Below are 288,358 nucleotides of genomic sequence, written 5' to 3'. Positions count from 1 at the left end.
GAGCAGACTGGGATGGGTTTTGTGTGTATTGTGTCTGAAAAGGAGGAATTCTGTTACTTAAAACTTTTTTTTAACTTAAAACTTTAGTTTTTATCCCTGTGAGCCTGTGGTTTTAACCCGCTTTAAACCCGCGGGTTAAAACCACGGGCTTGCTGGGCGGGGAAGGGCAGGAGAGCTTTGGGGAAGGGCAGGAGAATGGCGGTGTGGCAGGAGAGATTTGGGAAAGATCGAGGCAGAGCAGGGCGGCATGAGGGCGAGCAGCAGAGATAAGAAGCAGGGCAGCATTCGGGGTGAGCAGGCAGGAGAGATTGGAGGGCAGAGAGCAGGGCTTCCAGTCGGAAAGACGTTTTCGACTGGTCCCCGGCAGTCGCTTCTTCAGGTGATCGGCCGGCCAAGTCGGATCGGAAATTTGGTGTCTTGAATCGCGTCGCTGTCCAATTTGCATGCATTTCACCTCATTTGCATGCACAGATTTGAAGCAGACCACAGGAGAGGTAAGTGAATCAGGCCGGATGGAAACTTGATAGTAAAGGGGTCGCAAACCGATCGCTACACGATCGGTTTGCTATGTATTAGCCAGTTTGTGTGTGGTAGATTTAAAGCACTATCTGGCTAATACTTCCCCACCCCTTGAGAGAAAGATTCTGAGAAATGTATCCATGTGTGGTTGTACAAACACATAACAAAAAAACGAGTAAGGATGCCCCAAAACTCTTCCTACTCTGTGAATGTCCTTTCGTAACCTGTTCTGAGCTGTTGGGAGGACGGGATAGAAATCTAAATAAATAAATAACTCACTCTAATACTATAACATCCAAAATATCCCCAGGACTGTATAAAGAGAAAGAGTGACGTGAAATATATATTTAAAAAAATGGAGAAAAGACCTCAGTGTTATTTAGGGGTATATCAAAATTCTAACACCTCCCATAGACAAACTTGCTTCAACTCAAAATTGAAGCAAGATGACACATCCTCGGTCAGAAAAACTCCATTCCATGACCATTAGTTCTTTCTAAAGTGCTTAACTTTCCATGTGTGGTTTACCATGTGATAACATGCAAATCAATGCAAAACACTTTAATGTGTTTGTGTGTTAGCCTTTTTTTTAACATGTTAACCACATGACCCCACAGTAACAAAGTAGATGACAGCGGATAAAGACCAGCAAGGTCCTTCTTGTCTGTCCAGTAAGAGTGGAGGAGTAGCCTAGTGGACAGAGCACAGAGCTTGACATCTAAGGAAGCCCTGATTCAAATCTCACTTCTACTGATCTTTGGCAAGTTGCTTTACCCACTTTAGCCTCAAATACAAAAATTAGATTGTGAGCTCTCTAGGGACAGAGAAATAATTTGTGTACCTCAATGTAACTTACCCTGAGCTACTTTTGTAAAAGGTGTAAGCAAAACATAAATAACTATGGTGGCTAGAATTGTCCCTGCTGGGCAGGATGGACCATTGGTCTGACCCAGCAGCGGCAATTCTTATGTTCTTATACACCTTATTTTGGAAGTTGACAATCATTTAAAGTTTGCTTTCTTAGGGATCCTCTGTGTTTGTCCCATGCCTTTTTGAGTTCTGTCAGTATTTTTGCCCTCACTATCTCCATAGAGAAGGCATTCCAGGATTCACCACCTTTCTGTGAAAAAGTATTTTCTGATGTCACTTTTATTTCTTTACTGCTTCATTCTATGTCCTCCAGTTCTATTATTATTATTTTTTTTTTAATTAATCATTTTCAGGCCTTTAAATATTCATATAATTTTTTTCTCTCCCCCTTCTTTCTTCTAGGTTACATATATTCAGGTTTCAAGTGTTTTATCATATATCATTTGAAGGAGACCCCATACCACTTTGGTTGCTTCATTCTGAACTGCAACAAGTCCTTTTTTTATATCATGTTTATTAAAGAATCAACAAGAGAACAGAATATCCTTAGCGAGACACAGCCTCCAAAACTAAACACAATATGCCAAGCAGGGCCTAACCTAGCATCCTTCTGGCTATAGCCACCACCTTTCCACACTGCTTTACCACCTTGAGATCCTCAGACAATATTACTCCAGGTCCCCCTCCTGTCTTTGCATATCAGCCTTTAATTTCTATCACAGATAGAGCCAGATTCAATAAATGGTGCTCAAAATTGGCGCTCAGCATTGTTTTATAAAGGATGCTCCAAGCTGAGCTCCCTTTATGGAATAATGAGCTTTGTTGCTCCTGTACCCAACTTTACACCCTAAGACTGACATCTGCTGAAACCTGGTATAATTCCTGCTGCTCAAGTTGGGTGCGCAACTCTGGTATTCTATAACACTGCACCTACATATTCTGAGTGCTTCTGAGCTTGCCATGCCTTTCCCCTGGCCACGCACCCTTTTGGGTCGCATGCTATGGGGTTTAAGCATCCATTGTTACAGAACAGTTTACAGGCAGATGTGTGCACAAAGCCTAGTTAGTGGTAATTAGCATCAAAAATTTATTGTTAATATCCAATTATTGATTGTTAATGGCCCATTAATTAAATTGCACACACATCTCAGGATCATGCCCAAATTTAGGTGACTTTTATAGAATCTGGGGGCTCTAGTATATCAAGGATGAGGTGGTAGGGGCATTCAATCCTAGGCACAGAGAGTTGGGGGGGGGTGCATTGAACAGTTGCAGGACTGCAGTCTATATGAACATGGCTGTCAGCTCTACCGGCCCTCGCCCTTTCTGATGACAACTTCCTGTTCAGGGTCAGGGTACTGGCAGAGCCAATGGTCATGAGCATGCAACTGCAGCACCATGATTGTTCCACGCCCCCCTACACTCACACACATACACTGCCTGAAGGAGGGGGTGCTTCACCCCAGGTGGCCACAAAGCCAGATATGCTACAGTCTGGGAGATAGCTCCTTTGGATTTCTAAACCCAAAATGCATTTGTATTTCTTTGCATTCAAGCATTACTTCATTAGACTATCCTTCTAATTTGTGCATACCACTTTTCATGTTGTCTGTTCCCTCCAGAGTGTCTACTCTGTTGCAAACCTTCATGTCATCTGCAAAAAAAGGCAGAAACATGCCAGGAATAATCCCTGAAGCATTCCACAACTCACTTTTCTCTCTCCAGAGTGAAATCCATTTATCTCAACCCACTGTTGTTGGTCAGTCATCCAATCTCTAATTCATTCACTATTTTTGTCATTTATTCTCAGGCTGCTCAGTTTCCTCATGAGCCTCCTATATGGTACAGTATCAAAGGCTTTGCTGAAATCCAAGTAGGCCATATCCAGCATGTGCCCTTGATCTAGATCTCTAGTCATTCAATCAAATAAATTAAACAGAGTCATTTGATGATCTTACTCAGGTAAAACCAGGCTGCCTGGGAACTTATAACCCACTGGACTGCCACTGCCGTTCCTTCCTACATTACATATCTCACCATCAAGGTAAAGCTTAGTAGCCTGTAGTTTCTCCACTTCTTCTCCATTACCACTTTTGTGAAGAGGGTCCTCTCCTGTCTTCAAAGGTGTATTAAATGCAAACCACTGAATCTACCAGAACATCTCTGAGCTTCACTAAGGTCTTTATTATTTTTGCTGCTACAGATTAACATGTCTACCCCTCCGAAAGTTTGCTTCTCTATTGTAGATGTGCATGATGTAACTACCTGAAAAGGGACAATGATGAATGAAGAAGCTGTAACACGATGAGCATGCATTGTGTAGTTGTTAGCAGTGACTGTCCAAAACCCAGCACCATTTAGGTGGGAAATCTCTTCTGCCAGTGTTTCATTTTTCACCATCCTGTGAAATTAGATATATGGGGTTATATTGCTGAACACGAATATTTGAACCTTTACTAAAGCTGAGCTCTTCTTGATAGGGTACTATTTTTAACACTATATTTATTTGAGAAGTTCAGGGTTAATATTTGAATATCCTAAATATAATTGAATTAAAACCTTTCTGCTGTTTCTAGTTTATGATGAACATTAGTTTTGAGTCCATATGTGTTACAGACTCAAAACTAGTTATAATGCTAAAAAATAAGATCGTATAACTTTAGTCAGCTTGCTGAAGCAAAAAGACCTCAGAGGTAGAAAAGCTAAATGTGGGAATTTTGCTGCTGTTCATTTAACTTCACATCAATGGAATTAACACATGCAAATAACATATAGGAAGGCCCTTTTACTAAGCAACACTAAAAAGTGGTCAGCACAGTTCTTTCCCACATGCTGAGGCAACTTTTAGCACATAGGTAAAATGCCTTAATTTTCCATGATTTCTATTCATGGCCATGAGTTAATTTCCTTGTTAGTGCATGGCCATTAGCTTGTGAGCACTTACTGACAACTACCTCCCCTTTTACTAAACCGCGATAGTGGTTATTAGCACAGGGAGCAGCGCAGAGCATTCAGCGCGGCTCTCTATGCTAATAACTGCTATCATGGTTTCGTAAAAAGGGGGGGAGGTCTATTTTTTAGGCAGTAAAGGCTTACAGACTAACCATGTGCTAATTGGTTAGTATATTGTTATTCAAATATATTTAATAATAATAACTTTATTCTTCTATACCGCTGCAATCTTGCGACTTCTAGGCGGTTTACAATCAGGAGAGATATTTACTGTTATAATTGAATATTGCCTATGTTCATTTTATTTTTGTTGTACACCACCTTGGGTGAATTTCTTTAAAAAAGGCAGTATTAAACATCAAAGGAATTTTTCGGCTCCTGGGCCGGATGGCTTCACAGCAGAATTTTATAAGCTATTATCAGAACAGTTAAGTCCTTTTCTTAGGAATTATTATTCTCAGGTAATACAGGATGAACATTTTCCTGTTGAAGCGAATGAGGCTTTGATTACTTTGATTTTGAAGCCTGGTAAAGACATTACGGCTCCTGAGTCCTATCGTCCTATTTCTTTATTAAATGTGGATATTAAAATTCTCTCTAAAATATTAGCCGAAAGATTAGCAATTCTTCTACCGAACATCATTGCTTCAACACAGGTGGGCTTTGTAAAGGGCAGACAGGCGGTACTTAATGTTCGCAAGGCGCTCTTATCGTTGGCTCATACACAATTTCATGATACCCCGATGATATTACTTAGTTTGGATGCTGCGCAGGCATTTGATCAAGTTGATTGGTCGTTTCTATTTGAAGTGTTGAACTTTATTGGAATTTCGGGTTGGTATGCATCAGCGGTACGTACGTTATACTCAACACCGAAGGCGAGAATACTTGTAAATGACATTATTACTGAACCTATATTAATTGAAAGGGGTACCCGTCAGGGGTGTCCCTTATCCCCTTTATTATTTTTGCTTTATTTAGAACCATTTCTTCGCACAGTGTCTCTGGACTCTGATATTGTAGGGGTAGATTTTGGGGATCACTCTTTAAAAGTGTTAGCCTATGCAGATGACATTTTATTTATGCTCACTAACCCACATCATTCTGTTGAAAAACTTTTGCAGGCGCTTAATGAATATAGATTTTACTCAGGTTTTACTTTGAATTACCAGAAGTCTGTTGCATTAGCTAGTCCAGTGACACTGCAGCAATCTTGGAGGGGACACTTTCCTTTTACATGGGCAATGTCCTCGATTCGTTACCTGGGTGTTTGGATCCCTAGAGATCTTAGGACTCTTTATGATAGTAATATTTCCTCATTGTTACATGACACCTTACATAGTTTACAAAACTGGTTCACTTTTCCTCTCTCAGTAGCGGGAAGGGTAGCTCTTTTCAATATGGTGATATTTCCCAAATGGTTATATCGTTTTCAGGTCCTGCCTCTGCTTTTATCCTATACACATAATGCTCGATTAACTAAAGGTTTACGACGCTTCCTTTGGGCTGGTAAACGATCCCGAATGTCATTCCTTAGGATGTGTTTACCTAAGGATAGGGGGGGTTATGGTTTATTGAATGTGCGTTGGTACTCTATGGCATGCCAGATGAGACACATTAATGATTGGTTTAAGGGGACATCTGATTTTTCTGCAACGTCACTGGAGTTGTCTTTGTTGGCTCCATTTCATGTGAGTTATTTCTTACATGTGGCGGATCCACAAATGCGTTCTTTGGTGTCTCATTATCCAATATTTACGCCAGCTCGGCGTGCATGGAAGTGGATTTGTAAATCTGCAAAATTGTCTTCTGGGGTTTCCTTATATTTACCCATCCAGGGCAATGGAGCCTTTCAACCTGGAATGCAAAATTCTGCATTTCAGAGATGGAGTGCTCGGGGTCTTCAATATTTATTTCACTTGTTTTCAGAGGAGGGGAAACTAGCAACTTTTATAGAATTGCAACAGTCATTTGAATTACAGCCAAAGGATCTGTTTGCATATTACCAAATCCGACATTATGTTCAGTCTCTCCCAAAGATTCATCTTACGGAAGATAAAAGGGAGGCTCTTTCGGAACTTTTTAGCCTTTCTGCACAACAGAGTATTCCTCTACGGTTTCACATAGTGGGGATTCGAGATGGTCAATCCGGCCCTAATTTGGACATTTTAGCGGCAACTTGGGCTGAAGATTTGCAATGCACGATAATGGCCCACCAGCTTCAGCGGGTACTGAAGAATATCCAGAAGGTGTCTCCTAATATCATCCACTGGGAAATGCAGTTGAAAATTGTTTTGAGACTTTATATTTCACCAGAACGAGCAGCCCGGATGGGGATAACTACATCTCATTCTTGTCCGAAATGTGCACTGGCTCATGCTTCATTGGGACATATGTTTTGGACCTGCCCCAAAATTCAACAGTTTTGGACATATCTTGGTCATTATACTACGATGCTTTGGAGAAGGCGATGGCTTCCGCAACCGAGAGCTCTATTCGGATATTATAATATAGCCACTCCTAAACCTAAAGGAATGACAGCTTTTATCTCTAGAGTGCTTTTGATGGGTAAGAAAGCAATTCTTACTAACTGGTTATCCCGAGATCCTCCTTCTAATGCTCAATGGAGAGCCTTGATGATAACTCATGCTACGCTGGAGCGAAGATCGGTGGGAGACTTTGAATATGGGTCGGGTCGTGGATTTCGTCAGACCTGGGAATATTTCTGGCAGGATCTCACACCATATGCTCGAAGTAGACTCTTGAATCAATAGATTTACTTTTCACTCTCAATTTTTTTTTGTGGCATTGGACTCTTGGGGTGGGGAGGGAGGGAAGGGAGGGAGGGGGAGTGTATTCAATATTATTTCCTGACTATGCTATTTGTTTTATTTGTTATTTGTTGAAATAAAAACATTTGAACATAAAAAAGGCAGTATATACCAAAGAAAGAAAAAATTATATTAAAAATAATCCATAAACAAACATTATACATTTCTGGCTGCAGTAATGCAAAGACAGAGGGCCTAAAATCAGGGATTTGGTAGAAGGAATAGAAGGGTGGAGCAGACTGAGGGAGAGGGAGCAGTTAGAAGGATGTGATAGTAGGACAGGGCAGGTCCAGTGAGCAGGACTGTGCCCACTTGGAAACTTACCCTGTGCGACACACTCCCTTTAGCGCCTATCCCATCCACTGAGTCACAAACAAGCAGGAAAAGCAATGTACAGGACTAAATTTTGGAGCTTCTACCTCCCTTGCGCCCCATGCAGCTGCACTGCCCGCACTCTACAGCCATGCCAGGGAGCAGGTAGGGTCAGGGCTGGGGCAGAAGGATGAATAGTCCTGAGAGAGCTGGACAGTTCTAGTGCATGGGGTGGGGGGGGGAATGAATGATGCATTAGGTGGGGTGAAGCATGGATTATGAGGATGAGAGAAATCTGAAAGAAGAAAGGCCTGAGGAGGAGTGGGAAAGAAATGGGGGAGTGATGGGAGGATGGGACACACACCCTGGGCAGAAGTGACAGAGAGGGTTGAAGGAAAAAGGTTTGTGATGGGAAGATGGGACAAGCCCATGGCAAATGGGACATATAGAGGGAGCTGAAGGGAGGATGCAATTGAAGGATGAGGGTGAAGGAATGGAAGAAAGATGGAATAGAGAAATGGTGCAGACCTGGGAGTTTTGGATAGAAAAGATGGGATGAGGTGAAGTGAGGTGAAGGATAGGATAAGAAGGTGAGAAAAGCCTAGGGGTGGGGAAGTGGGTTGGAAGGGACAGGACAGGTCTCAGGACAAGGATGGGAAGAGGGCATGGATAGCCAGAGAAGGCAGCTCTGGCAGGGAATGAGTAGGGTATGGAGAATGGGACAGATAAGTGGGGAGATAGACCAGGGCAGGGAGGAAAATGTGATGGAAGGAACAGACAGGAGGATGAAAGAGGTCTGGGTAGGGTAGGGCCAATAAGCAGGGAAAATAAGATAGAAGGATAGGATAGTCCAAGGGAGAGAAGTAAAAAGGGCTAGATAGGATGGGTTATGTGTGGGAGAAAGATTGGATAGAAAGCCAAATGACAGATTAAATGGGAGAGGACAGATTAAGGGGTGGGAAAATGTATGGGAAGGGATGAGAAAGGCCCCTGGGTGATGAGAAGTCCTATAGGGAAGGAAAGGAGGATGGGCTATGAGGATGGTTCAGGTCCCTGTGGGGAGGAAATTGGATAGGACAAAAAGAGAGGACAAGCCTTTGTAGGGGTGTGCAGAGTGCTGGGAAGAAAATGGGGTAGGCCTCTGTAGGAAGGAAGAAAATTGGGCTTGCCCCTTTGGAAGTGGGGAAAAATGGTATAGGAAGAGAAGGACAGGGTGGAGAGAGGGCTTGGGCATGTGTGGGAGGAGATTTGAATAGGAGAGGAAGAGGGGGCAAGCACTGTGGGGGAGTGGAAAAAGTTGGGTATAGGGAAGAAAGGTGTGGTAGGACCTTGTAGGGGTGGGAAGGGAGTTTGATAGGACAAGAAAAGAAGATAGACCCTTGTGGGAATGGAGGTGGAGTGGTAAAGGAGTTATATGGGGCTGGCCTTTGAAGGGATGAGGACATACTTCAGATGGGAGGAGAATGGGACTAGTCCATATATGGATAGAGAGAAGGTTGGGGGAAGAGAAATGATGAGACTGGCCTGTAGAGGAGTGGGGAGAGAGTCAGAGGATTAGATTGGTCCCATGGGATTCAGTGGAAGGTGAATTGGATGGAACAAGCCCCTTGAGGAAGTGTACAGAGGACAGGGTAGGATGAGGCTGGCTCCTGTTCAGGTAGGAAGAGGATAAGAGGAACAGACTGGCCTCTTTGAGGATGTGATAAGCTCCTGAAGGGGTATGGAGAGGACAGGAAAAGATAGGTCTGGCCCCTGTTGGTGTGGTTGGAGTGTTAGGGGAGGACCTAAGGGTGGAATTAACCTCTGTCAAGGTGGGGAGAGCATTGGAGAATGGGACTGGCCCCTGTGCAGGGTGGGGGGAGGAGTTAGAGTTGACAAGCTCTGTGTCAGTGGGGATAAAGGTCAGGGAAGGGTCAGAAGGTGGGACTGTATTAGAAGGGAAGGAAAGTATTAGAGGAAGGGACTTTTCCCATTGGGAAGTGGTACAGAGGGGCATTAGAGGGAACATTCCTTGTGGTGTGAGGGAAGATGGAACTGGACCCCTATGGAGGAATGGGAGGGGAGTTGACAAGCCCTGTGTGGGTGGGGACAGGCTCAGGAGAGGGTCAGGGGAGAACTGAACACTGTGGTTGGGGAGAGTATGAGAGGATAGGAGTTGCTCCAGTCGGAGGTGGGCAGAGGGCACTGCAGGAGTCAATCCCTGTGGGGGTGGGGTGGAGGAGGATGGAACTTGCTTCTGAGGTGGAGACGATGCCAGATCTTGGGTCTGGCTCCTGTGGGTATAGGTCTGAGGAGTGTTGGAGGAAACAACTTCTGTGGAGGTGGGGGGAGATTGGGACCGGCTCCTATGGGAATGATGAAAGGGTCGGAGGGGTCAATCCTGTGAAGGCGGGAAGAGGGCGGGAGAGAATTGGAGCGGCCCCCAAGGGGAGTGGAGAGGGCTGGGACGATGGGACCGGTCCCTGTGGGGGTGGGGGAGAGGGGTCGGGACGGTGGGAGGGGAGTTGGATGGGACAGGAGGAGTGGGCAGGGATCCTCGCCGCTTTGCCTCCTCCTCCTCCTCCTCCTCCTCACTTCGCCCTGTGAGCGCCGCCGAGCCACAGCAGAGTTCGAATGGAGACAGAGGCGCCTCAGGCCGGACTCTTATCCCCGGACTCGGCGCACGATCCCTGGTAAGCGGACGCACAGCCGGGCTGCAGGCATGGCCGCTCGGCGCCCGCAGCTCCTTCCGAGACAGAGATGCACAGACAAGTGGATTCCGGCCCCCCACCCCCATCCCCTACAGAAACCTCGTCCTTGCATCCTTACTCCTCTAGTTCACTAGGGTCAGACTCCCCACATCAAGTGAGAGACCCCGGATCACACATCCTTGCAAAGTTCTCTCTCTCTCCTCTCCCCCCCCCCCCCCCACTTCCATCATATCCCAAGGGAGAAAGCTTCTATACACCTTACAGCGAAAGAGTGTGCATTGCTAGATGTAAACGAATGTGGCCCCTTGCTGCACACATTCCCACAGTACCCCCGAGGAGGAGAGATTCCCTATATACTGCTGTGGACGTCTAGGAAAAGCCCCCCTCCCCCATGCTCTCGAGACACGCTTTGTCTCCTGCCCTGCACTCTTTTCGTCCCTGCTGGCTTGCTCCTTTCTCTGTTTCTCCTGCTCACTTTAATTCCTTTTACTTTTCTGTCGGACAGCAAAATGTTCATCGGAGGACTGAGCTGGCAAACCACCCAGGGTGAGTACCCGGCTAGAGGCAGAGGCGTGCATAGAGCAGAGACATGCTTTGGGGGGATGGGGGCTCAAGAAGTGCAAAGCTGTTTTGGGAAGTAAAGTGCTGATTTATGGCGTGAGCTCATGTGTGCTGTGAATACAATTGATGGAGAAGGATTTTTTTTTTTGGAGGTGGGATTAGTTGAGCATGTTTTTTAGAGAGGGAACTGGAAAGCTGATGTATTTAGGGAGTTATTAGTGGGGAGAGGGATAGAGGAGATATGTAACTAATGTTCTTTTGGGATAGTAAAGTGAATGAATTTGTCACAGATGCTTCCGGCTGGAAAATTACTTTTGGGTTTTTTTTCCAGCTCATGTGGAAGACCCTGTATCATCTTGTAGGACTCCCAAAGATGCTGTGGGACCCCGGGAGTCTTCCTGGAACTTTATTGTGCTTCTTAAGATAATGTGGGAGGGGGGGGGGAGGCCCTGTGGGACTGTCTGGGATGCCACTTTTGCCCTCTGGAGTTCTGGTGGATGAGGTGCTTGCTTGGACTTGCTTAGATCCTGTGAGGCATAGGGCAGGACTTTGCAGTCCATGGAGGCCACAGGATGCCATACTCCTTTTGATCCTTTAAGTTTTTCCACTAATAACAAACTGGACTGGGCTCCCAAGGACACTTTGGAGTATGTTGTGAAGTTTTTTAATTACACAAATAATTTACTGCATAGGGGATTTTCTGTCTTTATGATTTGGTAGTCCCTTTTATCTCTGCCTCCTTAGAGTTCCTGTTCTTTTCACATATATATATTTAAAAATCTTAGTGGAAGAGATAAATTGACTCTTGGGTACTCCTTTTCACATCCTTTCTGTGTTGTGGAGGGATTCCATCTCCATTTTGTCTTCTAAACACCTACTCCCTTGTCTCTTTAATTGGGTTTCTGGTCCTAAAAGTTGCTTTGTTGCAGGTATATGTTTGAGAAGAGAAGGATGGTTGGGGCATGGCTGGTTCATTAGTTTGGCAGTGCTCTTACAAGGAGTTGTGGGAAAGTTCATACAGATGTATTAATGAGTATTGGCTTTTGTTCAGGGGCAGAGCTATACCTCTATCAATCCTATTCATTACAAAAATTATACAGAGCACTCCCTGGTGATAATGAATTGTTTTTCCTTGGTTAAGTAAATTGGATAAGATATTAAGTTATACCATTTTTAGGGGTACATTAGTTGGGGGAGAGGTCTCTTCCCCTTGTTTGCTTCATTTGTTATTTTCCTCGTAATAATTCACACCAGTCTTCCAAGATGTGGGCTTGTATACATGGAGCAGAATGAAACATGATTTAACTGGGCAGCAGTGGCTCCTGACCAGTTAAATAGCTTGTGTGGGCCATCTGCTGATATTCAGGGGCACTTAACTGGACAGTGTCACTGAATATCAGCACTAACGACAGCACAATGTGTGTGTGTGGAGGGGGGGGCAGTCCATGGGCGGAGCCATATTCAGACTGCTAACCACTTAAATAAGCAAATAAAGTTAGGACAGCAAAAAGGATTTCCTAATTTTATCTGTAGAGCTAAATGGACACTGGTCTAAATATAGGCCAGTGCCCAGTTATCTCCCAGGTAGAGGCCTGAGGGATTCCCCAGTGTCTGCTCTCTCCCCCACAATCCTGGTTCACCTCTCCCCTCATAAGCACCAAGCCCCCAACCAGGCTCCTATCCCCTGCAAGCTCTATAAGCCTAACCTTTTTAGCCCTGGTGTTCTAGGGGGTCATAAGGGCAGGAGTGATGCCTACTTGTTCCTGCCTGTTGCAGTCCCAGCCTCGTGATGTCCTATCCACCTCTAGCAGAAAGGGAAGTAGTATTAGCAAGTATTGTAAGGCTGCTGCTAGAGTTTATAGCAGCCATTTTGAGGCTAGAGCTGTGATGGGCTCCTTCCTTAAAAACACTCTAGATCAGTGGTTCCCAACCCTGTCCTGGAGGACCACCAGGCCAATTGGGTTTTCAGGCTAGCCTTAATGAATATGCATGTAGTAGATTTGCATGCCTGTCATTTCCATTATATGCAAATCTCTCTCATGCAAATTCATTAGAGCTAGCCTGAAAACCCGATTGGCCTGGTGGTCCTCCAGGACAGAGTTGGGAACCACTGCTCTAGATCACCAGGGCTAGAAAAGGTAGACCAGGGGGAAGGGGGCCATGTCTTGGGGGGGGGGAGAGGTAGGGGGGACTTTAAATGAGTGAGAGCATCTATTTCCCCTTATGTGGGGCCCACATATTTATCTTGTTCTATCAACTAGCACATGCCAGCAGCATATACCCTCTGATATCCAATGTCAGTGCCTGGACATAGCCCAGCATTGAATATTGGGGTCTAATTCTGCCCATAGTGGTCAGCATTAAAAAAAAAAAAAAAAAGCTGATTGACACTTGCTGAATATTATCTGTCATGTGTATATCGTTGATTAGTAAATATATGCTGAAAAAAGAATTGTTCACTTTAGTTAGTAGACATTGAAGTTTAAGTTTGGTATGTTTGAGTCAATACTTAGGGATTGTTTCCTGCTGCAGAGGGTCTCCGGGAATACTTCAGTCAGTTTGGAGAAGTGAAGGAGTGCCTGGTGATGCGGGATCCACTCACCAAAAGATCTAGGTAAGGCAGAGGATATGGAGTTTAGATTTAATTACTTGGATTTCCAAATTCACTTTCAGGGTGAGTTATGATTCAGATACTATAGCTGTTGCCCTGCCCCAGAGAGCTTACAATCCAAGTAGTAGTTGAAGAAATGGAGGTTGAATTGATTTGTCAGGGTCACAAAGCATGCCAATAGGAGTTCCCTGGCTCTTAGCCTTGCTGCCCTAACCACTAAGCTTCTCCTTTAGCATCAGTTCAGAGCCTTGGTGACGCTTTGTTTCTAGTTTTAACCTAAGTTCTTTCTTTGGATTTTATCTCCTTCTCCTCCTCTCAATTGGAACTGGATATCAGGGGGTTTGGATTCATCACATTCATGGACCAAGCTGGTGTGGACAAAGTTCTGGCCCAATCCAGACATGAGCTGGATTCCAAGACGGTGAGGACCTTCAATGATTAAGCAGGAACAGAATGTAGGATAGCTAAACATTACAATAAGCATTATACAGAGCATAATAAATATTGTACAGAACATAAGTTAGTGGTTTTCACTGAGGCCCAAATTCTCTATAGTGCGCCATAAGTTAGGTAGCAGTGATAGATGGTGGGGGACTTAACCGCATTGTTTAAAACCAATTAAAATCTAATTTTGAAAATGTAGGTGCTTGCAAGTGCCTACAAATGACAGGGTCCAACTCCCGTCCATAGAGTACATCTAAAGTAGGCGTGGTTTACACCAGAAATGGACGTAGGTGCCTCTATGGATGTGATTCTTCTCAAAAGTAAGTGCCAGGAATGTAGGCCTGTAAAACCCTGGCCTTCATTTCTGAGACCTACTTTCGTCAGGGCCATGATTCTCTAAAGGGCGCCGTTGCTTGATTGATATGTGATTGGCACCGCTTTTCTAGTGGCCGCCGCTAATGGCGTTGTTTAGAGAATACGGCCCTGACTATCCTTGATGACCGCAAGTTAAGTTTTAAGGATACTCCTAATTAATATGTATGAGTTAGCTTTGGAGGTAGTAACAATGCAGATCTCTTTTTTTGTATATTAATTAGAAGCATCCTGAAAACTCTTGAGGCCCAGAAGTGAATTCCACGGGCATAAATGATCTGAGTAATAGATTTTACATGCAAAATCTTTCATGCATCATAGGTATTAACCTGCCTGATTACTGAATGTGAATACTGGATAGAATTTAAAGATCAAACACACAGTCATTTCTGTCAATTGGGAGAAATCAGAAATCTTTCCTCTGAATAATAACATTCTTCAATCAGATTTGGCTAACTTTCCATTCACATGATCTAATGAAGCTGTGAAATACTTGGGGATTTTAATACACAAGGATCCGGTCCTCGCTCAAGATCTTAATATATCTAAAATCAAAAATTTAATTCTTAATACTACATCTCGGTGGTCTCCACTTTATTTGTCTTGGTGGGGTAGAATAGCATCCATCAAAATGACCCTAGCACCTCAAATTAATTACATTCTCTCTATGCTTCCTCTTTTATGCCAGAAATCATTTTTCCATTGGCTAAATAGGAAGCTATCTGAATTTATATGGAACAAGAAAAAACCTCAAATTGCTCTAGCCAAGCTGAAGGCCTCTAAAATTAACGGTGGTCTTAACTTCCCGGATTTCTATCATTATTATATTGCTTCATTAGCTAAATATGGAGCCTACTGGGTTAATGACTCCTTTTCTCAAGACCTTCCTACTTGGTTTGAAATGGAGTGTTTTCTATGCAAACCTCTACACATCTCCTGCTTACTAACGATATCAATACCTAGACATTTGAGAAAGTATTCTCTGTTGAATTCAACGCAGCTTGCTCTCCATCATTTAGATAATATAGCTGAGATCTCAATTAGTGTAAGCCCACTCATGTCTCTTTGGAATAATCCCAAAATCCAAAACCATGGCAAATCCCTTTCATGGAAACGGTGGCAGCGAGCAGGTATATGGTTTGCTCATCAATTGTCTACTCTCACTACGTCAATTCCTTTTGATATACTCTGCTCCACATACCTGTTGCCTTCCTCTGCCTATTCACAGTGGATCTCACTTATTGAAGTGCTGTCTTCTGTGCATATACGGTATGACTTCATGTTTTCCAAAAACACTATCTACCATTGGTCTTTATGGTCTCTATCAAAAGGAAAAGCTATATCTTTTTTCTATAATATTCTGAGAGATCATTTATTCACTTTTTCATATCAATCTATGAAACACTGGGATAATATACTCACCATTCCGCTATCTGACATTGATTGGGAACTCTTTTGGTCTTCAACAAACCGCCCACTTCTATCTTCTAGAGTTTCACAATCAATGTTCTTTATTATGTGGAATGCAATATGGACCCCATTTCGCATGTGGAAAGCCAACTTAAAACTTGACTCTATTTGCTGGAACTGCTTGAAAGAGGAGGGAACTCTTGATCATATGTTTTTTCATTGTACTTTAGTCCGCTCTTTTTGGACCCAAATTTGGAATACCATACAATCTATCACTAATTGCTCAGAAGAAATTTCTATGGACATTATAATCCTTCGATCTCAACATCCCTGCTTCGCGCAATCAAAATGTCCTCCTAAACTCATTGATACCATGATTGTGACTGCTCTCATGCACATTCTGAAAAATTGGAAATCATTTTCGTTATTAGATTATACGTTTTGGTGGAACTCACTATGTATGTATCATAGACTTGAATCATATGCATATGAGAGTAAAATCACACTCCAAATCTCCATGAATTTAAAAAGCAAGAAATCACCCTGGTCATTTTTAGATTCATATGTACGCTCTGCTTTGTAGACACTCCTGTCTTCCCTTCCTTTTCTCCACCTTTCCTCTTTCTTTCCTTTCTCTTTTTATTTTTACTCTGTCTTCTTTCATCTTTTTCTCATACAGTCTTCACAAACAACTCCATTACTCTGAGCTTTTCTTAATACTATGGTCCTTTATAATTAATTTTATATTTATAGATCATATATATATACAAAACGTTATCTTATTCTTATGTATTTGAATTGCTCCTTGTATTTTTCAAAATACTCAATAAAAATTTATTGAACTTGAAAACAAAACAAAACAAAAAAACAACAAAACACACAATCATTGTATCATATCCTAGGATATAGCAATAGTATTGCTGTGTGTTGGATTGTGTGTTAGGAGTGTGATGGGATGACTGTAGTTGTGGTAGTAGTGTGGATATTGGGTTGGTTGTCAAGTTAGTGTGCTATGCTGGTGACATGCCAGAGCAAGGAACCCAGGTGGTGATGCTGATGAAACAGGAAGTAAGATGCAGTGTTTGTATTTTATATTAACTCTTTCCTTTCCATGTTCTTTTCATACTATTTCTGGTTTGGCTTGTGAAGTTGCTCTGTAGCCTAGGCTGCAGGATCTGGCTATTCAATGATTTAGGAATAGAGTAGATGAGTTCATTGTGCTTTAAAACGTAGTTTTGACATTATCTTAATGATACATTGATCTTTTAGTCTTTGCTTTTCCAGTCTCTATGCTCTTTCTGGGAGTTAAGATCCACTAAAGTAATGGGTATTCCCCCCCCCCTACCTCAGACTTTATTGGTTATTTAAAAGAAGTGGGGAGAGCAGAGTAGGCAAAGTCTGAGAATGCCATCCTGGGCAGAGCAGTGGTAGGATGGAATAGATTTTGAGTTGGTTGAGTGTCTATTTTTTTTTAATTTATTTATTCACTTTTCTATACCATTCTCCCAGGGGAACTCAGAATGGTTTACATGAATTTATTCAGGTACTCAAAGCATTTTTCCCTGTCTGTCCCAGCGGGCTCACCATCTATCTAATGTACCTGGGGCAATGGGGGGGATTAAGTGACTTGAAACAAAGCAAAGGCCTTCACTCATAGGGTTCAATCTTCGGTCTAAATAATTCTAATCAATCTGTTACAGAATCTCCAAAAAAATAAAACAGACTGATATTGATGCATTTTCATCACTTGTCTTTATTGTAAGCAAAATTGCTTGTCCCAAAATTTTTTGACCCAGGGAGCACTTACTTTGGCGTCCTCATGAGGAAAGATTTATAAACTATAGAGTTTTATCTCAAGCAAAATTGCCATTTCTTTAATAAGACATTAATTATTTTTTTTTTCTGAGGCCCTCCAAGTACCTACCAATCCAAAATGTGGCCCTGCAAAGGGTTTGAGTTTGAGACCACTGGCTTAGTGTGTGCCAGTTTGGGACTTTCACATGTGCAAAGCCCATTTCCAGCACACCCAGGAAATAAGCTATTTTCAAGTATTTCTTTTTCAGGTTGTACGCTAATATTTGTATTAGTGCACATAAACTGAAAAAAATTAATACAGGAGCATTTACTGCATCATTGCTAATGTGGTAATAGCAGTTAGCATAGCTGGGTTTTAAAAAGGTTTGTACAAGTACAATTTCCTGGAGGAAAATTCCAAGTTTGTCTATTTTTGCCTTGAGATTGGTAGAATGGAATTGTCACTACTATTTGGGTTTCTGCCAGGTACTTGTGACCTGGATTGGCCACTGTTGGAAATAGGATTCTTGGCTAGATGGACATTGGTCTGACCCAGTATAGCTGCTCTTATGTTCTTATGGACACGCTAACCAGTTAGTGCACGTAAATATTAATGTGCCAGCTTGAATAACATGTCCATTCCCATTCTCTGCCCTGTCATACCCCTCCAAAAAATAAATACAAAAATATAAATAACACATGCTTAGTGTGTTCAAAAAAGGTTATACACCACAAAATGCTTTAATGCATTTTGCAGGAAATGTTTTCATACATGCTAAGTGTGCATTTGGGATTAATGCCCTTTTAGTAGACATACCCCACAGAGTCAGACTGGTGTGGTGACTGGGTTTCTGCATATACTATATGAGAACTCTTGGACAATCAGTCACTGCCATGTACTGGCTGCAGAATCTTGTGGCAGTAGAAAAGCCTTGAGTGTACTTGAAGAAGTTAAGGAAGGTCATGATGTCTCTCATGAAATAGGATACGGTTTCTTCTTATAGCTCTGTTTTAAAAAATCTGGTGCATTGGGAGGGGGAAAGGCTCTTCATTCTGAGTATCGGCCCTATAGGCAGGAGGGATGGGCTTCCCTCCTGCCAATTTGTCATCCAAAGATACAGTGGTGTTGGGGGATGTTGGGGACACCAGGAATGTTGAGGGATGTCAGGGGGTCCAGGGATGTTGAAAGATGTTGGGGGATTTTGGGGAGGGGGGTCTGGAGATGTCAAGGGGGGGTGTCCAGGGATGTTGGGAGGGTGTTGGGGGAGGGTCTAGGACTCAGCGGCTCTTTTTAAAAAAAATTTAGTTAGTTTGGAGGTGTCCTGGAGGGGATCAGTGCCTGGGAGGGAGGGAGAGAGGAATCTCCCTTCCAGTTCAGCTGATCGTGGCAGAGGGAATCTCCATTAGCTGAGCCAGCAGGAATTCCTGAAACCGGATCAGCTGATGGGGGATTATCCTGCCGTGATCAGATGATGGCAAGCACTTCAATGTACTGGTTTTTCCCCCATCTTTGGGTTGTGGGAGGGGATCGGTGACCACTGGAAGAGTAAGGGAGGGATCATGTCTTAATCCCTGCAGTGGTCATCTGGTCAGTTTGGCCAGCTTTGGGACACTTAGAGGCAACTAAAACAGGTCTAACTGCCGGCATCTAAGTTACATCTAGGATGTCCTGGGAAAGCTTTGATTATCGCTGTAGGACGTCCAGATCTAAGCCTGCCCAATCCACCCATAACACACCTTACAACATAGCACAGCGGCCTAAACATTCTCGTGGATGTCCAGAAAGTCAGTTTTGATTATCGGCACTTGGATGTCCCGGCTATTAGGACGTCCAAGTGCCGAATTGGGCTGGTTTTTGGATGTTTCAAAGTTTTGATTACGAGCCTCCTAGTCCGAATCACCTCTTGAGAGTCTTCAAGAAAAGCAGTTAAGTCAATACCAGGTGAGACTAATTGATCCACCTCTTGTTCAGCAGAAACTTTTTTCTTGTCAGGGAAGTGAGAGTAATTTGATACTGTAAAACATTGCAACATTTTCTAATCCTAGGAACACATCTTTCTAAACCAGCAAGCTGGCTGGGATCGTAGTGCTAAACATCATCTACCAGTTTGACTCATCGTATCAGTATCTGAGGATACAAAGTAGCATAAAAAGAAAAGAGACAGAAACCTAATCCTGGAGAGAGGTGACACAGATTCTGTCCCTGTGAGGACGAAGCCCTGCATTGTAGAAAAATAAAAGATACATTTTGCTCACAGAGTATTCAGCCATTCCCAGAGTTGTTTAAATAGCAATGTGCCTCCAGATTTAGATCTAACAAAACGTAACTTCAAAAGTGTTTCTAGTAGAACTGAGCTGTTTTAGCAACATCCAGAAACTTTTAACACTAGGTAAAACGGGGAGACAAAACATTAAAAAAAAAAATATATATATATTAGTGATAGGACAAATCATAGAAACATAGAAATAGACAGCAGATAAAGGCCACGGCCCATCTAGTCTGCCCACCCCAATGACCCTCCCCTACCTTTCTCTGTGAATAGATCCCACGTGTCTATCCCATTTGGCCTTAAAATCAGGCACACTGCTGGCCTCAATAACCTGATTAATTTATTTGACTGGGTGACCAGAGAATTGGATAGCGGATGTGCGCTAGATGTGGTGTATTTAGATTTTAGCAAAGCCTTTGGCAGTGTTCCACACAGACGTCTAATAAATAAACTGAGTGCCCTCGGGTTGGGTCCCAAAGTGACGGGCTGGGTCAAGAACTGGTTGCGAGGAAGGCGACAGAGGGTAGTGATCAATAGAGACCACTTTGAGGAAAGGGATGTTACCAGTGGTGTGCCTCAAGGTTCTGTTCTTGGGCCTGTTCTTTTTAACATTTTTATAAACGATATTGTTGCAGGGCTGTCGGGTAAGATTTGCCTCTTTGCGGATGATACCAAAATCTGCAATAGAGTAGACACCCAGGATGGTGTGAATAACATGAAGGAAGACCTGGCGAAGCTTGAAGAATGGTCTGAAATTTGGCAGCTAAAATTTAATGCTAAGAAATGCAAGGTCATGCATTTGGGCTGCAAAAACCCGAGGGAACAGTACAGTTTTGGGGGTGAAGAACTTATGTGCATGACAGAAGTGCGGAACTTGGGTGTGATTCAATGCGATGACTTTAAGGTAGCCAAACAGGTTGAAAAGGTGACGGCAAAAGCTATAAGGATGCTAGGGTGCATAGGAAAAGGTATGACCATGAGGAAAAAGGCTGTATTGATGCCCCTGTATAAGACTCTGGTGAGACCTCATTTAGAATATTGTGTACAATACTGGAGGCCACATCTTCAAAAAGATACAAAAAGGATGGAGTCGGTCCAGGCTACTGGTGCATGATCTTCGTCATAAGGCGTATGGGGACATCTCAATCTCAATCTGTATACTTTGGAGGAAAGGCAGGCGAGGGGAGATATGATAGAGACATTTAAATATCTATGTGATGTAAATGTGCATGAGTCGGGTGTCTTTCATTTGAAAGGAAACTACAATGAGAGGGCATAGGATGATGTTAAGAGGTGATAGGCTCCAGAGTAATCTAAGGAAATACTTTTTTTACAGAAAGGGTGGTAGATGCGTGGAACAGTCTCCCGGAAGAGATGGTGGAAACAAAGACTGTCTGAATTCAAGAGGGCCTGGGATAGGCACGTGGGATCTCTCAGAGAGAGAAAGAGATAATGGTTATTGCGGATGGGCAGACTAGATGGGCCATTTGGCCTTTATCTTCCGTCATGTTTCTATATATATTAGTGGGGTTTTTTCTTCTTTTTTCATATTTATATACTTTCTTTTTATATTTAAACCACCCTGAAGCCTTTGGACTAAAGGCAGTATAGCAATGCATAAATAAACTAAATTGAGTGCTAACAGCAGCTTTGTCTAGCAAATGTAATGGAATCAGGAAGGATACTCTTAGTCACCATTTTATCAAAGGAAATCAGTATAGTAACTTGTTTTTCTTTGGTCTTCATGCTCAGTCTTCAAGGGCCACTAGTGGGTCAGGTTTTCACAGGGTATCCCTAATGAATATACATGAGAGAGATTTGTTTGCCTACTATTTTCATTGTATGCAAATCTGACCCATTGGTGGTCTTTGAGAATGGGGAGTGAAGACCAAGGCCTTTTGTGATAAAGCTTAGGCCTTGGTTTAGGGCAGCATAAGTTTTAGAAAACATGAACAGCCCTTTTAAAATACTTTAAAACCAAATCCTTTCCAGGCATGTTTGCAATGTGAAGAAAATTAACCAATTATAAGGAGCAGTTGTTTTGAAAATTCATTTAGTATATTATTATTGTTTAAAAAAATGTTCTTGTTATACGATCTGATCTGAATAACAGTTTTGTGCATAGTTTTCATTATCTTTTCTTTTAAATTGATTGTGTTCCTTTTCTGACTTTTAATTTTTCTTGTTTGTAAACCACTTCAACCTATTTTAGAATCAGGTGGAGTAGAAAAATGTAAACCATTAACCCTACTTTTACTAACATTTTCTGTTCTAGTGCAATGTGTCCAGTAGTCCTGAATGCTAGTATTATGCCTCTGAACTTGTAAATTCTAATCTAATCTGATCTGGGATTTTTGAGTCACACTATGTCCAAACAGATTCAAGGCGACTTACAGTTTGAGATTATGGGAATATAAATTGATACATTGAAAAATAAAAATAAAAAGGTAGCAAAAGATACAGTTCATAAAGAGATAGAATTGTTTGATAGTTTGAGGAATGCAGAGATAGTTAATAGACTTGAGCTAGTAAGTTGCATAGTATTGCTACCAAAGAGATGGGGGTACCTGGTTGTGTCTGATAGATACTTGTCATTAGAGTATATGGAGACGAAAAGGTTGGTCTTTAGCTTCCTTCGAAACGCCAAGTAGCTCGGTTCAGTTCTCATGGTTGGTGGGAGATTGTTCCATACTTTTGTACCAATATATGTGAACGTGGTGTTACATATGCATTGTACTTGAGGTTTTTTGTTGAGGGGGAAGTTCAGCTGGAGTCGAGATTTCTGCACGAAGAGGGCCATGCCAGGGTGAATAAGTGGCGCGGCAGACCTTCTGTTGAGTATGTGGAACATTGTGCAGGAGATTTTGAAATTTGCTTGGGCTAGGACAGGTAGCCAGTGTAGTTGTTTGCGATAGGTGGTGATTGAATCATGTTTCTTCAGCTTGAATGAATTGTATTGCTGTGTTTTGCATGAACTGCAGTTCTGCAGGCTAGTGTGGTGTTGATGTTCGTGTAGCTGGAGTTGCGAAGTAGGGTCTGATGAGTCTTAGCTGGCTCATAGTGAAGACGGTTTTCTTCCAGAGGTTGGAAATTTGTATTTCAAGGGACAGTGTGGAGGCTAGTATTACTCCCAGAACTTTGGAGGATTTTTCTACCTGGAAGGTGGTTTCTGATGGAAGGTTGATGCTTGTTGGAGCTGTTTGTAGTGGAGTGTGGAACCAGATAATTTTACTTTTAGACACATTTAATATGTTGACTGTAGCCCATGTTTGTAAATTGTCTATGCTGTTGGATATTTTTTGGATTATATCTGGTTGGTTGCTAGTTTTTGGAATGAGGAGGAGGAGGAGGATGAAATCTGCATATGGCAATATGCAGTTGTTGTTGTTGAATTTGATGTTGATGAGGGAGTTCACAAATAGATTGAAAAGAAACGGGGAGTAGGGAGAGCCTTGGGGTACTCCACAGAAGGCCTTCTAGCTGTCGGAGAAGACTTTGTCTTTTCTGATGAGGTATTCTCTCTTTATAAGGAAATTTTTAAACCAATTTATTGTGGTACTTGTGATTCCTATTTCTGAGAGTTTTGTTAGGAGAGGTGGTGATCTACTGAGTTGAAGGCTGCGGAGATGTCAAATTGGAGAAGAGCTGCTTTGATTTTTGTGGTCAGATAGAAGGAGGAGTTTGATGCTGTGCTGTGGTCGGAATCTGAATTGTGAAGGATGTAGGCTGAAATATTGTTCAACATAGATTGCAAATTGCTTACATGGGTTTCCAGGAGCTGGGTAAGTACGTGGATACCTGCGATAGGTCTGTAATTTGAGGGAGTGGAGAGATCTGCATTCTGTAGTTTTGGTTGCCTGCAGAATGCTGTCAATCATCTTTGAACTCTGCCTCCTAGCCAGGAGGCTGCTCCTGTCCCCTCAGTTTTTTTCTGCAAGGAAGTTGTTCAGAAGTGTTTCTGTTCTGCTCTGCGGTTTTATTATTTTGGGGTATTTTTTTCTTAGTATTCGATTGGAGGTTTGGTGCCTAGAGGTTCCCACTTGCCTGGGAAAAGACGCAGACTCACACTGCAGAAGTGTGCTGCTAGCAGGCTCAGCCCTCAGGAACACCTAGCTAGCCAGTCTGCTTTTGTATTTTTTTTGGAGCTCAGAGGCCGTCTCCTGTATAGCTGCTTGCATTCCTGATTTATCAGTAGGTAGAGCGCAGGCTGTTTGGCTCTGTCCTAGCTTGACCGGGCTTAATAGTGGACTGGCTGAATGGTCCTCTCCCCCTTCGAGGCGTGAGGTGCTCCAACCAGATGAGGCAACAGAGCTGGACCAGGATGTTCAGTCTGACATAGACAGGGAGGATGGAAAGTCCAATGCCATGCCATTATTGCCTTAGGATGCAGTTTCTCTGGCAGAGTCTGGTTTTCTGCATGAGAACAGTGGTCATGAAGCAATAGTGGCTCTGGACTGAACATCACAAAGCTGGTCATGGACCACTGGGAATCACCAGAAGGGTCCCTGCAAGTGATGAAGACTATGTCCAAGCTTTACCTCATGGCTCCGTATTTCTAGCAACAGTTCAGCCAAAGGTGGATTCACTGGTGGTGCAGATCACCAAATGAACTTCCTTGCCTAGTGAAGGAGGTGTGATGTTAAAGGATACTCAAGACCGTAAAGTGGATGTGGTCTTCAAGAGACAATCTGAAGCTTTGGCCCTAGGGTTTAAGGCAGCAGCCTTAACTATCATGAGTCCCAGCCTCAGAGGAAGACAAAGACCCCCAAATGCTCCTTAATGGGGTGAATTATATAGCGGATGCTCTGTATAACATCAGAGTCATAAGCAAGGTGTCAACATATGCGATCTCCACCTAGTGGCTGCTCTGGATCAGACAGTGGGCAGGAGATTCAGCCTCTAAAGTCATACTGAGCAGGCTTTCCTTTCATGGGCAGTTGCTATTTGGCTAAGGTCTAGATGATCTGATAGCCAGAGTTACAGACTGTTGCCCTAAGGCCTTGCTAAACAGTAGATCCCAGGCAGCTCAGTGTCCAGGACATGGGAATTTGTGAAGCTCTCAAAGATTCTGTCTTTATGTGTGAGGCTAAGCGATGCAGAGGTCTTTCAGGGATCACAGCAGATGTTCAGTGGGGGCAGGAGACAGCAAGCCTCTGGTTGTCTCCTCTCTTCAGCTTCCAGTGATGCCAGGACAAGGGCCAAGCCCCCCCCCCCAAGATAGGGAGCAGGCTGTTGACCTATTGGTCAGTCTGGGTTCTGATTGGTGCAGTCCGTTGGGTCCTAGAAGTTATTTGAGGTTACAAATTTGAGTTCTCTGCCTCCCTTCTAGACCTTTTTGTAGATTCTCCAGCCAACTGGCTGGAGAGAGCCCTCAGAGTCCATGCAATGGTGCAAAGGCTTCTGGATCTTCGTACCATAGAGCCAGTCATGGGTGAAGAATCGGGCTCAGACAAATACTCTATATACTTCATCATGCTAAAGAAAGGCTCAGATGGCTTGAGGCCCGTTCTGGACCTCAAGTCGGTCAAAGCTGCACTGAATGTGCCATACTTCTGCATGGAGACAGTTTGGTCAGTTATAGTGGTAGTGGCACCAGGGGAATTTCTTGCCTCCCTCGATTTGATGGAAGACTATCTCCACATTCCCATTTTACTGGCCCACAGGAGATACTTGCAGTTTCATGTGCTGGAGCAGCATTTCCATTTCTCTGTGCTCCCCTTTGACCTAGCGATGGCACCTTACACCTTTACCAAGGTCATGGTTGTAGTAACAGCACACCTATGCAAGACAGGGATTCAAGTGTACCCATATTTGGATGATTGGCTAATCAGAGCCCTGTCCAGAGAGGAAGGAGAACGGGCAATTTTGAGAGTGATCCATCTCCTCCAGGATCTAGGATGGATAGTCAACTTCAAGAAGAGTCGGCTGGAAATGACCCAGCACCTGGAGCATTAAAACTATATCCAATTTTTGCAAATCTTTTACTTTTCTATCTGCAAAAATGTGGAATGAGCTTCCTTTGGAGATCAGGTTACTTTCTCATTTAACAACTTTTCCAAAAATGTTAAAAACATATCTATTTCAAAAATCTCTGGTTGATTCTTCTGTTCCAAGATAATTTTGGAATAGAATCATCTCATTTTCTAGCTGAATTTAGGAAATCTTGTTAACCGAGTCGAGCCCTTTTTGTAAGGGATGAATCGTTATATAAAAACAAGGATTGGATTGGAGTACCTGGGAGTTTTGTTCATCATGGCCTTGGGCTAGGTTTTTCATCCAGAACCATGCAGACTGAAGCTCAGAAGCAGTTTTTGGACCTGCTACAGAGTACGATTTCCACAGCATGGCATTATCTGCAGGTCCTGAGTTTGATGGCATAAAATGTATAAAATGTGACAAAAAAAAAAATGTAAAAGGAGTAGATTACAATATAAAAGAAGCCCATTTAGGGCTAGATCTGTAATTGGCACCCAAAGAAAGGCACTGAAATGATGTGCACTAAGCTAGAATTCTGTAAAGGCTGCTCTACACAAAACAACCTTTACAGAGTAATAGCTTACCATGCTTTTTGGCCCATATTTTGTAAATGGCACCTTAAGTTAGGCACCTAAATTAAGTGGAAAAGAGCCACTTAAACAGCATTAAAATCATTAAAAAAAATGTAGCTCCATCATGGCTACAGAGGTGCTTTATGACGCCTAAGGCCATTGTAGGCATGGCTAACACTGGAAGTGGCGTCGGGCATCGTAAAGCGCCTCTGTAGCCGTGATTCAAGCAAAAGGTGGGCACCAGAAATGTAGGCCTTTAAAACCCTGGTCTCCATTTCCGGCGCCTATCTTTCACAAAGCCGCGATTCTAGAAACGACACTGTTGCGCGATGGACACATGATTGACGGCCGTTTTTTAGGCGTCCGACGACAACGGCGCTGTTTAAAAAATCTGGCCCCTTCATGCCTAACTTTGGGCACGGGCACTTATGCCTGCCAAAGGCTGGTTAAATGCTTGTGCCCACCTGATGGCAGTTAGGTGCCCAAATGCAGGTATTCTATAACATCGTGGCTAATATCTGGGAATGCCCCTACCTGTTTGTCTGTGCCCCTCCCACGACTACACCACCTTTGGAGTTGCACACTATGAAATTTAAGTACACATGTTATAGAATAGGGCGTAGGACACATCAGCGTGTAAGTCCTAATTACTTTCAATCAAGTGCTTCATAACACCAATTATTGATTGATAGTGCCCAATTAGCATACACACAGAACTGTGACCAAATCTGCATGCCTAACTTGGGGCAGCCTATCCAGAATCCAGTGGTGTGTGATTAAAATAGCTAAAACCACCTAAACGGCAGATAAAGGCTACATGATTGTAACATAAGTATTATAACACTAATGAGCAATGCTATCAGTTAAAAAAAAAAAAAGAATTTACAATAACCGTTGTATGCTGCTTTGACTGAATTTTTTAATAGAGGATTATAAATAATAAATCAAATAAGTGCAGTTAGGATTTTTATTGTATTATATCTGATATTCAATTATTATCCCTACTTTTATTGCTTTGCATTCTGTTGTTCTGCACCTTCAGTGTTCTACTGTAAGGCCAGATACAAAACTAGATGTTATGCTATTTGCATGCTTTGCCGGGACTGGGCCAGCGCCAAGGCCAAGGTAGGATCTTCAGCTGAATCCTATCGTAGACTTTAAGCTACAGCAGTGTTTCTCAGTTCGGTCCTGGATTACCCCCTTGCCAGTCAGGTTTTCAAGATATCCACAATGAATATGCATGAAAGGCATTTACTTATAATGGAGGCAGTGTATGCAAATCACGTTTATGCAAATTCAATGTGGATATCCTGAACACCTGACTGGCAAGGGGGTACTCCAGGACCGAGCTGAGAAACACTGAGCTACAGCACACAGCTGACTTTCCGGAGTTGCGGCAGCAGCGGGGTATAATTAAATGGAGTTGGCGTATGACGATGGCGGGGGTGGCAGGGAGGAATCGGCGGTCAGCTCGCGTACCCCCAACATGCGGTCCGCACACCCTTTAGGATACGCGTACCACAGGTTGAGAAACACAGGTTGAGAAACACTGTTCTAAGATATCTCAAGGTATCTAGGCTGAATGTGGATCCTGGGTCTGGCTAATGCTTCCTTCAGTATTGTGTTCTGCTGACTCTGTCTCAGTACCAGTACTTGGATAATGGAAAGGTGATAATGTACCTGCAAAGAAAGTCTTCAAGGGCCAGGTACAATTTATAATCTACCAGTGATTTCTTAACTGTGTGTCTTTTCTTGCAGATTGATCCAAAAGTGGCTTTTCCTCGGCGAGCACAGCCCAAAGTATGTGATTTTCAGCATCTTATAACATACTCCAGATAAAGGTCTTTCTAGTCTGCCCAGTAAAGTGGCCAGAGCTGTATCTATTCTGAGTGTGCAAGTTACCCCCTCTATGCTTTTGTTTAAGGTTGTATCTTCTACTCTGTGTCTTTGTTTAGGGCTGTATACATGGGTCTTGAAGTGTGAAAGTCATTTTAAGTTTTGCTTTGATTTCGCCTGTTTGTTATGTAGGGATCCTTTGCACTTATCCCACACTGTTTGAATTGTCACTGTTTTTGACCCCACCCCTTCCACTGGTTGGACATTTCAGGCATCCACCATTCTTTCTGTGAACAAGTATTTCTTGATGTTATTTTTAAATTTACGTCTTGCAGCTTTAAAGCTAGTGACTCTTATAACTCAATGAGAATTTGTCTTTTTGATAACATAGCAGCTGAAATATGTGGAAATGACAGAGCTGATTTGATCATTAGGTGAACTAGGCGTCTAACTAGGGTGGCACAGTTTGGGGGGTGGCAGTCAGCAAGTCTACAGAAGATTCCTCATGGCCAGCGCAAGATCTAATCTAATCTTTGGTTTATATACCGGGTCATCTCCAAATGGAGCTTGACTCAGTTAACATAAATCAGAAGGCCAGACTGTACATAGAGATAAGAAAAAGGGTGGGTAATATAGTTTAGCCTGACCTAACGCAAAAATGGGCCCTGCGGTGCTTAACGATTACTGGGTCTTATGGGTAAACAATTGAAAATGGCCTATCATTCTAATAGAACAAGAAATTCCATTCCAGATCTCCGTTAACTTAAAAGTATAAGATTGACAAAATTTCCCAGCCAATTTGATCTTGAGCATCCATGCATGATTAAAGACAACTGGTGTCCACCCCCTTCAAACTTCCTGTTTCAGAGGGGGCAGGACCTGGCAAGTCTTGTGTATATATGAATGCTCAAGGCCCTTCATTGGCCACGATGAGTGTGTGGTGCGGTGGTTGAAGCTACAGCCTCAGCACCCTGGGGTTGTGGGTTCAAACCCCGCGCTGCTCCTTGTGACCCTGGGCAAGTCACTTAATCCTCCAGAGCCCCAGGTACGTTAGATAGATTGTGAGCTCACCAGGACAGATAGGGAAAATGCTTGAGCCTGACTGTAAAACCGCTTAGATAACCTTGATAGGCAGTATATAAAATCTTAATAAACTTGAAACTTTACATATTCTGACTAACATACCACACTGACTACCCATTTCCCTTAAGGAGTAGGGGAGGGAAGCTACTGAATACCTTCTGGGAGGGTCATAAGGGAGGGAGGAGGAGGTGCTGAACATCTTGGAGGGTGGGGGAAAGAATGGTAGATGCTAAACAACTTGGAGAGAGGAGGAGAGATACTGGATACCTCGAGAGAGGGGAAGTGGGGAAGGAGAGATGCTAAACTAAAGGGCTAAGGAAGGAAAGGAGATATGGCTGGACATGGTGGGGAAGGGCCTTGAGCCACTCCTTAGTAGGGGGAGGCACATGGCTGAAGGCTCACCTAGGGTGTCAGATACCCTTTGCCAGTCCTGGGAAAGAAAATAGTATATTTGCTAGCTACAGACCCCTTCTCCCCCCAAAAAACTCCAGCAGAGGAATGTTACTGGAACAGTTAACATGAAAGAAAAGGGAAAGATAAGAGTGCTGAACAGATGAAAAGACAAAGAATGATGTGACACTCTAGGACAGGGGTGTCAAAGTCCTTCCTCGAGGGCTGCAATCCAGTCGGGTTTTCAGGATTTCCCCAATGAATATGCATGAGATCTATTAGCATGCAATGAAAGCAGTGCATGAAAATAGATCTCATGCATATTCACTGGGGAAATCCTGAAAACCCGACTGGATTACGAGGAGGGACTTTGACACCCCTGCTCTAGGAGGACAAAGTATAAACAGAAGAAAGCAAAGACTATATGTTAGTAGCTAGTGTCAAATACACAGAGTAGGCAGTGGCATAGCGAGGGTGAGAGACACCTAGGATGGTGGTGCCCCCCTCTTTCCCTGCCCCCCTCCTGCCATACGCAAGCCCCTTCCCCGTACCTTTTAACTTTCCCGGCGCGAGCAGCATCACCACTAACTTGCTGCCCACATTGGCTTTGGCTCTCCCTCTAATGCAGGGGTCTCAAAGTCCCTCCTCGAGGGCCGCAATCCAGTCGGGTTTTCAGGATTTCCCCAATGAATATGCATGAGATCTATATGCACGCACTGCTTTCAATGCATATTCATTGGGGAAATCCTGAAAACCCGATTGGATTGTGCCCCTCAAGGAGGGACTTTGAGATCCCTGCTCTAATGCCACTTCCTAGGTGCGGGACCCGTAAGTGATGTCAGAGGGAGAGCCGACGCTGGCACAAGAAGCAGGTTGGAGTTGCTGCTCACATCAGCGAAGAGCTAGAGGTGCTGTGGGGAAGGGGGAAGTGAAAGCAAGCGCGTGGCGGGGGAGGAGTGGGAAGGAGCGGGGAGGGCAAAGAGGAGGATGGGTGCTGATGCTCCTACCAAGATGGCAGCTGGGGTTGACCACCCACCCCCTTCCTACGCCACTGAGAGTAGGGATGAGATAATGGTCTTCCATAGAACTAGACTGGAGTCCAAAGTGAAAAAAAAGTCTTAGTACATTGGAAAAAATTAAGGACAGAAACAAAGACTCAACACAGAGCCATGTTTTGGCACAGCTTCAAAAGTCATAGTGATCCGGGTAGGTCCAACGAATTCAGCAAACTCCAACATGCAGATGAGAGTGATCAGAGGAATGCCCCCATCTGCAGGTACGGATCGCTCTATAGCGATCCCCACGCATGTGCAGACCATCTGTAGATGGTCTAAGCATGCACTGGACCTCCGGGCCGTTGGAGTTTTGGGTTTTTTTTTCTTCTTCACTTTTAAATCTGACTAATCGAGGAACTTTTTTGAGCCCGTGGTTTTAATCCGCTTAAGTCTGTGGGTTAAAACCACAGGCTTGCAATGTGGGGAAGGGTGGGAGAGTCGGGGCAGGCAGGCAGGGTGTTCGGGTTTGGGTCTGGAAGGCAGGCATGTTCAGGGCAGGCAGGCAGGTGCGTTTGGGGCAGCAGGAGATCGGGGCTGACAGAGCAGAGAGAGCAGGGCCGCAGAAGGCAGGGCATTCGGAAAGGGCTTCAGCGACTGGTCCTCAGCAGTCACTTATTTTTTTTTGATTGGCCAGCCCAGTCGGTGTTGCAGGGTTTTGTTTAGCGAATTGCGTCCCTGCCTACTTTGCACGCCGTTGCCCTCATTTGCATGCGCGGATCAGAGGATGCTCGGAAGACAGGTAAGTGAATCGGGCCAGGGTCGCAAACCAATCGGTTTGCTTTGTGAATCTAGCCCATAGTACCTGAGCTGTTAACAGTAGGAATCTAATAACCATTCATGTGTCCCACACTTGATCAGCAAAATGCCGCTGTGGTATTTAATGACTGTCTTAGCAGTTTTCTGCAAGCAGTTTGTCCCAGGTTCTATAAAAGACATCTAACAAGCAATTAACACCTTATAATTGGCTTAAATTAAAATTAATTGATGATAGGTGCCTACCGCAGTTTCCGTATCTGCGGATTCGCTTATTCACGATTTTTCGGCTGCTGACTCCACCCCCCCAAATTACATCATCATCATTCAAGTTCTTTTTCCTTTTACTGTACTGATAAAAAAGTTTATCACTTACCATTCACTCTGAAAATCACTGCTTCCATGCTTTCTCCCACAAAATCGCTGCCTCCCTGCTTCCCAGTGTGCACTGAGAAAAATGCTGCTTCCCAGCATCCATAGAGAGAAAGGCTTCTTCCCAGCATGCATGTAGAAAATCGCTGGGAATCGCTGCTTGCCTGCTATTAGCCCTAAATTCTCTTTGTATCGTTGGTAATCGCTCCTTGCCTGCTATTTGCCCTAAATTCTCTTTGAATCGCTGGTAATCGCTGCTAGCCTGCTCCAAGCCCTGAAATCACTGCTTGCCTGCTCCAAGTTATTTGCGGTTTCAATAATAAAAATGACGATGTTTTCTACAAACCGCGGATAACATATAAAAAGTTATTCGCGCCTGTGGTCCGCCTGCATCCCCCGCGAATACAGAGGGAGAAGTGTATACCTAATTCGACATACAGAAAGTTACAGTGCAGCAGTATTTCACTGTTTGAACCTGTGAATGGCTATTGGATTCCTCCTGTTAACAGTTCATATATTATGACTTATGACTCCTGAGACAGGCAGCCTTCTGCTGAAACATGGCTCCAAGTCGGGTCTTTGTTTCTGTCCTTAATTTTTTCCAATAAATGTTATGACTGGTTTTGGATTTTTTTTTTAAACTTGGGCTCCAGTCTAGTTTTATGGAAGAATATTCCCTCATCCCTACTCTGTGTACTTGATTCTTGTGAACATAGGGGTTTTTCTTGTCCCTTTGTGGCTTTTTTAAAATCTTTCAGTAGCCAATGTTATTCAGCTGAGAAACACATGGAAGTGAGGAGGTTAATTGCACAAAGGAATTCAGTAATAGATGGTGCAGTAGTACCGAGGCAAGCTCTTTCCTCAGAATGGACTTGTTGCAGATGATGTGATCATTTGTAATCTAGAACATGTTATCCTTAGGAATACAGATGAGGAACTGTTTAGCAGAATGAATTTTCCATTGCATCTGCCCCTGCCAAAGTCTTTGACCTGGAGCAAGTGAATCACTGTAGGTACTCAAATATATAGAAATGGACATTGAATTCTAGCATCACTAGAGCAAAAATATGTAAATTGAAGTGTTGGGTTTTGATGACAGAAAAGCATCCTGCTAAGAGAATGAATACATTCCAGACTCCAGTTTTTTGTTCATTCTCAACTTTTATAATTTTTTTGATTTCAGATGGTGACAAGGACAAAGAAGATATTTGTGGGGGGTTTGTCTGTAAACACAACCATGGAAGATGTGAAGCAATACTTTGAACAATTTGGAAAGGTAGGAACTGCTAAAATTTAGTCTGGGTGAAGGAAAATGTTATTCTTTCAAATTATGTGGAATGGTCCATGTTTGGATACCTATGTGAGGATAAATTAAGACAGTAAAAGGAGCCTTCATTTCCGTTATTCTCTTATAACTAGCCAATCTTTCATCAACACTGACTGGAGTACAATCAAAGAGAAAACCAAAAAAACTCTGTGGAGTGACGATGTTCCCAAATGGACTTTATTTGAAAGTGTCAAAGTTCCAAAGGTACACTGAAATCATCCACATAAAATAATTTCATCCACATAAAAATGAATCATCCACACAAAAGCCCTAAAGGACCTAGTCCGCCAGGGATACAGGACCCAACACGGTCTGCGTTTCGACAAAAAGTCTTCTTCAGGGGCCCCTGGGGGTCCTATAAAGGTGAATACGTGGGAAACAATTGTGTGGTGAGCCGGAAGTGAGACACTGGTTTTCTTTGGATTTTCTTCTTTGTGGATATTTTGGGGTCAGTTCCTTTTGTTTTTTGGAGTACAATCAAAAACAGGAAAATCAATATAAAACTAACAAGTAAATTAATGAAACAATATACAGGGTAGGCCAACTGTAGGTATACAGAATTTATTCATTAAATCTTTGTATTTTACAGGTATTGAATAGGCATAATACAGTATTGAACTATAATCAAGTATATAATGTAACTGATAGAAAAACTTCACATGAATGTTACTACTGACACCTATAAAATAAAAAGAAATAATAAATACTGTATACCTACTTTTGGCCCACTCTGTATAACAATTAAAGTATATATACACAATTCTTATGTTCAAACAATTTTATTGAAGACAATACAAAGTATCGACAATAAAGATTTCACAATATAGCAACTGTGTCTTCATATGGATATGACATTATCCCTTCCCCCATCCCCTCCTCATCTCCTCCAATCAGAAACAATTATACTTCTCCCTCCGTATTCACTGTAATAGGGGATTAACAGACCTGCGAATACAGAAAAACCGTGAATAACTTTTTCATATGTTATTCACTGTTTTCTATTAAAAACCATCGTGGATATGGTGAAAACGCGAATAACATGGTGGGGAAACCTGGCCTGTTCCTGAAGGAGAGGCAAAACATGGTGAAGAAAGTGCTGGGAATCATCGTTTTGTTTTTTTTGTAAACGCTTGGAATCCGCTATTTCTCTATGCAAGCTGATGTAATTTGGGGGGAGGGGGTGGAGCCAGCAGAGCTAAAAACCGTGAATAATCGAAACAGCGATTGCTGAAACCGCAAATACGGAGGGAGAAGTGTATAACAACTTTGAAGAACTGGTAAGCCCCCATTCTACAACGGACCAACACATTATATATGCCCCCCTCCAACCCACCGTCTCACCATATTTCCCCCCACTAAATCCCCTCCTCCCCATCCCAAAATCCCCCCCCCCCTCAACCACACACCTCCCCCTCACAAATATAGATGCCTCACACCTCCTTCAGCCCAAACACCGGAAAGGCCAGCCTTAAATGCTATTCTAATGTGTTTAATAGTAAGCTACGTCATAAACACAATTTTTGTAAAGCCAAAGTAACCAACATTAAGGTTTTCCCAGAAAAACTAGCTGGAATAGGTTTGTTTCCAGAATCTTATGGAAATCCATCAGATCAGTTAAACTATGAGACAGTAATAGAAAATACCCTAGACTGGATAGATGTTTGCCTTGTTATCTTAATTGAAGGAAATTCTAACATATCACTGACTAGAGCAAAGCAGCTGTGAAGAATAGTGAAAATCCACTAAGGCTTCATTCTTCTGCTTATACTAAATTAGATAGCTGAAGCCTTAATACAGGCAGTTCCTGGATTAAGAACGAGTTATGTTTTTAAAACTGTTCTTAAGTTGGATTTGTATGTAACTCAGAACTTGTAGATTTTAAGATTCTCGCTGCTTATCTCTGCTCTAGCCAGTGTTCCCTCTAAGGTACAGCATGTACAACCACACACTGTTCTTAATGTGGCCATGCATCATTCCTGAATGTGCTGCAGGAGAAGTGCAGGAGTCTATGCCACTGGAAATACTGCTCAGTGAAATCAAATGAAGCCACAAATCGTACTTAAGTCAGACGTCTGTAACTCGGGGACTGCCTGTATAGAAACATAGAAACATGATGGCAGATAAAGGCCATCTACAGTAACCATTATCTCGTCCTCTCTCTATGAAATCCCCCATGCCTATCCCAAGCTCTCTTGAATTCAGATACAATCTCCGCCTCCACCACCTATTCTGTGAGACTGTTCCACGCATCTACCTCCCTTTCTGTAAAAAAGTTTCATCTGATGATTTGAGAACAATTGTGCATGCCGTAATCACTAGCCATTTAGGCTATTCCACCAAGTCAGGGGTAGTTTAATGGTTAGAGCAGTGGGCTGAGAACCAGAGAAGCCATGTTCAAATCCCACTGCTGCTTCTTCTGATCTTGGACAAATCACTTGACCCTCCATTACCCCAAGTACAGAAGCTCTCTGGGGACAGGAAAATATCGACTGCTTCTGAATGTAATTCATCTTGAGCTACAACTGAAAAAGGCATGAGCTAAATCCTAAAATTCCTTCCCTTGCCCTTCTTTGTTGTATCAGGGACTCGATGACGGTAATACCAGACACAACTTCTCCAAAATACTATGGCAAGATTGGTTTCTGGATGAAGATAACTCAACATAGCAGTCCTGTACTAGAAGTCATTGGCTTCTAGGTGAATGGCACAAACCTTTTTAAAATTCATATTATGACCATTAAATATTGCTGCCACATGTGTCCAAGCTCCCTGTATAATTTGTTATTAGCTTATACCAGGAGGTATTTTTGCCCTACCTTCAGTATCATCGTCCTGACCAGTGGTTCCTAACTCTGTCCTGGAGGGCCACCAGCCAGTTGGGCTTTTGGGATAACCGTAATGAATATGCATGAGAGAGATCTGCATATAATGGAGGTGCCAGGCATGCAAATCTGGTCCATGCATATTCATTAGGGCTATCCTGAAAACCTGACTGGCCTGGTGGTCCTCCAGGACACGGTTGGGAACCACTGGTCTAGACCAGTGATTCTTTACCTTTTTTGAGTCATGGACCCCTTTAAGAATTGGTGAAAGTTACAGACCTCCTTCTCCAGAAATAATCACATAAATATCAACTTTGCATGCAATGAATATATTGCGCTAAATATACTTTATTTATCGAGATTTGATTGTCTCATACATATATGACATACACAAATGGGTCCTTTTATCAACTGTGGTAGGGGTTTAACGCGCGTAATATCGCGCGTTAAACCGCCTGCCGCGCTTGCCGCTAACACCTGCATTGAGCAGGTGTTAGTTTTTTAGCTGGCCGCGGGGGTTAGCTCGTGATGAAATGTCCGATGCGCTAACCCCGCTAGCGCGGCTTGATAAAAGGACCCCAAAGTATTATTAAACTTTAAAGTGAACAATCTAAAAAAAAAAACCCACTCCTTTTTTATGCAAAAAGTAATGGCCACTCATAATTATGAAATACAATCATCTTGTGCAAATTAAAACAGATCTACTACTACTACTAGCACATCTACTCTCGTTATCTATTTTATTTCAATAAGAAGGTTGTTATTGTGTGCCTTGAATAAGAATATGAAACTGTGGCGTGGTCTTCGACAAGGTGATATGCATATCATCTTTGACATCCAATCTATTTCAACTGTTCATTTTGACAACGGCGAGAGACGTAACATGCGAGCAAAATCACGTGTGAAAATTTACGTGAGAAAAATCAACAGTACAGTTATGAATATAAATGTTAATTTTTATCTGACCCTCACAGACCCCCTGAAACCCATCCAGGGACCCCAGGTTAAGAACCCCTGGTCTAGACATAATGTCCACTAGCAAGACTGCTTTTAGTTGTGTTGATCCTGTTATGAAATAGCCATAGGCTATCCTTAATATTGCATTCCTGTCTAGTCTTTGGGATCAAGTTCTGGTTGTTTTTATAAGGTTTCTCTCATCATTAGGTGAGCCCTCTTACTGGATGTCATATGGTTGTTGATTTATTTTTATTGTGTGTTAGTGTTTATTTTTGTGTCTTTATGCTTTTATTGTTATTTTTGTATTAATTTTATGTACGCTGCTTTGTACAGTATTTCAAATCAAAACCAACTAAACACATAAATAATTTAACATAAAACCAAATCTAGTTTCTTCACCTAGGAAAAGAAGATGCATATTTGTGTATTAATAGGGAAATGTGCTGGGATTACATTTTCAGGGCTGATATTCAGAAGGAGGAAGAGAGACGGTGGGGGGGGGGGGGGAGAGGGGGCAAGCACTGATAGGACATGTGATTAGGGAAGACACGGGGACAATAGCGGGTAGGAGAAATTACACACATATGGTAGACTCTGGGAACATTTATTGTAAGGGGGAGGTGAGATGTGAAGGGTAGTTGCTGGGGCATGTATTAGGGGCATGTGAGATGTGTAGAGTCAACAGGGAAGCTATGTGTTGATAGGAGATCATGTGTTGAGTACTTAGTTTGGATAACGTTGGGCAGCACTTTTTCAGAAACTTATAAACTTCTTTTCTGATCTTCACTTCAAGGCTGTTCAAAGTGATGTATAATTGCCATAAAAATTTCCAGTATGTTTAACACCTCAAGTTTTTGGATTTAGCAGCAGCCTTGGGAAAACGGGATTCAGTGTAGCAGGATGTCTTTGTGCTTAGCAGTTAAGAGGGGCATTAGAGCTCACACTAATCTGATGCAGTGGCTGGGATTGGAGGCGTCCTGCCCCTGGGGCCAGGGTTGCCATGACAGCGGGAACCAAGAAAAGCAGTCAGCGGCAGGCTCTTTTGTTCAGGTCTAAATTGGCGTTGGCATGGTGAAGCGGCCCCAGCAAAGAAAAGAGCACAAGAATAGGCCAGAAGAGAGAGAGACATAGTAGGGGCTCAGTCAGGAGGGAAATGCTTCAGAGAACCCAAGAATCAATGAAAGGAGGGAAAAGTCCAATTGAAATGGCTGTCAGTCAGATTTAGCACTTGGCTGCTGCAAGTGTCCCCAGACTACCTGCTGTTAATCCCTGCCATGCCCAGAAGGTTTCCCTGGAAACAACTAACTCTGAAGGACATTTTTAATTTGCAGGCAAGAACTTGTCTGGCAGAGTGAAAGGCCTCAGTACTTTTGTCTTTTTGGTCTCAGACTGAACTGAATAGAAAACAAATCTTTTCCCATCATTTTTACAGATTTTGGTTTGATTTTTTTCTGTTTTGCCAAGTTTGGTTACTTTTGCAACAATCCTGTTAATAAAGAATGCACTTTTAAGTTGCCTGGCTGGGTAAAAAGTGTGCAGGGAGTTCTGTACCTTTGTATCTGGCAGGCAATCTTCAAAGAGTAATGGGCACATTATTGAGGTTCTTTTTTTTGTTTTCTGTGTATATCTAGTGATAAAAGTGCCTTTAGGTTTTATGCTTCCTTTTACTCTTGGTGCAGGAAAGAGAATGGTAGAGACAGTGATTTGAAAAATTCGTGACCACCTAAAACCGCTCCTTCTCTGGGGACCTTGTTTTTAATGCAACTAAAATTAACAAGCTGTGAATTCCATACAAACCTTAGGATGATTGTCAGAAAAGCAAATTTAGCTCAGCTCAAATAAAATTACCTGAGTAAATGGCACTAAAAATAATCTTCAGTTTTATTGTTAAAACATTGTATTGAAACTTTTTTTTTGGGGGGGAAGGGGTCTCTAAGGGGCAACTAATAGAAGCTGCAGGCATAATTGAGAGCTGCTGTCTGTGAAGTCTTATAGAGAGAGCTTCTCCACCAGATCCTGTTAGCTAAGAGTTGCTCTCACAGTGAAGGAAAATCTTCCACAATACAAATTCCTTCTTTACACTTAACCAATCAGAATAAAAGTTAAATTCTATGGGTGCAACATTCAAAGAATGCTGAGCTTCTAAAATTGTCTCTTATTTCCAGTCAAACTAACGAGCATAATAACTACTCAGCTGAAATTTTAATTTAATTTAGGAGCTTAAAGGTTATACTTATAAATTTAGGCCTGCCATTTGTTTACCTAGATTTATCAGCCTAGTCCTGAAAATCTGTGCTAAACTCTTCTTTTCCCTACCCTAAAGCCTCTCCTGTTACCATCCACTTTTTATGTTCCTAAATGTAAGAGTTAGTAAATTTTCAAAGAGGCCAATTTAATAAACGTAATTGTCAACAGCATAAAGGTTTTAAATATCAGGCCCTATGTTAAAACAAAGTTCAGCTGGTTAAACCCAGATGTTCAATGCCAGCCCTATTCAGGGTTCAGCACTGAATATCCCGTTTAAGCGAAGTCAGCTAATCCATATCTGATTAAGTCTGATATTCAGCATTTACATAAAGAAAAGACTGACTTTTATGTAGTTATCCTCGCTGGTTAAGTGCTGACTCCGCCCTGGAACATCCCCAAAATAGCCAGTTTTCATTTTGGCTCTCACTGGTTATTTTTCAGTGGCACTAACTGGTTAAGTGCTGCTGAGAATTAGTGGTTAGTCTTAAATAAGCAATTTAACTGGCTGTGAGCCATTTCTTATTTATTTAATAATTTATATTCTGCATATCCTACAATTCTATGTGGATTATAAATTATTCAGGTACTCAAACATTTTCCTCTAACTGTCCCGGTGGGCTCCCACTCTATCTAATGTACCTGGGGCAACGGGGATTAAGTGACTTTACCAGGGTCACAAGGAGCAGTGTGGGATTTGAACCCACCATCTCAGGGTGCTGAGGTTGTAGCTCTAACCACTGCACCACACACTCTGGCCAGTTAAACTGCTTTGAATATCAGTCCCAAAGTAACTCTTAAATGCAGTCTTTCAATACAGCCATTAAAAACTCAATTCTGACTTAGGAACCCAAATTTATATATTACACATTATGCACATAGGCTGATATTCAGATTGTGGGAAGCAGGCCAACTAACTGACCGCGGATATTAAATGCCAGGCCGTTTCCGATGGCTAGCTTTGAATATCTGGTTTATTTTTGGCCAGCCTAAACTTAGCTGGCTAAGTTAATATCCAGCACTGGCTAGTTAAATTTATAGTGGTCAAAGATAAACCTGCTCTTTGTACAGCCCGATTTGGCCACTAAACGTGGCTGTTCACGGTCAGTCTTGGTGGTCACTCTCAATATTTGCAGCTATTGTGCGAGATGGCTGTCTAACCTTTACCCACTAACCACGAATATTTAGTGGAGAGAGACGGCGATATCTTGTTGAATATTACGCAAACCGTTCTGAGCTCCCTTGGGAGAATGGTATGGAAAACTAAATAAATACATACCGATACATTTGTAGGGAAAAGTGAAACAGATTCTGCCTGAGCTTTATGAGAGGGTGCTGAAAAGTTCTCAGCCCAACCAACTCCCTAAATTCTTTAAGCCTGTTATATTAACGGGTGCTAGAATAGATGTGTGTGTCTGTCTTTCTTTCTCTCTCTCTCCTTGGCCGCTTTCTGTCTTTCTTTCCGTCTCTCTCTTTCCTCAGCTGTCCACCACCACCAGCAATTCTCCCTTCATTTTACCTCCCTCCTGTCCAGCAGCACCTCTTCCCTACTCCCCCTGTCCATCAATACCTGTCCAGCAGCACCCCTTCACTGCTCCCCCTAACCAGCAGCAGCCCTTCTCCCTTCCTTTCACCTCCCCACTGTCTAGCAGCACCCCTTCACTGCTCCCCCTGTCCAGCAGCAGCCCTTCTCCCTTCCTTTCACCTCCCCACTGTCCAGCAGCACCCCTTTACTGCTCCCCCTGTCCAGCAGCAGGCCTTCTCCCTTCCTTTCACCTCCCCACTGTCCAGCAGCACCCCTTCACTGCTCCCCCAGTCTAGCAGCAGCCCTTCTCCCTTCCTTTCACCTCCCCACTGTCTAGCAGCACCCCTTCACTGCTCCCCCTGTCTAGCAGCAGCCCTTCTCCCTTCCTTTCACCTCCCCACTGTCTAGCAGCACCCCTTCACTGTTCCCCCTGTCCAGCAGCAGCCCTTTTCCCTTCCTGTCACCTCCCCACTGTCTAGCAGCACCCCTTCACTGCTCCCCCTGTCCAGCAGCAGCCCTTCTCCCTTCCTGTCACCTCCCCACTGTCTAGCAGCACCCCTTCACTGCTCCCTAATACCTGCTCCCAAACCGCGGCTGTTTCCGTTGCGTGGTTCTATAGAGTGAGTGAGGGCGGGAAGGGGTAGTCGCCTGTGTTCTACCTGCTCCCAAACCGCGGCCTCTTCTCCCTTCTCCATTCTCTGTTGCGTGGTCCTCTTAGAGTGAGTGAGGGTGGAAGGGGGGGAGTTGCCGGTATGTTCTCTGCCTCCTTGAGTCCATGGTCGCCATTTCAAACTCCGCATGCGCAGGAGCCAGAAAACCGCCACAAGCTTGTTCTACTGGCACAGAGCTACGGATCACGGATGCAGGGATCATGAAGTTTGAAGTGCACATGTGCACTTATGGTTTTATTATAGTAGATTTTTCCACTGTAGCTGAAAATAGTGTTATCTTACCCCCCTCCTTTTTTTTCAAAAGCGTAGCGTAGTTTTTAGCGCCGGTCACAGTGGTAACAGCTCCGACACTCATAGAATTCCTAGGAGCATTGCAGTTGTTACTGTTGCGGCTGGCGCTACAAACCGCGCTACACTTTTATAAAAAGGAGGAGTTATTTCATTAAGTGACAATTTGCGGAAACAAAATTCTGTGTTTTGTCATTGTTTCAGATCATTGATTGAACCATAGTCATGTCATTCCCTTCTTGGATGGACTGAGAACTTTTCAGCACCCTCCTCATATCCTTTAACTGCAGAAAGGTTTTTCAAATTAATCTGCAAATACTTTGCCAGCTAAGGGCTAGATGCACTATATTCAGCTTTAGCGACATTCGCTTTTACTAACCTGATGCACAAAATGGCTCACTGTGTGTTTTTCCCCTCAATCGCCCATTTTCTGATCCGGTCATGCAAATTAGCTAAAACCCCATTCAAAGTAGCCAAGCGATTGATGCATTAATATTGCTTAGCTATGCAAAAAAACCCAAGAGTTTTAGCTATCAGAAAAAAATGAGTGGTCTAGACCTGTTGGTAACTGTGTTACCAGCAGGTCTGTCTGATTTTTTTTTTATCAATGGCACAGATATTTTGCGTGTGTTACACACGCAAAATATCTTTCCCATAAAAAACCAATATCTGTCCCAAAACAATATCTGTCTCATAAAAAATCAATATCCTCCCCCCAAAAAATATTTGTCCCATAAAAAAAAACCAAATGAAAAAAGCCCCCACCACCGATGATGGCCCTCCCCAATGATCCCCCAACAAATGGAACACCAGAAATCCCCCCCGAGAGAAAATTGGCAGGAGGGATGCCCACTCCCTCCTGCCAATGGAGGCCCCTCACATCGAACCATCCCTTATCCTTTTGAAAAAAAAAAAGGCAGGAGGGATGCCCACTCCCTCTCCCTCCTGACAATGGAAACCCTTTCCCCCCTTCCTCTCTCCCCAAGAAAGGCATAAGGGGTCCCCTCGAATCCCACCTCCAATTCCCAAACCCCCCTTACCTTTGCTAGATGTTGGGAGCAGGAGGGAAGCATATTCCTCTATCTGCAAGCCCCGCCCGTGGAAAATGATGGGCCTTCCCCTCCCTTGTGCACCATGTGATGCACGAGGAGGAGCCTAAGGCCCTGATTGGCTCAGACGCCTAAGGCCCCTCCCCTCCTGATTTGCTCAGATGTCAGACATTAGGTCCCTCCCTGTGAATCAAAGGGGATATAGAGGGAGGAGCCTAAGGCCCTGATTGGCTTAGACATCTGAACCAATCAAGGCCTTAGGCTCCTCCCCATGCATCACATGGTGCACTGGGGAGGGGAGGGCCTGTCATTTTCCATGGGTGGGGCTTGGAGCTGAAGGGACATGCTTCCCTCCAGCTCCCAACATCTAGGAAAGGTACAGGAGGAGTTCGGGGAGTGGGGTTCGGGGGAGCATCCAGTGGCAGGAGGGAGTAGGCATCCCTCCTGCCTTTTTTTTCTTCGGGAGGAAGGGGAGTAGGGGATGGTTGAGGGGGGGTTGGTGGCACAGGGGTCCAGGACCGGGTGGAGCCATGGTACTGGGTATTTGGCCAGGCAGGAGGGAATAGGCATCCCTCCTGCCATTTTTGCTGCCATGGAGGGGGGGGGGGTGTTTGCAGTGCTGGTTTGGGGGGGTTCATTGGGGAGGGCCATCAGCGCAGAGGGGCTTTTTTTTTAATGGGGCAGATTTGTGTGAGTGTAAAACATGAACAATATCTGTGCCATAAAAAAAAGAAGCCCTAACAGCAGTGACAGGAGGCTGCTTCCCCTGCCATTGCAGTTAGGGTTCTGTGCATGTGTCAATCGCTCACTGAGCGGGTTTGCTTGCATATAATAATAATAATAATAACAGTCTATATACCGCAGGACCATGAAGTTCTATGCGGTTAATGCATATGTAATGCATCGATCTCTATTCCACAATCGTCCAGAGAATCAGCCAACAGCGATCCAGTCGGTATTACCGACTGACTTTAGTGCATCTAGCCCTAATTTTCTTTTACCATTTATTAATATACTTTAGCTCCCTTTTTCCTAGGTCTCTTCCTAACTTTATTGGGGGCTTGATAGTGTGAGAAGTTTTTTTTCTTGTTATATCCATAATAGAGGATATGTTTGTTAGACTATTTCTAGTTTCCTGAGCAAAGATACTGGCTTTGTATTGTGAATTATTATTAAAATAATAAATAATAAAAAAGAAAAGTTTTCCAAAGATCTTGGGTAGCATGGGTCCAGGAATACCAGCATTCTTTGACCAAAAAAAAGTACTTTTGTCATTCTCTCTGAAGAAAGAAACTAGAAGGGTGGCCTTTGTTTTGGCATTATCCTGAGGGTTTTCAAGAAACCCAGTCAAATCAAAACCACAGAATGCTCCAAATAATTCAGGCCACCCTCTGCCTGATCCTACACAAGTGACGTTTTAGAAATATAACAAGAATTGAATACAATTTTATCAGTCAGGAACACACAATGTCTTAGAGATAAACTTCCTGAGTAAAATTTCTGCCAAAAGCAAGTGAGATTTCTTCATTTTCCAGACTCCAGTTCCATGTTCTCCCGCTTAAAATGAACATTGAGACTGTCCTTAATAGAAGAGATTGAATTTGAGGCTTCAGTTTCAAACATTCTTTGTGAAGTAAATCTACCAAATCTTAAAATGTATCCTTAACTTCAGAGGCAAAAGTGCATAATCCAGACAGCAATTCTTCTGTTCCAGTGACAACTTGCCAAATATACATTAATGAAACCTCAGAAACAAAGGTAACCTCTTTTGAAGATGAACTCACTAGATACTGCAGTAGGCATCTTAGCTTTAAAGGCCAAACTGAAACTCCTGCATCATAACAGTCTTTATTCTCCTTGATTAGGCTGGGGTAGCATATCACATTTCAAACGTGGAATTAATGTAGTGGGACAAGCTGGAGCCTCAGAGGCTCATAATAATTAAAAAAATAAAATAAAATCCAAAAACCGGCCTAAGTCAGTACTTGGACGATCAAAAAGACAGGTTGTCCAAGTACCGATAATCAAAACTGGTTTTAGACGTATCTAAAACCAGCTTAGGCCTTTTCAGTGCTGCTTTACACCCAAAATAAAAAGGAGCGTTTTTGGAGGAGTGGATAGGGCGGGATGTGGGCCGACTTAGACTTTGTTGTCCGGCAGCCCTAACCAAAAAACTTTGACAAGTAGCCAGACTTAGATGAAGTCAAAACAGGTATAAGTTCTGAATCAGGTCGGTGAGCTGATTGCAGCTACCATGATCAGCTCAGCAGCCCAGACAACCCATCCCTACACCTGTAATGATTGTGGCAGGAGAGATTCCCAATCTCTCCTGCCGCCACCTGATGCGATGCCCCCTGACACATCGTGACAGGGGAGATGCCCAATCGCTCCTGCCGCCTACCCCCCAAACCAGCATGATCTTCGCCAGTAGGAGGGATACCCAGTCCCTCCTGCCGGACACCCCTCCTGAAGCAGCATGATCTTCACAACACCCCTATCCCCACCCCCTTGCCGGACCGCCCAGCCCATCCCCTAGAATCTTAGGTTGGCCCAGATGCCTATGGCCCCTCCTATGGGCAAGGCCTTAGGTGCTGGGCCAATCAGGCCTTAGGTCCCTCCCCAATACATCCTACAATGCACTGGGAAGGGGCAGGCCCACCATTCAGACAAAGGCAGGCCTGCCAGCCAGATGGAGGGAGGACATCTGACTGGTCATCAAGAAAAGGTTAGGGGGGGGGTCCGAATGGGGGTGGAGGGAGGGTTCCGGGTGGTGGGCTGGGCAGTCTGGCAAGGGGGTGGGGAGGGTGTCTGGCAGGAGGGACTGGGCATCCCTCCTGCTGGTGAAGATCACGCTGCTTTGGGGAGGGTGCCGGCAGGACAGATTGGACATCCCTCCTGCCGGTGAAGAGTGCGATCATGCTGGAGGTTTGGCAGTTTGTCCGGAAGGAGGAATACCCAACCTCTCCTGCCGTGTTAGTTGTGGGGGATGGGGGACAGGACGGTTTCACGATTCTCTAACCGGCATTGTTTATGACAGACGCTGGTTAGAGAATCATGCTTTTAGGTGAAGGACTGGCCCCTCCTTTGCCTAAAAGGTCTTGTTTTGGACGTATGGGACTTGGTTGATTTTTTGGTTGGAAATGTTTTGTAAGCATACACGTAGTGCGGTCTGGGCAATTAAACTGCTGATCGTACAGGTAGATCATTCTCGAAAAAAACACATTTTGGATGTTGTTTTCAAGAATGGACATTTCCCTGCTACCTACTTTGTGCGCCTAGGGCCTTAGGCCAAAAGGGAACTTAGATGTTGTTTTTGATTATGCCCCTTTATGCGTTTCTTACTAACTTTACTGGAACTTATTCGTGAGTATGGAGACTTTTCAGGCTTTAAGTTAAACTTTGATAAATCAGAGTCCATGTCTCCTGGGAGAGTTTGTGTAGAGACTGGGGCCCTCATTTTCCACTCAAATGAGCGCAGGACTCTTTCAGATACCAGGGGATTATGCTCCCCAGCCAGATTACTGACCTCTGTGCCCAAAATGTTCCTCACCTCCTGGATATTACTAAAAGAGAATTGGAAGCATGGATTTCTCTCCCCATATCGTTGTCTCTTTTTTCTTAAATGGCTGTTTCTTTTTCAGGTACTCCTCTTGAGGATACGGGAAAAAGATGTTAATTTTCTTCATAAATTGCTTCGTAAATTCTGTTTTGCGGGCAAAAAGGCTAAGATCTCCTTATCACGATTGTTTGGGAACTGGAAGGTGGGCAGCCTAGGATTGCCGGATATTAGGCTGGATAACTATGCCTGACTTTTGAGACATCTCTATGATTTTTTGTGGGAGAGCCAGGACTATGGTCATCTGTGCTATGAATGGGCGTATTTGGAACCTTATCATTCTGCCTTTTTATTACAGGCTCTGCTCCGTCTTCTGCCTGCTCATCTTAGATCCAGCTGGGTGGTGCTGCCCTTGAGAGATGTGTGGAGGATGTTAGTTCCGCGATTGGGTGGTAATTCATGAGTTTCTGATCTTTTGCCCATTAGGGGGAATTTGGAATTTCCCCCAGGGATGGAAAACAGCGTTTTTTCAATATTGCGGAGCTTTGGGGATCTCTCTCTTGGAGCATTTAGTACAACCTTGGGGTGGCCTCCCTTCCTATCGGGAATTTTCCCAGAATGGCCTTTCGGGTTGGGCTCATTGCTTTGCCTTTCACCAGCTAAAACATTATTTCTCTTCCCTGGCTGTTGATTGAGACCTTTTCTTTGCGAAGTAAACTGAGGGTTTTCTGACCAGGTTGATTCTGATCATCTGTCGATTGCTGGCATTCATAAAACCCTAATCGCTATTGGACCATCTACAAATTTTTCGACTTTGAGGGCTAGCTCTGGGAGCAAGATCTGGGAATTTCTCTCCAGGCTTGGGACATTGGGGTTAGTTTGTGAACCATACCTAGTATCATTTATAGTGCCTCTCTTCGAGAACGCAGATACCACTTCCTCCTTAGGACCTATGTTACTCCAGTGCAGCTCCATCGTATGGGATTTTTGGCTAGGGATGTCTGTACAAAATGCAACCTGGAGAGCGCTTTTTATATCCATGTTTTTTGGACCTGCCCTCGTGCATCTTTTTTGGAAAAGAGTTTGTGCATATCTGTGTCGAGTGTTGGGCCAGGTGGTGCCTTGCACTCCCACACTCCTATTGGGTCTCACCGGGAATTCTAATCTTAGAGAAAAGGGGACTCTGTCTTGGATTTGAAAGCTTAGTTTACTGTGGCTTAAGAGTATTTTGCAGATATGGACTACCTCACAGCCCCCTTCTTATTGGAATTGGAGTGTGCATATAGTTTGATTGATTGCTTGGGAATTGCAGGATGCCCGAGCCACATATAAGCGAAGGAAAGCTTTCTTATCCATTTGGGACCCATACTTACAGTCCCTGCCTCAGAGAGTCAAATTTTGAACAGGTTAGGGGATGTGTCCACTTAGGGGCGTCAGGGCCTTTTTCTTGTATCTGGATCTCTGGTACTTTATGGGGAGATTTCTTTTATGCTTGGAGTACCCCTTAGTGTAGTGAATGTGCACTGTATGATGATACCCCAATTAGGTTTTAGGCTTTGGTTGTTTTGATAGTGCCTCCAGACTCAGGGTTTGCTATTGGTGGGAGGGTGGGGGGTTTGGATTTATAATTGTTTCTTGGAAATTCTCTGCTTTTGCATCAGTACTGCTTGCATTGTTTTGCCTGTTCTGTGTTATTGGGCTTGGTGGGAGGGGAAAGTGGTTGGGAATGTATGTTTTTGCTGATTATTGAAAATTTCACCTTTCATATATTGTATTGTTAATTGGCACCTTTTCTTTAATACAAGAGATTATTACTAATGTAGTGGGATAAAGGGGCGGTGCTGGGCCTTCAGAACTAAGGGGAGCTCCTTCATTAGGAAAGAGGACTTTCAGAGCCTCCTTAGCAATAATTGAACATGTTTATCCAAAGAGCCAGTCCTTACTGAGATGGAGTTAGCAAGAGGTTTTACTTTCATCTTCCCTTTCCCCCTATTGCAGCCAGGAGGGAGGAAACTATAACTCAAAACTTGTAGACCTCTTCAAGGAGATCTCAACTCACCATCAAAGAGTTGGGCATCCAAAGTGGTTCCGAAGGTGGGCAGACATGCACTTGTGGCCATGTACCTCAGTGCAGGTTAGATTTTATGGCCCCTTGGTAATGTCAGCACTGCAATGGTAGGAGCAGCAACGATGGCCTACTCTTCCTCCTCTCCCATGGCACACAGGAATTGGGTATCTCTCTCTCCCCTGTTCTGTGTTTTTTGTTTTTTTACACAAGCTTAGGGTCAGTCTGTGGCAAATGCATCATATCATTCATTGGTCAGAAAAAATTCAAATCAATCAGTCACAACAAAGTGTGCTACACAGTATCCAAATTCAAACCATTGGGAATTTATTTAAAGAGAAACTACCATTTACTTGATCTAACTCATGATCAGGGAGCCTGAGCGCCCTCCTGTGGCCACTGGGGACAAGGCACCCTCTTTTACAGCCTGACAGCACTCTTTCAGGGCACTCTGAGCCCTGCCCCTATAAGTGGACCTGCTGTGGCAGTTTAACACTCCCCCCTGCAGTTGGGCAGCTAAATTGTGCCTTCTCATCCCTTTACCATCTACTTTCTCATACTCCCCATGTCCTCTGTTAGGACATGGATGTTCCTTCTGAAGAGTCCAACTCCTGCCCAAAACACCCCTTGCCAGATGCATGTTCTTCAGTTTTAGATGTTCATATTTTGGCTTTGTATGTCCGTGTAAGATGGATGGCCAAGTGCCAGTTTATAAACAACTGAAATACAAATAGGGCCTCTAAAACAGGCCAATCATAAAAAACAGTAGTATAGACAGAAATTATGTTTAAGGAGAGCTCAAGATTAATATGGGTGGACACTAGGTGAATGAGTCTGAGTCATACTACTTATGCTCTTATTGACAAATCATGCCTTGTGGCAGACAACAGATTTCTAAATAGGTTGTAATATTTGTCATGTCTGACAATTGAGATATTTTAAACGCTATTATTTCATGCATTTTAACACACTAAAGGGACTCATTTTCAAAGCACTTAGACTTACAAAGTACCATAGAAACCTCACTTGGCAAGTTCCCTAAACCATCTTGCAGGCACCAGAGAGGATGCCCTATTGTGCTGGGACTTCCAATGAAGCCCCCTTTTCCATCTACAAAGGCACGTTCCTACCACAGAGTGCTTAGGGCTCACTGGGCAAGTTCCCTGAACTATCTTGCAGGCACCAGAAAGGACACCCCATTGTGCCAGATCTTCCGCTGAAACTCCCCCTTTTCCATCTACAAAGGCTCGTTCCTACTGCAGAGTGCTGAGGACTCACTAGGCAAGTTCCCTGAAACATCTTGCAGGCACCAAAGAGGAGGCCCATTGTGCTGGGACTTCTGCTGAAGCCTCCCCTTTCCATCTACATTGGCGCATTCCTACCACAGTAAGCAACTGCGGGTGCATGTCTGAAGGGCATGACCTAAGCTCCCACCCCTTCAGAGCCCTGATGGAGCAGGAGCAACATATTCTGCCGTGTTAAATTTGTGGGGAAAATGAAAGGAGGCCCAAAAAAGATTGCTCCATTGGTGCTGATTAAAGGGCCCATGGATTTCCATCTTCAAATTGCCCCAGTGTGTGGGCAGGAACTAGCGAAGGAGGTCTTTCACCAGGGGGTTGTACCCCACCCCCTCAACCTGACTTAATAAGGGAGGAACCTAAGAACTCCAAAGGTGAAAGTTTGCCAGTTTCACCAGTTTCTTCAGTGGCTGAGGAAGACTGTAAAGTTGGAGAAGGATCACCTTTTGTTCAGCTACCTACAGCTGTGCCTTTCTTATAGAATTTATCTCAGTCTGCATCAGTCTCATCTGAGCAACAAGATATTTCTTTGAAAAATATTTTTGAACTGGTGTCCAAGATGGACAAAAGCTTACAGGGCAATCTTGTTAAATTTAGCAAATTCAAGTTTACGGATCAGGATTTAAAGATCTCTCATATCGAAAAATAATTGGAGAAACATCATTCATAGACTCGCTACGCCACTGAGAATACTTGTTTGAAAGATATGTATTCCTTTTTGTTGTTGATTTGTTTCTTATCCGTTATCTTCTCCAAGATGTGGGCTTGATTGCTGAATGTAATTTAATTTTTGTCTTAGTTTATTTTCTTGCAATTTACTGTGTTTTTATAACATTGTGAAAGTAAAAAAAAAAAAATATATATATATATATAATGCTCAAAACCTGACGCCAAATAAAATCTGCACAGAGTGCTATTGTGTAACAATGCTCTGAGCTGGGCGTTGTTTATTGAATAGTATGTATGGTAAATCTGTTTTTATTAAAGAAAAGTGTCATAAGAACATAAGAACCACATAAACAAGAAAACCGTATAATAAACAGCAAAAATATATACAGTCCCCCCATCCCCCTCCTCCCACAACCCCAACAACCCATGAACTGCAAGGTGAAATATACCAATATAACAAGGCAGCAAGTACAGGCCAGTCAACAACAAGGAATGCAAGTCCAGTACCCCCACCACACACACTCTAGAATAGCATTGAGAGCCGATTTTTGCGCCAAAATTTGGGTGTGAGGATTTATACCAATTGAAACCTGGTGTAAATCCTGGCATGTAAATTAGGTGTAGATCCCTGGTATTCAGTAATAATGCATACGTCTTTAGTGAATGCCCCTGACCCTTCCATGACCATGCCCCCTTTTGAGTTGCATGTTATAAGATTTGTACGCGGATCTTTATGGCGTAGCACTTAGCAAAATGCATGTGCAAATCCAATTTGTTGCCAGTTAGAACCAAAAATTGATTGTTAGCTCACAATTATAGGTGCTAATTGGCTTGTTAGCCAATTTAGGGCAGGATTCACTAAAGTCCCGAAATCTATCCGATTCGTGTCCTATCCGTTTCCAAGTCATTGTAGCTGATCAATTCAGTAAAGCTTGTCCATGCAAATGATCCAATCGTAAACACACTGCTATTAGCGCAGAAACATCGATCGACATGCATGCGCACTGTATCCTTTTTGGTTTTGAAGCACATAACGCATGTGCTAGCTCTTTAGGATGTGACAATCTAGCTGGAAGGAAGGGGGGAGGGATAGCTGGCCCTTAAAAGTTACATTTGGTTTTGGATTTTTTTTTTTTATTTTTATTTGGCATTGATATTTGAAATGTACAATGTGCAAGGAGAGCACGGGGTTAATCCATGATTTTTTCACCATGTGCATTACAAATCCGAGATTCACTCCCGTGCTCGCTATGCGCATTCCAAAAATATATATATATATATATATTTCTAACGCTTAAGTACATGAAAGTTTACATATATTTAAAAGTTTAGGTATATTTTGGATTTTTGGACGGGTAGATATATATTTTTAATGGGGTTCTTAACATGCCACGCATCATTTGCTAGCAGAAATAGTCGGCAAGGATGTGAATGACTGGTCCTCAGCAGTCGTAACTTTTTGGACAGGAAAGACCAGTTGGTTTGGACGAAATGGTTTCATGAATCAACGCGTTAAAAAATTTACATGCCTTTTTACTCATTTGCATGCGCAGATTGGATCGGGTGTGGATGTGGTCTAGACGAAGGTTAGTGAATCGAGCTGGAATCAGAAAGCAAGCGCAAACCGATCAGTACACGATTGGCTTGCTTAGTGAATCTAGCCCGTAGTCGTATATGGGGAAATTTGTGCACTATTTATAGAATCCAAGGGAGTGTGTTGTAATTTTTATCCCAGTATGCTGCAGCTCCTAACACAGATTATCTAAAGCAGGATGGAGATTGCTCCTTGAATGAATATTATTGGAAACAGCTAAGATTTATTGAAACAGAGCCAGTGAAGATTTGATGCATAAATCCCTCCGACAATGAGGATTTGAGTCGGGGAGGGTGACATCGTAGAGGCCCCAGGTGATAATAAAATTAAGATAAAAGGAAATTACTGATGGTAGTAATAGATTTATGGTTTATGCAAGTTCACTACTATCTCTGATTTATTTTATAGATTAGCCATAGGATTTATTTTATAAAGGCAACATAGGCAAATTCTTATGCACAAATCTTTTTCTTGCTCCATAGAAAATGCAAATGTATGTGTGTACATGTTGTGGATTTTATAAAATACTTGTGCTCTGATCAAACCTAGAAACCAAAAAGAGCTACCTTGAAGTAATGCAACAGATTTGGATGCACCCAAACCTAAAAATGAATTCGATCACATAACCCCTCTCCTGGTAAAAGCGCACTGGTTGCCAATCAGTTACAGAATTACCTATAAAATGGCCCTTCTATCTTTTAAAAATCAAAATCTATCTTTTAAAAATGCTCCAATCTTCTTAGACAAACTGCTGATTCCCTATGTGCCAACTCGCTCACTTGATCAATCTCTACTTTCAATTCCTTCTTTAAAGATAATTAGTACAAAATGCCCTGACATTTTTTCAGTCACAGCTCCTCAAACATGGAATGCTTTACCAATCCATATTAGAGAGGAAAAAAAAGAAGATTGTTTCAAAAGAAAATTAAAAAGCTTCTTATTCAAAGATGCCTTCAGCCTGCCTTGATCAAGAGATGGTAATGCTAACTTTTCCTTCTGATTTCTTTTTCTCTATTCTTTTCCATAATGTTTTTTCCTTAAGTGTCTCCCTGTCCTAATATAAAATGTATTTCGTCTCTCTTTCCCCTCGGATCATGTACTTTGTAAAGTCGTTGTGAGTTTTCATGTAGCTTGTTTAAACCCTTTTATACTATGTACATCGCTTAGAAATTGGATAGGCGATTTATCAAATTTTAATAAAAACTTGAAACTCGTGCTAGAGGGAAAACACAGCCAGTTTATAAGACTCTCCTTGACCCTTGATGGCAGGAGCTTCCTTCCGTTTCTCATTTTCCATGCCTTTCTATTCATCACTGGAAGTAGTTCCACATCGGCCTCCATCTTTGGTGGCATTAGGGTTGAACCTGTGGTTCCGGGAACAATAGTTATCCCAGGACAAGCAGGCAGCATATTCTTTACGCATGGGTGACGTCACCGACGGAGCCCACGGTACGGACCTTTTTACTAGAAAGTTCTAGTTGGCCGCACCGCGCGTGCGCGAGTGCCTTCCCGCCCGACGGAGGAGTGCGTGGTCCCCAGTTTCTTCGTTTCCGCGGAGCGAAGAAGACGTGTGTTTTTCAACGTCGTTGAAATACTCCTTTTGCCTTCCCGCTCGCGTTCTTTTTTCGATTTTTTCACCTTCGGGTGCTTTTTTCTTTCTATTACAAAAAAAAAAAAAAAAAAATTTCTTTCTTTTGCTTTATTTTTTCGTTCCTGCCCCGGCGGGGCCTGTTAGCACGATCCAGGCCTCGGGGTTTGATTTTGCGGAGGCCGTGTTCCCATTCATGCCCCCGCAGCCCGGTTTTAAGAAGTGCCAGCGGTGTGCACGCCCGATCTCCCTCACTGACCCACACAACTGGTGCTTACAGTGCTTGGGACCGGATCATCGGGCGGATTCCTGCACCCGCTGTGCCACTCTTAAAAAACGCACTTTGAAGAATCGTCAAATCCAACAAAATCTACTTTTCGGCACCGGCCCGACTATGGATTCGACCTCTTCATCTGCGGCACCGTCGAAATCGACACCGACCACTTCGACACCGCCTGAGTCGACATCGGCACCCCCGGCGCCAGGTAAGCCGGCTAAGAAGCCTTCCACCCTTGAGCGCCCTCCCACTTCGGGGACGACACCAGTCCTTTCGGCTCCACGCCGAGCCAAAAAACGCTCCACTCCGATTTCGGTGAGTGCCTCGTCATCGGCCCCCTCATCGCCGGAGTGTAGAGCGGCACCCATGGAACCAAAGAAGAAAAAAGTGGTTCCGGTGCCTCCCCTGGATGACCGCATTGCGGCCATCCTCCAGGACAAGTTGCAGGAACAACTCCACAAGCAACTTAAGCAGCTCTTACCCTCTATCTTGGCACCGCTGCTCTCGGTACCAGACCGGCCCGAGACCCATACCGTCCAACCGGTATCCACTCCCTCGGTACCTATGGACTCCTCCATGCCCATTCTCTCGGCACCGCATCTCCATTCCCATGCCGAGGCTATGGCCTTGACGACGACCGATCCTCCTCGGGACCGGGCAGGGCACCGGTCTCCCCACGACTCTGACCGGCACCGTACTTCTCGGGACCGAGACAGACACAGGTCTACATCGCCTGGTAACGTCTCGGTACGCTCAGGCAAATCTTTGTCTAAAACTCACCATGCCGAGCCTTCCACTCCAGTCTCTCGACACGCACATACCGACGTCAGAGACCCGGACCTATGGGAACAATCCCCTACCGGTACCGAGGAGGATGCATCGTCGTCGGATGAAGAGCCTTCGGCACCCGATACCGCATCTAAACCTGAACAATCTTCCTTCTCTAAATTCCTCAGGGAGTTGTCGGGTGCTTTGTCTTTGCCTCTGGAATCTGACTCTAAGAAGTCACAAGCTTTCCTGGAGGCATTAGATTTCGATCAACCTCCCAAAGAGTTCCTAAAGTTGCCCGTGCATGATATCTTACGGGAAACTTTTTATAAAAATTGGGAGAACCCGCTGACTGTTCCTGGGGCCCCCCGTAAATTGGACAGCCTCTATAGGGTTATACCAATCCCAGGATTTGATAAACCCCAACTCCCTCATGAGTCTCTCCTGGTGGAGTCCACTTTAAAAAAGACTCAGGGCTCCAGTGTCTATGCCTCCACCCCTCCTGGCAGAGAGGGCAAAACTATGGACAAGTTTGGCAAGCGGCTCTATCAGAATGCCATGCTTGCCAACAGGGCAAACAACTACTCGTTCCATTTTTCATTCTACCTCAAACATCTGGTAATGCAACTCTCCGCCATGCAAAAGTACATGCCAGAGCATAAGGTTCCACTTTTCCAGCAGCACATCTCCAGCCTGCTTCAACTGAGAAAATTCATGGTGCGCTCTATCTATGACTCTTTTGAGCTCACCTCCCGTGCATCTGCCATCGCTGTGGCTATGCGCCGTCTGGCCTGGCTCAGGGTCTCTGATCTGGACGTCAACCATCAGGACCGACTAGCCAACGCCCCATGTCTGGGAGACGAATTATTCGGAGAGTCCCTGGATACCACCACACAGAAACTCTCCGCCCATGAGACCAGATGGGATACTCTCATTAAACCAAAGAAAAAGGCTCCTCCTGCTCGTCCTTACAGACCACAGACCTCATATCAGCGCAGGTTCTCCGCTAGGCCGCTCAATCCACCTCCACAGCAACCTAGGCGGGCCCGCCAACACCAGCACACCCAGGCTCGTGCCCAGTCTAATCAACCGGCCAAGGCTCTTCCTCCTGCCAAACCATCTCAGCCCTTTTGACTCCTCTCTCCAGGGCTTAGCCAGTCTTCCACCCTCATTGCCTCTTCCTCAGCCGATCGGAGGCAGGCTTCACATCTTCATCAGCCGTTGGGAGGTCATCACATCGGACCAGTGGGTCCTAAACATCATCCGCCACGGCTACTCTCTAAACTTCCAGACTCTTCCACCAGACAATCCTCCCGTAGAGTCTGCTTCTCTTTCAACTCAAACCCCCTTCCTCCTGAGGGAGGTCCAATCCCTCCTTCTACTCAATGCCATCGAAGAAGTACCTCTGGAACAAAGGGGCCGGGGATTCTACTCCCGTTACTTTCTAGTTCCAAAAAAGACAGGAGACCTACGTCCCATTCTCGACCTCCGGGACCTCAACAAGTGTCTCGTCAAGGAGAAGTTCAGAATGCTCTCCCTTGCCACGCTGTACCCTCATCTCTCTCGGAACGACTGGCTATGTTCCCTGGACCTCAAGGAGGCCTACACTCACATCCCAATCAATCCATCCTCACGTCGCTACCTACGATTCCAGGTGCACCATCGCCATTATCAGTACAAGGTGCTACCTTTTGGCCTGGCATCATCTCCCAGAGTGTTCACCAAATGCCTCATTGTGGCGGCGGCCTTCCTCAGGTCTCACAACCTCCAGGTGTTTCCCTACTTGGACGATTGGTTAGTGAAAGCACCTACGTCTCCACTTGTGCTACGAGCCACTCATCATACCATCTCTCTCCTCCATCTTCTGGGATTCGAGATCAACTACCCCAAGTCGCATCTGCTTCCCACACAGCGACTTCAGTTCATCGGAGCGGTTCTCGACACCACACTAATGAGGGCGTTTCTCCCCTCCGATCGTCAGCGAACTCTGCTACGCCTGTGTCGTCAGGTGCTCCTTCATCACTCCATTTCTGCCAGACAAATGATGGTCCTCCTGGGCCACATGGCCTCGACGGTTCATGTGCTTCCCCTGGCACGACTCCACCTCAGAACACCTCAATGGACTCTAGCCAACCAGTGGTCACAGACCTCGAATCTTCTTTCTCATCCCATCTCTGTGACATCGTCTCTTCAGCGATCTCTACAATGGTGGTTGGACTCCTCAAATCTTTCCAGGGGCCTTCTTTTTCATCTGCCCCCGCATTCCATGATCATCACCACGGATGCCTCCCCTTATGCATGGGGAGCTCACCTGGGAGACCTACGCACCCAAGGTCTTTGGACCCCGCAGGAGCGTCTCCATCACATCAATTTCCTGGAACTACGAGCCATGTTCTATGCTCTCAAGGCCTTCCAGCACCTTCTCTGCCCTCAGGTTCTGCTTCTGTGCACGGACAACCAAGTTGCCATGTACTACATCAACAAACAGGGCGGCACCGGATCTCGCCTCCTTTGTCAGGAGGCTCTTCGCATTTGGACCTGGGCCACGGCCCGCAGTCTCTTCCTCAAGGCTGTCTACATCCAGGGCGAACAGAACTCCCTGGCCGACAATCTCAGCCGCATCCTTCAACCTCACGAGTGGACTTTGGATCCTCCCACGCTCCACTCCATCTTTGCTCGCTGGGGCACTCCGCAGGTGGACCTATTCGCAGCTCCTCACAACCATCAGCTGCCCCAGTTCTGCTCCAGACTCTTCTCTCCTCACCGTCTGGCCCCGGATGCATTCCTGCTCGACTGGACGGATCGGTTCCTCTATGCCTTTCCTCCTCTACCTCTGATGTTGCGGACTTTATCCAAACTCCGCAGGGACGGAGCCACCATGATCCTCATAGCTCCCCGGTGGCCTCGTCAACACTGGTTCTCCCTTCTACTTCAACTCAGCTCCAGGGAGCCCATTCCTCTACCTGTGTTTCCTACTCTACTTACACAGCAACATCAGTCTCTACTACATCCCAATCTGTCTTCCCTCCACCTGACAGCTTGGTTTCTCTCGGGCTAACCTCTTCAGGAAACCTGTCTCAGCCTGTCCGTCTCATTTTGGACGCCTCCAGGAAGCCGGCCACCCTCCAATGTTACCATCAGAAGTGGACCAGGTTCTCCTCTTGGTGCCTCCGTCATCATCACAATCCCACCTCCTTAGCGGTGGAAACTGTTCTAGACTACTTACTCTCCCTGTCCAACGCAGGCCTCAAGTCTACCTCAATCAGAGTCCATCTCAGTGCCATCACGGCATTCCATGAGCCTGTCCTAGGAAAACCTCTCACGGCTCACCCTCTGGTTTCCCGATTCATGAGGGGCCTCTTCAACATCAAACCACCCCTGAAGCCTCCTCCGGTCGTCTGGGACCTGAATGTGGTTTTGTCTGCCCTCATGAAACCTCCCTTTGAGCCACTTGCCACAACTTCGCTCAAATTTCTGACATGGAAGGTTCTTTTCCTCATTGCCATCACCTCTGCCAGGAGGGTTAGTGAGCTTCACGCACTGGTTGCCGATCCACCGTTCACTATTTTTCACCATGACAAGGTGGTTCTGCGCACCCATCCAAAGTTCCTTCCAAAGGTGGTCTCAGCCTTTCACCTCAACCAGTCCATTGTTTTGCCTGTGTTCTTCCCGAAGCCTCATTCACACCCCGGAGAACAGGCATTGCACAGTCTTGACTGCAAGCGTGCCCTGGCTTACTATCTCGATCGTACAAGGGCTCACCGCTTGTCCCCTCAGCTCTTCCTGACCTTCGACCCGAATCGTTTGGGTCGACCGGTCTCTAAACGGACGCTATCCAACTGGCTTGCAGCTTGCATCGCGTTCTGTTACGCTCGGGCCGGTCTGTCACTAGACGGTGCTGTCACGGCCCACAGGGTAAGAGCTATGGCCGCTTCTGTTGCTTTCCTCCGTTCCACACCCATTGAGGAAATCTGCAAGGCGGCCACCTGGTCCTCAGTTCACACATTCACTACTCACTACTGTCTGGATGCTTTCTCCAGACGGGATGGGCACTTCGGCCAATCTGTACTTCAGAATTTATTTTCCTAATGGCCAACCATCCCCCCTCCCTCTTTGTTAGCTTGGAGGTCACCCATGCGTAAAGAATATGCTGCCTTCTTGTCCTGGGATAAAGCACAGTTACTTACCGTAACAGGTGTTATCCAGGGACAGCAGGCAGATATTCTTACGTCCCACCCTCCTCCCCGGGTTGGCTTCTTAGCTGGCTTATACTAACTGGGGACCACGCACTCCTCCGTCGGGCGGGAAGGCACTCGCGCACGCGCGGTGCGGCCAACTAGAACTTTCTAGTAAAAAGGTCCGTACCGTGGGCTCCGTCGGTGACGTCACCCATGCGTAAAGAATATCTGCCTGCTGTCCCTGGATAACACCTGTTACGGTAAGTAACTGTGCTTTATGACTGCGCCACAGTAGTGGCTGTTCATAATTTATCATACGAGGTCTGACAATTATTTATTTAATTTTCTATACTGTTCTCCCAGGAGAGCTCAGAATGGTTTACATGAATTTATTCAGGTACTCAAGCATTTTTCCCTGTCTGTCCCGTTGGGGGCAATGGGGGGATTAAGTGACTTGCCCAGGGTCACAAGGAGCAGTGTGAGTTTGAACCCCAGGATGCTGAGGCTGTAGCTTTAACCACTGCCCCAAAAGGGATCAAACTGGGTCTGCAGTAATAAGGTGGTATCATTGATTGCATTAAATATTTGGTATAATAAACACCGCCTGCATCTTGTACACATCAGTCTGCGGTTTGTTTTTTGTTTTAACCACTGCACCACACTCTCCCCTAGAAAAAATGCTACATACCTCATTGCTGAATATCACTATGGTCATCTTCGAAGTACTCCCCTTGGGAAGCTATGCAGTGACACCAGCGCCTAGTCCACTCTTCAAAGCAATTTTGGAACTCTTTTTCTGGAATGGGCATCAGAGCTGTCATCTTATTACCCTTGATGTCCTGAATGTCATCAAAATGTCTTCCTTTTAATATTTCCTTTATCTTTGGTTAAATAAAAAAGTCATTGGGGGCCAGATCAGATGAGTAGGGAAGGTGTTCCAATACAGTTATCTGTTTACTAGATAAAAAGTCCCTCACAGACAGTGCCGTGTGAGCTGGTGCATTGTCGGGATGCAAGAGCCATGAGGGACCATTTTTGCACACAACGTTCTCATGCCAAGATTTTCAGTTCAGATTTTTCCAGTTTCTCTTTCGATGTTTACTTGGTCTGCTATGCTTCTCACAGTCAGCCGATGATTGTGACGCACAATTTGATGAATTTTTGCAGTGTTTATATCAGTTCTGCTCATTACTGGCCGCCCTGACCTCTCTTCATCAGTGACACTTTCTCTCCCCTCAGAAAAGCATTTAATCCATTTGTACACTGCTATTTTCTTCATGGCATTATCCCCATAAACTTTGACTAAGATGTTCCTGATTTCACTTCCACTCTTGCCAAGTTTAACAAGAAATTTAATGTTTGCTCATTGATCTAATTCAAGCTTCTACATTCTCACAACGGCATACAAAAATATGCAACAACAATAATGAATGCCACTCAGCAAGACACCGCCGCCACATGTCGACATGAACACAGCTGTGAGACACTGATATACCAAGGTTATGAAACCTTACCAAGCTGTTTGTAGAGTTCTGCCAACGTAAAAGTACGGTGGCAAGTTCATGCACTTAAATAATAGACCTCATATAAGTTTCCCTGTGTGAACATTAACTCAAATCAAATCTTGTATCTTTACAAAATAAGTATAACAGGTGAATCAGAATTTCACTTAATAGCTCACTTCCAAAGTATTTAGATCATTGCTGTCTTGTTAAAATGTTTATTTTATTTTTATTTTTCCTCTAACTCTACTTTTCACTTCTCTATTACCCTCCAGGTACTTTAGTTAGATTGTGAGCCTTCGGGACAGTAAGGGAATTTTTCAAGTACCTTTCTTATTTCTAATCTTAATGTATATTTTCTGTAAACCGCTTAGAACCTAACGGATGTAGCGGTATATAAGAAATAAATTACATTACATTACATTACTCACCCAAATAATATTGTTTTGAAGATAAGCCCAGATAACTCAGAAATATCAACAAAACCTTAAGTCACTTATCTGAAATAGTTGCATTATGTGTTTAACATAATGTCCTGTTTCAGCGGACCTTTGTCAGGGTCTGTAGGGCGCAAAATCAACAAATGCCAAGATCAGGCTTGAAAGACCTCTCTTCACCAAAGTTTTAATTGTGAGTTTTAAGCTATCTATTGGGGGTTCGGTTTTTTTGAACTTAGCTGTTGAAATCATGGCTATAGAAACCCCTATTCATTGTGTGCACAGAAATATGCACCACCCATCTGGTTGGTGCATATTTGGTTATGCAATTTCATAAGAGCCATTTTCCATATGTAAAAAAACAAAACAAAATCTTAGAGAATTACAGGAGAAAAGTCTTGAGGAACACCAAGACCTTTATGTAGTGTTCATGGATCTAATAAAAGTCTTTGATTCTGTCGGGATTCTGGGAGGTCCTTAGACAAGCTGACTGCTTGAACAAATTCACAAATTGTATTAACTTCTTTCTTGAAGGCGTGAGGGCTTATGTGTTGAATGGAGATGAGATTTAAGTATGTTTCCTTGTGATTAATGGAACAAAACAAGATCACATGATTGTTTCCTGGCTGTACTTCTATTTCCCATTTCTTTTTTCAATAGTATTGCTTGTTGCCTTTAAAAGCTGCAATCTGGGCATTCCTATCTAGTTTTACACTGATGATGATATCTTCAACCTTAGGTGGTTGCAAGTAAAACATGCAACAATCCATGAACTTACTTTTATATATGACTATGCATTAGTAACACAGTTGTTGCGTGATGTTCAACAGCTGTTTGACTGTTCTATTTTCTTTGTATTTTGGATTAACTATAAGCCTACCCACTCACCCCCCCAAAAAAGCTGAAGTTATATATCAGTTCTTTCAATCCTTGAATCCATCTGTACCAGAAGTGCATATGGAAAACATCAGTTAACAGCTGCTGACAAGTTCTATTGTCTTGACAGCTTCTTGTCTAACTCCATCCACATCAATATTGATATTAGAGCCAAACTTGCCAAGGCAAGCTTTTCATTTTGACACTTGAGAAAGTGCCAGTAGAATGAGCATGGTGCGTGTATGATCACAAAACTGGCAGACTACCATGTAATCATCCTCATGATTCTACTGTGTGGATTTGAAACCTGGACTTTATACTGTACCGTCGCCACATCCTGAAGCTTGATTGGCTCCATCTGTTCCCGTCTGATACTGGCTGCCTCTGCCAGAAATTGCCAGTCTCAGATGGGAAGATAGAGTTCCTAACACTGAGGTACATCACACATGCAGTATGAAAGCCACTGAGGATGCTAAAAGCAGCTCAGCTTTCTATGGGCTCACCTGTTTCAAGAAGAGCAAATGAGCATCAGCAGCAAGACAGACATTTTAAAACCCATTTGGTGGCAAGTGGCCTAGATAACTCTGCCTTCTACTCAGCCACAAAATGCAGTGCCCACCCTCACCTTACTGATGGACTCTACTCCTCTATTATGTTATCCTGGGCCCAGTGCCCACTTGCACCTTGGATATATTACTATACCCACTACTATGCTATTCCTGGGCACAGTGCTCATCCTTCTGGGCTGTGTTACCCCTTTTCTCTGTATCATTGCCTTTATTATTCTAGGTTTTGGTGCTAGTATAGTCAGGGTGACCATTAAGCACTGGTTGATGGAGTAGTTGGTGCATATGTTCACCGTGATTGCTAATTGTAGTGGTCAAGGAATACAGCAGAGATGGGGGTAGCAGTCCCTGAACATCAGGGATGCCTGAGGTACTTATGGCTTTAAAATTATTACTGCTGTATGTAGTCCCTAGTTCAAGGGCTGCAGAAGGTATACAGTTAGGATTTGAATGTATCTGGAAGTGAGAGGTTGCCAAGGTGATAAACAGGTGCCTGCAGACTTGCTGGCACCTGTAAACGGCCAGGCTCCCTTTTCAAAAAAAAAGAAAAGGGGGTGCAAGGTGTATCAGGCAGCACAGCACTGGAAGGAGATCAAGACTGATCTTGAGATCCCTGGGGTGGGTGGTCTTAACAAATGACCATGCTCTAGAGCAGTGGTCTCAAACTTGCGGCCCGGGGGCCACATGCAGCCCGCCAGGTACTATTTTGAGGCCCTCGGTATTTTTATCATAATCACAAAAGTAAAATAAAACAGTTTCTTGATCATATGTCTCCTTAGCTATAAATGACAATATTATTATTAAGACTTAGCCAAAAGGAAAGATTTATAAACTATAAAGAGTTTTACCTCATGCAAAATTGTCATTTCTTTAATAAAACTTTAACTATTTTTTTTCTGAGGCCCTCCAAGTACCGACAAATCCAAAATGTGGCCCTGCAAAGGGTTTGAGTTTGAGACCACTGCTCTAGAGGAAATTTAAGACCTGTTCTTAGGAAGGAATTTTGTCTTTTGGGGTTTATCTTCTACTTACTAGTCCAGAGTCTTATCCAACCAGGTGGATCCTTACCATCTGACAAATTTCTGCACCTCCAGGAGATTTTTGTACAAAGTTGGAAATTGTTCATTGTTATTTGGCATTGGATTGTGGTTTCACAGAAGAGTAAAGTTCAGTTGGAAGTTGCAACTTTTGGTGTGCTCTGCATTTCTTTTGAGGAGTGTGCTTGCTGCGGCCTGCTAGCATGAAGTTGGTCCCGGCCCATGGCCCTAAACTGAACAAACTACTTTGTGTGACCCCTTCCCAGTTTCCGGGTAAGCAGAGGGCTTACATTAGTCTGATGTGTTGATTTCTCTGTTGCAGGTGGACGATACAATGTTAATGTTTGACAAAACTACGAACCGGCACAGAGGTGAGCAAGATTGTGATTTGGCTGCAATGCTGGGGGTATATGTGCCATGATTTACTATTATTTCACGCTGTTCCCTTCTTTAGTAGAAATTTAGTCCTAATGTGGTTCTCAAACTTCTTACGCTCCCATTCCTACACCGTCAACACAAATGGCACCATGTCCACTCCTTGGACTCCATATTGCGGTGTCCCTCAAGAATCACCCCTTTCCCCTATTCTCTTTAACATCTACATGTCCTCCCTGAAACTCTTTCAACTATCCCCCCTGGAAACAATCTACACTTATGCAGATGACATCCTTGTCCTCCTTGAGACTGACCAGAACCTCACCAACCTCCACGAAAACATTACAGCTTGCATAATGAGACTCCGTGCCTGGTCCCTCTCGGTACAGATGAAACTAAACGAATCTAAAACAAAACTACTCTGGCTCGGCCCAAAATTCGAACACCTGCCCACACTTTTCACACTACCCACAGGTGATACACTACAGCTCGAGTTCTCATGCAATGTCCTTGGTATCACTATCGATTCCTCTCTCTCCCTCAATGACTACCTCAACTCCTTGGCAAAATCATGCTTTTTCAGCCTTCACATGCTGAGGAAAGCTAGATCCTACTTCAGCCAACAACACTTTGCCATCCTTGTCCAATCCATCATCCTCTCCAAACTAGATTACTGCAACGCCATCTACTTAAATCTATAAAAAAAAAGTATTCTAAGACTCCAGCTAATCCAGAATACTGCAGCCAAACTGATCTTCTCAAAACGCAAGTCTGACCATGCCTCCCCACTCCTTGCCAAACTTCATTGGCTCCCAATAATCTTCAGAATCCTTTTCAAATGTTCCTGCCTGGCTTTCAAGATCATTCACGGAATCCTGCCTCCTCTTATCCCACTGTCTTTCAACTCCTCCAGTCCCGACTCCTCCAGAACTGCCCAAAGGCTTAAACTAGCCTTCCCCTCTCCATGCGGCATCCACTATTCAGGCAAACTGGGAAAATCCCTTCTCTTCAAAATCACAGGTCTTTGGAACGACCTCACCACCCCGCTGCGGAACCTGAGCTCCCTTCAGTTATTCCGCAAACAACTGAAAACCTGGCTTTTCAGCAAATTGTAGCTCTATCCTTCCCCCCTTTCTCTCCCCCCTTCTACACATAAGTTCATGTAATCCTTTTTCTTCTTCTCTACCCACTATTTTAAGTTCTTGTAAACCGTGTCGAGCTCCATTCTCATGGAGATGATGCGGTATATAAACTTAAGGTTTAGATTAGATTAGATTAGATTTAGTATTATTTCTTTATTCCTTAGCAAAATTATTTTTGATTGTGAACCAAACATGCAAGTAGCAGAAAACACACTAACAATACAAATCCAAAAATATACAGTGCACAAATGGGCCTTTTATAGTCAACAATAGAATCCCTTGTAACCCCCCCCAATTCCATCCAAATTCCTGCCCCCCTCCCGCTAACGATAAGAATAGCCAGGGTGTCATGATTCTTAAGCACCCCAACTATATGGAAAAATCATATGTACTTTCCTCTAGGAGAAGAAAAAAAAAATAAAGGAGAAATCAATCTTCTACAACCCCTTCCCCCCCCCTTTAGACCTTTCGTTCTTACCTACTGGAGGTGCCTAGCATGATCCATGTATGTTTTTAAAGTCATTCAGTATTTGGCTTCGGGCTCTTGGTGATAAAGTTTGGAAATATTTATCCCATACGTGTAAAAATGATTTATGTCTCTTGCGGTGATCCCGAACCCCATAGGGCTAGTACCAAAAGGAGAATGACTGTTCTTGGAGCCAATAATTCAGGATGCTCTTTTCCCCCACCAAATAGGCCTTACCTAGAAATCTACTTTCTCCACCATTTAACGTGCCTAAGGAGTTGGTATCATGAAATAAAATCCCCAATGCAGAGTAAATCAAAGCACGCTGCTTTGTAGGTATCGGAATAGAGCCTTCCAAAACATCTGAATTTCCGGACAACCCCAAATGCCATGATAAAGGGCCTGGTGATGACATTTATTACATTGGGCCGTAGTTGTACACCCTGCCAAAAAAGCTCTATGCTGTGAGAACTAAGCCCTGTGAACTACTCTGTACTGACATTCCTGTAATTCTGCATTGTGTACTAACCGAGGGATCTGGGAAACTATCAGGGTACTGTATTTCTTTATTCCTTAATGGCAACAGCTCTATCTTACCACCTGAGTCTTCCTTTCTTTATCAGCAATCCCTTCCAATCCCTATTCTATGGAGTAGCTCCTTTTCATACCCATTCCCCTCTTTAATATCTGTAGCTCTTCCTCATCCTTCTCTCCTTCTTCTCTCTAGCAGTAGTAGTTACTCTGCTGTCTTTGGTGGCAGTAGCTCTCACTTTTGCTCCCTCTTTTTCCCCTTCTCTCCCCCATCTCCTTTCTACTCTTTTCTCATTGAGAGTAGCTCCCCTTTTAACTTACCCTTGATGGCAGGAGCTTCCTTCTGCTTCTCATTTTCCATGCCTTTCTATTCCTCACTGGAAGTAGTTCCACATTGCCCTCTATCTTTGGCGGCATTAGCTCCCTTTTCCCTCCTCCTTATTGGCAGTACAATGGTACCTCGGAATCCGATAGTGGAAGGGGCCTTAGGCGCCTGGACCAATCAGGCCCTAGGATCCTGTGGGTTGGGCAGTGGAGGGGCGGGCCTGCTTCATTTGGATGGAGGCAGGCCTGCTGGCTGGATGGTGCGTGTTGCCATCCAACCAAATTGGAGGTAAGCCCAAGGAAGGGTTCCGGGTTGGGGGCTTCCATTGGGGGGGGATCCAACAGGAGGGGTTGGGCACCCTCCTGCCGGCGATCTTCGAAGGGGCCGTTGGTGTGGTCAGGGGAGGGGGTTGGGGCATTTAAAACCCGATTCTGTAACCGGCGTCTGCAACATGGACGTCGGTTACAGAATCGGGTTAACTTTGGGTGGGTATAGGCTCAATTCTGTATAGGACGCCCAGGATGGGTGTCCTATACAGGATCCGGGCCTGTGTGTGTTTACTGTTAAAATTTGAATTTGTGGGACCCAGGAACGGATTGTCTTGGAACTCAAACGTTTTGGAACTTGAACGGGGTTCTGGAACGGATTAAGTTCAGATTCCAAGGCATCACTGTAGTTCATACTGCCCTTCTACCGGAACTGTGGATTTAACATTTGCCTTCATGACTGCACTGACTTTGTCACTTTTATTTTCTTTTTGAAGGGTTTGGATTTGTGACATTTGAGAGCGAGGATGTTGTTGAGAAAGTCTGTGAAATACATTTCCATGAAATTAACAACAAAATGGTAAGTTAATACTGGGCAAGGAGGATAGGTTGGAGGGAAGGTATATAGAACATGAACAAAGGGAAAAGTTGATGGGATTGGAAGTGGCCAGGAGAAGGAAGATGGGTTGGTGGGTTAAGGATAAGCAAAAATTAGAAATACAATGCAAACCGCATATAATGCAATGTTGGAGTCCAAAATATTTGGCTGCATCTTAAGTGGATCTGCATTATATAGAGTCTGCACTGCAATACATAGTAACAACTACAACAAAAATACCAGCTCCAGCTCTTGACCAAGATATATCGAGTCTGCATTGTATAGGGTTAAGAATGCTTGTGTACAGAAATATAAAGGGAACAGAGGAAGGGGCAGACAGTGTGGAGGATACACTGAGGTTCATGATATTGTCTGAAAGCAAATGGGAGAAATGTATTTTTTAATGGGCATAACTTATGGGCACACTGGCTAGGTCTTTATCTGCCGTCATTTACTATGTTACTATGTTGAGAAGGGTCACCTAAAATCACTGTAATAGTAGGTGTATTACAAGGAGGAACATATGGATGAGGGCAGGACAGTTGGGAAAGCAGCATGTAAATGAAGCAAAGCTACAGCTGATTTGTTTCTTTGTGCAGGTGGAATGTAAGAAAGCCCAACCAAAGGAAGTGATGTCACCCACTGGATCTGTACAGGGGCGTACTCGAGTGATGCCTTATGGGATGGATGCATTCATGCTAGGCATTGGCATGCTGGGTGAATATTGCTGATATTTGTATAGAACCTTCTTAAAGTTGATGTTATTGAAAGTCATCCATTGAAAGGTAATGCTGAAATGGTGCTGTGTTATAGCTTTCCGGTTACATGGCCAAACTTCAAAAGCTATTCCCCCCCCAAATGACCTAATAGAATGTTTTATGACTGATGCACTTTGTGCTTTTATAAGTAATAGAAGGCAATTCTCTACAGGTCACCTAGAATTAGGCATCAGGATGATGTGTGTTAACTGCAAATTCTATATCAGCTTCATGCATAATTGCCATTACAGAATACTAGCGTTAGTCTGCAGTCAGTTATGCTCAAACACCTATGCTAGCTCAGTGGCTGGTGAAAATGCTTGTGCCTAGCTGCTATCAGTTATGGGGCTCATAATCGAAAGAGAAAAACGTCCAAACACCGGCCTAAGTCGGCACTTGGATGAACATTTCTCAAAAACGTCCAAGCGCCGATAATAAAACCGGGTTTTGGACATATTTAATAACAACCTAGGCCTTCGTAGTGCTGCTCAACATCCAAAGCTTAACGGGGCGATTCGGGAGGCGTGTCGAGAGCAGGAGTTGGGCGGGACATGGGCCGGCTTAGACTTAGTCGTACAGCATTTATAACCGAAAGTTTAACATCAGAGCCTAGATGGAACTTGGACGTTGTGACTTAGTCCATGTAAAACATGGTCTAAGTCACAAAAACCCACCTAAAGTCAATAGATAAGCACTGCAAACACATAAAACAGACCCCCACACACTACCACAGTGATCACCAACCCCTCCCCACCCCCATAAAAATTTTATTCACAACTTCAAATTTCAGCCTCCAGACCATCATCACCTGGCCGCCTGGCATAGGAAAGCCTAGTCGTCCAGCCCAGAGGCAGCTTAAGTCGTCTTGGGGGTGGGTTAGGGACCCATGGAGAGGAGGACCCATGCCCATAAGCCCCTGTAATCACTGCATTGATATTTAAACATGTGCACTGCCCTATACACCCCCAAAACCTTTTTTTACTGGCATATAAGTGGCTCCTGCAGCCATACGGGCTATTGGGGTGGTAGATAAGTGGGTCTAGGGGATTTTGGAGGTGGTTTGGGGGGCTCACCATCACCTATAAGGGAGCTGTAGTGAGGAGAAGCCATGGCACCCTTTTTATGAAGTTCACAGTGGTGCCCTATTTAGGTGGCATGTCTGGGTGTGCAGTCCATCACTTTGCAAACCCCTCCCACGTCCAACAGGGCTTGTTCTAGGCGTTTTGGACTTGAACTGAATGTGGGACGGAAATGTGGTATAAAGATAGACGATTTAGTGGCTTGGACGATCAGATCGGCAGGACGTATAATTAGACGATTTTCAAAAGTAAAAAAAAGTTGGATGTATCTTTTGAAAATGTGTCTTAGGCTCTTTTTAACTTTGGACGACTTGCGATATAGACGTAAACGGACTTAGACGTCCCTTTCGATTATCCCCTTCCACATGTGTAAGTGCTAGTATCTAGAATCTGTGCATATAAGTGCTAGGCACATTCCTGACCAGCCTATACCCTCCCAGGTCCATGCCTCCTTGCCAAATACATGCGTGAATTTGTCCCCACAGGCTCTGTCCCTGTCCCTGCCTATAGGCTCTATCCCCCATCCCTGCAAACTCCGATCCAATCCACGCATGCAAATGAGGGGAAATGGCATGCAAAGTAGGAAGGCAGCAATTCACTAAACTGAAGGAACACTGATTGGGCTGGCCGATCCAAAAACATGTGACTGCTGAGGACCAGTCACTCACATCCCTGCCGACTCTCCTGCTCACCCACACTAATAGCTACTGCAAATAAAAAAGCTGGCCAATATAAGAGGATCCCACAGTCAGCTTTTATTTTGTTATTCTGCCAAATGCTCGAGATGCTGGAATGCATCGCTTCCAGATGACAGAGGGAAATTATGGGATGTCACCGATGCAACCAGGAGTTTTATTGCGTACATGCATTAGAATTTTTTTTTTGTAATGCCAGGTAGGATGCATCAATATTATTTAGAAACAATTCCTCCCAGCTCCTGAAGAAGAGCAGGGAAATAGGCAGGCATTAGGAGTCATCTTTCTAAGCACAAACAGCTGGGTTTGTGGTTGTAAAAGCACGTGCTATTGGTAAAGCGACATTTTCTGAAACCTCTCAAGTATCGCCATATCCTTCTTAAGGTACGGTGACTAATACTGGATGCAGTACTCCAGATGCGGGCACACCATCACCCGATACAACAGCAGGATAACTTCTTTCGTTCTGGTTGTAATACCTTTCTTGATAGTACCCAGCATTCTGTTCGCCTTCTTAGAGGCTGCTGTGCACTAGAGGTCTGCACGGGAACGGGGATCGCGGGGATCCCGCGGGTCCCGCGGGGATCCCGCGGGTTCCCCCCCTGGCCCACGGGACTCCCACGGGGACGCCCCCTGGCCCACGGGACTCCCACGGGGATGCCCCCCTGACCCACGGGACTCCCACGGGGACGCCCCCTTGCCCACGGGACTCCCACGGGGATGAAAACAACCTACCTAAATTCTGGCGATGCAAGCATGCAGCTTACAAGTCTGGCGTCGGGTCGGGAAATAGCCATGTTGAGCAGTGAGCTCAGCACGTACACAGATGAAAGCCTTGCTTGCTGATTGGTCCGGCGGCCCCGCCCCACCGTGCCGCCGGACCAATCAGCAAGCAAGGCTTTCATCTGTGTACGTGCTGAGCTCACTGCTCAGCATGGCTATTTCCCGACGCGGGCATTAGGCTGTTTTTTGTCATTTCGGGTGGGGGATGGCAGCGGCAGCGGCAGCAGCAGCCTGAAAAAGAAATCATCCTGGCCGGGTTCGGTGTCATGCTCCGGAGCTTCTACAGCCTTCCTATCTCCCTCTCCCTTCTACCTGCGGCTCTCTTCGGCAACAACGATCGACACAAGCTTCTGGCGTCGGGGCCTACCCTCTGCGAGTCCCGCTTGTTTCAACTTCCTTTTTCCACAAAGGTGGGACTCGTAGAGGGAAGGCCTCGATGTCGGCAGCTTGTCTTGATCACCGCTGCTGACGAGTTGCTGAAGAGAGCCGCGGAGCAGGGGGGTGTTGCCAGGTGCAGGTAGAAGGGAGAGGGCCAGATGCAGGACTCGTGGGTGAGGGAGGAGAAGAGAGAGAGAAAGAGAGAGGGGAGGGAAACAAAAGGAAATATTTCATACTGGGCTGGGCCGGAGTGGAGGTGAAAGATTGGAGTGGAAAGATTCTGGCTACCGGGTGCATTAACAAAGGAAAAGGGGGGAAAGCTGAAAATGGAGATAGTGACACAAAGAAGAGAAAGGGTAAGCAGGACCTTCTGAATAAGGATAGAGATACAGAGGGGACATGAAGAGGAGGTGAAATAGAGACATAGAAGTAATGCTGAAAAAGTGTGTGTGGGGGGGGGGGGAGATAAAGACATTGAAAGGGCAAATGGTGAATATGGGGTAAAGACAAGGACAGAGACAAATGAAGATTCTGAAAAAGTGGTGAGATACGGATATAGGTGAGATGGACACAAAGAAGGGTGATGCTGGAAAATAGGTGGAATGGTAATTCTGACAGACACAGAAGGGAAATGCTGGATCAAGGAGAGATGGGGCTCAGGCTGGATGGAATGAGGAGAAATGCCTTGTTGGCCCGGAACTTCCTCTCCTACGTCAGAATTGACGTCAGGGAGCGGAATGCTGGTCAGCGCGACGCTTCTGCAGGGAAAGCTTGGGACAGCGGTGGCTTGGGGACTATTCCCCGATGGCGGTGGCAGCAAACCGAGTGGCTTGGGGGAGGGCACGGAGAAAGAAAGAAAGGGGGCAGACAGAGAGACAGAAAGAAGGGGGAACAGGGAGACAGAAAGAAAAAGTTGGGGGAGAGAATGAGGTCTGGAGGAGAGGAAACATACAGGAGGCTGAAAGAAAGGAAGAAAGATTGGATGCACAGTCAGAAGAAGAAAGTGCAACCAGAGACTCATGAAATCACCAAACAGCAAAGATAGGAAAAATGATTTTATTTTCAATTTAGTGATCAAAATGTGTCTGTTTTGAGAATTTATATCTGCTGTCTATATTTTGCACTATGGCTCCCTTTTACTAAACCGCAATATTGTTTTTTAGCGCAGGGAGCCTATGAGCATTGAGAGCAGCGCGAGGCATTCAGCGTAACTCCCTGTGCTAAAACCTACTATTGTGGTTTAGTAAAAAGGGAGGGGGTGTATTTGTCTATTTTTGTATTTTGTTACCGAGGTGACATTGCATAGAGTCATCTGCCTTGGGAAATGTATATGGCAGATATCTTTGTTTTGTGTTCAAAAGAAAAGGAAATGCATTTCTGGTTTTATTTCTACAGTGTTGAAGTACTTGTTGGCCCTTGCTGTGACTGGTGGGGATCCCCAAGCACCGCCAGCAGAGGACCTCCTCTAGAGATGGTCAGAACTCCCCTCCACCAAGCACAGCAGTCGCTGGCAGCATCCATGAGCCACTGAGGTGCCAGCATCTGTGACTCAGGGACGCTACTGCTGCCTGCCAAGCTTGGCAAAAGGGACCCCAGGCCAACTGCAAAGGAAGTCCTCAGCTGACAGTTTGTGGGTTCTCATCAGCTGAGTATTTATATTTTATATTTACATTAGAGGTTCTGGTAGAAACCCATTTACAAAGTATGTATTCTTCCCAATTAATATTTCCAAATTAATAGTCTCTTTGCTTATTTGTAAATGGGTCTCTACCAGAGCCTTTAATTCAGTAGCATAATTAAATAAAATAACTATTTCTGAAGTTTATAGGGAAGGATGGTGACGGAGGGGATTCCTCGCGGGGACGGGTGGGGACGGAGGGGATTCCTCGCGGGGACGGGTGGGGACAGAGGGGATTCCTCGCGGGGACGGGTGGGGACGGAGGGATTCCTCACGGGGACGGGTGGGGACGGAGGGATTCCTCACGGGGACGGGTGGGGATGGGTGGGATTTTGGCGGGGACGGGTGGGGACGGGTGGGATTTCTGTCCCCGCGCAACTCTCTACTGTGCACTGTGCTGACGGCTTCATTGTGTTGTCCACTATTACCCCCAAGTCCTTTTCTTGGGTACTTTCATCCATTACCAGCCCTCCCATCGTATAGCTGTATTTCGGGTTTCTGTTTCCTACATGCAGGACTTTACATTTCTCTACATTAAACTTCATCTGCCATCTCGTCGCCCACTCTTCTAGTTTGTTCATGTCCCTTTGTAAATCTTCACAGTCCTCTCTTGTCCCAACTCCACTAAATAGTTTGGTGTCATCTGCAAATTTTATTACTTCGCACTTTGTCCCTGTTTCTAGATCATTTATAAATACATTGAACAGCAGCGGTCAAAGTATCGACCCCTGCAGAACACCACTCGTGACCCTCCTCCAGTCCGAGTAGTGGCCATCTATGTACGTCTCCTTCCACCCCATGGTTCTTCAGTTTCCATAGTAGGTGTTCATGGGGTACCTTGTCAAAGGCTTTTTGGAAATCTAAGTATACAATGTCTATGGGCTCCCCTTTGTCCATCCATTTGTTAATTCCTTCAAAGAAGTGCAATAAGTTCGTTAGGCACGATCTTCCCTTGCAGAAGCCATGTTGGCTTGTTTTCATCAGTTTATTCCTTTCTAGATGCTCGTTGATGCTGTCTTTTATCAGCGCTTCCGCCATCTTCCCCGGAACCGAAGTCAAACTTACTGGTCTGTTGTTCCCCCGGGTCACCTCTCGATCCTTTTTTAAAGATGGGCGTAACATTAGCTATCTTCCAATCCTCCGGGATCACGCCTGTTTTCAGGGATAGATTACAAACCTGCTGTAGTAGTTCTGCTATTTCCTCCTTTAGTTCTTTCAATACCCTAGGGTGGATTCCGTCCGGGCCCGGAGATTTGTCAGTTTTAATCTATCTATCTGCTTGTGTACGTCTTCAAGGCTTACCTCCATGGATGTTAATTTTTCTGCTTGATTTCTTTTGAAGATTTTTTCATGTTCCAGCATGTTGGATGTGTTCTCTTTTGTAAATACTGACGAAAAGAACATGTTTAGTCTATCCGCCACTTCTTTTTCCTCCTTCACCACTCCTTTCCTATCTCCGTCATCCAGCGGTCCCACCTCCTCCCTAGCTGGCTGCTTCCCTTTAACATATCTGAAGAACGGTTTGAAATTTCGTGCTTCCCTGGCTAGCCTCTCTTCATATTCTCTTTTTGCTCTTCTAACCATGAGGTGACATTCTTTTTGATGCTTCCTGTGCTCTTTCCAGTTTTCCTCGGTTTTGTCCTTTTTCCCATTTCCGGAATGAATTCTTATCTCCTATTGCTTTCTTTACTTCTTTAGTTATCCACGCTGGGTCTTGTGATTCACAAATGATGTCAACGGGCTCCACACCCTTCTAAATGCATTACTATATCCCAAAAATTCAGCACTCATTCTTTCATATTTGTAACTGCAACATAAGTTTGCCCACCAAAAAGTATAATTAAGTCTATAATAACTCTTCCAGTTGCGTGTAATCATCTGCATTGCTATTCCCGTCATTATTATGAAAAGCCGGCTTTTATAACGATCCAAAGAAGGTTTAACATACATAGTAACATAGTAGATGACGGCAGATAAAGACCCGAATGGTCCATCCAGTCTGCCCAACCTGATTCAATTTAAACTTTTTACATTTTTTCTTCTTAGCTATTTCTGGGCAAGAATCCAAAGCTTTACCTGGTACTGTGTTTGGGTTCCAACTGCCGAAATCTCTGTAGTAAACATGTAGTAAAGTACCACAAATTATGGCTTCATAAGTCAATGGTATCGATGACCCAAGTACAACATTAATTTTGCCCCATATTGACTTCCAAAAATGAAGTATCAAAGAACAATAAAACAACAGATGATCCAAAGTCCCTATATCAATATGACAATGCCAGCATCTATTAGATTTAGAACTGTCTAACTTTTGTAAAACAAACTGGGGTCCAAAAAATCCTATGCAACAAGAAAAACCCCTTTCTATGCTGGGAGAGATCATGCTGCAGGGAATGACTTGAATTAGCAATGCTGTCACTGTGACTGAGAGCTTGAATCCTGGAGTGAGGTTTGACACAGACAATGTTATCTCCTATCCTCAGATGTAGTTGTAGCCCTCAGTTTAGGGAACCACAGCAAGGGAGAGGAATAACTTTTGGTGAGGTCTGTGGAGGAAATAGAGATGGGATTGTTCATTCTAGCCCTGTGAGGACTTCTCTTGCTCTAAAGCTGTCTGTTTTGAGCAAACCAGCCACATTGGCGTTGATATGGACAACACTAGTTGCTTTGGAGAAAACTAAATACCAGTTTAGGAGTTTGAACTTAGTCTATAAATGTAATAAATGAAAATGAACACTCATCATTACTTATCTAAGCATTTAATAATAATAATAACTTTGTTTATAGACCGCAATACCTCGCAGTTCAACGCGGTTTACAACAAGAAAGAAATTGTACAAACACAGTGATGTCACATCAAATTACATTGTCAAAATCACAGATTCAATAAAATTGACAAATCATTATACAAATTTATCAAACAAATAAGTTTTCAGTAATTTTCTAAAGTCCTGATAAGAGAAGGAAGACATAATCAGACCGCTTAAATTCTTATTCCATTTACCTGCTTGGAAGGCCAAAGTCCTTTTAAGGAATCTTTTATATATACAGCCTTTTAAAGATGGAAAAGAGAACAAAGTGATACCAAAGGTACATCGATTAATTTCAGACAATTTGAAATGTTTTAAAAGATAGCTCAGAGTGAGACCAAACAGTGTTTTATAACATAAACAGGCAAATTTGAAAATTATTCTTGCTTCTACTGGAAGCCAATGTAACTTTTGATAGTAGGGTGTTACATGTTCCAGTTTTTTCAAACTAAAAATTAGACATACTGCTGTGGTTTGAATAACTCTCATCCTATTTAGTGTTCTTGTGGGAACCCAGATAGATCATATTGCAATAATCCAATGTACGCTCTATGTCACATTTTTAAAATGGAACGTATGATGGCCACACAACAGGCACATTATAGGAAATTTATGGATGTTTGGGAGCCATTGACAAAATTCTGTAAGGAGTGATTGTTGATTTTGCCCTTTGATCATACACATCCAGGGTGGGTGGGTGGATACTTTTAATCTGAGTGCAATTGTTGGATATGTAGAAAAGGGGGGATGATATATGTATTTGTCATAAATAGAATTTGATAGAATTTAAGTGCTGTTAAAGTGTAAAATGTCTGTATAATATGTTGCACTTATTTTTGGCTTTAAAATGAATAAAGATATATATAAAACAAATAATCCAATGCACTTAGAACCAAAGATTGCATTAATAGTCAGAAAGCTGAAAAATCGAAATTGGTTAAAAAAAAGTTTCTTTATTTTGTGGAAACTTCGCACTATAAAATCCTAAGCATCAATTTGGGTATCAAAAGTCAGAGAATAAATCTAAAATAATTCCTAGTATTTTAATAGTAGGATTAATAGAATAGCCAAAAGATTTTCATTTTATTAGCATTTAGTTTTAAACTAAATTCTTTGGCCCATTGTTCTACCAGTTCCAATACGGTTGATATAAAGTATAAATAATAGGAATTGCTATGGTTATTTCATCAGCATAACTATATAATTTCAAATTCAGCTTTGACAATTTAGTATCTGGTGAGGCCATTTAAATATTTAAAAAAATCGGAGAGAGTGGAGAACCCTGCGGGACTCCACAGTCATTATTCCAGACCTGAGATTATATTCCTTCACTATAAACCCGATATCTGTGATTTTTCAAAAAAACCTCAAACCATCTTTAAAAACACAGCCTGAAATTCCTATAGCATAAAGACAAGATCAAATGCACTGCTGAAATCAAATTGCAGAATTAAAATAATTGATGAAGGTAATCAACTAAAGAAGCCAACACTGTTTAACATAATGACATGCATAATAATTCAAATGTATAAATATTGTTGCTGTGATTCTTCCTTCAGTCCTGTCTTGTTGAAGTGGAAATTGGTGCAAGTAGTTCGCAAATGAACTCTTTCTGTATCTTACAGGATACCCAGGTTTCCAGGCTACCACTTATACCAGTCGCAATTATACTGGCATTGCACCAGGCTACACGTACCAGTTCCCTGGTAAGTTTAATCTCCAAGTTGCCCTCCCCATCACCCCTCAGGGCTTCATCACTATACACTGACATATAATATGACCAAAAGATGTTTGTTGAATCTCTTATGGATTGCCGTGAAATTAAGACCAGTTGTAGCCAATCTTACTTACAAGACAGCTCAGTCTCAGATGCTCAAAATTGTTCTTGGGGGCTTTTAACAATAATGGTAGCAGCCACCGAGAACCCATTGCAAATGAATTACAAAGAACCCACCTCTTACCGGGGAATTTTTCCTGCAGATCTGGAGCTGCTGGTAGTGGGTTTGTGCATCTGTTAGGTAAGTGTATGTCCTGCTCAGCTGTCAGGGGCAGGATATACACTCACTTAACAGACACACAACAGCTACATCCAAAATCACTATCAAACTTGTCCAGGATCAAATCCACAACCTCAGGTTGCTGAGGCAGGAGTTCTTACCACTGAGCCATTCTGCACACTTGTGCACGGCTGTGCTGAGCTCTGATAAGCAATAACAAACACACATGCACGCACACACACACATACTGTACATACCTTTCAGCCTCAGACCGCTTTTTTTTTTTCCCCACTGCTTATCAGTGCTCAGCACAGCTGTGCACAAGTGTGGAGAGTGGCTCAGTGATTAGAGCTCCTACCTTAACAGACTGAGATTGAGAGTTTGAATCTGAGCAAGTCACAAATTTAAAAAAAAAAAAAATGCTCACAAGCTCTAGCAATTTGGAGCTGTATTGGACCTGCACAGAAGGGCTGTGCCTACCAATTTGCTCTTCTGCACAGGCACCAGGCACAGTTCCTCCCCTTTCACCTGGCTGCAAAGCACAAATAATAAGCATATGGTTTTTATGCTATTTGTGCTGAGCATAGCCCGGCAAAACAAAATCACTCCCAGCCCAGTATTTTTTACTGGGTTGCCGGAGCTTTGTGCATCCATCCTTAAGTTGGTAGGGACCTGAGGGTTAGTGAAGAAATGTGGGAAGTTGTTTCATGTTTTCAAGATAGATAACACTTACAGCCTCTTTTACAAAGCCGCGCTAATGGCTCCGAAGCCCATGCTTCGGGGCTGTTGTTGCGTGGCTTTGTAAAAGAGGCCGTTACTGTTCAAGCATGATGTCATAGGAGTAGAAAAAGGGATGGCATAGCACCAATGAAAAGGAGCAGCTTCCTCTCCAAAGCATCCTGTGTCTGTTCAGGAAAGGGATGTGTGTATTAGTTCTGTGTATGGAAGGGGATGTTGTGTTTGTATGGAGAACAGTATATATCACATAATGCTACATGTATAAATGGTGAATGTATAGTACAGTTGTTCATGGCTGCACATACAGCTTTCTGTGTACATGTATATGAATGATCTTTGAGTTCACAAAATACTGTAAGTTGGGATTTTGTACAGATGGACGATGGTATGTATGCTTATAAGCATTGTGGCTGTCAGTGTTTCAATTTAACAGAATCTCTCTCTCTCTTACTAATTTAGCACGTTGTTAGCCTTCCAGTGCCAAACACAAGGCTTGGATTCTAAGAAAATAGCTCAGAGACATTTCTTATACATGTAGTTCAGCCAGCAGCAGTCTCAATTCTTGGTAACCTTTATACTCAGGGTAAATTCCCAGGAATCCTCATTTCTCTTGGCACATTCCTTTATTAATGTTCCAGCCATTAGTCCTACTTAGGCCTCAATTCTCTAAAATCATCATTAAAATTCTGTGGGTCACTGTGGTGCTTGTAAATTGTCTGATTTGAAAATGATGTTCAAACAACTTTGCATGCAAATGAGGTTCGTGGAGGTCTGCCGTAATCCTATCTGATTGGTCGTAAAAGAAAACGACCAATGCATGCGCAAAAATAGCTCAAGGATATGCTCACTCACCAGGAAAATCTACGTTGTAGTTTGGCATGTGTGTCAATCATAGGCGTGCCTTATTGGCACGCATCATATGTGTTTAAGGCAGAGGGGAGGGGTAGAGAAGTACAATGTTAGGGCATCGCTTGAAGTGCTCGTTTTAATATTAATGACCTCGTTGTACTAAATTTGCATAGCTGAGTAGGAGGCTGCTACGAAGCCTGGAAAAGACAAAGGCAAATATGAGCATCAATAGGTAAAATACTTCAACACTAAACTGGTTAGAACTGGTTTAGGATCGATCGTTAAATGCACAGTAGGGGCTCCTTTTACTAAGGTGCGCTAGTGGTTTTAGCATGCGCTTAGCGCGTGCTACAATGTCGCGTGCGCTAAATGCTAACGCCTCCATAGAGCTTGCGTTAGTATTTTTCCATTTAGCGCATGGTTTGCACGCGCTAAAAACAGCGCACCTTAGTAAAAGGAGCCCTAGGTTTAGAACATTGGGGCCTTAGACAGTTTAATTCTGGAGCCCCATGGCTCCTCTACTTTATGTTCAAATCTGTTTTATTATTATTACAAATACAAAACAACAAAGAACAAAGACATCAAAGTCAAAAGAAAGATCTTCCAACAATACAAATGGCTCCTCTGCTTTAAACAAACAGGCTTCTTAACATTCAGCTTTATGCCTTTCTTCCCCTCTAACCAGTTCTGTGAGGGAAAGATTCTTCTCATAGCAATTCTTCATAAAGTGACCAAACCTTGCCACTCTAACCACCACATTCATGGTGGAAAATGTGAGCCTACCAAAAAAACAAACAAACCCAACTGTACTGCCATATAGGTGCTACCTGCATCCATAAGAGCTATTGGGGTTGTTGACAGATGGGTATAGTGGGTTTGGGGGGGCTCACCATAACATATAAGGGAGTTCTGGTGAGATGTTTATGTGGCACCCTTTTTTGTGAAGTTCACAGCCGTGCCCTGTAAGGTGCCTCACTGTTCTGTTGCCATGTCACAATACTGGCCCCTCCTACATTCAAAAGGTCTTGTTCTGGGTGTTTGGGAGTTGGATGAATTTATGGTCAAGAATGTGGTATAAAAATAGACGATTTTCAAAAAACAGAATAGTTTAGACGTACTTTTCGAGAATGGACATTTTACCGGTGCAGACTTTGGGCAACTAGCGCCCTACGTCCAAATTGGACTTAGACGTTTCTTTTGATTATGGCCCTCCATATGTAATAATAATGTGTGAGATTTTCTTTCTAATTGATGATTAAACCAGAGCAGTCAAGACTGCATGAGCTGCTGCAATTGAAGTTCTGAGATGTTTTTTCTCCTTGTTATTTAAGTAATGTAATGTAATGTAATTTATTTCTTATATACCGCTACATCCGTTAGGTTCTAAGCGGTTTACAGAAAATATACATTAAGATTAGAAAAAAGAAAGGTACTTGAAAAATTCCCTTACTGTCCCGAAGGCTCACAATCTAACTAAAGTACCTGGAGGGTAATGGAGAAGTGAAAAGTAGAGTTAGAGGAAAAATAAAAATAAAATAAACATTTTAATAAGACAGCATTGATCTAAGTACTTTGGAAGGTAGAAGAGAGGAGAGAAAGGAATAGAAGCATGATGAAGTGATGAAGTGGAGCAAGTAAGTTTAGGAGGAGCGATTGACGTTTCCAGAAAGGGCTTCTTCAGGGAAGAGACTTGGCCGACAGTCCCAGGATGCCTATGTCTCCTCCCCTGAGATGTTCTCCCATCCATGCATTCCCTCCCAGACACACTGCCCGTGCCTCTTCTTAGCGGATTGCATGGGGGGAAGAGTTAACACTCTTGGTAGTATCGGGTCTGTGTGCTCTCGGTGGTTGTGGCTGGTCTCGTTGTTGCTGTCCCTACTCTGTTTTCTATCTTTAAAACTACTTTATGTATTCTTTATTTACACAGTTAATCAGTAACTTTCACATCTTTATTCAAAGTGCAATTGCCAAATAGGCAATAAAGTTCCCCAGGCTCAGCTGTTTTGAGCCTCCATACTATAGTCTACACCTGCAGGCTTTCATATGCATGTCTTTCCCACCAGTGGTATAACCAGAGCCAATTGTGGGTGGGCAAAAAATTTCTCTCAGCTTCCACTCTTCTCCCTATGCTCCTGAAGACTTCCTCCAAAGGCAGCTAGAACTCCCTTTTACCAAGCTTGGCAAACAGCAGAAACGTTCATGAGCCACTGATACCAACACCCCACGCATACTTAGTTGTCAATGGCTCAAGGATGTTGCTGCAGACTTCAGAGCCTGGTAAAAGAGAGTTCTGGCGGCTTTTAGAGGAGGTCTTCAGCTGGAGAGGCTTGGGGATCCTCACCAGCTATAGCAAGGGTTAGGGTCAGGGCCCGTGCTGGATATGGTAGGGTCCAGGTTAGAAAATAAAGGAGGGGGCCCCTTTTATCCCCTCTAATCTCTTCAATTGCCATTACCATTACACTGATATACCCTCACCATATATAAAACAAGGGATCACAAATTAGAAATAAAAATACTTAGACAAAAATTGAATTGGGAATCCCAAGTTAAACAGCATGTACTGCAACAGTGGAGAAATAAAAAAAAAGGAATGCATTTCCTTTTCTAGTAAACACAATACAAAAACATCTGATATGCATATTTCCCAAAGCTAACATATTTGAGTTAATAAAACTAAAATGCTTTCTTCTATCTTTGTTGTCTGTATCATGTTGGTTCCAATTTCTCTTTTCTGCTTTCCTCTGCTAGTTCTTCTTCAAGTGGCTGCTGTCCATTTATCTTTTCTCCTCTCTCCTGTCTCATTCCAGTCTCTCACTATACCTGCCTCTGACATACTGGTCTTTCCTCCTTTTTTCTTTAATGCTTTCAGTTCACTCAAAAGTTACCCTCTTTCTCACCCTTCTTCTGTATAATTTTCAGCAACCTATCAGATTCTATCTCCTATTCTTCCCTATTAGCTCTCCTATTCCTCACTCACTCCTTCTTCAACCTTCCATTCCCATTCATCTTTAACCTGGTGTTACCTCTTGTAATCATTATCTTCCTCTCATTCCAGCCTCTCCCACATTGTTCCACTATTCCCAGCATCTTTTCCCTCTATCCTTCTAGGTCAGCATCTGCTTTATTGTATCTCCTCTCCCTGATAACCTGAGAACTCCCTGTTCCTCTTACTCTACCCTCCAATCCTTTTTCTCTTCCATCCTGCTCCCTTCCCAGATGGTCCAGCATATCTCCCTCCCTCCCATTATCTATGTCTCCCGCTGTCTCCTCCAATGCCATATCCAACATCTTTTCATCTTTCTTCCCCTCTCTCTTGCACTATAGGTCCAACATATATCCCCTTCCAATACAGCATCTCTCCCTTCTCTTGCCCTTCTCCTCCCTGCAGCCCCTTTTCCTCCTGCAGCATCTGTCCCCCCTTTTGCTCCTTCTTCCCTGCAGCACATCTCCCTTCTTGTCCTTCCGTGCAGCATCTCTCCCCTCTCATCCTTCCCTCCCATGTCCAACAATTCTTCCTTTCCTCCCTCTCATTGCCCAGTCTTTTCTTCCCCGATCTAGATCCTCTCCCATGTCTACCTTTTCGAGCTTCTCCAAAAACTCAGGCTTACCCAGCAACAGTGCAACCTGACAGCTGGCATCAAGGGAAGCTCCATGGCCCTGTACCTCCTTCTCTCCCTCCCTCTCTCCATTCAGTGCTATCTTCTTCAAAGGGCCAGCAATAGTGGTAGAGATTCCATTGGTCTGTTCCACTATGGCACTCAGGTTCTTATGTTTCTTTCTTTATGCTTGTGGGTCACTCTTGACACTTGGTGGCCATTTCTGGAAGCAAACACCAAAACCACAAAGAGAAAGTAAAAGCAAAGAAAGCTAAGTTTGCAGGTCCACAAATACACAAACACAGCATCGTGAATGGTGAATAGTGATCAAAATGCATGCAACTGTGGATACGCAAAATCGTGCATCTGGGACATGCAAATAACAAGAATGAAATGTACACTGAAATCTTTCACCCAGTGTGTGGTGGTGGCCAAAAGAGCAAACAAGATGCTAGGAACTATTAAGAAAGGGATGGTAAATAAGACCAAAAATATTATAATGCCTCACCTTGAATATTGTGTTTAATTCTAGATGCTGTATCTCAAAAAAAGATATAGTAGAATTAGGAAAGATTCAAAAGAAGAGCAATCAAAATGATAAAGGGGATGGAACTCCTCTCATATGAGGAAAGGCTAAAGAGATTAGGGCTCTTCAGCTTGGAAAAGAGATGGCTGAGGGGGGATATAATTGAGGTCTACAAAATCCTGAGCGGTATGGAATGGGTAAAAGTGAATCCATTTTTAATTTTTTCAAAAATTACAAAGATGAGGGGACACTCAATGAAGTTACAGGGAAATACCTTTAAAACAAATTGGAGGAAATATTTTTTCACTGAACTCATTTAAACTCTGGAACTCATTGCCAGAAGATGTTGTAATAGTGGTTAGCAAAGCCAGGTTTAAAAAAAGGTTTGGATACGTTCTTGGAAGAAAAATCCATACTCTGCTCTTGAAACAGACATGGGGGAAGCCAGTGCTTACCCTGAAATTGGTATTGTGACCTGGATTATCCACTGTTGAAAAAAAGGATACTGGGCTAGATAGACCATTGGTCTGACCCAGTATAGCTATTCTTATGTCCTTACTCGCTGCTTACAACTGACCCAGAAGCCATTTCACTGCAGCGTCCCGTGGCTATGCCCCTATTTCCCATTCTAAGATGCAGCTCTTGGCTTGTCTGCCTTTGTACACCACAGACCTTTTGCTCTCAGCATTATTTATTAGAAGCTGGTCAATAATTTTCCCAGCTAACATACAATCCTCTGGCACAACATTAATCCAGGGTCCATTTCTTTTTATTGATAAAAGCAAAGTGTTACAAACAAAAGCATAAAGTCTACAAGAACAAAGCCTAAAAAAAAAAAAAAAAAAAATCAAAGCAAATAATACACTGCACGTGAGCAAAATACAAAACAAAAATAAACAATCTTACTCTTTCAGGTTGGTGAATTCCCCGCTTCCTTCTCCTAGCCCAAAGAGCAAGCCAAAAGTACCCCATAATTACTACTACTTGTCATTTCTATAGTGTTACTAGATGTACCCAGCATTGTACATTAAATATTCAAGAGACTGTCCCTGCTTAGTAGAGCTTACAATCTAATCAAGTAAACAAACAGGTCAAGTACGGGTTTAGGGAGTTTCTCAGAGAGAAAACAGGCATGGGAGCATTACAAGTGAATGGGAGTTATAAGTTAAAAGCAATCTAAAAAAGTGGGCTTTAGCCTAGATTTGAATACTGCCAGAGATGGAACTTGATGTACAGAGACTCAGGCAGTCTATTCCAGGCTTATGGTGCAGAAAGAGAGAAGGGACGTAGCTTTGAATTAGTAGTAGAGGAGAAGGGTACAGATTAGTGCTGCTCGATTCATGGAAAATTTTTTTCGATTCAATTTGGCCCATTGAATTGATTTTTCAATTTGATTCAATTCGATTCACTTTTCCTGCCCAGTTGGGCATTTTTTTCAAATGTCCTGGTGGGTTTATTTTGCAGCCTCTTCACTCAACCCAACCTCTCCCCTTTGCCCTCTCTAACCCCACACCGGTGCTGTGATGTAAACAAAAAAGACTTCCTCTCCCTGTTAGGCTTAGCTCACGCTCGCTGTCTTAACACCAGCTCTGGCAGGATACACATTTCAAATCTGACATTGTAATCACAAAATATACAATAAAATTATTTTTCTACCTTTTGTTGTCTGGTCATTTTATTATTCAGGCTCCAGTTTTTGTTTGTCTTCTGTTAACTCGCTCACCAGGGATTCCTGCCCATTTGACGTTTTCTTCTTTCTCTGTCTCACCATCCATCTTTCATTTCTGTACTTTCCCTTCCAGTGCCATATCCAACATCTCTTTCCTACTGTCTACCATCTCTCTCTCTCTCTCTCTCTTCCTGCCTTGTGCCCTGGGTCAAACCTCTCTGTTCAGCATCTCTCCCTTCCTCCCCCCTCCATTATCATGTTCAACATTTCTTTCTCTCTCCCCATGCACCATCTCTCCTTGCCCTCCACCCTATGTCCAACATTTCTCCCTCTCTCTTCTCAATGCTTGTATCCCTCTCCTCCACAATATGCAGGAATTCTCCCTCTCACCCATTTCTACATCTGTTGCATCTCTTCCTTCCTCTCCTCCACCCCATGTCCAACAATTCTTCCTCTCTCCTCTGCTCTCTTTCCCCCAATGTGCAGCAGCTTTCCTCCCTTCTATACCCCTGTGCAGCTTTTCATCCCTCCCTCCCTCCCATCCACCTGTGCAGCAGCTTTCCTCCCTCCTATGCAGCACTGACCAACCGACCTCCACCCTTTGGGCCTCCCAAAGCAGCAGCAGCAGTGATGGTGGCTGTCAGGAAAAGGCAGCGCATCAAACAGGCAGCTTCTTGCCTGCCCCGCTAGGGCTTCCCTCTGCCACATCATCAGTAATGTGGAAGAGGGAAGCCGTAGCAGGGCAGGCCAGAAGCTGCCTGTTTGGAGCACTGCCTTTTCCCGCCGGCCATTGTCACCACTGCTGCTGCTACATTAAGAGGCCCGGAGAAAAGTCAGGACTCGCTGAATCGGTGAGTCGTATTTTTCTATAAAGTGAATTGATTCGAATCAATTCATTGAAGTGAATCAGGTAGCAAAGGAGAGAGTTACCCAATGAGCAGAGTTCCTGCGGAGGAATATAGGAAGAGATAAGAGAGGAGAGATATTGCAGAGCTGCAGAGTGAATGCACTTGTAAGTCAATAAGAGGGGTTTTAACTACTCTCTGAAGCATCTCCAGGATTCTTTGGTGTTGCTGATTCCAATACAGCTGGATTAAATTTCTTTGAATAAGAGTATTCATATGTTCTTACTGTTTCAAAGCCCTCTTGAGAGGCATTTTATGGAAACTGTTGTAACCACAGATATTGCTCTTAGCACCTACTTAAAGCATATATAAATTGTGGTGGTTTGCGATCAATATTATATGACAGCACCAGATGTACCTCGAAGTTGCTGACCACCTCCTGCTGTGACACCAGCAATATATAGCCATAGAGCAATCAGATGACTTAATTTTCAGGAAAATACGAGTGTCTGATGATGCCCAATGCATTCATACGGCTGTAGAAAGAGTTGCAAAAACAAGAAAACTTAGAACATTGAAAAAAATGGGTTTCCACAACACAGCTGCAACAGCACCACATTGAAAAACACAACTATTGAAAAAGATGAATTGAAGTGATCCTGTGTGATCACTGTGATATCCTGTGTATGCTCAGTAGAACATGACAAAAGTTCTAGAAGTTGTGGAGCCACATCTTTGGCTCAGACTCCATCTAAGAACAATCATCCATGAGGAATGCATATCCTGCTTTTCCTCAAAAAAATCCCATTGTAAAAACTAATGTTTACAAAAGAATTCTCAGCGGTTTGTATGTTTCAGTAATTAAGGGGAGATTATGGCGCAGTGGTTAAAGCTACAGCCTCAGCACCCCAGGGTTGTGAGTTCAAACCCACACTACTCCTTGTGACCCTGGGCAAGTCACTTAATCCCCCCAATGCCCCAGGTACATTACATAGATTGTGAGTCCTCTGGGACAGACAGGGAAAAATGCTTGAGTACCTAAATAAATTCATGTAAACCATTCTGAGCTGTCCTGGGAGAACGGTATAGAAAATTGAATAAATAAATAATTTATAAGCTAATTCATAATTTAGGAAAGATTGCTGTGCATATGTTTCTACTGTTATGTTAATGGATTTCTACCTTTTATACATTTAGTACAAGGTGCCGCTCATAGTACTTTAACTGTAGAAAGTCAGATGACAATTTCTCTAGTGCTAATCTCCCAAATACTAAGAAAAAAGATCAAATATATACATGGAAATTTAATACACTCCAATATTCCTCTGCAGTTAATACCAGAACCATGATTACAGAAAGTACATACTGTATAACTAAGGCAAAATAAATAATTTACAAGAAAAAACCTCCAGAAAACTACAGTGGCATTCATCTGCACTAAAAAAAAATGCAAAGCAGATGAAGAAAAGAGAAAAAAAAATAAACATGCTAAATGAAAGGTTGCAATCCAACAGATAAAGTACAAATACTTCAAGAACCGTGAAACAAGAAGACAAAGATCTCGGTGAAATAAGAGGTTACCTTTTCCAACACACACAGGATTCCTTGGTATTCAGTATTCAGAACACACCCCACCACACAAGATATGCTTGGTGAATATGTATGACTCCTGACAACTGGGTTGGTATGTGTACAGGGAACACTGAGTCTGTGTACTCAGTGCTGTATGTGTCTATTGAGGATGGTGTGTTTGTGTGGTGCAGTAATTTATAAAGTATGTGGTGTGAGGTGACAGCACTGTGTTTATAAAGAATTATATGTAAGTATTCAGTGCTATGTACATGTGTGTGTGCGCGCGCGCATATGGAGGACAGTAAGTATAACACAGCTGCTGTGTGTTTAGGGAATAGTTTGTATGCATACATAGTGTAGAATGTGTACATACTGCTGGATGTGTATGGAAGACAGGGTTTGCATTAACAGTTGTGTATGCACATTGCATTGTATGTGTATATGTTGTATTATGTATTTTGTTATGGATTCTGTTTCATTTGTTTCTATAATGTGATTCTGATATTTGTGAGGGAATATTTTTAATTGTTAAAGTAAGATGCAGTCTATTGCCTTCCATAGTGAGAATGGGTACAGGGCAGGTTTGCATTAGGGTCTTTAATGTTTACTATATTGCCATTCTTATTCTTAAGATGTATTTTATTGGTTTATGGTACAAATTGCCTTGGATTCCCTTTTCTGGGGAGGACAGAAGTATAAACAGAAATAGAAGTACAGTAAATATCGCCTATGCACATATGACACTGTCTATGCACCTGAAGAGTAGACCCCTCATTCTATAACAGGTTGCCCGAATTTAACTGCCATTTTTGTGCTTACATTTATAGAGTTCTGAAATTTATGCACATAAATGGCAGTAATTTGCCTAACCGTTATTAAGAACATAAGAATTGCCGCTGCTGGGTCAGACCAGTGGTCCATCGTGCCCAGCAGTCCACTCCCGCGGCGGCCCTTAGGTCAAGGACCAGAGCCCTAACTGAGACTAGCCTTATCTGCATACGTTCTAGTCTAACAGGAACTTGTCTAACTTTATCTTGAATCCCTGGAGGGTGTTTTCCCCTATGACAGCCTCCGGAAGAGTATTCCAGTTGTCTACCACTCTCTGGGTGAAGAAGAACTTCCTTACATTTGTACGGAATCTATCCCCTTTCAACTTTAAAGAGTGCCCTCTCATTCTCCCTACCTTGGAGAGGGTGAACAACCTGTCTTTATCTACTAAGTCTATTCCCTTCATTTTCTTGAACGTTCCAATCATGTCTCCTCTCAGTCTCTTCTTTTCAAGGGAGAAGAGGCCCAGTTTCTCTAATCTCTCGCTGTACGGCAACTCCTCCAGCCCCTTAACCATTTTAGTCGCTCTTCTCTGGACCCTTTTGAGTAGTACTGTGTCCTTCTTCAAGTACGGCAACAAGTGCTGGACACAGTATTCCAGGTGGGGGTCGCACCATGGCCCGGTACAGTTGCATGATAACCTTCTCCGATTTGTTCATGATCTCCTTCTTAATCATTCCAAGCATTCTGTTCGCCCTTTTCACCGCTGCCGCCGCACTTTGCACAGACGGGCTTCATCGACATGTCGATCAGTACTCCCAAGTCTCTTTCTGTAATTACGAGCTATGGCTTAGTGCATAATTGTCAGGGGGCATTCATGGGGAGTATCTTGAGTGGGGCATAGGAAGAGCTAACATTTACATGCTTAATTTACAGAATACTGTGAATTGCACACACAAATGCTGCATTTAAGTACTGAGATTTATATGAGCCATAGATGTCATAAATGTTAGCACTTAAATGTATTCTTATGAATTCAGTCTTGCAAAATACTAACCTAACAGCAATTACGCATGTAAGTGCACTAATAGAACAGGTTCACTACCTGCTTGGTTTTGGCAACTAAATGGTGGCATCCTGTTATAGAACCGCCTCCCGAATGTGTGTGGGGGCTGGCGTGTGCATGCAGGCTGTGTGTATGTATTAGACTGCATAAGCGCAGAACCATGCAGTACTGTATTGATATAGATTAGGAGTGGAATGGACTAAAAGAGAGACCTCTACCCTTAGGCTGTCTGATAGATGCTCCTGGAGTATTTTTCTAGTAGTGATAATGGCCAGATATTTTAAATGCTAGCGTGTTGTACTTGTCTCTTTTGCTTTCTCGTTTAGGCTTATTCTTAGGGGTCTTCTTTTTTATGGTCTTGTACAATTTTGTTTTTCAAAGTAAAAGGCTCAGATCTTTGAAACGGTGAAACACCCTATATTTAAACAGCTTCTTCCCTTAGTCTGGTCCTTAACTGTGTGCTTTAGTCAGCATACCTGAAGGATCAGCAAAGCAGTGCCAAGCAAGATTGGCCTCATCTGTCAGATTATTCAGATTCAATATTCTTTTTTTATGGTCCCTGGGTGAATAGAAGGAATCTTAGACATTGCACTATGGTGACACCTAGTGGCTAAAGACAGAATGTACTCATCCTGGATCTCAGAAAGAGCAGAGATGTGTAGCTCTGGTCATGAACTATCATTACAATGGTTGGATGAGGTGATAGTTTTGGAATAGGGGAAAAATCATGGGTCCTTATGAATGAAGGCTGATTGTACTTTAGCTCAAAGCATGCTGGTTCTGGTTGAACAAATGGCCAAGCAAAAAATAGAATTCAATATCTGTGGTATATAGCTCAGAAAGAGAGGATATGAAATTCTATGTGCCTTAAATTCCAGCTGTATAATTAGGTATTTCTTAGAACTGCAGCTGTAAAAGCTTCCTACATTTTTTCCATTTTATTTTAGAATTCTGTGTAGAGCGGACCCCTTTGGCGAGTGCCCCTGTCCTCCCCGAGCTGACAGGTCAGTCTAAGCAGTTCCCCAAAAATCTTGGGTAGGAGAGGGGGCCAGAGGCTGCCTTCTTGCTTTTTTATGAGCAGGTGTCTGTTTGGATGGGGGGAGATATGAACCATTTACATGTAGAAAACCAATACATTTTAGTTTAAATATGCTGCTGTTTTGCTTTTCAACTCATTATCCATATGCACAGTGATATTCCTTACTAATTTAATGGCAGACACTCACCCACTCCCTCAGCTGACCTGCAGTGACCTACCTAACTCCTCACAGAATCAGAGATGACTCTGAATGATGGAGGGGTGAGGGAGAGACCTAATCTCTCCAAACAGGAGACTAGTTCAGAAACACTGGTATAGGAGAAGTTACTGGTCCTGTAGGCCTAGTATCTCAGCAGGTGTGCTTTAGGGAATGAGTCAGAAGCACTGGCTTATGTCAATTTAATATTCTGCAGTTCTAATTTCTTCCAGAAGAAAGTACTATAAGAAATTATGCTGGAGTACTGGTGCGGAGGAATCACAGTTCTGCTGTCTCACTATCTCCCAGCAGGAGACTCTATGTAATATGACAATGCTCTTGCAATCTCAGCTTCTGTCAGCAATAATACTGGTAGAGACTGGTGGAATGATGTAGGTTTGGAAGCAAAACCTCAAACCTCCTATTTCCCCAGTTTTTATCAGAAGTGTGGATGACCAAATCAAAAATGGTACTTAAATCTAGAGATATAACTAGAGCTGCTTTCTCTGACTCAAAAACTGAGTGTAGGTCATTAATGAGTGATGTGACCACTGTCTCAGTGCTATACTCTCGTCCAAAGCCCACCTGGTGAGAGTAAAAATGTTAGAAGATTGGACATTTTGTAATAACTGCACAAGGATACATTTTCCCAGTTAGCTTTGATGTAAACCTCAAGTTAGAAATAAGGTAATAGTTTGACAGCAGTGATGGGTCCAAGTACAAACCCTTCAAAATAACAAAGATATTTACCTTCAGCAGGTGTTCTCTGGGGACAGCAGATATATATTCTCACAAGTGAGGGTGATGTCATCCATGGAATCTGGTACAGACACTACCAAGAACACTGTCACTTTAAAGTTTTTAGGCAGTGCCCATATTGCTCGCATACTGGTGCATTCCTGCCCAACATTGGCTCGTGGGGACCATCAGTTCAGTAACAATGCTAAGAAGCCACTTAGAGAAGGTGGGCAGGTTGTGAGAATATATACCTGCTGTCCTCAGAGAACATCTACTACAGATAAGTATCTCTGCTTTCCCCGAGGACAAGGAGGCATAATATTCTCACATGTGGGACTCCTAGGCTGCCAGGATCATGACTCTGAATGAGGACGACGATGGATATATGATCCTGGTGATTCTCAAGAGGGCTGGAGGGAAAGTTGGTGCTCAGGAAGTAACAAGATTCTACAGAACTGCTTGTCCAAACCAACTGTTTTTCCTATAGTTTTGCTGTAAACAGTAGTGAGAGGGGAAAGTATGGACTGAGGACCAAGTAGCCACTTTGCAGATTCCCTCAATAGAGGTGGAGCAGAAATGAGCTACTGAGGCAGCCATAGCTCAGACATTGTGGGCTGTTACACGGCTTTGTAGTGTCAGCCCAGCTTGAGTATATGTGAAGGAGATATAGTCTACCAGCCAAGAAGAGAGGTTCTCATGGTAATAGGAATTGAGTCTGTTAGGGTCAAAAGCCACAAAGAGCTGGAAAGATCCTCTTTGAGATTTAGTTCAGTCAAGGTAGAACGCCAGAGCACATTTGCAGTCCAAGGTGTGAAAAGCTGCTTCTCCAGAATGGGAATGTGGCTTTGGAAAGAAAACAGGCAAAATCATAGCTTGGTTGAGGTGGAATTCTGAGGCAATTTTGGGTAGGAATTTTAGATAAGTTCAGCACACTCATGATAGAATCTTGTATAGGGAAGATTAGAGATAAGTGCTTTAAGTTCACTCACGATGTGCAGACGTTAAGGAAAACAACTTTCCAAGTAAGAAGTTTGAGAAAGCAAGTTATGAGTGGCTCAAAGGGAGACTTCATGAGAATAGTTAATATCACGTTAAGATCCCAGGCAACAGGTGGAAGTCTGATAGGTGGTTTGGTGTGATAAAGTCCTTTCATGAACGTGGCTACTAAGAGATGAACAGATAGAGGTTTCTTGTCCAAGGGAAAGTGAATTGCACTGATAGCACTAAAATGTATTTGAACTGAGTTGGTTTTTAGATCAGATTTAGAGAGATGCAGAAGGTAGTCCAGGATGAAAGGAAGTAGACATATGACTGGCTCAAGAGAATGCATTGCACACCAGGAAGAAAATCTCATCCATTTGAAGTGGTATCAGTGCTGAGTAGAAGGTTTTCTAGATGCTTCAATGACAGCAGATACTGCAGCTGAGAGGCAGAAAGCATTTACTTGCTCAGTGAAAGAAACCATGCTGTTAGTGCTAACTTGAGATGATGGAGGAATTCCTCATTCTGAGTTAGTAGCATTGAGAATGGTTGCAACTTGCACAGTTCCTTGGATGAGAGCTCTAGGAGGAGTAGGAACTAAACCTGACATGGCCAGCAAGGCAGTATAAGGATCATTGTACCTTGACCTTGGCAAAGTTTTAGTATAGAGTTTTCCTGATAAGAGGTATCAGAGGAAATACATAGAGGAATCTGTCCCCCCAATGAATGAGGAAGACATCTGATGCCAGGCAACTGGTAGTATAGAGTCTGGAGCAGAATAGCAGAAGTTTGTTGTTGTGGGGCAAAGCAAAGAGATAGATGGTTGTACTGAGAGACCATTCATGGAGTTGAAGAAATCTGCTTAGTTTGTCTGCTACTACATTCTGTTTCCCTGCTAGATAAACTGCCCTGAGAAGTATGCCATGAGCAGTTGCCAAAGTCCAAATCTGGATTGCTTCTAAGCAAAGGGAGTAAGAACCCTTGCCTCCTTGTTTGTTCAGTTAGAATATGATGACTTGATTGTACGAACAAGGACTACTTGGAGGAGGAGTTAGTCTTGGAATGTTTTGAGAGCATTGCCAATTGCTTGTAGTTCTAGGAGATTGATATGGAGGGTTTGTTCTTGGTGAGACCTTGACTGTGGAGGATGTCCAGATGAGCACCCCATCCTAACATCAAAGTGTCTATTGTTAGGGGTTTTTGGTTAGGTGGTGCGGAGTTGAAAGGGAAGACCTCAAGTAAGATTGTGAGGCACCATCGACCACTGGAGAGAGTGGCAGAGATTCAGGGTGATTTAGATTGGAGCAGACAGATGTTCCATGGCTTGAGACCAGTGGGTTGACAAGGTCCATTGTGGGATTCTGAGATGAAGACATGCAAACAGGGTGACATGTACTGTGGACACTGTAACATCTGATATGCAGTAATGCATGGAAAGGTGGAGATTGTTTGACAAAGGTGAATCAGATTATTGACTCTCTACCTCGATAGAAAAGCTTAACCTTGTGTAGTGACTAAGAGAGCTCTATGAACTCCAGCTTCTGAGATGGGTGTAAATGTGACTTTTGGTAGTTAATAACAAACCCAAGGAGCTCCAGTAGATGAACTATTAAAGTCATGGCATGCTGAGATACTTGTGATGATGATGCTTTGATCAACCAGTCATCTAAGTAGGGAAATACGTGAAACCTTCATGAGTTCAGGGCTTCCACCACTATCACTAGGTATTTTGTGAAGACATGGTGAGTTGAAAGGTAAAATATTGTATTGGAAGTGTTGAGATCCAACTCAAAAGCAAAGATACTTTTCTGTGAGCAGGTAGAATGGATATATGAGTGTAGGCCCTTTTGAGATCTAGAGAGCAGAGCCAATTGCCTTTTCCCAGGAGAGGAAGAAGAGTTCCCAGACAGACTATGTGTAACTTCTCCTTCAACAAGCATTTGTTGAGGCACAGGAGATCTAGAATAGATCAAAGGCCTCCAGTTTTCTTCGGTATTAGGAAATACTTGGAGCAGAACCCCTGGCCTCTCTCCTGCAGAGGTACAGATTCTATTGCATTTAGCTGGAAAAGGGCCAAGAGTTATTAGTGAAGAAAGCTCTTCTGGAGGGAGTTGAAAAGAGATTCTTTTGGTGGGCAGTTTGGAGGTTTTCTGAGCAAGTATAGGGCATAGCTCTGGGCAACAAATCAAAGCACCTACTGATCTGTTGTTATACAAGTTCAACGTTGGTGAAAATAAGTTAATCTGCCTCCAATGGGAAGATTGTGAAGAAAAGTCAGGGAAATGTTGGCAGTGCTCGATAGAAAGGAGTCAAAAGACGACTGCTGTTTGGATTGAGATTGAAGTTTGGATTGGAATTTTTGTGATAAAAGGACCCCAGTATTGCATCACTTATGTTCTTAGATTCTGAACATGAATATAAAGATCTGAAAAATGCTGAAAAAAGCCAGACAGTTGCCAGTCTTAACCTCCTAATCCTGAGCATATCTGATAGGGTTCACCTAAACTTTGACATAGTTCCTAGTATGTCCTTCCTGTGATAACATATATTAGTTGCTATGTGTAGTACCAACTAATAAAAAAGCAGTACAATTCATACAGAAAGATTTACAATAAAAATAAGAAAATATAATATATACAGTATCTAAACAAATTAATGCTGGCTTTTACAAAGCCACAGTAGAGGTTTCTATTGTGTGTCAGTAAGAATATGTTCTGACATTCATAGAATTCCTATGTGCGTCAGAGCATTTACCTCGCTAGCTATTTTTATTGTGAATCTTTCTGTATGAACCTTTCCCACGGCTTTGTAAAAGGAGCCCTAAATGTGGTACTTCACAGCTTGGGAATTACAGTATTTGTAATCCTTTTTAATGTGTGTTTGTGTGCATATGGGGAAGGGGATATTTTTGGGTGTGGAGAAAGTTGTGTGGGGAGTTTTTGCTTGTAGGAAAAATTTACAGGGTGGTGGGGCAGTTGTAGGAGGTAGATTTTGGGGTGGAAGCAGTTCATGAGGGGTATTTTTGGTATGTGGGGCAGTTTTGGATGTAGTTTAGAGGACTGGGAGAGGCAGTTTGAAAGAAGGAATTCCCTTCCTGCTGTGTTTCACTGTATGTTTTTATGCTACAGAAGCTCAAACTTTTCCTGTGGTAATGTATTGAACTATTTTCTGGGTAGCTTAAGCCCTGGTCAGATTTGGTCTATTTTAAATTTGCAAATTTTCCCATCCATTCTGGGGTTTTTTTTTTTAAAGTTATTTTGCCCTCAGACAGCTGGACAGAAATATTCTCAACCCCTTTTGTGTATATTTATATATACAGTATATTTAACATCCTTTGGGTTGGAAAGAATTACAAAGAAATCTGAAGAAATTAGGAAAGTAAAAAAAAAAAAAGGTTTTTAAAAATAATGAGAAAACAGAGATGGAAACTAAGAAAAAGCAGATATAGAAGAGAGAAATCAACCTGTAGAGCTTGTCTCTGATTTTAAGAAGGACTATCTGCCTTCTTTCTGTTTGTGTGCTAGAGAATTAGTCTGAGGCAAGGGCCTTGCAGAGGTAGGCAATGGTACAGTACTTGATTGTCTTCCTCATCCAATCCTGTTGTCACCACTGTAAATCAGTGATTTGTGGAAATGACTGGGGGACAAGGCAGCGATGAGTATGGAGCAGTGGGGACAGCACACTGTGCTGTAAAACCTGCTTCTTAAAATTGCTCCCTTTTGGCAGCTCAGTACTTTCTGATTCTCCTGAAGGTAATGGTAAGGGGTAAAAACATCCTGATTATTATAGCCCTTTCTCATATGAGAGTCATTCCACCCACTTAATCATTTCGGTCACCTTTTCTTGTTTAAGATGCTATGACCACAATTGTACACAATATTAAAGATGTGGTCTCACCATGGAGTGATGTGATATAGAGACACTTTGATATTCTCTGTTTCTTTCCTATCTGCTTTTTTGGCTGCCACCACACTCTGAGCAGAAGATTTCAACATATTATCCGTGATGACACTTATAATTTTACTTGATGGTGAATCCCTGCAGACTGTCGATCCTGTACTCCAGGGTACTAAAGTAACTTCAGCCACTCATTATCCTGCAGATGGTGATTCTGTATTGAAGAGTACTGGAGCAATCTCAGAGACTCATTATCTTGCAGACAGGGGAGCCTGTACTGCAGCATACTGGATTCGTCATACCCTGCAGAGTACTGGAGTAACCTCAATACACTTTTTACCCTGCAGACTGGAGACCCGGTGCTGCAGAGTACTGGGGTAACTTCATTACCCTGGAGATTACATAGAAACATAGAAAGGTGACGGCAGAAAAGGGCCACAGCCCATCAAGTCTGCCCACTCCACTGGCCCACCCCATTAAGTCTGAGTGCTGATGACTTAGTTCCTTAGCTCGACCCTCGTAGGGATCCCACGTGGATATCCCATCTATTCTTAAAGTCGAGCACGCTGGCGGCCTTGACCACCTGCATCGGAAGTTTGTTCCAATGATCCACCACCCTTTCCGTGAAGAAGTACTTCCTGGCGTCACCACTAAATTTCCCTCCTCTGAGTTTAAGCGCGTGCCCCCTTGTAACCGAGGGTCCCATGGGAAAGAATATGTCATTTTCCATCTCGACACGACCTTGTTGATCTTGAAAGTCATACTCCAGACTGGTGATGCTGCTCTGCGGGGTTCTGGAGAAACTTTAACCTTTTCATCCTTGGTATAATAATTATTACAACTTGGACTGTTGAGTGATTATTGGCATAAATGTGCTCTTAGTTGTCATCTTTGCAATCTGAAACGTTTCTTCTGTTTTAGCTATTCCCCTTACTGCATATGGACCTATGGCGGCGGCGGCGGCAGCTGTGGTGCGAGGTATGTTCTCTACCTATGCTGATATTTGAGCACTACTGCAGTACTGGAAACTCGAAGCAGGGTATGTCCACATCCGCCTCCTGCAGAGTGACCCGGCACTTACTTAGGAACAGCAGTTTGCATCTCTCTTACTCCTAAACTCTACTTCTTTGATTAGGTTCCACTCCGACTCGTAGTGGAGGCTTTCTAGGAACCAGCAGTCCGGGGCCAATGGCAGAACTTTATGGAGCAGCTAGTCAGGATTCCGCTGTCAGCAGTTACATCAGTGCTGCAAGTCCAGCTCCGAGCACTGCGTTTGGCCACAGCTTGGGGGTGAGTGTCAGAATCAGCATGGTGCTATAGGAATGGTGTCTACACTCACCTAACCCTTCTGACCATTTCTGTATATAGTTCAGACTTACAAGTGCATTCATTCTGCAACTCCCTCAGCATCCCTCCTCTATTATCTCTTCCTATCTATCCCTCCCCAAAACTCCACTCACCAGGTAAGTCACTCTTATCTGTAACCTTCTCCTCCACACCAACTCCAAACTTCATTCCTTCCATCTTGCTGTGCCACACACGCTGAAATAGACTTCCTGAGTCAGTAAGCCATGCTCCGTCTCTGGCCCTATTCAAATCAAGCTAAAAACCCATTGTTTGAAGTTGCTGATTAATACCCGAGTTGTTTTAGTAATTTCCACAACAAATAAAACTCCCTAATCTCTTTTTTTGTCCTGTTGGTCTTGAATAGATTGTAGGTTCTGTTGAGCAGGGACTGTCTATAAGTGTTTGTATACAGCACTATATACATCTAGCAATGCTATAGAAATTATAAGTAATAGTAGCAGAAGAATGGAATAAAAATCTGTTTTCTTGTGTAATTCTTTTGTACATAATTATAGTGATGCTTTAAATGTTCTCGTAATCTATCGATTATTACATGGAATTTTTTTAACAGAGAAGGGATTTTAAGAGGTTATAATCCATTTCCCTTTTCCAGAAAGGATTATGGTACATAAGCTATCACAGGCACATTTTAATAAACCTCTGGAACAGCCTACCTCCTCATATCAGAGCCCTTAAAGGACTTTTTAGCTTTATAAAAGCTGTAAAAACCTACCTTTTTGCCTAGTCATCCCTCAACCCTTCACCAGCATCAGTAAGTAATCTTATATGAAGATATATTGCAAAACACTGTATGTAAACCCTATATTGTAACACTGTGAAAGTAAACTGTAACCCGTTCTGAGCTGTTTGGGGAGGACGGGATATAAATCTAAATAAATAAATAGTCCTCAGATCATTGATGTTTCCTCCGTATCCTTGTTGAAGGGTCAAGTTAACTGTCCTATTTCACTTGGCTTTTTCTCTTTACGGTGATGAGAGCACTACCCTATCCTGCTGAGCTGCAGAATAGAGTCTGTGGCTCCATAGTATAGATCTGCTGATGCATGTTACAAATAAGCATCAGTCTGTCCCTTGTCATCAATCCTGACAGTGAGAAGGAGGACAAGAAGTAAATGCAGGAAGGAAAAGTTTCAAGTTTATGCTGCTGATTGGGAGTTTTTCTAAATGGTTTACATATAAATATTTGAAAGGGAGAGGAAAATGGACGTTACAATGCAATCAAATATAGTAATTCTCTTCAGAATCACAGGTCGTTGGAACGACCTTACTACCCCGCTGCGGAACCTGGGCTCCCTCCAATTATTCCGCAAGCAACTGAAAACCTGACTTTTCACTAAATGTAATTCTATCCCCCCTTATTCTTCTCTTCTATATATAAGTTCATGTAAACCTTTTTTTCCCTTCTCTTCCTATATTTTTTTTTTTTTTTATGTTTTGCTGTGCTGTTTTCTTCCTATATTTTAAGTTCTTGTAAACCGTGCCGAGCTCCACATCCATGGAGATGATGCGGTATATAAACTTAAGGTTTAGTTTATTTTAGTTTAGTTTAAAGGTATACGATAGCAACTATATGCATCCAGATCAGCTAACTGTCCATCCCAAGATAGTGGTGGATGGCTGAGCCCCATAAGGCAAAATACTATTCATGTGTGAAAACCTAAGTCCAAACATGTCCTGGAACAGAAAAGTCTTTAGTTCAATTTAAAATGTCTGAAAAGAGGATTCTAAATTAAAGTGTAGCCTTGGTCTCGCGTGGGGTTATCCAACCATTTCTTTGAGTCAGGGAGGTTGCCCATCTGACACCAGGGCTCACAAAAAGATACTTGTTTTATTTTACTTGCTTTCAACAGCAACAGAGGGTAGTTGCAGTTATTCACTGATTCACACTCAAGCTTGGGCATAGGCCTAACTCCTCCCACCTTGGGTTCTGCATCCCCAACCCTATATGTCATGTCTGTCCGTAAAGCAGTGAAGACCCTCCTTTTCAACTGAACACCCACCAACAAGCAGACTCCTCATCCCCTCCCTCCTGTGAACACTTGCTCTACAATCTGCCTCTCTGTTTGGCTGTGATTTTCCTTCTGCATCATCCATATGTTTTGATGATCTCGAAATGTCTTTGTAATATAATGTAATATGCTGTGAATGTTCTTGTGTACCCTGTTCTGAGCTCCTGGGAGTTCGGGATAGAAGTCGAAGCAAATAAATAAATAAATTAGATTATAAGCTCTTACGAGCAGAGAACGTCTATAAATGTAAAAATGTACAGCGCTGCGTACAGTCTTTCAGTGCTATATGGGCATCTCTGGGGGGGTCTTTACTCATTCCACTCTAACTTCTTGCGCTCTTTCTCTGGGGATGGAATGATAGCCAGTCCAAGGTATGAATGAATCACAATTGGAATTTTATTTAAAGTTGATTTAAGAACAGTTTTTGAACTACATACACTCTCCCAGTGAAAAGCAGATACTTTGGTTCCATCACAAGATTTCCCCATATCACTTCTAGCTCCCATGAGAATGGCTGACACTCAGGTTCCAGCTTAGATAGCCCCTTGCCACCTCGACAGAATTCATTATTTACAGTTTCTTCAACAAACTGGCAGACAACTTAGTCCTAGCAATGGATTTTTCCCCTGTCACTTCCAATTTCCTTTTAGTCTCCACTATTTACACTGAAATTGCCAGTTCCCTCCCAGATTACTCTGGGAGTCTCCCTTGGTCTTGGGCTTTGGCAGGAGAAGGAACAACCAAAAGCCAGGATCATACTCCTCCCCTCTCTTCTATAACCTCGCCCTTCCCTCCTGGGAAAAGGAACCTCCAACCCCTCCCACAAACCTTCTCTAGCCACAGTTGAGATTCAGTGACCATCTGAAAAATCCTCTACCACTGCTTGTACAGCAGAGGCATTTTTCAGGGAGGAGGGGGGAATCACAAAAGTGTAGAGATAGGGCATTCCATGATGGACTAGTGACACTGAAGATGATGCTCCAAGTTGTATCTAACCAAATTGTGCTTGATAGAGGGGAGCAGCAGGAAGGTTTTAATGAGAAGATCTAAGCTTTCTAGGGAATTAATAGGACGTGATCAGGGGAGACCAATGCAGTAAAGTCTAGGGTTACCATATTTGTGAAAACAAAAAAGAGGACACATGACTCCGCCTATACTTTACCCACAGTCTTGCCCACACTCCACTGATTTTCTTGGTTCCCCTTCCCATCCTCTGTACTCTTTTAGCACTTCTCTCTCTCTTCCAATCTTCCTTCCCCATAGGGTGCTTCTCTATCTCTCTCCTTCCAACCCCTTTTTCTTTATCTCCTTCAAACTCCCAACTCCCTCCCAACCTCCTCTCCTGCTGTTTCTCTCAACCTCCCATCAAGCACTGCCCTACTCCTACTCCTACTCTATGCTCTCTCCTTTCCATAATGCTTCTCCAGCCATCCCTCCCTCCACGCTATTTCTCTAGCCTCCCTCCATGCTGTTTCTCCAGCCTTCCCTACCTCCCGCCATTCTGTTTCTCCAGTCCCCCTCCCTCTATGCTGTTTCTTCAGCCACCCTCCCTCCATACTTTTCTCCAACCCCTCTCCCTCCCTTCCTCTATGCTGTTTCTCCAGCCTCCCTCCCTCCATGCAGTTTCTTCAGCCCTCCTCAATCCCTCCCTCGCTGTTTCTCCAGTCCCCCTCCCTCCATGCTGTTTCTCCAGTCCCCTACCCTCCCTCCTCCTACGCTGCTTCCCCTCACAATCTCTCTATTTCCCGTCTTTTTCTCCTACCTCCTCCTCTGCCAGACACTGTAATTTAATCTTTGGGCAGCCGGCAACAGCAGCAACAAGGTGAGCCTGCTACCGCTGGCCTGCCCCAGAAGCTCTTCTTTGCAAGTCCCACCTGTGCAGGAACAGGAAGTCACTGCAGAGAGGTGGCTTCCAGGGCAGGCCAGTGATAGCAGGTTCACCTCGCTGCTGCTGCTGCTGCTGCTACTGGCTGCCCGATGATTAAATTATAGCCTCCCCCCTTACTTTGCCACTGGGATGAAGAATATCAGATGGGCACAAAAGAATGAAGATAAGGTGTTAGTACTGAAGGTTCAGGAGGTTGGTGGATACTGAGAGGAGTAGGTGAAGGCAGCACAGCACTTGGAGAAGCTGGAAGTAATGAACAAGCACAGGAGGGAGGAGGAGTCAGAGTAAACACAGGAAAGTAATGGATACAATGGGAATACAGAAGATGAACACAGGAGAGAGGATTTATACTAATCCTTTTTCATGCAGCTTCTGACTGATTTAATTTTGGGGTATTTCAGGGTCCTTTGATTGCTGCAGCTTTCACCAATGGTTACCACTGAAGACAGGAACAGGAGGTAAGTGCTTAAAAGAGAGGTCAGGAACATTTACAGAATCAACCTCTCACTAGAGACTACCTTCACAGATTGTCTCTAATCTAAATATGGATATTTCCACAGATCATTTGCATATTCATTATTTTGTGTTTTACACGGGCACATACGCAGGCTTGCACAGTCACCAACGTAGATTCACCTTTGTGTGATTATACTTACATTCACAGAAAAGTCTTGCACATTCAGGGGCCAATATTCAGACAGTGGGAGGCAGCCTAGCTATCACACACGGTCAATGACAAACCCGTAAATTCAATGCCGTGGTCATATCCAGCGAGCAGCACTAAATTACCAGTCTATTTTTTACTACAGTTGACATAGCTGGCCAAGCTGATATTCATTAGCTGACCAGCTAAGTCATAACTTTGTTACCTGTTCTGAGCACATTGGGGAGGATGAGATATAAAACTAACCAATAAATAACGGCCAAAGATAGATCTGCTATTTAGGCAGGTCTATCTTGCTGCTAGGATTAGCCAATCAATCAATTTATATTGGCACTGATCAGCTATGTCACATGATATTCCTGCTGAATATTGGCAGTTAGCCAACTTAGCACTATTTAGCTGGCCAGGAGCCATTCCTGGATGGCTAAATAGCACTGAATATCAGGCAGTCTGTCTCCTCATACACACAGGTATTATGTTGCACTTATTCATTCTTGCTTTCATCCTCCGCATACCCTTGCACTGATGCTGTCAAGTACATATATATACTTGCCATTGTACACGTGTTCATGCAGCATACACCTTGCACTTTTTAGGCAGTTCTGAAGTGTCCTCTGATCTTATATAACTTTCTATTTGTTAATGTAATAGGGAGTGGCCTAGTGGTTAGAGCTACAGCCTCAGCACCCTGAGGCTGTGAGTTCAAATCCTGCATTGCTCCTTGTGACCTTGGGCAAGTCACTCAATCCTCCATTGCCCCAGGTACATTAGATAGACTGAGCGCCCACTGGGACAGATAGGGAAAATGCTTGAGTACCTGATTGTAAACTGCTTAGATAATCTTGATAGGTGATATATAAAGACCTAAAATAAATAGTAGTACCAGAAAACTAGTATTTAGCAATTTTGACAAGACAGAATCAAAGCAGCAGAGTTACTATGTCATAATTTGAAGAGCCAAAAAAGCTGAAGCCTGAAGGTAAAAGAAAGAGGTCAAGCATTTTTGGGGTGGTATGTTACAGATAGAAAGTGTGTGTATGTGTGTGGGGGGGGGTTGTTTCATTTTGTTTTAGTGTGCACAATTTTCTTTTAGCAATATAGGGGTTGATATTCAAAAGCATTCACCTGAATAAGTGCCACTGAGAAAGATATCCACTATCCAGATAGTCCAGCAGAGGTCTGTAAAGATATTCAGTGTTAATACCTGGATAGTGCTGGGGCAGTCCGGAGGCAGAGTCAGGATGGAGACCAAAGTTATTTGGATAGCAGTGATTTTCAGCATTACTCTTCCCTAAAAAACTAGAAAAGTCAAATTTTTGTCCAAATTGTCCTGTAATTACTGTGTATTTCTTATTATCCCAGGACAAGCAGGCAGCATATTCTTAACGCATGGGTGACGTATCTGTTGATAAATACAAGGAGATATGTTAAGCCAGAAGAATAGCTACACTGGGTCCTACCATTGGTCCATCTAGCTCCTGTTTCCAAACCAGGTCACAAATACCTGGCAGAAGCCCAAATAGTAGCAACATTGCATGCTACTGATCCCAGGACAAGCAGCGGCTTTCCCCATGACTGTCTTAATAGCAGGCTATGTACTTTTCCTCCAGGAACTTGTCCAAACCTTTTTTTTTAACCGCTGTTACCTTATCTTCTGGCAACAAGTTCAACTATTCTTTGAGTGAAAAAAATATTTCCTTCTATTGGTTTTAAAAGGATTTCCGTTTAATTTTATTAAGTGTCCCCTAGTCTTTGTAATTTCTGATAGAATAAAAAATTGCTTCATTTGCACCCATTCTACCACTCGAGATTTGGTAGTCCTCAATCATATCTCCCATCAGCCGTCTCGTCCAAGCCAAAGAGCCCTAACCGCTTTAGCCTTTCTTTATACGAGAGGAGTTCCATCCCTTTCATCATCTTGGTCACTCTTTTCTGAACCTTTTGTAAGTCTGCTATTTCCTTTTTGAGATAGGCAACCAGGACTGAATGTAATAGTCAAGGTGAGGTTGCACCATAGAGCAATACAGAGGCATTATAATATTTTGGTCTTATTTACCATCCTTTTCCTAATAATTCTAGCATTATGTTTGGTTTTTATTGGCCATTGTCGCACATTGGGCGGAAGGTTTCAGCGTATTGTCTATAATGACACCTAAATCTTTTTCTTGGGTGCTGACCCCTAAAGTAAACTCTAGCATCTGGTAACTATGATTTGTTTTGTTTTTCCCAATGTGCATCACTTTGCATTTGTTCACATTAAATTTCATCTGCCATTTGGATGACAGCAGATAAAGGATAAAATGACCCATCCAGTCTGCCCACAAATTAGCAGGTTAATGTCCTCCTACCTCATGCTTTCATTTAGGGTTAACATTTGCTGCTCTCTGCAAGATAGTTCTCTTTCCTCCTGTGCTTTTGTTTAGTGCTGTAACAGCTCCTCCATGAAAGTTACCACTCTAAAGCCTTCATTTAGGTTCTTACTGCCAGGATCCATACCCCATATTTCCATTTAGAAATGTGTAGCTCTGTGCATCTGTTACAGATGCAAAAGCTGGACACTACGGAAACAAGACAAAAAGAAGATTGACTCATTTGAGCTTTAGTTCAGGAGAAGGATTTTAGGCATGCCGTGGACCGCCAGAAGAACTAACAAATCGATTCTGGAAGAGATCAAACCGGCTATGTCACTTGAAACACAAATGATGAAGTTATGACTGTCTTGTTTTGGTCACACTGTCAGAAGAGAGAGATCACTGGAGAAAGACATCATGCTTGGGAAGATCGAAGGAACCAGGCAAAGAAGGTGACCTATAATCAGTTGGCTGGACACATTGAAAACAATCATAGGGATGAAACCGATTTATTTTTAATACGCAATTCATCAAGTCGCTAAGACTCGAGCACAAGTCGATGGCACCTAACAACAACAACAGCTCTGTGCAGGTTACTTCACCACATGAATTTTATTTAGGGATTATCTGTTGCTCTGTGCAGGACTACTTTCCTCCCTTATCTTCTTAAAAGTGCAAAAGAAACTTCTTTGCTAATTTAAGCTGACACATTCAAAGTTCGATTTCTAGCCTCTTGACATTTAGGAAAGAGGAGGGAAAGCAAGCATAACATATTAACGCAAACAATTTCATTAAAGTGCATGCTAAAATAAATGATACAGTAATGCAGTATGTGGCACATAATGAAGGAAAGGCCACTAGGTATGTGCAGATAATGTTTGGTCCCATTTCATGGAAGATTTCTCTAGAGCCATCAACAGCACAGTTTTTTTTCAGTTAACTAAATTGTGCATATCTCTTATAATAAAACCCTAAGCGGCACATGCGCACCCTGTTCAGCCTCACATCCGACCCTCCCACCGCGGTTTGACTCTCCCATCCGACCCTCCCTTCCCACGGTCTAGCCGGCTCCCTTAGTCCCTTGCCGCCACTCCTCTTCCCTTCCCGCAGTCCCGACAAACCTCCTGACTCCAGCAGCGGCCACAGCACTCTAAACACGCTGCTTCGCGGCCTTCTACTGCCCTGATTTGCTCTGCCCGTCTCTGATGATGTCATCAGGCACACGGCAGAGCAAATCAGGTAGAAGGCCGCGAAGCAGCATGTTTAGAGTGCTGTGGCCGCTGCTGGAGTCAGAAGGTTTGTTGGGACCGCGGGAAGGGAAGGGGGGAGGCGGCAAGGGACTAAGGGAGCCGGCCAGACCATGGGGATGGCACGCGGCAGCTTCAACAACGTGTAGGCGGGTGGCGCATGAAGGAATTTGAACAGGTGGTAGCAGTTTCACTGGAGTTTTACCGGTGGTGGCAGTTTCACTCAGGAATGGCTGGACGGTATCGTGCCAGTGCTGGAGGAGTCCCATGCAGGTAAAAATTCTCAAAGGAGGGGGAGAGGGAAAGGGGGCTGCTTTGAGCGAGGGGTGTGCTGGGAGGCAAACAGCTTTGCTTGGGGGGAAGAAAGAAGGGGAACCACGGAGAGACAGTCAGGGAGGAACTGGAGGGGGAGAGGAGTGTGATGGAAGGCAGACAGCTTTGCTTGGGGAGAAGACAGAAGAGGGGCCACAGAGAGACAGTCAGGGAGGAACTGGAGGGGGAGAGGGAAAGGGGGCTGCTTTGGGAGGAGGGGTGTGCTGGGAGGCAGACTGCTTTGCTTGGGGAAGGGGAGACAGAAGGGGGCCATGGAGATAAAGTCAGGGAGGAACTGGAGGGGGAGAGAGAAAGGGGGCTGCTTTCTAGCACCCGTTAATGTAACGGGCTTAAGCACTAGTAAATATATATCATGAATAATATTATCCCAAGATGGTGGTTTCAGGAAGTCAGTGTTAGGTTAGGTAGTTCAACTTTCTTAGAAATAATGTTTCCAGATTACCTTATAATTAGAGGGGATTCTATTTCTCTAGTTCCCTCTAGCACTGGGGAGCCACACCAATCTATCTGGTCCTGTGGTTTTAAGAGTGCTGACAAACCATGGCTTTATACTGTTTTAAATCTGCTACACGAATGCAAATGAGATTCTAAGCCCATCTCTCTAGAGCAGTGCCTTTAAAGTTTCAGCAGGGCTCTCACAACCATACTTTTTTCTCTCTTACATCAACCTTCAGCCCTTTATGGGCCTGAGCAGCTCTTAGCCTTTGCTTTTAATTTTAGCATTTTTAGTATTGTCCTATTAACTTCTTCACAGTTCATTCAGCAAAAACAAACAAAAAGAACTTGGCCATGGCATTTCAGATTTTTTAAATAAAATGCCAGCCAGGACTGACAACAAACACTTTCCTTCTCAGAGGTTGATGCATTAACTATCTCAAGCTCAGCTGTGCAGCTATTGCAGAGTATATATTAATATTACTGGCTGAGCGTAGGTTCAAATCCTGCAGTATACAAATTGCATTCAGAAGTATAGTAAATAGGCTATTAAGTATTCTGTGACAATGAAGAAAAAGAAACAGTGGCATTGGGCAAGTGCACAACACTGAGGCCCTAACCCACAGTAGAGGTTTGTACTGTGGCCCTGGACGCTACATGCTCCAACGCTCACAGGAATTCTATGAGCGTCAGAGCATGAAGCACTCTAGGCTATGGTAGAACCTCTACCACAGCTTAGTAAAAGGGGGTAAATTTTTGCCACATCTGGTACAGCTTAGGAAGAGTTGCTAAAGAAGATTTTTGTAAGAATGTATTTTCCCCCTTTTTTTGTAAATAGACAAGTGATGTGCACATGCCTGAAGAGAAATGAGGTTTATTCCAATAAAGATTTAAAAAAAATAAAGAAAGAAACAAATGTGCTAGTAAACTTCTGTGGCTGTTTTTATTGACGCACATGTTTAAAATGGCACCCTCGTAATCCACAAATACAACTGTCAAACTAAAATTCCAGTGCAATAGGGATGATATACTGAACTATAGGTTATCCATCTGTGCTCATGAGCATACTGCAGAAAATGTCATTCACAGCTTTTCAACTCCTTCTCCACGGGCTCTGCTGCCCCCTTCAGTTCTTCCTTATGCAGGCGGGCATGAAAGTGTTTCTCTGATCTGCTCCATTTATTTCTTTATTGTTTTGCTGTGTCTTTTTTGATTTTTTGGCTTCTTTGCGCAACTTCAAGGGTCTGCTTTACCTGGTTGGAGAGGAGCAGACTTCAACTGGCAGGTGTATTCTTAGGGAACTTGTACAGCCAGCCTGCTGAAGATTTGTGGAGCTCAGGGTTCTGGGCCCTCAGCACTTGCTCGTTTCTTTGACTTGGTCAGGAGCTTGAGCGCAGACTGTTAAGTAGCAATAGTGGCCCTTCAGGGCACTCAGGGTGCCAGCTGCAGCTTTGCCTCCCCCTCCTTTTTTTGCAGTAACATCATGGCCTGAGCGTAGAAATCAGTCCGACTAAGGTCCAGTTGGCAGCCCAAAGATCTTGGTATGGCAGCTGATTAGTGGTTTGAGGCAGAGAACCCCTCCAGATCCTGCTACACTTTAAAGGAGCTGAAGCAAGCTGCAGCACATGGTCTGTGAGAACAGGCTATAATAGCCTATGGGGAAAATTGTGATGGGGGAGGGGAGGGAGGGAGGGGAAGTCTTGAAAACTGAGTTTTGAATGTTTCTGCTATTAGGTCTTTGGTCTCCCAGCTCTAAAATCCTATTTTTTAAAAATTTTTGGTCAGCCCTGAAGCATTTTGAAGTTGTTTTTTGTGCTAAAACACTTCTATGGCAGCCATCTTGGATTTCCCAAAAATATTTTCTAAGTTCTCCAGCTTCTTTAAAACACCTAATTTTGCCTCAAAACTCACAGGGATGGAGTCCTCTGATCCTAATACCCCTATATCATGCTTTATTTGTGCAGGATGGGTGGTTGAAGAGTGCCCTTGTGGCATGTGCCATACATCCCTATGGTTCAGCATACCACCCCTATTGCACTGGAAAAAGAGATTAGGTTCTTACCTTGATAATATATTTTCCAGTAGATAAGGATGGTATGCTGACCCCCCCCCCCCTCCCCAGCAATTTATCTGATGTTCCTGCTTTCTGACTCAGGTTTAATGGTCAGTTCCATAGCTAAGATTTTACTGTCAACCATTTCTTAGCATTAAAGCCTAGCTGCCAAATTTCAACATGCATCAAGCTTTGCTAGGTTCTTCTTCATTTTTATTCACACCATCAGGGGTGTCTACCCTATTGCAGATTTTGGTATCATCCGCAAAGAGGCAAATCTTACCTGACAGCCCTTCAGCAATTTCCTTACAAAATGTTAAAAGTTAAAAAGAACAGGCCCAAGAACTGAACCTTGAGGTACACCACAGGTAATATCCCTTTCCTCAGAGAGGTCTCCTTTGACCACTACTCTGTCCCCTTCCACTCAACCTGTTCCTGACCCAGTCTTACTTTGGGGCCTATCCTGAGCGCACCCAGTTTATTTATTAGATGCATGTGTGGAACATTGTCAAAGGCTTTGCTAAAATCTAAATACACCACATCCACACCACTGCCTCTAATTTTATGGTCACCCAGTCAAAAGAAATTGATCAGATTTGTCTGACAAGACCTGCCTCTAGTGAATTTATGTTGCCTCGAGTCTTGTAATCCACTGGATTCCAGAAACGTCATTATTCTATGTTTTAAAAGCATTTCTAGAAACTTCACTACATCTTAGTAATCTGTTGTCTCTAGCTAACTTTGCACAGTCACCAGGAAGTAAATTATCTCTCTAAGAATAGATGATTTATGCACACAGATTTAGGGCTCCTTGTACTAAGCCGCATTAGGGCATTAACGCGCAGAATAGCGCGTGCTAAATTGCCACGTGTGCTAGACGCTAATGCCAGCATTGAGCTGGCATTAGTTCTAGCCGCGTAGCGTGGGTTTAGCGTGCGCTAAAATGCTGCATGTGCTAAAAACGCTAACCCAGCGTAGTAAAAGGAGCCCTTAATATTGTAATAGTCCTTTCCAGATATTTTATTTAATTCCAAAATTTATAGCCCACTTAATCCCCTAAAGTGAGCAGGTAACAATAGGAATCCAGATACAGATGTGCCCTTGAATCAGAATTAACTACTGGTGATCACACAATGAGGGTTTTCTTGGCATGGTACAGAAGTGGTTTCCCATAGCCTTCTCCTGAGTCATAGAGGGTTATGTGACGTGCTCAAGACCACAAGGACAATTGTGGAATTTGAATCTGGCCTTCCAGTCCCAGCCCACTGATCTAACTATTAGGCTACTCTTCTACTCTTAACAAAAAAAGAAATAATAAAAAATAGAAGCAATGAATGCAAAACAACCACAGCAAAAAATACAATCAAGGCAAAGAAATACAAATTAGACCTATTTTAGAAAGGAGGTAGAAGTTGGAATTGAGATGTCCAGATAAGTGCTTTTGAATATCAGACCCTCAGAAAATATATTAGGAGATGATATAGGAGACCTAAAGGAGGAAGCAGCAAACTAAGAGAGAGGTTGTTATGTAATATAATAAAGAGCTTCCTACTTGTGTTCCCACAGAATCCTGCTGAGGGGACACCCTTCTGTGTCCTGTCTGGAACATCTCATCTCTCATAAACCACAAGACTTTTATTTATTTTACTAGGTTGACATGTTTTGAAGCTTTTTTTTTTTTCTTCTTTTTGTTACTGTTTTTGAGAGCTGGTAGAGGCAGTATGGAACGGATTTCCTGGCTATGGTAGCTGAAGTAATGAAGTTGTATTTTTATTTTGTTTGAAATGATTTTGATTATTATTCATAGTGTCATCACAAGTTGTCAGAATGTAACCTGGTGCTGAAAGAGCAGCATAAGGACCGATTTGTTTTTTTTAAAAATAATTTTATATGGTTTTATCTGTATATGTCAGCTTTTTAAAATTGTAATACGCAAAAGAATTTGAAAATATGAAGATCACTACGGAACAAAACATTTATATTTTGCTAAATGAGAAACACTTAAGAGCTGAAAATATTTTTTCTTTAATTTGGATTTTTTTGTTCTCTGTAAAATATGTAAATATTACAAGCTGGACTTTCAGTGTAAAACTCTGCCTTCTACCAGAAATATAGATGACAAGCCATTTTCTAGAAGCTTCCAGCAAAATCCTCTCAGAAGACTGTTTCCCCGCTCCTTCCCCAATAATTAAAGTTGAGGGAAAGGAGCATTATCTGACATGCCTAGCCAGGAGGAGAGTGGACTGTGCCTCACATGTTCTGCAAGTGCCTCATATGTCCAGTAGGAAGCCAATCTGACATATTGTGCCTGGAGTCATACCTAGCATGTCCAACATGTTCAAGCATATATGACAAGCACAGAAGAGAACTAAATGCGGGTCAGCTATATTATTGGATTTTCAGATGGTTTGTCAGCATCTGTGATATTTTTAAAAGCTGTTTTAGAAGCAATATCAACCTTGTTCAGTCATACATAGGAGGCGATACAGTTTTACAAAGAACATTTTAATCAAATGACTTCCTTTCATCACCCACAAAGAAAAGTGCTGTCAAATTTAAAAGTCGTCTTCTTATTGCATGTGTATATTTTGGGCCTGCCTTCTGACCTCTTTTTAGGCCTATCAGGTAAAGTGCTTGGAGTGCTGGTGAGGATAGAAACTGATGCTGATCTCTTACAAACATGAATTATTAGTATTCAAGGTATTTCTCTTCCTGAGGGTGCATAATGCTGTATTGTATCATTGCTGGAAGCATTTCATTATGTTGAAATATCTCTTAAGTTCCATATGAATTCTCCAACTTCTATAACTTTGGAATAGGGGCTTCTTATAATTAACAATTAGGCAGACTATATAGCAAAAAGCAGCTGCAATCAAAGCAAAATACAGTTCTTGACAGCAACCCAAACTTGACAGCAACCCAAACATCAGCACTTTTATCTGTAGGAATGTAGTAAATTTACAAATAGCCCATTTATTCAAATAAAGTGCCATTTACCCGGATGAATGGCTTTTGGAATTGCTCTGCTCAGGATCAATTTTTAGAGGCATTCCCATGCAGAAAACAGCATTTTCTTATAGAGATGGAGGTTTTAACATTGCCTACCACATAGATGTGTACAATTTTGTGCATATAATCAATATACGTTGAATTGTACCCGCATGTCAGGAAGTCTTCCCAGCTGGGGTTGGGGGTGGAGAAAGCACTTGTGTATACTTTATGAAATACACAGGAAATGTAGATGTCGATGTATGCACATATCTCACCATCAGTTTTCAAAGGGAAAGTTCTTCCTTTGAAAACTGATGTTTATAAAATCTGAATGAATTCCCCATAAACCATACATGAAGGCACATTGTTTGAGAGTTGCCCCCATTATATTTGTGTATACAATCTATTCAACAGACTGGTAGGGTGATTGTTGAAATTAATTATCAAAATCTCATGGGTCCTAAAGGCTTGAAATTAAGGGGGTAGGTGTTTAAGGCTACAGATAACTCCCTTCCTCTGGTATGTTTGCACTGGTATTGTTTAACAATTACTATATACCATATTTGCAGGCATATAGGACACAATTTTTTCCCCTCAAAATACGCTTAAAATATGGGGTGCGTCTTATGCACCAGTAATCAAAATTATGAGTCGAAATTTCAGTCAGTCTAAAATTTCTGGTTTATGTTAATATACCATCATGTTGTTTCTGCTCTCTCAGATGCTGCAAGATCTCACAAGAACACACTGTACACGCACATCACAAGTATGCACTGTACGCACGTGTCACATTGTTTCTGCTCTCTCTCTGCTGTGAGATCTCACAAGTACCCAATGTACACGCATGTCACGTTGTTTCTGCTCTCTCTCAGACGCTGTGAGGTCTCACAAGTACACACTGTACATGCGTGTCACGTTGTTTCTGGGTTTTGAAGATGAAGATTAAAAGGTACTTAATACAGTGTTCCCTAGTTACATTTTATGTAGACATAAGTAACTATAAGATTAGTAGAGTAAATTATGGAAATTAATGAAAAAATGTAGAAAATTATTTTTTCTTAAAAATAATAAATTGCCGCTGCGTTTTATGCGCTGGCAAATACGGTAGCTATCATAGAAGTATAGAACATGATAGTAGATAAAGAGTACATAGCCAATTCAGAATGCCCATCCACACCAGCTGCTCAGCTCTACCTGTCCCTCAGAGATCCTGTTCTAGCGCAGGTTTAGCTAAAATTCTGCGCGCTCTAAAAACGCTATCGCAGCTTAGTAAAAGGAGCCCTGGATGATGTCTTCATGATAAACCCAGTGTGTGATACTCTTTTTTTAGCTCAGGAAGCCTTTTTGCTCCCCTGAGCATGCATGGGTATTTCTGCATTTGGCAGGCTCCCTCCTCCCTCTGCAGTCTGTCTTTTTCCGTGACTCAGGGCAAGATTCTCAAAACTTTAACGCCATTGCTAAACTGTTTTCCGGTGGTTTAGCCTGCACGCATTTTAGTGGTGGTTTATCAAAACAGATTATCTCTGTCTTTAGCAAGGTTTCTAGCAGTCTCCAACAATGGCATGCAAATGTGCTCTTTAACATTGAATTGAACCCTCTGGTGGATTCTTAAAAATCGCCGAGGCATTTTTAAAGAGTGGCGTCGGATTTTAGTGACAAAAAGCAGTGACTGGTCCAGGCTTGCCATTACAGTGCCAGCACTTGTGGCTAATGAAAAAAAAAAAAAGTATCTACATATTTTTAGTGGAGGGTAGTAAAATCACGCTTCTTTTGAGTTTTGGGGAGAGACAGACATGTTTCATGCATGCTTGTTTCTTCTTGAGCACCTTGTCTTGTGTGTTTCTCGCTGTGGGTCTTCATTGAATTTTATATTAAAAACAAATTACAAAATTAACCTGAATTATAGCAGTTTTATGGAGAGAAAGGCATGCTTTATGCGCAATTGAAAAAAAGTCGACATTGCTTCTCCCCTCCTCTTCCTTCTATTTGTCCAATAGTGCAGCAGGAGAGTGGGGAGGGGGGGGGGTTAATGGCGTTTTTCTGCGCATGTGCCCATCTTTACTGCTGTCCGCCGATCTTATTTGCATGCATGATTTTTTAAGAATGTCTCGGGTTTTTAGTTTCAGTATCAAAACGGCTGCGGTAGCAGACCGTCACTTTTTAACATGGGTTTTTGAAAATCCTGCCCTCAGTCAGATGTGTCTTTTGCAGTCCTCAAAATGCAACCAACCAAAAGGGAAAGCAAATAAAAAAAGAAAACAGCAAATAAAAGAAGACTCAGCTAAAAGCCTGCTACTTCATAAGTATATAAGTACATAAGCATTGCCATACTGGGGCAAACTGAAAGTTCATCAAGCCTAGTATCCAGTTTCCAACAGTTGAGGTCACAAGCACCTAGCAGGATCCCAAAAGAGTAATTACATTCAATGCTGTTTATCCCAGACTAAAAAGTGAATTATCCTAGGACAAGCAGACAGTGTATTTTCACATGTGGGTGATGTCATCCACAGAGCCTGGTATGGACAGTATAAAAAGTGTACTGTCATTTTAAATCTTTTGAAGGTCTCGAGATGGCCCATAGTGCGCATGTCAGATGTCAGATCATCGGACCATCAGTTCTCAGTTTTCCGTGGAGCTGAGAAGTTATATTTTTTGAAGTCAGTCCAAAAGCACAAACTTGGATTTTTTTGTGCCTTCCCAATATTACTTATATCATTGTTTTACTTTGTTTTCTTTCTCTACTCCTTTTTTTATATTTTGTATTTTTAATTTTTTCTCAATTTTCAATTTTGGGCCTTCGGACCCTACCAAGCCTGTTTTCAAGCCAGGAGTGTCAAACCATTTTCATGTACAAATCTACTCAACCTCCCCAGACCATCAAGTCCTTCAACTTTGCATCGGCGGCCTTTCCCTCCATGTCAAAGCCTTCCAGTGGGTTTCAGCGGTGCACTTGATGAACAGGACCATTTCAGTCACTGTTCCACATAATTGGTGTCTTCAGTGCCTTGGTCCTGCTCACCATCCAGATTCTTGTCAGCGCTGCTACAGACTCATTCTCTTAGAAGGACTGCTCTTTAATTTCTCATTCTAACCTCAGGAGGCAAAATTCAAGAGGTAAATGCTACTACTGTCTCTTCAACCTGCACTATAATTATTGCAGAGCTCATTAAGTTCTCATACGGTGGGCTGCTTCAGCTGTTAAACAAATTCATTCAGGATATAGCTCACTTCTATTGCAAAACACAGCTTTAACAATGGAAATGCCTAATATTCTGGATGATTCTGGCCACCTTTGCTAGCAAACTCCTTCTAGTCCCCATAAAAGTCCCAGGGATTTTCAATTACAAGAAAGAATCCCTTCAGACTGGATGATGTAGTTCCATCCTGAGGGATAATCTGTTTAGAGATAAAGTGAAAGATAATGCATCTCAAATCAAAAGTGCTGTGCTGGTCTGGGGCCTTCCAGTAAAGGCCTGAGCTCAAGCACTGCTGCATCCTGCTCTCCCTCTAACAGGAAATGAATTGGGGAAGGGCAAGATGTGGCAGCACTTGACTGTGGGCCTCTATTGGAAGGCTCTATAGTACAGGTAAAAGGATTTGATATACTACCGTTCTGTGGCACAACCAAAGCGGTCTATATTTATTGTATGCAGATACTTTCTCTGTCCCTAGTGGGCTCACAATCTAAATTTTTGTACCTGAGACACTGGAGGATTTAAGTTAGGGGCATAGCTACAAGTGGACCTTGCCCACCCAATCTCAGCTCAGGCTCGCCCATTATAATGGTGCAGGTGGTGGCGCCAGGGCCAGACTGCAGCACGGGTCCTGCTTGCAGTGGTACTGCACATGTAACCCAGTGCTCTGCCTCTGAGTTAGGGCAAGTGGCTGCCCACCGCAGCCCCAGCTTCAAGGGGGGGGGGGGCAGGAAGGACTTGATGGCATGCTCATAGAGTCGCACTCCTCCAGGGTGGGCCCACTCCTACTTTGGGTTCCAGCCTGCCCAAAATTAGCTGTCTAGCTACGCAACTGGTTTAAGTGATTTGCCCAGAGTCACAAGGAGCTGCAGAAAGAATTGAACCCTATTTCCCAAGTTTTCTATGCTGACACAGCACATGTTTGGTGCATTGCTGGAAGTAGGGTGACAGTGGCCACATGGAGTAGGGAAGGGGAATGGTCACAGGACTGTGGGAGGGAACAGGAAATGAGATACTGGATTGAGAGGGGGATAGGGAAGGATGAGGAGATGCTGAACCTGGGCTGAGTGGATAGGGAAGCCAAACTGGCAAGAGATACCAGTCTCTGCAGGAATGCTGAGAAAAACACATTTATATTTCTAAAATGGCAAAGATAGATGCTTATGTGCTGGCACAAACACATTTATATGCTGGTTTTCAATCTGTGGACATTTTCGACCTTTTTTTCCCTAAAATGGATGTTGGCACATAAACATCCATTTCTCAAAATAGCATATTTTACTATTTGGTCAAGTACAAATAATGACAAATATTATTTAGCCAAATACGAATACCGAATACAAATAATGGGTATTGAGCTTTAATATAACAAATAATAAAAGAAACAACATGAAATCAGACAAGTGTTTATTTCATTATGATTTAGCACAGTAGATCCTCAGATTATTCATATTCAAATTTAAATCACTATTCAGTAGAATACAAATAATGTCTTTGAGGCCGAATTGAATCAAATACGAATATTCAGTACAAACCCTATCTATGAGTCTTTGGTTCAGTGAGATTAAAAACTGAACCAATTCATTGACATTGCTTTCATCAATAAAAACTGTTTCAAAGAAAAACTGAACCAAAACAACTTGTCCTGAAAAAGGGGAGCCAATTACCAACTCCAGGTCTAATGAGTTCTTTAGGGGGGGACAACAGTAAAACTACCCACATTGATATAAATTGTGGATACTTCTTATCAGCAATGTTTGTGCCAATAATAAAAATGATGCATGTAATTTTGCTTCGATTATTACTGCTGCAATTTCGGAAAGCTTTTCTGTAGGCAAAATTGTAAAGGAAAACAATATACACAAATGTGAAAGCCTATATACAGTAATTTTCCTCCCCTGGCCTAAGCACACCCTGGGGACTATGGGTTCTTTCACCTGCACTGGAATAGACAATTTTCAAAAAGACAGTTTATGTGGGCTGATAGTGTTTTATCCATCTAAATCAGCTTTCAATATTGCCCTTCCATAAGAATATTCTCCATTCCAGTTCTGCACCACATTGGAGAGTTTATATTGATAAGAGATATTTTGACAAATCTGTACTAAAACTTTAAAGCAATAATATTTGTTACGGAGACAATAGCTGTGTTTTTAATGTTTCCTAATAAAAGCTGACTTTATATTTTTTGCATCAGTTTTGCTGTGTTTTTAGTCTATTATTCTCTATCTACCAGCCCCCTTCTCTTCTTCTGACATCATACATAACAGTGTTGTCCTTACCCTGGAAGTCAGTGTCCCAACATCTGCCTCCTTGTTCCCTCTGGTATTACACATAATGGAGCGCTGTCTTCACCTTAGCTTTCAGTGTCCTTCTGTAGACTGTACTACCCCTCACAACCTTTGGTGTCACACATAATGGACTATCATCCTTACCCTGATAATTGGTGTTTGTCAGTCCCATTTCTCCCTCCTTCTGGTATCACAAAGCCCAGAGATGTTTACCTTTGTTCTGTTGCTAGATCAAGAGCTGTTGATTTGAAGAATTGCCATTCTTGAAATAAATCAAGATATTATGGTCTTGACAATTTTCCACTCCCTTTCTCTTGGATTCTTGGTGTAAGATTTCAGTTTTGAATTCCAAATAAATTATTTGAAAATACTTTCTTGCTGGTGTTTTACTGTCTAGTTTGTAGAGCCCAGCAGCTAAATGTGAGTTTTGTTTGTTAGGTGCAGGAGCAAGGTCTCCTGTGACTAAGTTACTTTATACAGTAGAATGCCGATTATCCAGACTAACCTTGGCAGAGGGTAGTCCGGATAATCAAAAATCTGGATAATTAGAAGTTAATTATTTGTCTTTTGTTTTTAATTTTAAAAAATACCTACAGCGTCCCCCCCCCTGACAAGAAAAGGCAGCATTCCCCCTCCCTCCCTGAACAGGCACCACCAACCCCCTCCTGGACCTACAGAAAAGACTCCAGGCCTACCTTGTTTCCCTGTAGGTCTAGCGGCAGCGCTGGGCTACTCATAGCCTTTTGAGACTGCCCCTGGAAGTCTCAGCAGCTGTTTGCGTCGTGGGCAGAAGTGTGTAGGATCACTCCTGCCCCAGCACTACCGCTAGACCACCAGGGAAACAAGGTAGGCCCTGGGGTCTTTCCTGTGGGTCTAGAAGGGGATTGGTGGTGCCTGTTCAGGGAGGGAGGGGAAATGCCACCTTTCCTGGGGGAGGAGGGTGGTGCGCGGAAGATATTTTTTATTAAAAACAAAAGAATAGTACTTTGGAATAGTACTACGGGGGGAACTCAAATATAAACTGAGACACCCCCTCCCCCCAAAGCAATCCAGATAATTGAAGTTCGGATAATTGGCATTCTACTGTAGTTAGTTATTTCTACAGTTTAAATGTAGTTCATTAAATTTATGATATTATATATAAGAAGTGTATACAGTACAATTTTAAATGTTCACAGTTAAGAAACATTTTATACAGCTAAATCAGCTGTCTGAAAACTGTGCACTTTGGGATCCTTTTACTAAGGTACACTAACGAATTTAGCAGGCACTAACAAATTAATATGCGTTAAGTGCCACTTGATCGAGTGTCCCCCTAGTCTTTGTAATTTTTGACAGAGTAAAAAAATCAACCATTGTACTTTTGGTGCCTCCCTGTCTGTTGATGTATGCTACCACTGTGGCATTGTCCGAAATGACCCTGACCGCATTGCCTTCCAAGGTCTTTTCAAATGACTACAGTGCTAGGCAATTAGCTGTCAGTTCCAAACTGTTGATGAACCATTTTCTCTGCAAGGGTAACCATCAGCTCTGGACCAGGCGACCCTCACAATGACTTCCCCAGCTGTAAAGACTGCCATCTGACATCAGTATCACCCAGGGGGAGATGTGGACAGTATCTTTGGACAGTATCTTCGCCTGTATCCCCCAATACAAGCTTTGACACGCTTCTGCTGTCAAGGTCAACGGCATCTGAAGCGAGTTCATATACGGGACCAGAAGGATACCGGTGCATTCTGAAGAGGGCTAAATGAGCTTTTGCCCAAGTTTCCACTTCTATGGTTGCTACTATCAACCCCTGTGTAGGTAGTGCTAAGTTGTAGGTGTTGGCATTGCCAGGAACTTTAAAATCTGGGCTCTTAACTTCAGTTTGTGCAACTCCATAAGACAAACACAGCCTTCTGTTGTGTTGAAGACGATTCCCAAGTACTCCAGGAATTGGGATGATTCCAGATGACTCTCAGAAATTAATAATCCATCCCAGGTCTTGCAGGAGCTGGACAACTTGTGTAACTGCCTTGTGACCTTCGATCTTGGATGGAGTCCTGATTCAGTAGAAACATAGAAAGATGACGGCAGAAAAGGGCTACAGCCCATCAAGTCTGCCCACTCTTCTGACCCACCCCATCAAGTCTGAGTGCTAATGACCCAGATCCTTAGCTCGACCCCCATAGGGATCCCACGTGGATGTCCCATTTATTCTTAAAGTCGAGCACGCTGGTGGCCTTGACCACCTGCACCGGAAGTTTGTTCCAGTGATCTACAACCCTTTCTGTGAAGAAATACTTCCTGGTGTCACCATTAAATTTCCCTCCTCTGAGTTTGAGCGGGTGCCCCCTTGTGACCGAGGGTCCCCTGGGGAAGAATATATCGCGTAGTAAGTTGGGGAGGGGTGGGGGAGCAGACCACCCTGGGTGCTGTCTTAGTGGGGGCCCAGTACCTCTCTGCCCCCACGCCACACTCATGCCCTCCCATCACCCTTACCTCTTTAAATCTTTGCCAGCGCAAGCAACTTCTCTGGCCTGCCGTTCCCCTCTGAAATCACTTCCTGGCCAGGAAGTGACATCAGAGGGAAAGCAAATGCCAGTTTGAGCAGCAGGCCAGAGGAACTGCTTGCACTGGCAAAGATTTAAAGAGGTACAGGGGGAAGGGAGGGTGCGAGTGTGGCATGAGGGGCGGAGAAGGAGCAGGGAGCATGGATGAGCGGAGGGGTGGAGAGGAGGACGCAGAAGGGCATCACCACCCTAGGAACCTCTTACCCTTGCTACGCCACTGCCTTGATTAACCAAACATCCAAGTATGGGTGCACCTAAATCCCTGTCTTATAAAGGTGCACCCACCATCACTTTGGGAAAGGTGCGAGATACTGTTGCCAAACCAAACAGTAGTGCTGAGAATTAAAAATGCTTTTCCAGCATGTGGAACCTGAGAACTTTCTGCATTCCAGAAATATGGGGATATGTAAGAAAGCAACTGCAGGTATAATATCACAACCATGTAAAACACAAAAACACTTGTGCATGTTTTTAAACCAAAGATTTTTTTTATATATGGGGACAAAAAGACCTCAGAGACCTTTAAAAGCCACAATGCTGCTGTAGTTTAGCAAGTGAAGCAGGTCTTGTCTGAATTAGAGAGTTGCACGGGGACAGAAATCCCACCCATCCCCACCAGGATCCTCTCCGTCCCCACCCGTCCCCGTCACGATCCTCTCCGTCCCCACCCATCCCCGCAAGGAATTACCTCCATCCCCGCCCTTCCCCATAAAAAGCAGCAATTACTTCTGACAGGATCATCAATTCCACAGTTTCTTTTGTGTTTGCGCTGCTGTTTTCCTTGTGGAATCTCTTTAGTGGAACCCTTTTTTTGTTTTCTGTTCAGGTAATTAACTTATAAACCCTCTCTTTTACTAAGGCTGACTTGTCCATTATATTATATGGATGAACCCTGCTTCCAAAGCCTTCCATCCCTATGGGTAGAGGGGGGTCCCTGTGGGAGTCCTGTGGGCCAGAGGGGGGGGGCCCCATGGGAGTCCCGTGGGATAGGGAGGATTCCCGCGATCCCCGTTCCCGTGCAGACCTCTAGTCTGAATCACTGCTCAAAAACCCCTAGTATTTAAAGTGTAAAGTGCAATAATGAAAAAAACATTTAAAAAACACTATGCAAAAAAGATAGGGGCTCATAATCAAAACGGAAATATGTCTAAAAACTGGCCTAAATTGGCACTTAGACAATCGGTGGGTGAGACAGGTCATTCAAGTGCCAATAATCAAACCGGGTTTTAGATGTATTTAAAAATGACCTAGGTCTTCACAGTGCTGCTGAATGACCAGAGCTAAAAGGGGCATGTCAGGAGTGTCGAAGGCAGGATTTGGGCAGAACGTGGGCCGTCCTAGACCAAAAGTTTTACAACACTGCCTAGACAGAACCTGGACATTGTGATTTAGGCCATCTAAAACCAGGTCTAAGTCACAAGAAGCTATCCAAAGCAATGCAGACACAAAGTACAGACCCTCACACACTGCCCCAGTGATCACTGACCCCCACACCCCCTTAAAAATCATAAGAAAAACTTTACATATCTGCCTCCAGAACATTAGCACCTGGCAGCCTGGTATAGGAAAGCCTAGTAGAGCTGCACAGAGGTGGCTTAAGGTCTTGGGGGTGGGTTAGTGAACCATGGAGAGGAGGACCCAGGCCCATAAGCCACTCTAATCACTGCATTCATGGTGAAACGTGCATCCCCAAAACCCTTTTGTACTGCCATATAAGTGGCTCCTGCCACTAAGGGCTATTGGGGTGGTAGATAGGTGGGTCTAGTAGATTTGGGGGGGCTCACCATGAACTATAAGGGAGCTGTAATGAAGTTCACAGCAGTGCCCTGTAAGGTACCCCACTACTCTGGTGCCATGTCGGGGTGTCCAGTTCATCACTTTTTTAGCCCCTCCCACGTCCAAAATATATTTTTCTAGGCGTTTGTGACTTGGATTAATTTTTGGATGAAAATGGGGTATAAAGATGGACAACTTAGTGGTCTGGGCAATCAGATGGCTGGATGTACATTTGGATGATTTTCGGGGAAAAAAAATGTTGGACTTTTTTTTCCCAAAAATGGACCTTTTCCCGTGTCCGTCTTTGGGCAACTTGCGACTTAGGCCCAAAATGGACTTAGACATTTCTTTCGATTATGCCCCTCCACGTGCTTAATGTTTTAGAAAACAGCACTGCTCATTTAAACCCTATGGGGCCTCCGTTCCACCGGGATAACCCTGGCTTCTTCAGGGGTAGTGCTGTAGTACCTTGTAACAGTATTAATTGAGAAAAATGCACTCAAGCACCTGATAAATCAAAGATGAGCCAAGCTCCCAGGGGAACATGCCCCAAGCTATCCTAAGAATTAGTGCAAGCTGACTAGGTAGGTGCCCTGTGAAAGGGTTTCCCCCAAGATACAGCCCTCTGATCTAGAGACACTATCTTTTCCCTGGCAGAGCTGTCCCAGGAAGCCTCAAATGCCAGATAAAATACCCCAAAAAAATACTAAATCAGAAGCAGAGCAGATGAAAAGACACCTTCTCAACTTGCCTGCATAAGGAAAAACTGAGGCGCTCAGGCACTGCCCAGTAGTGCTGCCCGATTTCTGATTCAAATTGATTCACCAATTCACTTCAGGTGAATCGATTCGAATTGATTTGTTTTAAAAAAGAATTGGCCTCGCCGATTAGGTGACCAACCCCTGTTTCTTCAGCCCCCCCTCCCTCCATGCTGTTTCTCCAGCCCCCTCCCGCCTCCCTGCCTTCTACAAATAGATGGAACAAAGTCTGCACATATGCAACCAAACTTGAAAACAGTCCCGTACGACAGGGAGACTCAAGTTCACACTGAGGGCCGTTTTCAAACGCTCACGGGAAGAACATGGGGGGAAGGGAGAAAGGAGGGGATGGCTGGTAGAGAGGAGATAACAATGGGGCAAGCAGGCCTTTTGCATTAATCGTTTTCAGGCAAAGCAAAAGCTATGGACACTGCTTGTCTGGCCAAAAGCTAAACCGAAAGTGGCACTCGCACGTCGAGCAGAGGGTGCGAACTGAAAACGATCAAGCTAGAAGGAAGCCCGTAGTCACCATTCATTTGATTCCCACCACGAGGCACCACTAAAGCTGACTCCACGCCACCCACAAAATAGTACTAGATGCCTCACTTTTACTCTACTGGAAAGAATGGAGTGGGGCAGGAAAGGAAAATAGGTCTGTTAAGGAATCCAAAGAGTCAGCAAAAATCTTTTATAGTAGATAGGTTAAGGAATGGGTGTGTAAATAAATGATGTATTGTTCATAGATGTATAATTTTTCTGAATAAAAATTTGGTTGAAAGGAAGGGGGAGACTCTTAAGTGGCTCCTAAACTTCCCCACCCATCTACTGCAGTAAGAAGTTCTCATGCTGGAATCAGAGATTCCCTTGGAGACCTTAGTAGCAAGAATCAAGTTTGATCATAGTTGTCAAGGGCTACAGATGCAGATTGGCTGAAGTTAACGGTGCATCAAACAATAAGCTCTATTCCTTTACCAAATTCTCTGGTTGGCCGTACTTGTCACTGAGCACCAGGCCCAGTTCAACAATCACTGAGGGGGGGGGGAGAAATAATGGGTCTAAAAACAGAGGAGAGGGAGAGAGATGGTGGATAATAGGTTTTAGGGAGGGAAGGAACAGAAAGGGAGAGAAGTTGGACACAAAGAATGGTGTAGAGGGGAGGAGGATAGAGATTCTGGATAGGAGGGTAGTTGGGAAGAGAAAGGGAGAGCTGGTGGACCCTGGGGTGGTGGGGAAGGAGGGAGAGATGCTGGATGAAAGGGTAGTTGAGAAAAGGAGAAATGGTGGATCTGGGGATGGTGAGGTCCATCGCTGCAGCTGCGGGATGGAGATGAAAAAAAAGAAAAGATGCCAGACCTCCAGGGGAGGGAAGGGAAACAGAGGACAGAGATGGAAGATGGATGGTTAACACGGAGAAAGAAGAAAACGACAAATGGGAAGGAAACCCTGGCAAACGAGTTATCAGAAGACAACCAGAGCCTGGGAATAATGACCAGAGATCAAAAGGTAGAAAAAAAAATTATTTTCTGTTTTGTGATTACAATATGTCAGATTTGAATGTGTATCCTTCCAGAGCTGGTGTTAGACCGCCAACCTGAGCTAGGATTTAACAGAGAGAGGAAAAGCCTTTTTTATTTTGTAGGAGAGGGCAAAGGGGGTGAAGAGGCTATGAAATAAACCCATCAGGATGTTTGAAAAAAACACCCAATTAGGCAGGAAAATCGAATCGAAAAATCGATTCAATAGGCTGAACTGATTTTTTTCCTGAATGGGGCAGCACTACTGTCCAGTGTTACAAAGAGGCGGAGTTGAAAAATATAGATGATGCCGCAGCCTTCTGCAATACTCACGGGTGAAAAGAAACCCACTTATCAAGCAAGACTCATGTCTCTTTTGCACTGGCAATCAGCTTTTTGAATGCACATCTGCCAGAACTAGTCTTAGAGATGGCTGGGGCTCCCAAGAAAAACCTCCAGCATAGCTGTGGTAAAGCTCCAGCTTTTAGCACTCTGGAACATTTTGAAATGTTGACTGCTACATGTGGAATTTATAATAGTACTTGGACCTTACACAACCTACAGCTGTAACTTGGACGGCAGCATATAACTGAATAACCTGATTTACACCAACACACATTGTTAGATAAGCAGTATAAAATGTTTTTAAGATCTTCAAATTATGTAATGATAACACTAGCAGTTTCTCTACAGCATTCCAAACCGCCAGAATGAACTGGGCTGAGCCATGTCTTTTTTCAGACTTTGCTGTGTCTCTTCTCTCTATCTGCTGTTCCCTTGGTATTTCTCAAAGACATCTCTCTACTACTGTTTCTTAGGCTTATTCCGCACCTTTGTCGACTCCCTTTAATTTCTCGCACGTCGTAGGCGGTCTTCACGTGACAAGCTGCTTAGACCATGATTGGTTCTTGGTGCTACGCTTGCTGTAATGTGATTGGACTTGGTTGTGCGGAAAATTTTACTTTAATGCGGAAACACGGGGAGAGGAGAGAAATCTGACTTCGTTTGACCAGAAGCCAGAGGGACAAAAGGAGACGTGCGGGAATTTAAGTTTCCAAATGCAAACAAAATGAAGAAGTATTTAGGAAACTAATTAAAAAACAGGACTTCCTAAATCTATACTAGTGACCCTTCTGCTCATAAGGCTCTCGGGTTATGATGGAGGGGGAGCATGACCTAATGCTAGAGTATCCGGCTGAAAACCGGGAAGGTGTGGCTGTCTGTTGAACATTTAACATTTAATTGTCTCAGGTGCAGGTCCATGGAAGAAGCTACCGCAGGCTGCAGCACAGTCCATGAGCAGTTTAGGGGGGGACTGGATAAAATGCAGATCTCGCGGACCTTAACCTTAAGCCCTTAAAAATCTGCTTATCTCTGGAAGTGAGCGAGATCCGTGAAATGTTGCCAGTTGGGCTGTTTTTAAGTCCGATTGCGGGAAATAAAGGGCTCGGGCGGGTTCTGGGGCTCTTGTGGGCGGGTAATGGGTTTGAGGGCAAACTTCCTGATTTTTTTCATTGGTTCTACAGCACAACGGGCCAATCACAAATGACCTTAGGGACTCTGCGGTCGTTTTTAATTGGTTCATTGTGCCCCAGCTGAACCAATGAAAATGAGACCAAAGCGGAACAATATGATGCACTGTAGTGTAGGACGAGTACGGCGCCGCCGGGCAGGTAGATAGTTGGGATTTTTGGATAAAAGCAAATTGGAGAGGAGGGTGTTTTGGGGGATGAGAATTTGTATTTTGGTAGGGTCAATGCAAGTGAATTGAGGAAATATTATTTTTGTGGTGGGGAGAGATGGAGGACGATCTGTATTAAAGCATGTGAAAGACGAGATGGAAGAAGGTGGCCTCAGGGGTGGGGGTGAGCTGGAGCAGCGCCAGTGGCCTTGGAGGGGGGGGAATGAATCAAGTGAGTTTCCCTTCCTAAGGGGAAGCTCGCTTTGATATACGAGCAATTTGGTTTACGAGTATGCTTCTGGAACTAATTATGCTCATAAACCAAGGTTCCACTGTACTTCAAAGTGATCAAGAAAAGCACAGAAGACTGGAGACCGATCCTGGATATGAAGTCCTTAAATGTGGCACCGAGAGTTCCACACTTCTGCATTGAGACGTTCCTATCAGTCATTGTGGTGGTGGCTCTGGGGGAATTCCTAGCTTCGCTGGATTTAACGAAGGCAGAACTGCAAAACCCAGTTTGTAGGAATGGATTGATCACCTAATGTACAGACTCCTGAGAAGATTAACAGAAAGAAGATTATCCAGGTAAGAACCTAAACCAGCGACAGGCAGCAAAATCAGCAGCAGGGATTTAAGAGCACAGCTCCGCCCCTCCCCCGATCCAGCAGGGGATAACGGTGAGCATAAGGAGACGCCGGGGCCGCACCGAAACCAGCGGCGGGGATTTAAGAGCACAGCTCCGCCCCTCCCCCGATCCAGCAGGGGATAACGGTGAGCATAAGGAGACGCCGGGGCCGCACCGAAACCAGCGGCGGGGATTTAAGAGCACAGCTCCGCCCCTCTCCCGATCCAGCAGGGGCTAATCGGTTGAGCACGAAGAGACACCGGGGCCGTACTGAAACCAGCAGCAGAATCAGCAGTAGGAACTAAAGAGCACAGCTCTGACCATCCCCCGATCCAGCAGGGGATAACGATGAGCATAAGGAAACGCCGGGGCCGCACCGAAAAGAGCAGCAGGCAGCAGAAGCAGCGGCGGGGACTTAAGAGCACAGCTCTGCCCCTCCCCCGATCCAGCAGGGACTAACAGTTAAGCATGAGGAGATGCTGGGGTCGCACCGAAACCAGCGGCAGACAACAGAATCAGCAGCAGGGACTTAATGAGCACAGCTACGCTCCTCCCCCGATCCAGCAGGGGATAACGGTGAGCACAAAGAGACGCCGGGGCCACACCGAAACCAGCGGCAGGCAACAGAAGCAGTGGCAGAGACTTAAGAGCACAGCTCCACCCCTCCCCCGATCCAGCAGGGTTCTATACCATACTAGATATCGGATCTGAGAATGGTGGCAGTTGACCGTTTAATGCAGCTGATGCACCGAGATGATAGTGGCGGTTGTCTGGCTGTTGCAGAGGTCATCTGATCCAAATGACATGCCTGCATTTTAGCATTGCATTGACTCTGATCTAAATGACTAGCCTGTATTTTGACACTCATTACTATTTCCTGGGAAACCTCATGGCTGAAATATTGTGTGTTGGCTTGGCTGCATACGTCAGGGCTCAAGGAGCATACCAGCTTTCGCTCCTTGGCATATTGTCTTTATGAACTTCTAACATCAGATCCTTTTGTCTGACTGGAATTTACTTTATTTCATTTATTTTATTTTTATTTATTGTTTTCTCAGGTACTTTAGCTAGATTGTGAGCCTTTGGGACAGTTAGGGAAATCCAAAGTACCATTTTTATTTATTTTATTTTAATGTATCTTTAATCTATCTTCATTGTAAACCGCTTTGAACCTCACGGTATAGCGGTATATAAGAAATAAAATAAAATCAAACCTAATCTTTCATTGTCTAAGAATCCAACAGTATTGGACCCATACAGTGGATTATATGTCTACTTTCCTAGCTACCTGGCTAAGGGGTTTGAGGGAACAGCTGATACTTGATGTGCTAGGTACATATGGGAGAATGGGGGTGAGGACACTGTTATGTTACAAAATGTATTTGCTGGCATGGAAATGTATTCTACCATATTGAAGTTCCTGTGACCCCTCCGGACAAACATCACATTCTAGACATCCTTGAGCTATCTTCCTACTCTATCCCATGGCTCTTCTTCCTCCTCTAACCCAGTATTCTTTAGCAACTGTCCAGACCGGCATAGGTTAATCTTACAAGCGGGTTATATCTCATCATGACAAGCAGGTGGAGACTGAGACAAAACTTTGGAATAGTCATGTGATTCCTCCCTAATTAACTCAGTCTTCTCTCAGTCTCCATCAGGTGTGGTAAGCTGTACCCATCTCCCTTGGTAGGGCTGTTGGAATTTGTTTAGGACTCTTTGTCTCCTTTTTAGTGCCTGATTGAGCTTGGGTGGGCCCTTTTTGGGGGTCCGCCTGACCTTGGGGATGTCAAACCCGGTGAGTCACGTGCTGGGTCCCTCCCCCCTTTCCTCCACCTCCCCAACATTTTTTTAGAGGTGCCTCAGCGGTAAGCCTTACCTCCTGGTGGTAAGGCATATTGTTTAGAGAGCCAAGGGGAGTCTGTTCTGTGAAAAAAAAATAAATCCTGAGGTCTGAAGGGTTGCTTTCCCTTTAAATAAACTGTAAATTACTGTATTTTTCAACTAACCAGCACTTTTCTTCTAGCTAGGTCGCGTATGGACCAATTGAGCATTTCTCAGGGGAAGAGGTGCACAATTTGGTCCCGACGCAAGGTTGTTCGGGCCGGTGTGGTGGAGGAGCCTTATCGGCAGCGGGTGCTGGCATCCAGGGCTCCCCGCCACTAGTGCCTTGCGAGCCATCAGCCGTTTGCAGGGAAACCCGGTCTTCCCCTGCCGTCCACAGAGGGATTTCCTCAGCCGCCGCCGATGTGGCTGGGGATTTCCTATCAGCTGTTTTTCTATCAGCTGATGCCAGTTTATGCCGGCTTTTGCCTGCTTTAGCAGCTGGGACAATTCAGACTTCTCAGCCACTATAGGCCCTGAAGTGGTTATTTTTGGCGCGTTTTTGCCGTTTTTCCTCAGCTAACCCCTCCATCTTGTATTTAGCCTCAGGTGCCTTCTCCTTGTTTTGACATAACAGGGACAGATTTCAGCTAGGTCCCCTGCTGAGGCAGGGAGTCCCATGGGGCCGCTGGGGGTTTTTCCCCCCTCATTTTCATTTTGCTTTGTGTAAAGCATAATTTGGCAGCTGGGGGTCCTGCTTGTGTCCTGGGGGTCTCGGGGGGGGGGGGTGTTCACTCCACACCCCCTGCTGTTTGGACCCATTAATTCTTTTCGTGTCCCCCCACCTCCTCCCTCGTCCAGGCACCCATGTATGGCCTTGGGCGAGGATTTGTTGTCTGAGGAGAGTTTTATCTAATGCATGAGGACTTGGATCCTTGGGGAGACCTCCAGGATCCTCTCGAGGGGACGACTGTTGGTACCAGGGACTTAGTTTTTTTTCCATCTATCAGCAAGGAGGCATTTGTGGGTGCACCTTTTTTCAGAGGGACAAGCTCTAAGATCTGATTCAGCAGATCTCCTCAGTGTTGCACTTTGAGAAACCGCCTGAGACCCTGAGTGTGGAGGACCCTCTTCTTTTGGGGATCTCTTCTGCTTCCCGCTCTAGTCTGATACATCTGTTTTTTCTGGATATTATCCTGTTGCAGTGGGCTTTGCTGGAGTCATCTTTTCAGTGTCTGTGCTCCTTGGCTTGTTTGTACTCTGTCCCGGTGGGAGATAGGGCTACCTTAAAATCGCCGATGGTGGACGCGGTGGTCTCAGCTATAGCTACGTGGCATACTGTGCCCATCAAGAGAGTTCTGTCTTACGGGACTCTGAGGAGCTTAAGTTGGAGATCATTCTTAAACTGCATTTTGATATGTCTGCCTTGGGGGTCCAGGCAGCTATTTCTGCGTGACTGGTGGCTTGGGCCGTGTTTCGGTGGGCCGAGCGGGTCCTTGACAGTGAGTCTGATGGTCAAGAGGTGGCGAAGATTGAGATGGCTGCCTCTTTTCTCTCAGACATCCTCTATGATTTCTTGTAGATGTCTACCAAATCCATGGCTGCGCGTCAGACCTTCTGGCTTCAGGCTTGGTCTACGCATGCGGTGTCCAACACTAAATTTTCTTTTTCAAGGGTCCTTGTTATTTACAGAGGTTTTGGACAAGTTACTTCAAACTCTGACGGACTCTAAAGTGCCCTGCCTGCTTGAAGACTGTGCTTGCCAAGCTGTTTGAGGTGGCACTGCTTGGGGGCATCTGCAAGATTTCCACAGGTACCGCCCTAGGCGTGGGACTACTCCCTACCCAACCTCTGATTTTGCCCAGGGTCGTTTCTTTAAGCGCATGCAGTCCTGTTGGGGGGGGGGCCCATCTAAGGTTTGGGAATCCCTCCGCCGGTTCCCCCGCTGTCCATCCTGCCCAATGACTGTGCCCGTGTCCCCTTTGGTTCCTGTGGGTGCTCAGCTGGAGGTGATTCGGCACGGTTTCTGCTCTGCAGTTGGCCCACTCCCTACCAGATCATATTCTAGCTTCTCCTTATCAGGCCGCATGGAAGATGCAGGTTTTATGCCAGTCTCTTCAAAGATTGCTAGATCTCTAAGCTGTTGTTCGGGTTCCCCCTCAAGAGTGTGGCACCGTCAGGTACTTGATTTACTTTGTGGTGCTCAAATTACAGGGGTCCTTTTGGCCCATCTTAGATTTGAAGGGGATAAATGGGGCTCTCAGAGTTCCATCTTTTCGCAAGTAAACACTGCAATCTGTGATTCTGACAGTTCAGCTGGGGGATTATTAACCTCTCACCCTGGCGGAGGCCTACTTGCATGTTCCAATTCATGCCTCCCGTCAGCTCTTCTTTCGCTTTGAGATCTTGGGTCAGCACTATCAGTTCTGTGCGCTTCTTTTTGGTTTGGCCACGGCTCCATGGATGTTTACCAAGGTTATGGTGGTCGTTGTGGCGGACAAAGGGCATTCTGGTGCATCGGGCGACTGGTTGATTCGGACGAAGTCATCTCAGTAGAGCACCTGTGTCACGGCTCGGGTGGTGGAGTTTCTGCAGTCACTGGGATGGGTTGTCAACCTTTCCAAGAGTCAGTTGGCCCCATCTCAGTGCCTGGAGTACCTTGGGGTTCTGTTCGACATCTCCCTGGGAAAGGACTTCCTCCCAGAGGCCCGGGTAAGCAAATTGCAATCTCGGATTCACCTGCTTATGGCGTCCCGGTGTCCTCGGGTGCAGGATTTCCTCCAAGTCTTGGGGTCAATGGCGGCTTCCCTAGATGTCATGAGGTAGGCTCGGGCCCACATGCATCCTCTCCAGTATACTCTGCTTCGGAGGTGGTCGCCCCAGAGGCACAATCTGGATCTCCCTGTTCCTCTGAGGGGCTTGGTGCGCTGTAGTCATCGTTGGTGGCTCTAGACCTCCCAACTTGTTCAAGGGACGAGTCTGGATCAGCCACAGTGGATGGTGCTTCTCACGGATGCTAGTCTCCTCGGTTGGGGAGCTTAGTGTCTAGGTCACTCAGCTCAGGGCACCTGGTCCACAGAGGAGGCCTCCTGGTTGATCAGTGTTCTGGAAACCAAAGCTGTCCATCTGGTGCTGTTAGCCTTCCGCTCCTTCTTGATGGGCACGTCAGTCCAGGTTCTGTTGGACAATGCCACAGTGGTGGCCTATGTCAATCGACAAGGGGCACCAAGAGAACTCAGGTGGCACAGGAGTGGCCCTGCTCATGGTCTTGGCAGAGTCTCATCTTCAGGACATCTCGGCCTCCCACATAGCCGGAGTGGAGAATGTTCAAGCAGTCTTCCTCAATTGTCACGTGCTAGATCCCAGAGAGTGGTGTCTAAGCCACGTGACCTTTCAGTTGATAGTGCAGTCTTGGGGTTGGCCCCTCATGGACCTGATGGTCCGAGTGTCAACGCCAAAACACCCCGCTTCAGTTGTCGCAGAGACGGTCAGGCTGAGGGCCTAGATGCTCTGGTTCAAAAATGGCCAACGGAGAGGCTGTTGTATGTGTTCCCTCCGTAGCCATTAGTAGGCAGAGTTCTATTCCACATTGTTCGTCATCCGGGTCTTGTGGTTCTGGTGGCTTCGGATTGGCCCCGACGTCTGTGGTATGCGGATCTGGTCCAGCATCTGGTGTCAGATCCTCTTCCTCTGCCTCTTTTGCCCAATCTTCTGACTTAGGGCCTCATTCCCTGCTCGATCCAGCTCCCTTTTTTGTCTTACGGCTTGGCTCTTGAAAGGGAACGCCTAGGTAAGAAGGGGTATTCAGATAAAGTGATCTCCACTCTCTTGGAGTCCTGCAGACTTTCCACTTCTCGGGCTTATGTGCGGGTTTCGCATATATTTAAGGAGTGGTGTACGGCACGGGGAGTGGTCTCTTCTCAAGCTTCCTTGCCTAACATCTTAGAGTTCTTGCAGGATGACCTGGACATGGGCCTGGCTTGGTCTTCCCTCCGGGTTCAACTTGCGGCCCTGTCAGCCTTTCGTGGGTTATTATGGGGTCAGTGTCTGACTGCCTTTTCTGATGTCATTCGCTTCTTGCGGGCGGCCAAGTTGCTCAATCCTCCCATGCGACCGGCTGTTTCCTCTTGGGATTTGAATCTGGTTCTGTTCGGGCTGGTGCGCCCCCCCCCCCCCATTTGAGCCTTTGGGTGCCTGCTTGTTGAAGGACCTTACTCTTAAGCCAGTCTTCTTGGTGGCTATTACTTCTGCTAGATGTGTTTTGGAGCTCTTGTAGGTCTCACTTCCTGGAGTTTTCTAGGGAGCGGGTCGTGTTACAGCCTGTTCCTTCCTTTCTGCCAAAGGTAGTTTTTCCTTTTCATGTCACTCAGTCAGTGGTCCTCCTGGTGCTAGGTAGTTGGGAGGGTTCTTCTGAGCAGAAACAGTTACGCAAATTGGATGTTGGTCGGGTCCTTCGGACCTACATGTGGAGGACCCAGGAGATCAGAAAATCAGATCATCTTTTTGTCCAAACAGAGGAGAAAAGACCTCAAAGAACCCCTGGAATCCAGTCAATAGAAAGACACCAATTTGGGGTTTAGGGTACTATCATAGGTCAAAACCCTCTGTTTGAATTAATTATTTTTTAAAATATTTTTGTTTATAATAATTTATTTTTTTAATCAATTTTAAATATTCAATCAATTTAGAATTCATTTTCTTCCATATTTAAAGAAAGAGAGCTAGCAACCATTCAAGATCAATCCATTAGCAATGCTGTATATGGAAGGTCTGTCTTTATGCACGTAACAGTAACACTCCAAATAGAACAAAATAGATTAGAAATTACCTAGAAATACTTAAGGCATGGTTAGAAGTTTGGCAGCTAAGTTTTAATGCAATAAAGTGTAGAAACATGGATTTCAAATGCAAAAGTCCAAGGGAGAAGTACATAGTGGAAAGGGAGCAAGATGATGGAGTTATCATTTCTGATGAGTTCAAAGTTGCAGAACACTGCTTTAAGGAGGAATTCTAGGGGTGTAGGGGAGAGGCATAATCAATAAAAGCAGTGGTGGTGGTGGAGTTGATATCTCTATTGAGGGCATTGGAAAAAAAACTGCCTAGAACACTATGTCCAATTTTAAAGGCCAAACTTCTAAAATGATACAGGCAGACTAGATAGTCCAGAGAAGAGCTGCCAAAATTAGATTAGGGAAGGGAGATATAAAATGAGGGGGGGGACCCCAGTATAAGTGAATAAAGGGCTCATGGTTCTGTTTGAGTTTATAGGACTAAATAAACAAGAGGAAAATGTTGGATTAAAACAATAAACAAAGGGAAAAAATATCCTGGTTAGTTGTAAATAAAGGCTCATAGCACTGTAACCCCCTGGAAGCCCACAGGAGCAGGAAGAAATAACCAAACTAGGGAAAGCACACAGGATTTTTAGTGAGAAGGGACATTAATGTCAGAGGTCAGGTGAGCTTTATGGCTTGCAGGAGGGAGGGAAAATAGACCATGTGGTCCTTAGGAACTTTATCTGCTTTCCTTTGCTATTTTTCTCCCAGATGAACATCTCAGAGACCCTCCTCACAGTGAGAGGTCCTTACTATGTCTCTCTCAATGTCAAAATTTCAGGCAGAACCTTCCCACAGCGGGATGCCACTTTTATGGATGCCAAGTGATCAGCTCTTGTGGGCCCAATGTTCAGGATAGCAATTGGTAACTTCTTTTCATAAGCAGTGAGTATAAACTTGTAGCCAGAGTAAACCTGCAGGAATAAAAAGCAAAGAGCTTGGTTAATGAGGACTGATAGTATTAAATCTGGGTAAAAAGGAGTGAAATAAGTTTGTAAATATGCAGATACAATGTAAAGACTGTAAATTTGGTACCTGTAGTCATTCAACACTATCGGTCTCATTTTCAAAAAAGAAAAACATCGACAGTGGCATACAGGGACAGATGGATGTTTATCTCGCCAAACCTTCCAATTTGCTTTTTTCAAAATGAATTTCTATGGTGGTTGTCTGTAGTTCATCTAAATCTGAAGCATACATGTTGGAGGGTGATTTGAGTAGCAAGACATTTGGGGCTAGACCTGTTTAACAACAAGTAAGTGCCAAAAAAGGTGCCCAAACTGACCTCCTCCCACCCCCCAAATGTGAATAAAACAGTGCATACCTGCCTGCAAAATAGCTTCAGATGCTATGGCTAGTTCTAGAACAACAGCAAGTAGGTTTTTGGAGTAGCCTGGTGGACGCTGTAGTAAGCTAGAGAGATGGGGACTCAGGCCCATATTCCATTCTAACTACTACACTTATGGTAGAATAGGTGAGCCTTCCAAAACCTACCCAAATCCCACTGTACCTACGTATAGCTGACATCTGCAGGCATAAGAACTATTGGTGTGGTGTACAGTAGGTTTTAGTTGGGTTTTGAAGGGGATTATGGTGAGATGTGTTCCTGGGTCTTTTTATGTGAAGTTTACTCTAGGGCCCCCTAAGGTGTCCCACTCTATGCTGGGATGTCTGTGTGGCTAGTCTATTAAAAATGCTGGCCCTCTCCTACATCCCATGGCTGGTTTTGTGCATTTTTCTTTTAAACAAGTGGGGGTTTAAAAAAAAATAGACACACTAAGGACAAGCACATCTGAGAAACTGCCATTTTGGAAAATGGTTTTAAAAGACAGATGCACTGAGGACAAGCTCCTCTGGAGAAATGACCTTTTTTTGAAACAAAAAGATAAATGTTTTTCTGTTTGGGATGATTTGACCATATAAACTCCATTTGGAAGAAAACCACTAACTAGAAAAAAAAAAATAAGAATTATCAAGTCTTTTTAAGTTAAATCATTTTATTGTTATATATTCCCATACGAAAAGGACAGGGGTATGTTTTTCATCCATACCCTTAAGGTGATTGTGACTGGTGATGATGAGAGGGAACTTGAACCCCTGGAGTTGGAAATTAGTGAAAGTTATCAGGAACCTTCAGGAAAATAATAAATGGAGGTGTTGAAGGGCTGGCAGACTAGATCATAAAAGATAGAAATTTAGAAGAGTCTTTTTATTTCATTTACATATAAACATTTTCATATGGTGCACAATCTCCTAGTATAGAGGTGAAGCTTTGCTGTTGAGACTAGAGCTTATGGAACGGTGTAAAAGACTTTATTACTAACTTCCCCTCCCTCTTTTATCAAGCTGCGCAAGAGGTTTTTGGTGTGGGCCGATGAGGTAAGTGCTTTGACACTCATAAGAATTCTATGAGCATCAGAGCATTTACTGTGCCAGCTCGCTCTAAAAACCTCTAGTGCAGCTTGATAAAAGGGGCCCTAAGTTACATAATTGTAGAGTTGGACTGTTAGAAAAATACTGATATCTGGTTTGACTATTTTACCTTAACCTTACAGAATTCCTGCAAAAAGGACTTTTACTGCTTGAATCCCATTTAAACTAGAAAATTAGGACTAGCTCTTAGTTTTAAAACTAAACTAGAATAGAAGGTATATTTTTTATAGGAAAAAAAGTGTTCTAACAGAAAAATAAACTAACAAGCTGGTGCTAAAACATTATCTACAATATATACACACGTGTATTTTTATTCAGTGTTTATAAGAGCTGTTTTGCTGTATGTATATATAACTTATGAATAATTCTGAAATATCCTGAAAAGTAATGGAGTAATTCCCAAGGATGGTCTTGAAAATTCACTGTCTTATCTTTATTGTACTGTAAACAAAAATATAGTTATATATTCATGAAATTCAAGCATCAGTTCAAAGGTAGATTCTGTGGCATAGATTGGACAATTCTGTGAAATATCTGCGTAAAATCTTGTTTTTTGTTTACAGGATTCTATTGAAAATCTACTATTCTTTTAATGTTAATTCAAAAATTTTCTAAAACCATTGTTAATCATGGGGTTTTTTTTTCTCCTATTGTTAGGTACTTGTTCTTGTTTTACTTTTATTCTTTTCTTACTCTATTCTCAATACAAAGTGAACTCCTTCTGAAAGTTTTGTTCTCACTACTTGTCTTTTACTATCTGTTTTCCTAACTATTCTCTCAGAGTTTATATCCTTCCTAACCTTCAGTTTTCCTCTTTTATTTTTCTCACCCGTCCATCCTAAACCCTCCCACCACCACCACAACTCCTACGCTCCATCCCCTCTCAGGTATTCATCTAACCCCTAATAACATGGCAACCCAGTAGATGGCAGCAGATAAAGACTGAAATGGCCCAACTAGTCCGTCCAGTACAGTAATTAGGGTTGTAATTGTTATTCCATGCAGATTACCTCTCCCATGCCTTCACTCTCAATATTTTCATCCTCTCACCCATGTCCTAACCCTGCCACTCCCATGCCCCCCTCACTCCATCTGTCCTTACCCTGCCACTCCCATGCCCCCCTCACTCCATTCCCTCTTAGGTATCCATCCAATCCCCTAGTAATATAGCAACTCAGATGGCAGATGATAAAGACTGAAATGGCTCAACTACTCTACCAACTAAAGTAGTTAGGGTTGTAATTGTCACTCCATGCAGGTTACCTCTCCCCATGCCTTCACTCAATATTTTCATCCTCTACCTCTTTTACAACTATTCCCCAAGAGTTGGAGACAATTCTCTATCATGAACAGTTATATAAAGATAAAGTGTGATTGTATTCTATTTTCCTCCAGTAAGCTTTAATTTAAATAGTAAACACATGTTCATGTTATATTTGGGATTTATGGGCCTTGGAAACTCTTCAGCTATGACTATCCACTCACTTGTAGTGAGGATCCGACAACCAGCACTGCATCAGACTCCGAGAGGTGTTGGTACACATCTGTTACTATAGCTGGGCTCACGCTGTCACCAAAGAATGTTACATCTGGTTTTAAGATTCCCCCACAGGTGGCACAGCCAGGAATGCGGAAATTTATTACTTGTTCCTCAGTGATAAACACATCACCATCAGGAGCCACACTCTGAACCTCTGCAGTCCACATGGGATTCAGGGCTATAAATATATCTTGAAGCTGAGACCTTGCAATTCTGAGCCCACAACCAAGGCAAATAACCCTGCAAAAGAGGAAAAGTGACTTGGCAGATCGCACTGGTAATAGAGGCCATCTTTCCAATTTAGGACAACGCGATAAAGGTTTTGCAACAGGAATAATTTGTGAGGTAAAAAGACTTTTCTCCCCAATCTGCTTGATCCCAGGAAAACTACTCTTCAAATGCCTCTAGAACACCTGCCTTTTGATGCTTATCTGATTAACGACTGATTACTTTTGAAGATATTAATTAAGCCTGTAGTTGCTTACTTTTCCAAGTCCCTGTAAATAGTAAAAGGGCTGGAACAGCTAAATACCTGTGTGTGCAGCCATGCAGTTCTGTGAGGCACTGATTTCCAGCCTTTGTATGCAGGGCATCCACGTTTTGTGTCACCAACCAGTGCAGTTTTCCCAGTTTCTCCCAGTAGTTCAGGGCCCAGTGGGCTGCATTTGGCTCATGGGAAAAAAAATGAGACCAGCCTAGAAAATTACGTGCCCAGTACCGTTGCCTGGCACTGGCACTCTGGACAAACTCTCTGTGCTGAACAGGCCGCTGATCTGTTTTCGCAAAGAAGCCCACCCCTTCTGAACGGTAGTCCGGGATTCCTGATTCTGTGGAAATTCCAGCTCCGGTGATGACAAACAACTGTTGAGAACTGTGGATAAATTGTTGTAACTTCTCCAGCTGTACAGAGTCTAGAGGTGGGCTATTTGGTACAAAAGGTAGGCTTGGGTCAGTCTGTGTGGCCATGGAGGTGAGTTTGTGCTTCTGAAACCACCTTGCTCTGAATCCTACTGTTTTTGAAATATTGTGAAGTCTCATCTGGGACACACAAAAAATACAAAGACAAGACTGAAACATAAAAGGGATAACTTTCAAAATAATCTTCTGTTTAAGTAAGCCATTTCCTTTACTGAAGGTAGTGCAATGGAAAGCCTTTCTTTGGCCCACCAGTATCCTCATGATCATTTGAACCCAGCTTTTGGTGGGTCTTTGGTACCATGAGTCTTCTATTAATCTGGGATCTGTTTCCCTCATTGAACTTCTCTCTCTCTCTCTCTGGTATTAACCCCCACTTTTAATCATTTTTGAGATTAGAAGCTGTTAGTATTCTCCAATCCTGTGGGTTCAGATCACCACTTTCCTCTCTTCCCATATTGGTCCATATATGGGGTGAATGAATGAAAGATTGTTTATTTTTTAGCTTTTTATTTAACGTCACTGAATTATGAATGCTTAAAGGAAATGTATAAATGGAGAGTAGTCACAGTTAATTGAGGCCTTGACAAGTTTCCAACTTATGCTAATTCAATCCCTTTCAATATATGGTAGCCTTAAATTTCTATATATGATAACAAGTGTCTAATATAGGGCTAATTTTATAAGCAACTTGAGCATTTTATGCTAGCATTCTTAAAAAGCTGCTTATTTTATAATGGCCACATAGGTGCCTACAATAAATCATAATAGCTCATGATTGTTCTTGCACAAATTTAAAACTGTTCCAAATTAGATGTAAATGTGTACATGTGATCTATGCATATACATGTGTATTTTCCGAATTATGCACATTAATCACAATGCCTCGCCAGCTCCACTCCTGGGAACATCTACATATAGAGGCTCTGATTCTATAAAGGCCGCCTAGTACCAATATCAGCACCTAACTTAATTAATAGGCGTAATCAATGCTGATATTGGCACTCAATACCTCACAACCAGCTTTAATTGAAAATTAGGTGACTAAAAAAATTGATTCTGTAAAAAGTAGGTGTCTAGCCCAAAGCGCCTAAACTAAAGGTGGGCATGGTTAGGGGGTGTATTATGGGCATGTTTTCAAGTTAGGTGTCTCTTTATGAATTAGGTGTCATTAGGCTCTGATATCAGCACTTAAGTTTATGCAAAGAAAATCCTGGCATGAGCGCTGCCTAAGCATAGTTGGGTGATGCTAAGCATGATTCTATAATGGGTGCCTAAGTTTTATAGTTCCAGTGCCTATATCTGTGCCTAACTGTGGATTTTATAGAATCAGGGCCAGATTGCTTAAAAACAGGGTGCTCAATTGATGTGCTACTTTTCTTGTTATGTTAAGGAGTAGCCTAATGGCTAGTGCAGTGGCCTGTGAACCAGGCAGCTCCTTCTGACTCTGGGCAAGTCACTTAACCCTCTACTGCCCCAGGTACAAACTCAGTACCTGCATATAATATGTAAACCACTTTGACTGTATCTACAGAAAGGTAGTATATCAAGTTCCATTTCCTTACAAGCAGGCAATTTTAAAAAGCTTTATTATGCATCTAAAGCAGGGGGTCTCAAAGTCCCTCCTTGAGGGTCGCAATCCAGTCGGTTTTCAGGATTTCCCCAATGAATATGCATTGAAAGCAGTGCTTGCACCTAGATCTCATGCATATTCATTGGGGAAATCCTGAAAACCCGACTGGATTGTGGCCCTCAAGGAGGGACTTTTGAGATCCCTGATCTAAAGCATGCTTTAAATGTGGAAGTGCTTTATTAAAATTATCGCAACAATATTAAGTAATGATAAAAAAAAGAAACATTCTTATTTAAAGATGCAGAATTTCACCAGAAAAACAGGAATGGTAAGACTCCTGGTTTTCAGGAATTTTAATTTGGCAAACTGTGGACCCTAGTGAGTTGTGACCATGGGCAGAGCCAGCTTCTTGCAACTGTCAACATGTTCAGCAGCATAGTACTATAATGTATATGGTTGTTGCTACACATGACAGCTCAGCAATTGAAAGTCATCAGTGCTTCCACGTTTCTTTTCAAGCTCCATGGATTGCCAAATTAAAATCCCAGAAAATGAAAAGTCTTAACCATAAATCAGGAAGTCCTTTCACCCTGCCATCTTATTCTCCCATCTCCCCCGTTCTACCCCATTAGCTCATCCCCCACCCCCTTTTCAAGCTCCCAACTCTTCAGCCTTTCATCCTCTCTCTTTGTCCTGGTCGTCCCTTCCACCCCTGCACTCTCCAGCTTGTCTTTTGACATTCTCTCTCTTCCCTCCTCCAGCCTTGTCTTGAAGCTTGAAAGTTTGGGCCATCGTTCCCGATGATGCAAGTGGGGGGGGGGGGGGAGGGAGACGGTAGTGTCCTGCTATAGCCACCACTGCAGTATCCCTTCAGGTTGTAGAACAGCAGAGGGCCGTACCAGTGCTCTGAGGCCAGTGGCAGGAGCCTGCTGTCCACCCCTCTTAAACCGCCTCTTTAAAGAACCAAGCCCCTAGATCTGTACTTTGGTGCTCTGAGGACTCGTGGGAACGGGCACTAGTGGCTCAAGACCGCAGATTTGCCTTCAGTGAAATGGCCCTAAACGTGCAAATGATAATGGCGATAGGGAGTAGGGGTGGTGGTGGTCTGCCTGCAAGTCCTTCTTTCACTTACTATTTATTACCACCACTTCGGGCCGGGGCTTGCACTTACTTCCACGAAGACCGAAGACACAACACTAACACGCCAAATAAAACTCACAACGGCTCCGGCTTTGCTTCCGGTCCCGAAGTTATACAATGCTGAAACCCAGACTGGCTTTCGTACGCCCTCAGTGACGTCACTTAGCTTGTCCCGTCTGTGATGCAAACCTGGGACAAAGCAGTAGGAGTAGTCATTATTATGTACTTTCCCAGAATGCACTGTAAATATGTTGGGATGTGGAGATTTTGCAAGATTCCTTTTCCTAATATTTTATTTTTAGAGTGATTATGCTAAATCGTGCTTCCTAGTTTTGATATGCGGTAACAGCATAGTATGTGAACTCTTAATTGACCTCTCTCCGTAACTAATAAAGGTTTCCAATGCGATGGGCTGGCAGAAGCAACGCATTATCGGTAGCTTTGCGCAGTGGCAGTATCGTAGCCAATGAGGTTTATCCGAGGCGCGATTATTGCTAATTGAAAACTTTTCCCAATACCCCGCCGTGACGACTTGAAATATAGTCGGTACTGGCAATTTTTGACAGTCTCTACGGAGACTGATTATATGTGTTTGGAAAAAAAATAGACTAATTTTAAATAAATGCATAAATATGATTGTATGTGTTTATTTGTGGTTTGGTGTAAATTTTATTTTAAAATTTTTTTGTTTGGGTTTGTATTTTTGTTAAGCAATTCGATGCTGTTAAGAAAAAAAAAATCATATAGATATGTTTATAAACTTGAATACCAGGACTTTGAGAACGTGATTAAAAAACAAAAAAGCAATCCATGTTATTATGTCACAAGATCATTATCTTTTTAATATTTAGAATCCCGCAAACCATTAAAAGCCCAATTCAACATATCATTTAGTGAGAGATTCTACTGATCCTACAAATTCAGTCAAGAGTCAGGGGATTAAAAAGACACAAGACAGGACCACAACAATCCCCAAAACGCAGTCCCTCTTTCTGTTTTGCTCCCAGGTCATCCCATTGTTTAAAGAGCACCAATTAGGAGATAGCCTTCACCAATCTGTTGCTTCCTGAACACCATCTAAAAATACTGGAGAACCCAGGAGCATGGTCATGTTTTTGCTTGTATGCGGATCATATTCATAAAGACATAAAAAAAGACCTGCACACAAAAATATAATTAATATAAAAACATTATTTTTATTTATTTCTGATTACATCAAACAAAATTACATCCATTAATACAAGAAATTAAAATGTAACATGAAAAATTACTGCTGAGGTCCCACCGAGATTTGAACTCGGATCGCTGGATTCAAAGTCCAGAGTGCTAACCATTACACCATGGAACCAGTGACGAAGTTGGTTTTCCTTTCTTACTTGAACTGTGCAAATATAGTGTTAAAGATGCCAAAATAGTTAATCCGCCCACTAAGTTAGTGTTAAAATTCAATCCCATGGAGCATACTCTTCCTCCATGCCTTAATAAAAGTAACAAAATAATTAATTTCTGCTTTAAGTAGAAAAGTCCTATACTTTTAAATCATCATTTTGCTAAAATTGTAGATTATTTCATATTTCAATTTTTATTATTTCCAACCCAACACATATTGGAAACATAGAAACATAACAGGCAGATAAAGGCCAATTGGCCCATCCAGTCTGCCCATCCGCAGCATCCACTATGTCCTCCTCTCCCTACATTATGCATTATTTAGCCTGCATGTCTCCTCCTCGCTGGCCCTCTGCTCTGGAAATTATACATAGTTGGTGAAGAGTGTCTGGAGCAAATTAGCTCTCTGAAAATTTAACCAAATTTGGCACTTGGGTGGCAGATGTGGATGGGGAGCCCTTGAGAGCTTCGGTTTCTCTGGTATTAACCATTTTGAGTGAAAATGGTGTGGTGGCCATGTTAGTCCACTCTTCGAGGTAACATGTAGAAATTAAACAAAAGCATAAAGGAACAATATAATACCAATAAAAAATGTATTCTATTTTATTTTTTTTTAGTTTATGTTTTTGTTTTATTTCTACATATTACCTTGCAGTATTAACAATTGTAAATTGTAACCTGTAAACTGTATTAAGTTTATTGGTATTAGACCCCCTAGTATGTATCTTTAGGACACAACTCTGTATTGTAAACTTGTACTGTAGTTATGTCATATTGTAATCTGTTAACTGTATTTTATATATGTTTAACCTCTAACCGATTCTGAGCTGTTTAGGGTCAATGGGATAGAAAACGAAATAATTAAATAAATAAATACACACAGAGACAAAACATACTCCCCCCTACTGGCTCTTAGTAATTCAAATGTATATTTCATGTTATTCACTGTAAATTCAGTGAAACCTAGTAAATAAACTACTGAATATAGGTTTCTTATTTAAACTTTAATTGCTGCCTGATATACTGTCACCTAGTAAGAGAACTGTATGGTTCACTACTTATTACTACTGTAATATGTACAGTTTTATAGAGATGAAGATACATAGCAATACCTATTGCTTTAGGATAGATACACACTGCAATTAAAGTAGTAAAAAGTGTATTCTTTAACCCTTATATATAGCTGTCAGTAAGTTTCAGATATGCTGTATTATCATCACATTTACCTACAGCTTACTTTTTTACTTTAGCACAAAAAAAATCATGGCTTTCAGCATTTGACCTATTTTTTTAAACTGTAGTATACTCTGCGTACAATATGACTTTTCATATCATGAGTATAAATTCCCATATCTTTTAGGTTCAGGTTCCCCCTGGTCCTCAGTACTTTCTGTACAGTCCTGTTACTAGCTAATCATCTTGGTGTAGGCTTAAAATAATTGGCTATTTTTCTGCTCCTTGTTATGGGGGTACAATTTTTTTTTCTGTTTTAATTATAACATATTGTATACAACACACGATGGGAAATCCATAAGCTTTGTTTTAAATGCTATCTGTGCTTGTTATTCTTTGGGACATAATGCTTTTATTTATTAGTCTGTCCTCCCATAGGAGCTCAGAACAGGTAACAAATTAGGTACTCAAGCATTTTCTCTATCTGGCCTAGTAGGCTCACAGTCTATCTAATGCATCTGGGGCAATGGAGAATTAAGGGACTTGCCCAGGGTCACAAGGAGCAACACTACTGAGTACTGAGTACAAGAGTATTGAGGCTGTAGCTCTATCCACTACCATACCAAAGCCTATCTGCAAGCTATGCCTCCTTGAGCTTGAGCCAAGCTTTGGGTTCCTTGTAATGTAGGGCTCAGGGACCAAAGCAAACTTTTTTTTTTTGCCACCCCCCTAATGTTGATCCTGCGTACCCACAAATACATACATTTGTGCTTTGTTCTGTAGTCAAGAGTTGCTCCCCCAATCCCTGAACAGGAGCAGTCCCCCAAGTGTTCACCCCCCCCAGTCCTACCCCCAAATCCCAAATTGTCTAAAGCTGTCATCAGGGCAGGAGTGACCCCAGTTTCTCTTGTCCTTGCTAACTCTCATCTCAAAATGTCTGAACATAAGAATAGCCTTACTGGGTCAGACCAAATGTCATCAAGGCCATTCTCAAGGTGGCCAATCTAGGTCACTAGTACCTTACTAAAACCTCTAGGGAGGAAAGGAGGGAGGGGGGCAGTGCCTGAATTAGAGACAGGCTTAGTTTTCAGTTTCAATATCAGCTGAATCTAGGCAACAAGTTTCAGCCAGAGGTTCAGTTTCAACTAAAACAACACACATAAAGAAAGCATGGACACACATCATACACAAAAATACAACATTAGGCCCCTCCCCATGTATCACATGATGCACTGTAAAGGTGAAGCCCTGCCATTTTGGAGTGGCAGGCCTTGGAGCAAGAGGGACTGGGCATCCCACCTGCTGTCAACTTCTGAGACAGGTATGGGGGTGTGGGGGAGCAACCAGTTGCAGGAAGGGGTGGGCATCCCTCCTGCTGATTTTTGGTGGGTTTTTTTTTAGGAAGGGAAGGAAATTTTTTTCATGGGGGGGTCCACCTGGTGGCAAGAGGGAGTGGGTAACCTTCCTGCTGATTTTTTTTTTTTTTTTTAGAGGGCGGGTTCACCTGGTGGCAAGAGAGACCGGACATCCCTCCTGCTGATTTTTGCTGGAGAGAGTGGGCATCCCTCCTGCCTCCATTCTTGTTTGTCAGAGAAGTTGTATAGGGCCATCATTAGCACGAAAGGCCAGCACAGCATTTTTTAAATGGGGCACATATGTGCTATTAAAAGATTAAAAAATGCCCCACCTACTAAGTAGCAGGAGACTGCTTTAGAACTTCTCCTATTACTTAAATGGTAGGACTCTCTCACACCAACCCTATACTTGTATTAATTATTTGTGATTGGATATGATCCTTGTATAAAGAAATTACATACATACAAACTTTTTGAAACAGCCATCTTTAATGCAGCTTCGTACAAAACTCAAACACTATTTATTTATTACGTATAACTTAAATATCTAGTCACAAACAGTCAAAGTTCCTTTCTTAGGAGCCCTTTTTGCCCCTCAGGGTTAGGAAATTTCTAAATCCCAAAACTTGAGTCTTTTTGCTCTCCTTATCAAGTTCAAAGATTAGTCCAACATTCACCAATGTCCCAAGCCCCAAAAGATCCCAAAACAGCACAAAAGATATCCTTTCAAACAGCAGTTCTTGCCATATGCAAATTACTATACAAATCAGCTCCTGCTCATTGAGAAGCAGAAATCACACCAACAGTTCTAGGTCTCAAGGAATTAGATCAGGCTCTTAGCATGAGATGAGATGCTCCTGCCAATTCCCATGTAGCTTCCCTGATTTGCTACTGCCATCTGCTAGCAATGTTGAACCTGTCACCCCCTGATACTAACAGGGACCTATCAAGAACTACCCCTTCCAGAGAGAGCCATATCAAATGATCTCTGCAGCTGTAGCCGCTCATTGAGTGCCTATGCGCATCGGGAGCAGTGCAGGCCATTTAGCGCGGTTCTATGCACTGGAAACTGCTAGCGCAGTCTTGTTGAAGAGGGGAATAGTATTAGCTTCTGGGGTGAATTTTGGGTGATGAGATATGTTCTCTCTTATATATATATATATATTATGTTTTCTTAAACCAAATATCTGCAAAGGTTTACTCCACCTAATCTGGTTCCCTATAAAGTAGTTAAACCATGTTCCATAGTAACATACTCCTTTTTTGGATTGGTTAAAGAGCAATTTTCTTTAATGTGATTAGATAACCCACACAATTCACATTTTTGCTTTAGTCAGAAACTGCTTTTTAGTGATTTTGTGTCAGACTTCTCTCTCTAGTTCTGAACCTTCCTCCTAAGCAGAGCTCCCTTTAAGCTTCCCTGTCATTACTGTCTTTGAGGAATACTCAATTTCTGACCCTTCCCAGGCTCCTTATATATACTCTCCCTCGGGGTTATCTGTTCAATATATCCCCTGAGCTTTCCAAGAGTGGGTAAACCCTTTTAAAGTGCTCCTTCTTCTACACTCATAACACCTAAGAGGGCCTAGGGTTGGTGGAGAGGTCCTGACTCCTTTCCTCTTATTTTCCCTTCATCTGAGGCCCTTCTCTCTGACAAGAGGCTGGATGAAGTATGTGCCCTTTTCCGAGAAATTTCATGGGGTCTCATCTCCACCCCATCCCCTCTACTTCCAAGTAGTGTTCAGTTAGCTCAGTGACCTCAAGTAGGGAAGAGGGGCCTGCCTGGAGCCCCACATTCATACAGGAGGTGGCATCACATTTAAGAACTGCTCCAATACCACTTGGTTGACTACCCCTAGGGCGGTTTGTTGCTGGGGTCTTAGCTATTACATGGCCCAATCCATTAAAGTTTGGGGAGCCAATGAAGTGACATCAAAGTTTGAGCTACTGCTCTGGGTCGTTGTCTACTTTGGAACCTCCTTTTTCTAAATTTCTTGTGAAAGCCCTCTGGTGACAGACCTAGTCTATCCCATATGGCAGCCCGCACTTCTTGGTAGTCCAGAGCCTTAGTGGCGTCTAACGCCTGATAGGCCACTTGGGCTTCACCTGTCAAATAAGGAGCTAATCAAATAGAACATTGGTCAGCCAGCCAATGAGCCACAGTTGCCACTCTCTCAAAAGTGGCCAGGTAAGCTTCCAGGTCATCATCTGGTCTCAGTTTTGTTATGGCCAATCGTTTTGTCCAGCCCCCTCTAACTTGTCCCACTTCTCCATTTCCAAATCCCACCTCAGTGCCCAGTTGCTCAACAGCTTTCTGTTCTCCATCGGCCAATCGGCACAGTTATTTTGTCTGGGCCTTGATCAGCTCTATCAATGGCTGCTGTTGTTTTCACTGCTTGTCCAGGGCTTGGAGGAAGCGATGTTCCGTTGCCTCTTAAGGTGGCCAAACAGGTTGAAAAGGTGATATCGAAAGCTAGAAGGATGCTAGGTTGCATAGGGAGAGGTATGGCCAGTAGGATAAAGAAGGTATTGATGCCCCTGTATAAGACTTTGGTGAGACCTCATTTAGAATATTGTGTATAATTATGTAGGCCGCACCTTCAAAAATATATAAAAAGGACGGAGTCGGTCCAGAGGAAGGCTACTAAAATGGTGCGTGGTCTTCGTCATAAGGTGTATGGGGACAGACTTAAAGATCTCAATCTGTATACTTTGGAGGAAAGGTGGGAAAGGGAAGACATGATAAGAGACATTTAAATACCTACGTGATGTAAATGCGCATGAGTCTAGTCTCTTTGATTTGAAAGGAAGCTCTGGAATGAGAGGACATAGGATGAAGTTAAGAAGTGATAGGCTCAGGAGTAATCTAAGGAATTTTTTTTTTACAGAAATGTTGTAGAGGTGTTGGAGACAGAGATTGTGTCTGATTTAAAGAAAGCCTGGGATAGGCATGTGCGATCTCTTAGAGGAAGAAATAATGGTTACTGCAAATGGACAGACTAGATGGGCCATTTGGCCTTTATCTGCCATCATGTTTCTGTTTTTTGGACACCATTCTGTGGTAAGACTCCTACTACTATTTACCATTTCTATAGCGCTGAAAAGCATATGCAGCGTTGTACATTTAACATTCAATAGACTGTTCCTGCTCTGAAGAGCTTACAATCTAATTTGGACAGAAAGGACATCTCAGAGTTGGGTAGATTCTGGTAGAAGGAATGATAATCATGGGTATAGGTATATGACAGTGAGAGTTAAGAGTTGAAAGAAGTTTTAGAAAGTGGGCTTTTAGCTTGGATTTGAATACTACTAGAAATGATGCACTACATATTGATTCAGGCAGCCTGTTCCAGGCATACTGCATGGCAAGAAAGAAGGGACGGAGTCTGGAGTTGGAAGTGGAGAAAGGAACAGATAACCCAACAAACCATATGCCCCCCCCCCCAACAAACACAGTTCTTGGCGGGGGGGGGGGGAATAGTGGGAGATAAGGAAGGAGAGATAGTGAGGGGCTACAGAGTGAATGCACTTGTAAGTCAGTAAGAGGAATGTGAACTATATTTTTGAAAGAAATGGGGAGCCAATGAAGTGACTCGAGGAGAGGGGTAATGTGAGCATAGGGCTCTCACGGAATATGAGTCATGCAGCAGCAATATGAACAGATTAAAGGGGTGAGAAACGGATGCGCGGGAGACCTGAGAGAAGTACATTGCAGTAGTCTAAGCATGAGTTGATGAGAGCATGGATAAGAGTTTTGTAGTATATTCAGAGAGGTGGGGTTGGATTTTGGTAATATTGTAGAGGAGGAAATGACAGGTTTTAGCAGTTTGTTGGATCTGAGCGGAGAAGGAGAGAGATCATCCCGAGGTTGCAAGCTGATAAGATAGGGAAGAGAGTATTATCCAGAGAAATAGAGAGTGGTGAGAGGGGGAGGTGAGTTTAGGTGGAAAGGTAAAGAGTTCAGTTTTAGCCATATTCAATTTGAGATGGTGGTGAAACATCCAAGTGGCAATGTCAGACAGGCAGGCTGAGATTTGGGCCTGAATTCATGTAGAAATATCTGGTGTGGAGAGGAAGATGTGGGAGTCATCAACACAGAGGTGTTATTGAAAACCATGGGAGGAGATCAGTGTACCGAGAGAGCAGGTATATACGGAGAAGAGGAGAGGGCCCACTGCCTATGACGGAACCTTGAGGTACACAAGTGGTCTCAAACTCGAGACCCGCCATGTACTATTTTGAGGCCCTCAGGATGTTTATCATAATCACAAAAGTAAAATAAAACAGTTTCTTGATCATATGTCTCTTTAGCTATAAATGACAATATTATTATTAAGGCTTAGCCAAAAGGAAAGATTTATAAACTATAAAGAGTTTTACCTCATGCAAAATTGTAATTTCTTTAATAAGACAACTATGTTTTCTGAGGCCCTCCAGGTACCTACAAATCAAAAATGTGGCTCTGCAAAGGAATTGAGTTTGAGACCACTGAGGTACACCAATAGACAGTGGGTCATGGATGAACGTAAGTTTGTTGTAGACAGAGTGGGTATTCCACAGGGTGCATGAAAAGGGCAGGGAGGAACGGGAGAGGAGAGTAACAGAAATAAGATTACAGTGTGATCCCCATGAGTAGGCTGAGAGTTGATTGGAAGGACCGGGATTAGGATTGATGTCCCTAGCAGAGAGCAAGAGAAGGAGTAGGAGAATACAAGTGAGTGTGTGAGAGGCATGGGGGGAGGCTAAGCCGTTATTGTGGGAATATCTGAATGAGAGCAGGGTAGACTGGGTAGAGTGGGGATATTCAAATGCGATGGAGAAAGTGTAGTAGCTGTAGGGCTGAGAAAAGGGTGAGTGAGAAGAGGGAGAGTGAGGTGGTGAAGTTGAAAAATGAGTGGTGTGGTGTTGGCAGGTTAAATGACTTGGGATGGGAGGAGGGGATGGGGAAGGTCAGTAGAAGCAAGAGGAATTGGTAAACTGGGGTGAGAGAGGGATCTGTGAATAGTGGTGGCAAGTCTCATAAGATGAAAGGAGAGTAAAATTTTAAAATAAACTCAACAGGCAGAGTCCACGCACGAAGGCCATAGTGGGTGGCTGGCTGCATGGAAGTGTGTTTTAGCATGTGCTGATTCATGCACTACTGCCTAACACATACTATTGCAAGCCTAGAGGGAAGCCCTGGTGGTTAGTTTATATCACCTCTGTTGTTCTCAGAGAGCTTTATGAAGAGCTAGGGCTGGGTAAAATGCCTGCTCTGATGTAACACATATTCCTTTGTCTGGTGGTTTCTGGATCCCTCTTCTACCACAAAATATGATCTGGTGTGACCTTGTATATTCATCTCTCTATTCTGGGGTTTCTTTTAACCCATTGTAAACTATCTAGATATAATCTAATCTAATCTTCCATTTGTGAGTCGCACAAACCCATTCAAGCTCAAGGCAACAGATCAAAGAGGAAGAGGAAAGTAGTGGGGGACGGGGGCATGGAGAAGCAAGAGGAGGGATCTAGAAGTAATGGTTGCTATACAGAAACTGAAACAGTTAATTGTCGAAAAGGTGAGTCTTCAGGGGGAAGGGGTAAAACACAGACCTGACAGACCTCGTGGATCTAAAACCGCACGTCCTTAAAAATCTGAGGTCTGTGCCACTTGTAGTTAGTTTCTGGCTGTGACAGACCTCTATGACAATTTAGCGCTGACAGATCCGTCTCAGCATAGGGAGGGAAAAGTATTAGGATCCATCAGCGCTAAAATGTCATAGAGGTCTGTCAGAGCCAGAGACTAGTGCTGGAGCTCTAAAATTAATCCTTTAAACCGGTTTCCTTCAGCCCCAGTAAATTTAAAAATCTGAGGTCCGCGACTCTGACAGACCTCTATGACATTTTAGTGCTGACGGATCCTAATACTTTTCCTTCCCTATGCTGAGACGGATCCGTTAGTGCTAAATTGTCATAGAGGTCTGTTAGAGTCAGAAACTAACTACAAGTGGCATGGACCTCAGATTTTTAAGGACGTGCGGTTTTAGATCTGCGAGGTCCGTCAGGTCCGTGTTTTACCCCTTCTCATCTTCAGGTTTTTTCTGAATATGGTGTAGTTTGTCTCTTTCCTGATTGTTTCTGGTAGGTCATTCCAGGTTTTTACACCCAGATAAGCTAGCATAGAGTGGAAAATTCACTTGTAATGGAGATATTTTGTGGATGGCAGGCAGGTTTAGTTGGATTCGGTTAAGGATTCTTTTTGATATTAACCAAACATTAGAGAATAATTGGATGAGTGTAGCTATCAAATACTTAATAAACTTAAAACTACTCAAGATGATTTGACCTACTTTGTCTGATAACCTCAGCATTTATTGCTTTGTTCTAGTGATTTTCTCTCACAACCACCAAGCTACATGGTCTAGAAGACATAGTTAGACCAACAGCCCTTCCTATAAGAATTATCTAAACAAACCAAAGCTTAATAGTTCACAACAATTAAAGGTCTTTCCTCGAGACATCTTTTCCCTTCAGGGTCTGGGAAATTCCAACTCCCAAAAATGGAGTTTCTTTGCTCTCCTTATTAACTCCCAAAGGTCAGTCCAACATTCACCAACATACCAAGCCCCAAATATTCCCATAACAGCACAAGATATCCTTTGAAACAGCAGTTTTCTCCATATTCAAATTGCTATGCAAAGTAGCTCCTATTAATTGAGAAGTAAAAATCACTCCAACAGTTCTAGGTCTCAGGAAATTAGATTAGGTGCTTAGCATAGAATGAGATGCTCCTGCCACCTCCCATGTAGTTTTCCTGACTTGCTACTGCCACCCATTGGCAGAACATTGAAACCCTCACCCCAATACTAACAGGGACCTATCAAGACCTAGGGCTCCTTTTACCTAAGATACACTATACTAGTAGTGGGTTACATGCTGTGTGTAGTTGTGGTTTAACACAAGCTATTGTAAGCCTAGAAAGAAGCCTAGGTAGTTAGTTTATATTATTTCAGCTCTATTGTTTTCAGAGATCTTTATGAAGAGCTCAGGTAGAAATTGAAGCTATAAAAACCGTATTATACATAATCTTCAGCTTTATCATAGGTTTAGTACTTTCTGGGGTTCAGCAGCCTTCAGATCTTAGTTATTGCAGTCAGAGGAATGTTCTTTTTCTCGTTTTCACAATGTCATGATGCAGCAGAGTGAGAAGCCATATTTATTTTTCTAACACCAGGGTAGAATTGGAAGCCCTAGGAATCTCTTTTGAGACTGTTGCTGGTGTGCCTAACGTGACCATTAGTTTTTTTCCCTCAAAACGGGACATCTACTAATTTTCAGTCCTAACCCCCAATCCCACCCTATCCCCATAATAATAATACTAATTGTATTGCAATTTCTTCCATCTATTTTTCATATACACACAATATAATCTTATTAATACATAATGGTAACCACAAAATTAAAAAAAAAAATACAAAGCACACTGTATGCAGAGAAAATGTTAATTATCATTTATATTTTAGGTTTCTACTAAGATGTCAAGGCAGATGACTTTAAAATATGCAATGTACCTCAGTAACAACTACAGAAAAACAGAAAAAAACAGTGGAAAATATAGACACACATTTTGATAACTAAATTTAAAATAAAATAATTTTCCTACCTTTGTTGTCTGGTGATTTCATGAGTCTCTGGTTGCACTTCCTTCTGACTGTGCATCCTTTCTTTCTCTCCCTTCCCCAAGCATAACACACATAACATGGCAGCTGCCACAAAGAATGCCTGACTTGCTCTTTGCCCTTTTTCTCTGGCACTCCTGGTTGTGTGACATTACCACAGCATCACAGAAAATTCCCCTACAGATTGTAGGATGGACAGAGAGGAGGTGTGTAGGGATGGAGATCTGATAAGTTCTGATCCAGGGCATCAGAACACAGGCAAGGTCCGCACACAGGCAATTCTGATCCAGGCCAGACCAGCACACTGATCTAGGCCCTTTGTACGGAGCTAGGCCCTGTGTGCGGATCTAGGCCCTAAGTAAAGCTTTGAGGCCCTGTATAGAAGTATGAATTATTTCTCTTTCCCTCTTGTAAAAACAAGGAAAAAGGTTTGCACCTTGAGACAGAATGCTGAGGCATTCCCCCCTACCTTTTGTCACAAGACTCTTGCCACTTATTAACCTGATACAGGTTTACCCTTATCTTATCTCTTATCTTGTTTAAGCATCCCTTATATGAGCAACAATCAGACTTTGCCTGAGCAGGCCCTGAGTTAAGACTAATCAAGAGAGCTTAAGGAGCATGCATTATACCCTTTGGACAGTCACATGCTATAGTAAGATTTGAAACATATCAGAAATGTACACATTGGGAATTACTTTATTGTAACTGTTATTATGTATTCATATGTCATAGTAACTTTGAGAATCACATGAAATATGTAAACAATGAATTACCTTGGTCTAATCCTCGCTGTAAATGCATTATGAAATAATAACCTTGTAAAGCATTAGCCATGTAATTAAGGGAGGTAAGATTCTCAATAAAAGGGTGAGAGACCATCTATTAGGGAGCGCCTCCATCCCGATTCTAAGACTGCATGTGTGTGTTTCCTTTGTGGCATTCCTACAGAGGTGGAGCCAACAAGCTGCAGCGGGAAATAGTGGCTTAAAGATCTGCTATGGACAGGGACTGGCCCTGGCCCTCTTTGGCACTGGCAGTACAAATGCTCAGAAGCAAGCAGAAGTGCTCCAGGAACCAGCATTGTGGACTGTCCTAGACAATTGCAGCTGGCAGAGGACAGAAATGCAAAAAAGAGCTTGTACGATGTTCACTTCCCAAGCCGCCACCGCAGCAATAGGTCAGGTGCGTGCAGTGACTGCACAAGCCTTTCCCCCCTGTCAGAATTGACGTCGGGGGAGGGGGGAAGGTTTGTGCAGATGCTGCTGCATGCATCTGATCTGTTGCTGTGTCAGCGAAGCAGGGAGAAGCGTTACCTTTAGATCAGTGTTCTTCAACCTTTTTACACCTATGTACTGGTGGAAATAAAATAATTATTTTGTGGACCAGCACCGGTCCATGGACCGGTGGTTGAAGAACACTGCTTTAGAGGGCAGAGTTAACTCCCCAGTACACATTCCCACTGGGGATATGATACATTGACACTGGCAGATGAAGGCTGTTTAGCCAGTTGATCAAATGACAACTGCAACAGTCTTCAGTTACAATTTCTGGGTCAGAATGCTTGGTTCCCAAATTAGTGGAGTACAGGTCTAGGTGTGTGTACTTGTGGTCCTTCCATGGAAGTTATGTCTAGATGACTACAATCAGGGGTCTTGGTTATTGTAGTGTTCTAAAAGGAGCCAAGTTATGTGACTTGTGGTCCAGGTCAATCACTGCCTTACATCTTGCTCACCACTTTCTCACTGATCTTATTGGATGTGAGCTCAGCTAAAGACCAGCGATCTGAAAGAAGCTCTAACAGAGGGGGGGAGGGGGGGAGCAAAGGGTGAGATTTAGTGTGTGTCTGCAGGTTGTACTCCCATACATAATGTTCAAATTTCTTACTGGAGGCTGACCCTATTTGTTGTCATTTGTGGGCAATTGCAGCCCTCCCAGGGAAAAGTGCAGGCCGACTTCATGCTCCAGTGTGCAATATCAACTGCAGACACCCGTACAATGATGCAGGCTAAATTTATTATATCAAATAATTAAACGTGGTTAAAAACAACACCTTAAAACAAACCAGGGGACCCTACACGGTCCGTGTTTCAGTAAACACGCCTTCATCAGGGGTCCCAGGTTGAAAAGGGATCAAATGAAGCAGCAAGTAAACTATAGCCTGTATAACAACGAACGCCGAAAGGCAGTCTGGATGTGGGCTGCCTTTCGGCATTCATTGTTATACAGGCTATAGTTTACTTGCGGTTTCATTTGATTCTTTTTCAACCCAGGACCCCTGATGAAGGCATGTGTACCGAAACACAGACCGTGTCGGGTCCCCTGGTTTGTTTTAAGGTGTTGTTTTTAATTGCGTTTAATTATTTGATATAATAAATTTAGCCTGCATCATTGTACGTGTGTCTGCAGTTTCCTTTATTTTGCTTTCGTATCCTTCACTGCAGACCTTGTTGGTTCCCCCCCCCTTTTTTTGTTTGTTTTCTCCAGCGTGCAATGTGCAAGATACGTTGCCCACCACTGCCAGAAAAGGGGAACAGGTGGGTTTGCAAGAACAAAGCCAATTCCGGGAAGCGGGGATTTGTCCGACTGTCTGTCCCTCCTGTTCTCCCCTCCATCCTCCTCTCCTCCTTTTCCCTCCCAGCAGCTCTCAGTACCGTCAGTGCAGTGATTCAATTAGGTCTTGGGTTTTTTAATAGGTCGCGCCCGCCTCTGAGGAAAGAGGAAGTTGCATCATCAGAGGTGGGCCACGACTCAGCAAAAGCCCCAAGGCTGCCTAATTGAATCACTGTGCTACTGGCACTGCTGCAGGCAAGTTAATCGGGCCCCCCTGATCCCCACAGACCAGCAGGCCATTTTTGTGGACCGGCGGTTGAAGAACATTGCTTCAGATCCCCTGTCCTGTTGTCTCCATGCACAGCTCTTTCTGAAAATGGGACATTTCAGCGTCCCGAAGATGTGCATTGAGACAATGGTACAGGGGATCTAAAAACGGGACAGTCCCATTCAAAATGGGATGTATGGTCACCTTAGGAGTGCCACATGTCATGGGGGCTATCAATTGCACCCATATGGCACTAATACCACCCAGTGCCACAGAAGCCACCATCTTACTTTAAAGACATTAGTGAGTGAATGCAATTGATGACTGTGGTAAGAAATTTGATGTTTAATTCCTGCATAGTTATACTAATGTTTGTGTTTGGGTTTAATGTAGGAGGATGAGGGACTGAAGACTGATTCTATTCTTCTTTATTGTAGGGAGGTCCTTTGATAAAGTCAAAAGGGAAACCCTCCCGAATCGAACTTAGGAGAAATAAAGAAAAAAAAAAATATTTATTTAAAGCAAATTATTTATATTGAAAGTGAGATAATATTTATTGAATATTTTCTAAGTATAAACATAAAAAATATTATTGAGCAAAGGAGGATTTGCCAGGTGTGTCAGGAGCTTGCCACTTGCGGAGGGGCAGGGAGGGAGACGCTATAGGCCCAAACCATTCCTCAGTAGGGTGGGGCAAGTGCTATGGGAGATGAAAACCCCCTCACCTAGTCCCCTTAACAGGACCATGCCTTTTATAGACTGTATGCTCAACGTGACAAACATGCCATCTCTGTACACTACAGTTTATCATTCAAGCACAGTTGTGAACATGGCAGCACTGCCCATGACCATGGGGTGAAAGGAGACGTACACATATGGATCAGGAATTGGTTGGCGGGCAGGAAGCAGAGGGTAGGAGTGAAGGGCCACTACTCGGACTGAAGGAGGGTCACGAGTGGTGTTCCGCAGGGGTCGGTGCTTGGACTGCTGCTATTCAATGTATTTATAAATGATCTATAAACAGGGACGAAGAGCGAAGTAATAAAATTTGCAGATGACACCAAGCTATTTAATGGGGCTAGGATTAAAAAGGACTGCGAAGATTTACAAAGGGACCTGAACAAACTAGGGGAGTGGGCGACGAGATGGCAGATGAAGTTCAATGTAGAGAAATGTAAAGTCTTACACGTAGGAAACAGAAACCCGAGGTACAGCTACACGATGGGAGGGCTGTTATTGAGTCAGAGTACCCATGAAAGGGACTTGGGGGTAATAGTGGACATGACAATGAAGCCGTCGGCACAGTGTGCAGCAGCTGCTAAGAAAGCGAATAGAATGCTGGAAATAATCAAGAAGGGTATTACAAGCAGAACATAAGAAGTTATCCTGCCGTTGTATTGGGCGATGGTGTGCCTGCATCTGGAGTACTGCATCCAATATTGGTCACTGTACCTTAAGAAGGATATAGCGATACTCGAGAGGGTTCAGAAAAGAGCGACACGTTTGATAAAAGGTAAGGAAAACCTTTCATACGCTGAAAGATTAGAGAGACTGGGGCTTTTTTCACTGGAGAAGCGGAGACTTAGAGGGGATATGATAGACTTACAAGATCATGAAGGGCATAGAGAAAGTGGAGAGGGACAGATTCTTCAAACTTTTGACAACTACAAGAACGAAGGGCATTCGGAAAAATTAAAAGTGGACAGATTTAGAACCAATGCTAGGAAGTTCTTCTTCACCCAACAGGTGGTGGACACCTGGAATGCGCTTCCAGAGGGCGTGATAGGACAGGGTACGAAATTGGAGTTCAAGAAGGGATTGGACAATTTTCTGAAGGGATAGAATATAGATAGAGGGTTACTATACAGGTCCTGGACCTGATGGGCACCTGCGTGAGCGGACTGCTGGGCATGATGGACCTCTGGTCTGACCCAGCAGAGGCACGGCTTATGTTCTTATGACGGAGCCTTGAGGTACACCAATAGACAGTGGGTCATGGATGGAGGTAAGTTTGTTGGAGACAAAGCTGGCATTCTACAGGGTGCATGAGAAGGGCAGGGAGGAACGGGAGAGGAGAGGAACAAGCATTTTTTTCTGTCTGTCCCTACGGGCTCACAATGCATCTAATGCACTTGGGGCAAAGGGGGGATTAAGGGACTTGCTCAGGGTCACAAGGAGCAGCGTGGGTTTGAACCTATAACCTCAGTACTGTGGTTTTAACCACTGCACCAAATTGTATGAGGGTCAGTTAGTGGGAGATTTCAGAGAGAAAACAGTAGAGAATGGGGAAGAAGTTTGAAATGAGCAGTTCCTTAATTGCTGTGTTTCACTATAACTTACTTTCTATAGTGCATATGCTGGAGCTGCTTCTTGCCTAGAAATGCAACGGACATTTATTTATTTAAGTGGAAGGGTCCCTGTTACAGAGCTCTTTTTGGTGGGTTTCGCAAGAAATTCTCAGATTAACGCGATTTGTGCTGTATTTCCAGTTTTCTACCACCAGGAGTCGCCTCTTTTCTCGAGGGAAAAAAAAAGAGCTGACAAGTACGCGCACGTAGTAGAAGTCCTTGAGATCTGTTATGTGTGCGCGCACGTTCTTTGTTGTTTGGGAGCGCGCGGCCCGTTCACGGCAGAGCAGCAGAAAAGTTAAGGGTCTGGGGTGCGGCTCCGGGAGAAGAGGACTGGCCCGGCCTGGCCCAAACAGCATGGATGACTTGGGTGAGTGTGTGGGGGGACCTGTTAGAGTGGCCCGGTGCGACCCGTTTCGTTTCCTCCTCGCCAACTTCTTAGCAAGCAAGTTCCAGGCAACTCCGGAGAGGTCCCGGGCCGGGGAGGAGGTGCGCGCGACAGAGAGGCTGGAGCTGTGCGGCTGGGTTTCCAAATCTGTGCGGATGGATGGCTATGAATATGCTGGGGGGGGGGGGGGGTATGTGTCCACGAGTACTTGTAAGCGTGTGTACGTGTGTGTGTAAGCACACGTGTGTACGGGTGGCAGTCATGAATGTGTCTGCATGTGTGCAGACCCATGTGGGTGTATGTATGGATATGAATGTGCAGATGTGTGTCCTAATGTCATAGCATGTTTTTGTGCACATGTGAACATACATGTGGTGTGTGCATCTGAATATGCAGGTGTGTGTGTCCTAATGTATGTATGTTTCTGTGAACATGCGCTGCATATGTGTGTTTTTCTATTTTCTAGATGGATGCATGCACATATGTGTTTGTGTAGGTGTTTAATCATATATTCATATCTATGTATGTATCTAGATGAATATACTGTATATATGCATGTGTATGTGTCAAATCACATATTCATATCTGTATGTGTGAGGGTGAGCATATGAAAATAAGCATATTTGTGTGTGTATCTGAAAGGGTGATGCTAGGAGCGGTATGTGCCTGTAATCTGCCTTGATTCCTATTTCTTCTACTACTACTTATTTGTATAATGCTACTAGACATATGTAGAGCTGTGTATAAACATGTTCCTGCTCGATAGAGCTTACATTTGCTGGATTTCTGAAGTTTTGTGGAGCCGGAGAGATTCTGTTGTTTTAAGATTATGTGGAAATAATTTTGTAGCTTAGAGAAATATGATTTGTGTTGGCCACTCTGTAATCATTAAAATTTGAGGGATGGGACATTTAATTTCATGAAGACTAAGTGGCTAACTTTGCCATCATTATTTGCAAAATGCTTTAAACTGATCCAGAGCAGTACAGGTAATTGGGAACTGGGTTTCTATCGGCTTCGATTCCTGTGAGGGAGTGTCCAAGCCTGCCTCCTCCACCTTGGGGAACTTCTGTGTTGCACAACAAAAGCAAGTTCCTGCTGACTTTCCAGCCCTTACCTGCCTGCCTGACATGGCTGCTAAAAGTTTAGAGTATTTATGTAGCCTGGGGCCTCTCTACATTTTCCTGACTGTAAGCGGGAGTGGAGGAATATTGTGTTTCATGCAGAATTTCTTAATATCTTTGCAGGGCTGAGAAGGCAGGATTGCATTGGTGCTTCAGGTTTGAACTTTGTCAAATTGACTAAAAACGGAAATGTGTAGGGTTGCGTAGGGTTGCAGGGTTGGAAACATTTATGGCTTTCCTGTCTCACAGACTTTCAAGTTTGTTAGGAGCAGGAGAGGAAGTGAAGAGATGCTTGTTGGTCAGGTTGTCTTGGAGGGAATGAGGTTTTAGACTCTTTATTCTGTATATTTATGATTTTGTTATGCGTGACTCTTGGTTAGGATGGAACTGAGATGCTACTTTTTGGGGCTTGGCTTCAATTAGGCACTAAATCTTAGTGATTTAAGATCTTATGATTAAATTTCTTCTGCATTATAGGGCAGACAAAAACCATAACATTAAAAATGTTGTTTGTATACTGCTATACACCAAACGGTTCAATGTGGTTTAACAATTCAAATAAACTTAACATTTTTAGCACATATAGAAAAAAAAAAGTACAACATCATAAACTTATAATACCAACGAGTTTTCAGATTGCGCCTGAAATGCATATAAAATTTTGGTGACTATATCGGAAGTAATTCAGAACCAAAATGGACAAGGGCTGTTATAATCATCTCTTTCTAAGATGTACTAATTTCTCTCTGCCTGGAACAAGCAGGAACGGGAGCTGTTCTTGCCACCAGAGGACTTCTGCAATTCTATTATTTCTATAGTGCTACCAGGCGCGCGCATCGCTGTACATTGTATCAGCTCAGGTATTTAGGGCTCCTTTTACAAAGGTGCGTTAGGGCTTTAACGTGCGGAATAGCACGCGCTGAAGTGCCCCGCGCGCTAGACCTTAACGCCAGCATTGAGCTGGCATTAGTTCTAGAAGCGTAGTGCGGGTTTAGCGTGCGCTAAAATCCTGCGTGCGCTAAAAACGCTAGCGCACCTTAGTAAAAGGAGCCCTTAATGTTTTGAGTTGGCGGGGGGGGGAGGGACTACATGTGCCCACCAGAGTTTGCCTAGTGGCTCACCCAAAATTTGAGGTCTGACCTTGCCTCTGCCAAGCCAGCTGTCAAGATGAAGACAGTAGTGACTTCTTTTTTGTCTTCTGCTAAGGACTGTCTCTCTTTCCTATTTTATAATGTGCTTCTTTACCTTAATCCTATCATTCCAGTAGGTCCTGTGTGTTTTAATGTATGTTACCCTATTTTACTGTTTTTATTATGTACAAACCGCTTAGAAGACTGATAGACAGTATATCAATTTTTTATTAAACTTGACTAGACCTGCCATTTAAATGGTAAAGGACATAACCATTGCACGACATATGGGAGTGTGTGGTACAGTGGTTAGAGCTACAGCCTTGGCATCCTGAGGTTGTGGGCTTGAATCCTGCACTGCGCCTTGTGACCCTGGGCAAGTCTCTTAATCCCCATTTCCCCAGGTACATTAGATAGAGTGGGAGCCCACCGGGACAGATAGGGAAAAATGCTTGAGTACCTGAATAATTTGTAATCCACATAGAATTATAGGATATGCGGAATATAAATTATTAAATAAATAAAATAAATAACAGGGCTAGGCAGCTGAAATCAAGGCCTCAAGCAGCAAATAAACCATCATTCTCCTCCTAATGACAAATGCTGGAGGATCAGGAGCTACAATACAAACAAAGGGATGCACAAAAGAATCAGTATGTACTTCCCTGCAGGTCTGCTAGGGACTAGTGCTGCCTGATTCACCAATTCGAATCAATTCGATTCGTTCCCCCCCAAATTGGACTTACAAATTCAGTGAACAGCCCCTTCCTCCCCCCCCTACCCCCCAGCCCCGGTACATCTGACATACCTCCACGGCCTCCTAAAGCAGCAACAGCGGCGGTGGGTGGATAGCAGGTGTAGGCTTGTTCATGGCTTGCCCCGCCGAGACCTTCCCTCTGATGATGTCACTGATGATGCGGCAGAGGGAATTCATGGCGGGGCAGGCCATGAAAAAGCCTGTTCAGGGCCTGCGTCTGCTAGCCATCCACTGCCGCTGCTGCATTAGGACACCCAACAGTATGTCGGATGGTGGGAAGGGGGGGCAGTCGGGAAGTTCTGCACAGGGGGATGGAAGGATGGAAAGCTGCCGCACAGGGGGGTAGGAGGGAGGGACATAAAGCTGTTGCACAAGGGGGAAGAGAGGAAGAATTGTTGGACATGGGGTGGAGGAGAGGAAGGGAATGCAGCAAAGAGGTAGAAAGGGGTGAGGGAGAAATCCTGCATATGGTGGAGGGGAGGGAGATATGCATGGAGAAGAGAGAGGGAGAAATGTTGGACATAGGGAGGAGGGCAGGGAGTGGTGGTGCATGAGGAGAGAGAAAGAGAAATATTTCATGTGATAATGGAAGGGAGAGATGCTGCATGGAGGGGAATAGAAAGGTTTGACTCAGGGCACAAGGCAGGGAGAGAGAGAGATAGATGGTAGACAGTGGGAAAGAGATGTTGGATATGGCAGTGGAAGGAAAGGTACAGAGATGGAAGATGGATGGTGAGCACAGAGAAAGAAGAAAATGCCAAATGGGCAGGAGACCCTGGTGAACGACTTAACAGAAGACAAACAGAAACCAGAGCATGGGACCAACATGATTTGAATAATAAAATGACCAGACACCAGTCTTTTTTGTTTAGTTTATTTTGTTTACACCACAGCGCCAGTGTGGGAAGAAGAAGGCAAAGGGGGTAGGGTGGGTGAAAAGGGTACAAAATAAACACACCAGGATGTTTGAAAAAAATCCCACCCAATTGAGCAGGAAAATCAAATTGAAAAATTGATTCAATAGGCTGAATCGAATCGAAAATTTTTTCCCTGAATCGGGCAGCACTACTAGGGACTAGTATAGATTTTGCTTCAGAGAAACCAGGGCCCTGTGACCAAGGAAAGACTTTACCAGCAGCAAAAAGGAGATATTTAGACCTCACATCAAGCACCAAGTTTTTTTCTGGGGTCTGTAGCTTCACAGGAACTTAAAAGGAAAAGATGGGTTACCGAAATGCTCAGGATTTGCAGCACAAAGTCAACACAGACAGACAAGTCAAATTATACTGGCTAGATAAAGAAATGGAAAAAGAGAGATGACAGGAATATCGCTGAATGTTTACCAGGCTACAATAAAAAAAGGTGACATATTCCATTACAAAGATGAAAAGGACTAATATAGCAACCTCACTACTTCATCCATAAAATAAGACATTCAAGGGAAGAGGCCGTAATATGAAGTGGAGGGATGGCAGCTCAGAGGAAACCTGAGGATATAGTGCTACAGTAAGAGAGGGTATTGGATGCCCAGAATAACCACTTGCAATTCTAGCAGTGACCAAAATCCTTGGCACAATTTAATAAACAGTCAAAGAAAAAGAAAAATGGCTGCTACTGCACTAACTATAGAAAAGTGGAGGGATCGCGAAAAAGGAAGAAGTGATTTCTACAGAATGAGGTTACAGCTGTGAAAAACTCTGAAGAAGAGGACAGCAGTTCAAGCAACTTGAAGAAAAAAAAAAAACCTCAGCAAGAATTTAAACTGGCTGTGAGGTGGGGGAAGGGTACAGGATGGGAGATGGTCTGTTTCCTAAAAGTGGCTGCACATTCACTTGCTTACGCTTCCCGGCTAGGGAGCTGGAGCAATATCCTGAAATACTCTTAGCTTGAGGATGGAGTGACACCCCAGCAAGCCAAGCACGCCTTGCCTGCCAGAAGTTATTAACCTCATTATTAAAAACATCTTATTAGCTAAGAAGAGCTAGTCTGCTTATACTATTTTAGTCCATTGTTGGGTGCTAGCTGGCTATATCCGTTTCTGAGAAAAGCAAGCCTGTGACTTGGCGATCTGCCACACAGGAGGTAATTTTAGAAAAGGTTTTTCTTCATAGGGTTACTTCAATGGATATATGTGCAAAGCTGTGCAGAGGTATCTCTAGGAGTGAAAACTGGGTGCAGTTGTGATGTATCCGCATATTTTATTCAATATTCTCCTTGTTCAGCCTCAGGCCACCTAAAGTGATAGAATCCTAGCCCTTGCATGTGGAATGGTGTTATGTTAACGTATTTAAGGGCTTAGTGGTATTCTATAACATGGGCATGCAACTCAATTAGTGCATATGCAACGGGGCATATAGAGGCAGGGCCCACATTTATGCATGTAACTGTAACGTTTGTGCTAAAGTGACACATTTAGACACATGAATTTATGCCTTCTAGGCATTGCCTAAACACTGGCACATCAGTGCCAGTACTAGAATTCTTTAACTCGGGGGTTCTCATCCCAGTCCTTGGGACACCCCTAGCCGTTCAGGATATCCACCACGATGAAGGCAGGGCACCCCAACAAATCTGCGCAGGACAATTGCACCTGACAGATGCGCACACGGACAATTGCACCCCATGAAATGTGCACACCAAAGAGGGACCGTTTAAAAGATATACATACATTGCGCTACTCTGAATCTGCCATAAGTGGATATGTGGAAGGCCCTGATTTGCTCAGACTCCTCAGGCCCTGTGGCGCAGTGGTTAAAGCTCCAGCCTCAGCACCCTGGGGTTGTGGGTTCAAACCCACGCTGCACCTTGTGACCCTGGGCAAGTCACTTAATCCCCCATTGCCCCAGGACAGACAGGGAAAATGCTTGAGTATCTGAATAAATTCATGTATACCATTCTGAGCTCTCATGGGAGAACGGTATAGAAAATTAAATTAGTTCTCTTTTTGTAAACCACAGTGAACTGATAACTACTTAAGTGATGTATTGGTAAATCCAATATAGTTCTTTAATCCCCTGGTGTACCTGTCCACAGAACTGCCTGATCTGAGCACACTCCCATCATAGACAACCCAGAGTTTATTTTTGCTGTCATGTAGAGCTGCTGAATTATTATGTACTGTATCTGCCAGCCATTTGGAATAAATGAACACCTACTGTCTGGTTCCTAATAGAGAATGACACGGTGACAAAATTAATCACCGTCCCCGTCCCCGCGGATAACCGCGGGAAATAATCCCATGTCATTTTCTAGTGTCTATTTCAACCTCGGTCCTTCTACACCAGCATTCTTCAAAGCAAAGCTTGAGGGTCAGTGGTTGTGGCCATTCATACTCTGATTCTTATGTGAGCCAAGGATAATGAAGCCATTGTGACATCACTGATGTGATTGGCTCTTAGGCACTAGTGGAATGAGGCATTATGACATCACAATATCTGCTCTGGATACCAGAGACTGTCATTCTGTAGTGTCTGTTTCAACCTCAGTCCTTCTACACCAGCATTCTTCAAAGCAAAGCTTGCGGGTCAGTGGTTGTGGCCATTCATACTCTCATTCTTCCCTCTCTCCTTAAAGAATGACATGAAGGTGGTTATCCGCGGGGATGGGAACGGTGATGAATTTTGTCACCATGTCATTCTCTAGTTCCTAACCACTTGTTTTGGGCAAGGACATGTGGATGCAATTTACACCCATACAAATCTGTAAATTCTAGAGTGGTGTCTTAACAATAGAGATCCCCATTTGTCTGTACTTCTGTCAGACTTACCCCTCCTCCCCTTTTACCAAACTGCAATAGCGGTTATTAGTGTGTGATGCCCTGCCTCCAATTTTCATAGAAGTAATGAAAAACAGTTGACCTAATGCATCTCCTCCTCAGTCTGCTTGATTGAAAAGAAAACCCTGTGAAATTTCATATTCTTTTTCTCCCCCAGCTCTCTATGCCAACTCTTATCTCCTACCACTAAAAAAAAGATTGGCTAGTTCTATACTGTGGGAAGATATATACCTAAAAAAAAATCCTAATTGCCTTAATCCAGTGCCTCTCAAACTCCCCACCCCTTTTATTAAACCGCGATAGCCACGCTGAATGCTCGGTGCTGCTCCCAACGCTCATAGAGTTTCTATGAGCATCGGGAGCCATGCAGAGCATTCAGCGCGGCTCCCTGTGCTAATAACCGCTATCGCGGTTATTAGTAAAAGGGGAGGGGGGTTTGTTAATGCCGGCACACTAAACAGCAAATGTTTTTCGCGGCACATTATAAGTGAAATTATAGAATTGCAAAACCAACAAAAAATTAAATTTGAGAGTTATTTATTTAGAGTTTATTTATTTAGAGTTATTTATTTAACTACGTATGGGTAATTGTAACAACAGTGAAACTAAAGAAGGTAGAATAGAATTGCTAATGATTGCGGTGGATGTGCTTGTTTTTGAGTGTAAATTAACTCAAAACACAGCTCGATAGTCAAACAGCAAACACGCATTTCATCATCCACCATCTGCAGTTGTTCTTTTTTTCAATTTAATTTCTGTCAGAGCTGAAAATCTAAGTTCGCAAAGATAAGACGATCCAAACAGCAACAAAGTCTTGATTGCTTTATTGCTCAAGTTAGGATAACTCAGGGCCTTGAGGGCCGCAATCCAGTCGGGTTTTCAGGATTTCCCCAATGAATATGCATTGAAAGCAGTGCATGCACATAGATCTCATGTATATTCATTGAGGAAATCCTGAAAACCCGACTGGATTGCGGCCCTCAAGGAGGGACTTTGAGACCCCTGGGATAACTACTGCATAAAAAAATAAATCTAAAATTACTTGCCGTTAGTTTTTAAGGACCACTCACATCAAAGAATGATGCTTGTCTGGGCGGTTGCATCCTTATACACACAGATGCTCATAACATTGTCAGACTTTTGCATACATGACACACGTCATCTATTCTAGTGTATACTTATGAATGGAATTTTTTAAAAGACACTGCCTTAATCAGTCATCCACTGCTATAGAAACATAGAAAAAAGCAGCAGAAAAGGGCTATAGCCCACCAAGTCTGCCCATTCCAAGTATCCCCTCCCCTGAATTTACTCCCTTAAAGATCCCACGTGAGTATCCCATTTTCTCTTAAAATCCGTCACGCTGCTGGCCTTTATCACCTGGAGTGGGAGTCTGTTCCAATGATCCACTACTCTTTCGGTGAAGAAGTACTTCCTGGAGTCGCCATGAAACTTCCCTCCCCTGATTTTCAGGCTGAGAGCAAAAGGAACAGTTCTTACTATACAGACACTCTGTTCTTGTTTAAGCTGGATAAAAATGCCTCAGAACCCCGTCAGGGGAAGTTACCCTCTAACTTCCCCTGGCAGGGATCTGAGGTTTTTTTTCTCCAGCATTTAGCAATAAGCTAAACTCTTGCAATCTGTGCAAAACTCTGCTGCATGACTCATCTTCTACCAACCTTGCTGCGTTCATGTCACCCCCTCTCCTTAAGTCACTTCACTGGCTCTCTATCCGCCATCACATACAGCTCATGCTCCTATTGCTGATCTACAAGTGTGTTCATTCTGCTGCCCCTCGATATCTCTTCTCTCTCCTTATACACCTCCCTGAGAACTCCGTTCCTCAGATAAGTCACTCTTAGCTTTACCCTTCTCCTCCACTGCCAATTCCAGACTTCGTTCTTTTCATCTAGCTCATCTAGCGTTGCTTTCAATGCATATTCATTGGGGAAATCCTGAAAACCCGACTGGAATACGGCTCTCGAGGACCGGAGTTCCCTACCCCTGATCTAGCTGCTCCCTATGCCTGGAATAAATTACCTGAGTTTGTCCGCCGAGCCCCTTCCCTTATCTTGTTTAAAAGCAGATTGAAACCCCACCTTTTTGATATAGCCTTCAATCCTTAACCCTACTCCTTTGCCCTCCAACCCAGCCAGCTGATTAACTGTTCCCCTTAACTGTATCCATGACATTCTGTTTGTCTGTTTTGGCTGTTGAGATTGTAAGCTCTTTTTGAGCAGGGACTGTGTAGCGCTGCGTGCGTCTGGTAGTGCTATAGAAATAATTAATAATTTTAGTACAATCCTGCTATCAGGCCCGCACAAGGCCCGTGAAGTCTATAGACACTTCGGCAAAGTACCCGGTACCCCAAACAGCCACACTACTAAGCCTCCAAGGGTAGGAAGTTTGAACGTGCCCGAGGTTGCAGAGCAAGCAGAGGATGCAAGAACTAATTGCTCATCTATTGCTTTGTATACAATAAAAAAAAGGAAAAAAGCTGGGGAAAAAATAGTAGTAGTAGTAGCAGCTTTCTTGTTCCCTACAGAGATGAGTCTTGCTTATGTTCTTGGTCAAATCATTAATAGCCTTTTCTTTTTATGGTGGTGGTGGACTCATTTCCACTAAAGAAATACCACCATACTAGACCTGATCTGCACTTTAGATCAGTGTTTCCCAACCCTGTCCTGGAGCATCACCAGCCATTCGGGTTTTTGGGATAACCCTAATGAATATGCATGAGAGAGATTTGCATATAATGAAGGTGAAAGGCATGCAAATCTCCTGCATGCATATTCATTAGGGCTATCCTGAAAATCTGACTGGCTGGCAGTCCTCCAGGACAGGGTTGGGAACCACTGCTTTAGATTGGAACCTCTTTCGAGCAGGGACCATCTCTTATGTGTTTAGTGTACAGCACTGCGGGCGTCTGGAAGCGCTTTAGAAATAATAAATAGTATTAGTAGCAGTTTAAACAAGCCTTATGTATATGGTATACCCCAGTCCCTAGCTTTTTCCATACAGCCTTCCAGCACTCCATAAAAGTTAGAAAAAACTTTGCTTATCAAATACATTCCAGGAACATGCTTCTCTCTATCCCTCTACCCTTTCTTTTTCTTCTTCCTGTTTAAATCTTTATTAATTTTCAAACTTTGACTGTGCCATATAATTAATTTATACATAAATACTACAAAGAAGGCACTTTAAATACACAATTAATACATAAAACAATCATTTCCCCCCCATAACTAATACACTTCTCCCTCCATATTCGCTGTGATAGGGGATTAACAGAACCGCAAATACAGAAAAACCACAAATAACTTTTTCATACGTTATTCGCTGTTTTCTATTAAAAACCATTGTGAACATGGTGAAACCATGAATAACATGGTGGAAGACCTGGCCTGTTCCTGAAGGAGAGGCAAAACACGGTGAAGAAAGTGCTGGGAATGAGCGATTTTCTCTGTAAACGCTTGGAATCAGCGATTTCTCTGTGCAAGCTGACATAATTTGGGGGGAGGAGCCAGCAAGCTATAAACCGTGAATAATCGAAACCGTGGATGCTGAAACCGCGAATACGGAGGGAGAAGTGTAAATGAAGACATATTATGGAATTACAATGTTATAATTAAGTAATTTTAGTAATCAGAATACATTTCCCACCCTGTATGTGCAAGGAAATCTAATACAAATGCAGTCAAAGGGCCCCACACCCTATTAAATGTATTACTAAACCCCAAACACTCCACATTCGTTCTCTCCTACTTATAAGTGGTACAAACATTTGCCCACCAAAATGTGTAATTAAGGGCTCCTTTTATCAAGCCGCGCTAGCGGTTTAATGCGCGTAATAGTGCGCGTTAAACCGCCAGCCGCACTAGCCGCTACCGCCTCCTCTTGAGCAGGGAGTAGTTTTTGGCCCGCGCAGGGGTTAGCCGTGATGAAGAGTTGCGCACTTGATAAAAGGAGCCCTAAGTCTGTTGTAATTCTTCCAGTTTCGTGTAATCATTTGGATAGCTACCCTCTACCCTTTCTGCCCTTGGCGTGCATGTTGATACTTTTATTTTAGGTTCGACAAGTTTTATTGAAGTTTTTGAACAACAATACAAACCTAGAAAGAAGAAAAACATAACATAATTCGATAAAACGATTCTATCACATTGGAAAGATATTACTGCTTTAAATTACAATGAATGGTGGTATACTGTATGCCTGTAAACTAGATATGAAAAGATGGCAGCAGAAAAACTGGATACGCTTTCAACACATTGATACTTTTAACGCTGCCACATTATGGCACATTATGATCAGGATTAATTAGTCTGTCCCACCTAGTTCTTTTCTTCTCAACCCACACAAATTTGCCAGCCAGTCTACCCAACCTGCAGTATTCTACTGGGAAGCATATTAAATAAAAACCAGTATATTGACAAATTCTTTGTCATGCTTCAGTAACTTTACGATCAATACCCCCTGGCTTCAGAGCCCGGTGTGCTCTTTCAGCTTATATAATTTCTCATCTGGTGATTTGTGAAAACTGCACAAGTATCTTTTAAACAGAGGGCATTAGATCAAGTACCACCTCGCCCTCAGAATCCCCCCCCCCCCCCAGACTGGACTTCACCCACTTAGGCATTCACTTGAACTTTTTGCAGGCTGTCCCAGCATCCCCACTCTTGTTTTGACCACCATGAGCCATCCCTGGTAACTTTTAAGAACATAAGAAGTTGCCTCCGCTGGGTCAGACCAGAGGTCCATCGCGCCCAGCAGTCCGCTCCCGTGGCGGCCCATCAGGTCCATGACCTGTAAAGTGATCCTTGTCTAAACCCTTTAATCCCCCTTGTCCTTCTATCTATACCCTTTCATAACCTATCTCTACCTCTATCTGTATCCCTCAATCCCCTTATCTTTCAGGAACTTATCCAATCCTTCCTTGAAACCCGGTAGTGTATTCTGTCCTATCACAACCTCCGGAAGCGCATTCCAGGTGTCCACCACCCTCTGAGTGAAAAAGAATTTCCTAGCATTGGTTCTAAACCTGTCTCCTTTCAATTTCTCTGAGTGCCCCCTTGTTCTTGTGGTTCCCAATAGTCTGAAGAATCTGTCCCTTTCTACCTTCTCTATGGATTTCAATGTACTGCACTTTAGCCATCACCTTTTGGTTAGTTTGGCTGGTTCTCCATTGGCAGGATGCCAAGATCCAACTCGTTCCACAGGAGGGTCTTGACTTAGGTTGGCAGTTGGCATCTCAGCCTGCACCTGGGTTGTGCTCTTCCCCTGAGCTACCTGTCTTATTTAGCCCACTTGTAACCCAGGCTTCTATGCTTTTTTTTTTTTTTTTTTCTGGAAGATTCTTGAATTCCTCAGAAATGGCATTGGGTGACTAGAAACTGTCTCTTGAATGTTTTAATGTACAGCGCTGCATATATCCAGCAGTGCTATAGAAATCATGAGTAGTAATAGTAGAAGTTAATCTAGGGCAGGGATCTCAAAGTCCCTCCTTGAGGGCCGCAATCCAGTCGGGTTTTCAGGATTTCCTCAATGAATATGCATTGAAAGCAGTGCGTGCACATAGATCTCATTCATATTCATTGGGGAAATCCTGAAAACCCGACTGGATTGCGGCCCTCAAGGAGGGACTTTGAGATCCCTGATCTAGGGTCTGAACTCCAACCTTAAATCCGGGGCTTGTGGAGCTGCAGTGAGACTTTTGTGCACTGCAAGCCTGTTGTTCCTCTTTTTGTCTTGTCCTTTACCCACATTTTTTCCTCCCTCTTCCGCCTGCACCCATTCCTTTCTGTACTCTCCCTCTATTCTTTCTTCTCCTTTTGTTGTGCTTCCTCTTTCTCCCCTTTCTAATTTGTTAGAGAATTCTGCACAATGCAAAATTTGCACAAAATTCCCTACTTTTGTAGGATTTTGCACGGATAGATGTGATATAAGTGCCTTGTCTGTGAGTTTTCAGTGGCACTATTCCCCTAAAACGTACACGCACAACTTTACACTTAAGCCCAGATTCTGTAACCGGTGCCTGTGTCGGCAGCTGCCGATCGCGTGTCAGTCACTCGGCAGTGCCGGTTATAGAGTCATGCCTGATGCAGCCAGGATAGAGGTGGCTGAAATGTGGGCCCGGAAAATCCTGGCCTAGCTGCATAACTATCGAAAAACAACAAACAAACTGCAGATAATGTACAAGATGCAGGCGTTGTTTATTAATAGTGTAAAATATACAACCTTATAGCCAACCAAGGGACCCGACGCGGTCCGTGTTTCGGATAACACGCCTTCCTCAGGGGTCCATGGTGGTGAAGGTATAAGACAAACCGCATAAAAGATATCGGACAAACGCCTATATAGAACGAATATACTCAAGCGAATCCTATCTGCAGTTTGTTTGTTGTTTTTCGATTGCTGCTTGTTTCAGTGCAGACTACGTTGGATTTTTCTTGTTCTTGAGCTGCCTAGCTGTGCCACTGCGGGATCCTAAAGCCAGCCAGCAGCAGCCATAAGCTGATCGTGGCAGGAGAAGTTATCCCCGATCAGCTGAGCCTGCAGGGTTTGCCAGGCCTACATTTCTGCCGCCTATCTTGCCGTGAATTGTGGCTAGGTAGCCGCTTTAGCCCACCTAATGCCACTTCTGGTGTTGGCTATGTCTCCTTTGGCGTTTGTGGCCTAAAGCAGCTACCTAGCCGTGATTCCAGCTTCCTTATATTTAGACATCATTAGGTGCTTCGACATTGCTGTTTTTTTACTGTTTGATGGTGTTTTGCAATTATCTTAGGCGTCGGCAGGGCGCCTACCAACAGCTAAGTTTAGGCACTGGTTGTAGAATTTTCCTGTTAGTGCACAAAGTAGAGCACACAAGTTATAGAATACTGTCCATACTTTGGTGTTAATTAACAGATAGGTCCATAACTGCCCTAAGGGAGTGCAAAATCCAAAGCCTGTAAGTGTGACTGTCAGCTGTTAGGCATGAACATTTTCACCAACCATTGATCTAGTGTAAGAGCTTGTTTCTAAAGTTAGATGTGTAACTGTGGACTTAATGATAAATGTACAATTGCTGTTATAGAATGTTAATTTTGGATATAAAATCCACACTTGGCATACATCATCCCGTTGCCCAACTTTAGGCAATCTGCTCTGGTACTAACTATAATAGTACTGGGACAAAGCAAGACCATTTTCACCCAGCTCTATGGAGAAAGGTGATATTCAGCAATTATCGGTGTCAGGTCAAAAGCGCGCCGGGACAAAGGCGCGCCCAGACAATTGAGCGCTGTGCGGAGGTGCGCGCCACTCAAAATTACTGTTTTTAGGGCTCCGACAGGGGTGGGTGGGGGGGGGTGAAACCCCCCACTTTACTTAATAGACATCGCGCCGCGTTGTGGGGGGGTTTGGGGGGTTGTAACCCCCCACATTTTACTGAAAACTTCACTTTTTCCCTGTTTTTAGGGAAAAAGTTAAGTTTACAGTAAAATGTGGAGGGTTACAACCCCCCAAACCCCTCCATAACGCCGGCGCGATGTCTATTAAGTAAAGTGGGGGGGGGTTCCCCAACAAAACCCCCCCGTCGGAGCCCCTAAAAACAGTAATTTTGAGCAGCGCGCACCTCTGCGTTGCGCTCAATTGTCCGGGCGCGCCTTTGTCTTTCGCGCCGTTGTCTATGAACCGCAATTATCAGTATAGTTTAGCATTTTTGCGTTAGGAGAGAAAAAAAATGTCCTCACTTAAACCATATGGGGGGAAGTTATTAACATGGACTACTGTTAAGTTGAGGTTTTGTTTTCTACCACAGGAGCTCATTGCATAAAACGGGACCCTGTTTTACAATATCACAGCTTAACAGTAGTTCAATAGCCCTATCAAAAAATGCAAAGACTAGGAGGAAATATTTTTCACGTAACAAATAGTTAAGCTCTGGAGCTCGTTGCCAGAGGATGTGGTAACAGCAGTTAGCGTGTCTAGGGTATAAAAAAATGGTTTGGACAAGTTCCTGGAGGAAAAGTCCACAGTCTTCTGTTGAGACAGACATGGGGGAAGCCACTGCTTGCCCTGTGATTGGTAGCATGGAATATTGCTACTACAGTAGAATTCCAGTTAACTGGTATTCAACTAACTAGCACTCTCAATCAATCAGGAAAAAAAAAAAAGGGTCTCCTGCACTCCTCGGACAACCTCCAAAGTCATACTCTTGACAACAACCCCCCCTCCCTCCAGCCCCTGAAGAATCAGTGGCAGCCACAAATCTCCCTCCAGCCCCCGAAGCAGAAGACAGTTGGTCCCTGCCAGGGCTGGCCAGAAGCAGCCTGTTTACGGCGCTGCCTCTGCTCACTGGCTGCCGTTACTGCTTCAGGTAAGGGAGGGTGGGGTTGTCAGGACTGTCTGTCACTGCTGTTTTGGGGGCGTGGGGGTGGGAGTTATCAAGATCGGCTCTGCTGCTTCAGGTAAGTGAGGAAGGGGGGTGGTCAGGACCAGCTGCCTGCTGCTTCAGGGGACAGAGGGAGGGAGGGATAGATGAGTGTTGTCAGGACCAGCTGCCATGGATGCTGGGCCCATAAGTGGGGGGGGGAAGAAGTGACATGGATTTTGGTCCTGCAGGATGAAGGGCAGGGGAGATGAATGGATGCTGGACCCATAAGTGGGAGAAGTGGGGGGGAGGGGGGAGAGGAAATTAACCCAGAAAGAAGGGAAGAGCAGATGCTGAACCTACAAGTGGAGGGTGGGGAAGTGATAGAGTGAGATTGGTAGGGTGACAAAACTATTTTTATACCTTTCAAGCAACCAGAAACTACAGTTACCCAGCATCCACCAATCCCCATGGGTGCTGGATACCTGAGAGTCTACTGTATTTGGGGGTTTGCCAGATGCTGGATTGGCCACTGTTGGAAGCAGAATACTGGGCTAGATGGACCATTGGTCTGACCCAGTATGGCTTTTCTGATGTCCTTAGGTTATGTTTCTTAGCTGTATGCATAGGAAACCCTGGTGACTGCTCTCCAGCTGTTTGTACAGAGGCACTGAATATGAGTTCTATTTGCTTTTTAACAGCATTTTAAAATGCTTACTTCTAAATATTGACCTGCTTATTTTCATACAAACTGATAAATGTTCAGTATGCAAATGTATTGCAGATTTTTTTTTCTCACTGTTACCACAGATCAGCTGTGTTATTACCCTAAATCCAAGGACTTTTTACTGCTTTGTAGTTTGCAGTTCTTGCCTTCTGCATTGAGACATGAGTCAGAAAGTACTGTGCACAAGATAACATACACTTGTTATTTTTTTCCAAACCTATGACCATTGATTGTTCCCTTTTATCTTTTTCCACCCTTATGCTGTTGCAGATTTTTTTAAAAAATTCTTTATTTCCATTTGTTACATAGATAACAAAATATAGGTACAGTGGTGCCTCACACAACGAACTTAATTGGTTCCAGGAGCAAGTTTGTTATGCGAAAAGTTAGTTATGTGAAACGCGTTTTCCCATAACAATACATGTTAAAAAAAATAATTCGTTCTGTAGCATAAAATATGCTAAGATGACATAAAAAAAGATAAATTTGTTATTATTTTTATTTAGATACATCTAAAAACATAATTGTTTTTTAAAACATACATTTTTTAAATTTAAAGACAGACTAAGTAGAGTCTAATTTTACAGTGAGAGAGGGCAGAGTCTCAGCGGCAAAAACTGGGACTTAACTGTTCATTTTTTTTTTTTTCTAGCATCGGGGAAGCGGCGAGAGTAGCTCCGCCCCCCCCCAACGCATCAGCAGTAGGCGCCGGGCCCCTGCGAGCCGACGGTCCGCCACTGCACAGGGAGCCAGGCGGAGAGAGGGCAGTTAAGCGCAGTGCCTGCGCGGAAGGATGCAGCTCGGGCGACTTCGTTGTGTGAAACGAAGTTCGTTGTAGGAAGCAAGACATGAAGTTCGTTGTGCGCAGCGTTCGCTGTGCGAGGCGTTCGTTATGCGAGGCACCACTGTATATCACAATATTGCTTAAAGAAATAAACTAAAACAGGAAAACTTTACAACTGATCTAGTCCACGTCATTGGGGCTGTCTTGCACCTTAGGATAAGAAAGAAACAGCTGTTGCAGGTTTTTATTTATTTATTTATTCATTCATTCATTCAATTTTTAGTCCATCCTCCTAAAGGAGCTCAGAACGTGTTACAAATCAGGTACTCGGGCATTTTCCCTATCTGTCCTGGAAAAGAATGATCCCTAGCATGGATTCCAGTGACAGCCACCGAGTTCTGTTCCCACTGTTTTAACAGCTTTCAAAATTAGCAAATTGGAAGGGTTTGGTGAGAAAAACTTCTATCTGCCCCTTTATGCCACTTTTTGGAAATAATCAGTCGCCCAATGGAATGGATATTTTATCTGAAGCTGTTGAACCATGTTTGAGGGAACAGATAAATTCAGAATTTTAGATTTAGATATATTAACCTTAAATCCTGAAATCTCTTCATATATGCTTGAAAAAGAGTGGTCAAATAATGAAGAGATTCCTCAGGTTCCATTAACATTAAAAGTACATCAACAGCAAATAACATAATCTTATATTGAAAGTTAGAGAATAGTTAAGCTCTGGAATGCATTGCCAGAGGTTGTGGTAGGAGCGGATAGCATAGCTGGTTTTAAGAAAAGTTTGGACAAGTTCCTGGAGGAAAAGTCCATAGTCTGTTGTTGAGAAAGACATGTGGGAAGCCACTGCTTGCCCTGGATCGGTGGCATGGAATGTTGGGTTTTGGTCAGGTACTGGTGACATGGATTGGCCACCATGAGAACGGGTTACTGGGCTTGATGGACCATTGGTCTGACCCAGTAAGGCTGTTCTTATGTTCTTATACTATAGATATTAGGATTAATTCTCACCAGGTATGCCAAGGGCTCAATGGTTAAGGCAAATGATAACAGAGATAGGGTGCAGCCCTGTCTGGTATCTCTAACCAATTCCAGTGTTGGTGTTTAACTCCCATTAATATGAAAGCGGGTAAAAGGTGTATTGGACAGGGAATGGACCCAACCTATGAAGATTTACTTTTTCAAGTACTGCAAATAGGGCTAAGAGACCCCCCCACCAAATGCTTTCTCTGCATCAATAGACACTAGCAAAGTTGATTGAATAGATTTTCCTGCCTCAAAAATAATATGTAAAGCCATTCGTATTTTATCATATGTCTGTCTTCCAATTATAAGGCCAAACTGATCGTCATGCATTCATTTTGGTTAATACTTTTTGAAGGCGGGTGACCAATATCTTTGTGGTAGTTCAAGGCCCAGTTAAAAGCCCACCTCTTTGAGAGTGCTTTCAACTCCTAACTCCTCTCACCTTGGGTTCTGTGTTCCCAACCCTATATGTCATACTATTACCACCATTAATTATTTCTATAGTGCTGCCAGATGTACCAGCGCTTCAGAGTCACAAAGAAAAAGAATACAGTCCCTGCTCGAAAGAGCTTACAATCTAAACAGCCAAGACGGAAAAACAGGATGTCATGGATACAGTTAAGGGGAATGTCTGTCTGTCCAAGTTAGATTGTAAGCTCTTCCAAGCAGGGACTGTCTATAAATGTCAAAATGTTCAGCGCTGTATATGCCTTTCAGCGCTATATAAGTAATAAGTAGTAGTAGTAAAAATATTCTAATCCGTATCCAACAAAATATAGTGCTATAAGAGGCACATTTAATAGTTTTAAAATAAGAGAAATGCCTGCTGGTCTTCAAGAATGTGACAAGACCATGAATCCAGGGATCCACCCTTTCTGCTCCTTTCTATTCCTTTACGTCTCTTTTTTAAAATTTTATTTAAATTTATTCTTTATTAATTTCACTTTTACATCACAAATACTTTGGAGATTAACAGAAATTCTTGAAATAAAGTAAAATCAAACGGAGACTATAATAGGACATTATTAACACCTTTTGCCCACAACATTTAGGTAATTGTGATCCAAAATTAGGAAAAAGTAACTATACATAATAAAGGAGCATTGAAAGGCCACTCTGAGACCCTGCCTCTAGCCAATCTACAGCGAATGTATGGAATTAATTTCTCTAGCTCTTAAAAATTCCTCAAGCTGCTTAGGGTCAAAGAATTGAAATTGTTTGCCTTCATGAACAATATAACAGTTACAAGGAAATCTTAACACAAACTTAGTAGATAAAACCTGAACCCTAGCCCGAAGGACCAAGAAGGCTTTTCCCCTTATCTGTGTATCTTGTGCCAAGTCAGAAAATACTCTTATTTTAGACTCTAGAAACTGAGAATACAAGTGTCTAAAGCAGTGTCTCGCAAACTTTCTGGCCGGCGGCACACTAAATCCAGTGCCCCGGCCGGAAGTGCGTAGACGTCAACGCGATGACGTCATGCGCATGCGTGACGTCATTGCATCAACAACCGCGTATGTGCGGAGGACCGTCTGACCACAACTCGCATCGGTGGAGGGATCCAGGAGGTGCGGGGAGAGGAGAGACGGCGGCCAGGAGAAGAGTCGTCTGCACCAGTTGACTTCCTACAGGCTGTGAGAGGCACGTCCTGTAGGAAGTCAGTCGGTATGGACAATTCTCCTCCTCGCCAGTGTGTCGTGGCACACATTTTGCGATACACTGTTTTACCAAGTTTATTAAAAAATTTGATTAAACGCCTCTCAAATACGAAGTGTTTTACAAACATAAGAATAAAGATCTAAAGGAAAGCTTCAAAACATTGTTACGGTCAAGTTCAAAAGTGAAGGTAATCAGCAATGTAGTCATAAGGATAACCACTTCCAGAGAGGATTCCAAAAAGTCAGTAAGTTCCAGGGGTTCTTCCTTCTCGGCTGTTGCCTCTGGGTTAGCAGAACTCCTCCAACCCTAGAGGTATTGAGCACATGTAATAGGAGGAAGTGCCTCCGGCATCTTCAAAACGTCCATCAGAAATTTCTTAATCATATCCACAGCTGGCACCAGTGGAAGCTTAGGAAAATTCAAAAATCATAAGTTAAATAGTCTCAATTGATTTTCAAGGTACTCGTAAGTGTTTAGCAATATAATTTCTTTCTTTTTACCATCGAGGATTCACATGTCTCCATTGCCTGGAGCCTAGCCCTTAAAGAATCCATTTCTTGTCCATCTTGATTAGCCCTGCGCTTGAACCAAGACTGCTTCAGAAATATTCTTCAAACCCACAGCATTTTGTCTAACTTCTTTTAACAGAGAGGACTCTATGCCATTAATGGCATCCCACAGTGAATCAAGTGTCACAACAGCTGGCCTTGACTTTTTCCGCTCCTCTGAAACCAAAGTTACCCGGGTTACTCACTTTTTCCTGACCCAAGGTTTTGGCAGCAGCTTGCATCAGTTGTTCTTCCTTTGGAGCAGACTCCAAATTCTCAGAAGGCGTCCCCCCGTTGCTCACAGGGGATATCATCCTGCTCGGGTTCCCCTGCCAAATACTGGACTTCTGATAAGTTTTCACCTGGGCGCGGAAGGGCCATTCAAATTCTATGGGGCTTAAAGATGCCCCCAAACTGCTGCCTGATACAGATACTCTGGGCATGACTGAAGGAGAAACATAGAAACATAGAATATGACGGCAGAAAAGGGCTGTAGCCCATCAAGTCTGCCCACGCTAATGACCCACCCCCAGACTTATAGAAACATAGAATATGTATAGAAAGGTCACCGGTCCCGCTGGTGCTTGGAAGAAATCAAGAGTCGGCTGTCTCATTCCTGAAATGGATGGTGCCACTGGGGGAGACTCCCGCACTTTTCCTCTCCTCTTCCCCATTGAAAGCGACAGGGAAATAAGGTATGGCAGAGAAAACTCTTCAAAACACCAAGCCCTGCTCGTTTGACCTTTCAGTGTGGCCTCCCAGCGCGGCTCTACTGTGTGACCATTCAGTGCGTCCTTCCACTACAGCACCATTTTGGATCCATCTATGTCTCTTCTTTAATTTGTAGGTTTTGGCTCTGTAGTCTGCATGTATTTGGCCTGGTTGTCATCTGTGTGTGTAGTAGCATGGGTGAGGAGGGATTGGCCTATTTAATTGATCCTACTGCTTGGTTACGAGGAATACAACGAGGAATATTAGTTTACCAGTGATAATTACATTACATTACATTAGTGATTTTTATTCCGCTTGTACCTTGCGGTTCGAAGCGGATTACATAAGAAGAGAGCTGGACATTTCCAGGAGGGTACATGACATTGGAGAATACAGATTGAGGGTATAGACTTAATGACAGAATGAGTGTGTAGACAGAGTAACAATGGAAGATAAATCTGGTTACATTACTATACATATCAAATAGTCTGTTTCCATACGTTGGTAGGTAATCGGTTTCGGTAGGATGAATTAGGTTCCAGGTATTTTTATTTATTTATTTATTTTTTTAATATATTTTTGGTCGATTGAGGGTGTGGTGCCAGGGAGTGAGCAAACCTGGTCGGTGTAAGTGGAAGAGGAGAGGGAGATTAGGTAGATTGTATATACTTTTTGAATAGCAGCGTTTTGATTTCTTTACGGAATGCTTTGAAGTCAGATGTTGAGGTTAACAATCTAGTGATGGAGGGTTCGAGTTTTGCTGCATGCGTTGCTATGAGGTTATAAAGCTTTTTACGATGAGTGCCATTGAGTGGTGGGTATGAGAATGGTGTCAGTGTTCTTCTTATTCTGGGTGGAAGGTTACGGTTTAGGCGATCGTTTAGATAGGCAGGTGCAGTACCGTTGAATACTTTGAAGATTAGACAGTACAGTTTGAATTGAATTCTGGCTCTAATCGGTAGCCAATGTGAGTCTAGGTAGGCGTTGGTGATGTGGTCATATTTTCCGAGGGAGTAGATTAGTCTGAGAGCTGTGTTCTGAACGGTCTGTAGTTTTTTGAACATGTTTGTAGGGCATGGTAGATATAGGATATTGCAGTAATCCACAAGACCTAGTACCAGGGATTGTACAATGATCCTGTAGTGTTCTTTGTCAAAGAATTTCCTTATTTTTCTTAAGTTGCGCATTGTGAAGAATGCTTTTTGGGTAGTTTTGTTGATTTGAGTCTGCATAGTGCAGCATCTGTCTATCAGCACTCCCAGGATTTTGAGGGAGGTTTGGATTGGGTATTTGATTGCTTTAATTTCCAGGTATATACCATCCTATATACAGAACTCAGCTTGGTGCTCTCTGTCTCTGCCTGCTGGTGGATGGATAAAATCCACTCATCTGTGGATTCATCTGCTGTGACTAAAGGAAAGACAGTTAATCAGGTATGATACACAATTGCTCCTGTCGAAGTACACGCCAGCCTTGATCCTGATCTGACTTTGTCAAGCTCCATCCCAAGCTCAGATTTGTAAAAGGCGAATAATAAAGACCAAATCCTGAAATGTAATTCTGCCATCTGTACAGATGCGGGTCACTGCTGTTGAGTGATTCTGTCCAGTATCTTGCTTTGAGAATTGGTGCTGGTAATACCTCTCACCTTTGTGAGGTGTCTTATATAGAATTCTTCTTTTTGCACCTGCAAGGCTGTTTCCCATATGGACCAGGCTTATTTACAGGGAGTGGGCACTGCTGTGCCAACATTAGGGGCAGCTATTGAGAAGAGATTATTTCCCTTATTCTCTTCCCTGATAGCAGAATATTGCAGAGTTTTCAGAGAATTTGACTGCTGTTTTGTAGTTGGCCTTTTGTGTTGGGGGGATTTGCGAGTGTTCAAGAAATGGATTTTACTGAGCATGCATCTTTGTGATATTGCATGCCTTTCCCAGCTGTGAAAATGTCAAGCTTGTTCTAAAGGAAGATGGCTGTGTAGCTGCCAAGGTGACAGTCCTTCTGCCTGTGCTATAAAGGATGTGATACCAAAAATAGGACTAAGGAGCCCCATAATATATGAAATAACCCAACAACTATGGTCTCAGATACAAGTCAATGATCTCATGCAAGAGAAGAAAAAAGAATCTCAGCAACTCCACAGACAATCCTGTTGGATAATAAGTCTGTGTTTTTCATTGATCCTCCCCAAAACTCTTTATTAATGGCTAATTTAGGTTATCTGCTTAAATTGTTTAACAATTGGTTTTTGCTTATACCAAATGACCTAAAACCCTTGTTTCACTTAAACTTCAAAGGGAAGCCACTTATCTTAAGATTCCTCCATTAATGGACAAACCAAACGTTCTTGCCCGGTTTCCCCGACGGGATCTGTTTCGCCACTCATGGTGGCTTTTTCAAGGGTCAAAAAAACCAACATTATAATAAATCCATTGTTATGCAAACAAACAACATAACATTGACTTATGTTATTGTTGGGAGGACACCCTTAAAGTGCTCTAATGCAATGTTCTTCAACCGCCGGTCTGCAGAAATTTCCTGCCGGTCTACAGTATTCTTCAGCCGCCGGTTCATGGTACGATCGATGTGGCATTGTCTTCGGGCCAGCTCCCTCTTCCTCAGTGCTGTAGTGCACAGAGCTGTGGGCAGAGGCTCCTACGTGCGTCCTGCTCCTGAATCGGAAGCCTTCTCTCTGATATCGCAATGTCAGAGGGAAGGCTTCTAGATGAGGCGCGGGACGCGCTGCCCACAGCTTTGTGCACTGCAGCACTGAGGAAGAAGGAGCCGGCCCGAAGATAATACCGGGGGGGGGGGGAGGCAGGCCAGAAGGCAAGGTACAGCATGGAGGGAGGGAGACAACAATGGTAGGGGGAATGATTTTATTTTTTAATTTAGTGATTGATTTACATCTGCTGTTTGTATTTTGCACTGTTCAGGAAGAAATGCATTTGTTTCTATTTCTCTGCAGAGTCTTGCATCTTATGGTTTGCTTGTAAATATTAGTACTTTTGGTTTTTGGTCTTGCATTTGCATGGGGTTATCTGTGTTCTGGTAGGAATGAATATTGAGAAGCATACAGTGTGTTTTATGTAGTTTAATTTTGTGGTTAACCATTGTGTGTATATGTATATATGAAAAATGAATGGAAAAAATGGTGTTACAATTACAGTGGTGCCTCACACAACGAACTTAATTCGTTCCAGGAGCAAGTTTGTTATGCGAAAAGTTCGTTATGTGAAACGCGTTTTCCCATAACAATACATGTTAAAAAAAATAATTCGTTCTGTAGCATAAAATATGCTAAGATGACATAAAAAAAGATAAATTTTTGGTTATTATTTTTATTTAGATACATCTAAAAACATAATTGTTTTTTAAAACAACACACATTTTTTAAATTTAAAGACAGACTAAGTAGAGTCTAATTTTACAGTGAGAGAGGGCAGAGTCTCAGCGGCAAAAACTGGGACTTAACTGTTCATTTTTTTTTTTTTCTACCGTGTTTCCCCGATGATAAGGCAGGGCCATCAAATAAGACAGCCCCCCCTTTTTAGAAAAAAATGTAAAATAAGGCACCCCCCCGCAAATAAGCCACCCACCGATACCTGCGCTTACCCGAATCGGGTGGTACGGTGGGTGACTCCGTGTGGTCCCTGGCACCCCCGACACGACCGGGCAAGAGTGAGCTCAAGCCCTCTTGCCCCCCCGACTCCCCGACACGATCGGGGCAAGAGGGAGCTCAAGCCCTCTTGCCCCCCCGACTCCCCGACACGATCGGGGCAAGAGGGAGCTCAAGCCCTCTTGCCCCCCCGACTCCCCGACACGATCGGGGCAAAAGGGAGCCCAAGCCCTCTTGCCCCGCCGATTCCCCAACTCCCCGACAATATCGGGCCAGGAGGGAGCCCAAGTCCTCCTGGCCACGGCGACCCCCTAACCCCACCCTGCACTACATTACGGGCAGGAGGGATCCCAGGCCCTCCTGCCCTCGACGCAAACCCCCCCTCCCCCCAACGACCGCCCCCCCCAAGAACCTCCGACCGCCCCCCCAGCCGACCCGCGACCCCCCTGGCCGACCCCCACGACACCCCCAACCCCCTTCCCCGTACCTTTCTGTAGTTGGCCGGACAGACGGGAGCCAAACCCGCCTGTCCGGCAGGCAGCCAACGACGGAATGAGGCCGGATTGGCCCATCCGTCCCAAAGCTCCGCCTACTGGTGGGGCCTAAGGCGCCTGGGCCAATCAGAATAGACCCGGGAGCCTTAGGTCCCTCCTGGGGGCAGGGCCTGAGGCACATGGTCGGGTTGGGCCCATGTGCCTCAGGCCCCGCCCCCAGGAGGGACCTAAGGCTCCCGGGCCTATTCTGATTGGCCCAGGCGCCTTAGGCCCCACCAGTAGGCGGAGCTTTGGGACGGATGGGCCAATCCGGCCTCATTCCGTCGTTGGCTGCCTGCCGGACAGGCGGGTTTGGCTCCCGTCTGTCCGGCCAACTACAGAAAGGTACGGGGAAGGGGGTTGGGGGTGTCGTGGGGGTCGGCCAGGGGGGTCGCGGGTCGGCTGGGGGGGCGGTCGGAGGTTCTTGGGGGGGGCGGTCGTTGGGGGGAGGGGGGTTTTGCGTCGAGGGCAGGAGGGCCTGGGATCCCTCCTGCCCGTAATGTAGTGCAGGGTGGGGTTAGGGGGTCGCCGTGGCCAGGAGGACTTGGGCTCCCTCCTGGCCCGATATTGTCGGGGAGTTGGGGAATCGGCGGGGCAAGAGGGCTTGGGCTCCCTTTTGCCCCGATCGTGTCGGGGAGTCGGGGGGGCAAGAGGGCTTGAGCTCCCTTTTGCCCCGATCGTGTCGGGGAGTCGGGGGGGCAAGAGGGAGCCAGGCGGAGAGAGGGCAGTTAAGCGCAGTGCCTGCGCGGAAGGATGCAGCTCGGGCGACTTCGTTGTGTGAAACGAAGTTCGTTGTACGAATCAAGACATAAAGTTCGTTGTGCGCAGCGTGCGCTGTGCGAGGCGTCCGTTGTGTGAGGCACCACTGTAGTACTATTATGGGGGCGGGGTCTGGGGTGGAGATGGGTGTGGTCTGGCCCACGACTTAGCCCAGTGTTCTTCAACTGCTGATCCGCGGACTGCTGCCAGTCCACAAAATAATTATTTTATTTCTGCTGATCCATAGGTGTCAAAAGGTTGAAGAGCACTGCTCTAATGAACTGATCGGTATAATGCTTACTCTTTTTTTTATGTTAACTAAAACTCCATTTTTCTATGACTCCCCAGTTGCATTACTCTAGGCAGTGATGCATAGAGGTGCTGCATAGTCTGGGTGTGCAGATGCTGAAAGGGGCTGTGAAGCCTGGGTTTGGCTCCCCTGAAGGTTATCAGCCCAGAAGAGGGGTATATGCTGAGCTGCACTTGTAAGGAAATGAATGCTAGTTGTATGTACCGTATTTTCACGCAAATAACGCGCACCTGTATAAAACGCGCACACGGGTATAGCGCGCAGAAATCACGATGATATGTACAAAAACTTTGGTATACCGCGCTCACGGGTATACCGCGCATGCTGCCCGACGCTCCTTTCGCCCGCCCTGACTTTCCGTGCGCTGTCCCGACTCTCCGTTCACCCCCCCTGACTTCCGTGCACTGTCCCCCCTTGAAGGTCTGTCCCCATCCTGAAAGCCTGATGCCCCCCCCGACGTCCGATACATCCCTCCCCCCCCCGAAGGACCGCCGACTCCCCAACAATATCGGGCCAGGAGGGAGCCCAAATCCTCCTGGCCACGGCGACCCCCTAACCCCACCCCGCACTACATTACGGGCAGGAGGGATCCCAGGCCCTCCTGCCCTCGACGCAAACCCCCCTCCCCCCAACGACCGCCCCCCCCCAAGAACCTCCGACCGCCCCCCAGCCGACCCGCGACCCCCACGACCCCCCCACCCCCCTTCCCCGTACCTTTGGTAGTTGGGCCAGAAGGGAGCCCAAACCCTCCTGGCCACGGCGATCCCCTAACCCCACCCCGCACTACATTACGGGCAGGAGGGATCCCAGGCCCTCCTGCCCTCGACGCAAACCCCCCTCCCCCCCAACGACCGCCCCCCCCAAGAACCTCCGACCGCCCCCCCAGCCGACCCGCGACCCCCCTGGCGACCCCCACGACCCCCCCACCCCCCTTCCCCGTACCTTTGGTAGTTGGCCGGACAGACGGGAGCCAAACCCGCCTGTCCGGCAGGCAGCCAACGAAGGAATGAGACCGGATTGGCCCATCCATCCTAAAGCTCCGCCTACTGGTGGGGCCTAAGGCGCGTGGGCCAATCAGAATAGGCCCTGGAGCCTTAGGTCCCACCTGGGGGCGCGGCCTGAGGCACATGGTCGGGTTGGGCCCATGTGCCTCAGGCCGCGCCCCCAGGTGGGACCTAAGGCTCCAGGGCCTATTCTGATTGGCCCACGCGCCTTAGGCCCCACCAGTAGGCGGAGCTTTAGGATGGATGGGCCAATCCGGCCTCATTCCTTCGTTGGCTGCCTGCCGGACAGGCGGGTTTGGCTCCCGTCTGTCCGGCCAACTACCAAAGGTACGGGGAAGGGGAGTGGGGGGGTCGTGGGGGTCGCCAGGGGGATCGCGGGTCGGCTGGGGGGCGGTCGGAGGTTCTTGGGGGGGGGCGGTCGTTGGGGGGGGGGGGGGTTTGCGTCGAGGGCAGGAGGGCCTGGGATCCCTCCTGCCCGTAATGTAGTGCGGGGTGGGGTTAGGGGGTCGCCGTGGCCAGGAGGGTTTGGGCTCCCTTCTGTCCCAACTACCAAAGGTACGGGGAAGGGGGGTGGGGGGTCGTGGGGGTCGCCAGGGGGGTCGCGGGTCGGCTGGGGGGGCGGTCGGAGGTTCTTGGGGGGGGGCGGTCGTTCGAGGGAGGGGGGTTTGCGTCGAGGGCAGGAGGGCCTGGGATCCCTCCTGCCCGTAATGTAGTGCGGGGTGGGGTTAGGGTGTCGCCGTGGCCAGGAGGGTTTGGGCTCCCTTCTGGCCCGATATTGTCGGGAAGTCGGCGGTCCTTCGGGGTGGGGGTGCGAGTGGTCCTGCCGGGGGGGGGGGATGTATCGGACGTCGGGGAGTCGGCCGGGCAAGAGGGCTTGGGCTCCCTCTTGCTCCGATCGTGGATGCGGGTGCGGGTGGGAGCGCGTGCGAGCGGTCTGGCCAGGAGGGTTTGGGCTCCCTTCTGGCCCGATATTGTCGGGAAGTCGGCGGTCCTTCGGGGTGGGGGTGCGAGTGGTCCTGCCGGGGGGGGGATGTATCGGACGTCGGGGAGTCGGCCGGGCAAGAGGGCTTGGGCTCCCTCTTGCTCCGATCGTGGATGCGGGTGCGGGTGGGAGCGCGTGCGAGCGGTCGTTCGGGGTAGGGGTGCGAGCGGTCCTGCTGGGGGGGTGAATCGGGCGTCGGGCGGGGTGGGAACTATGTTTTAAAACTTTTGTATACCGCGCTCACAAATACGGTATATACCTCCTGGGTATGTAGAACTTCTAACTTGTTAAAAGAATTCAATATAAATTTTCATGCATGGTCCACAAAGCCATTTATGGGGAGAATTCCTCGGGACTAAGCTCGGACATCACTGTTACAACCTCCTTCTTCAACTCGAGATTGACACTACGCTTTAAGCTAGCTTTCTCTTCACCTTTGCGTGTACACCAAAAGAAGCTATAGGAATCCACTTTTGAATTTCAAGACCCCAAAATATGGAATGACCTCCCAACAATACCTGTGGCAATCGGACACATATTACAACTTCAGGAAAATGCTAAAGACTCATCTCTTCAGTCCTATAACTCAAAATGCAGAGAAATTTGTAAGTCAGTAATTAAAAATGCAAGCCATTCTATCTCTTCAAATCTGTAATTCATCGTTCATGCCCTCTGATTAGAAATCTTGAAAACCGCATTGAATCTTTGTCGAAAGTTAAACTTCCCTAGAATACTTCTTCAAAGGAGTTTCTCAACTTTTTTTTTAAATACTTAACAATGATTTATCTCCTCAGGTTAACCATTTGTAGTTTTTCTGCAGTACTGCAAGTCTTGTTTTGTAGGTTATCTCTGAAACCCTTTTGTTTCATTCGTATGTTTACAGGAGCAAGGCTGTAGATTTTGGACATTACATGTGGCATCCTGCTCCTGACACCAGGGGGGTCTGATGCTGACTCTATTTTCGTGTCTGAAACGCTTTCTTTAGCTATTATGCCCAGGCTATCCATTCCTCTGCACTTACTCATTGCTGTAAAAGTATAGTGCAGGCCTGCTGGGCATTGAATTACTCTCCAGGACTTTCCCCTTCATACGTGCTCAGGGTGGAGCGCTTCAGTGCTGTGTCAGATTGACTCTGGGGTGCGGTGGTATTTACAAGCCACAGTGTGAACTGTTGTTGCAGCCAAACATTTTTGTGTTTTCTGTGTGTTTATACTTTTGGAGGCTGATTTTTATAACAGGGTGCCTAGGCTAACAAGGCATACAGATAGGTACAGGGCAAAAAAAGTAACCCCCTAGAGTTGTTGGGGTTGTTTTTTTGGGGGGGGTTATTTTTATTTTTTTGCAGTTTTCTCAGCCACCGCTTTGAGTTTAAATGAGAAATTTTTACCTAAGTATTATCATTAAGCAACTTTTAATTATCTTAAGCCATGTTGATTCTACTGACATTTTAGCATTACTGCCTAGTGACTTTTGCGCATTCAAGATGTTCAAGCTAAAGCACTGTAAAATGACATCATCCAAACAGTATAATTAGCAACGTGTCAAAGTCACTGTGAATGCTTAAAGGCCGGATTCTATAAATGACACCTACATTAGACATCGCTAGGGGCCCTGATCGCAGCGCCTAAACTAAAATCCGATTCCGAACTAAAATCCACACACAACCCAAATTATGTTAATTAGCTTAAATGACGTGGTAATTGACCTCACTGTTTAAGTTAATTGATAACTTTTTAAAAAAATTAAACAAGAGTTCCGCACGGAACTCAGAGCGGCGCCTAGCGACACCTAAGTTGAGACACCCACCTTAAAAGTCGATGTGGTTAGGGACAGAGAATAGACGTTGTTTACTTAGGCATCTGAGTTAGGCGGGGGGTTTGGATCTCTTAGGTCTCTGTGAAGGATTAACACGGGTGACCTTGCTTGGTCTGCTATTGCCTGTTGTATTGTTGTTGAGTTTGGTATGTAAACGTATGAAAAATTTTAATACAAAATTAAATATATATTTTTAAAAAAATATAAAACCCTGGCCTAATATATCAGCACCTACCTCAACGATGCCTGGCAATGCCTAAGTCCACTTAGGCATCACTATGTGCGATTCTACAAGAACCACCTAGCAGTTGATTGCCAACCATACGGAGCGGTGCTTACAGTGTAGGTGCGTTTAAGCGCCACTTATAGAATCTGGCCCAAAGTGTCCACCCCCAGCTTTAACACAGGCCTTCAGTTGCTTTGGGAAGTTCTTAACAGCCTTGTTGATTGGTCTCTGTGGCAGGCTGTCCCAGATCTGCAGCGTTTCCTTGAGTTTGGCGATTGTTTGCGGTTTTGGCAGAAGCTTGTAATAGGCCTTTAACTTTCTCCCCAGGCTAAGGTCTTACATTACTGTGACATCATTAACAGTAAGCTGGTATTCTTTTTAATATTTTTGTTTTATTTTTAATAAAGATAGTTTTGCACTTGCAAACATTTTTGAACACATGAAAATCGCTGGGTGGTCACACTATAAATTGTGTAACTTAAAGATAATCCCATTCCACTCAGCATGTAAACATAGATAACAACAAATAAAGCTGTAAAATTTTGAGTTGAAATTCCAAGTGGTTGCTGAGAAAACAGCAAAAGACTCTAGGAGGTGGTTGTTTTGGGGTTTATTTTTGCCTCCCTCTATATGTTGTGTATGATTTCTAAAATGACTCTAGAGAAATTTGGTATACACGTTTTCTTCTGCTCCAAGGCAGCTGTAATTGTGTGTATGTACTAGAAAGGAGAGATACATGTGCACTTATTTTAACAAGTTATGTTTATATGTGTCGGTTTTGCCCCTGCTACACCAATTCTCCACTCAGAACATAACAGTTGCCATACTGGGATAGGCCAAAAGTCCATCAAGTCCAGTATCCTGTTTTCAGCAGGGGCCAACCCAGGTCACAAGTACCTGGGAAGATCCCAAAGAGTAAAACAGATTTGATGCTACTTATCTAGATTTTTGGCCAAAATATGTTGGGGGGGGGGGGGTCTCAGTTTATATTTGGGTCAGTGCCCACCTGCCCCCCTCCTGGATCTGTTGCAGGCCTCCACCAGGCCTACTGTAAGACCTGGTGGTCCAGCGGTGGGCTGGGACAGGAAAGATCTTTCCCGCTTCCTGTCCTGGCCGACTTGTAACACCTCCTTCCCACCTCCCCAATTAGTAAAGAGTGTACTTTTAAAATCCCTGGTGATCCGTGGTGGGCTGGATCTTGAGGGATTCCTCCTGCCCTGACCAACTCTTAACAGCTCTCACCACAGCAACCTCACGAGTTCCCGTGGGCTTGAGAGAACTCACAGAAGCCATTCAGATAGCGGCTCTGCCTGAGTGCAGGAGCTTAGGAAGATCACTTCTGCCCTAGTGGCTCTGGATTAGCCAAGAAGAATGTGGTGTGCCGATCTGGTGCGGTTACTGGATGGGATTCTGCTCTGACTCCCACAGAGTTGGGGTCTACTGTGGCAGAGTCCAGTGATCATGGAGGATCCATCCCCCTTTGTTCTTACGGCTTTGCCATTGAGAGGTCGAGAATAAGGCAGAAAGGATTCTCAGATGCTGTTATCACAATCTTGCTCCAGGCACTGAAACATTAAACCTCCTCTGCATTAAGCTCTGGTCTAGAGAACATTTGAAAGCTGGTGCGCAGAATGTGACATTAAGCCATTTGGGGCTAAGGTGACATACATCTTAGAGTTTCTCCAGGTTAGAGTGTAAAGGGCCTGGCATTAGGCTTATTGAAGGTGTAGGTGACAGCATTGGCGTACTATAGGGGCAGATTACAAAACTGCTTTTTGGCTGCACATCCCAATTATTGTACGTTTCCTGAAAGGGGTAGAGTGGTTTCTATTGGCTTTTTGTACAGTTTACCCATAATGGAGCCTCAACCCAGTCCTGAATGTCCTACAGAGGCGCCCTTTGAGCTTTTTAAGCGAGCTACTCTGAAAGATCTTACACTTAAGGCGGTATTTCTAGTTGTGGTGGCCTCGGTGAGGCATGTTTTGGAGTTTCATGCTCTTTCCTGTAGAGAGCCTTTTCTCTGGTTTATGGAGGCAGGAGCATCTTTACAGATGGTGCCCTTCTTTTTTCTCAAAGTATCTATGTTAACCAATTGGTGGAACTTTCCTCCTTTTGCAGGGAAAAGGGGTATCCTCATTTATCCTCATTGAGGCTCCTGGATGTACAAATTTTGCTCAGATATCTTGAGGTGACAAATGAATTTTAGATGTCCGACCATTTGTTTGTGTTTTTTGGTAAACAGAAATTGGTCATGATGGCTTCAAAGTCCACAATTGCAAGGTGGCTGAAGGAAGTGATCAATGTGGCTTACATGTTGAATGGGAAACAGGTGACTTCTGGTCTAGTCTGGAAAGGTCCTCCAGCGTCATCCCCATGGTTGTTTTCAACGTGTCCAGCCATCTGATTGCAGGTCGCCCTCTTCGCCTCGCTCCTTTGATCTTCCCCCCCCAAAAAAAAAATTTAGAATGACTGCACAGGCTGCTCTAAAGATGCCCAAGGGCCGCCATTGGCTTGCAGGCCTTACAATGAAGAGCACTGGTCTAATGCTTGACAGTTAAAATTGAATGCAAAGAAGAGCAAAGTGATGTACTTGGGATGTAAAAATCCAAACAGTATGTCCTAGGGAGTGATTGCACAGATCAGGAGAGAGACCTTGGGGAGATTACGTCGGAATATCTCAAGGTGACAAAACAATATGGCAAGGTGGTGTGGCTGTAACCAGAAACCGTTCTATTACTCTAAGAAGTCTGTGCCTCTACTGTTAAAATTGATCTTTCTTTAACTGAACATAAGAACATAAGCAGTGCCTCCGCTGGGTCAGACCATAGGTCCATCCTGCCCAGCAGTCCGCTCCCGCGGCGGCCCAAACAGGTCACGACCTGTCTAACTCACCAGAAGGGGCCCCCATGCCTCCTTGGTTTCCTAATTGAGTCCTATCTTCCTATCAAAGTCCTAGCCCTCCGGTCTTGCACCTGCACGACCTGGTTGGGTTTCTACATTTATTTTCTGGTTAGCTTTCTCAGTATCCCACGATCCCTTTATCCCTCAGGAATCCATCCAGTCTCTGTTTGAATCCCTGTACCGTACTCTGCCTGATCACTTCCTCTGGTAGCGCATTCCAAGTGTCCACGACCCTCTGGGTGAAAAAAAACTTCCTTGCATTCGTTTTGAACCTCACTCCACCTGTCTTATTAACTCATATTGTGCCTAGATTATATTATACGTCTTATCCTTAATTGTAATTCTTATCCCAACTGTTGTATTGCCAATGTAAACTTGTAACCCATTCTGGGCTCTCTTGGGAGGATGGACTAAAAAATTGAATGAATGAATAAATAAATAAATAAAGGTGCATTTCATGCGATGAGTGGCAGCATCTTGAGTGGAGGCTGCACTGACCTGTGGGGTGCCGCAGGGCTCGGTGCTTGGACCCATGCTCTTCAACATCTTTATAAATGATCTAGACATTGGTACGATGAGTGAGGTGATTAAATATGCGGACAATACGAAGTTATTCAGAGTAGTGAAGACATAGGGGGATTGCGAAGATCTGCAATGTGACATAATCAGGCTCGAGGAATGGGCATCAACATGGCAGATGAAGTTCAACGTGGATAAGTGTAAAGTGATGCATGTAGGTAACAAAAATATCAAGCACGAATACAGAATGTCCGGGGCGGTACTTGGAGAGACCTTCCAGGAAAGAGACTTGGGAGTTATGATCGATAAGTCGATGAAGCCATCCGTGCAATGTGTGGCGGTGGCGAAAAGGGCGAACAGAATGCTAGGAATGATAAAGAAGGGGATCATGAACAGATCGGAGAAGGCTATCATGCCGCTGTACTGGGCCATGGTGCGCCCTCACCTGGAGTACTGCATCCAGCACTGGTCGCTGTACATGAAGAAGGACACAGTACTACTCGAAAGGGTCCAAAGAAGAGCGACTAAGATGGTTGAGGGGCTGGAGGAGTTGCCATACAGTGAAAGATTAGAGAAATTGGGCCTTTTCTCCCTCGAACAGAGGAGATTGAGAGGGGACATGATCGAAACATTCAAGGTACTGAAGGGGATAGACTTAGTAGATAAGGACAGGTTGTTCACCCTCTCCAAAGTAGGGAGAATGAGAGGGCACTCTCTAAAGTTGAAAGGGGATACATTCCGTACGAACGTAAGGAAGTTCTTCTTCATTCAGAGAGTGGTAGAAAACTGGAACGCTCTTCGGGAGTCTGTAGTAGGGGAAAACACCCTTCAGGGATTCAAGACAAAGTTAGACAAGTTCCTGCTGAACCAGAATGTACACAGGGCACTGGTCTTTGACCAAGGGCTGCCGCGTAAGTGGACTGCTGGGCATGATGGACCACTGGTCTGACCCAACAGTGGCAATTCTTATGTTCTTATGACCTTACCAGTAGACATTTGCAGGGCTGTGATATTTTCGTCTGCATACCATTGTGAAGCATTATAGGATGGATGTGGCAGCATGGAGTGAGATGCTGTATTTGGCACATCGGTTTTGCATTTGGCAGCTCCACGATCCCACCCTGACTAGGAATTTCTTTTGGATAGCCCACAAGTTTTGGAATAGTGTGAAGCAGTGCAATGGAAGGAAAAATTAGGTCTTATCTGATCATTTTCTTTCCATTAGCGCTTCACACTATTCCAGGATCCCACACGCATATCTTGATAAATATGAAGAGTATGAGTATGGAACCAACAAGCAGATATGGTAGGTTAGTGGCTGTGCTTTCTTGTGTGCCTTCCTAGTAGAGGGTCTTAAAACATTAAAAAGGAGACACAGCGTGTCAAACCTTAAAAGAGCTGTTTGTGTTTTCTAGTTATAAGTTTGTTGTTTGAGAAGGTTGTTCTTCTTATCTTATTCTCTTTCTATACTGCTTTGTTCATATAAATACTAAGGAGCAGAGCTGGATACCTGAATGGACATAGCAGAGCTCAGCTCAGGGTTTTCTATCTCCATCTGCTGGTTGATGGACACAACTATCTCACAAGTTCTAGAATGGTGTGAAGCGCTAATGGAAAGAAAACTTTCAGGCAAGACCTAATTTCTCCTTAAATTATCCCATGATCCCACTAAAGCATAGACAGTGGAAAAGAGGTCTCAAACCGTTTTGTTTTTTTTTCAAATATTGGTGGGTGGCCAGAATAAAATATCTGCAACCTTTAGTCCAGAATTATACAACCTTGAAAATTTAAAATATATTAGTGTAAAAATCGAAAGACCTACGGATGAGTTTTGTGGATATGTTCAGTGTGTCTTGATGGCGCATGTATCTTTGTACAGATCTGTGTGCTTGTCTGTGCATTTTGTATGCAGGTCAGTATGTTTTGTATGTACTTAATGTGTGTGCAGCCTGTCATAGGTGTTCTGTACATTTTCTCTTCCTGGCCATGATTCTTAATCATTCTGTGATCAGTATGACTGGGCACTGCGCCAGCTGCTTATCTTTGTTCGATGCATAAAAGGAAATGTTTGTGTGTCTAAGCCACAGTTGGGCCTTGGAGCAAATGCTCATTTCTTTGTTTTTTATTGGAGGGTTTTTCCAATGCTCCCAAGGTTTCTTTTACCATATCTCTTCCTGTTTCATCTGTAGTGTGTCTGAGCATTACTTATAACCACTGATACGAGATAGGGCTAGGGCAAAAGGCATTTAATGAGGTGGAAGAGGGAGCAGTAGTACAGTGGCAGGCAGATGAGGAAATAGGGTAGTTCTGTTGGGTTCTAGATGGTCTACAAAGCACAGATAGGAAACACTGTAATGTCCTTAATAGAAAACTTTGAAGAAAAATAAGTTTCAGCTGGTAAAAGCAATGTACAACTTAATTGTATTGGGACATTAGGCTATTAATTGGGTCTTCTTGACTGTTACAGAGAGGGAATATAGTTTTATCCCATACTACTCCCACGCCCACTACTTTACCTATAGATTTTCTATCTTCATTGAAATCTCAGCCAGAACAGTGAGCAAAGGCATGCAGAGAATGCCAGGAAAATGCCTCTAACTGCTGGAATGTGTTGTATCTTCTCCTGTACCTGACACTACAAGGCAGCTCAATATGAGCAACCAATGGTGTTCCCTAGGCAGCCCCCCGCCAGCTCCCTGCCTATCTCATTCTTTCAGCACCGAGATTGGAGAGAAGGCAATAAGTATTTCTTCTGCAACAGGCACATCATTCCTGAACCTTCGGGTAGCCAATCTATTCCCGTGAGAATTCATGTAGAGAGCCTCATTATAAATGTTTGCTCCGCCTCCCGTCTCTCTGGGCTGTCCTCCAACTCCCCAGTTGTGTCTCTGCATGCGAGACACAACTGGGGAGCCTGGTGTCATCAAGAAGGCTTCAGGTACATAGGAGGATGGGGAAATACATGGAAGGACAAGAAGCTATATTGCACTGATGGGCTACATATTACTACAGCAGGAAAAAGAAACCTTGCAGAGAAATTTAGACAATATTTTTCCAGGCATTTAAACTAGAAGGTGGGGGTGGTGTATGTACGGAGGACAATTATAGAGACCACCCCCGGCAAAAGAAAAGATGTGATAGTAGTAAAGGCTGCAACATAAGCAATATCAGCAACTCATTTCTTAGTATTGCAACGGAAAGTGAAACGACACAAAAATCCATACGAAAAAGGAGATTATCGCTGAAAAATAGCTGGAAAGCGATGACCACAAATGCTCGCAGTCTAAGCAACAAAGTTCATGATCTGCAAGCCCTGATATTAGAGGCAGATCTAGATATTGTTGCTATCACAGAGACATGGTTCAGTGAATCACATGGATGGGATGCAAACATACCGGGATATAATCTTTTTAGGAAGGACAGAGATGGTCATAAAGGTGGAGGAGTAGCTCTCTATGTAAAGATCAATATCCAAGCGACCGAAATGCAAGGGACCTGGGGAGAGGAAGAAGCGATATGGATTGCTCTGAAAAGAGAAGATGGAACTTCTATCTACGTGGGTGTAGTCTACAGACCTCCGACTCAATCGCAGCAAATTGATAAGGATCTGATTGTGGATATCCAAAAGTTTGGAAGGAAAGAGGAGATTCTGCTGTTGGGAGATTTCAACCTGCCGGATGCGGACTGGAATGTTCCGTCTGCAGAATCGGAAAGAAGTAGGGAGATTGTGGATGCCTTTCAAGAAGCTCTGCTCAGACAAATGGTGACGGAACCCACAAGGGAAAAAGCGATATTGGATCTGGTCCTCACAAATGGAGAGAGTATCTCTAATGTTCGAGTGGGTGCTCACCTGGGTAGTAGTGATCATCAAACGGTTTGGTTTGATATAACGGCTAAAGTGGAGAGCGGCCGCACGATACTTAAAGTCCTAGATTTCAAACGTACAGACTTTAATGCAATGGGAAAGTACCTGAAGAAAGAGCTGTTAGGATGGGAGGACATAAGAGAAGTGGAAAGACAGTGGTCTAAGCTGAAAGGAGCGATAAAAATGGCTACGGACCTTTATGTGAAGAAAATCAATAAAAACAAGAGAAAAAGGAAGCCGATATGGTTCTCCAACCTAGTGGCTGAGAAAATAAAGGCGAAAGAGTTGGCGTTCATGAAATATAAAAAAACCCAAGAAGAGGAGAGCAGAAAGGACTACAGGGTGAAACTGAAAGAAGCCAAGAGAGAGATACGTATGGCGAAGGCACAGGCGGAAGAACAAATGGCTAAAAATGTAAAAAAGGGAGATAAAAATTTTTTCAGATATATTAGTGAAAGGAGGAAGATAAAAAATGGAATTGCTAGGCTAAAAGATGCTGGGAACAAATATGTGGAGAGTGATGAGGAGAAAGCAAATGTGCTAAACAAATACTTCTGTTCTGTGTTCACAGAAGAAAATCCTGGAGAAGGACCGAGATTGTCCGGCAAAGTTACACGAGAAAATGGAGTAGATTCTGCGCCGTTCACGGAGGAGGGTGTTTATGAGCAACTTGAAAAACTGAAGGTGGACAAAGCGATGGGACCAGACGGGATCCATCCCAGGATACTAAGGGAACTCAGAGAGGTTCTGGCGAGTCCTATTAAAGACTTGTTCAACAAATCTCTGGAGACGGGAGTGATTCCTGGGGATTGGAGGAGAGCGGATGTGGTCCCTATTCATAAAAGTGGTCACAGGGATGAAGCAGGAAACTACAGGCCGGTGAGCCTCACTTCAGTTGTTGGAAAAATAATGGAAGTGTTGCTGAAAGAAAGGATAGTGTATTTCCTTGAAACTAATGGGTTACAGGATCCGAGGCAACATGGCTTTACAAAAGGTAAATCGTGCCAAACGAACCTGATTGAATTTTTTGATTGGGTGACCAGAGAGCTGGATCGAGGACATATGCTAGATGTAATTTATTTGGATTTCAGCAAAGCCTTTGATACAGTTCCTCATAGGAGGCTGTTGAACAAACTTGAAGGGCTGAAGTTAGGACCCAAAGTGGTGAACTGGGTCAGAAACTGGCTGTCGGACAGACACCAGAGGGTGGTGGTTAATGGAAGTCGCTCGAAGGAAGGAAAGGTGACTAGTGGAGTCCCTCAGGGTTCGGTGCTGGGGCCAATCCTGTTCAATATGTATGTAAGTGACATTGCTGAAGGGTTAGAAGGAAAAGTGTGCCTTTTTGCAGATGATACCAAGATTTGTAACAGAGTAGACACCGAAGAGGGAGTGGAAAATATGAAAAAGGATCTGCAAAAGTTAGAGGAATGGTCTAATGCCTGGCAACTAAAATTCAATGCAAAGAAATGCAGAGTAATGCATTTGGGGATTAATAATAGGAAGGAACCGTATATGCTGGGAGGAGAGAAGCTGATATGCACGGACGGGGAGAGGGACCTTGGGGTGATAGTGTCCGAAGATCTAAAGGCGAAAAAACAGTGTGACAAAGCAGTGGCTGCTGCCAGAAGGATTCTGGGCTGTATAAAGAGAGGCGTAGTCAGTAGAAGGAAGAAGGTGTTGATGCCCCTGTACAGGTCATTGGTGAGGCCCCACTTGGAGTATTGTGTTCAGTTTTGGAGACCGTATCTGGCGAAAGACGTAAGAAGACTTGAGGCGGTCCAGAGGAGGGCGACGAAAATGATAGGAGGCTTGCACCAGAAGACATATGAGGAGAGACTGGAAGCCCTGAATATGTATACCCTAGAGGAAAGGAGAGACAGGGGAGATATGATTCAGACGTTCAAATACTTAAAGGGTATTAACGTAGAACAAAATCTTTTCCAGAGAAAGGAAAATGGTAAAACCAGAGGACATAATTTGAGGTTGAGGGGTGGTAGATTCAGGGGCAATGTTAGGAAATTCTACTTTACGGAGAGGGTGGTGGATGCCTGGAATGCGCTCCCGAGAGAGGTGGTGGAGAGTAAAACTGTGACTGAGTTCAAAGAAGCGTGGGATGAACACAGAAGATTTAGAATCAGAAAATAACATTAAAGATTGAACTAGGCCAGTTACTGGGCAGACTTGTACGGTCTGTGTCTGTGTATGGCCGTTTGGAGGAGGATGGGCAGGGTAGGGCTTCAATGGCTGGGAGGGTGTAGATGGGCTGGAGTAAGTCTTAACAGAGATTTCGGCAGTTGGAACCCAAGCACAGTACCGGGTAAAGCTTTGGATTCTCGCCCAGAAATAGCTAAGAAGAAAAAAAAAAAAAAAAAAAATTTTTTAAATTGAATCAGGTTGGGCAGACTGGATGGACCATTCGGGTCTTTATCTGCCGTCATCTACTATGTTACTATGTTACTATGAGATGGTAGGTACCCAGTCTCTTCTGCTCGTATTTATTTTTCCTTTCTTTTGGTTTATTTTTTCTATCTGTTTGTGTGAGGCTTTTGGTGCTGCAGAAGCTCCCAGTTCTGGGACATCATAAGAACATAAGAAAAACCTTACTGGGTCAGACCAATGGTCCTTCAAGCTCAGTAGCCCGTTCTCACGGTGGCCAATCCAGGTCACTAGTACCTGGCCAAAACCCAAGGAGTAGCAATATTCCATGCTACCGATACAGGGCAAGCAGTGGCTTCCCTCATGTCTTTGGCTGTGAGAATGCTAAGACTCTGAGGTCAAAAGTCTGTAAAGCCAAGGGCAGATTGCTTGGCAGTGCATCCACTTGGTCAGTCTGCACTAACTATTCAGAAGCTCAGGGATCATTCTCTTAGGAGCAAGGCTTGCTCCTAGGTTCTGTTCACAGTGGGCCTGAGCACAGGCTGCATGGCTCCGTGGTGGTTTTATCCAGGATCAGACTGACTGCATATCCTCCCCCAGCTCCATGCATGAAGTCCAGTGGGGGTTGAGGGCTCAGATTGGTCTTGTGGTGACCATCTTAGATTTCCTGATTTTGGGGTTGGGGGGGGTCACATGATGGCAGGCTCTTGAGCAGACGCCTGGGCACAAAGCTCCGCTCCAACTCTTCAACAAAACCCTCTTTCTTCTGATCACAACTTGTGCCTAACCTTCTTACTTACCATCGGTGCTTGCTCTAGCCAAGGGGGATCTTTCTGGCTAATTCAAAGCAATTTTTCTGCCTATGGCAAGGGGGATGCCGACAAAGACTCTAAAAGTGCTTAAGAGTATTATGGTTCATTCCAGCAAAATGGCGAGGATGCAGATGGAAGTGACCACGGATCGCACGCCGACAACATGCCGCAGGTGTCTATGCAGAACCTCTTGCAGCTGCTCAATGATAAATTGGCAAAGCTAATGGAGGATTTAAAGCTAATGGAGGATTTAAAGGATTCTTTAGCCGGGCATGCCCACAAATTCAGCAGGTGGAGGAGCGCATTTCGGCTCAGGAAGACCGCATGGTGGCTTCGGACTCCAGGATTGCAAACTTGAAGACCCGAGTATGCCAGTTAATGGAACGGGTTGAAGACCAGGAAAATCGTGCCCGATGGAAAATTCTCTGACTTGTTGGGGTTCCGGATGGAGTGCCTGACTCCGACCTCTCCAATCTGGTGGAATGCTGGCTGCTGAAAACTTTGGGCCTCTGACCAACCGGGGCCCGAAGTGGTAGAATGTGTACATCGTGTTGGGCAGCGGTGGGACGGGCATGGAAACGGCTGCCTGAGGCCGGTGTTGGCTCAATTTTAAAAAATCTAGAGTTTTGAAGTATGAGGGTGCCAAGATTATGGTCTTCCAGGATTTCTCCGCTAAGGTGGCGGAGCAACGCCAAACTTTGCTCCCAGCTGGTTACCCGCAGTATCCGCTTTGCCTTCCTTTACCCAGCCAAGGTGCGCCTGACTCATGAGAACAAGACCATCACCTTGGCGAAGACAGAGGATCTGAAGCGTCTAATTGAGGATCTACCAGCACCATAGTGGGATCAGGCTGTTCCTGGCTGGCGTAGCCTTGTTGGCTGGACACGTTTCAAAAAAAGAAATTTTTTTTTTTGGTCTGGCTGTCTGCTCTTTGTTTGCGAAGCGCTGTCCCAGGCTCAGGTTGGTGGAATGTTTATACCAGCAGGCTCAGCGGTTTATACAAGCTTGCCTCGTGTCTGAGAGAGAAGCAGAGGGGCCTGCTGCTGCATGGAGTTTCAACAGTTTCTTGGATTGTTCCCAACTGGACGGCCTTGCTTGCACTGCACTGAGTGGCTTTGCAGCCCTGGGTGCAGCCTGGAGGGCACTTTTGCTGTTTCCTATCTGCTGGTTTCTAGTTTGAAATGCCTTTGTTTTTCTGCAGGGATTCAAGACTATGTTGGGTTTTGGCCAGGTACTAGTGACCTGGATTGGCCACCGTGAGAACGGGCTACTGGGCTTGATGGACCATTGGTCTGACCCAGTAAGGTTATTCTTATGTTCTTATGCCTGGTGGTCATGTTGGCCTCGAGGTGGGCAACACTGATGCTAAGGTGTTTGTGAACAGTGCACTTTGCATACTTATGCACTGGTGTTTTTGCACCTTTTTTCACATGTTTTTGGGGACACAGGTTGTGGACTGATTTATGGTGTTGTTTATACAGAGGGAAGTTTGGGGGAGGTTAGGGAGTGGAGTGGTAGTATCTGTGTGTATAAGCTCTTTGTGGATAGTGGGAAGTCTGGGGATATGGGGGTGTTGTGGGTGTGGGTTTGCTGGGGACTGGGTGGGTGTGGATTTGCTGGGGGCTGGGTGGGGGATGGAGGGATAGGGGTACCTGTCTAGGAAGGGGGGGTAGGGGTGCTGGAGATGGGGGGTTTTGAGGGGGTGCGGAAGAGGGGGAGGGAGGGCTGCGTCCTGGGGTTCTGCAGGGTCCTGTTCCAAACTGAGTAGGTAGTGTGTTGGCTCGGCTGGGAGACCGAAGCAACTGCCCCATATAGGTTATTACTATATGAGTTCCTATTTCTTGTCCGATTTCCAAATGGGTGATATTAAGATTGCTAGCTTTAATGTAGATGGGTTGCATTCTCCAGTTAAGCGCAGCAAGGTGCTCCAATACTGTAAGAAATTAAAGATTGATGTCCTGCTCCTGCAGGAGACTCACCTTAGTGTAACCGAGCACGCTAAACTGCAGAGAGATTGGGTGGGAAAGCTGGTTTTTGCCGCCTATAATAATAGGCAACGGGGTGTTGTTATTCTTTTTCATAAGAAACATACATGTACATCACACAAACTGGTTCAAGATGTTGAGGGCCGATATGTGATTTTTGCTGGGGAATTTTTTGAGAAAAAATATGTCTTTTGCTCTATCTATGCCCCTAATGTATACTCTCATAGATTCTTTTCTGTATTAGTAGCTGCTCTTACCCCTTTCTTTGAGTTAGTACTAGGCGGGGACTTTAACCTCACTGCTGATCCCCTTCTATCGATTGCAAACTTCCCAAGCCTAGGTTGAAAGGGGGTGATCACAAAGGGGTAAATTTTGTGGCACATCAACTCAGCCTTGTGGACCTGTGGCATATGCTCCATCCTGATGACTCTGCTTTCACTTATTACTCCCATGTATATCTAATCTAATCTTCTGTTTGTGCATCACTCATACTATACATGCTCAAGAGAGGTAAGAGGGGAGAGAAAAAGGAGGGAGAGAGAGGAGGTAGATAGGTAAGAGGGAGAGAAAGTGTATATAATGTGCATAGCCGCTTGGATTACTTGTTAGTGGCCCCTTCCCTTTTACTAGGAATCAAAAAGGTGCTGATCGAGGATGGCGTACTGTCTGATCACTACCTGGTCTGGATGGAACTACTTAACCCCCGGGTGTCACAGAGGTCATGAGCTGGTTGTCGTATGAATCCCACCTTGTATGAGGATGTTCCGTCTCTTTCTGGGACAGTAATGGGATAATTGTATAACTCTTCTTCTGATGTTTTGGAGGTTACATTTTGGGAGGCCAGCAAAGCAGTTCTAAGGGGTAAAATTATGGAGAATACCATTCGCAAGCGGAGGGCTCAGGATCAAGCATTTTTGGACTTGACTCACCGCTTGGGAGTTATGCAAGGGGATCTGCATAAAACTGGCGCCGCAGCAGTTTGGAGTCATTATTTAGATTTGCGACATCAAATTAATGATTTACTAGCCCAAAGAGCCCTTTGGGATATTCAAATGTACAAGTACCGAATGCATCGCTGGGGAAATAAAGCAGGGAAGCTGCTTGCCTCCTTGGTTATCCAGAGAGCTCGGACGTGCTTTATCTTCAAAATTCGAGCCCCTCTATAGTCCAGAAATACAGGAATGTACAGGTAGGCCTCTGTCAATTCCAGAGAGGCCAGAAATTCCCCTAGTGCTACCGCCGCTGTGACTGACCTTACTGTCTCCATGTGAAAGCGCGAAACTTTCAGCACCACATTGATGTATGTAAGATCCAGAATAGGTCTCCAATCGTCTGAGCCTTTCGTGGGCTTGAAGAAGCATTTGGAGTGTATGTCTGAGCCTGAATCTTCGGGCGACACAGACTCTATGGCATGAATATTTAACAACTCTGAACTGTAGCCACGACCTTGCTTGCTTTCTCTGGTCGCCCCGCTGGGGAGTCCACAAACCAGTCCATCAAGGGCTGGGCAAATTCAAGCTTGTAAAACACTCCAAATGATCTCCAGTACCCAAGTCTAACGAGATCTATACCCAGGCTCTGCATAGTCCAAGAGCTGACCCCTTTCTTCAGGGGACCACTCCAGACCTGGCATCATTGGGCTTTCATAAAGGTTGTAGCAGAATGAGAACTGGATGGTTCCACCTGGACCTGAGAATCTTGCATCCCTGGAAGGATCTCAGAGGAGGCTCCTCCTGAGAATTGCCGAAAGTGCCTGGAGCCATGAAAATTATATCACCCGTAGCCTCTAGAACAGTGTCTCGCAAACATTTTTAACCACAGCACACTAACCTTGGGGCAACGTCTAGAGGGCCTCCAAACATGCATGGGCATCGATGTGATGATGTTGCATGCATGTGTATGATGTCATCACATCGATGACCGTGCATGCTCAAAGGCCCTCCAGATATGTCCCTGAGTTCAAGGGCTTTCCAAAACCCAGACAAACTGCCAGGTTTTGGAAATCCCTCCATCTGGTAACCCTAAAATTCTAGTACACTGGGAGTCAGAGAAGAGGAGAGGCACCAGTGCCGGTGGTGACAAACATGTACATGACCTATCTCAATAGTGTGTCGTGGAACATAGTTTGTGTTACATTGCTCTAGAGGTTTGCAGTTTGCTGTCAGGTAGAGATTTTGGCCTATGATCTGCCATACTGGTCATGAGATCATCCAGCCCCTTTGTGAACATTTGTGCTTTGAAAGAAAGTCTGCTGAGGGTAGCCTTAAGAGGTGGAATCTTCCCCCCATTGCCTGATCCAGAGCATTCTGCGGGCAGAGATCTAATAAGACGAAACATGCTCATGACTCTGATGATGTCATAGAAAGCATCAGCTCTATAATCCATTCCAGCTAATAGGAGCTGGGGTAAAGGCTCAAAACTCCATAACCTGGTATAACAGGTGTGTGTCACAAAGGAAGCTGCTGCAGCCGCTTTGATTCCCAAGGCCATACGCTTCGAATTGTCTTTTAAGAATCACATCCACTCTGTGATCCTGCATATCCTTTAATACCATGCCTCCCTCACTTAGTAGGGATGTGCGCTTAGTTACTTGTGCTACCAAGAAATCTACCTTGGGCTGAGTGAACAGTTGCTGACACTCCTGTGCCACTGGATACAGCCAAGCCTTGTCTTGGCTACTTTAAGGGATCCTTCAGGAGCCTCCCAATGCTCCGTGACCGACACACTGACACAACAGGATGCCAGGGAAACAAAGAAGACTAGGCTCTCACTCCACTCATTATAGAACAGGAAGCAGAGGGGACTTGCTGGGAGTCCAAGTTTAACTCCTACAGAGAGTCAGCGATAAGTTCTAACAGAGCTGAGGGCCGGTGAGGCTTTTCATTTGCCTTCCTCCTTCCTTCCATTTTACCTCCATCTGACCCCGTAGTAGAGGATAGAAGCCGGGGAAGAATAAATCTGGTGGGCTTTTCTTTGGCAGCTAGCTAAGGAACACATTCATCCTCATGTCTGGCAAAATGCTGATAGAATCCTGGATTATCCCATTGCAGAATCTGGGCACAAACACTGTTCTGTTGATAGGATGACTGGACTTCAGGAAATTTCCAGCCCTGGATACTTTTATTGTAGAATTGCTTAAGCTTGAAAGGGAAGCCTCTTCCCTATTACCGCTGAGCAAATATATGCAGATGTATGGGTCCTTCTTAGTGGATATATACAGTACATACATGTGTCCTAATTTGACCTATTGCTGCTAATCTCCAGTTCTCTGCTGTTATGGTTTTTATTATAACCCACTTTGCAGTAAAAGTTATAGAAACAGAGAAAATGGCAACCAATTTCATTTCATTTGTGAAAACCTATATACTGCCTAGTGGCTAAAAGTCATTCAAAGCAGTTTACAATATCTTAAAAAGTGAAAACATTCATCCACTAATATAGTGATCCTAAACTATTTGTATCCAAACTCCAGCATGTACACTCAGAAAGGACCTTAACCATGTAAACTGGCACCATCCAAAATAACCCTTCTTCATCCAAATGTATATCTAGAGCAGGGTTCTGCGTCCCCAACCTATATGTCATGTTTGTCTGTCCAAGTTAGATTATAAGCTCTTCCGAGTAGGGACCATCTATAAATGTCAAAATGTACAGTGCTATGTACGCCCTTCAGTGCTATATAGATGATAAGTAGTAGTAGTAGCAGGGATTCTCAACCCCATCCTTGAGACACACCCAGCCAATCAGGTTTTCAGGATACCCATAGTGAATATGTATGAAATAGATTTGCATGCAATGGAGGCATGCATGTTTATTATGGATATCTTGAAAATCACGCTGGCTTGGTTGAGAACCCCTAATCCAGAGGCAGATTGTTCCAATGCTTTGGCGCAACCACTGAAAAAGTTCTGTTCTTCCATTTCATCAAATGTATCACACCGGCAGTAGAAGCAGCTAGTAAAAACCACTCTGGGCTGCGCATAGCTATCTATTAAGAACAAACTGCTGGAATTGGATAGAGAGCAATTTGAACTCTGGAAATGTATTACATTAAATTAGTGTTCTTTAGTGCAGGGGGTGATTTTGGTAACTGCAGAGGAAGAGCTGGGGAGAGAAAACTGAAGACATCTAGGGCAGCCTTCATCATCATTCTGGTTTTTTTTTCCTTGCTTTGCTCTGCCTTTCTATCCAAGCTCACAGCAGAAATGGGGAAGTGGAAGAGACGAAAAGCCACAAAGGTCAAAGCATTTCTCAATAGACAAATAGAATGTATTTAGAAATGTTGGCCTCCGTGAGGCTACACCCAATAAAAAGTTTGAAGACAGGCTAATTGGGTGGATGTCATTGACACACCCAAATCAGCAGTGTTGAGGCCTCACATGGAAAGATATTTGGTGACTCTCCTTTGGATCCAAATGAGCTGAAGGTTCCCACTTAAAAAATGAGGGACGATCTCTGCCTTAAATGTCAACACCAGCCATTTAAGAACATAAGAACATAAGAAATGCCTCCGCTGGGTCAGACCTGAGGTCCATCGCGCCCAGCAGTCCGCTCACGCGGCGGCCCATCAGGTCCAGGACCTGTGCAGTATTCTTTTATCTATACCTCTCTATCCCCTTTTCAAGTAGGAAATTGTCCAATCCTTTCTTAAACTCCAGTACCGTTCGCTGCCCTATAACGTCCTCTGGAAGCGCATTCCAGGTGTCCACCACACGTTGGGTAAAGAAGAACTTCCTAGCATTCGTTTTGAATCTGTCCCCTTTCAACTTTTCCGAATGCCCTCTTGTTTTTTTATTTTCTGAAAGTTTGAAGAATCTGTTCCTCTCTACTCTCTCAATGCCCTTCATGATCTTGTAAGTCTCTATCATATCCCCTCTAAGTCTTCTCTTCTCCAGGGAAAAGAGACCCAGTTTCTCCAATCTCTCAGCGTATGAAAGGCTTTCCATCCCCTTAATCAGTCGTGTCGCTCTCCTCTGAACTCTCTCGAGTAACACCATATCCTTCTTAAGGTATGGTGACTAATACTGGATGCAGTACTCAAGATGCGGACGCACCATTGCCCGGTACAGCGGCAGGATAACTTCTTTCGTTCTTGTTGTAATAAATACCCTTCTTGATTATGCCCAGCATTCTATTCGCTCTCTTAGCGGCCGCTGCGCACTGTGCCGTCGGCTTCATTGTCATGTCCACCATTACCTCCAAGTCCCTTTCTTGGGTACTCTCATTCAATAACATCCCTTCCATTGTATAGCTGTGCCTCGGGTTTCTGATTCCCACATGCAATACTTTACACTTCTCAACATTGAACTTCATCTGCCATCTCTCTGCCCATTCCCCCAATTTGTCCAAGTCCCTTTGCAATTTTTCACAGTCCTCCTTTGTCCGAGCTCCACTAAATAGTTTGGTGTCGTCCACAAATTTTATTATCTCACTCTTTGTTCCTGTTTCTAGATCAGTTATGAATATATTAAATAGCAGCGGCCCAAGCACTGAGCACTGCGGAACACCACTCGTGACCTTCCTCCAGTCTGAGTAGTGTCCCTTCACCCCTACCCTCTGTTTCCTACCCGTTAACCAGTTTCTGATCCATCTTTGCACGTCTCTGTCCACCCCATGGTTCTTCAGTTTCCGGAGTAGGCGTTCATGAGGCACCTTGTCAAAGGCTTTCTGGAAATCTAGGTATATGATGTCTATGGGGTCTCCTTTGTCCATCTGTTTGTTAATTCCCTCGAAGAAGTGCAATAAGTTGGTCAGACACGATCTCCCCCTGCAGAAACCATGTTGGCTGGTTATCAGAAGTTCGTGTTTTTCAAAATGTTCATCAATTTTTTCTTTTATTAGTGCTTCCGCCATTTTCCCCGGAACATTGGTCAGACTCACCAGTCTGTAGTTTCCCGGGTCGCCTCTTGATCCCTTTTTAAAGATGGGCGTAACGTTGGCTATCTTCCAATCCTCAGGAATCACACCTGTTTTCAGAGATAGGTTGCAAATTTGCTATAGTAGTTCCGCTATTTCCTCCTTTAGTTCCTTCAGCACCCTTGGATGGATTCCATCCGGACCCGGGGATTTGTCATTTTTTAGTTTTTCTATCTGTCTGCGCACATCATCAAGGCTCACTTCTATGGATGTTAACTTTTGTGCTTGATTGCCATTGAAGATTTGTTCAGGTTCCGGTATGTTGGTTGTGTCTTCACTTGTAAATACAGACAAAAAGAACATGTTAAGTCTTTCTGCGACCTCTTTCTCTTCCTTCACCGCTCCCTTCCTGTCTCCGTCATCCAGCGGTCCCACCTCCTCCCTAGCCGGCTGTTTCCCTTTAACATATCTAAAGAACGGTTTGAAATTTCGTGCTTCCCTGGCTAGTCTCTCTTCATACTCTCTTTTGGCTTTTCGAACCACACGGTGACATTCTTTTTGATACTTCCTGTGCTCTCTCCAGTTTACCTCAGTTTTGTCCCTTTTCCATTTTCTGAATGAATTTTTCTTATTGCTTATCGCTTCCTTCACTATTTTAGTTATCCACGCCGGGTCTTCCTTCCATAATCAATAGCCAATGCAAGGCAACTAGACAAGGACATGTACTTTGACACCTGTGGCTATGTGAGCTGCAGCTTTTAACATAAGAACATAAGAATTGCCATACTGGGATAGACTGAAGGTCCATCAAGCCCAGTATCCTGTTTCCAACAGCGGCCAATCCAGGTCCCAAGTACCTAGCTAGATCCAAAATAGTAAAACAGATTTTATGAGGGAAGGGGAGGACAGAGATGGTAGATGGATGGTTAGCATGGAGAAAGAAGGAGACCCTGGCAAGCAAGCTTTCAGAAGACAACCAGAGCCTGGGACCAACAAGATTTGAACAATGACCAGACAACAAAAGGTAGAAAAAATAATTTTATTTTCTGTTTTGTTATTACAATATGTCAGATTTGAAACGTGTATCCTGCCAGAGCTTTTGTTAGACCACAAATGTGAGCTAGGATTTAACAGAGAGAGGAAAAGTCTTTTTTGTTTGTTTATTTTGTTTACACCACAGCACCAGTGTGGTTAGGAGAAGGCAAAGGGGGTGAAGAAGCTATAAAATAAACCCACCCTCGCACTCCCCGATGTAACATTTAACTAGTCAATGTTGGGGTAATTGTCTTAATATTTCACAATCTCACACACAGTCTTCAGTGGCTACTAACTCTCTCATGGCTGGTACAAGAAAACCTCCCAAGACGTTCCCAGTCCATGAAACCATGCAGGAGCTCATTTTGGCTCAAGCAGGTCTCCAGGTGGTGAAGGCTATGAGGCAGTTATCCAGCTCATTTTGAGCCAATGGATATCTAATCCAATCCTATCCTTGGTCTTATATACTGGGTCATTCCCAAAAGGGACTCGATCCAGTTAACAAAATTAGCCCAAAGAGCATAGAAAAACAATAATTGGATAGAAGATTCATCTATTACAAACCATTATTTGTTGGTTAAAAATTTCTTGAACAGATACATCTTCAAAAGTTTTTTTTTTTTTAAACATATCAAAGAGGAGAGGAGACTAATTTCTGAGGGGAGGTCATTCCAAATTTTTACCATGGCAAATGCCATACAGTGTGAAAGCCTACCTAAAGTTTGAGTACCTCTAATAGAAGGGAATACTAATTTAAATTTATGTATTCCTCTAGTGTGAGATTGGAGAAACTGGGCCTTTTCTCCCTTGAAAAGAGGAGACTGAGAGGGGACTTGATCTAAACGTTCAAAATATTGAAGGGAATAGACTTAGTAGATAAAGACATACTGTTCACCCTCTCCAAGGTAGGGAGAACAAGAGGGCACTCTCTAAAGTTGAAAGAGGATAGATTCCGTACAAACGTAATGAAATTCTTCTTCAACCAGAGAGTGGTGGAAAACTTGAACGCTCTTCCGGTGTCTGTTATAGGGGAAAAAACCCTCCAAGGTTTCAAGACAAAGTTGGACAAGTTCCTGCTAAACTGGAACGTACGCAGGTGAGGTTGGACTCATTTAGAGCACTGGTCTTTGACCCGAGGGCTGCCGCGTGAGCAAACTGCTGGGCAGGATGGACCACTGATCTGACCCAGCAGCGGCAATTCTTATGTCATAGGAATAAGCAATGGATTTCACCAAGCCATCTCAGTAATGGCCTATGGATTTCTCTTTTAGGAAATTATCCAAACCTTTTTTAAACCCTGCTAAGCTAACTGATTTCACCACATTCTCAGGCAACGAATTCCAGCGTTTAATTACACGTTGTATGAAGAAATATTTTCTCTAGTTTATTTTAAATCTACTACTTACCCCCTCTTCTATTAAACTGAGCTAGCAGTTTTTAGCACGTTGAGCCATACTGAATGGCCCGTGCTGCTCCCGACGCTCATAGAGTTCCTATGAGCGTCGGGAGCAGCACGGGCCAATTAAGCGCAGCTCTCTGCACTAAAAACTGCTAGCGCAGTTTAGTAGAAGAGGGGGTTAGTAGTTTCATCACATGCCCCCTAGTCCAAGTATTTTTGGAAAGAGTAAACAAGCGATTCATATCTACTCTTTCCACTCCATTCATTTTATAGACCTCTATTATATCACCTTGAGCCATCTCTTCTCCAAGCTGAAAAGCCCTAGCCTCTGTAGCCTTTCCTCATAAGGAAGTCATCCCATCCCTTTTATCATATTCATCACCCTTCTTTGCACCTTTTCTAATTCTGCTATATTTTTTGAGATACAGGTGACCAGAATTGCACACAGTATTTGAGGTATGGCCGTAGCATAGAACGATACAAAAGCATTTTAACATTTTCATCTTTGTTTTCCATTCCTTTCCTGATAATTCTTAACATTCTATTTGCTTTCTTAGCTGCCGCCACACACTTAGCTGACGAAGACACTAAGATCCTTTTTCTGGGCAGTGACTCCTAACATGAAACCCTGCATTAGAGAATGACACGGGGAAAAAGTTTGTCCCCAACCCGTCCCCGTGAGCTCAGTCCTTGTCCCCGCCCCATCTCCGCAAACCATTTGATCCCATCTGCACAATCCTCAAATAGTTTTATACTGAACTTATTAAAGTATAAAAAGAAACAATATTCTGTACAATAGTCATTTTATAAATCACAAATAATACAGAGCAAGGATCAACAAAACCCCTGTCTCCCCTCTCCTTCACCTCACAAATATCCCCTCAACTATCGAGAAAACTGAAGTCAAATTACTACAGAAAGCTACATAGAAAAATCAAGCTAACAGAATACTTCAGTCACACATGACAGGAATAGTGTTAGGAAAGGGCAACTACCCCCTGATCAGAGAGAGACCTAAGTTAACACAGTTTGGGCTTTGCAGTCCCCAGTTATGTGTAACACCAGCTCTAGCAGGATACATATTTCAAATCTGATATATTCTAATCACAAAATAGAAAATAATTTTTTCTTGTCTGGTCATTTTATTCTTCACATCACATTGGTTTCAGGCTCCGGTTTCTGTTTCTGTCTGTCTACTCTTAATTTACTTGCCAGGGTCTCCTGACCATTTGACATTTCTTCTTTCTCCATGCTCACTATTCAACTTCCATCTCTGTGCATGTTTTTTTCCCCATGTTCAGCAAGCATCGCCCTTCTCTGTCTCCTATACTTCCCTTTCTAGTATTTACCCTGTGCTCATCTCCCTGCCTTCATCATCTCACCATTCTATGATTCCCCTCCTCCTGTGTACAGTATCACTCCTCTATATCCCTATGCCTCCCTGTCCAGCATTTTCCTTCTCTGTTCTTATTCTCCCCCATGTCTACCCATCTTCTCTCTGTGTCCAAATACCCTCCCATGTGTAGCATTTCCCCTCTGTGTCCATATACCACCCCCATGCAAATGCAGAATTCCCCTTTTTGTCCCTGTTCCCATGCCCACCATTTCCCCTCTTTTTGTATATCTCGCTGTGTCCAGCTTCTCCCCTCTCTTACAACAATGTGTTTGTCACACTCTCTCTTTCCTCCCTCCCTCCACTATGTTCAATATTTCACTCACTCTTCCTTCATGCCCTTGGTTCAGCTTTTCTCTTTCCCTTTCCTCTAGCTCCCTTCCCATGGGTCCAACACCTCTATCCCCTACCTTCAGTGCCCAACTGTGGGCCTAGCACCTCTCCCTTCCCTCCAGCTCCATTTCACCTACCACATGGGCCCAGCACCTGTTTCCCTTTCCCCCAATCCCCAGACCAGATCCAGCAACTGTGTCCTTTCCCTTCAGCTCCAGCCAGTCCAGCAGCCCATGCAATTCCCTCCCCCCTTTGTGGGTGCAGCAGACCCTTCCCCCTGTGAGTCCAGCATCCCCCCTCCCTTCCTTCCACCCTATACAACAGCTAAAAAACTCCCCCAACAAACCTGTGACTCTCCTGGGCTGGGTTGACCCCTTCGTGTCTCCCAGGGCGGGCCTACCAGCTTCTTCGAAGCTTCCTGCATTGAGGGCTGCTCTGACTGGAACCTTCTTTCCACCGAATCCCTCCTTCCGATGTAACTTCCGGCTGAATAGGGAGGACAGGAGGGGGGCTTCTGGACTTGTGAGGGGGGCTGCAGCTGCACCCACGATCGTGAGAGGGGGCTGTTGGATGCATGATCATGAGGAGGGCTGCTGACTGGGAGGGGTGGGAAGATGCTTTATCCCAGGACAAGCAGGCAGGTATTCTCACTAGTGGGTGATGTCATCAGACAGAGCCCGATACGGACGTCTCACAAGCACGTGTTGCTTGTAGAAACTTAAAAGTTTCGAGATGCCCGCACCGCGCATGCGCCGGTGTCTTCCCGCCCGGAGAGCCGGGCGTGTCTCCTCAGTTCTTTTCTTTCCGCGGAGCTGAGAAGTTCAACTTCATCATGCGCTAGCTGAATTCAGTTAAATTTGCCTTCCTTGTCCGCGTTTTTCGCTTTCTTTTATTTTAATTGTAGTACATTTCTTTTTCAGTAAAAAAAAAAAAAAAAAAAAAAGATTATTTCCTCTGGCGGGTCGAACGGGCCGGCCACGTGGCTCAGGCCTACTGGCTTCGACCTCGCGGCGGAGATTTTCCGGCCTATGTCCCGGCCAATCACCGGGTTTAAAAAGTGCAGCAAGTGCCAACGCGCGATTTCACTCACGGACCCGCACCGACGCTGTTTGCAGTGTCTTGGTCCTGACCACATTCCGAAATCGTGCAGGCCTTGCTCTACCCTTACGGCACGCTCATTCAAACGGCATTGCCTACTGTGGGAGTCGATGTTCAAGATGGACGCAGCCAAGGATCCTTCAGCTTCCACTTCATCTGATACCTCCCCGGTTCGTGCGAAACCGGTATCGACCCCTCCTGCATCGAGTGTGGTGAAACCGGCATCGTTCATCCCGACACCATCCACGAGCTCGACGTCGGTGCCTGCCCCGGTCTCCTCGGTTCAGGTACCTCTTCCTTCCACAGTACCACCAGTGGTCATCAAAGTGCCGAAAGCTACCAAGCAGAAGCACTCGACCTCGAAGGAACGCGATGTCCGTGCAGGAGGACCCCCTTTCGGTGCGGATCCCTCCCTATCGGCTTCGCTACGGTCCATGCTGGAAGCTCAATTCGTTGAGCTCATGCAGACCATCGGACCCGGGCTCATCGCTGCCATACAGGGTGACCTCCCGGTACCGGTCCAAAGGGGCGGTCCGCCCCCTCCCCCTCCCCCACGCCGTTCGACCTCGACAACCGACGAGGACGAACGGGGGAGGGCGGCGATGCCCATGCGGCAAGCCTCGCTTACTGATATGCCGCCATTAGAGCCCATTACGCCTCCGCGCCAACATGGGACCAGACCTCCGATTGATAATCAAAGCCCTGGGCATAGTCAGGAAGAGTTCTTCCGCACTCCTTACCAGACTTGGGTAGCATCGCAAGAACCCGCATCGCAACCCCTGTTACGATCCACCGCCTCCAGCCCTATCCATCACTTGGGGGGCCTCGGGAGACCATGCGATGCACAGACGATCCCGATCTCCGTCTCGCCACCGAGAGGGACATCGATCCAGACACTCATCCTGGCACTCTTCACGCCACTCGGAGGTGTCACTGCAGAAAAAACTGCAACGTATGGGATACCCCTCATCAGAGGTATCCCCACCGGAGGGACCGGATTACGAGGAAACACCCGTACCCGACTCTCCTTGCCATTCCCCGATGTCCATGGACCCAGAGGCCTCTTCCTCCTCCAGCCCGTCTCACAAACCGACGCTGGCGGATCAATTGTCTTTCTCATCATTCCTCCGACAAATGGCGGATGATCTGGATGTGACTCTTGACACGGGCTCCCGATACTCCAAAGAGTATCTGGACACCATGCATTTACCTAACCCTCCAACGGAGTCGCTTCGGCTCCCTCTGCATAAATCGCTGGATCAGACCTTCACGCAGTGTTTCGAAACATCGTACTCCATACCGGCGATTCCCAGCAAACTCGATGCTCGATACCGCATCGTGCACCACAAAGGGTTCGAAGGCCCTCAACTCTCTCACCAATCCCTACTGGTCGAGTCCTCTCTTAAACGCTCTCATCCCTCTCAGGTCTACGCCTCTGTACCGCCGGGCCGAGAGGGGAGAACGATGGACAAATTTGGTAGAAAATTCTACCAAAACTCCATGATGGCGTCACGGGTGCTGAACTACAATTTCTTTTTCTCTTCCTATCTGGAGTTCTTCTTGCCGGTGCTCCGCAAGTTCACTCCTTTCATAGACACCCAAGCTCGATTCGAGTTCGAGGAAGTAGTAGCCTCCCTCTCCCAGTTATGCCTCCAGCTGATGCAATCCTCCTTCGATGCATTCGAACTCTCGGCACGTGCTGCCGCAAGCGCGGTAGCCATGCGCCGCTTGGCATGGCTCCGTACAATCGATATGGATCCCAACCTCCAAGACAGACTCGCCAACGTACCATGTGCGGGAGCTGATCTGTTCGATGAGTCTATCGAAACTGTTACCAAGAAGCTGTCGGATCACGAAAAATCCTTTCAATCCATCCTGCGGCCCAAACCCAAACCTCAACAGTCTCGACCTTCCAGGCCACCCCTGATTTACCAGCGGCGTTACATGCCCCGACAAACGCCTGCTGCGAGACAACCTGCGAAGAGACAACCTCCCCAGAAGTCTCAGCAAAAACCCCAGCCGCCAGCTGCACCTAAGGCTACGCAGCCCTTTTGACTCCCTTCCGGGGAGCATAACCGACACCGTTCTGCACCCCTCAGCCTCTCCCATAGGGGGCCGCCTCCATCTTTTCTACCATCGATGGGAGGCCATAACCACGGACCTATGGGTCCTTACCATCATAAGAGACGGATACTCTCTCCACTTCCATCGGGTCCCCCCGGACCATCCTCCAAGAGAGTATCCTTCAAGCTCGACACAGACCGCCCTTCTTCTTCAGGAAGTCCAAACCTTACTGCAGCTTCGGGCCGTCGAGCCGGTCCCGTCAGACCAATTGAACCGAGGGTTTTACTCCTGGTACTTCCTCGTCCCGAAGAAAACGGGCGACCTGCGACCCATTCTGGACCTTCGGGCCCTCAACAAGTTTCTGGTCAAAGAGAAGTTTCGTATGCTGACTCTGGCTTCTCTATACCCCCTCCTCGAGCAGAACGACTGGTTATGCTCCCTGGATCTCAAGGAGGCCTACACTCACATCCCCATTCACCCGGCCTCCCGAAAGTTCCTCAGATTTCGGGTGGGAAATCTGCATCTACAGTATCGAGTGCTACCATTCGGCCTCTCTTCGTCCCCCAGAGTCTTCACAAAGTGCCTGGTGGTAGTGGCCGCGGCACTCCGGGACAGGGGTCTACAGGTGTTCCCATACCTCGACGACTGGCTCATCAAGGCCCCGTCAGCCTCAGAGGTCACTTCGGCAGTCTCGGCTACAACCTACCTCCTCCAGAACTTGGGCTTCGAGATCAACTTTTCCAAGTCCCACCTACAACCCACCCAGTCCCTCCCCTTCATCGGGGCAGTCCTGGACACCAGTCGACTCCGAGCATTCCTGCCCCTGCAACGCATGGAGGCTCTTCTTCATCTCTGCCAGTCGGTGTCTACTCGCCAAACTCTACCGGCGAGACAACTGATGGTGCTCCTGGGCCACATGGCCTCCACAGTATATGTGACACCCTTTGCCAGACTCCATCTCAGAATCCCCCAGTGGACCCTGGCATCACAGTGGAATCAGACGTCCGATCCACTAACCAAACACATCGTAGTCACACATGCTCTTCGGCAGTCTCTACTTTGGTGGATGACCTCTTCGAATCTATCCAGAGGTTTGCTGTTGCACTCTCCCCCCCATCAGAAAGTTCTCACAACCGATTCGTCGAACTATGCATGGGGGGCCCACCTGGATGGTCTCCGCACCCAAGGATTCTGGACCAGTGCGGACAGACTACATCAAATCAATCTACTGGAGCTCAGAGCCATCTTCAATGCTCTCCAAGCTTTCCAACACCTACTTCACAACATGGTGATCCTCATTCGCACAGACAATCAGGCCGCCATGTATTATATCAACAAGCAAGGAGGCACGGGCTCGGCCCTCCTTTGCCAGGAAGCTCTACGAATCTGGGACTGGGCGGTTCACCACAACGCCTTCCTCAGAGCTGTCTACATTCAGGGGAAGAACAACGTCCTAGCAGACAACCTAAGTCGTCTTCTACAACCTCACGAATGGACTCTCCATTCCAGCCCCCTTCACCAAATCTTCACACAGTGGGGGACGCCTCAGATAGACCTCTTTGCGGCTCCCCACAACTCCAAACTGCCTCAGTTTTGCTCCAGGATCTACACTCCTCATCGCCTCGAGGCAGATGCTTTTCTACTGGACTGGGGGAAACGATTTCTATATGCGTTCCCACCATTCCCGCTGATCCAGAAGACTCTGGTCAAGCTGAAACTCGAACAGGCCACCATGATCCTAATAGCTCCTCGGTGGCCCAGACAACCTTGGTTCTCCCTTCTACTTCAACTCAGCAGCAGGGAACCTGTACCACTTCCAGTGTTTCCTTCACTACTTACTCAACATCAAGGATCACTGCTTCATCCCAACCTGCAGTCTCTCCACCTGACAGCTTGGTTCCTCTCAACGTAACCCCTCACCAATTCTCACAAGAAGTGAGGGAGATCTTGGAGGCTTCCAGGAAGCCCGCCACTCGACAATGCTACTCCCAGAAATAGACTAGATTCTCCTCATGGTGTGTTTCTAAATCAAAGGGACCTCAGCGAGCTTCCTTATCCTCCGTGCTGGACTATCTCCTACACCTATCTCAATCTGGGCTCAAGTCTACATCCATACGAGTCCACCTGAGCGCTATTGCAGCTTTCCACCAGCCTCTACAAGGGAAACCCCTCTCGGCCCATCTGGTGGTCGCCAGATTCATGAAAGGGCTCTTTCATGTTAACCCTCCTCTCAAACCACCACCAGTAGTTTGGGATCTCAACGTAGTCCTTTCCCATCTCATGAAGCCCCCGTTTGAACCACTCAACAGGGCTCCTCTTAAGTATCTCACCTGGAAAGTGCTTTTTCTTGTAGCCCTTACGTCTGCTCGCAGAGTCAGCGAACTCCAGGCACTGATGGCGGACCCACCATTCACAGTATTTCATCACGACAAGGTGGTCCTCCGCACTCACCCGAAATTCCTGCCTAAAGTGGTCTCCGAATTTCATCTCAACCAATCCATCGTACTTCCAGTATTCTTTCCTAAGCCCCATTCTCACCACGGAGAATCGGCCCTTCACACTCTAGACTGTAAACATGCTTTGGCTTTCTACCTGGATCGTACCAAGCCACACAGAACCACCCCCCAACTTTTTGTCTCCTTCGATCCTAATAAGTTGGGAAGACCCGTATCAAAGCGCACCATCTCCAATTGGATGGCGGCTTGTATCTCTTTCTGCTATGCCCAGGCTGGATTATCACTTCCTTGTAAGGTCACAGCCCATAAGGTCAGAGCAATGGCAGCCTCAGTAGCATTCCTCAGATCAACACCAATTGAGGAGATTTGTAAGGCTGCCACTTGGTCCTCGGTTCACACCTTCACCTCACATTATTGTCTGGATACTTTCTCCAGACGGGATGGACAGTTTGGCCAAACAGTGTTGAAAAATTTATTCTCTTAAGTCGCCAACTCCCCCTCCATCCCACTGAGGTTAGCTTGGAGGTCACCCACTAGTGAGAATACCTGCCTGCTTGTCCTGGGATAAAGCAATGTTACTTACCGTAACAGTTGTTATCCAGGGACAGCAGGCAGCTATTCTCACGTCCCACCCACCTCCCCTGGGTTGGCTTCTCAGGCTAGCTACCTGAACTGAGGAGACACGCCCGGCTCTCCGGGCGGGAAGGCACCGGCGCATGCGCGGTGCGGGCATCTCGAAACTTTTAAGTTTCTACAAGCAACACGTGCTTGTGAGACGTCCGTATCGGGCTCTGTCTGATGACATCACCCACTAGTGAGAATAGCTGCCTGCTGTCCCTGGATAACAACTGTTACGGTAAGTAACATTGCTTTACTGCAGGGACAAAGCCATTCACTGCTCTGCAGTGCGGTGAATGGCCTTGTCCCCGTACCCGTGGCAACCAGTCTTTTCCCCCCCCCCACCCCGTTCCTGCTGGTAACAGTCATCATGTCATTCTGTACCCTGCATCATGTTGCTATAGTTCAGGTTCCTCTTTCCCACATGAATCATTTTGCACTTGCTCATGTTAAACATCATCTGCCATTTTGATGCCATCTCATAAGGTCCTCTTACAATTTTTCACAATCTTCTTGTGATTTAACAACTTTGAACAACTGTGTGTCATCAGCAAATTTAATTATCTCACTAGTTATTCCCATCTCTAGAGCATTCATAAATATGTTAAAAAGCAGTGGTCCTAGCACAGACCCCCCAGGGAACCCCACTATTTACCTTTCTCCATTAAGATTATTGACCATGTAAACCTACTTTCTGTATTCTGTCTTTCAACTAGTTCTTAATGCATAATAGGATATTTCCTCATAAGTCTTTCATGAGGTGTTTTGAAAATTCAAATACACATATTTGAATTTTCAAATATCAACTGACTCACCTTTATCCACATTCACCCTTTCAGAGAAATGCACTAGATTGGTGAGGCAAGATTTCCCTTGACTAAATCCATGTTGGCTTTCTCGCATTAATCCATGCTTATGTATATGTTTGTTATTTTGGTTTTTAAAATAGTCTCTACCATTTTGCCTAGCACTGATGTCAGACTCTGGAACTCTTTTTAAAAATTGGCATCACATTGGCCGTCCTCCTGTCTTCTGCTACTATGCTGGATTTTAAAGAAAAATTATAGATTACTAGTAATAGCTCTGTAAGTTATTTTTTCAATTCTATCAGCACCCTGGGATGTATACCGTCCAGTCCAGGGGATTTGCTTCTGTTCAGTTTGTTAAACTTTGATCCTTTACATCTTCCAGTGTTACAGAGATTTGATTGAGTTTCTCTGATTCATTAGAATTGAATACCATTTCTGGCACTGGTAACTCCCCTGCATCTTCCTTGGTGAAGATTGAAACAAAGAAATTCATTCAGTCTACACTTTGGCCTTGTCTTCCCTGAGAACCCCTTTTAGTTCTCCTTCGTCTAGCTGTCCAACTGATTTTCTTCCCAGCTTTTGCTTTTAATATACCTAAAAAAGCTTTTACTGTGTGTTTTTGCTTCCAACGGAATATTCTTTTCAAGGTCTCTCTTTGCCTTGCATTTGACTTGCCATTCCTTGTGTTGTTTACAATTATTTTCAGTTGGATAACTTCTTCCACTTTCTGAAGGATTCTCTTTTAGCCCTAATTGCTTTCTTTACCTTACTTGTTAATCATGCCAGCTGCTGGACTATCTGCAGCTGCCATAGCCATTTATATGGAAAACCCATGTACAACGTATTACAGTAGTCCCAAAGGTAATGCAGCACGCAAAACCATTGTCAGCTCGTAGTGAGCCATTGACCACATGCACTTGCTTGAGGCTTGTTGCATACAGTCCACTCTGATGGGAATTTTGCATTGGAGGGTATGCAACAGGCCTTAAGTGCAGGCAGGTGCCCAATACCTGTGCAGCTCCAACAGCAGCAAGCAGACACACAAGTGGAGATAAAAGTTGGTGGCAGAGGACGTGGACAAAAGGAAAAACCAGGGAAGGGAAGAGGGAGAAGCAGTTGGACACAGCGGAGAGAAGAGAAGGAGAGTATTGCATGGAGTTCCTGTTGCAGCATCTTGGAAAAGAGATGGCTGAGAGAGAGATATGATAGAGATCTATAAATCCTGAATGGAGTGGAATGGGTAAACATGAAAAGTACAAAGACTTAAGGGTCGCTCCATGAATAGTAGCACATTTAAAACAAATCAGAGAAAATATTTTTTTTCACTCAACTTGGGCTTAGTGAAATTTTGGTCTGACCCAGTAGAACTACTACTACTATTTATTTTATGTTTTAAGGAGAGATGCTGGATATGGCAGAGGTGGGGGAGGGAGAGGGGAGACAGTGAATACATTGGGGGGAGTGAAGGGGAGAGTCTGGTTCCTGGAGAGGGGGGAAAGAAGGGAAGATGAAAAGGGGAGAGGGAGGAGAGCACTGACCCACCCCATAGCCAAAGGTTTACCTAGGGTTTAAGATGCTCTTTTCCTTTTTGTTGTGGGGTTTGTTTGGGGGGTTTTTTGGGGGGGAGGTTTTTTTGTTGTTGTACTGAATTGTTCCTTGTTGCTAGTAAATCCCCTTCCTTCCCACTCCAGCATAGCATGAACACATCTCCTGTTGTTCTGCTTTGTCAGAGACTTTGGAAATATTTCACAAGAATTTCAACTTTAACTGATGTTTTGGGCTTCTTTTTCTAGGAACTCTGAAGCAGCTCTTAAGTGTTCATAGGGCTTGAAAATGTGTGAAAGTTTATGTTCAGTGTCTCCACCCTGGAAAGTCCTACTCTTTGTTTCATACAGAGAGGTGTTGTAGTCAGGGGGAGGGGAAGGGTGAATGTACAACAGATGTGTGTCTTTTATTGAGAGAGCTGGTTTAGGAGAAAAAGCACTAAAACTAATAAGGCTGAGGTATTCCGCCCTATTGGTGAGCTGTGAATGCTGCTGAGGTAATGTTACAACTCCTGGTGGAGAGGAGTCATCACACAACAGCATCACCTAGTGGCTGGATTTAGGCTCAATATTTGCAGTGTGATAAATGGACGAAAGTAAAGTGAAAAGAGACATAAAAAAGGGTGTGTAAATATAAGGTTAGCATCAGAAAAATATTATGTTTGGGTCAATATTTAGTTGTCCATCAATGGATAAGAAGGTAAAATGTTCATATAACTTTATGGACTTTTGAGCCAAGTCAAACTAGTAAATATGCATAGTTATTTTTGCTTCTTGATTTGGATAAGTTGTACAAATGGCTGCTGTCTGTATAACTTCTAGTCCCCCCCCCCCTTTCAGAATATCCAGCTAAATTTTGGCTATATGTTGACTCTATGAATCTAGATATTTGACAAGTTTTAACAACCCTCTCCACACACACACACACACACACAAACAAAACACCTATGTGTTGGAGTAGCCTAGTGTTTTTAAAGCAACAAACTGAGAGCCAGGAAAGCCAAGTTCAAATCTATCATTTCTTATGATCTTGGACAAGTCATTTAACCCTCCATTGTTTCAAATAAAAATTTAGATTGCAAGCCCTCCAGGGACAGAAAATTATTTATTGTAACTGAATGTAACTTGCCTTGAGATTTCTTTGACAGAGCAACAGTGCTAGGCAGTGGATTTTGGCATGCAGATGATCTTGGTCTAGAAGCACTAAACAGGGTCAGTAAGACCACATGGGTTTGCTGCTGTCTGATTTTTGGCCGATTCCCAAAGGGTGACTGATGCTCAAACAAGTTTGCATGCAAATGATTTGAGCAGTGGTTCAATGTAGTCCCCATCCAATGCTGCTGCTAAATTGCGGTTAGAGCAACACTCACAGATGCGCAAAGCCGACAGGGGAAGCCCGAACAGCTGAGAGGCAGGAGAAGCCCTGAAGCAGCCTTCTGCCACTCAACTGTTCGGAGCAGAAAACTTTTTTTTTTAATAGACATAGATTTTATTTGTGATATGTGTGTTACCCATGCACAATATCTGTCTCCATTTAAAAAAAAAAATAAAAAATTGTTCTGGCCCCCCACAGTCATCAACACCCCCCTCCCCGATGACAGCTGTGTGTCCTCGAACCCCCCCTGATGATGGCCACCCCCCACAACAGCAACGCATCTAGCGAGACAGGAGATATGCCCAATCCCTGCCTCAGCAACCTCATTGTGCATCCGACACAACCCCCTCAACTCTTCCCCTGACACCCCCACCCTACACAAAGATACCCCTCCCAACACCCCACCAACAAGATCCCAAAAGACAGCTCTGGTGGGCTGGGGGCTCAGCCCAAGCAACCCTCCCCCCAGCCCCTCACCAGTACCTCATTGTAGAAGCAAGCAAGAGGGATACCCACTCCCTTTTGGAAGCAGGCCTGCCTCTTTGAAATGGTGGCCCTGGGATTCAAGTACTACAAGATATGGGATGTGGACTTTTTAATATCAAACCAGCTGGAGCACCTGGAAAATACCATAGACTTATCTCATCTATTACAACTCCTGCCCGTTTGATGTTGACAGCAGCTTGGAAACAACCTAGGGTTCCCACAAGACAGCAAGTGAGGGCCAAAGTGGACTTTGTGTATCAAATGTCTAAACCAGGGGTGTCCAACCTTTTGGCTTCCCTGGGCCGCATTGGCGAAAAAAATGTTTCTGGGGCCACACAAATGCTGCAGCAAGACAGAGGAGGAAGCCGGCAAGACAGTAAACACCCGGGGGCAGCAGTGGAAAATACTGCATCGCCCTCAACCGGGGCCGCACAAAATACTTCACGGGGCCGCAGGTTGGACACCCCTGGTCTAAACTTACTGCTCTGTGCTATTATAGAGTAAGTGTTCTTTTGAAGATTTGGATTCCCTACATTCAATGATGTGAACATTTAGGATAATTTAAGAGAAAATGGGATGTGATGTATGCTTTGGTTCACCCTGCCCACGGACACCTTGAGGATGGAGGGGAGGGGACATGGGGGGAAACGTTTGTTAGCCAGCTCATGTTACGATATGTACTGTACCAAAGAACAGTGGTACATATATGTTATGTGTTTCAATGTTGGATCGTATGTTGTAATTAGTTTATTTGGTTAAATAAAACCTTAATTTAAAAAATCATGTAGACTGATTCTATATATGTACAGTAGACTCTGTGTTAACCAGAAAAAAAAAAAAAAATCTAAGAAATACTGTAATACTTTAAATAAAAAAGAAAAGAAAATCAATTTCGGGTGGAAATTTAAGTGCAAACTTGGCACGCTACACCTGAATACGTCCACGCTTTGCCTACCATATGTCCAGTGGTTTGTCTGGAACAGTTTATGGTATAGCATAGTATGGGGTATAGTATTAGTTAGGCCTGTTTTTAATAGTAGCTCTCAAGCAACTAGAAACTACATTTATCCAGCATTTATCAATCCCCATGAGTGTTGCTTAACTGAGAGTCTACTGTATATCATAACCAGAGAAAGCATACCTTAGTCTTCCTCTTTTTATAAACTGGTTTTCTTGATTTGGTCTGTTAGCATGTACACCCACATTTACTCCCACCCCTAAGCAAGTGGTACCCAGTAAAGTACACACACACCTATACCCAGCATATGCAAGTTAATATACACCAACCTAACCCCCAAGCATGTGTGTGTGTACATAACAGAGTTTTCCTTTGATGGGACTGCAAAGTACATTAGAAACTCTTTATTGCTTTCTTGATGTATAACTGGCAATATTTATGCAAATGGTCTGACCAATAAAGTTTCTTGAATCTGAATTGGAGGACAAAGAGAAGGCTCTTTGCATAGTAACTACTTGCTGTCAAGTAATTTTGCTAGGGTTGCCTTGCATAATTATGGTCTCTTGGTCCTGGGATCTGTAGGCATACTACTGAAAGGATTGTAAGAGAAAAGTCCTCCATATACTGTGTACAGTTCTCCTCTCCCAATATATGTTTTATGTGTTGCAGATGCACTGTTGGCAGACCTAGAATCCACAACCTCGCATATTTCCAAGCGGCCTGTGTTTCTCTCTGAGGAGACTCCATATTCTTATCCAACTGGAAACCATACATACCAGGAAGTCTTAGTGCCACCCCCAGTGCCGCCGCCACCTTCTAGTGAGGCATTAAATGGCACAGTAACTGACCCGCTGGATCAAAGGCAAAATGGTATCGCCAGACACGTGCAGAAGAAGGTGAGGCATGATGAGGTGTAATCTTAATGGAGTCATTTATGCCTGCTCTGTTTTTCCCTTCTTGCTTTGTCATCCAGGATTCTCTTTCTATACCCTGCTTTGCCAGGGTCTCTACCTTGCTATGCCTTGTTTTATGCCATCTCCTCTTTTTCTTTCCCCTTCTTAAATGTCTCAATTGATTCCATTGGCAGCTATTGAAACTCATGCAGGATTGCAGTGATTTGGGCACTGCCTTTTGCTCCAGTTAACAACCATGCAGTAGTACAGCAGTAGTTTGCAACAGTTGTAATTGCTTAATGTTGTATACTCATAGCCCTGATATGTGGTGGTATTATAAAATCACATCCCCTCCAGCTCTTGTACAAAGCTAGATTTTTTTTTTGAGGCATGCACAGCTTTTCTTTTGTATTCTAAGGACCCCTGAAAGCACCTTAGCTAGGTTGTCTTTGCATACTTCTATGCTTCTGTACCCTGGACAGTTTCATTAGTGCCTCTGTACTGTTTTACACAAAAGAGGCTTATAAAATTCCTACATGAGTGACTTATACATGATGGTTAAATCTTTATTATCCAAAAATTTGCATAACTGAAACATCTCTTGCAGATGAGAAAATGCAGCATGTATTATTACTGCCAATAACTTGTTTTTCCAAATGGTGATGGTAGATCTATATCAGTGGTCTCAAACTCGCGGCCCGCCAGGTACTATTTTGAGGCCCTTAGTGCGTTTATCATAATCACAAAAGTAAAATAAAACTGTTTCTTGATCATATGTCTCTTTAGCTATAAATGACAATATTATTATTAAGACTTAGCCAAAAGGAAAGATTTATAAACTATAAAGAGTTTTACCTCATGCAAAATTGTCATTTCTTTAATAAGACATTAACTATTTTTTCTGAGGCTGTCCAAGTACCTATGAATCCAAAATGTGGGCCTGCAAAGGGTTTGAGTTTGAGACCACTGATCTATATCCTCCAGTATCAAAAGGAGAACAAAAATCTCTTCAGTGTTCTCGCTCAGGATGTCTCTGATTGAGATGGATTCAGCTTGAGTTTATGGTCACTAAATCTGTCCTCATATGGATGGCCCAGCTAAACATCCTCCACAAACATGGAATAGTACTGCTTAACCTTGGATCAGATCAGCAGTTGGCAACAACTAAATACTGAAAAGAACTGATAGCAAAAAGTGATCGCTGTAGTGTACCACAGTCCGGCTGTCTAGCTGCTGAATGTATAGTAACCCCAAAGTCGATGAACAATTTCTCAGAACTGTTGGGAATCCTTTCAGAACAGTCCCACTGGCACTGAGATCTAAGAGACATTCCAACAATAAGCTATTCCTTTTAGCAATCGTCCTGTTTGTTTCCTTCCACTCCTCACAATATCTTTAATTCTCTGTAGAAGAGCAGTCACCCATCTCTGTTATTCTTGGCTCCTTTAATGGCTGCCAATGCAAAGAGCTGATTTATGGTTACTTCTTTTGAAGTTTCACACATCAGTGTGAAATACTTGCAGCATTTTAGTTTCAAAAGCTGCAACCACAGCAAAGGTGACGATCCTATTGCTATGGGTTGGGCAGGGGAGGTAGTTAAGATACCAAGAAATGGGAAGCTGAGGGAAAGAGCCTAGATATTAGGCTGAAAAAAGGGGACAGGGTGAAAGAACTCCTGCATCTTAATCATATAGGGTTGAATCTGTTTGTCTAATTATTGCATACTCACTGGTGTGGTTCCCTCCCCACTCCCATGTGGATCTTTATTCTCTGCAAAATAAAAGAGCTCTTCAGGCATTGCAAGGGACTTTTCTGCAGTGGGGATGTTGGTCTGCAGGTACCTGGTAGTCAGTTTCCCCTCTCTGCTTTTTTGGGTCTCTCCAGGGGCACAGGTATCCCGACCAGTTGAGTTCTGCAATCATTATTTCTTCCCTACCCAGAGGTTCCTGTGTTGGTCCATTTGTTTTGTTGGCTTCTTGATGGCTGGGACAGTAAAGTGCTTCTTGTGTTGCCATGTTGGGTCATTATGCCATTTGCTGCCCCCCCCAGGTGCTGAGGGAGGCCCCTATTCTTATGTTCAGGCAGTGGAGGAGCTCTATTTGACTTTGGGCAGTGTTCCTGGTCCAAGGGACAGCAGCTCTGAGGGAACCCATGACTTGCCTTCTAAAATCATGGGAATTGTGGCCATATTGGCTTCCCATGATTCCCCTGGGACTGGACAGCAGGATTGGGGAGGGGTCAGATCTTGAGTACAGTACTGTCCCCTGGGCATCCTGGGTCTCTGGGAGAGGATACTCCTTTCTCCCTGGAGTTCATACTCTTTTACCAGGAGCAGATTAGCTTAAGAAGCTGGTTCTCTCTCTTCTTGCCTGACTTGACTTCTGTGATCAAAGGTCTATTTGTGGTTTCCTGGTCTTTCTTCCTCAGAGAGGCCTTGGAGGAGGGGGATTGTCTATCAGGGTGTTAGAATATTGTCTTGATGATAATGTTTTGTATCATTCATGTTCATTGCTAAAATTCAATAAAAAGGCTTTAACATAAAATACATTGATCATCTTAAACCAGCAGTACTGATCTCATTAGATCTTACAGCAGCATTTGACACCATTGATCATATATTTTAATAAGTCGTTTAAGTAAAATTGGTGTTACTGACTTAACACCCTAGACAAGACCATCTCTTAGGAAAGACTCCCCCAAGCCCCCCCCTAAATAACAGTGAGCGCAAAATGAGAAATAATGTGACTAGTCCAGCAGCCGAGCCTATGGTTGATGTACATAGCTCAAAGTGCCCAATTTCCAGGGATGCTGTTGATATGATGATAGAGTCCCTTAGCTGCGCTCTCCTTTATCCCAGGACAAGCAGGCATGATATTCTCACATGTGGGTGACGTCATCTACGGAGCCCCAGCGCGGACAGCTTTTCAAGCAAACTTGCTAGAAGTTTCAAGTTTGCACACTGCACCACGCATGTGCATGCCTTCTGCCCACTAGAGGGCGCATCCCACCTCGTGGTCCTCAGTTCAATTTTTTCCGCGGAGCAAGAAAGCCCTGTGGATCTGAGCTCCAGTGTTTTGCCTTCTAGCTGCCGCGTTTAGTTTGTTCTTTCATCGAATTAGTTCGCGGTGCTGTTTTGTTTTCTGTTCTTTTCTTTAAAAAAAAAAAAAAAAAAAATTTTGTTTTTCGTTGGGCTCCGGGGGCTCCCGGAAGCCGTGGCCGCGGGACGTCGGTCGTTCCCGGCCTTCTTCTTTTTCTTCGTTGATGTCCCGTCCTGTTACGGGATTCAAAAAGTGCAGCCGGTGTGAGAGGTTACTTTCCATCACTGACCCTCACCGGTGGTGCATTGTCTGTCTTGGGCCCGAACATCCGACAGCGTCGTGTGATCGCTGTGCAACTTTCCAAAACAGGGCCCTCCGTCGCCGTAAGGCCAGAATGGCTGAATTGTTCGCCGTCGACACGCCGCCTAAGGCCTCGACGTCGGCCTCGGCTTCGGCCCCGGCCTTGACCTCGGCCTCGGCGTCCTCGGGGGCCTCGGCTTCGCCTCGGCCCTCGTCTTCGAAGGCGTCGTCAGCGAAGCCAGCTTCGGGTAAGTCCTCTGTTCCATCCCCTTCAGCAAAGAAGTCATCCTCGACTCAGGCTAAGGCGGGTGGGTCGACCCCGGCCCCGCATCGGACCTCGACTTCGCACACCCCGAGGGAATACTCAAGACCGAGGTCGCCCTCCAGGGAGTGTGCCCCGGACTCGGAACTCCCCACCTTCGTGGGGATTCCGGCCTTCCAGGATCTCCTTCGAGCCCTGATCTCATCGGAGCTGTCGGGAGCCCTGGAAGTGTTGCAGCGTGCTGCGGTTCCGGCGGCCTCGACCTCGGCCGGGGCGCCTTCGGTCTCGGAGGCCCCGGCCTCGGCTCCCTCGACCTCGGGAGCCCCGGCCTCGGCGACCTCGGTCTCGGGTACTGTGGCCCCGTTCACCTCGGTCTCGGCCCCGCCCCTGACCTCGACCTCGGGGGAGCCTCCTGAGCGGAGTGTGAGGCCCAAAGAAAAGTTGCGCAGAGTGCGCCGTCTTTCCTCCTCTTCCTCCGGGTCTTCCCGGGACGCCTCGCCCTCGACGCGACCTCGAACGAGGCGCCGATCGAGGAAGTCTAAGCGGCCCCGAGGCTCGCCTCGGCGCGATCGTTCCTCGTCGTTCGGGGGCGAGGCGCTGCAGGTGTCGGAGTTGCGCCTCGACAACCCGAGGCTCCTCCGCTCACCTCGTGGGAAGTCTTCCCGTGCCGCCTCGCCGAGGAAATGGGAGAGTGTTCCACGGACCCCGGGGTCCTCGCCCAAGGGTTCTGCGAGGAGGATAATTTCCCCTTCCCCCTCGAGGGCCTTGGAGAGGGGATCCTGGGATTCGGGATCTGTTAGGGATCCTCATTATTCTCATGAGGCCTCCCCCCTCTCCTCGGTGGGACGGTCGAGAACCCCGTCTCCCCAGGCTAGGCCGTCCTCATTTTCATCCTTTGTTCAGGACATGGCCCGAGCCCTGGGGATTGACCTGATGGTAGGTTCTCAGTATTCCAAAGAATTTTTGGAGGAACAGGACCTTCCCACTCCTCCTAGAGAGGTGCCTAGACTCCCTCTCAACAGTGTCCTTCTGCAGACCTGGCTGAAGAACTTGTCAAACCCTCTTACAGTCACGTCTGTGCCTTCAAAAATGGAATCGAAGTATAGGACGATTCCCCCTAAAGGGTTCGATAAGGCGCAGCTCTCCCACCAGTCTCTTCTGGTGGAGTCTGCTCTTAAAAAATCACAGCCCTCACGGGTTTCTGCGGCGGTTCCACCCGGCAGGGAGGGGCGGACCCTGGACAAGTTTGGCCGTTGCCTCTATTCAAATTCCCTGATGGCCACCAGGGTTCTAAATTACGCCTTCACCTTTTCCTCCTATTTGCGTGGTATGGTGAAGGACCTTCCTCAATATCGAAACTCGTTACCGGACTCCCAAAGAGCAGGATTCGATAAGTTTATGTCCAACCTGTCTCAATTGCGGTTGTACCTATTCCATGCAGTGTACGACGCCTTTGAGCTGGTTTCGAGGGTGTCGGCCTTCGCGGTGGCCATGCGCCGCTTGGCCTGGCTTCGCACCCTCGACATGGACCCAAACCTGCAGGAACGTCTTGCAGACTTGCCTTGTGTGGGGTCCGAGTTATTTGACGAGTCATTGGATGCGGCGACCAAGCGGTTGTCGGAGCAGGAGCGCTCTTTAGCATCCCTGGTCCGCCCCAAACCTAGGCCCCCGCCGCAGAAACCTTTCCGGCCTCCGCCGCGCCGATACCCTCAGAAGTCGACCCCGGCTTTTTCGAGACCGCCTCCGAGACGTCCGTCTCAGCGAGGCAGAGGGGGACAAACCCAAGCCCCGGCGCAGGGCCCTTCTAAGCCCGCGCCTTCCTTTTGACGGGCTGAGCGGACGGGGCGGGTTCCCCTCCGCACTTTCACAGGAACCCCTTCCTATCGGGGGGCGTCTTCGGTCCTTCCGGGAGGCATGGACCGGGATTACCTCAGACGCTTGGGTGCTCCGGATCGTCTCCGAGGGCTACTCGCTCAACTTTGTGTCCTCGCCGCCGGACAGTCCCCCAAGTTTAGTCTCTTGCAACCGTTCGCAGCTACCGACCCTTCTGACCGAAGCCAAAGCCCTCTTGAAGCTTCGGGCGGTCGAGCCGGTCCCCAAGGACCAGTGGGGTACGGGGTTTTACTCCCGTTACTTTTTGGTCCCAAAAAAGACCGGGGACCTGCGCCCCATACTGGACCTCAGGAAGCTCAACAAATTCCTGGTCCGGGAGAAGTTTCGAATGCTATCTCTCCCGGTTTTGTATCCTCTCTTGGAGGAAGGGGACTGGATGTGCTCCCTCGACTTGAAGGAAGCATATACCCATGTTCCGGTGCACCCCGCCTGCCGAAGATTTTTACGATTCCAGGTGGGGGACCTCCACCTCCAGTACAGGGTACTGCCCTTCGGCCTGGCCGCGTCCCCACGAGTATTCACGAAGTGCATGGTGGTGGTTGCGGCAGCCCTGAGGTCTCGTGGGCTCCATGTGTTCCCTTACCTGGACGATTGGCTCATCAAAGCCCCGACCAGGGAGGGGGTTATCTCAGCGACCCGACAGTCTATTGCCTTCCTGCAAACTCTCGGGTTCGAGATAAACTTTCCAAAGTCTCAGTTGAGGCCGGCTCAATCTCTTCAATTCATAGGTGCGGTGCTGGACACGGTGCGCCTGCGCTCCTACCTTCCGACCCAGCGGTTGGAAGCCTTGGTACGGATGGGCCGCCAGGTCTCTCAACTATCGATGGTGTCGGCCAAGCGCATGATGATGCTGCTCGGTCATATGGCCTCGACGGTACACGTCACGCCGTTTGCGAGGCTGCATCTGAGGATCCCTCAGTGGACCCTCGCGTCCCAGTGGCGTCAGGAGTGCGATCCGGTGTCTCGCCTCATTTCGGTGACTCCGCTTTTGCGGAAATCGCTGCGTTGGTGGACAGACTCTTCAAATCTGTCCATGGGGCTACTGTTTCGCACTCCTCCTTTTCGCAAGGTCCTGACCACGGACTCCTCGGAGTACGCGTGGGGAGCCCACCTCGACGGTCTTCGCACGCAGGGCCTGTGGTCGGCAGAAGACCGCCGGTGTCATATCAACGTGCTAGAGCTTCGGGCCATCTTCCTAGCACTTCGAGCCTTCGTTCACATATTGCAGGACCAGGTGGTCCTCGTCCGCACGGACAATCAGGTGGCAATGTACTATGTGAACAAGCAGGGGGGAACGGGGTCTTGGCCCCTCTGTTCCGAGGCTCTTCGCCTTTGGGAGTGGGCGGTCTCCCGGAACATCTTCCTCCGGGCGGTCTACATCCAAGGAGAACTGAATTGTCTGGCGGACAAACTCAGTCGACTTCTGCAACCGCACGAGTGGACTCTACACTCAGCAGTTCTGCGCGAGGTTTTCGCTCGCTGGGGAACGCCACAGGTGGATCTGTTTGCCTCTCCGGAGACACACAAACTACCACTGTATTGTTCTCGGATGTACTCGAGGGATCGTCTGGAGGCGGATGCCTTCCTTCTCGATTGGGAAGGGAGGTTCCTGTATGCATTCCCTCCTTTCCCTCTGATCATGCGAACGTTAGTACATCTAAAATCGTCCACGGCCACGATGATTCTCATAGCACCTCGGTGGCCGCGTCAGCACTGGTTCTCCCTGCTGCTTCAGCTCAGTGCCAGGGAGCCTCTTCTTCTGCCTGTCTTTCCTTCTCTGCTGTCTCAGAGTCAAGGATCCATGTTACATCCCAATCTGCAGTCGTTGCACCTGACAGCTTGGTTTCTTGTTCCCTGACTCCTCCGGATCTGTCTCAATCGGTGAGGGAGGTGTTGGAAGCCTCCCGCAAGATCTCGACGAGGCTTTGCTATTCGCAGAAATGGACCAGGTTTTCCACCTGGTGTTCGTCTTTTCACCTGGATCCGGTATCGGTCCCGGTATCCTCGGTTTTGGACTATTTATTCCATTTGTCGCGCTCTGGCTTGAAAACCACTTCGGTGCGTGTTCATCTTAGTGCGATTTCTGCTTTCCACCAACATCTGGATGGACGCCCTCTGTCACTCCATCCCTTGGTGACACGCTTCATGAAAGGGTTACTCAGGGTTTGTCCCCCTCTTAAGCCTCCTGCTGTCGTGTGGAATTTGAATGTGGTTTTAGCTCAACTGATGAAACCCCCTTTTGAGCCACTCAACAAGTCCCTCTTGAAATTTCTGACTTGGAAGGTGGTGTTTCTGATTGCCCTCACCTCCGCTAGGCGGATTGGGGAGTTGCAAGCCTTGGTTGCGGATCCCCCTTTCACCGTCTTCCATCATGACAAGGTGGTTCTCCGCACCCACCCTAAGTTTGTCCCTAAGGTTGTTTCTGATTTCCACCTCAATCAGTCCATTGTCCTTCCTGTGTTCTTTCCTAAGCCCCACTCCCATCCTGGCGAGGCGGCGCTTCACACGCTTGACTGTAAGAGGGCGTTGGCGTATTACCTTCAACGCACCAGGTCTCATCGGAAGGTCCCTCAATTGTTTTTGTCCTTCGATCCCAATCGATTAGGGCATCCAGTTTCCAAGCGCACTCTGTCTAACTGGTTGGCTGCTTGCATTTCCTTTTGCTATGCTCAGGCTGGCCTTCCTCCCCTGGGTCGAGTCACGGGGCACAAGGTCCGAGCGATGGCAGCTTCGATAGCTTTCCTCCGATCCACTCCGATGGAGGACATATGTAAGGCTGCCACTTGGTCTTCGGTTCATACATTCACCTCTCATTACTGTCTGGACACTTTATCCAGGAGTGACGGCCGGTTTGGCCAGTCAGTTTTGCAAAATCTGTTTTCCTAAATTGCCATCCTCCCACCTGCCCTTTTTTGGTTGGCTTGGAGGTCACCCACATGTGAGAATATCATGCTTGCTTGTCCTGGGATAAAGCACAGTTACTTACCGTAACAGGTGTTATCCAGGGACAGCAGGCATATATTCTCACAACCCGCCCGCCTCCCCGGGGATGGCTTCTATGCTAGTTATGGAACTGAGGACCACGAGGTGGGATGCGCCCTCTAGTGGGCAGAAGGCATGCACATGCGTGGTGCAGTGTGCAAACTTGAAACTTCTAGCAAGTTTGCTTGAAAAGCTGTCCGCGCTGGGGCTCCGTAGATGACGTCACCCACATGTGAGAATATATGCCTGCTGTCCCTGGATAACACCTGTTACGGTAAGTAACTGTGCTTTACAATACAACCCATTCTGTTATTGAAAATAGCCTCTAGCAATGAGCATTTAACAAGATAACCAAAATCAGTCGATAAGTTGAGTGACCATTGTCAGCAAAGTAAACAGAATAGCAGAATAAGCTCTTGCTAGGAGGTATAAAAAATTCCAAGAGGACCTTATCCAGAAGACATATCTGACTCAACCGACCCCCCTCCCCATTCTACCCCCCAATCCACCCCCACCCTTTTCCAGAAGACAAATCTGACTCAACCAACCCTCCTCCCCATTCTAACCCCAATCCACCCCACCCCTTCAACTACCCCCATCTACAACCAGAGGAGAGCGGGGCGATATATAGGCTTTTGTGACCTGTACCGAGTCAAAGAGTTTTGGGGTGCCATTCCAGATAATCCTCAATTTGGCTGGATAAAGCAGGCTTAAACGCACGTTAAGCTTAATCAGTTGTGCACATAGGGGTGAGAAAGCACGGCGAGCCATTGATAATGTGGCTGAATAATCTTGAAAACATAAAATCTTCGAATTTTGATGTTCTAGTGTCTTGCCTGCGCAAACAGCCTGCAAAATCTCCAGTTTATGATTATAGTTAAGCAGTTTCAGAATCACTGTGCGTAGGCGTATCCCTTTTTCATGGCGTGGTCCAAGCTGATGGGCCAGTTCGATGTACAAGGGCCCGCTGCTGCAGAAAGCTCCAGGGAAGCCACCAACCATGTTTCTAAGAAGGACCAATTAAGCGCAAATTGTTCCAATGTGAAGGATTTTCAAAATCATCCAATTTCACCTCCACAGAGTCTAATTGTTTATTAGCATGTTTACAGTCCTCTGTCAGTGGATGTAACATGTTTTCCAGTGCACCAATCCTCTCCTGCACCGCTTTCATGTCCATAGTAAGTGTGGTAAATCACTTGGTCCATCGCTTCACGTTTGTCTATTATTAATTGTAATTGCCGGCTGATTATAAGTGCCACAGCAGATTTTACCTCTGCCATTCTCTGCCGCCCATTCTGAGCTTGGTGAAAGGGACAATGGGGAGACCTCCGCCATTTTGGAGTCCCTCATTGCCTACTTGGGCAGTCCTTTTTTCAATGCTTTCGCCATCATTGGAGCTCTGATACAGTTCAAAACCACCGCTGAGGTTATAAATATCACCCTCTTCTACAGACAGTGTTCTGCGGTAAAGTTCACTGGAAATCAAGTGCTGATTTGTCTGGGAACATCGGGAACAGTCGGAACTGCATCCTCACTGCTGCCTGTCCACACCGGAAGTCTATGATCAATGTATTTTAATACTGTAGTAGTTAGTGCAATAAGTGATTCATTTTCTAGAAGGGGTTAACAACTTTGGCAACCAGTTAAGTCCTTATGCTTGCAACAGAGTTTGAATCTAGTCATCAAAACTCTCCAGAAGGCTCCCTTAGAACCACTAAAAAGGGGCTATGATTAAGGATCTTTCTTACATTACTACCAAAAAACTGTTTGAAATCACTTTGACTCACCAAGTTTCTGAATTGCAAACACCTTCCAGTAGGGATTTTTTTACTTCATAGAAATAGGAATTGCAATTTGTACCTTCCTAATGTTCTTCCTTCCTCCCAAAAGTAGTCTTGTCTTTTCATTTATACTGTGCAAAGTCGTACTGTAAACCACATTGAGCCCTCTTTTGTAGGGATGATGTGGTATATAAAACAAAGGATTAGATTAGTCTCCTGGTAGAGGTGGTTGAGATAAAGACTGGCCTAGATTCACTAACCTGGCCGAGTCAGTCTGCTCTGTGCAGGCCAACTGATTCACAATGGGCCTGTATTCAAATGGGGATGATTGGAGAAACGTCCCCCACCGACCTCACGGATCGCTCTCCAGTGATCTAGACACATGTGCAGACTATCTACTTTGCCAGTAGATGGTCTACACATGCGTTTGATGTCTGTGTTTTTATTTTATTTTTTACTTTTTACTCATGAGCCCCGTGGTTTTAACCTGCAGGTTAAAACCACAGGCTTGAGTCGGGGCAGGAGAATTGGAGCAGAGATCCAGACAGGAGAGTTAAGGCAGAGCTCGGGGCAGACACCAGGGCTGGAAGATTTGGGTAGGAGATTCGGAGCAGAGATTGGGGCAGGAGAATCGGGGCAGACAGCAGGGCTGGAAGATCGGGGCAGGAGATTCGGAGCAGGAGAGTTGGGGCAGAGAGCAGGACTGGAAGATCGGGGCAGGAGAGTCGGGGCAGAGAGCAGGGCTGGAAGATTTGGGTAGGAGATTCGGAGCAGAGATTGGGGCAGGAGAATCGGGGCAGACAGCAGGGCTGGAAGATCGGGGCAGGAGATTCGGAGCAGGAGAGTTGGGGCAGAGAGCAGGACTGGAAGATCGGGGCAGGAGAGTCGGGGCAGAGAGCAGGGCTGGACGATCGGGAGTAGGAGAGTCAGCAGGGATGTGTGTGGTCCCCAGTAGTTGCTTCTTCTGTTGATCGGCCAGCCCAGTTAGTGTCCCAGATTTGTTTAGTGAATCGCGTCCCTGCCTACTTTGCATGCCGTTTCCCCTCATTTGCACGCACGGATTGGAATTGGAGGTTAGTGAATCGGGTCGGAGGAAAATCGGGTCTCAAAGGGGTCACAAACCGATCAGTACACGATCGGTTTGCTTAGTGAATCTAGCCCTGTGTCTGAATTTAAGAAAGTGTAAAACAGGCACATGGGATTAGATAATGACACAGACAAATTTTTCCCCTTCCCAGCAAGAACTCAATTTCCCCATCCCTTCCCTGCGAGTTTTGCCCTGCCTTGGACACTTATGATTTTAAAGTGTTTGAGGCTTGTGTAGATGAGGACAGAGCTTGCCGGAATGGGGCAAGGACAGAAAAAGAACTCGACGGGATGGGAAAATGAGATCCCGCGGAGACGGGGGAAAAATTTGTCCCCGTCTCATTCTCTACATGGGATCTCTTATGGAGAGGAGATAGTGGATGCTGCAGATGGGCAGACTGGACTGGCCACTTGGCCTTTATCTACCATCATGTTTCTATGTTTCTGTGCCTTTGCTGTTTTAAGTTTGCTCTATTCTATTCAGGAATGAAGATTCATTTGTATCTATCCTTATATAGTAGAGCATATTTTTGTAGTTTTCTTTCCCCTTCTGGTTGGTGGACTCGGTCTGCAGTTCCTAGAGTGACCTGTTGGGACTAAAGGAAAAAGAATGAGCAGGTAAAATCTAATTTTTTCTTTTAATGCTTGCTTGCTCTTAGATTGACAAACTATAACTTTTGCTAACTGAATAAAAAGATGGAAGGGGAGAGTGGAGGCTAGAGAAAGAGATGAAGAGGAGAGGCTGTTTGGGTAGGGGTGGGAGAATCTGATGAGTCATAATATTCCACCTGTTCATGGACTGATAATGTATAAGCATCACATGTCTGGTGCAGTTCTGTAATTTGGTCTGATGTGAGCTGTTTTGCTTTCTACAGCCTCAGCCCCAAGCCCTGCTGTGCATCTCCACCAAAAGTAGTAGTGGTCTGGTTCCTGAAGCGAGTACTGAGCCATCTGATGAGGAACATGTGTACAGGTATATGCACTTCAGCAGACTGGAACAGAGGCAGATGAAAAACTGAGTTTAGCAATATCTATGTGACAGGCACGCTAAGGATGAGGTGTGAGTCAAATATACTTCCCACACAGCATGTGGACATCTTATGGCTCTGGGAAGGAAGTGTACAATTACAGTGTGAAACATCTGCCTTGTAAATGACCTGATGATGTTGTGTAAGAGCATTTTAGAGCATGTATGGATATGTGCACTAGAGCTGTCCAGTTCAGGAAAAACTTTTTCAATTCCATTTTGCCAGTTAAATCAATTTTTTATGATATAGCTTTAAAATTAGCTGGTGGGTTTATTTTGCAGCCTCTTCACCCCCCCCCCCGAATCCCCCTCTCCCTCTATTAACCTACACTGGTCTGTTAAGTCCTACTTGCAGCTCACACTCGCTGTCTAACACTAGCTCTGGCAGGATACACTTTTCAAATCTGATATATTATAATCACAGAATATAAAATTATTTTTTCTACCTTTTTGTTATCTGGTTATTTTATTATTCAAATCATGTTGGTCCCAGGCTCTGGTTTCTGTTTGTCTTCTGTTAGCTTGTGACCCGGGGGAAAAAAATTTGTCCCCGTCCCCGCGACCACCGTCCCTGTCACCGCCCCGTCCCCGCAACCACTGTCCCCGCCCCATCCCCGCAACCACTATCCCCGCCCCGTCCCCGCAGCATCCATACAAGCCTCAGTACTGCAATATTTAGCTTATTCCTTCCTTATAAATCAAAGTTCTGGCTGCTGAACTAGAGAAAGAGATGTTCAGCTGGTAGGACTTTGTTTATAAATTTTTATCAACACAACTAATATACTACTTTATCCTAAAGCAAAAAAAAAAAAGGAAATAAATAAATATAATTTTTTTTCTACCTTTGTTGTCTGGTTTCTGCTTTCCTCATCTTCTCATTCAATTCCTTCCATCCACTGTCTGTCTTCTCTCAGCATCTTCCATTTGCTCTATTACTGTGCCTCTCCCTTCACCCCCCCTAATTGGTCTGGCACCCATCTTCTTCCCTCCGCTGCCCCCATAGTCTGGCATCTCTGTCTTCTTCCCTTCCAGTGTCTTCTCCCCACTCTCTGTTCCCCATTTCCCTTCAGCGTCTTCTCCCCACTTTGTCTTCCCCATTTCCCTTCAACGTCTTCTCCCCACTCTGCCTTCCCCAATCCTCATTTCCCTTCAGTGTCTTCTCCCCACTCTGCCTTCCCCATTTTTTCCCTTCAGCATCTTCTCCCCACTCTGTCTTCCCCAATTCCCTTCAGCGTCTTCTCCCCACTCTGTCTTCCCCATTTCCCTTCAACATCTTCTCCCCACTCTGCCTTCCCCAATCCTCATTTCCCTTCAGTGTCTTCTCCCCACTCTGCCTTCCCCATTGTTTCCCTTCAGCTTCTTCTCCCCATTCTGTCTTCCCCAATCCCCATTTCCCTTCAGCATCTTCTCCCCACTCTGTCTTCCCCATTTATCTTCAGCCTCTTCTCCCCACTCTGTCTTCCCCATCCCCATTTCCCTTCAGCGTCTTCTGCCCACTCTACCTTTCTAATTTTTTCCCTTTAGCGTCTTCTCCCCACTCTGCCTTCCCCATTTTTTCCCTTCAGTGTCTTCTCCTCACTCTGTCTTCTCCAATCCCCATTTCCCTTCAGTGATTTCACCCCACTCTGTTTCCCCTTCAGCGTCTTCCTCCCACCACCACCACCACCTTTCCATCTCGCCACCTCACCACCCTTCAGCACTCCTCGCACGGCCCGAGAATCTCCCTCCCTCTCCCTTACCTTCATGGCACGTTAGTAAAGTAACTCACTGAAGCCGGCCAAGCCTGCTTACAGTCGCATGTGTGTGGGCAGAAGCTTCTCCTGTGATGCAACCGTAATTTCCCTCCAACTTCCAACTTCCAGCTCCTCTCCTCCCCCCCCCCGGTCCATCGATGACAGAAGAAGTGGAAAGCAGCAACCCCTCCTGCTTGGGTCCAGTAGCAGCAGTGCCCCCCACGGGTCTGACAGTGGCAACAGAGGAAGCAGTACAGCGCCCCACTCCACTACCTTCTCAGCCTTCTTAGCCCTCATTGCTGATTCTCACTGGCCTGCTTTTGGGCTTTCCCTCTGCCAAAGTCCTTCCTTCTGATGTAACTTCCTGTGTCACGATACAAGAAGTTACATCAAAAGGAAGAATTCAGACACAGATAGAGCCCAAGAACAGGCCTGAATTGGTGAGTGATTTTTTTTTCCAAAACAAATCAATTCAGCCAAACTGAATCGGTGAATTGATTTGAATCAGGAAGCACTGATGTCCACATTTAAAGGGAACAGACTGAGAAAGAAAATGGCATATCTGAATTCAGTACTATCTAAGGAAATAAAACCATACACTGTACATCTTCAGAGAGGAACTTTAGTAAAAGGCCTACAGGCTTTGTCTTGTGATTTTACTTGTATCAATTTGTCCACCAGTTGATGATAGGGTATTACAGGGGTGTCCAACGGCCCTATCAAGTATTTTGTGTGGCCCCGGTCAAGAGCGATGCAGTGTTTTCCTCTGTTGCCCAAGGGTGTTTACTGTCTTGCCGGCTCCCTCCTCTGTCTTGCTGCAGTGTTTGCGCATTTGTGCGGCCCCAGAAACATTTTTTTCGGACAATGCAGCCCAGGGAAGCCAAAAGGTTGGACATGCCTGGGGTATTAGTTCTAGATAATCTAAAGTGGCTACACACTTGCTCTCACATGGGGAAGAGGGAACTTTTGAGGCACAGGGGATGGGATAAGATTGCAGATTCATATATAGAGAGGATGACAGAATAGAAAGGTGGATACTGTATATAGCAGAGGAATACTGCCTGGAGTATTTGCATCAGGTAAGGTGAAGACGCTGTGTGTGAGCATATAACTGACTATGTAGGGTCCGGTTGGATTTTTATCACTGTATTTTTTTATCATTGTACTTTTTAAATTGAATTTTCATGTTTTTATATGTCAATGTTTAATAAATTATCTCCAGAACATCTGTATCCACAGTTTTTGTTTTTGTTTTCATCGGTGGATTGTTTTCACTGTGGATTATTGGGTCTCCCCATTTTTCTTTGTTGAGTTTATAGCTGGACATGAAGGAAAATAAAGAGTAAAGAGATGAGCTGCCATGCAGAGCTAAGCTTCTAAAATGTTAGAAATAGGACATGCATGTGCAGAGGAAATCCTCATCTTCCCATGTGTGTACTTTTAGGTTTTGTTTGCAGTTCTGAAAAATGTGTTCTCTAAAGGTATACTCATCCATTTTCTTTCTTTCCTCTCTCTAGTTTTCCCAACAAGCAGAAGTCTGCAGAGCCGTCCCCCACCACGATGAGTTCATCATTGGGCAGTAACTTATCAGAACTGGATCGCCTGCTTCTAGAATTGAATGCTGTTCAGCAGAGTCCAACCAGCACCTTCCCCACAGGTAAGAGCATTCATTTATCCATGGGTGAGAGTCACCATTCCAGTTTCTGCTAGTGTGAGGGATATATTAATTTGTGTGTAGTTTTAATGTTATAAATTGCTCTATAATCTTTTTGGAGAGGAACAGGATATAATTTTGAAGAATAAATCTGACTCTGTGGTACCTGAGAGACTGGGTAGAGAAACAAGATTGTAGGAGTCAAAGAACATGTTCTCTTGAAATTGTTAAACTGATCATCCTTGTCAACTGTCAACTCCTTCTGTTAATTAAGGCCATAGTGTTGGATCCCTTTTCAGAAAGCTTAACAGAAATTTATTGGATCCATTTTATGGTTACAGGGAAATCAAAGTTTTTGGTCCATTCTGAACTTGCAAATGCTCTCGTATTTCAGTCCATATTAATAAAGATAAATCAATACATGAGCTTCAAGATGGATTTCTATAATGGCAGCTGGTATGCTGAGTTCCAGGTCTGCATTTTAAATGAAAAATTTTAGCTTACTTGGGAAAGCAAAATGTTCACGTTTTTAAAGTCTACCTCACCTTCCCCTTGCAGAGGCCTTGGTTAACTCACACCACAATGGAATAATTTACTAGCTCTAGCACTCCAGCTGTGGGGCAATTTCCAGTGCTGGGCTAGGTCAGGGATCCACCACCATATTGAAGCTGATGTTGCACTGAGCCTGCTATATCTCAAATGGTCTTTTCCCCATTGTGTGTTTATAGATCTGCGGTAACTTCCAAATACAAAAGTAATGTTTTGGGAGATGGCTGAGAAAGGGGAGGGATATGTATGCACTGCCTCCATTGAATATTTATGAGATATATTTCATAAATAATAGGGCTATTCTGAAAAACCAGAGTGCCATTTTGAAGAAATCCAACCAAGGCAGTGTACAGCAAGAATAATTCAGACATAGACAGTAGACGATTGCAGCAGAAGAAAATATTCAAATAATAGAACACATTATAGTATAAATATGCTACTTACAGCATCAATACGATATACATTAAAATATCTTTATGGTCAGCATAGGGTATAACAGAGGTGGAACATAGAGCAGCAAAAGTTAGAAAATAAGGAAAATTTATGTGACTAACTTAAGGAAAATTGTTTGTGAAGTCAGCTGGTGCAGAATTCTTCACCCTCTCAGGACCCATAGAATTATGCACATGCTATGCAGAATTCAGTGCAGACACAGGTAGTAGAGGAGGAAGTGAACCACTGCAGTGCAGGCCACTTCCTCCTCTGTGCTGGCTTAGATCTTACTGATTATGTGAACCACAATCTCGCACGTGCAGAATTCTGCCAGGAGTAATTAGATAAACTTGCTCTGCTATAGTATTTGCAGCTGGTGTTAGTGTTTGTGTATGCGAGTAGCTACAAGTAGTTAGTTGCTTCTTTCATTAAAGTCTTTGGAGGATCGTCAAGATTTCATTCACCTGCTTCCTGAATTAGAGAGAGACTTATGTTAAGCAAAGCCTTTCATAGAGTGCATTTCAGAGTTTGGTTCTTTTTGGAGAAGGTTTGTTGACAGATGCCACACTGGGTGATTTCCTTTGGAGAAGGTGAGGATATTCCTCAGGAGGACCTTGGTGATCTTGGAGGGGTGTGGTGAGAGTTCTGTCTTCAGATACTCTGGCCCATTTTCTCTAAGGGCCTTAAGATCAGACATAAAAGTTTTAAATATAGCCCTGTATTATACTGATAACCAGTGAAGTTTTTGCAGAAATAGTGTAATGTGAACACGTCACTTACAACCTTTTGTGGCACTCTGAATCAGTTGTTGCTGGTACAAGATCTTTGTAAAGGCAAATGAAAAAGAGGGAATCTGAAACACAGGAAACCAAGTCAAGCAAAAAAAAAAAAAAAAAAGCATGATTCAAGATCTTTGTAAAGGCAAATGAAAAAGAGGGAATCTGGAGCACAGGAAACCAAGTCAAGCAAAAAAAAAAAAAAAAAAAGCACAATGTGCCTGCAAGACTGGGTCGGCATCTATGTTCTCTTTCTATGTGCACGTGAGCAATCGTTCATACATTCTAGGAGCATCGCTCACAGATTTTACATGGTTGCTCTCAAAAATACTTGCAAATCCAGAAAATTGTTTTTAGAACTTGTTGCTCACACATAAAAAAAAATTTTTTAGAACTTGTCGCTCACATAAAAAATTATTTGTGCACGCCCGGCTATTCCGTAGAGGGAGCATTGGTTGGCATCCAAAGTTTATTGAAGGGCCTGATATGGGCCATGTTTTGGCAGAATGCCTGTGTTGGGGGTCACCAATGTGACTGGTACAATCAGAATATTGTCTTCTGTTCCTTCCAAAATCTCTAGGTATTACCAGCATATACAAAGGTGAAAACAGCATAGCCAGTTTGCACATCTAAGTAGATAATGCTGCAAGTACTCTAGCACAGTGTTCTTCAATCGCCGGTCCGAGGACTGATGCCGGTCCGCAAAAATCTCTCGCCGGACCGCAAAGGATCAGTGTCCCCCGCAAGCACCGAGTTAAAAAGGTGACTCGCTGCAAATGCCTCGTGGACCACCCAGGCAAAAACACCAGTGCAGCCGTCCTCCAACACCTCCAGGTAGCGCCGGGGATGCCAACGGGGAGCTCGCATGAACCTGGTACAGTGGCCGATGGGCAACTCTGGGTCAAAGGCCACTGGAGAGCTGGAGGAACCATAATCTGCCTGTAATTTTTCATTTTGTTTGGTCCCAAGCATACTCCTCAGAGGCAACAGACAATAAGACAGCAGAAAGGTGTGGTTTGGAAAAAGATATATTATATAGAAATATGCTTATTACACATATACAGTACTTAGGAGAAATTTGTTACAGAGCTGCTTCTGTGTGTGTGTGTAAGAAAAATGTGTCTTTCCTTATGTAAATGGCTGAAGAGGAGTGGGTGTGTCCTGCTATGTAGGAGTCTGAGGAGGGGGGTGTGTGTGTGAAAGGGGAAAGGAGAGTAAGTCCTGCTATTCTGAGTGAGTCTGTAGTTATATACCTGAATTCTCTCTTTCCAGCATCATCTCTGACACAATTTGATTTGATGTTTTTCTGATTACCAAGGAAGTGTGAATTCCTTTGAACGTCCAGCACTCTGAGCCAAGCTGTGTAGGTCCTTTTGTGTTCTTGAGTACTGATCCTAAGATAAATATCAATCTGACACTGCCCTTTTCCAGTTCTCTGGGACTGTGCCTGGCTCTCAAACATTGAAAAAAGTTGAAGTTGTCAGAACTTCCCTATGAAAAAGGTCCAACAGACTGGAGCTTAGGGCCATTCTAATGGTGTTACAGAAGCTGGAGAAGAGTCTGGAAGAACAGGCAATCTTCTGGGACAATGTTACAGTGGGGACGAATGTCAATTGCCAAGGAAGTACCAGACGTGCACAGCTGAACCTGGAAGCCCACTTATTGTTTTGGTGTGTTAAATTTTAACTAACAAATTTGTTTTTATGTCACCATTAATATTGTACTTGTTTCATTTATTATTACATGTTATTTTATTGTACATCGCCTAGCAATTTAAATAGGCGATTCATCAAGAATAAATAAACTTGAAACTTGAACTTGAAACTTGCAGGCGATCTCCACAGTGCATGTAGCAGAAGTAGACAATGTCCAGGCTGATTACCTCAGCAGGCACACCTTGGACCCGGAAGAATGGATGTTATCAGCAGCAGTGTTCCAGTGTATTGTTCTTTGATGGGGTCAGCCAACTTTCAATATGATGGCTACAGCGAGGAGCAAGAAGGTGGACTGGTTCTTCAGTTGAAGATCCGAGCCCAGAAGCAAAGGTTTGGATGCCCTAATCCAGCCATGGCCAAAGAATGAGCTCTTGTACATGTTTCCTCCATGGCTCATGGTAGGCTGAATACTTCACAAAGTAGCAAGTTACCCAGGGAGAGTAGTTCTTGTAGCACCGGATGGCCATGCAGGCCGTGGTACACTGACCTAGTGTGTCTTCAGAGGGCCAGAGTCTCAGACTGCAGGTACAACCCAATATTCTGTCTCTGGGTCCAGTGGTCATAGAAGATCCAGATCGCTTTGTTCTTATGGCATGGCTCTTGAATGGGCAGCAGAGGTAGTTATTGGTACTCTCCTCAGAGCCAAGAAGCCTTTGATGGCCTCTGCTTACGTTAAGGCATGGGAGACATTTCAGCACTGTTGCATGAAAGAGAACTTGGAGCTGTTTAGTGGTCCAATCACAGTGGTGCTAGTTTTCCTCCAAGCGGATCTCGACAAAAACATAGAAACATGATGGCAGATAAAGGCCAAATGGCCCATCTAGTCTGCCCATCCGCAGTAACCATTATCGCTTTCTCTCTCCGAGAGATCCTACATGCCTAGCCCAGGCCCTTTTGAATTCAGACACAGTCTCTGTCTCCACCACCTCTTCTGGGAGACTGTTCCGTGCATCTACCACCCTTTCTGTAAAAAAGTATTTCCTTAGATTATTCCGGAGCCTATCACCTCTTAACTTAATCCTATGCCCTCTCATTGCAGAGGTTCCTTTCAAATGAAAGACTCGACTCATGCGCATTTACATTATGTAGGTATTTAAATGTCTCAATCGTATCTCCTTTCTCCTGCCTCGCAGAGGCATCACTCAGGGTCCAAGTGGCAGGCCTCTTGTACTTCAGAGCCCGTGGACACAAAGCTCCCCATACTTCTCATCCAGACATAGCCAGATTCCTAAAGGAGATGCTTAGGCTGAGACCACCAGTAAAACAACTGTTTCTGTCATGGAACCTTAATGTGGTTTTGCATGGATTCAGTCAGGCTCCTTATGAGCCTATTCAAGAGGCCTCCTTGTTGGATATTGCCGTCAAGATAGTTTTTCTCATGGCCATTACGTTAGTGAGATGAGTCTCAGTGATGCAGGCCCTATCATGCAGGGAGTCGTTCTTCAAGTTAATAGTGGTGGAAGTTTCCTTGTGCATGGTTCCGTCTTTGCCAAAGGTGGTTTCAGCATTTCAATCAAGACCATAGAGTCAAAGAAAAAGGACCAGATTCTAAAATAGCTGAATGTGATGAGAGTTTTCTTACGTTACCTGGAGGTCACCAATGAGTTCCAACTGTCAAACCGTCTATTTGTGCTCACCAGTCAGGTTACACGTGGTAGACCAGTGTCTAAGAATACCATCTGAAGATGGATACGGATGGCCTTCTCGTCAGCATATATTGCCTGTGGCAAGCAATTGCTGGTCTCCTTGAAAGCACACTCCACACAAAGCGTAGTGTCTTTGTGGGTGAAAGCTCGGGCGATTTCACTCTGAGAGATTTGTAGGCCAGCAATCTGGTCCACTCTGAATATATGTTCTCCAAGTTCTACAGAGTGGACGTGGCAGTACAGGAGGACACCATCTTTGGGTCCTCAGTATTATGAGCAGGTGCAGAGGTCCTGCCCTAGATTTTTGGGACTGCTTTTGTATGTCTCTATTGTCCAGAATGACACATCTATTGCACTAGAAAAAGAGATTGGTTCTTACCTTGCTAATATCTTTTCTAGTAGATAGATGTGTCATTCTGGAACAACCCCCCCCCCCCCCATCAGTATATACGCTGTCTGCCTACTGTCTCAATCAGTACGTTCAAGTCAAAACTGAGATTTATATGTCAGACCTTAGGGGTATGAAGAATAATCTATTAATATAAAACATTGGGGGAATGTTTGAGCTCCATAAATGTTTCTGATTAGTATGGTCATTTCAGTGTTTCAATTGTTCAATTATAATGTTTAACATGTTTGTTATACTTTCAGAGCAGAACAATTTGTAGTTTGGGGAGTCTCCTTGTACCCCTGTTTATTATGTGTTCCTGTATAGGCCTATCACCTGCTTTGGTACAAAGTGAAGAGGGCAGCAGAGCCCTCTGGAGAAGGAGGAGGAGTTAAAAACCTAGAATGGATTCCTTCTGCATGGCTCGCAAGCATGGGGAGAATACCCTGCTGTCCAGAATCACATACTTAACTACTACTACTAGAAAAGATATTAGCAAGATAAGAACCTAATCTCTTTTTTAGAAATGTCTGACAAATGGACTGCAGGAGGAGGCATGAGCAATAGCTATAGAGACAGCAGCAAACCAGTCCTGCTTTTCCCTGCAACCTATTAGCTGGCTAAGTTTCCTTAATAACTTCTGACCAATGGACTGCAGTTATCTTTGTATCACTTTCCATGGTTCCCCCAGCTTGTTAACTTCAGCTGTGTTTTCCCTCTTACATTTCATATGTTTTCCCTCAGCATCTCACAGAGACAGTGCCTTAGAAACATTCAATCCTGCTTTTGCCTGCTGCCTATTGGCTGGCTAAGTTTTTAAGCTTTGTTAGGAATACCTGACCAATGAGCTGCAGGGGGAAGCAGGAACATTGGAAAAATCCCCCAAATGAATTTTGCTGAACTCCAACTAAATCGCTTTCTCACACCCAAAAATCCTAGATTCACCCCATTTCATGAAAATCCTTAGGGCAGTTTCAAGATAAAATTTACCTACATACAAACATATATTGCTCGCTTTATGGTATAGGATATATAATGAGATGCAATATAGCAATAAAATAGTTATCAGATAAGTCATAACTGTATTTTTCCATTCATCTGTATGGACCATTTGACCTTTATCTGCCATCATATTTCTATGTTTCTGTTAGGGAGAGGAGGAGATAATGGATGTTGTGGATGGGCAGACTGGTTGGACCATTTGGCCTTTATCTACTGTCATATTTCTGTGTTTCTCCTTTGTCTTTTCTGTTGCCCTCTCGTACTCTAAAAGAAAGAGAGAATGAGAACATTCTTAGAATTGAAAGTTGATTTGATGCTCTCGGATGAATTATTTTCATTAACAGTGTAAGGAGGAATTTTGCCACCAGTCAGAGGAATGGTACATATTGAAATAGAAAGAATTAAGTTGGGGTAGAGTGTTATGATGTTCTCAATACATTATGTTTGAGCTTCTTTCATTGCAGAGTATCTACTTGACAACTACCAGAAAAGGGGCTTTTTCATATGTGGGTCATTTCTTGTGGAATACTTTACCATCGGTAATTTGTGATCAATTAGGATATCTTACTTTTCGAAAGATGTTGAAAACTTGACTTTTTTCTTCAGCATTTAATATCATTGATCATTCAATTCTGTTATTAGTTCTCTTTTACTTTAGGATTGATTATGTGTGAAATCTGTTATAAGTGAAAGATTGATTGTAAACTGCTTTCAATCTGGTTGTTTGTAATTGGCAGCCACTTGGAAGAAGAGTGACCTTCCGCTTTTGGATGCTGTCCTACATAAAGTAAATTACATCTATTTGATGTCTAAGTTAACTGCATTGCGAAGAAATAGGCTTTCATACTTTCATAAAGCTTGGTCCTCTTATATTACTTGGTGTGAGATGTCCCAGCCTATGATATCTTGATGTTTTCTATTATCAGGCATGTTTTACTGCTACACTCTCACTCCGTAAGGAGAAATATGGTTTTTGGGAGGGGGGAGATGGGTTAGGGGGTAGGTTTGACTATTTTGTAGTTTGGGGACTTTGTTTTCTTTTCCCTGTACTGGAGACTTTGAGCCATGAACTGAAGAATGACAGAATGTTATTGGTTGAACCTCTTATGACATGTTGCTTTTATAGCATTGTATGCTAACATGGTGCTTTGTTTCTTGTTGTTATTTTATGTGCCTTATTTGGTTCAATAAAAGTAAAAAAAAAAAAAAAGAAAGTAAACTGCTCTTAAACCTTGTGTACAGGGTGGTATATTTAGTAAATGAATAGAATAGAATATACCCATCCATATGTAGAAAAACTATTCACTGTCTGAAGGTTTGTTCTGGTTGCTGGATAGGAGGGTGAACCCAGGATCTGTGCTTTCTACCCTGAGGAAACCAAATTACCAAATAGGAAATTTCACTTTCTTTACTATTAATCCCCGTTCTGTTAATGTTTCCAGCTGTTGGGATTAGCCTACCTTAGAAAAGTAATTTTAGACCACTTTATAACGTGTACTAGGACCAGTGCTTTGAACATACGGTGTTTATAAATGATCGCTATGGCGATGCCGGATGATTACTCTCCTGATGTGGGAAAGGAGGGATGTGAAGGACCTTTCTTCTCTCCCAGGCCGCATCTTTCAGCGAACTTGGGAACCATTTTGGACTACCTTGACTCCTCTGGCTCGCAGCCGCTTGCTTAACTGCTGAATTTTTGTTTTGTGTTTTATCTTGTTCTGCTTGACATGCCTGCTTTCTTTTGTGTGTTCCTTGGTACTGTTTATCTGGATGGAGAACCCGGGGGGGGGGGGAGTTTTGTGAGGGTTTGTTTAGGGGGGGGTTGTTTGGGGGGGCTGCGGTCTTTGTGGTTTGGGTTTTCAATACCAAAAATGTTGAGCTGACTTGTCTTTTGAATTGTTGCTCTTTTGCTGTTTTTGTTTGCTCAATAAAATATATTTGACTATAAATGATCTGGTAATGGGAGCAATGAGTGAATTGATCAAATTTACAGATTATTGAAAGCTGTTAAATCACATGCAAATTGGGAAAGTTGCAAGAAGTCCTTGCGAGACTGGAAAATGGGAATCCAAATGGCAGATGAAATTTAATGTGGCCAAGTGCAAAGTGACCTTTTATCTCTCAGGAGTAGGAGGAAAAGCAAATCACTTGCAAAATATAAATACACACTCTTAGAAATGCTCACTATCAATAATAACAGACAAATAATAATAATAACTTTATTTTTGTATACCGCAATACCACAAACAGTTCAGAGCGGTTTACAATGTAAGAGACTGTACAAACACAGTGAAGATACAATGCAAGGGAATGTACTATGCAGTTGGGAGCAGTTTACAATGCAGGGGACTGTACATATTCAGTATAAGTGTTTATACAGCGAAGAACAATGCAGATTTACAATGCAAGAGATTGTACATATACAGCAGAGGTATTTATACAGTGAAAATACAGTGCAAGAGACTTATAGAGCAAGATACAATGCAAGGGACAGTATAATGCAATGGTTTACTATGCAATGAAAGTTACATATATAGTGAGGATACAGGGTGATGAATGACAGGAAAAAAATGCCATATAATGTGCAAAGTGATACACAAAGAGAAGAATAGCCCAAATTATTGATGCATGATGCTAGGATCTACATTAGGAGTCAACAACAGTTACAAAAAAGATCTAAATGTCATTGTAGACAATATATTGAAATCTATAGTTTAGTGTGAGGGATGTCTTGAGATCAGTTTTTCAAATATCTAAAATGAGGCAGAACAAAAAAGACAAGGGCCTGTACTGTTCACAAAGGTATAGAGGCCCAGAGCTCAAACAACGCATGATAACCACATCTGGCTGGGTAGCATAGCAGAGACTGACTAGATCCCACATTTTTAATGGGTATTGCTCAGACTGGAGGATGTTCCTATCTGGGAAAGAGGGCCACTTTTATTTTATTGCTGTAAATGTATTAAACTTACTGAATGCCAGTACCCAGCATTTATGACTTTTTTTGACAGAAAATAAAATCCTTTGAATATATTATTATAGTTTAATAAACTGAGGCAGAAGAAGGTCAGCTGCATATCCTGCTGATTATAATCCCTTCTGCACCCAACTAAGCTACTACTTACTAAATCTCACCATGTTTAAACCTAGATTACCTTTTGTAGAGCATTCATAATCACTTTAATCACATGAGGGAATTTCTTTTGCTTTTTCCTCTCTAAGATGAGGTTGGTCAGAACTCCTCACAAGCTGGTACAACTGGAACCCAGTATAGCACAGTAGAAAATTTGATCTCCACGGGGGTGAAGACAACACCTCCTACAAAGGAAGCATTAAACCATCTTGGACGTGGTATTGAGGATGTGCGCCCCAGTGTGGAGAGCCTTCTGGATGAATTGGAGAGTTCGGTACCTAGTCCAGTGTGAGTTATTTGTCCAGTTCTGTACAGCAACCCCATCCTCAAATCTTTACCCCACTTCTCAACTAAAGGGGAACATCATGATCCTGAAAGTTAGAATACTTCTTTACCATGACCTCATTCCATAACCCTTGTAACCCAAGGGCTGAAGTGCACTCCAGAGAGAGTATAATCTGCAGAACCCGTGGGGGACTCTCAGCAGATAATTGCCTTCAACTTGTTTGCTTTGGAGCCCCCCAGTCTTGCCTCACTGGTTACCCAGGCCTTGCTATGCACCTTGTAACCTAATTAGAACATTTATTAACTTGTTATACTACTTTTCCAATGTCTAATAGAGTGGTTTACAGTTTTAAAATATTAAAGATATTAAAGAATTATTACAAATTTACCATTGACAAATATATACTGCTCTTCACTTTAGTAATTCTATTTTTAAATGTTTCCTGCTCTGTATCTTGACTGTCCACAGTAAACATTTGATACCTTTATATTAGCATGAGAGAGACCCAGGTATTATGATGCTATGCTTGTTTCTTGGGAGAAGACTGTTTTACCTGTTCAATTTACTTATCTATCTGCTATTTGAAACATTAATAGAAATATATTAACTTTTTCCTACAAAGTTATTTTTAGAAACAGATGATATAATATTTTTTTCCTTGTAGCCCAGTAATCACTGTTTCTCAGGGAGAAGTTAATAATGCACAACGTGCTACAACAAGCCAACAACATCAACGTATATCTGCTTCATCAGCAACCCGGGAGCTGGATGAGCTGATGGCATCACTCTCTGATTTTAAGGTACTAGTTAAAAATAGGAGACTGAAATCTTCTCCTTTTCTACACTCAAAATGATGATGGTGTGCTAGGATGAAGGCTGAGATCAGTGTCTGCAACAATGGACAAGTAGTAAAGGAGAGTCAATGTCTAAATCCCTTTAGACATTGACTGACATGAATGTATGTTATTTGTAGTGAGGTTATTGCCATTTGGGTTCTGTTCTATTCTTCTTTGTCCTTGTTGACTAAATAGCTTCCTGTCGCCATACCTTTATTTTAATTTAATGTTTCAAAATTATATATTAAAAATAAACTTAGAAAAAAAGGCAATCCATTCAATATTTATTAAATTACAAATAAAAAATACACAGAACATAGAGAATAAAACATGTAAGTCTCCTAAATGGAAAGTTGACAGCAATAAAAATAAACCCCAAAAAAAGAAGTAAAATAAAAATATCCATACTGGGTTAGACCTATTGTCCATCAATCCCAGTATTTCACTTCCATCACTGGCCAATCTCGGTAACAAGTACCTGACAGAAACCCAAATAGTAGCATTATTCCATGCTACAGATCTCAGGTTGAGCACCCCATGAACATCTCAATAGAAGACCATGGACTTTTCCTCAAGGAACTTGTCCAAAGCTTTCTTAACTTCAGATGCATTAACTGCTGTTACCATATTCTCTGGCAACAAGTTCTAGCTCTTAACTATTTGTTGAGTGAAAAAATATTTCCTTCTGTTTGTTTTAAAAGTATTTCTATGTAACTTAATTGAGTGTCTCCTAGTCTTTATATTTTTTTGAAAGGGCTACTGTCAAGTTGGGCCACCGTAAATATAAGGTTAAATAATGCCAGCACATACACATGAACCATGAAAACCATTCACTAAGAATCATTGGGGTTTGAGAGTTCTTGTACATCTGTTGCCTCTAGCACTGGTCTTACCCTGAAGAAAGTCTCTCAGTTGACTTGATGTAAAGAATATGTGTTACTTTGATATTTGAAAATTCAGATGGATTTAAATCAGAACATATACAATATTCATATAACACTAGAAAACCATGCAATTGTAAGACTTAACCATAAAATCCTCTCTAACCTTTTCACCCCATGCTCTAGACCAGTGTGAAGATGCAATACTACTAAACAACTAGAAATTAAAAAACAATGATCGGAAACTCGGGGAGATTAATTTCTGATACTTCCCCTTATCTTTAATATGAAATTCAGATAGAACTTCTAGTTATTCAAGTGCAAAAGGTACAGTAGGCTTGACAAGTGGATTTCCTTCCCCAAATCATGAGGATTGCAGAAGGTATCGTCTACATTTTTCAGCTCTACCTTCTAATTTCCCTGGGCAATGCCTCAGTTCCTCAGTTAACCATCCATAGCAAGCGGGGGCAATCCTGCCTTGAAGGCATCTATTTCCAGGTGGATTTGCATGGTTATTGTGGTTGCTTACAATCCGTGCATTTCTGCCTGAGGTTTGTAGAGTAGCTACCTGGTCCACCTTCCATACCCGTACTAGGTTTATGGAGTGGACATTGTGACACAAACAGGCACTGTGTTTGGGTCCTCAATGTTCGTAGCAGGCTCATCTGCCCTGCCCCAGACTCGTAGAATGGCTTTGGTAGATCCCACTGGTCAAGCCTATTGTACCCTTTGCAATGAAAGGAAAGATAAGGTTCTTACCTCAATAATCTTCTTTCCAGTAGAAGGGTACAGTAGAAAGCTTGATGACTCGCCCTGTCAGATGTTAAGTTAACCTGCTTTCTGCCTCAGGATCTCCAGATATTTGTCTGTGATCAACCAAGAAAGAATAAAGATGATTAATGTTTTTCTGTTATACAAGTAAGAAGAGTTATTAGGTAGCTCTATAGCAAAATATTTTGTGAGAGGCTATAGGAGCTGCATAAACATTAATGCTGGTTGCACTCAAGTAGGTGGCTTGTTGGTTCCACTGCTATTTCTGATAACTGTCCATTGGTTTAATTAATTGTTCTTGCTGTAGGCTTAATTGGTCAGGGAGTTCCCCATGCCCTCCTTGTTATTTCTCCTTTTTTAGGGGTTATCCATTACTTTGGTATGAACTGAGGCACTGCCCAGTGACACAAGGAGGCAGAGTTGAAAAATGTGATGCTTTCTGCAATCCTTACGATTTGGGGACAGGAACCCACTTGTCAAGCCTACTGGAACCCACTTGTCAAGTTCTACTGGAAAGAAGATTATCGAGGTAAGAACCTAATCTTTCCTTTGTTACCCTGGTATTTAATTGCACATTTAAGAAGGACATTAAAAAAAATTATGATATACTTTTGAAATTTCAGATGCACATATTAAGCTGCTTGAAAGGAATTTCTTTTGAGTGGCTGGGGAAAGATCTAGAAAGATTATTTTTTTAACTATGAAATAACATCTCATGAAGGGGCTTATTTTATACAGTGTACTAAGCAGTTGGCATGGGGTTTAGTGCACACAAACCTTCATTGGAAGCTCATGGTTATATCTACATAACCATGAGCTTCCAATAAAGGTTGGGGTGCACTAAACCCCATGCCCACTGCTTAGTACACTGTATAAAATAAGCCCCTCTGTGAGATGTTATTTCATAGTTATTGCACATTAAGGTCCCAATTCTATGGTGCCTAGAAAATCACTTGACTAATGCAGTGCTAAGTGTGATTCTATAAAAGCTATGTGCAACTTATATAATCATATTAAGCACCCATTTAGGCCAGGTTTTTCTTGGTTTAAATGCCCGTACTTAAGTTTTACACGCATTGGCGCGTAAATCAAAAACTTGTACAAAACTTAAAAACCCTCCTATGATCTGTCCCCTCCCACGCACGCTTTTAGATACTCGCACTAGACATGATGCATAACACTTTGTGCTATGAGCCTACCAAATTATGCATGTTTCAGTTAACTCCAATTAGCGTCAGTTATGAGGTACTAATTGCCAGTTCTAGTGCAATGTGTCTGGTGATCCTGAACCATAGGGTTTTGCACCTGAACCAGCAAATTGCTTGCAGAAAACTGTCAATCATCTTTTCAACTCTACCTCCTTCCCAGGGAGCTGCACCTCAGTTTGTTTTCTGCAAGCAAGTTGTTCAGAAGTGTTTCTGCTCTGCTGTGCGGTTTTATTATTTTGGGGTATTTTTTCTAAGTGTTTGATTGGAAGCTTGGTGCCCAGAGGTTCCTACTGGTTAAGACCTTTGCCTTGGAGAAGATGGAGAATAGCGTTGTGGAAGTCTACTGCAGGATCCGCTCTTGGGGATATCTACCTGGCCAGCCTGCCTTTCATATTTTTGAAGCTTGGGAGCCATCTCCTGCGTAGCAGCTTGCATTCCTGATTTATTCAGGAGCTTGAGTGCAGGCTGATTGGCTCCTTCTTGGCTTGGCCAGGATTAATATTGGGCAACTTTGTGGTCCTTCCCCACTTGCGATGAGGTTTTCTAGGGGTTAAGGCTCAATCCGATTGGCAGCCCAAAGACCAGGATCATCTAGCGAATCTTTGAGGCAGATTTCTTCTCCATTTTTTCTAGCTGAATTCCTATGCTGAATCAAGGAGGCAACACATGGCACAGTGAGTAAAGACGGTTATAGCCTATGAGGAAAATTTTTTTTGGGGGGGAGTTTTCCCACCCAGAGCCTAGGTGATCCTTCCTCCTAAAACCTTTCTCACTGCGTTTTTTGTCCTTCAGGGAAGTTTCCATGAGCCATTTTTGGCACAATTTTGATGGAATCAGTCATTTTGGATTTTAAACTGTCTATTTTTCTAAAACCTCCATCTGCCTCAAAACCCCTCAATTTTGCTTGAAATCAACAGGGATGGATCCATCAGGCCTTCCTTCCCATTTATCATGCTAGGTTTGCACTAGATGGCAGGCCGAAGATCGCTCGTGTCCTGTGTGTGGCAGAGCATGGGGGGAGAGGCGGGAGCCTTGGACTCAGCCTCCTCTGAGTCCTCCAGGGCTGAGGATCCAGAGGAGGCATGTTCCCAGAGGACGAGACCCTATCCAGAGCCTTCCGAAGGTAATTGGCCAAGTGCAGTCGCTTGGGCTCCAAGGAGCCCAGGAGGACAGGTAGGGGGGTCTCTGCCAGGGTCCTCAAGACCCCCAGTACAAGGCTTCACTCCAGATTTTGTAAGCCTCATGTGGAATGCCTATTTGACCTGCTGAAGGTCCTCAGTGTCTGCTTGTAGCGTGCTAGAGGCAGTGGCACAGGGGAGCCTCCCTCCGCATGCGCCCCAGCCAGACGACACGGGCATGGAACAGGAGGTTCAGTCTGACATAGATGGGAGGATGGAAAGACCGATTCCATGTCACTGTTATCCCAGGATGAAGTTTTGTTGGCAAAGTCTGTTTTTTTGCATGAGAGTGGCAGTCAAGAAGTTGCAGTGGCCCTGGACCAGGGGGAGGACCCCAAGGTATACTAGATTTTCAAAGCCTCTGCACTCTCAGACATTATTTCTGCCTCACTGAGAGAACTGAAGCTGAAAGTTCCTCCAGTTTTTTTGTCTCAGTGCTCAGTTATGAGCAGCTTTGTTGCTCCAACCATATGCTTTCCTTGCATCCGGACATCACAAAGGTGGTCTCCTTAGGGGTCACTGCACATGGCTAAGACTATGGCCAAGCTTTACCTGATGGCTTCAGATTTCCAGCAGCTGTTCAGCCAAAAGTGGATTTGCTGGTGGTGCAGGTCACCAAAAGCACATCCCTGCCTAGTGAAGGAGGTGTGATGTTAAAGCATTCTCAGGACTGTAAAGTGGACTTGCTCCTCAAGAGGCAATTTGAAGCCTTGGACCTAGGAATTAAGGCGGCAGTTGTGACTTCCTTTGTAGCACATGCTTGCCACACCCGACTGTGTCGAGCCTCAGACCCGGAAGACAATGAGAATCTCCAAATGCTCCTATTCCGGGTAAATTATATAGGGGACACTCTGTATGATATCATCAGATTACATGTTCAACAAATTGCTATGGCCTGTGTGAGGTGTGTCCAAATGGGCATCGAAATGTGTAGAAATTGCCTCAAAGCTCTGGGCATGACTCTCATGATAGATGTCAGCCTGTTGGGTTGGGGTGCTCACTGCGGGGGACGTTCCATTTAGGTGCAGTGGCTCATCGTCAGAAATGTTGGTCGATCAAACATCTGGAACTCAGGGTAGTTCGGCTGGCGTTAACTTGTTCTCCAGCCCATTCTTTTTTTCTGGTCACCATTGTTTTGGCACCGCATATTTCAGAGCTTCAGGCTCTTTTGTGCAGGGAACCATTTCTCCGTGTTACGGACGTGGGTGTTTTCCTCCGTACTGTACCTTCCTTCTTGCCGATAGTGGTCTCGGCCTTTCATGTCAACCAGGAGGTTAGGTTGCCTGCTTTTCATCCAACAGGTTCAGAGTGCAAAAATCAGATCTTATGCAAATTGGATGTCTGGAGCGTCCAGAGAGGACTAATGAGTTTAGGCTGTCTGATCACCTTTTTGTTCTAACTGCTGCACCTCACAGGGGTGGGCCGGCATCCAAGTCTTGATCGCTCAATGGATTCGAATGGCCATTTCCACGATTGACATTGCCTGCAGCAATAGCTGCTAATTTCACTTAATGCACATTCGACAAAGAGGTGTGGTTGTGTTGTGGGTGGAATCTTGCATGGTTCATCCTGATGAAATTTGCAGGGTGGCTACTTGGTCCTTTCTTCATACTTTTTTACCCAGTTTTTCTGAGTGGATGTGGTGGCGCGTTCTGATGCCGTTTTTTTGGGACCTCGGTTTTAGGGCAGGCTCTTCTGTTTCTCCCTAGCTACCATGGCTTTGGTACGTCACCTACCATATAGAATCTGGAAGGGACAAAACATAATGGAAGATAAGGTTTATATCTTCAATAATCTTCTTTCTGTTAGTCCCTGGAGGATTCCATACAACCTGCCTCTCTGTATACATTTAGCTGTTCAGAGTAGAATGCTCCTTTCTGCCTTGGTTGTTCTCCTTGCAGGCTTGATGATTTTCCAGCAGTGACCAGATGCTGTAGGGAATTTCTGTGAGTATGCACATTTCCAAAAGCCTTTCTTGGGGTGCTCATTGCACACAGCATGTTAGTTCTACATTGTTCCTCAATTTTTTTCTGAGTTACCTTTGTGCCTGTTGATCACTTGTTAATGTTTTTCAGAGCAAACCAATTCATGAATTACTTATGTTGATGGGGACTCTCCCCTGTACCCCCCTTGTCATGGATTTGTTCAGGTATGTTACTTGGCTTTGGGACTTAACTGGATTTGTTTACTAGCTCTCAGGCTAAGTGGGTGGAGCATGTGCTCAGAAAAGTTGTGGATTTCTGCAACTCCTGGACTGTGGGTTGGGATTGAACACCTAGCGTATGGAATCCTCTAAGGACTAACAGAAAGAAAATTATTGAAGGTATAAACCTAATCTTCCATTTATAATCACAAACATCTAAGATAATAAAACCCTAAGCACGCATGCGCTCTCCCACCTGCGTGTTCCGTTTTCCATGAGCTGTAGGGCCCTGTAGTGTGCATGCGCGCTTCTACTCCCTCCCTCACTGTAACTTTGCCGCCTTCATTTGCAGCCGTTGTGGCCCCCTCCTTCCCTTCCCGGCACACACAAGAATCTCTCTCTCTCTCTCTCTCCCCCGAGGCTGCCGCGGCTGCAGGCCATGGTGGCTGTTGGTGGCTGCAGGCTGCGACGGCTGTTGGCGGCTGCAGGTCGCGGCATCCAAGCCCGGAGCCAATGTAGATGGCTGAAGGAGGAGCTGCAAGAGCTCCGCAGAGGCAGGAGGTGATGGATTTGGGGGAGGAAGTGGGAGAAGGGAGAGATGTTGGACTCAAGTGAGGAAAGGAGAGAGAGACAGAGACAGATGGATGAGAAGGACAGAGGGGCTACTAGGGGGACCAGGAAAGATGGTAGGGGATAGGGAGAGATAGACTTTAGGGAGTGTGGAGGAGGCAGGAGAGAGAGATGGCCTTGGGGAAGGACAGAGGAAAGGGAAAGATGGCAAAAGGGGTGAAACAGGGTCAGAGAAAGATGGTAGAGGGTGTGAAAGGGAGAGATGGAAATAGTAGGACCACTGCTGCTTTGGGGCACTGAGGGAGGAAAGGTTGGTACGTCAGGACTGCTGCTGCCGCCTCGGGTAAGTAAAGACCCTGTCAGGTGATAAATACAATGGAGGATCTATGAGGGCCTAAAGGGTACAAAGGAAATGGTGAAAGGTGAGATGGTAGGACTGGGATCAGTGGGAGGCAGGGTCCGGGCATGATAGAGGCGGGGCATGGATGGGTTCAGAGTCAGGATCAGGGTATAGGTGGGGCTATTCTAGCACCCGTTACTGTTACGAATGTAACGGGCTAAAACACTAGTACATAAATAATATACGGTAATGATGCCTCTTCTATCTGATATGCAAGGTTTCCTGTGTTTGGAGTTTGTACTTGAATTTGTCCTGGAGAGCACCGCGAGTCAGTAATCTTTGAGCCAGCCATACTTTGTACACTTGTTCTTGAACACATTTTATGGGTTTTCAGTTCCCTCACTTGTCTCCATCTCCCTCTCTTCTTCTCTCTCTCTTTTTTTTTTTGGCAGATGTGTTCCACGATCTCATTGGTTTCTGAACCATCTGCAGAACATCTGAAAGACACTCTCTGTACGACTCTTCCAAATTCTTTTGTTTCTCCTCCTGTATCTAGTTCCACTGAATTATTTCAGTCTAAATTCTCCATCCAGGACTCCTCATTTCTGTCTGACCCAAGTCCTTTAGCTGTTCTTCATATTGATGAAGAGAAAACCATCTTTGCTCCCACCTCCTTTGCAGCAGAAACTTCAGGATCTTCTCTGAAGTCCCACATGCTTGCCTTCAAATCTCCGAAAGGCCCAGAAGGAGGCTCCCAGGTTGTCTCTCATGCTGCAGCTACTCCTGTGACTAAGACAGTTTCTGTTGCCTCTGTTTTGCTGGGTGATAACTCTGACCTCACTAGGAATACACAGTCCTCCAAGATAAAGTCCTTGATGACCCTATACGAAACAAAAGTCCAGAGTCCGCTGCCTGTCGAGAAGAAAATGAAAAATGTGCAACCCAGTACTTTTGCTGATTCAGGCTCAGTGATGACCACACTTTCTCAAAAGTCAAAAGAACACCTTGATTCTCGTGAAAATGTCACCTGTGCCTCACAGATGGATGGAATCACAGAAGCTACATTAGTTCAGCTTTGGGCTCTAAAATCAGAGGCTTATAGTAAAATGGATCATAATGTACAAGAAGTGCCTGAGCAAAAAGTAAAATCAAAAGAAGATGGGTCAGAAGTAAGCTCAGAACAATGCTCTGAAACGTGGCTGTGCCAGGAAAACCAGCCTTACATGATGGAGAGAAAGGAGATTGAGCCAGAAATTAAAGATGATACAAAGGCAGAGCATGTGAAAGACTGGAGCCAAAAGAGTATTGGAGAAGAAACACATTCAAAAGGAATAGTATGTGGAAAAGATGAAGGAAATAGCGGTGTGTGGAGCCATATATCAGCTCCAGATTTACCAGAAAATCTTAGGAAAGAAGAAAGTGAATTGCTATCTTGTTCGGCGCTTCCAGTTGTAGAAAGGATTTCGACCTCCCGTCAGGCAGGCATAGGAATGGGTGTGCTCAGATGCATGGTTTGATGCATCCTAGCAACCTGTGCATGTTATCAGGCATCAGTTGTGCACTAACATGTCAGACTCAGCTGGCAGATTTTTCTCTTTTTTCTTTTCTTTTTTTTATACTGAAACGTTAACTTATATGCATCAATCAGAACAAACAACGCCATAATTAACAGCCACATCAGACAGGTGCAAATGATTCCTTCTATGCTCCTGATTTCTGACTCTTCTAATCTTTTATTTGTTTGTAATTCTGTTTGCATGTGAGCCTGTGGTGGATCTTTTTATGGTATTTAAAGTGCAGTGACAGAATGCTGTGATTTTCTGTTACGTTTTCGAGAGCACATTTCAGTACAGGCTATGTAAATTTTTCCACTTGCATGGAGAATGTGTTCGTCTGGTGTTGTCTCACACAAAATCAAAACAGAGTTGACCAAAAAAAAAAGGACCTTCAACCATAGATGAATATAGATTTTATTGCAGAAAATCCAGCACAGACTGGGGTTTGGCAATTGCCTGTGTAAGAGATCTAAATGTACTTCAGTTGAGGGGGCATCAATGGGGGTGGGAGGTTGGGCATTTGCCCACACATCTTTCTGAAAGGTACTGGCTCGTTTGCTATATGGCCTGATGGTCCAGTGCTTCTACCCAGCTATCTACATACCTCCACTAAAATGGTCATCTTTTTTTTTTTTTCTTTTTTAGTCAAGGTATGTTTATTGAAAAATGTATAGTTTACAATAAGGAACATACATAGGAGCTGTAATTCGAAAGCTACATAAACATGAAATATAACAAATACATGGTATTATAATAGAATTATCTAAAATGAACATTTAGAAGATAACAATGTAGCTTACGATAGTGGTGCCATTAAGGCAGATAACAAAACAGCATGAATCTTATTCTGGCGGTTGAACAACAATATACAAAGGAGAAGAAGAAATAGCGCAGTAGTAAAAAGATAACACAAGAATGAAAAGGGAAGAAGGAAGGAGTCAGGGAGTGGAGCTTTGAATATACACTTTGAGAGGCATCACAATGACCATCTTAGCCCTTCTTTCCTCTTGCAGCATTCACACACCCGTAAAACAAAATACCTACATCCAGATCCAACCCTCTCAAATTTCCTTGAAACAGGTGGTGGACTGAATCAAAATTCATCTGCATACCTGACATTTCCTCAAAAATTTGGACAAACTCATTCCTGAAACCCTGGATCACCTCACACTCCCATCAAACATACATATCTGTTCCCCTACTTCCACATTCACTCAGCATTCCTCCGCCACTGTCCCATAGATCTTTCTAATTCTACTTGGGGTTAGTTACAATACATTACATTACATTAGTGACTTCTATTCCGCCTGTACCTTGCAGTTCAAAGCGGATTACATAAGAAGATGGCTGGACATTTCCAGGAGATTACAAAATGGGTTGGATGCATACTAGAGGCTTTGAGGGTAATTGGGAAAGATAGCAAGAGGGGAGGGAGACATCAGAGAGGTTGCGGGGAAGGGAGGGAGAGCTCTAAAGATAAAGAGAGTTAAGAGGACTCTAAAGATTTTTTGAATAGCAGAGTTTTGAGATCTTTTCGAAATGATTTAAAGTCTCTTGTTGCTGTCAGCAGGTTGGAGATAGTGGGGTCAAGTTTCGCTGCCTGCGTCGCTAGGAGGGCGTCACCACCTATAAAGCGACTTGTAAATATTTCTCACCAGATTTGCTGATATTGCTTATCATTCAGGGCTACTCCTAGGTTTCTTTCCCAGGATGACATGTTTAGGCTTTTCTGGGTTCACCCATACGAATACTTCATTTATTGCATGCTTCCAACCCAACTTCCCTTCCATCATTAAAAAACAAACAAACAAACCCTGTTCTAGGTCTAAATTGTTCTTAACAATCCACCCCCGTCAATACAAAATCAGTCCCACCTGTAAGTAACTAAACATATCTGTCTGTAAATCCTCCCAGCAGCTGAACAAAAGCTAACAGCACCTTGCTCTTTGCCCTCAACTGACTACTCTCTGGAGGCCTGCCTCCTCCCATTTATCAAACTGAGGAAAATCGTACAACATCTGAATAGACAGTATTGTTTGTAATGCGGTATATAAAATTTGTCCTAAAGATATTTCTTCCCACCTAAAAAAGTTGCTTGCCATCTCTTCCAAATTTTGAATGTTAGGGCCCTCCATGGATTATCAACCCTCATCCCAGCTTTATTAGCTTGGACCTCCAAACTAGCTGTTTCAGCTTAACTATGGTCATGGTATTCTGTGTACCCTCACTCATAATTTTTTCTCCCTTCCCTACCCACTCAGCCAATGCCTTTAACTGGGTGGCATAACAGTATTTTCTGACTCTAGTACCACCATCCCACCTCCTAGTATAACACTCACGTTGCCATCCATGATGGTCTACGCTTTGTAGATACTCTTTTGAAGTTGTTTTTGTCAATAATAGATCTATTAGGAAGTGTTTAAAACTGACAATTTTGTAAACAGCATAACAATTATAAAATGACCAAATGTAAACATAAATACAATCAATTAGGTAAACTTGTAGATGGAAATTGAATCCTAGTAATAGGGCTAACATAGTAAATGTTGGACTTTAAAGACCTTATGTGATACAATGTTGTTAATGTTTATATTTGTGATACTGTGAAACAATGGTAGAACAGAAATGTGATAAATGTCAGCAGAATATGAAGATATCATAATAAGCAGCATGAAATAACTTTTTTATAACATAGATCTGATACGGTGCCAGCACAGTACAAATGAAACACCTTAGTAAGCACCTATTTATAGGGCTGCCCAAGTCTGGTTCTCAAAATCTACTGGCAGGCCAGGTTTTCAGGATATCCACAATGAATATGCGTGAGAGAGATTTTCCTTCACTGCCTTCTTGGTATGCAAATGTCTCTCTCATGCATATTCATTGTGGATATCCTGAAAACCTGGCCTGCCATTAGATCTCGAGGACTGGACTTGGACAGCCCTCTATTAGAACATTCAGATAAGAAAGATATTACGCTAACACTGCTCATACATCTTAGTAGGTAGCAGAGGGGAAGAGTACAGTTGAAATATATAAATAGAACAAGATGGGTAATACAAAATTAGTGGGATATATAAATGAGTGGAGGCAAATTGTACTGTATGTATAGTTGAATAAGATATGAGGAACTGATTTGTTATAGGGTGTGCAGCATGTGCAGCAGACTAGTCCAGATGCAGAGTGAGTGAGTATTCAGAAGCCACATGTGTTATAGGCTTGGGAGAAGAGCTAGTCTTTCACCTGTTTCCTGAAGTAGAGATAGTCTTGAGTTGGGCTTAGCCTCTCTGGGAGTGAGTTCTAGACTGTAGGGACTACTCCTTAGGAAACTCGCTGGTGAGTATCACATCATGCAGTTTTCTTTTTGCAAGGATACAGATAGTGATGCTCCTTGAGAGAACTATAGAGATCTCAAAGATGTATAGAGGGCTAATTTATTCTTTAGGTACTGTGGCCCATTTTATCTGAGGTCCTTGAAGATCAAAGGTATGAGTTTTAAATTTGGCCCCAGAAGATACTGGTAGTTTTTGTCAGAAGAGTATGTTGTGGTCACACTATTTGCAGCCCTCTATCAGTCATGCTACAGAATTCTAAATTAGATGGCGCTGGTGCGAATACTTTTTGGTTGGACCAGCATACAGGGTATTACAGTAGTCCAGTTGTGGCATTATCACAGCATATATGGAGAGAGATTTTGTTATTGCTTCAGGTGATAGAAACAGTTTTTCTTGTACAATCCCACTTCATTCTGGAATCAGTGGGTTATTTCCGCCTACCCGCCAGGACTTTATAGGAAGCCTCAAACTTCAGAGATTTAAACCCTCTTACCTTATCACTGTTCTGCAAGCATCAGTTTTCCTTCCTACAAGCCAGGCTATAGGAGCTTGTCTTTTCTGCTCGTGTTTTATTTTGTGTAATTTCAGCCTTTGCATTCGCGGTTTTCGCTTTCATGCTGCGGAGGTTCACTACAGGAACAGCTCAGACTGTGGGAGATCATAGACCTTTGGAAAAGTCTGCTTCTGGGGGGAGGGGGGTTCCCTGCTTGTCAGTAAACCTCCTGGATAGCCTGCACATCAGAGCGGGGCTCAGGAACTGTTCCCTTGGGAGCTTGCTCACCCCAGGTTTGTTCACTAGTGGATCGAGCACAGGCTGCGCGGTTCCATGGAGGCACACCTGGGATTGGAGTCAGACTGCATTCCTCCATCAGGCATTCTGTGTGGCGTGTCCAAAGGTGGTGAAGGTACCTGGCTGTGGAGATCCAGCCAGTGAAGCAGTCAAATCTTTATGGCTGTGGGATGCTATGCTCCGTTGCTGGCAGGCGGCCAGAATTTTTCTTCTGTCGGTGGGTTTTGGAGTGCATGCTGCGCCCTGCCTCCGAGCAGCCATTCATGAGTTCAGTACTGGCATTGCTTCAGTTGGCATGCAGCAGCAGATGGTGTGGGTGGATCTGGAAATGACGGGCTTGGATATTGAGAAAGACAAGGCAAGCCATTTCAGTAATCTTATTACAGATTCTGATCTAAATATTTTGGCTGAAGGGCCCAACTTGATCATAACCCAAGCACAGTACCGGGTAGAGCTTTAGATTCTTGCCCAGAAATAGCTAAGAAGAAAAAATTAAAAAAATTTAAATTGAATCAGGTTGGGCAGACTGAATGGACCATTCAGGTCTTTATCTGCCGTCATCTACTATGTTACTATACATCAGCCCGATGAACTATTGGATGGTATATTAGACTGGTGTAAACAGCATCATGGGAAGTCAGGGCTTACACAGACTGTGTGGGACAGTAAAATTTTATTGCAACAGGTGGAGTATGAGTTTCTTTCCTTTGTACGCCAGCATACATCCCTATGCGGAAAATAAGTTTCTTGACAAGTATATGCCTCAGTTCATGAGACATCTCCATTACCGAATCATTGATATGAACCAAAGTCCAGCTTTCAAGCTATTTGATGCAGAGCTGTTTCAGCTCTGTCTGCAATGTTATGCAGCCTGAATCAGAGATTTTGGGAGGTCTTAAAAAGGAGTTTTTGAGTGGTTTCCCTGCATGTCCTACCCCCCCCCCTTTTTAAATCGTTTATTTTTTTTTTTAGGGTTCTTGTGTTTTTCACAGGCTATTTTTATTCAAAATCAGCACCCTTGGCCATCTTGGGTTTTTTTCTTGATTTGAATTTAGTTATTTTTTACACTTGCCAGCTTCGGTTTTGAAAGAAAACTACATAGATGGCCTCCCTATTGCAGGATGTGATGAATTCATGCCTCATTTGTGGTGGATGGCTGGCTGTGCATAGGAAGAGGTATGGCCAGTAGGAAAAAGGAGGTATTGATGCCCCTGTATAATACTCTGGTGAAACCTCATTAGAATATTGTGTACAATTCTGGAGACCGCACCTTCAAAAAGATATAAAAAGTATGGAGTCGGTCCAGAGGAAGGCTACAAAAATTCTTATGCCCAAAATCTTTAAATATACTGGTTCACTCTTTGGTCATTTCCAAAATTGACTATTGTAATGCCTTATTTAAAGGACTAGCTCAAAAAGAAATTAGATGTCTACAAATTATTCAAAATGCCTCAATCAAGCTTATTGAGAAAGCTAAAAAATGTGATCACGTGACTTCCAGGCACATTGGCTTCCAGTAGCTCATCGAATCATGTATAAATTATGTCTGCTTACTTTTAAGTCCATAGTATTTAAAACCCCAGCATTCATAAAGTTTTGATTCCTTACACTACTTCAAGAGTACTACGGTCAACTGATCAACATTTACTGGTTGTCCCTTCTTTAAAAGTTATTAATAACATAATTTATACATGATTCGATGAGCTACTGGAAGCCAATGTGCCTTCTCAAGTAGGGGAGTCACGTGATCAAATTTTTTAGCTTTCTCAATAAGCTTGATTGAGGCATTTTGAATAATTTGTAGACGTCTAATTTCTTTTTGAGCTAGTCCTTTAAATAAGGCATTACAATAGTCAATTTTGGAAATGACCAAAGAGTGAACCAGTATATTTAAAGATTTTGGGCATAAGAATTTTTGTATTAATCTATCTTCTCGGTTACGGCTCCTCAAGCTTGGAATTCCCTTCCAATTTATTTAAGAGAGGAAAGGGTTTTGGATAAATTTAAGAGTAAACTTAAGGGCTTTCTTTTTAAAGATGCATTCAAGGATTAAATGAATTGCCTATGCCTTTAATTCTTCCTTATATTATAATGAATGTCTCTCCCTTCTCCCCATGTGTTATTTACCTTAATCGTTACTTTTGAATTGAATTGTACTTCTTTTCTTAACTTTCCCTCTTTTTGACCTTGTACGTACTTATTGAATTTTAATGTTTAATAATAGTTTTGTTAGTTATGGTATGTCATGTTATGTATTTATTGAAATTTTAATATGTTTAGTAATAATTTTGTTAGTCATGTTTGTTTCCCTCGACTTTGTAATTTTTAACTGTACATCGCTTAGAATTTGGAATAGGCGATTAATCAAAACTTATAATAAACTTGGAAACTTGGAAATGGTGCATGGCCTTCATCATAAGGAATATGGGGACAGACTTAAAAATCTCAATATGTATACTTTAGAGGAAAGGCAAGAAAAGGAAGATATGGTAGAGACATTTAGATACCTATGTGGCATAAATGCACATGAGACGAGTCTCTTTCATTTGAAAGGATGCTCTAGAATGAGAGGGCATAGGTTGAAGTTAAGAGGTGATAGGCTCAGGAGTAATCTAAGGAAATATTTTTTTATAGAAAGGGTGGTAGATGTGTGGAACAGTCTCCCGGAAGATGTGGTGGAGACAGAGACTGTATCTGAATTCAAGAAAGTATGAGATAGGTACATGGGATCTCTTAGAGAAAGGAAGAGATAATGGTTACTGCATATGAGCAGACTAGAAGGGCCATTTGGCCTTTATCTGCCATCATATTTCTATGTTAGACTTTGATTGTCTGCCATTTATTAGGCCCAGGTTTCCAAGTAGTGGTCCTTTAACTGTTGGGATAACTAGATGATGGTTGGCAGGTAGTTGTGTGGATATAGTTAGATATGTGTTTTGCCTCTTGGGTTTTGTCCTCTAGGTATAGTTTCCCCAAACTTCTGGAATATATGAGAATCTTCTCCCTATAAGGTCCCTCTTTATGGAATGCCCTTCCCTCCTATATCCAGTTGGAAACTTTACTTGATAAATTTAAATCCGCACTTGAGACCTATCTATACAAAGATGCCTTTGAAGAAAAAAAAAAACCTTCCTTTTAGCTGCCCTTCCCCTGTCTACTTTCAGAAGGTGCCCAGGATGGCAGTTTGTAGAATCTTTCTCTCTGTCCTATCATTTAATGGCATTCCTCCCTTTCATTCCTTCTTCCTCCCTATCCATTCACTCTCACCTCTCTTTCTCTGTTATTTTTTTATATGTAGTGCAATGAGCGGTAAATCAGATCTTTAATAAACCTGAAACTTAAACTTGATCTTTGGTTTATTGGGCCAAAGCACAACTTTGTTCTTCAAAGTAAAAGATTACAGAGCTCTCTAGCTATGCAGTATAACAAAAGCCAGTTTGTCTTTGGCAGCAATTAACAGTGGAGTGTTAATTATGTAAACAGTATTTATTGAAAGTTAGAATCTCTGAAGTGCCTGCTTCCTGGATGAATGAGATTCTCCAGGGGATAGGTGGTCAGTGTAGCTTATTCATCCATAGCAGAGGAAAATTTATCTCTATCATTTTGTGTTGTTGTTTTTTTTAATCTTGAGAACTAGGTAAAACAATATTTAAAATTCAACATCTAACAAGGCACTTCTGTTCAGGAAGTTTAGTGCTGTGGTGATTTCAGTAGGATATGCAAATCATAGAAATGAGGTCAAACAACCCCACGTCAAACAAACCAAACATGCACCAAGTGGGGAATGAGACTGTACACGGCAGCCTTGGAGACGATGAGCTTTATTGATTAAAAACACAGATATGAACTAGATAAATGTATAATACATGAATATAAAGTCCTAGGAAATACATGTATTATACATGTATTTAGTTCATATCTGTGTTTTTAATCAATAAAGCTCATTGTCTCCAAGGTTGCTGTGTACAGTCCCATTCTCCACTTGGTGCATGTTTTGGTTTGTTTGACGTGGTGGTTGTTTGACCTCGTTTCTGTGGTTTGCATATCCTGCTGAAATCACCACAGCACTAAACTTCCAGAACAGACTTGGTGCGTGTTTTGATTTCAGCAGGATATAAGAATCTTAAAGATAAAAGATATACATTTTAGTTATTGTTTCACTATACAGTTTCTGGTTTTGATGGTATTGTTTTTCAAGGTACAGTGGTGCCTCGCATAACGGACGCCTCGCACAGCGAACGCTGCGCACAACGAACTTCAGGTCTTGCTTCCCACAACGAACTTCGTTTCACACAACGAAGTCGCCTGAGCTGCATCGCTTAACTGCCCTCTCTCCGCCTGGCTCCCTGTGCAGTGGCGCTACATATTTTAAACCCCCCTGCCGCCGCTGCTGCATATTTTTAAGCCTCTGCCGCCACCGCATATTTTTAAACCTCCCCCCGCCGCCACCGCATATTTTTAAACCTCCCCCCGCCGCCACATATTTTTTTAAAAAAGCCACCACTGCTGCAACTTTCTCACCTGCTCACTCGAACTGGTGGTCTAGCAAATTTCCCAGCCAGAAGCGCAGACAGAGATCAAGAGCAAGCCTTCTGTGCTACTGCCTGGGCCTGCGCTGATCTCTGAATGGCTGCAGTCAGCTCTCGCGGGACTCACAAGAACTAACTGCAGCCAGCTCTCGCGGGAGTCACAAGAACTAACTGCAGCCAGCTCTCGCGGGACTCACAAGAACTAACTGCAGCCATTCGGAGATCGGCATGGGCCCACACAGGCGTGCAGAGGAATTGCTCCTGATCTCTGCGCTTCTGGCCTGTACGCCACTGGCTGGGAAAGATGGGAGGAATTAAAAAAGGTACTGGGGAGTATGTGGGGGGTGATTATAATACACAGCAAGGATCAACAAAACCCCTGTCTCCCCTCCCCTTCACATATATCCCCTCTATATCATGCTAACAGCTCTAACAAGATAAATTTATTTTTTTTTATGTCATCTTAGCATATTTTATGCTACAGAACGAATTATTTTTTTTAACATGTATTGTTATGGGAAAACGCGTTTCACATAACGAACTTTTCGCATAACAAACTTGCTCCTGGAACGAATTAAGTTCGTTGTGTGAGGCACCACTGTATTCTAAATTTAGTTATATTTTTAATTTCTAGGGTTTTTTGAATTTAGACCCCTGGCACAGGCAGTTTGATGAAACCCAGTCTGTATCAAGTTTTCTTCAATAAAATCTATAACATCTATGGTTGAAGATCTTTTTTTTTTTTGGGGGGGGGGGTTGATACTGTTTTGACTCTGTCTGTAGGTTTGGTTTTGCGGCATTTGTTTCCTTCTCCTTATGCTTTGGACATCTGGTGAGCTTTTTCAGCCCTAGAAGAGAACTGTTATCCTTTTGGGACTTGTGACGCTATCCTGGAAATAGCTGCTGTGTGAGGACTGGTTTCAAGAGTACCTTCTTTTAGCTTGATGCTTGTGTTGCGGAAAGGGAGGAATGTTTTCCATTATTTGCATGGCACTTTTACTAGCATTCTTTCTTTTTATGGTGAAATTTCTACTTCACTGTTTAGATTAAATCTGTAATCAAAAGAACAAAAGAGACTCCGAATGTGCATCCAATGTATCGTGATACCTCTCCACGTCGCAAGCTGGGGCCAGCAATATTTCACAAAACCATTTCCCAGGATCGTGTTATAGAGGAACTGCATGGGAGGCTAGGAATCGGCAAACAGGATCCCCGGAAAAGCCAGGATGAGGACTGGCTGACTGAGGGAGTGATTATTACATCCAGACCTCCCAGAAAACAGAAGGATAATGCACAACTGGTAGAAAAGGTGGCAAGCAAATGGGATTTGACTAGGAAATAATGAACAAATGCAGTGTGTGTGGATAGGAATGATGCATACTAAAGGAAAGCATGAGAGAGAGCAAACTTGGTCTCAGACATTGTGTAGCAGGCTAAAGGAGTGCTTGTATTGTATAAATGAACCTTTGGATGCATTCGAGGCAAGCTTAATCCTTTGGGCCATAGACAAACAAGTGCATTGGTCACTCCATAGTAATATATGGGCAGATAAAGACAGCCATACCTGCTGCTCTTTGGCTTTGTTTAGGTTTATTCAAGCCTCTGTGTGCAGGCAGTACCCTTGTCATTTGTTTACCTTTGATCCCATCCTCTGTATTTATCCCATTCCTTTTTGAATTCCGCTACTGTTTTTGTCCCCACCATCTCCACTGGGAGAGGGTTCCAGGCAACCACCACCCTTTCAGTGAAAATATATTTCCTGATGTTGCTTTTAATCTTACTTCCTTGCAGTTTCATTTCATTAATTCTAGTTGGCATGTGCATCATCTCCCCATCTTCGAAAAACATTTGTTTGCTTACCAATACCTTTTAAGTATTTAAACATCCGCTTCATATTATCCCTGTATCTTCTCCCCTCTAAGGTATATATATTCAGGTCTTCTTCTCATACAATTTCTGCTGCAAACCTCATACTTTTTGGTCACCTTCCTCTTAACTACTTCAAGGTTTGTTTGTTTTTTAGCAAAATACATCTCCAAAACTGAATACAGTACTCCAAGTGGTGTCTCAACAATGACTTGTTCAGGGGCATTATTATCTTCTCCCTTCTGCTGGGTATGCTTCTCTTTATACAGCTTAGCATTCTTCTGGCTTTGACATCTGCCTTGTCACACTGCTTCACTACCTTGAAATTCTCAGACACCACCCCAAGGTTTCTCCTTTCATACACATCAGCTTCTCTTGTCCTATTGTATACATGTATAGCTGCTTTGAATTTCTGTGCCCAAAATGCACTCTGCATTTCTTTGCATTGAAGCTTACTGCCAAGCTTTAGCCCACTCCTCTAATTTTGTAGATCACTTTTCATATTGTCTGCTGTCTCCATGTTGTCCACTCTGTTGCAAATCTTCGTGTGATCGACAAAATTGTAAACATTTCCTCATGCCCTTTCAGCCACATCACTCACAAAGAAATTAAACAGAATCGGTCCTAGGACTGGTCCCTTAGTGAATTCATTTTACCACCATCCCCTGTCATCTGTCAGTCCACCAGTTTCTGATCCAGTTCACTACCTTGGGAACCACCCCAGGGCACTCAGTTTACTTATAAACCTCTTATGAGAATCAATATCAAAGGCTTTGCTTAAATTTTGTAGACCACATCCAATACATGTCATTAATCTAGTTTGCTGGTCACCTAGTCAAATCAATCAAATTTGTTTGGCACAATTTTTCTTTGGTAAAACCATATTGTCTCAGATCTTGAAACTCATATGATTCTAGAAATTTCTGTATCCTTTCCTTAACAGCTTTGCCATGATTTTTCCCATCACCAAGGTAAAGCTCACCAGCCTGTAGTTTCTCACTTCTTCTCTGTTACCATTTAATGAAGTAACTGTTAAAAATACATACTTTAGAACAGTGGTTCCCAACCCTGTCCTGGAGGAACACCAGGCCAATTGGGTTTTCAGGCTAGCCCTAATGAATATGCATGAAGCAAATTTGCATGCCTATCACTTCCATCATATGCAAATCTCTCTCAAACATATTCATTAGGGCTAGCCTGAAAACCCGATTGGCCTGGTGTTCCTCCAGGACAGGGTTGGGAATCACTGCTTTAGAAGACCTGTTAGAACCTCTCAGAGCTTTCTCAGTATCCTAAGATTTATTTCATGGCTTTGTCCACTATTAGTTTTGGAAGTTGTTCATAAACACTTCCACAAATGGTATGGTATCTACTCCATTCTCACATATGCCTTTGTAAATCATTTGACTCTCTCCAGGAATATTCTTCCGTGAACACCAAACAGAAGTATTTGTTTAGCTTGTGCATTTTTCCCACATTATTCTCCACATTTCTTTCATCAGAATCTTTGAGGCTTGCAATTCTACCTCTGGCCTTCCTCTTCAGCCCAATGTACCTGAAAAAAAGTCTTGTCATCTCACTCTACATTTTTAGCCAATTTTCCTTTTCCTCTAGCTTTTATTTACTCAAATATCTTTTGCCCTTTTCAGTTTAATCTGGTTTATCTACTTCCCTTATTTTCTCCCACACTGCCAGCTCCTCGTACAAGAAATTCTCCATTTTGCTGAAGTTGACATGTTTGAAATCCAAAATGAATGCACACTTAGACATTAAACATACTTTCTCCATTCATGAGAACTAGATTCATCATCAGTGTTCCTCTAGTGGGTTCTACCACCATTTGCTTGAACAAAGCTCCATGTAAGACATCCACAATCCTTCTCTTTTCAAATTTGTAGACGGAATGCTCCAGTCCACAGCCAGTAGATTCAAGTCATCCAATATTATCACCTATCCTTTTGTTCCCACTTTGATCCTATTCAGTTCTTCTATTTGAGTTGGAGGTCTGTGGACTACACCTGTGAGGATGGAAGTGCCATCTTCTCTTTCAGAACCATGTGTAGAGGAAGACACGGGGACAGAATTTGTCTCCGTCCCCGCATTTAACCGTGGGAAACCATCCCAGTGTCATTCTTTAAGGAGAGAGGGAAGAATCGTAATATGAATGGGCACAGCCACTGACCCTCAAGTCTTGCATTGAAGAATGCTGGTATGAAAGGTCTGAGGTTGAGATAGACTCTAAAGAATGACATGAAATGGTTTCCCATGGTTATCCATGGAAAGGGGACAAATTCTGTCCCCGTGTCAACTGTTGTCAGCGTCTCTTCTTTTCCTTATACCTCCTGCATTTCAGTCAGTTTAATATTGAAGTGTTTATGTAAAATAAAGAGAGAGAGAGACACTCCATCATAATATAAATCCTTTCTAAAACTCTCACAGATATTTGCAGCATGGTTCTGATTGCAGCAGAAAACTGTTAGAGAAGGAAGCAATGGATAACAAATGCTACTTGCCAACTCCTGCTGTCAATTGGAGGACAGTAAACAGGCAATGGAAAGAAAAGACAGAACTCTCTGAGCAGCAGTGTCTCTGTCCCCCCCCCCCGACCCACATATACACACTCTTCTCCTGCCAACAGCCAGGTTACCAAGGCAGAAATCTGCCTTGAAAGCCATCGAATTAGCATACCTGAGAGAGCCCCTTGTAAACATTTGGGCTCTAGCTACAGGCCTAATTTGCCTATGTTTTCATTCTGCCCTAAATGCACTACTGGCCAAAACTCCATGCATGTGTGTTGGGGAGGTTCAGCTAAATATGCAACAGGCTGTAACTACATATGTTTTGAGGGGTGGAGAGGTTCTAATGGATATACAGTATGTGGCCTGAGGAAAGGCTGTAATTTTATGTAGGAGGGAGTTTTGCTGAATGCATTGCTGGCTGTGAATGTTTGTGTTTTGGGGAAGTGGGTTTCTGATGAATGAACTTGTGATCTCTTCCAAGTATGCACATGATGTTTATCAGCAAGGAACTGATCTATTTATCTTGTACTCTATCTTCTTTTGCTGTTTTCTCTTTTATTTCCCACTAGATTATAATTCCCCCAGAATCTCCTGTTAAAATAAGAAGGACCATCTCAGTCTCAACTTCTCCTCTTTCCAAAGAGTTTGAAGAAGTGCCACAAGTTGCTTCTTTAAAAGCTGTATCAACATCGCCTCTCCCCCTACCTCCAGTTCCCTTTACGCCGCCTCCTCTCCCCCTACCTCCAGTTCCCTTTACGCCGCCTCCTCTCCCCCTACCTCCAGTTCCCTTTACACCGCCTCCTCTCCCCCTACCTCCAGTTCCCTTTACACCGCCTCCTCTCCCCCTACCTCCAGTTCCCTTTACGCCACCTCCTCTCCCCCTACCTTCAGTTCCAACCTCCTCCTTTCCCACTCTTTACCCCCAGCCTGTACTTCATAGAGTTGCTGCCTTTGAGGATTACCAGGACCTTTCTTCTTCTGCTCCTGATGATCCCAGGTTCCTGATGTCATCTGAGTCCCAGAATTGTGCTATACAGCCTGGACTAGTCAGAATTTCTCCTCCTCCTGTCAAAACTTGTATTTCTGTTGGCTGTCAGACTGAGGATTCATTTTACCCACCAGTGCAGGCACGTCATCTTTCTTTTTGTTCCTTATATTAGTATTTTTTCTTAAAGGCTCCTTTTCATTGTACGATAATCTCTTTTATATGTAGAATAAATGCTTTAGTTTTTTGAAGCCTTTCATGAAAGGTTTGGAGAAGTGTTACACACCTTCTCTAAATATATTGATGTGTGTTAGAGTGTCTGTGTTCATCATAAGATTTTATTAACACTTCCTGTATCCATATTCAAACATGACGATGGGTGAAAACTTGCCTATGCAGTCTTTCTATTTGTAATAGCATCGAGTCTAATGGGGCCTCTATTGCTTCCTCACTGCCAAGGATGAGGCTGTTCTTTGCATCCATCACTCCTTCTGTGAAGAAATAATTTCTACAGAGTGATAATGGTGTCCATTCTACTTACAGATGATTTCAACTCCACCTGTAGGCCCTTATAAGCGTGCAAAAGCAGCCCATCTGCTTTTCAGCCCTCCAATAACCGAAAAGGCAAGACACCCCTTGTTCTCAGCATGGATAGCTGTTTCTTGAGTGGTACTCTGCATGGATACAGATGTGATCTCCAGCACGATATATTGCTACCATGGCCAGAGGTTTTATGGTGTGTTACTAGTAACATGCAAGCTTGATAATCTGTGCTATGGTGTGTTAGCAGGAAATTTTGTTTGGGTTTTGTCATTGAATTTTTCTTAAGCATTTCATATGTATTTTAGTTTTTATTATTATTTTTTTCTTAAAAGTATATACAAACCATTCTCACTGCATAACACGGGGTAAAAGAAAATAGTCAAGCAATACAGCCATCCCATCCTTAGCACTAAAAGCACAATGAATAAATAATAATGCAAAAGTACACAGACATGAAAGGCAAACCTTTCTAGGCCGGTACCAAACTTGGCTCTCTACCTTAACCCAATACGCATGCTTTTCAAGATCCACAGATTTGCATGGGTCACCTGCATTATCCCCTCCCCCCTTTTACCACTAAACCGCGATAGTGGTTGTTAGCACAGGGAGCCATGCTGAATGCTCCGTGCTGCTCCCAAGGCTCATAGGAACATTCATCAATGCGGCTCCCTGCTCTAATAACCACTATCACGGTTTAGTAAAAAGGGGTTATATTACCATAGGATTGTGCCTCTAAAACCTTGTTATGGAGCAGTTCCCTTAGAGCAATGTGAAACCAGTGCCACATATATAGTATGAGGGATGTTTCCCGCTCCCTGACTAGCCTAATAAGCACAAGGGGAGTAACATCCAAGTTCCCCTTGGATGTTGCTCCCCCTATAATACCCAAGATATCAGTTTCAGCCCATCCCCAGAAGTTCCACACACTCTCTTACAAGGATCACCACGTATAGAAAGTACTCACCCTTTCCCTCAGGGTGCATTGATGAGAGCCTTCCAGACCTCTCACATTTATCCATCAGAATCTCTGAAAATGAGCAAAGAAACGGGATGTCCTATATGTTTTGTGAAGCACACAAAGCATAAGTTCAGCTCTTTTCATATAGATAGACACACTATCTCCTTTTCAGTTTTCAGGCATTTTACCATACTGATAACAGTACAGTGAATGTTTCATTGATTCAGAATATTAGACTGCCCGTATATTTTCAGACGTTCCATTATCTTATTGATCTTGACTAAGTGCACTTCTCCTCGTGATATAAGATGGGATTTCCTAGAAGTTTGTGGCTCCCTGCCATTGGTTGGAACTCCCACAGCAAGAAATCTTGTACTTGGAGTGAAGGACTATCCCAGCGGTTAGAGCAGCAGGCTGAAAATCAGGGAAGCCAAGGTCATTTAGCCTTCCTTTGCCTCAGGTACAAACCTAGATTGTAAGCCCTCTGGAAACAGGAAAGAAAAAATCGACTATATCTAAATGTAACTTTACATGTCAAGTGACAAGAGCTCTGAAATGGTACTTTAATGCTCATAAACCCCAGTAATGAGTGTTTTGCTGTAGTAAGGCAGTCTGTGTGTTTCTATTCTTTCTTTAGGCTGCATGCTCTTTTCACTCCCTGATTAAACTTTTGCTGTGCCCTGTTTTCAGTAATGATAGGCTCCATTCCAGGTTCAGAATTTAGTGCATGGTTTTGTAGAAGTACAGTCTCTGACACCTCCTGTTAGCATTGATTTAAGTGAAGCTTTATTTATGTCATTGCTATTAGCTCTGTAGTGATGTCAGCAGCAGACGCACTTCACGGAGAAAAATACTGTCCTAAGAAAGAGTGGAGCAGACCAGCTGTACATATTAAATAGAAAACTGAGAGTTGTTATAAGTGTTGTGATGAATTACAAGGTTTGATAAATCACAGAAATGAAAAGTAAATTAATAGGAAACTTTAATGGTTGTATGTGTTTTAAAAGATCCATACAGCACTGTCTTGCCATTCTCAGCCTTGATGCTCCTGATCTCACAGAATTCTGAAGGCAATGTTTATGCTGATTGGTTTTCAGGGCAATTACTAAAGAGATTTCAGCTCTTCTGGATCTCCCTTTTTTTTCAGTTTATGACACAAGGGAAAGGTGGCAGTGGGTCTCCTCCTTCTGCACCCCCAAAACATGGGAGTCAGCTAGATAACATGTTGGGAAGCCTTCAGTCTGACCTGAACAAACTTGGGGTAGCTACAGTGGCCAAAGGTGTCTGTGGAGCATGTAAGAAACCTATCGCTGGACAGGTGAGCATAATTACTACAAGGCTTGGAGAGATGGGCCAAAAACCCCCCCAAAACTATGAAATGATCTGTTCTTGCCTTCTGTCATTTCTTTGTCTTTTCCTGCAGGTTGTCACAGCAATGGGGAGAACCTGGCACCCAGAACACTTTGTCTGCACCCACTGCCAGGAGGAAATTGGATCACGGAATTTCTTTGAGCGGGACAGTCAGCCCTATTGTGAAAAGGATTATCATAACTTGTTTTCTCCACGTTGCTACTACTGTAATGGCCCAATCCTTGATGTGAGTTTCTCTTCTCTGGATCAGTGAGCAAAATTAAAAACATTAAATGAATTGTACCCTGGTCATTGCTAGTAAAAGGCCTTAGTTACTAACCCATGAAAACATTTGCAACCATTCTTGTAAAATTAGCCTACAGGATAAAAATGAGCTCCTGGTTCTTCTGCATTGCTATATTAAGAACATAAGTTATCTGTACCTTTTCTAATTCCACTATGCTGTTTTTGAAATGGGGTGACCAGAATTGTACATAGCACCCAAGGTCTGGTTGCACCATGGAGCAATAGAGGCATTATGATAGTCTTTGTTTTATTCTCTATTCCTTTCTAATAATTACTAACATTGTGTTGCTTTTTTGGCTACAACTACACACTGAGTAGAAGATTTCAACATATTGTCCATGAAGACACCTATATCTTTTAGCTGGGTAGTGACACCTAATGCAGACCTTAGCATTATATAGTTATATCACTTTGCACTTGTCCACATTAAATTCCATCTGCCATTTAGATGCCTGATCTTCAAGTTTTTCAGGATCCTCCTCCGATTTCTCCCAGTCCACACATAATTTAACAATTTTGAATATTTTGGTGTCATCTGCAAATTACAGTTCCAAATTATTTATAAATAAGTTAAAAAGCACTGGATCCAATACAGATAGCTAGAGTACTTACAGTTCACCTTTCTCCATTGGGGATAATTGTCCACTTAATCCTATTCTCTGGTTTGTTTGTTTTTCTCATCTTTTAACCAGTTCCCAGTCTATAATTGCTTCCTGTCCTTTAACTTTTTAATTTCCTGAGGAAACTCCCATAAAGAACTTTGTCAAAAGCTATCCAAAATCTAGATACTCTGTATCAGCTGGCTCTCTTTTATCCACATGCTTATTCATACCTTCAAAAAGTAAAATGTGTGCGTGTGGGGGGGGAGTGTTTGGGTAGTGGGGCAAGAGTCCCTTACCCCCTAAAATTTTAAAATCGCTAAAATGTGACCCTTAGTGCAGCTCCCACGGGCTGTTTTTGGTGCTAAAATCGCTGCCATGGTGGCCATCTTAGATTTCACAATTTGGAGATTTGCTTCAATTTAGCTCAAAATCAGTCCAGGATGCTTCGGATTCATGCCAGATTTGCGATGGATTCACTGGCTTAGCCCCCCTCTAATTCCCGTGGTGGTGTTGGTTCCCAGATGATTTGAGTTCCAGGTCAAAAAGCATGGTTAGAGCAGGGAAAAAGCAATAGTGGGTCCCTGGCAAAGCACAGCCTTGGCTGTGTCCTAGAAAGGGACAGTGACCTCAGGGTCCCTCTGGGCGTCCTGGACAGGGTCTTTCTCCAGAATTCATTAATATGAAGCATATTTGATTAACGGTGGTCACGTGGAAACCTTGGGAGTTGTGGAGATGCTGGCGCTGGGGATCTCTCCCCCTAAGAGCTTGAGTCCACCTCAGCAGAGCCATGTGCAAGAGATGGGGGTCCAGTTGGATGAGGAAGATTCAGTAAATATGCCTTTACTGTCTCCATCTGGGTCTTCTATAGCAGGTGATTCTGCATTACGGCTGGAGGTGGCTAGGTCCTGATCAGGTGGAGGCCCTGGATCTCAGAGAGGACCCAATGGTGTGCAGGCTGTTTAAACACTCAACACTTTTGGAGATAATTATGGAGTCTCTTCAAGAATTAGAGACTCTGCAAACCTCAGCTACCTAGTGCTTGCTTAAGAGCAGCATCAAGGCTCAGACCACATGCTTTCCCTCTCATCAGGACATTATTAAAATTTTAACAGACCACTGGGAAGTCCCAGAAGGGTCCCTTTGTGTGTCCAAGGCCATGACAAATTTTGTCCAAAGGATGCAGCCTTTAACCAGCTATTTTACTCCACCAAAGGTGGATTCCCTGGTGACCAAGCGTACTTAGTGAAGATGGAGTAGTATTGAAAGATACCCAGGACCACAGGATGCATTTTATTCTCAAGAGACAATTCAAAGCCACGGCCTTGGAATTAAAAACAGTAATAGCGGCATCCTAAGTTGCATATGCTTGCCACTCCAAGTTGCGCCACGATCCAGAGGCAGCTACCGAATGGGATCACCAATTTCTTACATCTGGTGTGGACTATGTAGTAGATGCTCTTTATGTTCTATTCAGAGTATTGAGCAAGGTTTCTGCATACACTATTTCTTCTTGCTGGATGCTGTGGATCGGACAGTGGGCAGGAGACAGCCTCTAAGGCAGGGGGTGCCCACACTTTTTTGGCTTGCGAGCTACTTTTAAAATGACCAAGTCAAAATGATCTGCCAACAATAAAATTTTTAAAAACACAAAACACACTGTATGCAGAGAAAATGTTAATTATCATTTATATTTGGGGGGGGGGGATTTCAAAGAGATCAAGGCAGATGACTTTAAAATATGCAATGTCACCTCAGTAACAACTATACAAAAATAGACAAATATACCCCCTCCCTTTTTACTAAACCACGATAACGATTTTTAGTGCAGGGATCTGCGCTGAATGGGGCTCCTTGCGCTAAAATCTGCTACTGCGATTTAGTAAAAGGGGGCCATAGTGCAAAATATAGACAGCAGATCTAAATTCTGAAAATGAACACATTTTGATCACTAAATTGAAAATTAAATCATTTTTCCTACCTTTGTTGTCTAGTATTTTCATGAGTCTCTGGTTGCACTTTCTTCTTCTGACTGTGCATCCAATATTTCTTCTCTTCTTTCTGCCTCCTGCATGCTTCATCTCCTCCAGACCTCATTCCATTCTCCAACCAACATCTCTGTCCTTCCATGAATCCAACATTTTCTTCCTCTCTCCCTGCCTGCCCCCTGCCACCCAACACATTTCTTTCCCTCCCCCAACTTTTTCTTCCTCTCTCCCTGCTCCCTCCCCTTTCTTTCTTTTTCTCTTTCTGTCTCCTTGCCCCCCTTTCTTTCTTTCTCTCTCTGCCCCCTTTCTTTCTTTCTGTCTCCATTCCCCCCTTTCTTTCTTTCTGTCTCTCTGTTTCCCTGTTCTACTTCCCTGATTTCTGTCTCCCTGTTTTTTTCTGTCTCCCCTTTCTTTCTCCCCAAGCCACTGCCAGGGCTATCATCTGGGAACAGGCCCCCAAGCCACTACCAACGCATGGGAACAGGCCCCCATGCCACCGCTGAGTTTTCCCTGTTTCCCGACACTGCATCAGGCCAGCAGCCTTCTTCCTGATGTCAATTCTGACGTTAGAGAGGAAGTTTCGGGCTAGCCAGGCAGTAATTGGCTGGCCCGGAACTTCCTCTCCAACGTCAGAATTGACGTCGGGGGAGAGGGGGAAAGCTGGCGTACCCGGCGCTTCTGTAGTCACTGCTGGCCTGTTGTGACGTTGGGGAACAGGGAGAACGCAAAGGCAACGGAAGTCTATCACGGAGTTGTCTAGTGGTTTTTCCAATGTATATTTTTTGACATGGGCATTTAATCATATATACCACGTAATCCATTCTGCATGTGGTGATATGTCTTAGATAATGGATCTTATGGTTTAAAGGATTTTCGAACAAAGCTCCTTGAATAGTTAAGGGGCATATTTGACATCTCCTACAACTTGTGTGGAATCTTTTAAAAGTTACATCCCATTGATTATCATCTGGTTTTAAACTCAAACGCTCCTTCAAATTACGTGATCTAGAATATGCTAACCGGAGTTTAGTATTTTCATAACATGGATTCCTTTGAACTATTCTCCAATGGTTGTAAATTATATCAGCGATCTCTTTGGATTCTACATTATATCTAAGAACACAAGTCGAATTCATCCATGTTATTTGGGACTCATTCTTTATAGATCTTTTTTTCCCTTTTTGTCTATGTGTGCCAGTTGTTATTTCTGATATTTGTGGTTGTAACAACCATTCTCGATGATTGTTTTTTGCCCTCCGGTACAATTTCTTTAATACCTTTTCTGGATAACCTCTGGTCTTCAAGTTTTTTGCTAGCTTGTTAGCTGATCGCTTGAAATCTTCTGTATGTGTACATATACGTCTAAACCGTAAAAATTGCGCCAGAGGCAAACTATCTTTCAAGGCTGATGGATGACAACTGTCATATTGCAGTAAACTTACAGTATCCATTGGTTTCATGTACAGTTTAGTCTCTAATTGATTCTGTCTATTGGTGATCCATGTATCCAGAAAATTTATACCTTCAGTAGATTGATTCATGGTGAATTGTATGTTATTATCCCTGGTATTATGCCAGTACACAAATTGATCATCAACGTATCTCTTCCATCCTTTAATATACTGGCTTCATTGATGCGTTACCAAATGAGTCTCTTCATAATGTTTCATATAAAGGCACGCTATTGAGGGAGCACACGTGGCCCCCATCACGACATCCTTAACTTGTAAATAGTGAAAAAGTTTTTTGTTAAAGCCAGTTGTAATAAGGCCATGATGAATTCTGTAGGACCTTGATGCAGTTGCATTCGTGTATTCAGTGCTTCTTGTGCTATTTCCAGACATCTATTTTGGAGGAGTGAAGTGTACAAAGACACTATATCCAACGTGACCATAATTGTGGGCCTCTCTGAAATATCCAGGGTTTGTAGCCATAGTATCATCATGTCTACATCATAAAATTGAAATAAGAATAGTATCCAAAAGAATAGAAGTATAGAAAAAATAATTAATAAAAAGAAAATTTTTTTATACACTTTAAATTGAATAATAAAAGATGCAAGGACCAATGATAGCTCACCAATTAGTTATGAGCCAAGACTAGTTCTATTAGCTTGTAACTGCGAGCGCTTGAGATCCTAAGTCATCAATTAAATTCAATTTGAATTAGATATATGAACCTTTGGGTGTAACTAATTATATGCAAGAGCATCACCCCAAGCACCTCCCGATGTCTGTCTAATGTCTTTAAAGGCTATAAATGCCCCTCCATCAGTCAGTACATGCTCTAGCCTCAATAGCCCCTTCCTTTCCCAGAGGAAGTAAATCTGTAGTGGTGGAGTATCCCCTGAGTTGGGTCACTTTAAAGCAGAGATGAAGCTAAAGCTGGCAGCAGTTCTTGGTGAACGAATTGTAGTTGAAGTACTTTTACTTTTTACTCAAAAAGTATTACACTAAGCAAGAACTTTTTTATTTTCACTTACCGTAAATAAAATTTTTTATGTGTTCTTCACTATACTTTTACTTAAGTATTAAAATATAAATTTATTTTTACTTTTACTTAAGTATTCTGACCTACTTTGAAAAACGCTCTATAATATCCAGTCCAGTTGATTTGCAGCTCTTTAGCCTGTCAATTTGGCCTATTACGTCTTCCAGCTTCACTGAGATTTCTTTCAGTTCTTCCATATTGTCATCTTTAAATACCATTTCTAGCATGGACAGCTGTCTTCTCTTCCTCAGTAAAGACCAAAACAAAGGATTCTTTTAGTCTCTTAGCTTTCTATGGCTGTGTCCTCCCTGAATACCCTTTTTATTCCTTGATGATCTAATGTCCAGTTAACTCTCTCACATATGTTTTGCTTCTAATGTACCTTAAAAAGTTTTTATTACAAATATTTAGCTGTATAACAAGCTTCTTTTCAAATTCTTCTAGTTGTCAATGCTTTGAAGTTTCAAGTTTATTATAAATTTGATTTATTGCTTATTCAAAATTCTAAGCGATGAACATCTCAGTAAAATTACTAAATTAAGAGGACAACAAAACAAACAGAGAACTAAACCTTACAAAACATATTGAAAACTAACTTTACAAACACAATAAAACACGAGGAAAGGATGGGAAAAGAAATACAAATTAATTGATAAAAGAGAAGACAATTATGGTAAAAAAACAAACAAACAATAGGAAGGGAAAGAAAAATAAATCTCAGAGAAGTTATGGGATTGAAATGAAACTCCTAATCAGGCTTTCTAATTATTAAATGCATCTTTGAAAAGAAAGCTTTTTAGTTTGCTCTTAAATTTATACAAATTTTTTTCTTCCCTTAAGTAAATAGGGAGGGAATTCCATGTTTGAGGAGCTGTAACAGAAAAGATGAAATGCCACCGTGTGTTAATAATTTTAATGTTGTTTCCAGGGACCACAGTGAAGAGCAAACATTATGCTCATTGTATAGTTTGCCTGTGTGCAGTATGTATTTGTTTTGAAAGCAATAAACATAGATAAATAAATGTCAAACATTCATGGGGGACTTCTGATATGAAGGCAGTATCAAGGCTTGTCCCCTTAGAGCTGCATACCTACCATCTTCACATAAAGAGTTTTACCTTATGCAAAATTGTCATTTCTTTAATAAGACATTAACTATTTTTTCTGCGGCCCTTCAAGTACTCTATTTTTTCTGCAGCCCTCACATTTAAAGTTTAATATTTTTTTCTTTCTCAAAACTGGCGCATTTCAATCACTATATTGAAAATAAAATCATTTTCCCTACCTTTGTTGTCTGGTGACTTTATTTTTCTGTGCTTTCAACTATGTTTCCAGGGCCTTCTTGTCCTTTGATTGTTTTTCTCTCCGTCTTCACTTTCTGCCTTGCATCCATCTTTGTCTAACACAAGACAGGGATAATATGCTTTTATAGAACGTCAGTAAAGTCTAATTATGATAGAAACAAACTGACTATAATGAACACCAATTGCATCCATCTTTGGCATTAACTTAATGTTCAATTTTTCTGCTTTCTTTTCAAAATCTACGTTTCCATGTCTTACCTTCCCTTCCTATCTCTCTCTTCTTCCTTCCTTTCCCCTGGTCTGGCATCTGTCTCCTTCCCTTCCCCCATGCCCTGGCATCTCTCCCTCCCCCTCCATGGTCTGATATCTCCTTTCCTTCCCTCCCTCCCTCCCATGAACTTGGCTTCTCTTGTTCTTCTCCTCTCCCTTGTCTTCCTTCTCCTTCCTTCCCTCTCTTTCCCCAATTGGGTGCAGCAGCAACAGAAGCAGCATTTCCCTTCCCCCTTTTCTGTGCAGCAGAAGCATTTCTCTTCCCCTTTCCTTCCCTCTCCCTTTCCCTGTACAGCAGCAGCAGCAGCATTTCCCTAGGGTCCCCCTTTCCTATGCAACAGAAGCATTTTTCTTTCCCCTCCCCTTCAGTTCTCTTCCTTGTGGAGCAGCATTGTGTCTGGCCGGCTCAGTTGATCGTTCCATTCAAAACCGCGGGTGGCGGCTCCTTGCGAGATCCTCGCCTGCGTCTGAAGCCTCTCTGATGTTGTGACGTCAGAGAGGCTTCTGATGCAGGAGTGAATAGCGCGAAGAACCGCCAACCCGCGACTTTGAACGGAACGATCGACTGAGCCAGCCAGACACGCTGCTGCTCCAAAAGGAAGGCAAGGGGGAAGAGAAATGCTGTTTTGATCGCGTCCAGACTGCGGGCCGCAAAATAGCACCTGGAGAGCCGCATGCGGCCGCGGCCCGCGTGTTTGAGACCGCTGTAGTAGTGTGTTTCCTATCCCTCTACTACACAAAAAGCTAGGCTTATCTGAGTTTGATTCTGTTTGTAACGACATATCTTGGAAACCAACATCCTTAATTTGTTTTAACAGAAAGTGGTGACCGCATTGGATCGGACATGGCATCCAGAACATTTTTTCTGTGCTCAGTGTGGAGCCTTCTTTGGACCCGAAGGTAATATTTATCCAAGAGGAGAGTCCCGAGACTCATGTAAATCAGTCCTGTAGCTTGTATAGTTTACTATTTTTGTTAAAGTATGCAAATATAACTAAACATCATCTCCTCTTGGTGGGGAAACTGCATTATTATAAAAATGAGTGATTGTATTTCTATGGAAGGGGAGCTTGGATTTTTTTGGCTTGGGTTAGGTGCTTTTTTTCCAGGAAGACCCTAATTAAGAGCATAGAATGTTTATGGGATATTTGCCTATGGCTGCCATATACCTGCCAGGTTTCTTTTGACGGGGTGTTGACTTTTACACTTTTTCAGGATTTCATGAACGAGATGGGAAGGCATACTGTCGAAAGGATTATTTTGACATGTTTGCTCCAAAATGTGGTGGTTGTGCTCGGGCAATCCTAGAAAACTATATCTCGGCCTTGAACACCCTGTGGCATCCAGAATGCTTTGTTTGTCGGGTAAGTCAAACCCTTAACTTAGTACAACACTTTCAGCTTTCTAAATAGCCTAAAGAAGGGGGGAAATGATGAATTTTTAAGGCCTTGATGTTTGGTGCCTGAACCCATATTTTTTTTTGCTGTGTTGTCTGTAGTTGTTCTGAATAAGACCCTTATCAGTTAATTTAATTATTTATTAGAACCTGGGCCTGGAGCTATTACTGAGAATTTCACTCAATATACTGTATATGTCTCTTCTGTGGGGTAAGAATGAGGAGGAGAAAAAACCTCATAAGGTAACCTTGCTGGTTTTTGCTCTGAGAATGACAGTATGTTGGATCTTTCTTGTGTCTCTAGGAGTGTTTCACACCATTCATCAATGGAAGCTTCTTTGAGCATGATGGACAACCATACTGTGAGGTGCATTATCATGAACATCGGGGTTCTCTTTGCTCGGGCTGCCAGAAGCCAATTACAGGTCGCTGTATCACTGCCATGGGCAAGAAATTTCACCCGGAACACTTTGTTTGTGCCTTCTGCCTCAAGCAACTTAACAAAGGAACCTTCAAGGAACAGAATGATAAGCCCTACTGTCAAAACTGTTTTCTCAAACTCTTCTGTTAAGAGTCCATGTATTAGTGATGGTCATTTTTTTCTTCTTGGGTTTCTCTTTCTTCTTCCTCTCTCTTTGGAGGATATTTGCTAAGGGCGTGCTTGGGCTCCCTCCCTTTCTTCCTCTGTAGGGTGTTTGGTAGGGGCATGCTTGGACTTTTCTCTCTTGTGTTTTCTGCATTTCCGTTTTTCTCTTTCTATCATGTTCACTGTGACTTACAAACATTACTGGATAAGACTATGAGAAAAGACAACAAATAACTTGCAAAGAAAGACAGCAATACTATGGACCATGACATTGAACTAACTATTCTGAAAATGTTTTATAATTCTGTGAGTCAAGAAGATAACAGTAGAATCAGCTGGGGGAAGACAGGGCACAGGGCTGTCTGAGGTCTTAGTGACAGATGGATATCTTGGAAATTTTCTTTCTTATAGATAGGAGAGGATTCTGCTCTCTCCACAGTGCCAAGGATTTTCCTATTTTTCTGCATATCCTTAAAATTATCTCCATTCCCTCCTACCCTCAGCTCTGTGCCTGAGAATTTGTTTTTCTTCAACAGGGTACTAGTTTTTCTTCTTTTATTTTTTAAGCAGACCATATTTGCTTTTTTAGTCTCTACACTGTACATAAATGATCTGAGGTTGTACACCATTAGCTCTTTGGTGTAGTATTTGACATGGTTCCCATTGAAGCAGGATATTTAATACCCAAGACACAGTTCCACTTTAGCACGTAGAACTGAGATTTCACCCATCCCGTTGCTTGCCACCTCCTTGGGGCAAAAACTAAGATAACCCTCTCTCGAGGCCCAGCTTCCTCTTCAGGCTGGGACTAGATTCATGACTAGGGAACCGTTGTTCTTTTCTAGGCATGTGACCTCATGGCTGGTTAATGATTTTTATAAAGCCAAACTGGAGTTATAGGCATCCTCTTTCTACTTCGTGATTAAATAGATGCAGTACTGATAAAGATGCACAAGAAATCTTCTTAATTAAAAAATATGGAAAAACTGTCTGACTTTGTCCAAGGAAACAGAGACAGTTAATCCTAGATGAAAGGCTGCTTCCTCTGTTTGTATAGTGAATGGCTTTGGAAGAGTGTGGATTTTATTTGCTTTTTATGGAGAGGTTAAATAAATCAGAAGAAATCCTAGCTTGGAACTTTGTGTAACCATGTTACAATCATTTTTCTTCATGTGGGTAAGTTGGGTATATACTGGCTTTTAATAGTTCCTTTGGATGAATGGGATATATGTAGACTTTTTGTTTCTTTTGAATTTGCTCTTGGCAGAGGCTCTGCTGAGAAAAGAATCTCAAGCAATAATCTGTTCCATAATTTTTCCTGGTAACAGGTCTAAGCAGTTTCTTATACCTTGAATAGTGTATCATGACTCTTATAAATTGTAATTTCTACACTGAAATTTGAATTCTTCTTTTGATTCCCTTGCAGTTTTCTGATACATGTTATTGTATATGCAAAAAAAGTGAGATTTTAGTGCTGGTTCACCTCTAACTTAATCTGAATGCTCTCTTAAACTTGGCTACTAATACTATAGCCCTGATTTGTGAATGTTTATTTCCATAAGAACAAAATGGAAGAAACCCTTTCTAAACTAGGCCTTGAATGTTGAAAGTTTGAAGGCTGGGGCAGGGCTAGTTCTTTAATATGAAAAGGTAAAAGTATATACTTAGTTTTCACTGCTGCTTGAAACTTTTGATAATCTGTAAACTGCTGTGTTGAAAAACTGCCTTTACTGACTCCCTCAGGAATAAATGGGTTCCGAAGAGCTTCAGACAAGGTTCAAACTGATTTCTTTACTGTCAGCTGCCTATCTTGGAGAGTGCAACATTCATTCATTTTCTCCAATTTTGATGAGCTGCTCTGAATGTATTTGTGAAACTTTATATGCAAAATACAGGGGCGTGTTTATTGGAAAGGCTGTAATGGAGATAAGCAAAATGATTGTCAGTGGTTATATTAAAATCTAAATTTTGGGTTGGGTAGTAAACAAGACGGAAGCCATCAACATGTATACAACCTGCTGTGGGAATAAAAAAGCAAGTGATGATATAAGCTAGAACCCGAGAGTAATTCAGTGATAGAGTAATATTGTAGGCTGGCTCTTATGTTAGAATTATTGTCAGGTGAAAATTGAGGTGTGGCCTATGGGTTCTGCCTGGAAGTGGGCAGTGATTATGTGCATAAGATGTTTTTTGGCTCTATACATTATGGAACTGGAACCACAGAAGCAAAACAAGAGCAACCAGGGCCAGCTGAAGAGTTGTTATGCCCTGATCCAACTTTTGTAATATGAACTGATGCAGATATCTGTGCGCATACTACAAGAATTTTATTTTTGTATGTAGGTTGACCCTAGTCTCATTTTACCATGTCCTCTTGTTGGTTTTCTCCTAAGTAGGATCTCCTTTCCATTTTTTTTCTTCCTCTTCCTGTGTGCTTCCCTTCCTACTATTCATCCTTCCCTGATACTGATTCTTTGGTTTCATTTCTACATTTCTGTCATTTGACTTTTTTTTTTTACCTGTAACTAGATTTCATTTTTCCTCTTTCACCTACTTGTCAGGTTTTTTTTTCCATATCCTACTGTTATTTTCATAGACTTCCCATTACCCCACCTCTCTTATTCTTTCTTCAGCCTCCTATTCTCTCATCTCACTTTCTACCCCTATTCCCACCCTCTCTGTACTTCTTCCTTCCTGAGACTCATGCACCTTCTGCCTCTCATCCCCTTATTAGCCCCAGCTACATTCCTGTCATTCAAATCCTTTATACCTTCAGAACCTTTTTTATCGCCCCCATCCACACTTCCATTCCTTGCCTTTTATTTCCCTTCTCTACCCTTCCTCATCTCCTACAAAAGACCAGTTCCCTTCCTTTGTCTCTCATACTCTCTGTTGTCCTTTGTCCCTTTGAACTGCCTCACAATCTCTTCAGCAGGCCAATTCTCAGAACTCCTGTGGTAAGCTAACAGCGCAGATCCCATACTGCCAGAACAGCGCAGAAAAATAGCTCTCCGATGTTCAAAGGAAATGCTCTTGCTGTACACTGCATTCAAAAAAGGTGGTAAATCCTAATAAATATATAAATATTCAAATTATATGTGCTGTATAAAAGCAAAGACATGGGTGAGGAATGTGCTTGACTCATGTTCGGAAGAGCTTCATGGTAAGCCAGACAAACCCAACCGTGAAACTCCTTTTGGCACCGCTCTTCTGCATCTTTAAATATAAGCTTTTCAATTTTTTTTTTTTTTTTACTTGGAAGGCTTATATTTAAGCACAGAAATGAGGTGCCAATGTGTGCACAGCAAACTTCATTGTTCGGGCAACTGGCAGGTTTGAAACATGGAATGAGCATTTCTGTTACTGGTCAGAACTGCCTGTTCTTGCATTTCAAATCTACCCAAGGAAGGGAAGCAGTACAGCTGCAGGAGGGAAGAACAGGCTTGAAGAAATGATCCAATGAAGCAAGTTTTGGACACCTCAAGCCAGTGCCTTATTGGTTGACCATTTAAGCCAGCACTGAAGGCAGTGCCTTCATTTATAAGTTCCTTTGAAATATTTTATATACACACTGTAACTTAGCTTCCAACATAGGGTTCTTGTAAGATAAATCTTTTCAGCAGAAAAGAGAAAGTGGCCCCCTAGAAAATGTAAAAGCTGCCATTCTTTACAAGAAAGGTGGAGGTTAGGAGTCTATGACTTGTTGCAGCACTTCATTGGAAAATGTATTAAACCTTTATCCTGAGGAGGATGACCATAAAAATGTTCTGCATGTATGTTATAAACAAACCAAAACTGCAGATGTGTACAACGATGTAGGCGAATTTTATTGTGACAAACAAACTATATATAAAACCTTTTTACCAAACTGGTTTGGTAAAAAGGTTTTATATATAGTTTGTTTGTCACAATAAAATTCGCCTACATCGTTGTACACATCTGCAGTTTTGGTTTGTTTGTTCCTGGTTGGTTTTTTTACTGCAGACAAGGTTGGACCTTCCTCTTTTTGGTTCTGTTGCTCTCTGCATGTATGTTATTCCAGGTCTTATTTTCTACGGTAGGAGGAGGTAGGCTTTTAATGAAAAAGCCCCCTGTGGAATCCTATAAAACTGAAAGAAGACTTTAAGAAAGTAGAAGTCTCAATAGTTAAGGCTGATTAGCCTGGAGAAGAGATAACTGAGAGGAGACATGATAGTGATCTATAAAATCAGGAGTAGGATGGAATGGGTAAATAGGAAACATTTATTATCGGATCATCAAGAGTGGTCAACCAAGACTTAGATTAAAAAAGACAACCTGGTTGTTCCTCTTCAATCCAATCTTTTATAAGTGATTTACTTCTTACACATCTTGCATTCAAATAAACACAGGGAATAAGAGAGAAAACTTTAGGGGAAGTTGGAAGTAGTAATGTGATGGGTTTTTTTTAAATTATACTGTTTAAAGAGTAGTGTACTAGATTCAGATATAAAGGCTGTGTAAATATAAAAATTGAGTTTCATCTTTCAAACTTGGAGACAAACCAAGTTAAAAAAAACTAAACAATAAAAACCTTGAGATGGAATTGTTCACCTTCTGAGTTCTTTTTGAATCCCGCGGAGTCAGGCACTTTAAGTGGACGGAGTGAGCTCTCACTCCCGGTATGGACTCAGGTATTATAACACAGTTTCTGATGTCAAAAGGGTTGAGCAAGTTCCCACACCCTAGCAAGATGAATGGCTGCACTTAGCCAGAGGCAGGACCCAAACCCCAGCAAAGATAGCAGGATGGTAGAAAAAAGTTTCAAATGAAACAGCACTGCTTCTCAGGTGTTAAAGCACAGTTTCTGGAGTCAAAAGGGTGGCCACTTTTAAGCCATTAAGGCAATCACCAGAGCTACAAATTCTGCCTGCCATGGACATCAGCAGCTTGTGTCAGCATGATGTGGTGGCTAAATGTTCAAAACTTGACAATGGATATGTAGTTGGAGACCCCCCAATTAGAAGATGGTGAGCTGTAGCACCCATTGCCAGGAACATATGGCTCAAGGAGCATGGTCAAAGATTAAAATATCTTAGTTGATAAACCAGTTATAGGCAAGAGCCATTTGGAAAACACTAGAGACCTTGGTGGTCAGGATCTTATCCAACAATGCGGCAGTGATGGTGTATATCAACAGGTCAGGAGGAATTAGAAATGAGGCAGTGGAACAGGAGACTGGTCGTCTGCTCTGCTGGGCTGAATCCCATCTTTTGGTGCTATCAGCAGCTCATATTGCTGGTGTACAGAATGTTCAGTGGGATATTCTCAGCAGGCGCTCCCTAGAGGTTATCAGAATGACTTTTGCCAGAAGTCATAGGGGTTTCTGTTCAAGAATTTGATGGTAACAAAGCTGAATGCCAAAGTGTCTTGCTACTTCAGTTAGCAGAAAGAACAGAAATCAGCAGAGCTGGATTCTCCGGTTCAACTCTGACCATGTCAGTGATGCTCTACTTGTTTTCACCTTTTGCTGCTGATACAGTGTTGTAGTAGATAGCTTCTCATCATAGCCTAGTCATCCTAGTGGTGCCAGATTGGCCCAAGAGGTAATTGTATACAGAATTGATCTGCCTCAAAACAAGTCGGGTCCTAAGACTTTTGCAGGAGAAAGGCCTACTAATTCAAGAGCCTTGGTCTGAAGAATTGCTCTCTGTTTTATCTCAGCTTGGCCTTGAAAGGTCTTGCTTGAGGCAATAAGGCTGTACGGGAAGACATTATTACCATCTTATTGCAGATATGGAAGAGGTCAGCCTCCATGATGTATGTTCAAGTCTGCAGTTTTTGAAGCTTAGTGTTCAGAAAGAGTCATCTCAGCATTTTAGCTTCAGTGATGTAGATGGTCTCCTCCTTGCAGGATGGTCTCAAGAAGGGTTTGGAATTCAATTCACTGAAAGTACAGGTAGCTGCTCTGGCATGCTACAAAAGTTTAATTAAAACGATGCTCCAAGCCTCTTGTTAAGATGTAGTTAATTTCTTAAAAGGGATTGCCCATCTTAAACCTCCAGACTTTTCTTGAACGGAACCTGAATTTGATGCTTCAGCCTTTGGGTCTGAAACCCTTTGAACTGTTGGAAAAGGTAACACTTAAGGATCTTATGCTGAAAACTATGTTCTTGGTAGCTATCTCCTTGAAACAGTGGACCTTTGAAGTTGCATGCATTGTCCTGTCCAGAGCCTTTTTTTGCATTTTAAAGAGACTGAAGTTTCTATTTTAATAATCCCTTTCTTTCTCCCCAAGGTAGTGTCTGCATTTCACATAAATCAGCTTCTAAGAGAGAGGA

The 288,358-nt window shown here is 43.9% G+C and overlaps 3 protein-coding genes and 2 non-coding genes across 9 annotated transcripts; 3 read left to right on the top strand and 2 right to left on the bottom strand.

The window, feature by feature from the left end:
* The first annotated feature begins 10,061 nt into the window (after window positions 1-10,061).
* On the top strand, window positions 10,062-109,369 carry MSI1 (musashi RNA binding protein 1). Of its 2 annotated transcripts, XM_033956164.1 has the most exons (15): window positions 10,062-10,156; window positions 10,680-10,720; window positions 13,268-13,349; window positions 13,683-13,767; window positions 27,943-27,984; window positions 32,857-32,949; window positions 63,290-63,338; window positions 66,570-66,652; window positions 67,270-67,387; window positions 76,477-76,557; window positions 89,425-89,481; window positions 96,250-96,306; window positions 96,464-96,618; window positions 100,995-101,051; window positions 109,243-109,369. In XM_033956164.1, the coding sequence occupies exons 1-14, from the start codon at window positions 10,098-10,100 to the stop codon at window positions 101,034-101,036; spliced, it is 1,044 nt and encodes a 347-aa protein (XP_033812055.1). In that variant the 5' UTR covers window positions 10,062-10,097; the 3' UTR covers window positions 101,037-101,051; window positions 109,243-109,369. The 2 variants fall into 2 exon arrangements, with proteins under 2 accessions (XP_033812055.1, XP_033812056.1); XM_033956165.1 differs by lacking the exon at window positions 89,425-89,481.
* Window positions 109,370-131,737: 22,368 nt separating this feature from the next.
* Window positions 131,738-139,497, bottom strand: SIRT4 (sirtuin 4). 3 transcript variants are annotated; one of them, XM_033957498.1, is made up of 4 exons: window positions 139,404-139,497; window positions 136,229-136,734; window positions 135,642-135,936; window positions 131,738-132,637 (listed from the first exon to the last, which is right to left on the bottom strand). In XM_033957498.1, exons 2-4 carry the CDS (start codon window positions 136,732-136,734, stop codon window positions 132,476-132,478), a joined length of 963 nt encoding a protein of 320 aa, XP_033813389.1. In that variant the 5' UTR covers window positions 139,404-139,497; the 3' UTR covers window positions 131,738-132,475. The 3 variants fall into 3 exon arrangements, with proteins under 3 accessions (XP_033813389.1, XP_033813387.1, XP_033813388.1); XM_033957496.1 differs by having other exon boundaries at window positions 139,356-139,476; XM_033957497.1 differs by having other exon boundaries at window positions 139,317-139,455.
* Window positions 139,498-139,761: 264 nt separating this feature from the next.
* Window positions 139,762-139,902, top strand: LOC117366263. Its single transcript, XR_004540536.1, has one exon. It is a non-coding gene; the product is annotated as a U4 spliceosomal RNA (small nuclear RNA).
* A 698-nt stretch (window positions 139,903-140,600) lies between these two features.
* On the bottom strand, window positions 140,601-140,672 carry TRNAQ-UUG. The gene has a single exon. It is a non-coding gene; the product is annotated as a tRNA-Gln (tRNA).
* A 15,625-nt stretch (window positions 140,673-156,297) lies between these two features.
* PXN (paxillin) lies at window positions 156,298-283,833 on the top strand. Of its 2 annotated transcripts, XM_033954861.1 has the most exons (15): window positions 156,298-156,438; window positions 220,856-221,082; window positions 233,297-233,394; window positions 236,699-236,838; window positions 246,566-246,764; window positions 247,427-247,562; window positions 255,142-256,167; window positions 265,945-266,208; window positions 269,854-270,411; window positions 270,813-270,893; window positions 272,918-273,088; window positions 273,194-273,367; window positions 280,896-280,977; window positions 281,293-281,441; window positions 281,778-283,833. In XM_033954861.1, the coding sequence occupies exons 1-15, from the start codon at window positions 156,300-156,302 to the stop codon at window positions 282,042-282,044; spliced, it is 3,711 nt and encodes a 1,236-aa protein (XP_033810752.1). In that variant the 5' UTR covers window positions 156,298-156,299; the 3' UTR covers window positions 282,045-283,833. The 2 variants fall into 2 exon arrangements, with proteins under 2 accessions (XP_033810752.1, XP_033810753.1); XM_033954862.1 differs by lacking the exons at window positions 255,142-256,167; window positions 265,945-266,208; window positions 269,854-270,411; window positions 270,813-270,893.
* Window positions 283,834-288,358: the final 4,525 nt, after the last annotated feature.

The sequence above is a fragment of the Geotrypetes seraphini genome, chromosome 8, assembly GCF_902459505.1.
Source record: "Geotrypetes seraphini chromosome 8, aGeoSer1.1, whole genome shotgun sequence".
Classification (NCBI taxonomy): Eukaryota; Metazoa; Chordata; class Amphibia; order Gymnophiona; family Dermophiidae; genus Geotrypetes; species Geotrypetes seraphini.
The sequence above is the reverse complement of the archived record's forward strand: the minus strand, read 5'-3'. Positions and strand labels throughout refer to the sequence as shown.

Coding starts and splice junctions, on each gene's coding strand:
- SIRT4 (XM_033957498.1), bottom strand. CDS start 136,734: ATGAGACTTCACAATATTTCAAAAACAGTAGGATTCAGAGCAAGGTGG. Junction 135,937..136,228: donor CTGCATGGCTGCACACACAG/GTATTTAGCTGT, acceptor CCTCTTTTGCAG/GGTTATTTGCCTTGGTTGTG. Junction 132,638..135,641: donor TTGTCGGATCCTCACTACAA/GTGAGTGGATAG, acceptor TTATTCCTGCAG/GTTTACTCTGGCTACAAGTT.
- PXN (XM_033954861.1), top strand. CDS start 156,300: ATGTGTGCGCGCACGTTCTTTGTTGTTTGGGAGCGCGCGGCCCGTTCA. Junction 273,089..273,193: donor AGAAACCTATCGCTGGACAG/GTGAGCATAATT, acceptor CTTTTCCTGCAG/GTTGTCACAGCAATGGGGAG. Junction 281,442..281,777: donor CAGAATGCTTTGTTTGTCGG/GTAAGTCAAACC, acceptor TTGTGTCTCTAG/GAGTGTTTCACACCATTCAT.
- MSI1 (XM_033956164.1), top strand. CDS start 10,098: ATGGAGACAGAGGCGCCTCAGGCCGGACTCTTATCCCCGGACTCGGCG. Junction 13,350..13,682: donor CCACTCACCAAAAGATCTAG/GTAAGGCAGAGG, acceptor ACTGGATATCAG/GGGGTTTGGATTCATCACAT. Junction 66,653..67,269: donor ATGAAATTAACAACAAAATG/GTAAGTTAATAC, acceptor TTCTTTGTGCAG/GTGGAATGTAAGAAAGCCCA.